The 216,044-nt window shown below is 42.2% G+C and overlaps 1 protein-coding gene across 1 annotated transcript; it reads left to right on the plus strand.

Moving 5' to 3' along the window:
- The first annotated feature begins 16,973 nt into the window (after positions 1-16,973).
- Positions 16,974-181,784, plus strand: LOC124619686 (photoreceptor-specific nuclear receptor-like). Its single transcript, XM_047146236.1, is given in 9 exon segments — positions 16,974-17,158; positions 24,499-24,614; positions 100,681-100,758; positions 112,270-112,479; positions 134,619-134,758; positions 161,744-161,837; positions 163,965-163,979; positions 171,243-171,383; positions 181,298-181,784. Coding segments are annotated over 9 exon segments (1,236 nt in total). The 3' UTR covers positions 181,555-181,784.
- The last annotated feature ends 34,260 nt before the right edge of the window (positions 181,785-216,044 follow it).

Raw genomic sequence — 216,044 nt, forward strand, 5'->3', positions numbered from 1 at the left:
CCAACACGATACTGAACACGTGATCGTAATTTTTTGGCTCACCGGTGTAGTTCTTTACAGCAGCAGGAAATATAAATCATTTAGTAAGTGCGAAGGCGTCACGGAGATGCTCAGTCTACGCCAGCAGCAGAAGCTGCAAGAGAGGCGTTCTGTATCTCGGGATGGTCTACTGTTAAAGTCCCCACAGCGTACGTTCCTAGACGAGTCGGAAAATATGTTGATTCCTCTTACGTATCTCTCGCGAAAAGACAGCGAAGATAAAGAGAGATTCTATCATACATGGAGACTTACCGGCAGCCTTTCTTCCAGCGAACCATTCGCGACTGGAACAGGAAAAGGGGAAAATGACAGTGATACACAAATATCCTCCATCACACAGCCAAGGTGGCTTTCGGAGTATGAATATAGACGAGAGAGACTGTAGAAGCAGCATGCATGTATTACCCTAGCATTAAACATCTGACGATGGAAAATTTGCCGGACGGAGAATCGAACGCAAATTTCCTGCCTGTCGTAATTAGTCGCCATAACCAGGGTCCCGGTCTGTCACAAATTTTCAGTCTCCCCGATATATTTATTTGATTGAGGTTTCAGCACATCTGAACGGTTTGCACTCTAGTCATTTGATGTAATGGAATCTTCACTGGTTTCATTCTCAATGACACATTTATTTAATTTCGGTTCAGTTTTTTGCAACTTACGGTTGTTGTTTTACCTATATATTTGTTTAAATTTTTGTTATCTGATGTTGAACACATATCGTAGACGTCAGGATGTAACGAGGAATTGTTTTATTTTTTATGTCACAATTTTTGGATCACGACTATAGAGGCATTATGTATTCAATTCATCATCAGATTACTTGGGCACGAACCATTGTAAATCACGAAACTTTTATATCTAAACATTGCGCAACACCGTCGAATACATTGTCTCATGGCGATACGATGTTGTAAAATATTCTCCGGTTTTACTCTCGCTTAGGGGCCGAGCTTTCTTTTGTCTACTTATCCGTTGTCTAGTGATTAACTACTGCATACAGAATTTAGGCATGGTCTGTAATTTCGGCAGGAAGCTCGTGCTGTGTGAGCCATTCCTGACCTATCACCATCGGTGTGTCACATCAGGGATATATTCTTATGGTTTCTATTGTCTTATTTATAATTTTCAGTTCAGCTTAATTAAATTAGTACTCGTACGATCTTAACCCTGGAGGTGTGTAAAAAAAAAAATATTTTCGCATCCATTTGCTGTATTAAACGTATATGAAGTGTTACAATTCAGAAAAATTCCATTGCGGCGCTGTTGTACTCTCAAAGGTCAGAACGGGCATGTTGATTTCATATCGCTTTGAGTGCGAAGTTCATGCTATAACACAATAACGAGAGAATTCTAGGCTATTGAAATTCAGCTAGCGTTCGACGTTCGCGGAATGCCATCACCATTCACCATCAAACAAATAACACATATATCCTACATCATGCTGAAGAATCGGAGCAAAAACACGGGGAGAATGACTGCTTAAATGCTTCTTCGAGAGCTGTAATTAGTCTGATCTTGTCTTAGTGTTTTCGGTGGTAGCGTCGTCCAGGAGGCTGAAATATACTCTCATTTCTAGATCACTTAATACTGCTGCTTAAAGCTTTCAAAGTAGGCCTTCGCTATCTAATTGTGTGTATTCAAGAGTCTGCCAATCCATTTTTTCCCATCATTTCCGTGACCCTCTGTCGTGAGACAAACAACCCCTGCGACTATTCGTGGTGACTTCCTTTGAACATGTTCAACATTCTCTGTTCGTTCCACATAGTACCAGAGCCTCACACTTGAGTAATTTTCTAGGATCAGACACACAAGTGTTTTGTAAGCAATCTTCTTAGTAGACTGACTGCATTTTCCAAATGTTATGCCAGTTGTTTTACCCACGACTTCCTCTGCGTGATTATTTCATGTAATACCCACACAAATTTTTACACTCAAGTATTTCTATGAGTTGACAGATTACAGTTGTGAGTTACTGACACTGCAGTCGTGAGACACTACGTTTCTCCGACTTTTGAAGTGCACAGTTTTACATGTCTGTGCATCTAAAGGAAGTTGGCAATATTTGCTCCACTTTGAGATCTTATCGACTTCTGGTTCGATATACGTGCAGCTATTCTCAGATGTTACATTATTATAGATAAATGTATAATCTGCAGAAAGTGTTAGGTTAGCATAATTGTTTGCCAAGTCATTGGTATACAGCAAAGACCTCAACAAACTCTCTTGGAGCAACAGTGAGTTTGCTGTGAACAGTAGCGCCACATATCATGACTCTGCCGACACTATGGCCTATTTTGCAGCGTATTGTTAGTTCTGTTCGACGGTGTCCATTCTAATTGTGTTTTATATCTCTTGGCAATGCCACTTTGGCTTTATTACAAAAGAACACGCTTTGAACAGATCTGAAGATGGTCGCTACAGACGGAAATCTATTACCTGAAGGCAATTTTTATGATCGTACACCAGAAACAAAAATTCTATGAGTGTTTTGTCTTAACTATGCAGTCGACGGTTTTTGTTCAGGCATTTACCGCAATATTTTGGCATCCATTCTTTGTTTAACGTATAGGGTCGATGGCACAATCTAATACCATACCATGTATACTTAGTATCAATTTTTGAAAGTTTGTGTTAATCACTAGAGCCTCTCATCTACGGTATTATTATGCTTTATACAAAGTTGTATTATTATTAGAGTTTTGTACTCCGTATGGCAAAGTTTTCAAGCAGTAGATTGTTCTGTCTACCTTAGACATTAGTAATCTGTTCAATGTTTAAGTTACTGAAAATTTTGGGTTATGTTGAGTATGAGCTCCCTGATCGAATTCTTCAAATTTGGGTGAAGACAGCGTTGTAAAGAGTACTTAGATACCTACAGAAAATAAACAATAAATGATTGAGATGAAGTATTGGACCAAGAAGAACCTAAAGCTTATTTCTTGGCTCATAAACGAGTATATTTTCTCAAACATACCATCGTAGACTACATATTATTTATGCCTCACATTGATAAAAACTGTGTTCTGTTATCTTTGATATTTCATCTTCCTTGGAAGAAATTCGATCGAATTGTGTCTATAATTTCCGTCTATTACAATACAGGTTTATAACGAAAATAATACTCAATCTTGAGCAGCTATTTGTAGCTATTTGTTACAATAACAAGAATCGTGTAACTGAAATGTGATCAGTGAAGACGTTCGTTTGCGCCATAAAAATGAAGTAGCAAAACTTCTAGAAAATAAAAAAAAAACAATAACAGGCAGCAAAGTAAGACTTCATTTCAGTGTAATGACTTTGGAAGCCGACCGGTGTGGCCGAGCGGCTCTAGACGCTACAGTCTGGAACAGCGCGACCGCTACGGTCGCAGGTTCGAATCCTGCCTCGGGCATGGATGTGTGTGATGTCCTTAGGTTAGTTAACTTTAAGTAGTTCTAAGTTCTAGGGGACTGATGACCTCAGACGTTAAGTCCCATAGGCTCAGAGCCATTTTGACTTTGGAAACCTAATGGACAGTTACTTTACCAACGTTAAGAGGACTTAAAGTACAAGTCACGCTTAAATTCCAACGTATCTCGATCAAATATTTAATACCCAATACTAAGATTGCACTAACCATGGAACAGTTGTCAGCTTGCGAGCAGAGTGAGTTCACTAACAAAGTTTCGAAACTAATATCCATACATACCAAGCTCGAAAAAAAAATCGTCAGTTACTATCAGGTAAGCGCGGTACAGTACGAGAGATTAACAACAAACTCAAAGAGAATGATGTCATCACTATTAAAGCAGACACTGGTCGTCACTCACAGGTGAATACGAAATGAAATGATATGCATTTTTCGCAAAGAAGAATATCACTAAGCTTGATAGGTACCCACTATTAAATTACACATTACTAAAAAGCTCATAAAATGCGGTACTGTTTCCACAGAAAAAAATTGAAGATTGTGTAGCAATCAATCCTGTACAGTATAAGTTACAGCCCAGCCCAAGATTCCTGAAGAGTGTAGGCCAGTTCATCCAGTTATTAACTGCATAAGCAACCCTGCATATTTTCTAACCAAACTGCATGTATTTGAAACTGAATTCACAGTCACAAACCCCAAAGACTTAGCAAATCAGATTAAAATCATTAAAATTCCTGCTAAAGGGAATTTCGTTTCATTCAGCATTATTAATCTCAACACAGCTGTTCCAGTAACGATGAACATTATTCAGAATATTTTTTTTAAAATACGGTACAGACAGTTTGTTTGTAACATAAGAACTGACTGAAATACTACATCTGGTGCTTTTTCATGGAAAAATACAAAAAGGCGGCCTAGTTATGGGGAATTGTCTTGCGAGACCGCTTGCAAAAATTTTCATTAACCATGTAGACAGGGAGGTTTTTGCTAAACAAAAGCAGGTCGCTGATGAAATCATATATTATAGGCAACATGTAGATAATGCATTGGTTCTTTTTAGCGGTGGCATTGAAGAGATAGGCTGATTGTATGAACAGCTATTTCTCGATTTAAAAACAGCAAATAGCAATTCGAAACATAAATGTAGAATTCATAGGAAACTTAGGATAATGGATGCGATAGTCAACAGTTGATCTGATCACACTACTGCTCATAAAAGAGCGTTCTTCCAATCCATGTTGAATCACATCACGTCTTCCGTTGTAAAAAGGCGAAATTGATAAACAACAAAGAATATTAGAAACCACAGCAACAAATAATGGTTACGATTTAAACACGATTAATCAAATGTACCAGAAGAAGCTGAAAATGAAAAAAAATCAGTAGTAAATGATGAACTCACGCTAGCTAGAGAAGTAAAATAAGAAAATTCAAAATACGTCATGCCATACAGCGGAAAAATTTCGCATAAAGTAGCACGCATGTTTCGTTAGACCAACATTCGTGTTAGTTTACATACCGACAACATCATCCGCCATAAAATATAGAAAGGCCTGCCGTTCAGTCAATCTGGCATGTATAAAATAAATTGCCGAAACCGCGAGAAGTTTTACATTGGCCAAACCGGGAGAGATTTTAACAAACTTTCTTAGGAGCACGTCAGACAGAGTGAGAATAATCCATTCAATTCAATACTCATCTGAGAGGGAACAGCCACTCCGCATTAGATATAAAGAAAACAAAAATTTTGCTTAGAGTTGATAAGGGAGAACCATGGACAACCTCGAGGAAGTAGAAATATAAGAATATCTGAAAAAGCACCCAACACAATAGTTAAATGGGCAGACAGATTTGTGAAGCAGAAGGGTTTAGACAATTTTAGCCATACCGGTACTTTAAATTCCATATGAACCAATGAACAAGAGGGACTATTTTTATCATGACGAAACCTGACAGTGTTGCCGAGCCGCAATGTATTTATGTATGGTAGTCTCTTATGTATTATATTATTAGTACTTTAAATGTTAGTTTTAATATATTTTTTAGTGAAATGAACACGAAAGATCATTTTTAGAAGGCTCTTAACAAAATGACTATAGTTTTTTGCAGCAATAGCGAATGTAAACAACTTTTACAGTTTAGAGATTTGTGTGACGTACGAGTTTTTGTCAGCTGTAGGGACACTTTTCTTACCTTAATGACGATTGACACTGCTGTACGGCCATTTTATGTTTTGTGTGGTGACAACCAGTTTAGAGACACTCTTACTACTAGCATAAAAAACATATTCTTTAAATTTTGTAATAAAGCCTCGAAACATTATATTAGTTGATTTTAGTAGTAATGTTACTGTAAGTAATTTTAATTTCTGTTCTATAATATATTAAGAATAATGACAGGCACGCAATGTTAAGCGACATGACCATATATGTAGACATTCGATGAGTGAGCGCGTTCGGGCGTACGTGTGTGTGTGTGTGTGTGTGTGTGTGTGTGTGTGTGTGAGCGAGGTTTTATTAAGAGTTTCATCATTTGAGACTTACGCCGAGGCTGTGGACCCACACATGAAGAATGTTTAAGTGTAATTTTTTTATCCTTTTCTTTACAGTGGAGAACGATCTTCTGTTTTCAGTTATCTAAATACAAGTGGAACGTATGGCGACCTTTGTCCTGTTATGTGATTTCGTGCAGTATATAAAAAACAGAGGTGCTTACATAGGAAAGTGTTAAGGAACAGGCTGTATTTAAACACATAGTGCGTTGGTTTACAGGCTGGTTGTGAAACTACCGCTTGGAACGTTGTTTCACCAGCTTTGTGCGACTCACTTGTAAACTAAAGTAACACACGTGTCTTGATAAAAGCAAGGAAACCGTTTGATAATGAATGCGTAAATTAGAAAGTAGTAGCGATGGTTTTTTTTCAATAAAGTAAACCAAAGGAACACTGTGGTTGGTTATTTTTTGTGCTACAAACATTCTGCATCACGTATCTGCCTCGTTTCCTCAGTAATGTCATTATTTGACAAAGTAGCAGATTAAGGAACACCTGCAGGTGATCAGAGAAGAAACGCAACAGCAAATGAGTTACCAGCAGGCCGGCCTAATGTTGTCATAGATGGTTGTCCAACAGGGGAAGAGAGGAAGGGGCCGAAGGAAGCCGCTGTCACGCGCAGCTGTCCACCAGCTTCGGCGACGTGGCATGGAGGGGCGCTGCAATGTATTTTGCATGCTTATGCGTTTTTCACAACGCTCCCTTCACCACCGCCTGGCTAGGACTGCAAACTTTGCCACGTCTTGCGCACAAAGAACACGAGTGACAATTTTGAGCCGGGTGGAATGCAAAGTCATCGATTGTCGATCAGTCAAACGTGGCTGTCGAACAGCCAGGTTACGAAGGAATAAAGAAGCAGATGGAGGCGAGACGAAGGACAATGCATGCGGTACCACACGGCAGCATCTGTGCGGTCCAATTATTTACGGCGCCCCTGAACAACAAATGATGCGGAAATAACAGACTCATCCAAGCCCTCTAGACGACTTGCAAATTTTAGTCCGGCATTTGAATACGGGCGCCCGAGCGGTGATAAACCACATTTAAAACTGTGGCGGACTCGTGCCGTATGTTTTACGTTAGACTATTTTTAAATAAAGGGATCACTCGACGTGGAAATTCGAATGTTTCATTAGAAATATAATTTTATCATTAAACTCATGATCATCGTCATCGCCGATCTCATGCAAGCCACATATATATAAACAGAGTGGTTCATTGATCGTGACCGGGCCAAATATCTCACGAAATAAGCGTCAAACGGAAAAACTACAAAGAACGAAACTTGTCTAGCTTGAAGAGGGAAACCAGATGGCGCTATGGTTGGCCCGCTAGATGGCGCTGCCATAGGTCAAACGGATATCAACTGCGCTTTTTAAATTAGGAACCCTCATTTTTTATTCCATATTCGTGTAGTACGTAAAGATATACGAATGTTTTAGTTGGACCAATTTTTTCGCTTTGTGATACATGGTGCTGTAATAGTCACAAACATACGGCTCACAATTTTAGACGAACAATTGGTAACAGGTTGGTTTTTTAAATTAAAATACAGAACGTAGGTACGTTTGAACATTTTATTTCGGTTGTTCCAATGTGATACATGTACCTTTGTGAACTTATCATTTCTGAGAACGCATGCTGTTACAGGGTGATTACCTGTAAATACCACATCAATGTAATAAATGCTCAAAATGATGTCCGTCAACCTCAATGCATTTGGCAATACGTTTAACGAGATTTCTCTCAACAGCGAGTAGTTCGCCTTCCGTTATGTTCGCACATGCAATAACGCATGTTGTCAGGCGTTGTCGGTGGTTCACGATAGCAAATATCCTTCAACTTTCCCCACAGAAAGAAATCCGGGTACGTCAGATGCGGTGAACAATCCACCTGTCATGAAATATGCTATTCAATACCGCTTCAATCGCACTCGAGCTATGTGTCGGACATCCATCATGTTGGAAGTACATCGCCATTCTGTCATGCAGTGAAACATCTTGTGGTAACATCGGTAGAACATTACGTAGGAAATCAGCATACATTACACCATTTAGATTGCTATCGATAAAATGGGGGCCAATTATCCTTCCTCCCATAATGCCGCACCATACATTAACCCGCCAAGGTCGCTGATGTTCCACTTGTCGCAGCCTTCGTGGATTTTCCGTTGCCCAATAGTGCATATTATGCCGGTTTACGTTACCGCTGTTGGTGAATGACGCTTCGTCGCTAAATAGAACGCGTGCAAAAAATGTGTCATCGTCCCGTAATTTCTCTTGTGCCCAGTGGAAGAACTGTACACGACGTTCGAGGTCGTCACCATGCAATTCCTGGTGCATAGAAATATGGTACGGGTGCAGTCGATGTTGATGTAGCATTCTCAACACCGACGTTTTTGAGATTCCCGATTCTCGCGCAATTTGTCTGCTACTGATGTGCGGATTAGCCGTGACAGCAGCTAAAACACCTACTTGGGCATCATCATTTGTTGCAGGTCGTGGTTGACGTTTCACATGTGGCTGAACACTTCCTGTTTCCTTAAATAACGTAAGTATCCGGCGAACAGTCCGGACACTTGGATGATGTCGTCCAGGACACCGAGCAGCATACATAGCACACGCCCGTTGGGCTTTTTGATCACAATAACCATACATCAACACGATATCTACCTTTTCCTCAATTGGTAAACGGTCCATTTTAACACGGGTAATGTATCACGAAGAAAATACCGTCCGCGCTGGCAGAATGTTACGTGATACCACGTACTTATACGTTTGTCACTATTACAGCGCCATCTATCACAAAGCGAAAAAAGTGGTCAACTAAAACATTCATATTTCTTTACGTACTATGTAATAAAAAATGGAGGTTCCTATTTTAAAAAACGTTGTTGTTATCCGTTTGAACTATGGCAGCGCCATCTAGCGGGCCAACCATAGCGCTATCTGGTCTCCCCCTTCTAAAACTAGACGAGTTTCGTTCTTTGTAGTTTTTTCGTTTGATGCTTATTTCGTGAGATATTTGGCCCGGTCACTATCAATGGACCACCCTGCATATATATAACTACTTGTAGAAGCTGCAGATTTTGCTTTTAGACTACTGTCCAGTCAACACTACAGTCACCATCACCATCACCGTCGTCGTCGCCGTCGTCATCCGTTCAGCGTCCACTATTTACCGTGGAACAGCGAAGAGAGGAAATGTAACATTGCTACTAAACCATCGTAAAGTTTACGCCTCCACATGTTATTCAAAGGAAATGATAATTTATAGGTAATGCACTACTTAAGTATAATTATTAGAGCGTCAGTGCTATAATACATAGAACCCGACTTAATTCGACTACATTCCATTATCCTCGTTTTGCTTTTGTTGATGTTCATCTTATATCTTCCTTTCAAGACACTATCCATTCCGTTTAGCTGCTCTTCCAAGTCCTTTGCTGTCTCTGGCAGAATTACAATGTCATCGGCGAACCTCAAAGTTTTTATTTCTTCTCCATGGATTTTAATACCTACTCCAAATTTTTCTTTTGTTTCCTTCACTACTTGCTCAATATACAGATTGAATAACATCGGGGATAGGCTACAACCCTGTCTCACTCCCTTCCCAACCACTGCTTCCCTTTCATGCCCCTCATCTCCCATAACTGCCATTTGGTTTCTTTACAAATTCTAAATAGCCTTTCGCTCCCTGTATTTTACCCCTGCCACCTTCAGAATTTGAAAGAGAGTACTCCAGTCAACATTGTCAAAAGCTTTCTCTAAGTCTACAAATGCTAGAAACGTAGGTTTGCCTTTTCTTAATCTAGCTTCTAAGATAAGTCGTAGGGTCAGTATTGCCTCACGTGTTCCAATATTTCTACAGAATCCAAACTGATCTTCGCCGAGGTCGGCTTCTACCAGTTTTTCCATTCGTCTGTATAGAATTTGCGTTAGTATTTTGCAGCCGTGACTTATTAAACTGATAGTTCGGTAATTTTCACATCTGTCAACACCTGCTTTCTTTGGGATTGGGATTATTATATTCTTCTTGAAGTCCGAGGGTATTTCGCCTGTCTCATACATCTTGCTCACCAGATGGTACAGTTTTGTCAGGACTGGCTCACCCAAGGCCGTCAGTAGTTCTAATGGAATGTTGTCTACTCCCGGGGCCTTGTTTCGACTTAGGTCTTTCAGTGCTCTGTCAAACTCTTCACGCAGTATCATATCTCCCATTTCATCTTCATCTACATCCTCTTCAATTTCCATAATATTGTCCTCAAGTACATCGCCCTTGTATAGACCCTCTATATACTCCTTCCACCTTTCTGCTTTCCCTTCTTTGCTTAGAACTGGGTTTCCATCTGAGCTCTTAATATTCATACAAGTGGTTCTCTTTTCTCCAAAGGTCTCTTTAATTTTCCTGTAGGCAGTATCTATCTTACCCCTAGTGAGATAAGCCTCTAAATCCTTACATTTATCCTCTAGCCATCCCTGCTTAGCCATTTTGCACCTCCTGTCGATCTCATTTTTGAGACGTTTGTATTCCTTTTTGCCTGCTTCATTTACTGCATTTTTATATTTTCTCCTTTCATCAATTAAATTCAATATTTCTTCTGTTACCCAAGGATTTCTACTAGCCCTCGTCTTTTTACCTACTTGATCCTCTGCTGCCTTCACTACTTCATCCCTCAAAGCTACCATTTCTAGTTGGTATGTTGAATGTCAGCTAGCTCTAAATGTGGAAAAATATAAGTTAATGCCGATGACTAGGAAGTACAAACCTGTAATGTTCGGATACAATATTACTAATGTTCTGCGTGACACAGTCAAGTCGTTTAAATATCTGAGCTCGTTTAAATATCTAAGAGTAACGTTACAAAGCGATATGAAATGGAACTAGCGTGTGAGGTCTGTGGTAATAAAACCGAATCGTCGACTTCGGTTTATTAGGAGACCTGTAAAGGAGACTGCTTATAGAACACTGGTGCGACCTATTCTTGAGTACTGTTCGAGTTTTTGGAATCTATACCAGGTCATATCTAAGGAGGACATCGAAGCAATTCAGAGGCGGGCTGCTAGATTTGTTAACCGGTAGGTTCGAACAACACGTAAATGTTACGGAGATGCTTCGGGAACTCAAATGGGAATCCCCGTAGCGATGACGACGTTCTTTGTCGAGAAAAACTAATGAGAAAATCTAGAGAACCGGCATTCGAAGCCAGATACCAGAAATTAGGTTCAAATGGTTCAAATGGCTCTGAGCACTATGGGACTTAACATCTGAGGTCATCAGTCCCCTCGAACTTAGAACTACTTAAACCCAGCTAACCTAAGGACATCACACACATCCATGCCGGAGGCAGGATTCGAATCTGCGACCGTAGCACCAGCGCGGTTCCAGACTGAAGCGCCTAGAACCGCTCGGCCACCGTGGCCGGCTCAGAAATTAGGGCTCATATGGGTGCAGACAGACTGTCGTTTTTCCCCTCGATCTATTTGCGAGTGGAACAGGAAAGGGTATGACTAGTAGCGGTACGGGGTACCCTCCGCCACGCATCGTGCTGTGGCTTGCGGAGTATCTATGTAGATGTAGATTTAAAATTAAGTACAAAATGTCCTGTTTTATATCCTAGAGCAGTTGTAAATTTCACGAGAGTTTAGTAATCTAGGGTTAAAACGGCCTCTAGAGTTTTCTACGTATTGTTTTCTGAACGCATCCACAATGCTCCTGTACATTTTATAATGTCGCCTACCAACTTTCCATCAGGTCGTCGGATCGATCTTAATTCATCTTTCGGACGGCAGCGAAGACTTCCCTCGTCCGTCTACACTATCTGATTAAAAGTGTCCGGACACCCCTATGTAATGCAGAATTATTCACTAAATTTCAAGAGAGGCGGGTAAAAAGATGCCTGAAGCACAGTCTTGTCAGTAGAAGAGCATTAAAGGCAGAATGATTCAGCCAGGGGAGCCCAGAGTCTTCAAACGTGGGCTAGTCACTGGATTTCACCAGAGTAACAAATGCACCAGGGACATTTCAATCCCTCTAAAGCTGCCCAAATCGACTATTAGTGAAGTGTAAACGCGAAGGAACAACTAGAATCAAATCAAGACCATCACGTACTTTCACATAGGCACAGTCGATCTCAGGGGAGGATGATTGTAAAAAAATCGCATGAAATCAGCGGAAGTAATCACTCTTGAGTTCCAAAGTGCTACCAGCAGTCTAGCTAGCCAATAATATCGCTGTGAATATTGCAGCGCCGTGTGCTGTCAAAGCAGTCGGCGGTAGCCGGAAATTAGTAGTTCCTGTATCCTATGCATCATTTTATAAGCCTTATCTATTGTACGTGATCACCAGTCCTAGGTTTCTAATCAGTTTGTACATCAAAGTATCCGCAGGGCGTCTTTCTAATTGTAGGTGGTGGAAGGAAAGTATCTCCATATTTTTCATATTTCTCCCCTCCAAAAATATTGTAGGTATAAACTGAAATTTTTGCAGATATGTAGTATATTATAAACCATTATCTTCCCAAAAACTACAACTTAATGTGTGCTCCAGTATTTTCTAGACACTCTTTTAAACGGACAGGTACGTTTACTGAGAGCTTTCTCAAGCACTCAGAGCAGGAAAAGCACCTATGGCCTCACGGATCTTATTTACGAGTTAACCAAGAGACTATAGTCTAAGCGAAACACTATTTATGAGCCCGCCCCCATAAGAATAAATCGCATGGAGTGAACTCTGGACTTCGCTCTTGCCGTTCTTTGGAACCTCGTCTACCTGAGAAGCGTTCATCAAGCCATTGTCTTACAGGCAAAGCATAATCCATTTTGTATAGATACCATTTCATGTGACTCATCCAGTTCAGAAACTGTAGGTCACTCAAAATTTTCTAGAATTTCCATGAAAGTTACATAGTGTCTCTCAACAGATAGGGGGCAATGATGCGGAAAAAAGTTAATTCACACCACACCACACTACACTGTCACTTGTGGCTTATGCTGAAGTTTTTCAGTGGCCTGTTTGATGATGATGATGTTTGGTTCGTGGGGCGCTCAACTGATCGGTCATCAGCGCCCATACACGGTCCCAATTTTTACACAGTCTATTTTCTTTTCACAGTCCAATATAGTCACCCTAACAAATGATGATGATGAAATGCTGAGGACATTACAAACATCCAGTCCCCGGGCAGAGAAAATCCCCAACCCGGCCCGGAATGGAACCCGGGTCCCTGTGATCCAGAGGCTAGCCCCTAGGCCATGAACTGCGGACTTGACTGTTTGGGATCACGTTTGCCCAATAACGGCGATTGTGACGACTAATGAACTCCGCTACAGGAGATACACTTTCATCATAGATTTCTTTTTCAAACAAGTGTGGATGATTTTTGTGCCCAGTGAGCATCGTTTCGAAAAAACAACACGGCTGTCGCAATCATCTGTATACAATATTAGGACATAATGAGGCTTTCACTGTCTATAATGTAGCTCTCTGTGGAGAAATCCACACACAGAATAGAGTTAATGTCATTCTCTTACAGTCTGCCTTGTTGATTTTGATGGGTTCCGCTCGAATATCTCGCTCACTGTGGCCACTCTTTCCTCCGATACTGAAGTCGACAACATTCCATTGGGATTTCTAAAATAATTGGGGGAAATGATAACGAAACGATTATTCACATTAGTATGTACAAAGTGCGAGAGCTGCGATATACAATGTGACTTTCGGAAAAACATCATCCACACAATTACAAAGATTGCAAGAGCTTACTAGTGCGAGCATTATCGTACAGTCAGCTTAACAGTTCATGCGTCCGAGTTACTGGCAAGAATATTGTGTGGAAGTACGGAAAAGAAAATTGAAGATGTATAAGACGACGATCAGTTTGGCTTTAGGAAAGGTAGAGGCAGCTGAAGGGTACTTCTGACTTTGTGGCTGATAATGGAAGCAAGGCTAAAGAAAAATCAAGACACGTTCAGAGGATTTGTCGACCTGCAAAAAGTGTTTGACAATGTCAAATGGTGCAAGGCTTTCTAAATTCTGAGGAAAACAGGATTAAGCTATATAGAGAGACGTGTAGTGTACAACATGTACAAGTACGTAGAGGGAGTACAAGAGTGGAAGACCAAGAACGAAATGCTCGGATTAAAAAGGGTGTAAGAAAGGGATGTAGTCTTTCACTGCTGCGATTCAATCTATACATCGAAGAAGCAATGACGGAAATAAGAGAAAGATCCAAATGGTTCAAATGGCTCTGAGCACTATGGGACTTAACTTCTGACGTCATCAGTCCCCTAGAACTTAGAACTAGTCAAACCTAACTAGCCTAAGGATATCACACACATCCATGCCCGAGGCAGGATTCGAACCTAACCGCTCGGCCACCCCGGCCGGCAGAAGGATCCAAGGGAGTAATCAAAATTGAAAGTGAAAGAATATTAATGATATTATTCGATAATGACATTGCTGTCTTCAGTGAAAGCGAAGAAGAATTACTGGATCTGCTGAATGGAACATTCTATTGAGTACATAATATGGATTGAGAGTAAATCGAACTAAGACGAAAGTAATAAGAAGTAGCAGAGATGAGAACAGCGAGAAACTTAACATCATGATTGGTGATCACGAAGTAGAAGAAGTTCAGGAATTCTGCTACCTAGGCAGCAAAATAACCTGTGACCGACGAAGCAAGGAGGAGATCAAAAGCAGACTATCACTGGCAAAAATGCCGTTCCTGTCCGAGAGAAGTGTACTAACCCAAACATAGGCGCCGGCCGGAGTGGCCGAGCGGTTCTAGGCGCTACAGTCTGGAACCGCGCGACCACTACGGTCGCAGGTTCGAATCCTGCCTCGGGCATGGATGTATGTGATGTCCTTAGGTTAGTTAGATTTAAGTAGTTCTAAGTTCTAGGGGACTGATGACCTCAGAAGTTAAGTCCCATAGTGCTCAGAGCCATTTTTTGAACCAAACATAGACTTTAATTTGAGGAAGAAATTTCCGAGAATGTGCGTTTGAGCACAGCATTATACAGTAGTGAAGTGTGGACTGTGGAAAAAGCGGAACAGAAAAGAATCGAAGCATTTGAGACGTGATGCTACAGAAGAATGTTGAAAATTAGGTGGACTGATAATGCATGCAGTGAGGGATTTCTACGCAATATCGGCGAGGAAAGGAACATATGAAAAACACTGACAAGAACAAGGGACAGGATGATAGGACATCTGTTGAGACATCAGTGAATAACTACCGTGATATTAGAGGGAGCTGTGGAGGGTAAAAACTAAAAACTGTCGAGGAAGACAGAGATTGGAATACATCCAGCAAACAACTGAGGAGGTAGATTGCTGTTGCTACTGTAAGATGGAAAGGTTGGTACAGGAGACGAATGGCGGTCCGCATCTAATCAGTCAAAAAACTGATAAAAAAAAAGTCGAGGGTCTACCCGACTTCCTAATGTCCATGACCAGTAGTCATTAATTTTCTGTGGCAATTTTGATTTATTATTATTTTTTGTATCCAGAACATTGACACCTCTGCCTCCACTGGACCTGAGCATATGGACTATCAGACTAATTGTGTGATTGAATTGAAGAGTTCCTAGATAACAGAACGCACCATGTCATTCTCAATGGAGAGAAGTCTTCCGAAGTAAGAGTGGTTTCAAGTGTGCCGCAGGGGAGTGTCGTAGGACCGTTGCTATTCACAATATACATAAGTGACCTTGCGGATAACATCGGAAGTTCACTGAGGTTTTTTGCGGATGATGCCGTATTATATCGAGAGGTTGTAACAATGGAAAATTGCACTGAAATGCAGGAGGATCTGCAACGAATTGACGCATGGTGCAGGGAATGGCAATTGAATCTCAATGTAGACAAGTGTAATGTGGTAATGTGCTGCGAATACATAGAAAGATAGATCCCTTATCATTTAGCTACAATATAGCAGGTCAGCAACTGGAAGCAGTTAATTCCATAAATTATCTGGGAGTAGGCATTAGGAGTGATTTAAAATGGAATGATCATATAAAGTTGATCGTCCGTAAAGCAGATGCCAGACTGAGATTCATTGGAAGAATCCTAATGAAATGCAATCTGAAAACAAAGAAAGTAGGTTACAGTACGCTTGTTCACCCACTGCTTGAATATTGCTCACCAGTGTGGGATCCGTACCAGATAGGGTTGATAGAAGAGATAGAGAAGCTCCAACGGAGAGCAGCGCGCTTCGTTACAGGATCATTTATTAATCGCGAAAGCGTTACGGAGATTATAAACTCCAGTGGAAGACTGCAAAAGAGACGCTCAGTAGCTCGGTACGGGCTTTTGTTGAAGTTTCGAGAACATACCTTCACCGAGGAGTCAAGCAGTATATTGCTCCCTCCTACGTATATCTCGCGAAGATAGCATGAGGATAAAATCAGAGAGATTAGAGTCCACACAGAGGCATTACCGACAATCTTTCTTTCCACGTACAATACGAGACTGGAATAGAAGGGAGAACCGATAGAGGTACTCAAAGTACCCTCCGCCACACACCGTCAGGTGGCTTGCAGAGTATGGATGTAGATGTAGAATTACAGATTGTCGTACCTCAAATCTTGCTGCAATTTTGGTTCTCTCCTCAGTGTTTAATTGTTCTGGCATCTCTGTGGATTCACAGGTTCTGGAAAGAAAGTGAAAAAAATGACATACAGTCAATGTTATCTGCACCTGCCATGAATAGATATCCAAAATTCAAAGCAGACGTTTACTTCGCCCACCCTGTAGATATAGCGGTGTCCCTTGATTTAAATGTTGGATTTGTACAGTAGTTTTAAGCATGATGTGGGTAGTCCTATGCGCTGCGGTCGCCAGTTTGTTTCCTTTGAGCAGTAAGAAATTAGATGTGGCCTTCGTAACAGGAACAAAGGAACGTCGGCTGTTGGGAGCGGGCGAGCAGACTGCGAGGAGCGGACGCGAGGCCGGCGTCTGGAGGTGATGGAGCTGCGCGCCGCGGGGGGCGGCGGGGGCGCGTCGACGTCGCCGTCTTCGGCGTCGCCTTCGCCATCCGGGCGGCCGGGGGAGGCGCTGTGCCGCGTGTGCGGCGACAAGGCGTCGGGGAAGCACTACGGCGTCCCCAGCTGCGACGGCTGCCGCGGGTTCTTCAAGAGGAGCATCCGCAGGTAACGCTCCGTATCCAGACGCCCGCAGTCTCTCTGAAGGAGTCACAGGCCAACGAAGAAGTACTTATTACTCTTTGTTGCCTACTAACTTAATTAGATTATGTTGGGCACTGCATCCTTATGGTGCTTAGACTCTATATCACATACCACTTACAGGATTAACCGACAAACTGCAAGGATTTCTGGCTCGAAATGGAGGAAAAAAGTTCCTAGGAACATGTGTCTGTCAATAGACGGAGTGCGTCCAACGACAACAAATCGTCCCGGAACCCAATACAAAGCTGCATCGCATCCAAGTCACATCAGATGTTCAAAGTGGGCTGCAAGGAATGCAATGCACGCTTTCACAAGTCGCATCATAGATTGCCGAAATATTTTGCACGTTCTGGCCGCTCTCCAAATAGCGTCACAGGCGGCGTTAACGTGCTGTTGAAGGGTCTGCACATCAGGAACTGGTTCAGCATACACAAAGCTTTTCAGATGCCCCAGAGGTAAAATACAGGGGGTTTAAGTCCGGTGATCTAGCAGGCCATACTGCAGGGGCTTTGCGTCCTATCGAACATCCGGAGACGATATTGTTGAGCTGTTAGCGAACTGTAACGCGGAAGGGGGTGGTGCTAAGTCATGTAGAAACCACATAATCTGTCGTGTCGCCAAAGGAACATTCTCAAGCAGCACAGGCAGAGAATTCCGCAGCAAGTCCAAGTACATTCCTCCATGCAGTCGTCGTGGAATAATAACCGGTCCAAGCATGTGGTCGCCAAGAACACCTGCTCATGCGTCGATGCCGACTCGAGGCTGATGATATACCTCAAACGTTCCCCCCGGAATTGTCTGTAGCCCGCAGAAGACGATTCTGGAGATAGATGGTGTAAGTTCTGGTAAAGGTTGCATCATCGGTAAAGACAACTGGTGACTCCGTAGAGGGAAATCCACTGCTGATAATCCTTGTAATCGTTGTAGGTGATAGGAATAGTAGCTGTTGTCATGCAGTATACGAGCATACGTATTTGTACCTAGGCTGACACCGTGTTGACGGGCCACTTGCCTTGAGCTTGTACTAGGGTTCGTCTCAATATGTTGTAGAACCTGGACCTCCGAATCTGGTGTATGCACAGCCCGTCGCCTCCCTGCACTTACGTCTGTCTGAAAGGAACGATAATGACACAAACATCCAAAAAGGGCTTGAAATGTTGTGTGATTTGATTGGTGCCTGTGAGGGAACCTGTTTTGGTATAGCTGTGCTGCCTCTCGACCGTTTCCATCTGCCTGGCCGTACACAAACACCATCTCGGCTTGTTTCCGCAATGAACACCGGACCATTCTGCTACTTACAGTACGTTGCGTCAGTCTCACAGCCTGCAACACACAAGGAAAACACGATACGTGGTCAGAGGACCTGTCATCCGTGAGCGACATGTGCCGTGGCAACGATACATTTCCGGACATATATTCTTCGGACCTTTTTTCCTCCATTTCCAGTTAGGAATCCGTCCGTGCGGTTTGTTTTATTAAATTTCATTCTGTATAAGTGTCTGTATAAGTGTCGGAAGTTCCATGCGGCTTTTCGCGGATGATGCTGTTGTATACAGAGAAGTTGCAGCATTAGAAAATTGTAGCGAAATGCAGGAAGATCTGCAGCGGATAGGCACTTGGTGCAGGGAGTTGCAACTGTCTCTTAACATAGACAAATGTAACGTATTGCGAATACACAGAAAGAAGGATCCTTTATTGTACGATTATATGATAGCGGAACAAACACTGGTAGCAGTTACTTCTGTAAAATATCTGGGAGTATGCGTGCGGAACGATTTGAAGTCGAATGATTATATAAAATTAGTTGTTGGTAAGGGCCGGCCGGTGTGGCCGTGCGGTTCTAGGCGCTTCAGTCTGGAACCGCGTGGCCACTACGGTCGCAGGTTCGAATCCTGCCTCGGGCATGGATGTGTGTGATGTCCTTAGGTTAGTTAGGTTTAAGTAGTTCTACGTTCTAGGGGACTGATGACCACAGATGTTAAGTCCCATAGTGCTCAGAGCCATTTGAACCCATTTGTTGGTAAGGCGGGTACCAGGTTGAGATTCATTGGGAGAGTGCTTAGAAAATGTAGTCCATCAACAAAGGAGGTGGCTTACAAAACACTCGTTCGACCTATACTTGAGTATTGCTCATCAGTGTGGGATCCGTACCAGATCGGTTTGACGGAGGAGATAGAGAAGATCCAAAGAAGAGCGGCGCGTTTCGTCACAGGGTTATTTGGTAACCGTGATAGTGTTACGGAGATGTTTAATAAACTCAAGTGGCAGACTCTGCAAGAGAGGCGCTCTGCATCGCGGTGTAGATTGCTCGCCAGGTTTCGAGAGGGTGCGTTTCTGGATGAGATATCGAATTTATTGCTTCCCCCTACTTATACCTCCCGAGGAGATCACGAATGTAAAATTAGAGAGATTCGAGCGCGCACGGAGGCTTTCAGACAGTCGTTCTTCCCGCGAACCATACGCGACTGGGACAGGAAAGGGAGGTAATGACAGTGGCACGTAAAGTGCCCTCCGCCACACACCGTTGGGTGGCTTGCGGAGTATAAATGTAGATGTAGATGTAGATGAAAAATAGTTCAGTGTTTCCGATATGAACAAAGGTGTTGTTGAATTAGAAACATGTAAAGCTTCTACTCACCTTCTGTGTTAGCACTGCCTAACAATCCCAGCACTATATGGTTATTCATTTTGAAAATTTTCTGTTACAAACAAAAACAAAAAATGAGGTCTCTTTTGAGTGTAATATCGAAAAAATTTCATTTCCATGTATTCGTGAAAACACCTTTGAAATTATGAAGCAGTCATACGAAGAAATATACATACTGAACAAATGTGCAAGTAGAGTTTCTGTACGCTGGGCACAGCTGTTCGCTGTCTGCAATGCGATTCTGTAAACGTCTCTACGCAACGCCTCTTCGTAGCTCTATGGACGGCTATTGTTTCCGCCAACAGCCGCTCGCGTTTCGCAGCTGAAAGCTGTCGAAACCGCTGCCAGGTGTCGTGGGTTTCCTTAAGATGATTCGACTGTAAGGGAGTGTCTTAGCAGTAAAGATTAAACGTATTAAAACTTCATGCACGATGTGGAATTTTTTCACATATATCACTGTTTATGACGTCATATCTCTTGAATTATGTGTCGGATGTGATATACTTGTGTAGGTACATTCAGCGGCATATGTAGGTACTGTCTGTGAAATATGTTGTCAATGGAGTTGGTAGCAAAAGAGTAATAAATTTTAATGTACAAGTGGCAACTTTTCACGCATCTCAGTGTTTATGACATATCTCCTAAACACTGTATTGTACAATGATTCAATTTTGTAGGTGCAATTAGCAGTATTCGTCGGTACTGGCTGCGAAATTTATTGGAAATAGATTTAGTATCACAGAGGTGATAAATATAAAGGACTAGATAATTTCAATTCACGTGATGTCATCGCTTATCGGACATTTCAGATTTGTGAAGTTTACAACACAGATAAGGGTTCATCGTATTACATGTCGACTATGCCTTTGGTTGTCAGGACCAGGAATCGTCGTAAAATAAATGAATCGGACTGTGTCTCAGTGTGGGTGAAAGGTATTGACGACTATAAAAAGATCACACTCGTTGGTGATCTGACTCATTACTATAGAAATTAAATAAAGTTCTCTTCCTTATCCTTAATCCTTATCTATTAAAAAAAAACTACACATTGATCTTGTCAAAAGCCGAGAAGCTATTCTTCTTGGTGTTGTTGCTCTGTGGGGCACCCTGGGATGCTCTCTGTGGCACCCTGTGTTGCTAAATGCTCATTAATATTTGTTCATATGGGCGAAAATCTCGTCTCGAAAGTGTTGTAGCTGGTTGCCTATCTACCTACTTCACACTTAAGGAAGACGTGTACTTAGATTATATTCGTGCAAAGTTCATTAGAACTTATCAGAATACTTGTGGATTTGATTTGCAGAACATTAAAAATAGAGTTCGTTGGTTAAATCATATAACTAAAGAAGATTCAAATCCATCGACAAATATTAAAGAGAGTGAACTTAGTTTTTACTATCAGTTGTGCAAATTTGTTGAGAGGTTGGAAACATCTTTGATTGTTGTAGAAGGTACAATAGTGCAAGCAATCTTCGTATTACGAGGGTAATCCCAAAAGTAAGGTCTCCTATAAGTACAGAAGTCTGTTTGTGTGGCAGTTGGTCACACTGTTATGAAGAGTGCTTCACGCGCTGTGTGTAAACATGCGCACGCCGCGCTGAGTCGCTCAGTCTTGGCATGGCAACCGTTGAGAATGCAGCTCACGGTGGATGTTACCGCCAAGTACAAATTTCGCGCAGTTATTCGGTTTATGAATGCAAAGGGCACTGCGCCGATTGAAATCCATCGCCAATTGACGGAAGTGTATAGTGAGTCGTGTATGGAGATTAAAAATGTTCGTAAGTGGTGTAGAGAGTTTGCAGCTGGTCAGACCGAAATTCGCGACGAACAAAGGAGCGGGAGACCGTCAACTTCTGAGGAGACAGTGTTGAAGGTTGAGCAAAGCTTGCGTGAAGATCGGCGGATCACCCTGGATGATCTGTGCACGTTGGTTCCTGAGGTTTCCCGAAGCACTGCTCATAGAATTTTAACGGAAACATTGAACTACCGGAATGTGTGCGCAAGATGGGTGCCACACATGCTGACTGAGGACCACATGCGGCAACGAGTTGATGCTTCCCGCGCGTTTCTTCGCCACCTTGCAGCCGAACAGGACAACTTTCTGGACTCAGTTGTCACGGGTGACGAAACCTGGGCGTACCACTTTACAACTGAGACCGAGCAACAATCACGCCAGTGGCGGCATCCTTCCGCCAGAGCCGCGGAAATTCAAATAAACACAGCCTGTCGATAAAGTCATGCCATCGTTTTTTGGGATCGGAAAGGGGTATTGTTGGTCGACTTTATGCCCCTTGGGACCACAATTAACGCTGACAGGTACTGTGAGACTCTGAAAAAACTCAAACGGGCAATTCAGATCAGGAGAAGAGGAATGTTGATCAAGGGCGCACACATTCTCCATGACAATGTTCGCGCACACATCTCTCGGCAAACCGTTGCTCTCCTGGAACAGTTTCAGTGGAACATAGTCGGCCGGCCGGTGTGGCCGAGCGGCTCTAGGCGCTTCAGTCTGGAACGGCGCGACCGCTAAAGTCGCAGGTTCGAATCCTGCCTCGAACATAGACAATGTGGTGTCCTTAGGTTAGTTAGGTTTAAGTAGTTCTAAGTTCTAGGGGACGGATGACCACAGATGTTAAGTCCCATAGTGCTCAGAGCCATTTGAACCATTTGGAACATAATCACCCACCCTATAGTCCTGACTTGGCGCCCAGTGACTATCACCTGTTCCCTAGGTTAAAAGAACATTTGGCCGGAAAGCGATTCAGCTCCGACCATGAGGTGAAAGAAGAGGTTCATAACTTTCTCAACAGCATGGCGGCGAGCTGGTATGACATGGGCATATAGAAACTGCCACAGCGTCTACAAAAATACATCAACAGAAATGGTGATTACGTCGGATAATAGCTAGATGTTCCAGCTGTAAGCTGATGTAAACCATTTTAGAAATAAACGGGTCTATGTTCTTATACAAAAATAGGTTACCTTAATTTTGGGATTACTCTCGTATTATTAACTGAAATGGTGTGCTGGACCGATTTCAACCAAACATGGTACATACATCATTTACTGTCAGGAAAGAACCGTTGTGGGGGTAAGAACCACTCTCCTATCAAAGGGGTGGGGTGAGGGTGGAAAAACAGTGCAGCACATGACGCGAGAGTACCTGTCCCATGCCGTACCACAGTCATCCAGTATTTGAGAATGAGAGCATTTAGGGACTTGCAACAAATGTAACACATAATTTCTAACCTTTACGAAACTTTTTCTCACTGATGATATCCACAAAATGATGAAAGGAAAAAAGTTGATCGTTTACTATATTTTCGATTTTACTATATTTTCGATGTTCGTGCTGTAAAATTGCCACATAAAGCTGACGTTTTAGTTTATTCCTTCTTTACTACTAACTCTACTCGCAACACATTACGCAGACAGTAGGCACGTGTACCACTGGATGTTCCTGCAAAATTATATCATTATACAGCACATTGTTCAGAAGATACGACGTCATAAACATTGAGGTGCGTTAAATGAACCTACTGGGCAAAATTCGTTAAACATGAGGTGAAATATGGGTATAAATACGCGTGAAATTTATTAAATATGTGTGAAATATATATGACTTGTGCGTTTGCAGTCAAAGTCAAGGGTAGAAAGTTCATCCTAAATCCCTGGAACGATTTTAGTCAAATTTGGTACACATATTAGTTACAGTCTGAAAAGAAATACTGTAGGAATAAGAAACGCCAGCCTCCTATTGGAGTGAATATGAGAACGTGGAGCGAGAAAGGGACAGTGGTAGCAGAGGTGGAAATAGAGAGAGGGAAGAGGAGGAGATGGACAGAGAAGGAAAGAAGAGGAGAAGGATAGAGGTGGAGGAAGATAGGTAGAGAAATGGGGAGGAAGCGATTAATGAAGGGAAGGAGGGATGGGCAGAGACAGGGAAGAGGAGGAGATGGACAGCGAGAAGGGAGAGCACAGAAAGGAAAGGGGAGAAGATGAAATTAGAGGGAGGAGGAGGAAGCGGACAGAGGTGGAAGGGGCAGATTGACAGAGACCGGAGCGGGGAGCGGATTGACACAGAGAGGAGAGAGGAGGAGACGAAGGGCAGGAGGAAATGAACGGAGACTGGGAGCTGCCAGAGGTGGACTGAGGGTGGGGAGAAGATAAAGTTTTGATAAGGAACCCATGTCCGGAAACGATCCGTTAGCATACAAAACAAGTTTGAAAACATGATCACCAAAATCGCCAGTTTGAGCTCATTAAGAATGCTAGAGACGGTGGTACGTGATATTTGAGTGTCTCTTGGTTGTAACAGATTTTTTGTTCGGTAAATAAAACAAACATTAGGAACCTTTGAGATGTGGTACTCTACATACGTCGTGAGTTTTAGAAGCTTTAGTTTCAGCTCATAGCAGATTCAGCAGCAAGACTCTCTGGCAGTTGTTTAATCCTTCTAATCTGATACTTGAATCGTTTGCTTCCAGCAGTACTGCACGTTTGTTGTTTAACTATTTTTCTACGAGGATTACTTCTTAACTACACAAATTCAAGTAATGTTCCAAAGCATCGCTTGGTCTTTATGGAAGTCATACGATATATTCTTAAAAATAAACATATCTTGCTCCAGCATAATGGTACGTTTACCATGTTTCAGGAACCTGGACTACGTCTGTAAAGAGGCGGGCAGATGTGTCGTCGATGTAAGCCGGCGCAACCAATGTCAGGCATGCCGCTTCAACAAGTGCCTTCAGGTTAACATGAAGAAAGACGGTAAGCTACTCAAAGTAACTTCTCAACAGTTGCTGTATACCTCTAAAAACTTTAAGTCTGCCCTACCGAAACATTTGACATACGGTTATTTGACACTGGAAGGCTGCTGCCTGTCATTACGACTGAAGTTACGGAGCTTTAGCGAGGACCTATGACGTCTTTATGAATTGGTACCACACGGGACGTAAAAGAAGTACCTTCCTGGGGCAGTAATGACAGGTTATTGTGCCAGGTCGCTCTTCTAAAGGCTGTGTTGAACAAATTGGTAGGGCGTCACTCGTGCGGAGGAATCAATTAGTTTGCGTGAGTGCTCGTCCTCTAAACAACTGTTTCATGTTTTCGGCGTGTTTTAACTTGCAAGAACAAAGTGATAATCTCAGGTTTTTTTTGTAAAAAATCAGCACAGGGGACCCGAAACTGTGCTATGGATACGGCCTAGAATCCAAGTAAGACGAGCCAGTACAAGATTGCTACACCACGAAAACTAAAGAATTTGTTTCTTTAATTACTATACAGTTAATCCGAATTAATGACTTCAAGTGCTAAAGCAGCTGTATGAGGTACCGCAGAAAAAAAAAGCAGCCTGCACTGTGTAGATCGAAGGGTTGTCTCTTTCGACACGAAAACTCTCCCTATCACACAGCCTTGGATGTCGAGCTGCTTTTGGTCATAAACAAAATAACATCGAATGAAATATTCACTCTACAGCGGAGTGTGCGCTGATACGAAACTTCCTGGCAGTTTAAAAATGTGTGCCGGGCCGAGACTCGAACTCGGGACCTTTGCCTTTCGCGGGCAAGTGCTCTACCACCTGAGCTACCCAAGCACGACTCGCGCCCTGTCTTCACAGCAGAAGTAAAGCTGTAAGGAGGGGCGTGAGTCGTGCTTGGGTAGCTCAGGTGGTTCAAATGGTTCAAATGGCTCTGAGCACTATGGGACTTAACATCTTAGGTCATCAGTCCCCTAGAACTTAGAACTACTTAAACCTAACTAACCTAAGGACATCACACACACCCATGCCCGAGGAGGGATTCGAACCTGCGACCGTAGCAGTCGCGCGGTTCCGGGCTGCGCGCCTAGAACCGCGGCTCAGGTTTTAGAGCACTTGTCCGCGAAAGGCAAAGTTCGAGTCTCGGTCCGGCACATAGTCTTAATCTGCCAGGAAGTTTCAGGTTGTTCTACTTTACACGTACAAAACCAAACGTCATATTCCATAATTGCATTAGGAATGAATTCACATCAAAAACGTTACAGCGTCACATGTCACCTATTGGTGAATGTACTTAAAGTAGTGCAGCTTGACCATTTACAACTGCTATTATGACGTCAAAGATAAAATTGCATTTAAACACTGTATAACTATTGATAGCAACGTAAAAAGAACATTACATATACTGTTGACGTGCCTGACTTAGTTGGTGAGTTGTACATCGGTAATCAACGAGCGAAAACCACTTAAGGGCATACAAACAAAAGTAAATATTTTATGCAGTGCATTACAAGTAGTATATGAAATACGTACAAATTTCATAAACTATTTAAAGACGAACAACCTATTAAATTCTGACTTGCCAGACTTAACGAATGATTCATATCGTAGGTCACATCCTCCATGATGTGATTGCAGTGTATTTTTGCTTCTGATGAATGTATATTTAGATATACCAAAACCGCGATCAAGGATTTCAATAAATCTTTATGCTGCAACTTTTTGGCTGTCATGATGTACGGTGAAGATTTTCAACAGTTTTTGCTTAAGTCATGTTTAAAATTTTGAAACTTTTGTCATTAGGTTACAAAAAATTGCATTTTATTTGTATTAGTGCAGTGCATACATTACAGGCGTTTTCTCGTTAGCTTAACGAACACAACAGATAAACGTAAAGCGTAAATTAATCACCAGCAATATTCAGGGATTCGACAAAACATGGAAATACCACGAGAAACGCATTTTTGAACATGAAAGCAGAGCGCGAAGCTTGCACGTTGCGCTGTTGTATTTGATCAAGAACGGTAATTGTGCAGTGTCCTATAGTATAATAAAATAATGGAATAGATGATAATACAATGCGTGGCTTTTTAAAATGTATTGAATTAATGAGATTAATTTTTCGGCGTGAATGACAAGCACAATAAGCTGAGCTATGCCTGGAAATAAGTCCGTATTAGTTCATATTATTTTGCAGGGAGGAGTAGATTCTTTCTCCGCTGTAGATTTGTGCTTACCATTCTTTATAATACTACGTTTGGTCGCCGCGTTCACCTTTGAAGTCTTGACCGTGTTCCTATTAAGCTTATCGGATCTTCGTAATTTTCCAAAGTACACAGGTGGGCTTCAGTTATTGTAATTATTGTACTATTTGAAATAACTCACACGACCTTTCTGTTAATAAAACAATACTGTATTTTTCTAAACGGTGCACATATGAAATCCACACTCCTCACTTATTCATAGCGACCTCAAAATGGCGGTCTACAATTACTCGCTAAAAAATTGACGTGCTTCTCACTCTTTCACTAGCTGAGCGCGAATCCCTCCTTCCTCCTACCGGTACCAGAAAAAATCCTCTGTTTATTAACAACTGAAAGTCAAAAAATACATGACGGTAGGCATAGGCTCTATGATGGGCTGCCGCTTCATCTTGTCTCTTTGCCTTTAAGGAAGACGAAAACAAAGGAAATGCAAAAGGTTTATCACAGTCCTCATTACGTTGTAAGTGTCAATCGTGTGTAGTTGTGAGTGCATTATGTCGGAGCTAAGTGAATTCGATCGTGGACAAATTGCTGGTGCCTTATGGCGGGTGCTTCCGGAACTAAGTTAGCTGAAATGTATGATGTTTCAGTTAGGCTCCATATCGAGCATTTATACCGCATAAAGGAAAAGCAGAAAAACATCATCTGCTGTCACCACCCGGACGAAAGTGCGTGACGAAAGGTTGTGACCAAAAATACGAGGACAACATCTGACATATCGCACTCGCAAATTCTGGCAGTACCAAAACAATACGAATCGAACTCCAGCGACAGGGGACTGAAGGGCGAGTTGGAATTCCAAAACTTCACACCAGTGACGCAAATGCCCCTAACGGGAATGAATTGGCGCATTACCACCAATAAATTTCTAGATGGCTGATGGTTCAGATGACTTTGACCACTATGGGACTTAACATCTGTGGTCATCAGTCCCCTAGAACTTAGAACTACTTAAACCTAACTAACCTAAGGACATCACACATATCCATGCCCGAGGCAGGATTCGAACCTGCGACCGTAGCGGTCAAGCGGTTCCAGACTGAAGCGCCTAGAACCGCACGGCCACACCGGCCGGCAATAAATTTCTAGGAAAATATTGACATGAAAGGACTTGGGTTCAAGTTGTTCAGTAGCATTCAGCGCTAAATTTCAAACAGAAAAATATATTTCTCATAACCTTTCAGAAAACAACAATTTAACTAAACAATCAGTCAATTAAAAGAAGTATACTTGAAAGGAGAGACAGCATTGGTCGTATATTTTTGTTTATTATCGCAAAATCGATTTTCGGTCACTTAGTGACCATCTTCAGTGCTAGAAGTTAAAAAATTTTTTACATTACGATCAGAGAGTATAAAACAGAAAATCACAATTACATCTGCATATGAACATAACAGTTGTTAGGAACATACCTGTAATATATAACTTAAATTAGTAAGCACTGGTGTCAATAAGCTTACGGCGATCACATAGACTGAGGTCGCTGTTTACATGCACTTGTTCAGCAGACATCGGTGTGACGGGGCTTGACACGCCCTCTATGTGACATGTGTCACGTGAGGACATAGTATTACTGGTTTTGCGAGATATTAACACTAAATAACTCTTGTGCATTTGTGAATCGTGCAGTAATTCAAATTTAAAATGTACGCACAACACATAGCAGACGAAGGGGGAAGGAAATATCTAAAATACATTGGCGTATTGTTTTTTACAAACTTATAAAACATAAAACAGATCGATCATAAGTTGTCAGAGTGCAGGACATGTAAAAGAGCAAAAGATAATGAAAAAGAATAATAAATGAATAACATGAAATGAGGTGTAACACAGGTTTTAAAAAAACATAATACCCACTATCTGGCGTGGGAAGTTAGAAGTACAACGTTCGTGATTTACGTAAAATGTTACGTTAAGACTAAGGGGTCAAATATATAAAAAATATAATAACAGTACGAAACTGCCATTACTTAATAATTAAAATGCCGTGAAACACAATGTTCATAACAAAAATTTTTGTAGGTGTGGATAAACAATTTTGTTATCATATTTAACGGCGTGATAATGTACATATCATTCGTCCCATCACTCTCCTTTCAAGTATACCCATTATCTGGTTGTAGTGCACAGGACACTATGGAGTCGCCAATCAATTAAAAGAAGGTTACTTTAAGCCATCAATTAATTCAGAATTTTCTTTACCAATCTCAAGACTATGTAATATGACGCTAATTAATAACATCAAAATCAAGTTTCACAGGCTGGCTAATGCTCAGAGCAAAACCGCACATTAAACTTTTTCTTCTACAAAAATTAAAAATGGTTCAAATGGCTCTGAGCACTATGCGACTTAACTTCTGAGGTCATCAGTCGCCTAGAACTTAAAACTAATTAAACCTAACTAACCTAAGGACATCACACACATCCATGCCCGAGGCAGGATTCGAACCTGCGACCGTAGCGGTCGCTCGGCTCCAGACTGTAGCGCCTAGAACCGCACGGCCACTCCGGCCGGCCAAAAATTAAAAAATTGAATAAAATACCACGGGGAACCAACCCCTTAAGTACAATTAGACAAAAAAAAAATTTCACTCTAAAATTATCTGGATCAAAATTACAAGGATAAGTAACATTTTATGAATAATGTTGCCTTAAAGAAATGAAGTCAAAACAACATATAATTAAGGGAATAGTAGGCCCGTGAAACTATTAATCAGCACAGTAACAGACTACTTGGAACATGAGAAACGAGAATGTTACAGTTATTACATGAAATACTAAGGGATGAAGGCCAGTTTCCCACTACAATGAAAATCAATTTAATTTTGTCGATAGTTACATGGACTAGTCATAACAGGCACAATATACAGACAGAGTCCGTCTGGAATGGTTATACACAACAAGGAGGTTCGCCCGATGCCTAGGTGTCCCTTCTGGAATGCAGATGTGCGGATCCCCTCAGCGACCCAAACGTGGACAATTCATGCAAGCAAGGTAGGCTCACGCAAGTAGACCTAGGACACAAAAACTTATTAGTCGAATTTGCTAAAAACAGTTTTTATAGTATACATATTTTATTTAAAACCGGTAAGCAATCGATTACATCTCTAGAGTAGTCTGCTCAGCCAGCCCGGGTCCTCACACCATCATAGAGGACAAGGTCTGTAGATGATCTAAGTACAACAGATCTAAACCGGTCACCAGTTTAAATAAAATATTTATGCGATCAAGACTCTTTTAGCAAATTTTGTTGATACATCTGAGATCGATGTTGTCCTAGAAGAATGTTTCAAAAATATTTATTAGTTGAGATACAAGAGGTAAAACTCGTCTTAGCTGCGTAGAGGGCTACGCCAAATTGGAACTACAGTATGTGTTGTGGACTGGCAAGACAGCCAATCCACTGTGACGGGTAGCCGAAAGGCACGCGTTTAAGCTCACGCAGGCTGGCGTGAGGTCTGGAACAGTTAAAGGAATTGAGTCTAGCAAAAAAGGTACATAGCTGCTGGAATACTTAACTTTAATCCATAATTGGTGAACATCGGTCAGACGGTACATGCATCACAAGATAAATAGCAAATGATAATGGCGCCTTGCTAGGTCGTAGCAAATGACGTAGCTGAAGGTTATGCTAACTATCGTCTCGGCAAATGAGAGCGTAATTTGTCAGTGAACCATCGCTAGCAAAGTCGGCTGTACCACTGGGGCGAGTGCTAGGAAGTCTCTCTAGACCTGCCGTGTGGCGGCGCTCGGTCTGCAATCACTGATAGTGGCGACACGCGGGTCCGACGTATACTAACGGACCGCGGCCGATTTAAAGGCTACCACCTAGCAAGTGTGGTGTCTGGCGGTGACGCCACAGTATGAATATTAAATTTTCCGTAGCAAAACCATGCACCATGCCACTACCATTGGGGCTGTCACAAATTTAAGAAATCGCCCGAAATACCTGGGCCTTGCTACCTAGAAACTTCAATGACATGAGCAAGCTTACAAGCACTATAAAATGCAATTAATTTGCTGACTAGACAGCACAAGAAATTTACAGAAATCTTAAATGTATTATTTGCAATAAAATATTAGTTATGCCACAAATTTCCATCACTAAGACATGAAATGGTGCGCAGCATGCTACACGTAAAATTCCAGAACTTAAAACAAGGCAAAGTAAGCTTCAATAGCTTACAGTTCACCACCGTTCCAGCAGTGAGCCCATGAGTAAATAACAGGTCATATGTACCCAGCACAACATCCGTCCAGTGACGTAACCATAGTTTAAACTTAGCAAAATTGGTGCAAATGGTTCTGAGCACTATGGGACTTAACATCTGTGGTCATCGGTCCCCTAGAACTTAGAACTACTTAAACCTAACTAGCCTAAGGACATCACACACATCCATGCCCGAGGCAGGATTCGAAACTGCGACCGTAGCAGTCGCGCGGTTCCGGACTGCGCGCCTAGAACCGCTAGACCACCGCGGTCGGCTTAAACTTAGCAGTCCACATGGTCAATACTGAAACACTCCAAGATTTCCACCACTTTTCAACATAAATAAATGATGATGAGGTCCCATACTCCGAGGAGACCCGCACCGCCTTACTAGGCAAGTTCCTAGTGGAGGTGGTTTGCCATTGACTTCCGCCGACCGTAATGGGAATGAATGATGACGATGAAGACGACACACCATCACCCAGTCATCTCGAGGCAGGAAAAATCCCTGACCCCACAGGGAATCGAACACGTGACCCCGTGCGCGGGAAGCGAGAAGACCACGAGCCGCGGACCACAAATAAACGCATGAATTTGAAAAAAAAATCTCTCACATGCAAACATTAATAATGTCACATTACGCATAGCCGGAGCCAAAGCAGGTGGAGGCAGTCATTTAAAATACAAGCTCAAGCCATCTATCAGCCACGCTGGCAATATAAACGCAGAAGAAAGTAGTTACAACGATTTGATCCGGAGTTGGGAACAGAATACCTTCTCTTCCAGAAGATCGGCTTCGTTCTCCGCAAATACGGCTCTAAAGAACTATCGGGAGGCGCCAAAAATCAGTTCCGCGCCAAAAATTTGTTTTATCCGTCGGCCAACGTGCAACCAAAATACGGCACGACCACCACGGTAGTGACCAGTGCAAAAATGCTGCCAGCCCCCACAGCCTTCTGAGCTACCACCAGCGTGCAACACGCCCAGTAGCGCACACTTTCTCGTAAATTCTCGCCAAGATCGGCGCAATCGCCCCAGTGCCACCACGCCAGTTACCCCTCGCTTGGCTTACCTCCCAACCCGGGAGCGCCACCTAGACACAAGGCGCGGCAGCGAACCAAAGATATGCAAGCAGCGACGGATCGATTCGAAACGAGCCACCACGGCTCAGGGAAAACTTGGTACCGAAGCCATAAAACCTGGACTTTCGGGCAATGGATGAATGTCATTTGGTCCGATGAGTACTGATCCACATTGTTTCCAACTTGTAGCCGAGCTTACGTCACATGAGTGAGACATGGCGGGGATTTGGTAACGATTTGGGCAGCCGTATCGTCGTATCCCGTGTGCCCCATGATTATTCTGCAAAGTCCTACTACTGCCAAGCATTACGTGACCATTTTGGCTGATTAGATTCAGCCCACAGTATAATGTTAGCTCCCCAAGGGTGATGCTGTGTTCCAAGACGACAGCACCACTGTTCACACAGTTTGTACCGTCCAAGCCTGGTTTTGTGAGAACGATGATGAACTGTGGGATGTCCCCACGCCACGGCAGTCACCACAACTCAATATTATCGAGTCTTTGTGATTTGCTTTAGAGAGAATGGTGTGTGATCGACATCCAAGTCCATCACCATTACCTGAACTGGCCACTATTTTGCAGGAACAATAGTGCAAGATTCCCTCGAAAGCAGGGTAGGACCTGAATTTATCCATTCCAAGACAAACTGGAAGGTGTTTTGAATACCAACGTTTTCAAACATCGTATCAGGGCGTGGTAATCTATTATATTTCTCGTATATCCATATTTTCGTCGATCCTCTGTAGTCTGCAACCTCGTCTAACATTGTCGAACTAGCTTTGTACTTCGTCTCTTGCTTCTTTTTCTTCACGACTTTTTGAGTCATACGCTTTGATCACTGCGTACGATTTTCTTACACATTTTGCTGCTTTGGTTTGATACTGTATGTTAATTTCAGCTTATTTGAGATGCCTTGAAAAGTGATGTTCAGAAGCGATCTCCACCCCCTCATACTCCCACGGATTTATGGACAGCTCTGACGTATTCACGGTGTCAGTTGCCTCCAGCACTACTTCAAACATTAGCTTATGTTATTTGTGGATGTTCGCATTCTGTAATCAGTATTATGTTCCATTTTCACTTGTCTTATTATATGACAGAGGTGGTTCCACTGAAAGAATTCTTAAGAAAAACTGTTTTAAGTGTACAACGTCAGAAAGAATGTTATATACTCAAAATGCACTTGCTGAAAGAAAGAATCCCTTTCGGTGAATGCGCTTTTTATTTTGCAGTATGCATAAGACGGGAAAGGAAGAATAGCTACTACAGCTACTTACTGGAAATGTGGATCGCCCAAATAATTCAATCTGCTCTTTATTCACGATGCTCTAGTTGAATATGGTTATTCTTAACTACGTTATAATCCAAATCATACACTGAAGAGCCAAAGAAACTGGTACACGTACTTATATCGTGTAGGGCCCCCGCGAGCACGCAGAAGTGCCGCAGCGCGACGTGGCATGGACTCGACTAATGTCTGATGTAGTGCTGGAGGGAACTGACACCGTGAATCGTGCAGGGCTGTCCATAAATCCGTAAGAGTACGAGGGCGTTGAGATCTCTTCTGAATAGCACGTTGCAAGGCATCCCAGATATGCTCAACATTGTCCATGTCTGGGGAGCTTGGTGGCCAGCGGAAGAGTTCACTCAGAAGAGTGTTCCTGCAGCCACTCTGCAGCAATTCTCAACGCGTGGGGTGGGATGAGGTGTCGCATTGTCCTGCTGGAAATGCCCAAGCCCGTCGGAATGCGCAATGGACATGAATGGATGCAGGTGATCAGACAGGATGCTTACATACGTGTCACCTGTCAGAGTCGTATCTAGACCTATCAGGGTATCCCATATTACTTCAACTGACTACGCCCCACGCCATTACAGAGCCTCCACCAGCTTGAACAGACACCTGCTGACATGCAGATTCAATGGATTCATGAGGTTTTCTCCATACCCGACCACGTCAATCCGCTCGATACAATTTGAAACGAGACTCGTTCGACCAGCCAACATGTTTCCAATCATCAAGAGTCCAATTTCGGTGTTGATGGGCCAAGGCGAGACGTAAGGCTTTGTGTCGTGCAGTCATCAAGGGTACACGAAAGCCCTTATCGATGATGTTTCGTTGAATGCTTCGCACGCTGACACTTGTTGATGGTCCAACATTGAAATTTGCAGCAGTTTGCGAAAGGGTTGCACTTCTGTAACGTTGAACGATTCGCTTTACTCGTCGTTAGTCCCGTTCTCGCAGGATCTTTTTCAGACCGCAGCGATGTCAGAGATTTGATGTTTTACTGGATTCCTGATATTCACGGTACACTCGTGACATAGTCGTACGGGAAAATCCCCACTTCATCGCTACCTGGGAAATGCTGTGTCCCACCGCTCGTGCACCGACTATAACACCACGTTTATAGTCAATTAAATCTTGATAACCTGCCATTATAGCAGCAGTAACCGATCTAACAAATGCGCCGGACACTTGTCCTATATAGGCGTTGCCGACCGCAGCGCCGTATTCTGGCTATTTACATATTTCTGTATTTGAATACGCATGCATCTACCAGTTTCTTTGGCGTTTTAGTGTACTTGCAGAAATGCAAATAAAACAGATTGCACTGTACTTTAGGTAATTCGGCTCCCAGTCAATACGGTGGCACCCGGAGCCGGTACACCTTTCAAATGCGAACTTTCCAAGTGGTAGCCAGCTCAGCACACTGGGTGAGCAAACATGTTCTTCTTGCCGCTAGTCTTCTGGAGAACCGGCAACTGTCTCACCGTCGCTTTACTTCCTAGAGTAGTTCAGAATTGTTGAGCTAAGTTCACTTGATATTTTCTTGTCACATCCAATAAATAATATTATTAAATTTATTATTTGATTCCAGTAAGGTTATAGCACACACAAATTATAAACAATGTTTTACATTGCCGATTATCTATGTTATCAATCACTGCAGGAATGAGAGCATTCTGTAGGCGTTATCGGCTCATTAGCTAAGTGATAACGGAGCTGATTTATAAAGGGAAAGATACATTAGCTCTTGCTGGCAATATCGCTGGAGACCTAGACAACTTGTCTGCTTAGCACTTCTTATCTAACCGAGCTGCAAGCTTCTAGATCGAAAATCAGTAGGGGTTCTCGTTAGTTTATTGAATGTAACACAAAAATATAATAGCGAAATTAATCGTGAACAACATATTCTCTCACATTAACGAAAACAGTCTGATGATTCTCATGCAGATTTTTTTAAATTCTATGCCTGTAGAAAACTACTGCATCAGAGATAAAGCTGTCGTCAATTCAAGTTTAAAGAGAATTTTCGTCCACAAAGCAGGAGTAGGAAAGGTAAATGTTTGACTGCGCTAGATCAGAAGAATAAGTGTTGTAGGGGATGCTTTCCAGCCAGGCTCTTGCATAGAATCGTTTGTGAACTCAGTATACTGAAGGCATTCGTTCTTGTACAGGAGAACATATGATGCTGGTTTCTTAGTCTTTTTTCTTCTGCGACTGGAAGCCGTCTCAGTTGTTGGCGACAGATGGCAACTGAGATGAAGACACCCGTGGGGTGCAGTTCTTATTACAAAGCGCCCAATTTGTACCACCAGGTGCATAACGTTGTAATTTAAGAATTCACGCTCTCCTTTTCTTAAGATACTTTTTGTCAGGGCCAAACATTATCTTCTGTTTTGAAGTTATCACACGGTCGTTCAAGTCCAGGCCTGACCATCCTGATTGGGTTTTCCGTTATTTCCTTAAATGCATTAGAGCAAATGCTGAGGTCTTTCCTTGGTAACGACACAGTCGATTTCCTTCCCCATCCCTCACAAGAGTAGCTTCTATTGCATCGCTAATGATCTCGTAGTCGATGCGATATTTAACCGTGAGCTTTCTTTCTTTCTTTACTCCCCAACATTGGCCACTGAATGAAAGTGTCTCATGAAGGTTAAATGATCGCAGTTCATCACATTTGCCAGTAATTCGCTGAACCATACTGATAAAACGCAATAAGTCATTCATCAAAGCCCACTGATCTTCAGTGAGACAAATAATTATTCACGTCAAACGATCATACTTCAAACGAGAAAATTATTTTTTGACGTGATTTCTTCGAAGCACAAAGCACAATTTTTTTCAGCTATCTCAACTGCCAGCAACTCTCTATAAAATTCAAAGACAGCAAAATGTGACATATCTTAGACTTTTTCCCCGTTTCACGCTCCATTTTCGTTCGCTTAAATAACAGTACCTACAACCTTCAAACGTGCAACATTCAATGAGTCACCGAAAGAACAATTTAGAACCTCGAACAAAAAATGACAATTGTAAATACGCTAATAGCAACCTACGTGACAAAACACCTACCAAAACTTCCACGAACTTATGCGCAAACCTACTCTTTTCGGACGAATTACTCCGTGCTAGATTATAAACGTTTATATTCTTCACTTAATATGCTGTATGAGTAAAGGTCACTATGCCCCTGCCTATGCAATTATATGAGATGAAATATAGCTTTTAAAATTGAGGAGAAGACTGCACAATATCGACATCTACATCTACACTGTAAATAAAATTTAAGTGCCTAGCAGAGGGTTCATCGAACCACCTTCACAATTCTCTATTATTCCAATCTTGTATAGCGCGTGGAAAGAACGAACACCTACATCTTTCCGTACGAGCTCTGATTTCCCTTATTTTATCATGGTGATCGTTTCACCCTATGTAGGTCGGTGTCAACAAAATATTTTTGCATTCGAAGGAGAAAGTTGGTGATTGGAATTTCGTGAGAAGATTCCGCCGCAACGAAAAACGCCTTAGTTTTAAAATCCTATATCATTTCAGTGACACCGTCTCCCCTATTTCGCGATAATACAAAACGCACTGCCCTTTGATCTTTTTCGATGTACTCCATCAGTCCTGTCTGGTAAGGACCCCACACCGCGCAGCAGTATTCTAAAAGAGAACGGACAAGCGTACTGTAGGCAGTCTCCTTAGCAGCCTGGCCTTTGCATTTCCACTGTGCCAGATTTACCATTGAATCATAAATATGTACAACAGCACAGAAGTTCAAGCGCAACCAAGACTTCCAGCAGAATCCATATCGTACCTTGCTACCAGTTTCTGCGGCTTGCTCTTATCAGATTTTATTTCAGTGATTACAAAATCAAGACGAAATTATGCATTGGGTAGCCGTGATGGCTGTTGAACATCAACGTGAACGAACAAGGAAATTATTGTTTTGAACAGGCTGTAATCGACCCCCAGGGAATCAGGATTTTCATCCAACATTACCTGTTACTGCAAAATCAGGAACGAACCAAATGTGTGGTTCGGTGGTCTGTTGGAGTGATTCCAGCTTTGAGCGCTTAAGAACTGGGTTCCCTTCAGGCAACCATTTTCAATAAGCACGAACAGACCCTCTTCATCTCTGGTAACGCCAGCTGAAAAACTTTATGGTTACACCATGATTCCAAACCCATAGTAAACATAATGTCTCCTCGCTATCTACTTCAGGGGAGTCGGCTGGACCACGACAGAAGCAGACCTCGCCGCAAGTAGAAACTCTGTCACCGGCAAGCTTTCTTACATCAGAAATTTTATTTTATTACTTAATTTGTTGTCATGTAAGGTGGCAGAGCACGTGTTTCTAATTGTATTTCAACTTCAGATCTGAAAATACTGACGCTGACTGAATTTTAAACAGATCTCCCTTTTCGCCGGACTTGACCCCTTTCGGACGATACAGTTCCATCGTCACGTTGTTTCCCCAAGATTCAAGCTCCTCAAAGTCTCTTCAAAAGGCGCATGTCTGGGTTCTAATCTTGGCATCATGTCTCGTATTTTAGGTTGTAGCATGCCCACACCAAACAACAGGTGAAAATAACTGAGATTTTTATCGCCTTTCCATGCGTTGTCAACAACAGGGATTGGTGCCGGTTTTAGCTCCTAGTTCAAACATGCCACTCCTAGTTGTTGATGAAGAAGAATCCGATACCTAACCTCTCTTCGTGTGTAGCCAACAACTATGATACGTGCAGAGGTCAGAACTTTTTGTCACGTTATTTACAGTTCAGATATGCGCACATCCCGCTACTGGTGAAATGAACCAATATTTAACATCTATATATGGCTAGAAAATAACAACCATAGGGGCCGGGATCGAATCCCAGTAATGCAAAACTTTTTCGTCTGGTCATTTCAGTTTCAGTCCTCTCGCTACTGGAGAAGAAATTCGATACCTAACATTTGACTGTACTGAGATAACAGTCCAATTAGCTGCTGGGTTTCAATTCTCGTCCAACACAAAACTTTAGGTCACATTATTACAAGTTTAAAATTGCACACGGTATCTTATTTGTGACTAAAACCATATTTAAGAAAATGTTCAAATGTGTGTGAGTTCTTAAGGGACCAAACTGCAGAAGTCATCAGTCCCTAGGCTTACACACTACTTAAACTAACTTAGACTAAACTATGCTAAGAGCAACACACCCACCCGTGCCCGAGGGAGGACTCGAACCTCCGGCGGGAGGGGCCGCGCAGTCAGTGATATGACGCCTCTAACCGCGCGGCCATATTTAAGATCTGTTGTGGTTAGTTAACAGGGAATTGAAATCCTGGATCCCGTTCCAGGAAAAAAAAATCTCCTTGTAATTTCAAGCTGACACTTGCTTTTTTAAAAGTCATTTATCGTAATAAATTTGATGTTACAAGCGTTGAAGACTGTACCTTCTCTTATAACGTATTTCCTGATGTTTGCATTTCCGTGGTACTACTAGTTCTACAACTTTGCTTCCACCGTTTTGCAATAGACGGCAGTAGAGGCAAGTGGGGTTCGGGTGGTTGGTCGTAGGTGTAATGGCTCAAATGGCTCTGAGCACTTAACTTGTGACGTCATCAGTCCCCTAGAACTTAGAACTACTTAAATCTAACTAACCTAAGGACATCACACACATCCATGCCCGAGGCAGGATTCGAACCTGCGACCGTAGCGGTCGCGTGGTTCCAGACTGAAGCGCCTAGAACCGCTCGGCCATATCGGCCGACCATAGGTGTAATACAGTAAGCTTAGGCATCTGTAAACATAATGCCATAAAAATATTACTCGATTTGTGATTGCATCATAAGGTTATTCTCGATTAAGTACGTCAGATTACGTACCCATTTCTCGCCATTTGCGGTAAGTTTTAATTTTGTGCTTTAACATGAAGAAATCTGCGGCTGTGGATTTTAAAATGCTAGGTAAGACCAATGGTGAGGGAACTATTAGTGGAAGAACATGCGGAGAATGTTTTCAACGCCTTAAGAACGGTGATTTTGATGTCGAAGACCGGCATGGCGATGGAAGACAGAACGTTTTCGTAGCTACTGAAAGAGACTAAGACAGTCACAGGACATCATTATCGAAAACAACTGATGCGTTCGAGCCCAGCACTGAAACACAATACAGCGATAGAAACGTAAAAGTATTTTTGCAGCAGGTCAGTGCTCGACTCTATGTCGCAAAACCCGTCAAAATATACATGGAAACGTTGAAATGAAAAGTCCTATCCCTCCCGCCGTATTCTCCATACGTTGCTCTCACTGACTACCACCTTTTTCGATCAGTGACACACATTCTGACTGACCAGCGCTTCCGATCATATGAACAAGTGCAAAATTGAATCGATTCATAGATCCCCACTAAAGACGCCTAATTCTTCCGCCACAGGATTCGTATGCTATCCGAAAGATGGGAGAATGTAGTGGCCAGCGATGGGCAATACTATGAATCATATTTTTTTTGTAAGTTTTCCACAATAAAGCCCGGAACTTCGAGTAAAAACAGCAGAAGCAATGTTGTAGATCTAGTAATTTTCATCTGGATTGTTAGTCACACGGAGCAGTCTTTCACTAGTGGTTCCTCGTAGTAACCATCTCGTACAGTATGCGACTGTACCGAAAAAGAGAGAATATTGTGCTATTCAAACTGCGCGACGTATTGTGGCACAGAATCCTAGTTAGCTGACAAGTAAGTTAGGGCAGAGGAATGTGGCGGTGTGAGGAGATGCATGTGCGCCTGTTGCTTTGCGGCGCAGTCCCGGATTCCCACGGAACACTTTGCGGCTGCGTGTATCTGCTGATGGGGATCGAGCAAGAGGGGGGCAGCATCTGGCAGCGGAGAGATTTCCCGTGTCTGCCGGGAAATACACCCTGGCGCACTCCTCTTCTCTCGTCGCATTTTTTCTATTGCGTTCCTGCCCTGAGGAATACTGTAAATGCTATCTGATGTGAGCGTCATTTAACACAAATGTCAGTCAAAAAGTGAAGCACAACCGGCTAGGTCTCGGCTTATAGTTAATTGTTTATTTATTCTAGTGTCCGCGGCTCGTGGTCTTGCAGTAGCGTCCTCGCTTCCCGCGCACGGGGTCCCGGGTTCGATTCCCGGCGGCGTCAGGGATTTTCTCTACCTCGAGATGACTGGGTGTTGTGTGTCTTTCATCATCATTTCATCTTCATTCACTCGCAAGTCACCGTAGTGGCGTTAAAGAACTTGTGGAGCGGCGGCAGAAACGGCCCGAGACGGGTCTCCCGGCCACCAATGCCATACGCTCATTAATATTATTTATTCTAGTCATGTTATAGCCTTCGTCCCTCTCTTACGTACGGACTGGGGTTTTACACTTACAAAAATTTATGAATTAATGGCACTCATAAAATATTAACAATTCAACAATTCATAACATGATATCTTCTTTATACTTTTAGAAAATTAGCTACAAATAATTTGCTTCTTCCTGTTTTTACGTAGGTATACGAAAAGCCTGTTTCGGCTTTTGTGCCATTTTCAAATGTTCCTGCCGACATTACATTTATAAAGCATTTTATTCTACAACTATGTAACAGTATTCTGAGATTTTTATCTTATATTATACTTACATCTAGGTGGAGTGACGTCCATAAAACATCTTGGGAAGTAATTACTTTTATTTATTGCGTTGTTAATATTGGTCACGTGTTTACCTTGTATGGGAATTTTGTGCAATTTTTTGTTAGTTGCCAAATGACAGCCGTTCCAACGATGCATTACGTTTACAAGTAAATTGTGTCTTAAGTTGTCAGCAATATTATTTGCCAAAGACAATTTGCATTGTGTGGATGTGCTAATTTTTAAGATTTTCTATTGTGTTTGTCTATCGTGTTGCATTCATCCCTTTTTTGTGTTAATAAAGTTTTCCAGATAATTTTTGCGCTTGAGATCCATTTGCTTGTTTAGGATGCCATTCGGATATCTCTTTGTGTGTGTTTAAATTTCTAGCTCTTCCAAAATGCTCACGGTTTGACCTTTTGATATCCTATGTTGAATCTTCAAAGCATTTTCAATTGTGTTCAATCTGTGGTTTTTATTTCTTACTGCTTTCGTAGTCTCCCATGTGTTCTTTAAATCTTACGCCAAAACTTCGTCATGTTTGACCAACGTGAAAAACTGTTGTAGTCGTCACAGGACATTTTGTGTACACATGGATTAGAAAAGATCGGGACGTCGTTTTTTTCTGATCTCAGCTATGTTTGTAACGAGTTAGTAGTTCGAAATGCTGTTGTATTTTCGTATTCTTTAACAATTTGTATATTTTGTGTGATATGTTGCCTATATATATATATATATATATATATATATATATATATATATATATATATATATATTGTTGGTACTTATATCGGTTTCGCTTTGGTTTTGTCACCTCTTTTATGTATTATGTCTGCTTTAGGTTTAGTAGCTAGTGTTACAGGCATTTTTACATTTAACTTAAACAGAATCGGATAAATATAATTATTAATGTTAACACGAATCCTGTTTTGCAGTAATTTCCTCTTTTTTAATGTACAAAATTAATTTCACACTGTAGAACAATGTAACTTCCTTCAAAATTATCTGTGGTGTATTATGGTCTTTGGTCTGAACTTGATGCCTTGAGAGGCAGTCTGTGTTGAAAGGTTGCTCGGTTAAGTCTTATTTAGAATCTGTTCTGTGAACTTCTGGCGTAGGTAAGTTGCCTGTTGTGACTGATAAAGATCTATTTTGGAAGCTATGTAGATTAGATTAGATTAGATTAATACTAGTTCCATGGATCATGAATACGATATTTCGTAATGATGTGGAACGAGTCAAATTTTCCAATACATGACATAATTAGGTTAATTTAACAACATGCTTAAGTTAATATAACAACTTTATTTTTGTGTTTTTTTGTTTTTCTTTATTTTTTATTTTTTTGATATTTTTGTTTTTTTCTTAATTTATATCTAAAAATTCCTCTATGGAGTAGAAGGAGTTGTCATTCAGAAATTCTTTTAATTTCTTCTTAAATACTTGTTGGTTATCTGTCAGACTTTTGATACTATTTGGTAAGTGACCAAAGACTTTAGTGCCAGTATAATTCACCCCTTTCTGTGCCAAAGTTAGATTTAATCTTGAATAGTGAAGATCATCCTTTCTCCTAGTATTGTAGTTATGCACACTGCTATTACTTTTGAATTGGGTTTGGTTGTTAATAACAAATTTCATAAGAGAGTATATATACTGAGAAGCTATTGTGAATATCCCTAGATCCTTAAATAAATGTCTGCAGGATGATCTTGGGTGGACTCCAGCTATTATTCTGATTACACGCTTTTGTGCAATAAATACTTTATTCCTCAGTGATGAATTACCCCAAAATATGATGCCATATGAAAGCAATGAGTGAAAATAAGCGTAGTAAGCTAATTTACTGAGATGTTTATCACCAAAATTTGCAATGACCCTTATTGCATAAGTAGCTGAACTCAAACGTTTCAGCAGAATCAAAGAATTATTATTTGACGAAAAGTGTTATTTGGAATGTGATTGCATCCGAGAAAAATAGCGAAATAAATAAGAACACCAACAATTTGTGTTCATTCATCTAGAAGGCAAATCCGAACCTCCATATTGCAAAGTTTTGATAAATGAGTTTTAGCCACGGACCACTGGAGCCATCAAAAAATAGGGAAAGTCCGATGTTTTATGAGTTCATTCAAGATACTTGAATGAACTGACAGGAGCCCCAACAACGGGGGTTGACGTACTAGGGCATGTATTAAAACTCTGAAATACTAGCTACTAGCCGAAATCGGGATTTGCTTTAATAGAGCCAGAAAGGACGCTAGTGATTGCTGCTGTCCATCATTTTGAAATTTTTTTTATTTTCTAGATATTTCACCTAAGAAGACATGAAGAATGTCGCGACACATCTGACATGTATTCGCAACACACTAATGTGTTGCAACACGGCGATTGAGAAACACTGGACTAGAATACACTCTTTGAAACTCTGAAGGTAGCAGGGATTCAGGGATAAAATACAGAGAGCGAAAGGTTATTTATAATTTGTACAGAGACCAGACTGATATTATAAGTGTCGAAGGACACGAAAAGGAAGCAGAATTCAGAAGAAGTTACTGATTTTACCTCCCTCAGGAAAGAGTCTAGAAATAATAATACACGAAAATCTAAATTGGACTGAGCTCGTAGCTGCAGGTGCAAGAAGACATCAGCATCTCTCTGTGCCGTACAAAAATTTAAAAAAGCTCTTTCCTTTTGACTTGAAAAAAAAATTTGTACGAACACTTCCAATTATGACTACAGCGATGTTATCTAGCAAGGTTTTTCTCAGGAAATCTCGCCGCTCCTGAAATTGGTTATGAATCTGCATCTACATCTACACACACTTTCTGTAAGCCACTATGTGGTGAGTGGTGGAGGGTACCTTGTACGGCTACTAGTCATTTCCTTCAATGCCTGTGTCCGTTATAGATGTGATGTTAGACTCTCTCATCATATCTCACCGTCATACCATCCGTACCCTCTGTCTTCTCTACTGTCTTATCGACGTACACTGTCTGCCATATCTCTACTCGACCATAGTGTTCTTGTGTAAATAACATGACAGAAACACCCGTTCTCACCAGACCAAAATCCTTTCTGTCCTACACTATCGTTCAGCAGATTTCTCGAAATCCAGTTCAGTAGCAGAAGTCCGACTCTGGAGTAGTTTCCCGCATTAAATTAGATAACTCAATAACATCTCCAGCTTCAGAAAACAATTAATGACATATCAACTAAAGCAACAATAATGACCAACATCGTCCCTATTCGCACTTATTACCCTCGTACATTTTTCTTTCCAAGAAAATCTTCCTCATTTGCCAGTATTCTTAGATGGTGCAATCTCCTTAAATTTTCTTTCCCGAGAACTCGCTAAATCAGAAAACATCTATTTCGTATACTCATAAATTCTTCTTACATCTGCCACTGTCAATATTGTTACTTTTGTCATTATTATTATTATTATTATTATTATTATTATTACTTCTATTACCAATGTTAGTGGTAGCAGCCAACGGTGGAAGTACTGTTGGTACTAACTTTCTTATTTCATAATCAGTATTATTCACTCACATTGCCACTATAGACTCTCAAATCATTTTAATATTATTTCTCACATTAAAATTGTTATTTCTTAGGTAACTAAGACGTACGAAAAGGTGCTGTATGTGTGAAACCCTTGTACGATGTAAGAGATGGCCCGATAGCCCAGGTCAGATCAGTTTAAATAAATAAACTCGAAAAGCAATAGAGTAAAGTAAAGACATTAAGAAAGCAAATAGAAGTTCAGAAAGAAGAAATTAAAACTTTGAGGTTTTCCGATGACATTGTAATTCTGTCAGACGGCTAATGTCTTGGAAGAACAGTTGAAAAGAAAGGATGTTGTCTTGAAAAGAGGGTATAAGATGAACACCAACGAAACTAAAAGAAGAGCAATGGAATGTACTCGAAAGAATCAGGCAGTGCCGAGGTGCCAAAATAGAGAGGGTGTAACATATAGATTGGAAAGCTAGAAGGGTTAATCTGAAAAAGAGAAATTTGTTATATAATGTAAATTTGAGTGTCATGTTTTTCCGAAGTTAATTATCGGGTGTGTGGCTTTGTACGGAAATGAAACGTGAAAGATAAAAAAAAATGGTTCAGATGGTTCTGAGCACTATGGGACTTAACTTCTGAGGTCATCAGTCCCCTAGAACTTAGAACTACTGAAACCTAACTAACCTAAGGACATCACACATATCCATGCCCGAGGCAGGATTCGAACCTGCGACCGTAGCAGTCGCGCGGTTGCGTACTGAAGCGCCTAGAACCGCTCGGTCAGCGCTGCCGGCTACGATACGAAGACTGTATCAGCATAACAATGCATCCTCTCATAAAGCAGCATCTGTGGGGCAACGGCTCGTGAATAATTCCTGGAATTGAATGTACAGTAATGTCTACAGTCCCAAACTGAACCCTATGGGAAATCTTTGGAATGACTCAACGTCGAGGCTTGCCAACATCGCTAGTTTTCTCTGGTTTCGGCTCTTGAATAAGAATGGACTGCCATTCCACCACAGATATCCAAAGACTGCACTGAAAGGGTCGCCAGCAGAGTTCAAGCCACTAGAAAGACAAAGGATGGACACACTCCCCATTAACGCCCTCAACTATGTGACCGTATACTTTTGATAAGCTAGTGTATCTCTCCAAGATAAAATTGGAGAGATCTGAATTCACACTGTTGCGGTCCAGTTACATTTGGTTTTTTTTTTTTTCGCATGAAGTGTTAAATTTATTTACGTACTGTGTGGTTTTAAGCACAAAAGTAAATAAAATACAAAGAATCACGCTTGTAGTTTAAGATCAGACACGTAAACTTTTCATATAATCAGTAGTGTCGTTCGATGCTATCAAGAAATCGACGGAAGTTCGACGACATGCCTTGCTGGGACATTCTGTAACAATGTGGCGAATGGTTTGCCAGGCTGCCCCACATTCGCATTTTAGAGACGGAGCCTTATCCCATCTATGAAGAGAGTCCGCGATTCTGACATGGTTGGCGTGTATTCCGCTAATCGTTGTCCATGTTTCGCGCGGCTGGTCAAAGGCAGGCGGTTTCTTTCTGTGAAAGTTCTTGAAATGCGGAGAAAAAAAATGGTTCAAATGGCTCTGAGCACTATGGGACTTAACATCTGAGGTCATCAGTCCCCTAGAACTTAGAACTACTTAAACCTAACTAACCTAAGGACATCACACACATCCATGCCCGAGGCAGGACTCGAACCTGCGACCGTAGCAGTCGCGCGGTTCCGGACTGAGCCCCTAGAACCGCTAGACCACCGCGGCCGGCGTAATGCGGAGAGCAAGCCTCCATGCAGCTTCGTTCCCGTGAATAGGTTAAGTTGCACTGAGACGTATGCAGTTCCATGGATGTTTTTGTGGACGGTTTTCTTGGTAGAAGCTTGTTACTTTCTAGGATAACCGCGTCTTGATTGGATACGGAATTTCGGATTATATCGTACACATGTAAATTCGCGGAGAACATATGCTTTTCTTCGAAGACTTACCACGCACACCATTGGGTGGCTTGCCGATTACAGATGTATTGACCATGCCAAGAGTAGTTGAATATACCATACCAGTAACCGCCACTCTCGACTCTTTAAAGAATCTAACTCCCATGTATAAAACAGCTACAAACTTACGTTACAGATGAGTTTATATGTTAAATATTAAACGCTAAGCATGTAAAACATTTATGACTGAGACGCAAAAGCTAAATCATTTAGGTTTTATAGGTTTCGGATGTATTTATTTATTTAATTTATTTATTTTGAGTCACCAGTCTTCCGACTGGTTTCATGCGGTCCGCCACGGATTCCTCTACTGTGTCAATCTCTTCATCTCAGAATAGAACGTCCTCAATTATTTGGTGGATGTATTCCAGTCGCTGTCTTCCTCTACAATTTTTAGTTTTTTCCCTTTACAGCTCTCTCTAGTACCATGGTACTTATTCCCTGATGTCTTAACAGATGTCCTATCATCCTGTCCCTTCTTCTTGTCAGTCTTTTCCATATATTTCTGACCTCGCCCATTCTGCGGAGAATTGCATACCTTACTAGTTTACCTAATTTTCAACTATCTTCTGTAGCGCCACATCTCAAATGCTTCGATTCTCTTCTCTTCTGCTTTTCCCACAGTCGTACATTCTCAGAAATTTCTTCCTCAAATTAAGGCCTTTATTTGATATTAGTACACTTCTCTTGTCCAGGAATATTCTTTTTGCCAGTGCTACGCTGCTTCTTATGTCCTTCAGTCACGGGTTACTTTGCTGCCTAGGTAGCAGAATTCCTTAACTTCGTCTACTTCGTGATCACCAACCCTGATGTCAAGTTTCTCTCTGTTCTCATCTCTGCTACTTCTCATTGCTTTCGTCTTTCTCCGATTGACATATTTTGTACTTATTAGACTGTCCATTGCACACAGCAGATCAAGTAATTCTTCTTCGCTTTCACTGAGAATATCAATATCATTAGCGAATCATTTCATTAAACTCCTTTCACCTTGAATTTTAATTACATTCTTGAATCTTTCTCTTATTTCGTCATTGCTTCTTCGATGTACAGTTTGAACAGTAGGAGCAAAAGACTGTAGTGCTCCTGTCTTACCGCCTTTTTAATCCGAGCACTTTGTATTTGGTCTTCCAGTCTTATTATTCCCTCTTGGTTCTTATATATATTTTGTTTATTAGCCGTCTTTCCCTATAGCTTACCCCTATTTTTATCAGAATTACAAACATCTTACGCCATATGACATTGTTGAACACTTATTTCAGGTCTGTAAATCCTATGAACGGGTCTCGATTTTTCTTTAGTCTTGCTTCCATCATCAACCGCAACGTCAGAACTGACTTTACTTTTCTTAAAGCCGAATTGATCGTCATCTAACACATCCTCAATTCTCTTTTCTATTCTTCTGTATATTATTCTTGTCGGCAACTTGGATGCATGAGCTGTTAAGCTGATTGTGCCATAATTCCCGCAATTGTCGATTTTTGCAATCTTCGAAATTGTATGGATGATGTTTTACAAAAGTCAGATGGTATATCGCCAGACTCGTACATTCTACACATCAACTTGAATAGTCGTTTTGCTACTACTTCCCCCAATGATTTTAGAAATTCTGATGGAATTTTATCTAAAACTTCTGACTTATTCGATTTTAACTCTTCCAGAGCTCTTTTAAATTCTGATTCTAATACTGGATCCCCTATCTCTTCTATAATGACTCCTGTTTCTTCTCCTATCAAATGATCCGACAAGTCCTCTTCCTCGTAGAGGCCTTCAGTATATTCTCGCCAACTATCCGCTCACTTCTTTGCGTTTAAGAGTAGTATTCCCATTGCACTCTTAATATTACCGCCATTTCTTTCGTTTCAGCGAAGGTTGTTTTGACTTTCCTATACGCTGAGTCAGTCCTTCCGACAATCATCATGTTTTCGATTTCTTCACATTTTTCATGCAGCCATTTCTCCTTAGCTTCCCTGCCCTTCCTATTTATTTCATTCCTATGTGACATGTATTATTGTATTCCCGAATTTCCTTGAACATTTTTGAACTTCCTTCTTTTATCAATCAACTGAAGTATTTATTCAGTTACCCGTGGTTTCTTCGCATTTACGTTCTTTGTACCGAAGGTTTTCTTTCCAACTTCTGTGATCGCCCTTTTTAGAGATGTCCAGTCAACTGAACTGCCTACTTAGCTATTCCTTATCGCAGTATTTATAGCCTCAGAGAACTTCAAGCGTTCCCCTTCATTCCTTAGTACTTCCGTATCTCACTTCTGATTATTCCTGACTAGTCTCTTTAAACTTCAGCCTATTCTTCATCACTACTACATTGTGATCTGAGTCTATATATGCTCCTGGATACGTCTTACAATCCAATCTTCGGAATCGCTGCCTGACCATGATGAAACTTAACTGAAATCTTCCGATATATCCCAGCCTCCTCCTCTTGTGACTCTCGAACAGAGTATTCGCTAATACTAGCTGAAATACATTGCAGAACTCCATTAATCTTTCTCCTCTCCCATTCCTTGTCCATAGCACACATTCTTCTGTAACCTTTTCTTTTACTCCTTTCCCTACAACCGCGTTCCAATCTCCCATGACTATTAGATTTTCATCTCCCTTTACGTTATGAAATACCCGTTCAATATCCTCATACACTTTCTCTAGCTCTTCATCTTCAGCTTGCGACGTCAGCATGTATACCTGAACTATCGTTGTCGGTGTTAGTTTGCTGTCGAGTCTGATGAGAAGCACCTAATCACTGAACTGTTCACAGTAGCTCACTCTGTGCCCAAGCTTCCTAATCATTCATAACGAATTCTACTCCCGTTATACATTTTATGTTACTATTGATATTAGCCTGTATTCAACTGACCGGAAAACCTTGTCTTCTTCCCATTTCACTTCACTGACCCCCACTATATCTAGATTGAATCTTAACTTTTCATTTTCAAGATTTTCTAGATTACCTGCCACGTTCAAACTTCTGACATTCCACTCGCCGATTCGTAGAATGTTATACTTTCGTTAGTTATTCAGTTTTTCTCTCATGGTCACCTCCCCATTGGCAGCCCCTCCCGTAGATCAGAGTGGCGAACTAGTCCCGAATCTTTTACCAATGGAGAGATAATCATGATACTTTTCAATGACAGACCACGTGTCCTTTGGATACACAGTATGTGTCTTCAGTGCAGTGGGTATCATTTCCTTCTGTATCCCCATACCGTTGATCATTGCTAATTCATCCACACACTAATTAAATAGTGAAAATCAAAATTAATGTTGGCAAATCTCCTGGACTATGTGCCTAACGATAAAATAATTTTTCATGTACGCTCAATGATGTGGGAGGATGATGTCTATAAAATGTATTACGAACAAAGTTAGTCGTAAAGAAATGATAAATTAATACAACAAGCATGATGCTGCAGTTTTACTACATGAACAGCGAAAATGTAGTAAGAGATAGCTTTTCTCCGTTCATCATTTTGTGTGTGTGTTTGTGGGTTCTCTCTCTCTCTCTCTCTCTCTCTCTCTGTCTCTCTCTCTCTCTCTCTCTCTCTGTGTGTGTGTGTGTGTGTGTGTGTGTGTGTGCGAGAAAATGTTTCGAAAACATTTGAAACTATCTGTAAAGTGAGCTGAAATCTCTCTATTCTTAAATACTGCATCAGTATATGCAGCTTGAGTTATGTTTGCCCAAAGCATACAACCCTACAAATTTTCTAACTTGAATACTTCTCTTATTGTGCTAACCTTTAAAATAAGAGTATTGACTACGTCTTAATGAGTAAATCAGGACAGAAATTTATACACTTCCATTCGTTCAAAAATTGTACGAAACACAGAAAATCAAATTTTTTGATTTCGTTCATTATGTTACTAAGGAAAGTCTGAAACTGTGTAACTCATGACTTAAATAATGAAAACTGCATTAGTTACATGTGTTTCGATCCTTAGCACGACGTGTTTCGAGAATTTATTTTCATTTTCATATGCACTTTTTTACATGAATATGTTTGGTGATGTTTGCACGTGTGATTTTCTGCCCCTCTTGCGCCTTTTTGCCATTAGACTGCAATAGGAAAATCTGACAAAATGAAGCTTTGAGTGTCTCTAAATTATAATGTTAGAAATGGTATTTTTGTTTGTCTACTTACAGGTATTGTTCCTCCTCCATTTTTAGCACTACTAACTAGTAAATTATCGATTACATATTTTTTTCCTGAGGAAATGTACATACTTATGAAAATTATTACAGTTATCATATGCAGCAGACCGTTTGAAGAAATTAATTGATTCACTATTAGTTTGTCACTGAGAACGTTTTTGTCCTTGCTTTTTGTGGGGTACCGGTACAAACATTTCAAGCTCCTCCATAAATCCATTATATGAGATTTTTGGAAGTGGTGTAATATCTTAAGATCTTCTTTTATGTTTTCGAATGAATGTCCAGTGTTTTTATGTGTGTTGCTATTGCTGATTTTGCAAAATGGTTATCTGTGTAACAGTTAATGTGAAACGTCCCCTTTGAACAATTTTACATGACTGTGCTTAACCTGACACACAATATTTTTAGCGCAACGCAATCTGACTATCAAAGATCCCTGCAAAAGAATGGCCCTGACTAACATTAAACTATACCTTTCAGAAATCACTTACCTCACAAAAATCTTCGCTGCTCAAGCTACTGCAATACAGCGAGCGCCACTACTGCCAGCTAAATAAAAGATTCAAACTATGGAAGGCACTAACTACTGATAGGGATAGTTAGCAAATGAAAGATATTAATAGAGAACAAACAATGTATTTACCTTAATATCATCACAAGTCATAATATATATATCAGTTCATGACAAATTACAAATCTCCGCCATCTCTCTCCCCACATCCACCACTGCTGGCGGCTCACCTCCAACTGCGCAACGCTACGTGCTGTTCACATCCAGCTGCCTAACACTACAATGGCGAGTATTACAACAATGCAAAGCAGCCACAGACTGCACACAGCACAGCCAGTGATTTTCATATTGAGCGCTACATAACATTGCCAATAAGAAAACATAAACAGCCTACTTACATAGAGAAAACATAAACAGCCTACTTACATAGAGAAAACATAAACAGCCTACTTACATAGAGAAAACATAAACAGCCTACTTACATAGCCCCCATGCTCCCCACAAAAAATTTTACAAATTTTTTTTTTTGGGCAGTGGCCAATAATGATTTGATAAAATTTTTCATAATTACAATAACAAAGAAATCAAATGCACACACTTATTGATATTATGTTGGTCAAAAGCTCAAATTTTCTCACAGTCCATAAAGACAGTCCTAATCGTACATAACAGGAGAATAGCAGTGTTTTTCTCAAAGTCTGAGCAGTAAAAGAAAATGCACACAGAAGTAGTGGATTTCCATGCAGTCTTGAAGAAGTAGTGTTGTCCTTCCAACGGAAAGACAGTGCTGACTCTCGACATGCAGACAAGTATTGGTCCACAACAGAGCAAACCCACAGCAGAGTCAGTCGAAGTTTTGATGAATATTGGTAGGTAGGTCATCACAGAGCAGACCCACTGTAGTCCTGGTAGAGATTACGGTATTGGTGGGCCATCAAAGATGTAGACCCACTGTAGTCCTTGTAGAGACGGCCAGCAGCCATCTGTTGCAAATGTGCAGGTGCACAATCACCATCGAAGAGTCTTGCAGAGAATATAGCAAGTCCATAAACCACCACTTGTGCACTCACAACGTTTTTGGAATTGTCCTTAGAACCAGCAATGCTGTTATCCAGTCCCTTGCTGAATTATTAACACACGTGCAAACACTATCAGTCCCTACTTCTCACATATTGTCCATGTACTATGACCAACAGAAACGTGTGCAGTGAAATGTTACTTAATTTGAAGAACTGGTAACAATTACAATTTTATAACATGAGAATACAATAACAAAGGTACACAATACCTCATTAAAAACATAACAATATAGATAACATTTGTAGTAATAGGGGCTTTACAATAGACAATAGACATATACGTCAGTGTTACAAAAATAGTGACATAAGTACATACATAAAATAATGAGAATAGTTTTCGAAACATTAATTTCACACATGAACATTGAAACAGAACAGAATTGTAAACAACTTTACAAAGAAAATAACATATTATTAATGCAACTTATATTTGAGGATAACAGTATTCCTCCTCATAGTGAATATAGCTTAGTATTAGAAGAGAAAAAAAATTCTATGAAACAGTACACAGAGACAGGAAGAAAACAAATACTCAAGGGTACACAAACACATAGTGGGATAACACCAATAGGAAAGGACAGGGTTCGTTTTCAGTGTAACATTTGGTACTGCAGTCCAACCCAAAACTTCATATATCTTTCCTCTTATTTCATCCTTTGTTTCCACCAAAAAAATCCTATCCAAGCATGCTTTCTGTATTCTGTTCATATTTCTTTCAAAATAATTATTTCTGATTGTACAATACTCATTTGGGCCCAAATCCTTTTTATATAACTTCGCAATGCATTCTTTACCTATTCTCCATAGTCAGTTTCTCATATAGTCTACCCCCTCTTAAGCAAACTTAAATCTACTGAGCTCAGATGCTAAACTAAGGAACGAGGCAATGCAGCAGCACAAAACAATTAATATAAACAGCAATGAAAAAAATGGAAAATTGCAAAGCAAGCTACAGTATAAATTAGCAAAAGTCAAATTCAATAACACTATGCCTGGCAAACAGCAGCAACTTATACCTAAACATGACATAGCGCAAGCAGAAAAAATATTACAGTAAAAACAACAATGCAGATAAGGGAAATGTGTATTCACATCTTAATATCTATGTAATTAAAGTGGTGCACCACAAGAAGTTATTCTACCAAAAAGTTACCAATTACTTGAAAAGAAAATTATGACTGCAGTTACTAGTTCCTTCTTATTGTTCTTTCCTTTCCAAGTGCTCCTTTTTTAAAGAATGTGGATCATAAAATAATTATTTAATAGATCTGTTGACAGAAAGTGTTCACATTAGCAAATGCATTTAATTTTATTTTATGAAACCAATGCTGCAACACAGCTGGAAAACAGATGTCAAATGAAATAAGCAATTACGCAAACCAAAGCATAAAAACATCATTCAATAGCTATGTGGCATTTCGTAAGTCAGTAGCTCTCAATTCTCGTAGAAAGACACTTGTCATTATCAGGTTTGCAGATGTAAGAATATTTCCAAGGATAATGGCCTCCCCTTTTTTTTGTGCTACCTGTGCCGCTGAAAAGGGCTCGCAATAATGGCTTTTTCTCCAGGCGTCTGACACAGCTGGGTGCCCGCGACGCATTACGTGCAGGTGGTCACTTAACTTTCGTACGGAAATATTTACGACAGGAGATTCTGCTACCGTGGTAGTCTCATATAAAAATATTTCACAGGTCAAGAATTAGCGTTGCAAATCTGTAGAAACAAAACCCTATAAATATAACAGTGTCCAAAAAAATTTTCAGTGGCATTGTGATACATTCATGCATATACACACACATTTCATAACTCTTAAAGTACGATTCTTGGTTTCCAACAACCTTTTCATAAATCAGAGTCCCTAACCCCTACTCCTTATTCCTTACCTTATTACACATATACATATTCATATTCATCAACACGTCTTCAATATTTCATCATAATAGCTACATAGCATAATCAGATTCCTCATATAGCATCAGCTTATTTATCATAAACATACCTCAACAGCATAGTACACATCGTCGTCGTAATAATAACATCATAACACTTCAGTCAAATCTTAAAAACGTCGTAACTTCCTCCAATAATTTCAAAACGTAAAAAAAATTCTCTGCTCATTTCAATAGTGTCATCTACCTCAAACGTACTTTAAAATCATGATCTCATACCAAATACATCATTCAAAGCTCTCATAGTATCACAATGATTCCGAAAAAATATGAACAGTTTACAAAGTACAGACAAAATACAGTTTCATAAGTGTGAAGTTATCCAACGGTGTAATTGCGTAAACATCTGTCACTGATGTAGTAAAAAACATGTTTATCTCTCAGTTAAATGATCAGATAGCTGTGTAATTTGTGTGTTAGAGAAATATGGTACCGATGTGTAAAGTTGTATAAGCAAATACCATATTAGCTAGGGCTCCTTGTGCTTGCCAAACACATGGTACACAAAGTAAGCATGTACCCCCCCTGAGGATAAATGTAATTATGCCCTCAGGTGTTACAAATTACAGCAATGGAATGAAATGTATCACGGAAAACTTTCTTTGTAATTAAAAAATCTTTAAAAATAAATGTTTCAAGTACAAAATTAATCACTCAAATACGTGTACTGTAGCGCTAAATGTGCGTCTTGTTGCAACATAATCTGTGTGGAAGTGTCGTAGTTATCGTCCTCTGAAAGCTAAGTTCTGCAGAAGCCAATGTACTTACCTCATGATAAACAAAAGTGAAATGCTTTGCGTAGAGATATCTTAGTTATTACGCTTATTGTTGTGATGATGAAAGTACTGTGCTGTAACGTATTGTTGTGCTATGGAAAAGGCTGTCTCCTTGTAGCTATACCACAAAAGTTACTAATAAAACATGTTTTGATTTCCAGAAGAATTCAGAAAACTGTGCAGATATAAAACAGATACACCGCAAAAGCAACATTGTAAATTGTCACTCATTAGTAGCGTCGTGATAAAAATCGTGTAGCTGTCACATAAACTAACCTCTGTGTCATCTGGTATCTCTCAGAAAGCACTTTAAATTCAGAATGTATTTTCAAATAAACCAAAATGTTGCATTAAAATCTCATTAGCAGTACTGGTAAATGTTCTAAGTATGTGAGCCTTGTAGTCGTTACGTAATCGTGCAACAAACAAGCAAGAATGTACACACACAATAACACTGTGACGTCTGTTTACTATAACAATGCATTCGTCATTTCTGTTTAAATAAGTTCTCTTGGTTCTTGATTGGATATTTAACTTCAAACATTGTTGCATGGTAACAGTTTCTAAAGCATACTAGTAACGTGAAGTGAAACGTTTTATGGCAAAGACAAAGTTAAAAGGCAGATTATCTGTCAATAAATGGTTTTACATGAGAAATGTGGTGTAAACCTTTACTCTTCCTAGTACGCAGAGTTTCAACTTCAACGCAATTATCATGTGGTATACGTCGGTAAAGAATACTGGAATTTTTCTCAAGGTTAGCGTCTATGTTATTTTTCTCTGAGCCACCTGGCGCACGCGGCTGCCTGCTGTGCGAGTCATTGTCTGTCTCTTTGTTGGCGCGCGCCGTTATTGGGATTAGGAGACCTAACTTCAACAAATTCGCCTTGCCGAGAGGGCCCAGCTCTGTTAGAATCCCGCCAGTTCTGATGAAATTCACGTCTGTCGTTTTGTCGGTAGTTTACATAGTTTCTTGTTTGTCGGTCATGTGGTGGAGAATTTCTCCCTGAATCGTAACTCTGCGCCGAACTGTTGCGTCTGAAGTTATTCTGCCTCCCTTGATAATACTTGTTTTGGTTCCCATATTGTCTGTTTCTCTGATTGTCTCTGTGATAGTCATTACTACGGAAATGCGATCTTTCTCTGTAATTATTTTTACTCTGCCAACGGTTATCATACGGGTGGTGTCTGTTTTGGTCGCGATTTACGTTGTAAGAATAGCCTTGTCGTGTCCAGTTATTGTTTCTGTCGTCACGGAATTGTGACGGATGTGACCTGTAGTGATTGTGTTCCTGTTTTCGCATCCCGCGACTGTCTGTGTCAATTTCTAATTCTTGTAACAGTCCCTGAAAAGCTTCAATGTCGTCTTTGCAACGTCCTGCCAAAATAATATGTCGTAAATGTTCAGGCAGTTTGATTAAGCAAATGCGGATAAGTTCTGACGGGCTGTATGGGTTTGACAGGTATTGATTCTTGTGCTACATGTCTTCAAAATATTTCACAAGACTGGAAAATTCAGATTGTTCGAAATGTTTCATCATTATGATGCTATGTTTTACGCGGTCTTGTGTGGCTTGAGACCAATATGCTGAGAGGAAGGCATGGTAAAATTCTCCTTCACTGTGGCAATCGTGAATGACCGATCGCATTCTTACAGCTGGTTCATTCTCTAAGTAGCCACACATAAATTCTAACCTGTGCTCCAATGACCAGTTGGGAGGGAAACAATGAGAGAAATGATGGAGCCATGCTTGTGGATGAATGTCGTTGCCAGAATTCTTAAACGTTTTGAATTTACGTGTAGTAATGAACAGCTTATAGTCAAAATCATCGTGTCGGCGAGTAGCATATCGGTCATTGTTACGTCGTGTCGGCGGTTCCATCTCAAAATTCGGTGTACCTTGCCAATTTCTTTCATAATTACCGAAATGCCCTGTGTTATTATTTTGTGGCTTTTGCGTATTTCTAAGTTCCTCTTCCCGTGTTGGAGCGCGAGTGTCCTCTGAAATACGTAATTCTTGTATTACCTGTGTCAGCTGTTCTTGTACTTCCCAGATTTCTCTTTGGTGTTGCGTATTAATTTGATTCAGATTTTGTTTCAGTTTCCTAATTTGTTCGCTCTCTTCTGTGTTATTAAAGACTACCGGTTTTGTGTCATTCAGATTATCATCTACCTTCGTAGATAAATTATTTAGCTGATCCGAAAGTTCAACTACTTTCTCTGATAATGAACACATTTCCTCAGTGTGTTTTTCTGAATCAAGCTTCAGAGTGTCCATTTGTGTTGAAATCGAATCTACTGTGTCCTTTAAGTTTTCCTGAGTTTTTGCAAGTTGTGTAACCGAATCCGTAGATGCAACTGAGTCAAATTTAGCCCACAAGGTCTCATGATTTTCATGAACAATGGTTTGCAGCTCTTTTATGGCTGCTTCGTGATTCTGTAATGCATTTTCATGCCGCGAAAAAATAGGTTGAAAATGCTCACAAATTTGTGTTTTTACGGCATTACAGACTTTTTGACATTTCGATTCAATTTTATGTAACTCAGCAGTTAAATCTTCACGCGTTTGTTCAAGAGTTTGTTCCAATGAGTCTAACTTTTGAAGCTGTTGCTGTGTTTGTCTCTGATTTTGTTCCAGTGTGTCTAACTTTTGAAGCTTTTGCTGTGTTTGTCTCTGATTTTGTTCCATTTGTTGCATTAATTGCAATAATAATGTATTAGTGTCTGGAATCTGTTTCTCTACGCTTTTCGGCAGTGCATTTGCACCGGCAACATTCACATTTTGACAAGCAGAAAATGTGTCTTGACTTATTTGAGAAAACGGTGATGACCCAAAACCTGAATCTACAGTATTTGCGAAATTGTGTCCTGTCATTTCGGATTCCTGAGGCGAGCTGTTGCCGACCGATCGATCGATAATGCGTCCCTCTTCACTAATTGTTTCACTGTCCACGCCATTGTTTGCCGCCTGCTCCATTTCCCTATGAACAGTTACCAAATTACTACTTTGAACATCAGTTAATTCATTACTCGGTGGCGCTAACACACTGCTTTCATTTTCACTGTCATTTCTCAGTTTACTTTGGAGCCTAGTATTACGTTTTTCACACGCCATTATTGTCACAATATTTCACACGACAACACAGAAAAACACAATTTGAAGATCAAAAATAAGAGAACACATTAACATAGCACTGAAAATAATATCTAGTTAATTGCAAGCGCAGCTGCGAAATACTTGCTGCAAATCTACATGCATGCCACAACTGTTTTACTATACAACAATGAAAGACTGCAACTACAAAGGAAATTCTCTCTACAATTACGCGCTAGCAATAAACAAAATCTACACTAAATACACAAACTACAAGAAAAAATCAGAAGATTCCAGTGAGGTATCCTAGGCTAAGGGTCGACATATGAAACGTCCCCTTTGAACAATTTTACATGACTGTCCTTAAACTGACATACAATATTTTTAGCGCAACGCAATCTGACTATCAAAGATCCCTGCAAAAGAATGGCCCTGACTAACATTAAACTATACCTTTCAGAAATCACTTACCTCACAAAAATCTTCGCTGCTCAAGCTACTGCAATACAGCGAGCGCCACTACTGCCAGCTAAATAAAAGATTCAAACTATGGAAGGCACTAACTACTGATAGGGATAGTTAGCAAATGAAAGATATTAATAGAGAACAAACAATGTATTTACCTTAATATCATCACAAGTCATAATATATATATCAGTTCATGACAAATTACAAATCTCCGCCATCTCTCTCCCCACATCCACCACTGCTGGCGGCTCACCTCCAACTGCGCAACGCTACGTGCTGTTCACATCCAGCTGCCTAACACTACAATGGCGAGTATTACAACAATGCAAAGCAGCCACAGACTGCACACAGCACAGCCAGTGATTTTCATATTGAGCGCTACATAACATTGCCAATAAGAAAACATAAACAGCCTACTTACATAGAGAAAACATAAACAGCCTACTTACATAGAGAAAACATAAACAGCCTACTTACATAGAGAAAACATATACAGCCTACTTACAAATGTGTTCAGTGTATGTAATTTGAAAATTCCTGCCTGTTTGTCCTATGCAGTTGCTTGTTTTGTTGTTTAAGTTGTGGACTACTTTCTGGTGTAGTTTGTTGTTTGTGGAGAAAGCTACATTCACTGTACATGACAAAAGCAAGTTTGCTATTTTTTGAGAGATGTTACCTACACAAGGTGTGCTAGCCGTACATTTGACTGTAATACTGGGTCCTTCTGCACAACCAGGAATTTCTTACTTTTTTGTTACTTCTGTCTGCAAACTGTTTATCATTGAGCTGGGGAAATCGCTGACCACTGCAACTTGCTTAATGATATCTAATTCCTCTTTGTTCATAGGGTTCTTGTTTGAAATGTGTATCATCGTTTTGTTTGCAGCTTTCTTGTGTACATCTGCGTGACATGGTGCGGCAGGGATGGTGTTTGCGGGAAGTTGTCGTTTGTTCTGTACATCCTAAAATCGTGTCTATTATTTTTGTGTTCTATGCTCAAATCTATGCACAAATCTATTGTTTAAATCAATAAAAATTTTGTTACCCATGGAAGACTTTGAGCATCCTGAAACTGGAACGGGATGATGTTTTAGCCGATTAATAATACAGACCAATAACCTCCTCCCCCTCCCCCCCCCCCCCCTACACTCTTTAAAGAATCGAAAACCATGTTTTAAAACAGCTTCAAACGACAGAGAACTTTACAAATGAGTTAATGTGTAAAATATTTGACATTAAGCATGCAAACAAGAAACTGCTTAGAAAAGATTAAAATTACGTTTAAAGTATGTTGAAAGCAGCCAGGTGCTCTCATTATCAAACAATGGATGAATAAAGTCTGGGTAAGTTGCGCTCCATTTCAAGAAAAGCTAGTTTATCACGCATCTCGATGTTTACGTGTCATATCTCCTGAACTACCTGTCCTACAGTGATAAGATTATGCAGGTACATTCTGGATACTGGAGACTGTCTGCAGTATGTGTTGCGAATACAGTTAGTAGTAAAGAAGCAATAAATTAAAACGTTGTGCCTGATGAAGTTTTACTACTCGAACAGCGAAAATGTAATAAAACTACCCGTATATTTATTTCCTCATTCTGTGAGCGTGAAAGTTTCCTGTAAGTTTGAAATTATATGTGATGTTTGTTAGAAGTCACTAAGTGTCCTTTATTCTCACGAAGTAATGAGTGGTATCGATACGGGAGATCAAATTGATTCCATATTTTACGTTTCCAGAAGGCTTTCGACACTGTTTCTTACAAGGGACTTCTAATCAAATTGCGCGCCCATGGAATATGGCCTCAATTGCGCGCCTGGATTCATGAGTTACTGTCAGAAATATCACAGTTCGTAGTAATTGACGGAAAGTGATCGGCTAAGACAGAAATAATACCTGGCGTTCTCCAATGAAGTGTTGCAGGCCCTCTGCTGTTCCTCATTTACATAAACGACATGGGAGACAATCTGAGCAGTCCTCTTAGATTGTTTGCAGATGATGCTGTCATTTACGATCTTGTAACATAATCAGATGATCGAAACCAATTGCAAAATGATTTATACAAGATATATGTATGTTGCGAAAAGTGGCGATTGACTCTAAATAACGAGAAATGTGAAGACATACCCATGAGTACTAAAAGAAAGCCACTAAATTTTGGCTGTGTGAAACACATATCTAAAGACTGTAAATTCAACTGCCGGCCGCGGTGGTCGTGCGGTTCTAGGCGCTCCAGTCCGGAGCCGCGCTGCTGCTACGGTCGCAGGTTCAAATCCTGCCTCGGGCATGGATGTGTGTGATGTCCTTAGGTTAGTTAGGTTTAATTAGTTCTAAGTTCTAGGGGACTGATGACCACAGCAGTTGAGCCCCATAGTGCTCAGAGCCATTTTTTTGTAAATTCAACTAAATATTTAGGAATTACAATTAAGAATAACTCAAACTCAAATGACCACATAGAAAACGTTGTGGGGGAGACAAATCAAAGACTGCAATTTACTGGTAGAGCACTTTGAAAGTGCAACAGGTCTACTAAAGAGACTGCTTACACTACGCTTGTCCACCCTCTTCTGGAGTACTGCTGTGCGCTGTGAGATCCGCATCACATGGGACTGACGGGGAACATCGAAAATGTTCAAAGAAGGGCAGCTCGCAGAATGAGATTTTCACTCTGCAGCGGAGTGTGCGCTGATATGAAACTCCCTGGCAGATTAAAACTGTGTGCCGGACCGAGACTCGAAATCGGAACCTTTGCCTTTCGCGGGCAAGTGCTCTACGATCTGAGCTACCCAAGCACGACTCACGCCCCATCCTCACAGCTTTACTTCTGCCAGTACCTCGCCTCCTACCTTCCAAACTTTACAGAAGGTTCGCAGGAGAGCTTCTGTAAAGTTTGGAAGGTAGGAGGCGAGGTACTGGCAGAAGTAAAGCTGTGAGGACGGGGCGTGAGTCGTGCTTGGGTAGCTCAGATCGTAGAGCACATGCCCGCGAAAGGCAAAGGTCCCGAGTTCGAGTCTCGGTCCGGCGCACAGTTTTAATCTGCCAGGAAGTTTCAAGGGCAGCTCGCTCTGTATTATTGCGAAATAGGAGAGAGTGATACGGACATAATACGTGATTTGGTGTGGCAATCATTAAAACAAAGGCGTTTTTCACTGCGGCAGGATCTTCACGTGAAATTTCTATCACCAACTTTCTCCTCCGACTGCGAAAGGATTCTGTTGGCACCCACCTACATATAGAGAAATGATCATCATGCTAAAATAAGAGATATCAGTACTCTCACAGAAAGATATAAGCGCGCGCTTTTCCAACGCGCGTTTCGAGAGTGGAACGATAGAGAATTAGCTTGAAGGCTGTTCGATGAACTCTCTGTCAGGCACTTAACTTGCAGGGTAGCGATGTAGATACAGATTTACATGTCGAATACTGCATGAATATATTCAGGATAATCTGGGCGGCGAGAGGCGCTGCTTCAAGACTTATTCACATTCTCCAACTTTAATATTTACTGTGTTAAACATTTAACGCAAGATTCTATCTCTTAATGAGTAGACTGTGACAGCATTTTAAATATTTCAATTTGGTCAATGAAATGAAATGAAATGTCGTGTGGCTAGGACCTTTCGTCGGGTAGACCGTTTGCCTGGTGCAAGTCTTTTGAGTTGACGCCACTTTGGCGATGATGAGGACAACACCCAGTCCCTGAGCGGAGAAAATATCCGACCCAGCCGGGAATCGAACCCGAGCCCCTTGGTATCACATTCCTGCGTGCCGACCACTCAGCTACCGAGGCGGGCATTTGATCAATGATTACATGAAACAATGAAAATCAAATTTTTGTTGCCCCTGGAAGCCATTAGATAGGGAACTCGGAACCGTTTCACCAATGTAGATCTGTCATCAGAATAGAACAGAAGAATAATGAAAGCTGGCTGGGTTAAAATCTTGCTGGAGCCTCTGGCAGGAGGACGACTGGATTTGGATGGCAGGAAGTGGGCGGGGGCGCGCTTCGGCGAGTGCTCGACGCCACTCGCAGGCGTTTTGTGGGCGCACTTGCAGCTGAATGTTGACACAGAGCGTAATAGGGGCGGCAGGAGGCGCGCGAGTGGCTTGTACTACCGCCCCCTCCTAATGAGGCGCGCCGCCGGCTGAGCAAACAGCCGCTGAGTGACAGACTTCACAGCCGCGCGGCTAGGGGAGGAGCGGGCGATGCGATACGAGGTGAGAGGACGCACACCGCTGGATTTGACGGCTCCGATGATTCCCAACCCGATAGGGGATAAAACCCCGCCGGCGGCCGCCCCCGCAGCACCGCCCTCGCTCCGCGGCGCTCCTTCACCCCCACTCCGCCCCCGCGGGCTCGTCTGCGGTTACTGAATAAATGAAGACTTCCCGCCCGCCGCCGCTGCGTCACGATTCATTGCGTCACGCCGGCTGCTCTTCTCGCTGCCCTGCTGCGGCCTGCCGGTAAGCGCGACTGGCGGTAACCCGAACTGGAGAGTACACACAGCCTCTAGTGCTTCCAGTTCTCGATTATAATGGCGTTATTTTCCAAGGAGTTTTGCACGAGAGCGTGTCACACCGCAGCCTCCTGACCCCAGTCCATTTTTGATTTCCTTCATAGTTGATGGAAACCAACAAAAAATTGCATGTTAGAAGGTATTCAACTCCAAATTTCAACCATAGAAAAAAATAAGAAAATCAGTGTCTGCTTATAAGGTCGGATTGTTGGCCACTTGGGAGCTATTTATGAGATGTAAGGCGAAAGCGCAATATACACTACTGGCCATTAAAATTCTACACCAAGAAGAAATGCAGATGATAAACTTGTATTCATTGGACGAATATATTATACTAGAACTGACATGTGATTACATTTTCACGCAATTTTGGTGCGTAGATCCTGAGAAATTACTACCCAGAACAACCACCTCAGGCCGTAATAACGGCCTTGATACGTCTGGGCATTGAGTCAAACAGCGCTTGGATGGCGTATACAGGTACAGCTGCCCATGCAGCTTCAACACGACACCACAGTTGATCAAGAGTAGTGACTGGCGTATTGTGACGAGCCAGTTGCTCGGCCACTATTGAACACACGTTTTCAATTGGTGAGAGATCTGGAGAATGTGCTGGCCAGGACAGCAGTCGAACATTTTCTGTATCCGGAAAGGCCCGTAGACGACCTGCAACATGCTGTCGTGCATTATCCTGCTGAAATGTAGGGTTTCGCAGGGATCGAATGAAGGGTAGAGCCACGGGTCGTAACACATCTGAAATGAAACGTCCACTGTTCAAAGTGCCGTCAATGCGGACAAGAGGTGACCGAGACGTGTAACCAATGGCACCCCATACCATCACGCCAGTTGATACGCCAGTATGGCGATGACGAATACACGCTTCCAATGTGCGTTCTCCGCGATGTCGCCAAACACGGATGCGACCATCACGAAGCTGTAAACAGAACCTGTATTCATCCAAAAAAATGACGTTTTGCCATTCGTGCACCCAGGTTCGTCATGGAGTACACCATCGCAGGCGCTCCTGTCTGTGATGCACCGTCAAGGGTAACAGCAGCCATGGTCTCCGAGCTGATAGTCCATGCTGCTGCGAACGTCGTCGAACTGTTCGTGCAGATGGTTGTTGTCTTGCAAACGTCCCCAACTGTTGACTCAGGGATCGAGACGTGGCTGCCCGATCCGTTACGGCCATGCGGATAAGATGCCTGTCATCTCGACTGCTAGTGATACGATGCCGTTGGGATCCAGCACGGCGTTCCGTATTACCCTCCTGAACCCACCGATTCCATATTCTGCTAACAGTCATTGGATCTCGACCAACGCGAGCAGCAATGTCGCGATACGATAAACCGCAATTGCGATAGGCTACAATCCGACCTTTATCAAAGTGGGAAACGTGATGGTACGCATTTCTCCTCCTTGCACGCGGCATCACAACAACGTTTCACAAGGCAAAGTCGGTCAACTGCTGTTTGTGTATGAGAAATCGGTTGGAAATTTTGTAGGTGTCGCTACCGGCGCCAACCTTGTGTGAATGCTCTGAAAAGCTGATCATTTGCCTATCACAGCATCTTCTTCTTGTCGGTTAAATTTCGCGTCTGTAGCACGTCATCTTCATGGTGTAGCAATCTTAATGGCCAGTAGTGTAGTTCTTGACGTGAGTGTAATCTTTCGAACTTAATCGTAAGTATAACTTGCGCCTGGGTTGTAGGCACTTTGCCGCTCTTCTAAGAAGTCTGTGCCCCATACCTTCTCCAGGATACAGCTGAGCATTAAATACAGTGGTGTGCAAAACGTAAGGACGAAAGTAACTTTCGGATGATGTGTCACTGCCAAGTAATATAGCTGGACGAAACTTGGACTATACATAGAAAGAACTGTTACGCTATAGTACAGAAGGTAGCTGAAAGAAATGCGCAAAGAAACGAACAGAAACGACACTTTAGTTCAAAGACAATAATTGCACTGAAGTCACCGCGACTTATGATGCTCCCCCGGACATGACAAAAGGCGGGACATGGTTCCTAATAGGGTGTGTGATCACCACGGACAGCAATGTACGCTCTGGAGTAAGAAACTCGATTGATCCACCATGGTACAGAAAACACGTCAGAACACTGTTGCAGAAGCAATGAAAAATGCATGACAAATTCAGAAGAACGCAAAGTCCCCAAGACTGACTAAGCTTCACGGAAGCTCGAAATTTAGTGCGGACGTCAATGCGAGATGCTTTTAATACTTTCCACAATGAAGCATTGTCTCAAAATATGGTAGAAAGCCGAAAGAGATTCTGGTCGTATGTTAAGTACGCCACTGGCAAAAAACAGTCAATATCGTCACTGCGCGATAGCGATGGAAATGTTGCTGATGATAGTGCCACTAAAACGGAGTTACTAAATAGAGTTTTCCGTAATTCCTTCACGAAAGAAGACGACGCAAATATTCCAGAATTCTAAACCAGAACATCTGTTACCATGAGTCACTTAAAAGTAGATGTCTTAGGTGTTGTGAAACAACTAAAATCACTTAAGAAAGGCAAGTCTTCCGGTCCAGATGGTATACCAATCAGGTTCCTTTAAGAGTTTGCATACACAATAGCGCCTTTCTTAGCAATCATATACAACCGCTCTTTTGACGAAAGGTCTGTTCCTAAAGACTGCAAAGTAGCACAGGTCACACCAATATTCAAGAAAGGAAATAGGAGTAATCCATTGAATTACAATTTGCAGTAGGAGTTTGGAGCATATACTGTACTCGAACATTATGAATCACGTTGAAGAAAATGACTTATTGATACATAACCAACACGGATCCAGAAAATATCGTTCTTTTGCAACACAGCTTTTTCTTTATTCCCATGAAGTAATGAGTGCTGTCGGCAAGGGTTCTCAGATCGATTCCATATTCCTAGATTTCCAGAAGGCTTTTGATACCGTTCCTCACAAGCGACTATTAATCAAATTGCGTGCATATTGAGTATCGTCTCAGTTGTGTGACTGGATTCGTGGTTTCCTCTCAGAGAGGTCACAGTTCGTAGTGATTGGCGGTAAATCATCGAGTAGAACAGAAGTGATATCTGGCGTTCCGCAAGGTAGTGTCATAGGCCCTCTGCTGTTCCTGATTTACATAAATGATCTAGGTGATAATCTGAGCAGCCCCCTTAGATTGTTTGCAGATGACGCTGTAATTTACCGTCTAGTAAAATCATCAGACGATCAATTTCAATTACAAAATGATCTAGAGAGAATTTCTGTATGGCGCGAAAAGTGACAGTTGGCACTAAACAAAGAAAAGTGCGAGCCCATCCACATGGGTTCTAAAAGAAATCCGATAAATTTTGGGTATACGATAAATCGCACAAATCTAAGGGCTGTCAATTCTATTAAATACCTAGGAATTACAATTACGGGCAACTTAAATTGGAAAGACCACATAGATAATACTGTGGGGAAGGCGAAACAAAGACTGCGCTTTGTTGGTAGAGCACTTAGAAGACGCGACAAACCGACTAAAGAGACAGCCTACATTACACTTGTCCGTCCTCTGCTGGAATATTGCTGCGCGGTGTGGGATCCTTACCAGGTAGGATTGACGGAGGACATCGAAAAAGTGCAAAGAAGTGCAACTCGTTTCGTTTTATCGCGCAGTAGGGGTGAGAGTGTCACTGATATGATACGCGAGTTGGGGTGGCAGTCACTGAAACAAAGGCGATTTTCTTTGCGTGATTTTCTTTGGGATTTAAGTGGGGGGAATGGGCAGGCCAGCCCATTGGCCAGATATCTTTTCCTTTCAAGAGCCCCAAGACCAGCACAATAATCGTGTTATGCAATGCTGGACGCACCATCGTATGACGAGAGTTGGGAACACGTAATGCACCCAGAAACATTGTCGGATGTGATCGTTTCGGTGGTCCAGGTGTTATGATGTGGGGAGGTATAGTGTTGCAAGGTCGCACTGACCTACAAATGTGGACGCGGTACATTCACCAGTCAACGTTATTTTGACACCGTACTCCTACACCGTGTACGTCTTGTCAGAGGTACATTCTCCCTCACTTTGTTTTTATGCATCAGAATACGCCCTACCACAAGAACTCGTTACCAACATTGTGGCAACCATGGGATCATGGCTCACAGTGCCGTCCTTGTTGATCACACACCCTATTAAGAGGCTTGCACCATCTTTCGTAATGTCTACGGAACCGTCATAAGTAACAGTGACTTCAGAGCAATTGCTGTCACTGAATAAAAGTGTTGTTTCTGTTCTTCTCACTGAATATTTCTTTCAGTTACCTTCTGTACTATAGCGTAGCAGTTCTTTCTTCGTATAGAACAATTTTCGTCGAGTTATGTTACTTAGCGTTGTATACATGGAAGAACCCTGGAGATACTAAAAGGTATCAGATAGATTATATAATGGTAAGACAGAGATTTAGGAACCAGGTTTTAAATTGTAAGACATTTCCGGCGGCAGATGTGGACTCTGACCACAATATATTGGTTATGAACTGCAGATTGAAACTGAAGAAACTGCAAAAAGGTGGGAATTTAAGGAGATGGGACCTGGATAAACTGAAAGAACAAGAGGTTGTACAGAGTTTCAGGGAGAGCATAAGGGAGCAATTGACAGGAATGGGGGAATTAAATACAGTAGAAGAAGAATGGGTAGCTTTGAGGGATGAAGTAGTGACAGCAGCAGAGGATCAAATAGGTAAAAAGACGAGGGCTAGTAGAAATCCTTGGGTAACAGAAGAAATATTGAATTTAATTGATGAAAGGAGAAAATATAAAAATGCAGTAAGTGAAGCAGGCAAAATGGAATACAAACGTCTCAAAAATGAGATCGACAGGAAGTGCAGGGATGGCTAGAGGACAAAAGTAAGGATGTAGAGGCTTGTCTCACTAGGGGTAAGATACATACTGCCTACAGGAAAATTAAAGAGACCTTTGGAGAGAAGAGAACCACTTGTATGAATATCAAGAGCTCAGATGGCAACCCAGTTCTAAGCAAAGAAGGGAAGGCAGAAAGGTGGAAGGAGTATATAGACGGTCTATACAAGGGCGACGTACTTGGGGGGAATATTATGGAAATGGAGGAGGATGTAGATGAAGATGAAATGGGAGATATGGTATTACGTGAATAGTTTGACAGAGCACTGAAAGACCTGAGTCGAAACAAGGCCCCCGGAGTAGACAACATTCCATTAGAACTACTGACAACCTTGGGAGAGCCAGTTCTGACAAAACTCTACCATCTGGTGAGCAAGATGTATGAGACAGGCGAAATACCCTCAGACTTCAAGAAGAATATAATAATCCCAATTCCAAAGAAAGCAGGTGTTGACAGATGTGAAAATTACCGAACTATCAGTTTAATAAGTCACACCTGCAAAATACTAATGCGAATTCTTTGCAGACGAATGGAAAAACTGATAGAAGCCGACCTCGGGGAAGATCAGTTTGGGTTCCGTAGAAATGTTGGGACACGTGAGGCAATACTGACCCTAAGACTTATCTTAGAAGAAAGATTAAGGAAAGGCAAATCTACGTTTCTAGTATTTGTAGACTTAGAGAAAGCTTTTGACAATGTTGATTGGAATACTCTCTTTCAAATTCTTTAGGTGGCAGGGGTAAAATACAGAGAGCGAAAGGCTATTTACAATTTGTACAGAAAGCAGATTGCAGTTATAAGAGTCGAGGGACATGAAAGGAAAGCAGTGGTTGGGAAGGGAGTGAGACAGGGTTGTAGCCTATCCCCGATGGTATTCAATCTGTATATTGAGCAAGCAATAAAGGAAACGAAAGAAAAGTTCGGAGTGGGTATTAAAATCCATGGAGAAGAAGGAATTAGATTAGGAAATGAGACACTTAAAGTAGTAAAGGAGTTTTGCTATTGGGGGAGAAAATAACTGGTGATGGTCGAAGTAGAGAGAATATAAATGTAGACTGGCAATGGCAAGGAAAGCGTTTCTTAAGAAGAGAAATTTGTTAACATCGAGTATTGATTTAAGCGTCAGGAAGTCGTTTCTCAAAGTATTTGTATGGAGTGTAGCCATGTATGGAAGTGAAACGTGGACGATAAATAGCTTAGACAAGAAGAGAATAGAAGCTTTCGAAATGTGGTGCTACAGAAGAATGCTGAAGATTAGATGAGTTGATCACATAAGTAATGAGGAGGTATTGAATAGAATTGGGGAGAAGAGGAGCTTGTGGCACAACTTGACTAGAAGAAGGGATCGGTTGGTAGGACATGTTCTGAGACATCGAGAGATCACCAATTTAGTATTGGAGGGCAGCGTGGAGGGTAAAAATAGTAGAGGGAGACCAAGAGATGAATACATTAAACAGATTCAGAAGGATGTAGGTTGCAGTAGGTACTGGGAGATGAAGAAGCTTGCACGGGATAGAGTAGCATGGAGAGCTGCATCATACCAGTCTCAGGACTGAAGACCACAACAACAGCAACATGTTACTGAGCAGTGACACATCATGCGACATTTACTTACCCCTTTACATTTTGAGCACAAGTATATGAAGTTTTTAATATGTACAAACAAAGTCAACTCCTGACATTTTTCCCTCTACTGCTCCTTCCAGCGTCAAGAACTAGCAGATGTCCTACTAACCTGTCACTAATTATTGCGTCGTATCATTTTTTGGCAGGAGCTATGAAGAGAGGCGAAACGTATTAGGTATAATAACATCGCCTAAAATGCAGTGAAAGTCTCTTCTGAAATGCGAACTGTGTTGGGTTACTTTATATTTTTATGAAAAAATATTTACTTATTCATCAATATTCATGTCGTCCCGTTCACAGTAATCCCCCTCAGGTACAATACACTAGTGACAACGCTTCTTCCAATCCTCGAAGCACTTCTCACAAGCACTTTTTGGTACAGCCTCGAGTACATCCAGTGATGCAGTTTTTATTTTCTCAATCGTTGAAAATCTTCGTTCTTTCATAGGTGTCTTCAGTTTTGGGAACAGGAAAAAGTCGCAGGGGGCCAAATCCGGTGAATAAGGTGGCTGAGGCATGACTCGTGTTGTTTTTGGTCAAAAAATCTCTCACAACCAACGATGAATGAGCAGGTGTATTGTCGTGATGCAAAAGCCATGAATTGTTTTTCCACAATTCCGGACGTTTTTTTTTTTGTGTATTGCTTCTCGAAAACGGCGCATAACGTCAAGGTAATACTCCTTATTGACCGTACGATCTTGAGGCAAAAACTCATGATACACTACACCACGGTAATTGAGCAAAACTTTGACATTTGAACGAACTTCGGGTGCTTTTTTCGGTCTTGTCTCTCCGGGATACTTCCACTGGGGCGATTGGGCTTTGGTTTCGACTTCATAACCGTAAATCCATGCTTCGTCACCAGTTATGACCCTTTTGAGCAAATCAGGATCATCACTGACGTCATTAAAGAGCTGCTGAGAGATGCTCATGCGACGGTTCTTCTGATCAAAATTGAGAAGTTTTGGAACAGACACGTCTCATGCCCAAAACATCCGAACAAATTGCATGACAAGAGCCGATCGATATGTCAACATCCTCAGCAACTTCTCTTGCGGTAATTCGACGATTTTCCAAAACAATTTTCTTCACAGCTTCGACGTTACCACCTGTTGTTGATGCGCTGGGGCGTCTAGAGCGAGGTTCGTCATTGGCATTTTCGAAGAGCTTGTACCACTTGTAAACATAATTTTACTTAGAGCAGACTCACAGTATGCCATTGTCAACGTTTCAAGTGTTTTAGAGCACTTGATTCCATTTTTGACACGAAATTCGATGCTAATTCTTTGCTCCATTTTTTATAATAATCGAAAATCGCCGAGCACACCAAGACACGCCTAACTTTTCTACCTGTCGAAAACAAACAAAGTACACGCTGTGCACTTGAAACTGTGAAAATATGTTCGGGACATGTGTATCAGCATAACAATAAAAAAGATCGATGATCGAATGTACGTTGCCCTCACAATTTGAAAAGCCACCTTACTTTTTGAACAGTCAACGTATGTGCTGCCCTTCCATTGTCATATTTGCGCACTCTTCAAAGACATTATGTACTGATGTTTGCACGTGAAGGTACCGCAAACTGGCTGGTCATTTCGGCAGAGAAGAGAATCAGGAGGCAAAAGGCGGCACCCAATCCGACGACGACTGACAGGACTTCATTCCGTCTCAATGGATGGGAAGAGGCATGCCACAGCCGAGTAGTTGACTTTACTGACAGCAGTTTGTTTGTCTCACATCCAATGTTCCCTAGTGACGCATGATGCCGCGTATCGATGGTGCCACTGCCTGCAAGGAGACTATATGATCTATTACTGTAAGTACTGTACAAACCTCTTCGGCTGTTAAGTCCACAACCACTTTGCCCAATTTCCCACAGGCCTTTATACCAAATGGAATGTCACCTCTTTCGTTGGATATTGCACTGGATGCGGGGTGTGCTGGATGGACAGAGGATTCTCTGGTTCGTACACGGAGTGGATATTTTGCAGTGCACTAAGGGAATCCAGCCAGACGGGCAGTTTGCTAGCTTAGATACACCTCTTTTCCGCAAGTGCCCTCAAGAGTATATGTGCCTCTGTATCATAATATGTGAAAATGTTCTAAAATATTTAGACTCGTCGTCCTGCCATCGCAAATTTAAATCAACTCTTGGCCTAATGCATAAAAGGAAACACTGGTACATTGAGGAAGAGATAGTCTTCGTTGTTTAAAGTACTTGTAGATGGTTTAATATATCATATTTGCAATAATAAACGCTCAGCTATGGACGTGTGCATTACAAATTGCTCTTTGGCGATTCCCATTTCTAACACACTGATATATCACATAAAAATACCATTGTGTTGCTGTGCCGAGCGTAAGACAGAGAACTTCAGCGTTTATGTACTCTAGCTGCAGTTTCTCCCTTTTTCCAGATTTACACCAATACGCGCCATCTGCTTGACGCTGGTTTGTAGTGAATCATCAGCGACTATATTGCTACTGTAGCTACACCTACATGTACACACCGTAAGCGGAGAATACTTTGTGAACAATTGTCACTTCCCCCATTTGCCCTTTCAGTTGAGAATGATTTGCCGCAAGAACGATTGCTGGTAGGCCCCCAATAGAGCGCAAATCTCTCTAGTCCTACCTTCATGGTCTTTTCGAGATATATACATAGGAGAAATCAGTATTCATTGACTCTTTTTTAGAAACGTACGTGCTCAGAAACTTAGCAGCGAATCACCCCGCGGTGCAGAACGCCTCTCCCACAGTGTCTGCCGCTGGAGTTGGCTGAACATATTCTTGGCGCTTTCGCGCTTATGAAGGGGAGTAACGAAATGCGCTGCTCTTCTTTGGCTCTTCTTTATTTCCTCTAGCATTCATATCTAATATGGACTCCAAACTGACGGGCAACGTTCAAGTATTGGCCGAACGAGGGCTTTGTAAATTACCTCCTTTGTGGATGGACTACAGTTCCAGGGGATTCTTCCACTGTATCTCAGTTTGGCAGCTGCCTTACCAGAGATTAGTTTTAAGTGGTCGTTCTACCTGAAGTTATTCCGTACTCGTCATTTTAGATATTTTGTGGATGTAACTGCCTCGAGTGATTGCTCTGGAATCGTGTAATCACGCAATAAAGTGTCTTTTTATTTATGCTCAATACGTTGATGTTGAATGTCAGTTGCCAATCATCACACCATGCGTCGTTCCTCTACAGGTGTTCTTTCATTTCGCTACAATTTTATAGTGTTGTGACTTCTCTGTATACAACAGCATCACCCACAAAAAGCTTCGTCGAACTTCCGACGTTACCCACTACGTCAAAGTAATGGGCAACTCCCTTGGGATACGCCCGAAGTTATGTATACGTCTCAAAATTTCGTTTCGCTGAGAATGACATTCTGTGTTTGCTAGAAACTCTTAAATCCAATATACAGCTTGACTGATATTCCGTACTCTCGTATTTTGTTCATTAGGTGGCAGTGCGGAATTTTATCGAATGCCTTACGGAAGCCGAAGAACACGGCATCAACCTACGTGCCAGAATCTGCTGCTTTCTGGGCCTCGTGGACGAAATGAGCAAGCTGGTTTTCACACGACGGTTGCTTTTGGAATCCATGATTCCTGCAGACAACATTTTCTGCCTCCATAAATATCACAATATGTGAGCATAAAAGATGTTGCGAAATTCTACAATAGGCGGTATCTGCACCAGTTGAAACATCCCCTTAGAAAAATTAGGAATGACAGTGCTGGTAAACCTCTTACGTTGTTTGATTTTCAAACAACTGAGCAAAACTGAACGTACTCAGACATTTCTCTCTTTACTTATTGTGATCAACGCTGAACTGACACACAATATTTCTTTTAGCGCAACGCAATCTGACTTTCAATAATTCCTACAAAAGAATGACCCTGACTAACAATAACCTATACCTTCCATGAATCACTTACCTCACAAAAATCTTCGTTACTCAAACTACTGCAATACAGCGTGCGCCAATACTTCCAGCTGAATAAAAGGTTCTAACTACTGAAGGCACTAACTACTGGTAGGCATAGTTAGCAACTGAAAGATTTTGATAGAGAACAAACTATGTATTTACCTTAATAGTGTTCAAAAGTCATAATATATATATCAGTTCATGACATCCAGTCTTACAAATTTCCTTTTTTTCACGGACACAAATCCAGATCGTCCGCTCTCAAAACTCTGCCATCTCTCCCCCCACATCCACCACTGCTGGCGGCTCACCTCCAACTGCGCAACGCTATGCGCTGTTCACATCCAACCGCCCAACATTACAATAGCGAATATTCCAACAATGCCAACCAGACACAGATTGCATACAGCACATTCAGTGACTTTCATACAGAGCGTTACCAACATAAAAACCTAAACAGCCTACCTACACAGCCCCCATGCTCCCCATAAAAAATTTTACAAATTGTTTTGGGCATTGGCCAATACATATTTGCTAAATTTTTCTATATTAACGCTAACAAATATATCAAATGCACACACTTATCGATACAATGTTGGTCAAAAGTAAAATTTTCTCACAGTCCATAAAGACAGTCCTGATCATTATCACAGCAGTAATTGCAGGTTTTTTTTCTCATAGTCTGAGCAATAAAAGAAAATGTACATGGAAGCAGTGGATTTCCATGCAGTCTTGAAGAAGTAGTGTTGTCCTTCCAGCGGAAAGACAATGCTAACTGTTGACGTGCAGACAAGTAATGGGCCACAACAGAGCAAACCCACAGCAGAGTCAGTCGAAGTTTTGAAGAATATTGGTAGATAGGTCATCACAGAGCAGACCCACTGTAGTCCTGGTAGAGAGTATGGTATTGGTGGGCCACCAGAGGTGCAGACCCACTGCAGTCCTTGTAGAGATAATGGTATTGGTGGGCCATCAAAGGTGTAGACCCACTGTAGTCCTTGTAGAGATGATGGTATTGGTGGGCCATCAAAGGTGTAAACCCACTATAGTCCTTGTCGAGATGGCCAGCAGCCATCTGTTGTGACTGTGCGGGTGCACAATCACCATCAAAGAGTCTTGCGAATAACGTAACAAGTCCATGAGCCACCACTTGTGCAATCACAAAACCTTTTGGAACGTCCTTAGCACCAGCAATGCTGTTAACCAGTCCCTTCCTGAATTATCAACACTCGTGTGAGCACTAACAGTCCTTTTTTTCACATATTGCGCATATAAGATGACCAACAGAAATGTGTGCAGTGAAATGAAAATACTTAATTTGAAGAACCGGTGTCTATACAACTACAAATTTACGACATGAGAATACAATTACAAAGGTACAAAATACATCATTAAAGAACATAATTATACAGATTACATTTTTAGTAATACAGGCTTTAGAAAAGAATAGAAATAAACATATACATCAGTGTTACAGGAATTATGACATAAGTAAGTAAATAAAAAAATGAGAAGAGCTTCGAAAGATTAACTTCACACATGAGCATTAAAACAGAACAGAATAAATAATGTCTAAACATCTATACAAAGTAAGTAACATAGTATTAGAAAAATTCTACAACATAACTCTTATCAGATAAACATATAAAGACAGGAAGAACACAAATACACAAGGGTACACAAACACATAGTGCGATAAGACAAAAGGAAAGGACAGGGTTTGTTTTACTGCAGTATTTATCGTATTTGATTTGCAAACAAAACTTTACTTCTTAGACATCTCCCTTAGTTCATCATGATTCCCAAAACGTCCTATCTATACCTGTTTTCTGTATTCTATTCATATCCTCTTTCAAAGTAATTATTCTTCATTGTGCACTAATTTTTCTTTGCCAAACCTTGTTTATATAACTTCTCAATGCGTTTCTTCCAATTCATCGAAACCCATTCTCTTATATAGCTTACCTCCTCTTAAGATAACTTAAATCTACTGAGCTCATATATATATATATATATATATATATATATATATATATATATATATACTAAGGGATGCGGCAATGCAGCGGCACAAAACAATTAACACAAACAGCAATGACAAAAAAATGCAAATTGGCAAAGCAAGCAGCAGTATATCTAAATTAGCAAAGCAAATGCAACATTACAACTAATATGAGCCAATGTGCAGCAACAAGAAAAATAAATCTGTAGTAAAACTGGCTTAGTAGAGTAATATAAAGTGACAAATGCAATAACTTGTACCTAAACATGATAAAGCTCAAGCAGAAAGAATATTACAGTAAAGATAAGAAATGTCTAATACTTATGTCAGATCTGAACACTAGAGTGATGCATCACCTTAACTTACTCTGCCAGAAAAGTTACCAAATCGTTGAACAAATTATGTATGCAATTCTTGTGAAGGGAAATGTCTATTTGTGCTCCCTTTTTTAAGAAAGTAGATCATAAAATTATTATTTACTGGGTCTGTAGACAGAAAACGTTTCTATTAGTACATCTATTAAATTTTAATTTAATCAATGCTGCAGTGCAACTAGAAACTAGATACTAAACCAAATGAGCAAAGATATATATAAACCAAAGCATGAAACATCATTCACTAGCCACATGGCATTTCAGTAAATATCAGCAATTACGAGCTCCAAAGTGTAATCATATGTTTTCAAGTATGAGCATGTCTTATTTGCAATGCTTTCTACGAAAGAATGTCAATATCGAGGTTAATGGCCTCTTTTTTTCTCCACCTAATGACTTTTTTCCCGAACGACTGTCACACAGCTGAGCGGCTACAGCGCATTAAGTCAAGGTCACTTACCTTCCTTACCGAAATATTTACGCCAGTAGTCTCCGCTACAGTGACAGCCTCATATATATATATATATTTCACAAATCCGAGTCCCTAACCACTGCTCATCATTCATATACATATAAACATGTAATCACATTCCTCATATAGCATCATCTTATTGATTATAAACATATCTCAACAGCATAATACACATCGTTGTCGCAATAATAACATCATAACACCTCATTCAAATCCCAAAAACGTCGTAGCTTTCTTCAATAATCTCACAACCTTTAAAAAAATGCTCTCTGTTCGTTTCAATAAAGTCATCTACCTCGAACATACTTCAAAAATCGTGATCCCATACCAAATACATCATTCAAAGCTCTCATAGTACCACAATGGTTCCGAAAAAATATGAACAGTTGACAAAGTACAGACAAAATACAATTTCATAAGTGTGAAGTTATCCAACTGTGTAATTGCGTAAACATGTCACTGACATAGTAAAAAACCTGTTTGTCTCTCTCAGGTAAATGATCAGATAGCTGTGTAATTCTGTGTTAGAGAAATATGGTATACCGATGTGTAAACTTGTATAAGCAAATACCATATTAGCTAGGGCTCCTAGCGCTTGCCACACGCATAGTACACAAAGTAGGCGTGTACCCCCCTGAGGATTAATGTAATTATACCCTCAGGTGTTACAGATTAGAGCAATGGAATGAAATGTATCACGGAAAACGTTTGTATCACTGTAATTCAAAAATATTTAAAAATAAATGCTTTAAGTACAAAATTAATCACTCAAATATGTGTATTGTAGCGCTAAACTGTGCGTCTTGTTATAAGATAATTTTTGTCATTACTTAACGGTAAAAATGTGCCAAGTGTCGTAATTATCGTCGTCCTTAAGCAAAGTTTTGTAGAAGTCAATGTACTTACCTCGTAATAAACAAAAGTGAAATGCTATGCGCATAGATATCATAGTTATTACGTACATTACCGTGATCAAGAAAGTACTATACTGTAACGTATTGTTGTGATACAGAAAAGGCTGTCTCATTGTAACTATATCATAAAAGCTACTACTAACACATGTTTTACTTTCCAGAAGAATTCAGAAAAACTGTGTAGATATAAAACAGATATAGCGCAAAAGCAGTAATATAAATTCTTTCACTCATTAGTAGCGTCGCGATATAATCGTGTAGCTGTCAAACAAACCAAATAATAAGTCATCTGTAATCTCTCAGAAAGTACTTTAGATCCAGAATGTATTTTCAAGTAAACCAAAATGTTACATCAAAATCTCATTAGCAGTACCGGTATATGTTCTAAGTATGTAGGCCTTATAGTCGTTACGTAATCGTGCAACTAACAAGCAAGAATGTACACACACAATAACACTGTGTCGTCTGTTCACTATAACAATGCATTCGTAATTACTGTCTAAATATGTTCCCTAGGTTCTAGACTGGATAGTTAACTTCAGAACATTGTTGCATGTTAACAGTTTCCAAATGTGACAAAGCGTACTAGTAACGTGAAGTGAAAAATTTTATGGCAAAGAGTAAGTTAAAAAGCAGATTATCTCTCAATAAACGGTTTTACATGTGAAACGTGGTGCAATCCTTTACTCTTCCTAGTGCGCAGACTTTCAACTTCAACGCAATTATCATGTGGTATACGTCGGATTCTGTAAGGTCCATTGTAAATCAGAAAGAATTTGTGACTCAAGGGTTTCTTCTTATGTGACAATGGATGAGCTTTAATGAGAACTTTCTGACCAATATATGGTTTCTTTGCATTTGCTTTACCGTGCAGTTTTCTCCTTTTGTCTGCAGCAGAATTTATATTTTTAATAGCCAAATCAATTATGTCTCTTTGTCGAAGTTTACGTGTATTCGGAAAAGGTACAGGATCTCTAATACTGTTTGGTGGTTCTTCATTCTTCAGTACAAGAGTAGGTGGTAAAGTAGTGGAGTCGTGAGGCATTTCATTCAGCACGTTTTGAAATAAGTGTAAATATCTGTCCCAATGCTGATGCTTTCTGTGACAATAAAGTCTGCAAAGCTTATTGATTTCTTTCATAATCCGTCAGACGGGTTACAATGTGGTGAGTATAATTAAATAAAAACAGGTTTGATTTTATGACTCCGAACCATGCGTGACCAAACAGCAGGTCTGAATTGCGGTCCGTTATCTGAAATGACTTTACTAACGTGTCCAACTTCACGTAAGAAATTTTTAACAAAGGCATTGGATACAGACCGTCCAGTAGCTTTACGTAATGGTGTGAAAGAAACAAATTTTGAAGTAAGTTCAACAGCGACTAGAACGTACGAAAATCCATTAGATGTTCTGACAAGGGGTCCCAAGGGGTCAACAGCAGCAAATTCTTTTTTAATTTAGAAAGAATGATAGGAAACAACGGAGCACGATGTGAGATAGTAGATGGTTTAGCCTTTTGACAAAGTTTACAAATAGACAAGACTCTTCGAATTCTTTTTCCAGATTGTTAAAATAACAAGTAGTCCGTGGACCAAAATGTGTGGAGCTGAAATAAATGTACCAAATGAGCTTATTAACAAAATCGGCAGGAATGCAAAATACCCATAGCTTGTCATCAACAGTGCAGCGTTTGAAGAGTATGTTGTTTCTAACCAGATAATAATGCTGAATCTGTGTGTGTGTCTTTTCATGCCATTTACTTCTAATGTCTTTCCAAATCGGATCTTTATCTTGTTCATGAGCAATGTCCTTTAAAGATGTGATGATGAAGTTTTCAAAGGCGACTTTCTGAATGTAAAGAACACTGAAATTTTTCTCGAGGTTGCCTTCTGTGTTACTTTTCTCAAGCCCAGCCGGTGCGCGTGACAGTTTGTTCGCAACAATGTTCTCTTTGCCGGGAATGTAGACTACTGTGAAGAGGAATTCTTGCAGAAACAATGCCCAACGTTTTAACCTGTCATGATTTAATTTGGAAGGCATAAGAAATTGTAATGCACGATGATCACTGTATACTTTTACGTGCTTACCAGAAAGAAAGAAACGGAATTTGTTAAATGCCCAAACGATAGCTAAAGCTTCTAATTCAGTAACGGGATAATTTTTTTCAGATTTTGTTAGCACACGGCTAGCAAAAGCAATGGTTTTCTGAACAGTAGTGTCATTTTCTATCGCTTCTTGAAATAAATGGGCCCAAGACCGACTTTAGAAGAATCCGTGCTAAGGCAGAAATCTTGTGACAGATCTGCATGAGCTAGTATTGGCGCGTTAAGTAGCGCTCCTTTCAAAGAATTAAATCCCAACTGTGCCCGTCCGTCCCAGTTAAATGTAGCATTTTTTCCAGTGAGAGAATAAAGTTTTGATGTAACTAGAATCTGCATATTCAGAAAACGACGGTAAAAATGCACAAGACCTAGAAAACTGCGGACTTGTTCCTTTTTTTTATGGCTCTGATTGCTTCTAACTTTTCAGGATCCGGATGAATGCCTTCAGAAGAAATATAATGTCCCAAAAACTTAACCTTTGACCTACCGAATTCAGACTTTTCCAAGTTAACTGTAATTCCAGATTCTGCAAAAATGCATAACACACTGTTGAGGATGCGATTATGTTGTTCCCATGAGGCTTCTGCTATTAGAATATTGTCCACATTTAAGGTGATGTGACGTTTTAAGAACTCAGGTAATGTGGAATTTAGCCCACGAATGAATGCTGCGGAAGAAATGTTCAAACCGAAAGGAAGTTTCCGAAATTGATAACAAACACCGAAACAAAGAAAAGCTGTGTATTTTTAACATTCTGGATGAAGTTCGATCTGATAAAAGCTGGATCTGAGATCCATAGAAGACAACACTTTTTTACCATTAAAATTGTGAAGAAGTTCTTCCAACGTTTGCGGTCTGTCTGTTTCAGGAATGATGATAGTATTTGATCTGTCTCGAATCAAAGACAATCCTGATCGAACCATTTTTCTTCTCAACAACTTGTAATGGATTGTTGTATGAGCTTACTGCAGGCTCAATAACGCCCTCGACAAGCATAGATTGTATTTCTGTTCTAACACGGTCCCTACAATGTGCCGGAATTACACAAAATTTAGTATGCTCACGAACACGAAATTGGTATTGAAATCCCTTGCTTGTTCCTGCTTTGTGAGTAAATACTGTGGAATGAGCTTGTAAAATCTCAAAAAGGTCCTGCCTATCAGTGTCATTACAATTCTCAATTGTTTGAATTTTATTCTGAATTAACGCCGTCCATATCATCCCTGTCAATACTTGCAGAGTGATTGTGAGTGTCAAATTCCGTCGAAAATTCCGAACTGTTGTCTAACAGGAGGTAAAGCCGATTAATTTCCTAGTCATGGTTTGAGAGCCAATCTCCAAATTTCAAAGCTATTGACTTACCTTCTTTCTCTAAACTTATTTCAGCATCGTGAACGTTTAAGATTGTATTCATTCAAAAAGTCTACTGCCAAAATAATTTCCATCGAAAATAGTGGAACAATAAGAAAGTTCATAGAGAAACTGTGGGTTCGACAAAAGAGTTCTAAGTTTGTTTGTTGGCGTACATCTACACTTTTTCCAACGATTGCACCTTGTAATTTAATATTACGTAACGGAAGTGTGGGGCAATCGTTCGATTTGTTGCATTTGCTAAAGGCTGTTTCACTAATTACGGAAATGGGACTGCCAGAGTCAAGTACTGCCGTAAATTTTACGTCATTTACTGTAATGTGAATTACAGGATATGCAATGTTGTTATGTTTTACGTCGTGTTCCTGGAGTAAGATGTCCCTAATGTCTTCCATTTTTACATAATTACTATCCACGGCAGCTACGTTGTCAGCTTCATAAGTACGTTTTGTGGCTGCGGTGTGAGTCACTGCCTACAGTCTCTTTGTTGGCGCGTGTCGTTATTGGGATTAAGAGACCTAACTTCTATAAATTCACCTTGCCGAGAGGGCCCTGCCCTGTTTGAATCCCGCCAGTTCTGATGAAATCCAGGTCTGTCGTTGTGTCGGTAGTTTCCATAGTTTCTTGTTTGTCGGTCATGTGGTGGAGAATTTCTCCTGGAATCGTAACTGCGCAGTGGACCGTTGCATCTTAAGTTATTGTATCCCTTAATAATAATTATTTTGGTTCCCATATTACAAAATTGTTGAGGCTTTCGTGGCCACTTGTTGACAAACTGCCTATTGGCTTCTGTCTCGGGTTCTTCGGCCGACGTTCATCTAATGATTTTTCTGACGTTTCGCCAGCACGAGTGGCTGGCATTGTCAAAGCTTCACCCTCCATTGGCGGTGGTGAACTGGAGCCGAGCTCGTGGGCGCATATTGCCTGTTTCTCTGATTGTCTCTGTCATAGTCATTACTGCTGAGAGGTGATCTTTCCTTGTAATTATTATTACTGTCCCAATGGTTGTCACATGGGTGGTGTCTGTTTTGGTCACGATTTGCGTTGTAAGAGTAGCCTTATCGTGTCCTGTTATTGTTTCTGTCGTCACAGAATTGTGACAGATGTTACCTGTAATGATTGTTTTCCTGTTTTCGCATCCCGCGACTATCTGTGTCAATTTCTGATTCTTATAAGAGTCCCTGAAAAGCTTCAATGTCGTCTTTGCAACGTCCTGCCAAAATAATGTGTCTTAAATGTTCAGGCAATTTGATTAAGCAAATGCGGATGGGTTCTGAGGGGCTGTATGGGTTTGACAGGTACTGATTCTTGTGCAACATGTGTTCAAAATATTTGACAAGAATGGAAGATTCAGGTTGTTCGAAGTGTTTCATCGTTATGATGCTATGTTTTACTCGGTCTTGTGTAGCTTGAGACCAATATCCTGAGAGGAAGGCATGATAAAATTCTCCTTCACTGTGGCAGTCGTGAATGACCGATCGCATTCTTACAGCTGGTTCATTCTCTAAATAGCCACACATAAATTCTAATCTGTGCTCTAATGACCAGTTGGGAGGAAAACAATGAGAGAATTGATGGAGCCATGCTTGTGGATGAATGTCGTTGCCAGAATTCTTAAACGTTCTGAATTTACGTGTAGTAATGAACAGCCTATAGTCAAAGTCATCATGTCGGCGGGTCGCATATTGGTCATTGTTACGTCGTGTCGGCGGTTCCATCTCAAAATTCGGTGCACCTTGCCAATGTCTTTCATAATTTCCGAAATGCCCTGTGTTATTACTTTGGGGCTTTTCCGTATTTCTAAGTCCCTCTTCCCGTGTTGGAGCGCGAGTCTCCTCTTAAATATGTAATTCTTCTATTATTTGTGCCAACTGATCTTGTACTTCCCGGATTTCACTTTTGTGTTGCGTATTAATTTGATTCTGATTTTATTTGAATTTCCTAATTTGTTCGTACTCTTCTGTGTCATTAAAGACTACCGGTCTTGTGTCATTCAGATTACCATCTACCTTCGTAGACAAATTATTTAGATGATCCGGAAGTTCGACTACTTTCTCTGATAATGAACTAATTTCCTCCATTTCTGAACCAATTTTCAGAGTATCTAATGTGTCCTTTAAGTTTTCCTGAGTTTTTGCAAGTTGCGTAACTGAAACGGTAGATGCAAATGAGTCAATTTTAACCCGCAAGGTCTCGTGATTTTCATGAACAATAGTTTGCAGTTCTTTTATGGCTGCTTCGTGATTCCGTACTGCATTTTCATGTCGCAAAAAATAGGTTGAAAATGTTCACAAATTTGTGTTTTCACGTCATTACAGACTTTTTTCGATTCTATGCTATGTAACCCAGTAGTTAAATCTTCACGTGTTTGTTGAAGTGTTTCTTTAATTTGTTTCTGATTTTGTTCCATTTGTTGCTGTGACTCTTTTTGATTTTGCTCCATTGCGTCTAACTTTTGAAGCTGTTGCTATGTTTGTCTCTGATTTTGTTTGATTTGTCGCATTAATTGCAATAATTATGTATTAGTGTCTGGAATCTGTTCCTCTATTATTTTCGGCAGTTCATTTGCACCGGCAACATTCGCATTTTGAAAAGCAGATGATTTGTCTTGACTAAATTGAGAAAACGGTGAGGACGCAAAACCTGAATCTACAGTATTTGCAAAATTTTGTCCTGTCATTTCGGAATCCTGAGGCGAGCTGTTGCTGACCGATCGATCGACAATGCTTCCCTGCTCACTAATTGTTTCACTGTCTACACCAGTATTTGCCACCTGTTCCTTTTCCCTATCCACAGTTACCAAATTACTATGTTGAACATTAATTAATTCACTACACGGTGGCGCTAACATACTACTCTCGTCTTCACTGTCCTTTCTCAGTTTACTTTGGAGCCTAGTATTACGTTTTTCATACGCCATAACTGTCACAGTATTTCACACGATAACACAGAAAAGCACAATTTGAAGAGTAAAATAAGAAAACACATTAAAATAGCACTGAAAATCATATCTAATTAATTGCAAGCACAGCTGTGAAATATCTGGTGCAAGTCTACATGAATGCCACAACTTTTTTACTGTACAACAATGAAAAACTACAATTACAAAGAAGATTCTCTCTACAATTAGGCGCTAGCAATAAATAATAACTACACTAATTACACAAACTACAAGAAAAAAAAATCAGAAGATTCCAGTGTGGTATCATCGGCTAAAGGTCGACGTATGAAACATTCCCTTAGAAAAATTATGAATGACAGTGCTGGTAAACCTCTTACGTTATTTGATTTTCAAACAACTGAGCAAAACTTAACGTACTCAGACATTTCTCGCTTTACTTACTTTGATCAACACAAAACTGACACACAATATTTCTTTTAGCGCAACGCAATCTGACTTTCAATAATCCCTACAGAAGAATGGCCCTGACCAACAATAACCTATACCTTTCATGAATCACTTACCTCACAAAAATCTTCGTTACTCGAACTACTGCAATACAGCGAGCGCCAATACTGCCAGCTAAATAAAAGATTCTAACTACTGAAGGCACTAACTACTGATAGGCATAGTTAGCAAATGAAAACTAAATGATGCTCTAAATGCCCCAACACTGATGGTATCCAGACCAGTGTATGTGTCCAAGTTGCTAATGCCACCAAACTCTTTACGCTGTGGTCTTGTTTAGTAAGCTTTTGGTACCCCCGCGTGGACGGTGTACCTACTGTTGTATTATGCATGCTGGATCTTGAACTCGGTCGCAGTTATACAATTAAGTATTACTGAGAGAGATCATTACTAGACAGAAATACTTTTAAGAATCAAAGACTGACTGCGAGCCATTGTGCCAGTTTTCAGAATCACCAGCAGCATGTCATCTTCATAAGAATAAGTATGAAGGATAAGAATATTTAACTTGTTCGCGCCGCTTTATAAGCTAGATGTATTCATCGTACAATAAATAAATATACGCCAATGTATATGCAATCGAAAAGCGACAAGGTGATTTAGTGATATCGATTTACATTTCTTACAGAACGTTTTGTCTGTTTCTGGTCCTTGTGCATTTCTGGGAGAAAGCACAAAGTTTACTAATGTAAACAGCACACACACATGACACAATCAACTGTGGTGCATGAATATTTCACACCATTACTGATGGCAGTTACCGCTTCAGAGATGTGCCTTACACGTAATACTTCTGTTTACAGTCAAAGATTATCTACAAAATATAGCTGTTACAGAATTCTTAACAAGCAAAGGTCTCAAGTACGTTTCGTTAAGCACAGAATATGTGTGGGAGAAACAGAAAGAATACGTTACTTATATAAATGTACTAGCTTACCTTCCGCTGTTTCGCTCACGTAGGCTGTATGGCCTGCAGAGATTTTGTTTTGTTTTGTTTAATAGAATTTCTATGTTGTTCACAAATTGCAACACCTTCCAAGCTTTTAACGCTAATTAAGGCCATATAAGCCTGGTCTTTTCCGAATGTACTTCTGACCAAACAACGAGTCCGGTAGCTGTAGTCCAAAGTTTTTGTTAATCACACCTTTTGCGTTCTTATGGAGATATTTCCATAGTAACTTTCATCTCCTAAAAAGTATTTATTTATATCCAACCCAGAAGTGAAATACCAATTTTCACAAATTTTGCTTTAAAATTTTTTTAACGTTACGAAATATTTTCTGTAAAATTTTCATCCCCTACTGCACCCGCTTAGAGGTTGAATTTCCAGAAACACTTAAACACGTATTTTTTAATTTCTTATTGAGAAGTCAGATACCAGTTGTCATAAACGTAGCCTTAAAAATCATTTAGTAGATCTTCATTAATTATTTATTTTCAAAATCTTTCACCATTTGTTCAGTAATTATTTATTTTCAAAAACTTTCACCCACTATTTTACCCCCTTCATGGTTGAATTTCGAGAAATGCTGAAACATGAACTTTTTATTTTCCGACTGACAAAACAAATACCAGTTTTCGTAGTTCTAGCTTCAAAATTCCCTTAATAGCGACGTACTTTCAAATAGTTTTTCATCCCATATTCACCCTCTTAGGAGTGTAATTTTGGTCAGTCTCTTCTTAAACTATGCCCACAGTATAACATTCAAAATTTCTATCCCTATCGGTTTAGGCTGGGCGACGATGAGTCAGTAAATCAGCCTGGCCCTATTTCACCCCCTTAGGGGTAAAATTTACAAAACAATGAAACACGAATTTTTTCATCTCAACTGAGAATCTAACACCAATTTTCAAAGATTTAGCTCAAAAATACTTTCGCAATGATAAACTTTTATAAAACGCTTGAATATTCAAAAACAGTGACATGGTTATGTTTTATTTCTAACAGACAAGCCAAATACAAATTTTCATAGATTTAACTTCTAAAATGTTTGTTTGCACAATGAAATATTTCCATAACAACTTTAATCCATTGTTTCCACATAGGGGTTGAATTTTCAAAAACACTGAAACATGATTTTTTTTTTTGCAACTGAGACGTCAAATATTCTTTAATAATGACATATTTTCGAAAAAAACTTTCACCCATTATTTCACCCCCATAGGGTTAAATTTCCCAAAAAGCTGAAACAGATATTTCTTTGTTTCTGACTGTGAAACCAAATACCAGTTTTCATATGTCTAGCTTCAAAATTGCCTTCATAGCGACATTTTTCAAAAAACCTTCATCCCTATTTCACCCCCTTAGTGTTGGAAGTTCAAAAAGTCCCTTTTTAAATGAGGCATACAGTATAAGATCCACACCTTCTCCAAATTTCAAGTTTCTATCATTAGCGGTTTGGACTGGTCGATGATGAGTCAGTCAGTCTGGACATTGCCGTTTATACACTCCTGGAAATTGAAATAAGAACACCGTGAATTCATTGTCCCAGGAAGGGGAAACTTCATTGACACATTCCTGGGGTCAGATACATCACATGATCACACTGACAGAACCACAGGCACATAGACACAGGCAACAGAGCATGCACAATGTCGGCACTAGTACAGTGTATATCCACCTTTCGCAGCAATGCAGGCTGCTATTCTCCTATGGAGACGATCGTAGAGATGCTGGATGTAGTCCTGTGGAACGGCTTGCCATGCCATTTCCACCTGGCACCTCAGTTGGACCAGCGTTCGTGCTGGACGTGCAGACCGCGTGAGACGACGCTTCATCCAGTCCCAAACATGCTCAATGGGACACAGATCCGGAGATCTTGCTGGCCAGGGTAGTTGACTTACACCTTCTAGAGCACGTTGGGTGGCACGGGATACATGCGGCCGTGCATTGTCCTGTTGGAACAGCAAGTTCCCTTGCCGGTCTAGGAATGGTAGAACGATGGGTTCGATGACGGTTTGGATGTACCGTGCACTATTCAGTGTCCCCTCGACGATCACCAGTGGTGTACGGCCAGTGTAGGAGATCGCTCCCCTCACCATGATGCCGGGTGTTGGCCGTGTGTGCCTCGGTCGTATGCAGTCCTGATTGTGGCGCTCACCTGCACGGTGCCAAACACGCATACGACCATCATTGGCACCAAGGCAGAAGCGACTCTCATCGCTGAAGACGACACGTCTCCATTCGTCCCTCCATTCACGCCTGTCGCGACACCACTAGAGGCGGGCTGCACGATGTTGGGGCGTGAGCGGAAGACGGCCTAACGGTGTGCGGGACCGTAGCCCAGCTTCATGGACATACGGTTCACGTCCACGCTGTCGCGGCATGCTACCAGTGTTAAAGACTGCGATGGAGCTCCGAATGCCACGGCAAACTGGCTGACACTGACGGCGGCGGTGCACAAATGCTGCGCAGCTAGCGCCATTCGACGGCCAACACCGCGGTTCCTGGTGTGTCCGCTGTGCCGTGCGTGTGATCATTGCTTGTACAGCCCTCTCGCAGTGTCCGGAGCAAGTATGGTGGGTGTGACACACCGCTGTCAATGTGTTCTTTTTTCCATTTCCAGGAGTGTATATAGAGATATATTATTGAAGTAGGCTAAAAGACAAGTTGCGTGACGAAGGACTTTCCTGCGGAAAAATGTTTACAGGAAATAACTGTGGGTATCTGACATATCATCATACGGCTTTAAAGTGCATTGTATAAATTAGACACATACAGTGGTGAGACGGAAAGTGTTCCATCTTGAAGCACGAATTCGATTTTTATCACACTTTTTGGTGATGGTCATCACATAACGTATGTTAAAGATGAAGTTGAAAGTTTAAACTCGCTCGAAACTGATGTCCATCACCAACATCAGTATCTGATGTGAGTCGACAGACACGAACACTCTGTATTTGCTATGGCGTCGAAGCAAAGATCCTCCAAATATCTTACCGAGGAATTTTTTGTCATGCCTGGAGCACATGATGAGTTAGTTCACGAAGATTGCTCCGTGGAAGTTGCTATGAAAGTGTACAACTTCCCACTGCATCCCAGATATGCATTATGGGTGATAAGTCAGGGGACTAACGGATGAGTCATGGATCTGTACATTACTCAAGCCGTTAGTTGCGTGTATTGTTATGTGGGGACTTACATTACCCTACTGGAATATTCCATTTGGTACCCTGGTCATGTAGCAGAGTATCATACTCTGCAGCATGACCAGGGTACCAAATAGCATATTCCAGCAGGGTAATGTAATATGGCACTAGGCAATTCACACTACAGGTTTTATCATCTTACCACATATTAGCTAATATTCAGCCTCTCTTCAAAAATTACCTTATCAGTTCGGTTCTCATGTCCATGAGTCCAGGGTCTGAAGAGGTATGCGACTCGGAAATCACTACTTCCTGTGACTTTTCAACTGATCATCTACGTGTACGTTAACGTTGATGTGAACGCCATAACTAACAACCTATTAGACGAATACCAATCAGGTTTCCGTAAACATCGAAGCACAACATCCGCTCTGATAAAAGGTGACAGATGACCTGAAACTTGCCATGGACAGACAAGAAGCGACTATCATTTGCTTCTTAGATTTCAGCAAAGCATTTGATACTGTCGACTTCGACATCTTACTAGCCAAACTTTGCGGTCTAAATTTATCACCAAGCGCAGTGCAATGGTTTCGCTTATACATGACGTCTCGTCAGCAACGCGTCGTGTCTGGGAATATAAAATCACAATGACGGCAGGTAGTGTCAGGCGTTCCCCAAGGCTCAGTATTAGGTCCTATACTCTTCTCTCTTTATGTCAATGATGTGTCATCGGTCCTGACCTATTGCAAATATCATATGTATATTTATGACCTTCAGTTGTATCTAAGTGCGAAAGCAAGCAATATCAAGAAAGCGACTGAAAATTTCAATACTGACCTCGATGCACTATCAAAATGGGCATAGGACATAGGACTAAAACTAAACCCATCTAAAACCCAAGCGGTACTTGCTGGTCACTCTAAGCTCATTAGCCCAAAACATCGGGAATCCGTACCATGTCTTATCCTAAATGGAACAAATATTAACTTCTCTCCCTCAGCAAACGTTTGGGAGTAATAATAGATTAAAATCTAAATTGGACAGAGCACGTAACTGCAGTGTGCTAAAAAGCATCAGCATCCCTTCATGTCCTACAAAAATATAAAAAACTCTGCCCTTTTGATCTAAAAAAGAAATTAGTACTAACGCTTATACTCCCAATCATTGACTACAGCGATATTATCCTACAAGGCCTCTCTCGGGAAAATTCGCGACGTGTAGAATTGGCCATGAATGCCTGCGTCCGATATATCTGTGACGTTCGACTTTTTGATCACATTTCACCAGCATATGCAAAATTGTCCTGGCTGCGTGCAGACAAACGCAGAGATTTCCATACGCTTTGTCTCATCTACTGCCTTATAAATGTACACTGTCCCTCATATCTCTCCTCGTCCCTAACACTCATGTCGGAACAACATGACAGAAACACACGTTCCCATCATAATAAAATCCTCTCCGTTCAACTGCATCGCTCAGTCACCTTCTCCAAGTCCTTTACAGTAGCGGGAACCCGACTCTGGAATAATCTCCCTCGTTATGTTAGAGAACTTAAAAACATCACCGGCTTCAAAAAACAGTTAATGACGTATCTACTTAAGCAACAGTAATGCCTTCCTCTGTACATGAGTGCACTTCACCTCATTACTTCCCTCTCTCCCCCTCCTTAAACCTCCCTTACCCAAAACTCGCTATACTAGTAAACATCTACTTTACACACCAAAATATTAATGTACATCTGCACAAACCTTCATTACTATTGCCAATCTTTCTCATGTTTGTCATTATTATTTGATTTTTTTTACTGTTATTATTATTGCTTTCACCATAATCTGTATGTATAGCACCTGATGTAAAAATACTGCCAGCATTTACTTTATTAGGTCTTAGTCATGTTTATCATTATTATTTGATTTTTTGTTTTACTGTTATTATTATTGCTTTTATCATAATATGTATGTATACCAACTGTTGTAAAAATACTTCCGCATTTGCTTTATTAGGTCTTAGTCACTAGTCTTTATTCATATTGTCACTAGAGTAAGCTAATTTTCTCATTTAAACTATGTTCATGATGTTACTCTGATGTGTGAAATGCTGCATGTGTGGAACACTGGTCCGATGTAAGAGAGGGCCTGATGGCCCTAATCTGATCAGGTTAAATAAATAAATAAAGTGAGATTCATCGCTGAACACCACAGAACGACACTCATTATTCCAGTTGACTCTGCCCCTACTCTACCCAAGCCTTTGTTGTCAGTGGTCGGCGTCAGCGGTGAACGACGCAAGGCAACTCGAAATCTCAACCCAGCTTACAGTAACCTGCTCCTGACCGTTGGTAGTGACACTCCTGAGAGCTCTGCCCAGAGTTCAGGTGTTTTCATCCGGCTATTCGTCAGAGCCAGTCGAACAATCCATCTGTCTCCTCATGGTGTAGACCTTCTGGAACGACCCGTGCCTAGTCTTCTAGCACATACTGTTATTCTGATTCGATCGCATTGCCACTCGTTGCAGTCACTTCACCACAGCCAACAGTCTGAGTGAACTGTCTTTATTATTGTCCAGTCTCACTTATGCCAATGGTTCGTCCTGGAAGTACAGAGTGTGAAGGAAACGGTTCTCTGTAGTGTAACGAAATTAAGCCATATCAGCCACAACATGCTGTGTTACTCAGTCCTGTCACGAACTGACCAATATGTGAAGTAAATTCTCAGATATCTACTTTGTATAATACTGACGTGAATTATGATTGTTTAGACTCTAAAGAAACCCGTTTTACTCCCAAACTTAACGGAAGTAACCCCGTCAGAGTTTGGTAACAAACAGTAAAAGAACATGAAACACGAAAACACCCGTGAATGAATTCGTAAATAATTCAGAAAATGACTATAATTTCGTTCATTTATAACTGTAAGAGCCAAATAAATTCTCACTTGGTCATGAATATGTCTAGTTGAATGAAAACGCGGTTCACAGACAGCTGTCAGATTCAAAATTTCCACACATAACGTACCTTGCACGAATAGCGAGCGAGCAGCTTGGCTATGATTAGTCAGTGCTTGGAATATAAAGGCGGACGCTAAAATTTACGCTGGCAGGCATATAATATCACAATAAAATACGTAAATTCACTATCCACTTATCTAAAAGCAAACCCTCGAAAAGAATACATAGAAACACATGTAATAATAGCTACAATAAAATAAAAAATATATTCAAATGTGTGTGAATTCCTAAAAGACCAAACTGCTGAGGTCATCGGTCCCTAGACTTACACACTACATAAACTGACTTAAACTAACTTATGCTAAGGACAACACACACACACACCCATGCCCGAGGTAGGACTCGAACCTCCGGCGGGAGGGCAATAAAATAAAGGAGAAACAGAGGTAGGACATAGCAATGACTACTATTTATGGTAGGTGAACACAGACTATAGCACAATTCACTAAAATTACATTTGTTTTTAAAGAAAGCAAGTATCGAGAAAGCTTGTCACAAAAGAAAAATAAATTACATTTAAAACTATGCGAAATTCTTTGAGTGTTTACAGGGAGAGAGCACTTGACGTTGCAGCTTATCTTTTTGTAGACGATGCGTCGTAACGTTACCGGGAGTTCGTTAGTACTGGCGACGTAATTATTATGGCTCCATTAGTCCTGAAATTGACACGGATACATCCTCCGGCGTAATCCTTTAACCACAGTGCGGTCGGGCGTAGTTATTGCTTTTAAAATCCAAGTTCGTATGTGTGCTATTACGCCGTTCCTCGCACACAAACACCACTCCGTTATCAAAGTCCGATACACAGTTTAAAAAAATTATAAAATCAGCTGTGACTCGCCGATCGCGACTTTACAGTGCGTCCACTTTTAGCGATAACAATAGTGAATTTACAGTTCTAGCAAAAACAGTACCACATGTCATAAGCAATTTAAAAGCCTCAACGGCGACAGTTAATGTTTCAATGCGTGCGGAAGTTCACTAAATCGAAAACGAGATAGTGACTCGAGAGTATGTTAGTTTGTGAAGTTCGGTTAGCTGCAAACAGTTCGGTTCTCACGACAATCACAGTCCATTCGCACAAGCATTGTTACTGCTGCTTATGGTACACCACGGAACTCACAGCACGCACACAGTCTAACATTTTGTTCCATAACGTGCAACTTTAAGCTTAGTTTCAGCCATTACCGAAAAATAAGAAAGTGGCCATAAATCATCGTGTGAATCTGTCTAGCATGATTACGCAACATACACCCGGCGTACGCCACGACACCACACGCCTTCCGATTGCCCGACTGCCATTATCGATTCGCTGTCGCATCTCAGTTCATAAAACAGTGCTGCATATTCCGTTTAGTTTTGCCACAGTCTACTGTGGTTTTACGCAGTGCATTGTGCATAATCTTTACAAAGATAATGAAACGTTCATTGAACATTTGCATGCTCATTTAAAAGGGGATTCATGTAGAAATACAAACAAAGCAAAACATAGTAACGTTTCATATTACAGAGCACAACAAAAACGTATTCTAGGCGTCAAAGATACACATACAGAATAAAGAGGAAGCACAAAAAACAAACAAGAGAAAGTTTCGTCCATCGTAATCAGCAATATCTTCACAACAGACAACTCGAAATGTCAACAAAGCTTCCAGTAACTTGTTACCGAAGGTTCGTGATGACAACCTTTCGTCTCATCATTGTCTACACATACATCACCAAAAGGTTTGCAATATGTTATGCAATTACTATCCAACAACGATATTACTGTATTTGGCTTCCCGCGGCTGTTATCGGAAACAGGCGGTGACGTTAGTGGTGACTAAGCAAAATTCATCGCACCTTCAACACTTTTAGATTAATTGTGAAACGTTTTAGCGTGTCTCGTGTAATGTAGTTCGTAGAGCAGTGCGATTTTATCCATTATCATGAATACCCCTGAGAATGTAAAACGGAGGAAGAAGATGTCGTGAAAGTGGGCACATGTAAGTGAAAAAGAGCTCATATTCAAATTTGTAAAAGTGTGCCAGGAAGAAAAAGAGCAGACTGAGGCAATGACACATGTATAAAAGGCAGTCTTACGGGCGACAAAAATGGTAGGAAAGTCACAAAGAACAATAAATTAAATTTGAAAGATTTTAATAAAGTGGCAGAATCCGCGAAACAATTAAAAATCCTAGAAAACAAGGGCCTTCTAGAAATGTAGTTCCTCTAGATGACTTCGATAAAACGTAGTGGTCAAGTATTACGAAGAGATCATTGAGAAAGCTATTTATATTTTCAAAAACTGAGATAAATTTTCAGGGGGTAAAGGACAAATTTCGGAAAATTTTGAAAGAGATTGTGGTACGATTCAAAAAATGTGAAAATAAGAGAACCATCCTAACTCAGCGTCCCGACATTGTTGCAAAACGTGTGCAATACTTGGGAGCAATAAAAAATAATGAAAACACCAGAGATGCTCAAGGACAAAACGTGGCTGCCTACGCTTTATACCATGAAAATGTTGTTAGCATGAAGATCCGGCTGTACTGACTAATAGCAGTGCAGGCCAAAGAGCTATTATGGTCCACTCTCGAGAGCAATGGATTTCATAGAGATAGTCAGTGTATGATTCTGAACCTAAATCCCAGGATTATCACGGTGATTTGTAAAGGGCTAATTATCACGAACAGAATTTCCTAACATCCCAGCTAGAGGTACTGTTGTTCTCGGTAACGTGCTGTATCACACTGTTCAGAGAAATAGACTGCCCTACCACTGCTGCAACTCGAAAAAAAGGACATAAGTGAATGGTTTATTCAGAAAAAATTCAGTTTTGAACCGAACTTTTACAGCCCGCATCTCGTGGTCGTGCGGTAGCGTTCTCGCTTCCCACGCCCGGGTTCCCGGGTTCGATTCCCGGCGGGGTCAGGGATTTTCTCTGCCTCGTGATGGCTGGGTGTTGTGTGCTGTCCTTAGGTTAGTTAGGTTTAAGTAGTTCTAAGTTCTAGGGGACTGATGACCGTAGCAGTTAAGTCCCATAGTGCTCAGAGCCATTTTGAACTTTTACAAATTGTGCGTTTTAATAAACCAACGCCTGTTTTTTTAAAGCAGATACTGTTTTGAAGCGTAGGCGATATACTGTTCTGAGGTTCCCACCATACCACTTGATTTGGAGCATATAGAACTATTTTGGAACACAATGAAACAAAAAAATAACAAAAATCGTTTCTTCCATTAGTTCAACTAGTGGATAATGCCCGTTTCACAGTTCCCCCAAATGTGACGTCAGTTTGACATCGCGCGCAGCATCGAGAACCGCATAATCGGCTGTCGACTTTGTGACAATGAAAAACAAAGCTGTCCTCTTAGATTCCTGCCTAACCACACACTCGGAAATCGCTAAATACACTCCTGGAAATTGAAATAAGAACATCGTGAATTCATTGTCCCAGGAAGGGGAAACTTTATTGACACATTCCTGGGGTCAGATACATCACATGATCACACTGACACAACCACAGGCACATAGACACAGGCAACAGAGCATGCACAATGTCGGCACTAGTACAGTGTATATCCACCTTTCGCAGCAATGCAGGCTGCTATTCTCCCATGGAGACGATCGTAGAGATGCTGGATGTAGTCCTGTGGAACGGCATGCCATGCCATTTCTACCTGGCGCCTCAGTTGGACCAGCGTTCGTGCTGGACGTGCAGACCGCGTGAGACGACGCTTCATCCAGTCCCAAACGTGCTCAATGGGGGACAGATCCGGAGATCTTGCTGGCCAGGGTAGTTGACTTACACCTTCTAGAGCACGTTGGGTGGCACGGGATACATGCGGACGTGCATTGTCCTGTTGGAACAGCAAGTTCCCTTGCCGGTCTAGGAATGGTAGATCGATGGGTTCGATGACGGTTTGGATGTACCGCGCACTATTCAGTGTCCCCTCGACGATCACCAGTGGTGTACGGCCAGTGTAGGAGATCGCTCCCCACACCATGATGCAGGGTGTTGGCCCTGTGTGCCTCGGTCGTATGCAGACCTGATTGTGGCGCTCACCTGCACGGCGCCAAACACGCATACGACCATCATTGGCACCAAGGCAGAAGCGACTCTCATCGCTGAAGACGACACGTCTCCATTCGTCCCTCCATTCACGCCTGTCGCGACACCACTGGAGGCGGGCTGCACGATTTTGGGGCGTAAGCGGAAGACGGCCTAACGGTGTGCGGGACCGTAGCCCAGCTTCATGGAGACGGTTGCGAATGGTCCTCGCCGATACCCCAGGAGCAACAGTGTCCCTAATTTGCTGGGAAGTGGCGGTGCGGTCCCCTACGGCACTGCGTAGGATCCTACGGTCTTGGCGTGCATCCGTGCGTCGCTGCGGTCCGGTCCCAGGTCGACGGGCACGTGCACCTTCCGCCGACCACTGGCGACAACATCGATGTACTGTGGAGACCTCACGCCCCACGTGTTGAGCAATTCGGCGGTACGTCCACCCGGCCTCCCGCATGCCCACTATACGCCCTCGCTCAAAGTCCGTCAACTGCACATACGGTTCACGTCCACGCTGTCGCGGCATGCTACCAGTGTTAAAGACTGCGATGGAGCTCCGTATGCCACGGCAAACTGGCTGACACTGACGGCGGCGGTGCACAAATGCTGCGCAGCTAGCGCCATTCGACGGCCAACACCGCGGTTCCTGGTATGTCCGCTGTGCCGTGCGTGTGATCATTGCTTGTACAGCCCTCTCGCAGTGTCCGGAGCAAGTATGGTTGGTCTGACACACCGGTGTCAATGTGTTCTTTTTTCCATTTCCAGGAGTGTATTAATTTCATCCTTCGTTCTCAGATCAGACTGAATAAATATAACATTGAATATTGCAGAACACACTTGTATTCCATTTATAAGAAAACCCCAGAATGTGTTAACAACGTTAACATGGAAAAAAAATATTGTATGTGATAGGATGCGAACCTACGCTAGCACTTAATCATGTGATGTTTGTCTCCTGTCTTGATTATCGTATTCTCTCTTGAGGCTTATATCGTTGATGCGTTATTAAGTGTCATTTAATGATAAGGTGACGTTTTGGTGATGGATTTTCAGTGCTCCATTACCTTGAAACGCCGTACTGCAGATTATAAAACAAGTGTGTTTCGTGCTTAATTTTGTAAATTATTGACGATAATGACTCACTCCTGAGAGGGCACTCTTATATGAAGGTATTAACCGTCGATAAATCATTGCGTGCCACTATATTATACCAATAATTATGACAAATCATTCGAAGAATAAAGTTTTTCCTGCAAATCTCCGGTACCCACGCATTAGGCCTTGTGAGAGGTCCGTATCGAACGCTAACTAAAGTCGATAGCCGACCATGTGATGGTCGATACTGCGCGTGACATCAAAATGACGTCACGTTTGCGGGAACTGTTGTGAAACGAAATAACCAACGAGTATTTATCTAACATCACCCAGCATGGCTGCTTAAAAGTTTTCAAACGTGCGAAAGGAATTTAAAAAAAAATGCGCAAAGATGGATTAATGGAGAAAGCGACAGAGAATATAATAATCAATGTTGGTCTGGACAGTGAAGATGAATATGCAGGACATAACGACGTTAGTAATATGGAAACTGACAGGATGGATGAAATTCGAACGGACTCCAGTGAAACAGATGCCGGAGATGAAGAACTTGGCCTCTAACCTTTTCATGATGAGCCATCCATTTCATAACTCTAATCACCAAGGTAAGTGCAGCTCTCATTCCAGAACTGTAGTTGTACCGTCCTTCCTCCTCTCCACAAGCCCTGTTACGAGCTGACCCGTGATAAGCCGACCGAAGCGCCCTAAATCGCAGATGCATTAACACTGTGATCGAGTGATATGTTGCTATTGTGGCAGTTCCTGTGCCAATCGTGTCACCCCTGTCGTTGTTTGTAAACATACACACAGGAGAGAGCCTGTGTAGGTATATAGGCTCTCTAAAGCACAGGTACCATGTCCGCAGCTCGTGGTCGTGCGGTAGCGTTCTCGCTTCCCACGCGCGGGTTTCCGGGTTCGATTCCCGGCGGGGTCAGGGATTTTCTCTACCTCGTGATGACTGGGTGTTGTATGCTGTCCTTAGGTTAGTTAGGTTTAAATAGTTCTAAGTGCTAGGGGACTGATGACCATAGATGTTAAGTCTCATAGTGCTCAGAGCCATTTGAACCATTTTTGAACAATTACCATGAGCGCTACCTACTGGTGGAATGCCGCACTCCAGTGGATCGCAACATTTGACATGAAAATAAAGCACCAGTAGGCACACACTACAGACATGTGTAGAACAGTAGAACGAACATCCATCGTGCGTCAAAGAATAATCGTGACCACCTATCGGGTTGCATCATCGCTTTACGCGAAGAAAGCTTGTCAACAGCGAAGTTGCTGGAAGTGTTCACCAAAGTGAAAACCATGTGGTGCAGATATGAAATCGCTTTCGATTGACAAGTAGGGTTGAGGACTTACACCGCACAGGCCATCCACGTCCGACAGGTGTATAGGGTGACAAAATCTACGACTTTTGAGTCAAAGCATGCGCAGAGTGAGAGCCCGAGAAGAGCGTTCGGAGAGGCTACGGACATCATGTATCGCATAAAACAGTTAGGAGACGATTGCGTGATGCGAATCTCCATTCGCGACGATTCTGGCGAGCACCACGTAGTACACGACAACACTATGGACTCCGTTACAGATGGGCTGTCCTTAGGTTGGTTAGGTTTAAGTAGTTCTAAGTTCTAGGGGACTGATGACCATTGATGTTAAGTCCCATAGTGCTCAGAGCCATTTGAACCATTTTTGAACAGATGGGCAAGAAATCATGCAGAATGGGCGCCCCAGAATTAGCGTCAGGTGTTGTTTACGGAACAAATGCATATCTGTTTGTACCCTGTTAATAGCAGATGACGTGTTCGGAGGCTATTCGATAATATCTAACGCCTCCGAACTGTATAGCGTAGTGGCAACAAGATGGTGGTGGACTGATGTTCTCGGGTGCACCACATGGGGACACAAAGCTCTCCTGGTTATTCATCTACATCTACATCAATACTCAGCAAATCACATTCAAGTGCCTGGCAGAGGGTTCATCGAACCACCTTCACAATTCTCTGTTTTCCAATCTCGTACACAGCACGGAATGAATGAGCACTTCTATATTTCCGTATGAGCTCTGATTTCCTTATTTTATAGTGTTGATCGTTCCTCCCTATGTAGGTCGGTGTCAAGAAAATATTTTCGCATTCGGAGGAGGGAGTTGATTGGAATTTCGTGAGAAGATTTCTTCGCAACGAAAACCGCCTTCCTTTTAATGGTTTCCAGCCCAAATCCTGTATCATTTATGTGACACTCTCTCCCATATTTCACTATCTCCCATATTTCACTCTCTCCCATATTTCACTCTCTCCCATATTTCATGATAATACGTGCTGCCTTTCTTTCACCTTTTTCGATGTGCTCGGTCAGTCCTATCCGGTAAGGATCCCACACCGCGCAGCAATGTTCTAAAAGAGGACGGACAAGCGTAGAGTAGGCAGTCTCCTTAGTAGGTCGGTTACATTTAACTTTTCTGCCAATAAAACGCAGTCTTTGGTTAGCCTTCCCCACAACATTTGCTATGTGTTACTTCCAATTTAAGTTGTTCCTAATTGTAATACCTAGGTAATTAGTTGGATTTACGGCTTGTAGATTAGACTGATTTATCGTGTAACCCAAGTTTAATGAGTTCCTTTTACCACTTTTGTGGATGACCTCACACTTTTCGTTATTTAGGGTCAACTGCCACTCTTCGTACCATTCAGATATCTTTTATAAATCGTTTTGCAGTTTGTTTTGATCTTCTGATGACTTTCTTAGTCGATAAGCGGCGGCGTCATCTGCAAACAACTGAAGACAGCTGCTCACATTGTGTCCTAAATCGTTTATATAGATAAGGAACAGCAAAGGGCCTATAACACTACCTTGGGGAACGCCAGAAATCACTTGTGTTTTACTCGATGACTTTCCGTCAATTACTACAAACTGTGACCTCTCTGACAGGAAATCATAAATCCAGTCACATAACTGAGACGATATTCCATAAGCACACAGTTTCACTACGAGCCGCTTTTGTGGTATAGCGTCAAAAGCTTTCCGGAAATCCAAAAATACGGAATCGATCTGAAATCCCTTGTCTATAGCACTCAACACTTCATGTGAATAAGGAGCTAGTTGTGTTTCACAGGAACGATGTTTTCTAAACCCATGTTGACTGTGTGTCAATAGACCGTTTCCTTTGAGGCAATTCATAGTGTTCGAACACATTATATGTTCCAAAATCCTGCTGCATGTTGACGTTAACGATATGGGCATGTGATTTAGTGGATTACTCATACTACCTTTCTTGAATATTGGTGTGACCTGTGCAACTTTCCAGTCTTTGGGTACGGATCTTTCGTCGAACAAACGGTTGTATATAATTGTTAAGTATGGAGTTAATGCATCAGAATACTCCGAAAGGAACCTAATTGGTATACAGACTGCACCAGAAGGCTTGCTTTTATTAAGTGATTTAAGTTGCTTCATTACTCCGAAGATATATACTTCTATGTTACTATTGTTGGAAGCTGTTCTCGATTCGAATTGAGGATAGTTTCATTGCTTCTCGGTACAGGAACCAGATTATGCAACCAATAGAGGGACAGCATCGTGAACATTTTAGTGACAAGTTCATCTTGATGGATAATAACTCGCGTGGCCATCGAGTTATTCTCGTGAACAGGTTCCTTCAGAACGCTAGGATCACCAGAACGAAGTGGCCTGCCTGTTCCGCGAACCTGAATCCAATCCAAAATATGTAAGGTCGATTGAAAAGAGCTTTCTTTAGACCTCGGCATAGACCACGTACTCTGCGCAACATGAGCAGAATCTCCATTGAAGAGAAGCACAGTTTGGGCCACCGCTGGCGTGATAACTTCATTGGTATGACACAATGGATTTAAGAATGTGTTGGAGCAAGGGACGCACCACCACGTACTGATGTTGCTCGGAGATGCTGTCGAAAACCACCCATGTGAAACAGACGATTTTGTCTCTACACAGTTATTTTATTTATGTATTTGTTTTTGTGATTTGGACGCATTCCAAATGAATGCCTCAGAGTCCATTCTTTTTTCTTTGCCATGAGTTTCGAAATCAAGGTTCGATGCAAAACTTTTGTTGATACGTGTATGTAGTACCTTCAGACGTACGTCTGTTGACAGCAGTACAGCACGGTGGTGCTGCAGTCACGCTGCACGTTTGCCGCCTGTCCACAGCGGTGCAGCACGAGCGAGCCCCCCGGCTCGTGTCGCGCCCGCCCCCGCAGCCGCCGCCGCGCCTGGGGCTGGGACTGGGCCTGGGCCTCGGACTCGGCCTGCCGCCCCCGCAGCCGCCTCCGCAGCCGCCCCCGCAGCTCACGCTCGATCCTGGGCTACTCTACCCTGCGCTCGCCTTGCCGACGCATCACGTCTTCACCCAACAACATGCTGGTATGTGTGTCTCCCAGAAGGAAAAACAAAACCTAGCAGCGTTTGTCTGTCGTATACTGGTTCATCTCAGGAAGAAAATCAGCTTTCCTTGTACATCATTTCCAACCGCGAAGATAACAGATTACTTTTTAATGCTAAAAACGATTTTAGCCTAAAATATCCTGGGTTTGCACTGCATTCCGTGACATGTATGTTTTTACATTACATTATACATTGGTAGTCTACATCTACATCTACATACATACTCCGCAATCCACCATACGGTGCGTGGCGGAGGCTACCTCGTACCACAACTAGCATCTTCTCTCCCTGTTCCACTCCCAAACAGAACGAGGGAAAAATGACTGCCTATATGCCTCTGTACGAGCCCTAATCTCTCTTATCTTATCTTTGTGGTCTTTCCGCGAAATGTAAGTTGGCGGCAGTAAAATTATACTGCAGTCAGCCTCAAATGCTGGTTCTCTAAATTTCCTCAGTAGCGATTCACGAAAAGAACGCCTCCTTTCCTCTAGAGACTCCCACCCGAGTTCCTGAAGCATTTCCGTAACACTCACGTGATGATCAAACCTACCAGTAACAAATCTAGCAGCCCGCCTCTGAATTGCTTCTATGTCCTCCCTCAATCCGACCTGAAAGAGATCCCAAACGCTCGAGCAGTACTCAAGAATAGGTCGTTTCAGTGTTTTATAAGCGGTCTCCTTTACAGATGAACCACATCTTCCCAAAATTCTACCAATGAACCGAAGACGACTATCCGCCTTCCCCACAACTGCCATTACAAGCTTGTCCCACTTCATATCGCTCTGCAATGTTACGCCCAAATATTTAATCGACGTGACTGTGTCAAGCGCTACACTACTAATGGAGTATTCAAACATTACAGGATTCTTTTTCCTATTCATCTGCATTAATTTACATTTATCTATATTGAGAGTTAGCTGCCATTCTTTACACCAATTACAAATCCTGCCCAAGTCATCTTGTATCCTCCTACAGTCACTCAACGACGACACCTTCCCGCAGACCACAGCACCATCAGCAAACAGCCGCACATTCCTATCCACCCTATCCAAAAGACCATTTATGTAGATAGAAAACAACAGCGGACCTACCACACTTCCCTGGGGCACTCCAGATGATACCCTCACCTCCGATGAACACTCACCATCGAGGACAACGTACTGAGTTCTATTACTTAAGAAGTCTTAGAGCCACTCACATATTTGGGGATCAATCCCATATGCTCGTACCTTAGTTAGGAGTCTGCAGTGGGGCACCGAGTCAAACGCCTTCCGGCAGTCAAGGAATATGGCATCCTTCTGACACCCTTCATCCATGGTTCGCAAGATATCATGTGAAAAAAGGAGCGATGCTTTCTAAAGCCGTGCTGATGCATGGACAGTAACTTCTCTGTCTCAAGTAAATTCATTATATTCGAACTGAGAATATGTTCGAGAATCCTGCAACAAACCGATTTTAAGGATATTGGTCTGTAATTTTGAGGATCCGTCCTTCTACCCTTCTTATATACAGGCGTCACCTGCGCTTTTTTCCGGTCGCTCGGGACTTTACGTTGGCAAGAGATTCGCGATAAATGCAAGCTAAGTAAGGAGCCAATGCAGTAGAGTACTCTCTGTAAAACCGAATTAGAATCCCATCAGGACCTGGCGATTTATTTATTTCAACCCAGTCAGCTGCTTCACAACCACATACATGGTGTTTAGAAACAAGATGTCAGAATCCATAAACTTTTGTTGAAACTTTCTGGCCACACCTGATCTGGAGACTGAGATATTTTGACAAGTGCCCCACTGTCTTATCCAAGCACGACTGACGGCCTGCCTCGCAGCTTTACTTTCGTCAGTACCTTATCTCCTGTCAAGTAGTGTCGTCAGTTGTCCTTGGATGACTCAGTCGGTGGAGCACTCGCCTGCTAAAGTGAGAGGCTTGGGACCCTGTTTCGCACATAGTTTTAGCCTGCTATGAAAGCTCCAATCATTACACACTCCGCTACAGCGTGACAAATTAACTCTGGATACATTTCCGTTGCTTCTTAGAACTCTTAATACTCAGACGGAAAAAATCACAAGAACAAAAAATATTAATGTAGAGAAATGAAATTTCGATCTTACATTTGTCTAGGTAACATATTTAATAGATTATCATTGCAAGATCACAGGGTTACTGTAAGCGCTAGATAAGCTATTGCAGATGAGAAATGCTGGTATATTAATAACCTGTGTAACCGCTAGAATGTTAAATGCAAGAAAGCAAACGTGCATGCATCGTGCCGTACATGTAGCGGATGTCAGTTTGTGGGATGGAGTCCCATGTCTGTTGCACTTGGGTTAATGCTGGCTGTAGGCGACTTTCTGGCCGCACCTGATACGATGACGATTGGAGACAGATCTGGTGATCGAGCAGGCCGAGGCAGTATGCCGACACTCTGTAGAGCATGTTGGCTTTCAACAGCGGTATGTGGGCGAGCGTTATCCTGTTGGAAAACGCCCCCTGGAACGCTGTTCATGAATGGCAGCACAATATGTTGAACCACCAGACTGACGTACAAATTTGCAGTCTGGGACCGTGGAATAACTGCGACAGTGCTCCTGCTGTCACGCACGAAATCGCACCCCAGACCATAACTCCAGTGTGTTTAGTATGCAATCAGATTGGTTGCAGGCCCTAATGCGGCCTCCTCCTAACCAACACAAGGCCATCACTGGCGTCGAGGTAGAACGAGCTACCATCAGAAACCATTACAGAGCTTCACCCTGCCCAATGAGCTCTAGCTTGACGCCACTGAAGTCGCATAATGCATTGGTTTGGGGCCAGTGGAGTGCTCGCTACAGGACATCTGGCTCGGAGCTGTCCTTGCAGTAACAGATTTGTAACAGTTCGTTGTCTCTGCGCTGCTGCTGCAGATGCAGTACGATGCGCCAGAACTATACGGCGAACACGATGGTCTTCCCTTATGGTAGTGCCACGTGGGCTTCCGGAGTCCGGTCTTGTTGCGACCGTACATTCCCGTGACAACAGCTGCCAGCAATCACGTACAGTGGGTACATTCCTGCCAAGTCTTTTTGCAGTAAAGCAGAAGGAGCATCTATCCTCTTGTAGTCCTATTAGACGACCTCGTTCAGACTCAGTGAGGTGTTGACAATGGCGTCTTTCTCGCTTTAAAGGTATTCTTGACTAACAGCAACTCACCACGTCCAATGGTCCGCCCTCGGTAGCTGAGTGATGCCGGCACGGTAGCTCAGCGTGGTCGGTCAGAGGGTTACGTGCTCTCTGTAATAAAAAAACTGAGTTACTCGATTAACAACGAACTTCAATGGATGTTTTACGACGTCCGCCCTGAGCAGATGCAACGATCAAAAGCGAACAAAACGAGATTAAAAAAAAAAAAAAGAAAAGAAAGTGGTCAGCGTGACAGACTGTCAATCCTAAGGGCCCGGGTTCGATTCCCGGCTGCGTCGGAGATTTTCTCTGCTCAGGGACTGGGTGTTGTGTTGTCCTAATAATCATCATTTCATCCCCATCGACGCGCAGGTCGCCGAAGTGGCGTCAAATCGAAAGACCTGCACCAGGCGAACGGTCTACCCGACGGGAGGCCCTAGCCACACGACATTTCATTTCATACCACGTCCAATCTCAAAGGGACCTAACGCTCACGACCGTTACAGTGTGTGTTTAAAGCAAACATGATTTGGATCCTCATAGTGCAGCTACTAGCGCTACTCTTATGCGACTGGCGTAAAAATAAATAGACACCATCTTGCAGTTGTAGAGACACGCCTGCCAAATTCGTTCATGTCGCATAACTCCTTGTTGTTGGGATTTTTTTCTGTCAGTAATATGCCACAAACGTCTCTACCTGACTTGTCAGTCAAGTAGCTCCTCAGTTTGCCTCATAAGGGCTTAGTGCAAAGTGCTAGCCCAGTCCGACAGCGCTTAACTTCAGTGATCTGACGGAAACCGGTGTTACCACTGCGGCCAAGCCCTTGGTTCTCTAACCGATTAGGGAAATTTCCGGAAAAGATGGTCACAACGATCTGACGCGGATGCGTGTCCGAGGGATTTGTTTTTAACCATTTGACTCTCTTATTCTACACTTACAAGGGGAGGCCGCCAATTGTGAAATTCAGATTTGATTCATACTGCGCATAATAAAAGCTCATGGCCAGAGGTGTAATGTGTCAAAGCATCAAGATGCACTTCTCAGCCGTTGTCGAGAAAATCGACAGTTAAAAGAAACCGTTGCGGTGAAATACTCTCTACGATTAACAATTTTCTACAGCGTCGTGGCGCAGCGGTAAGCGCTCGGGTTTGTAATCCAAAGGTCGCCGGATCGAATCTCGCGCCATGCAATTTTTTTATTATTAGTTTTTTGTAATTTATATATATATATATATATATATATATATATATATATATATATATATATATATATATATATATATATATATAAACTATTAATGAATTGTTTGTGCATGTTGGTGAAGGCGGATCGCTCTCCAATTGTACCGCCTCCATTTTTCCGTTTTTTTAACAGGGTGTACCAAAGCTCTCCCGTCCGCACTGATTTTCGACGATGTTATAAGTTGCGCTAGGGACCGCATCTACCTTCTTTCGAAGTTAGCAGGCAACTACGCTGTTATGCGGCGGCTCGTTTCGGCCCATTCAACATCTGTCCTTCAAGTGTAACGAGCGAGTAACAGAGTTTATATTTCATACCTGCCGCAGCAAATTTGTGTTCGTGGGGTCTCTATTCTAATTCGAACGTTTGACTTACGTTATACGTATTCGTTTCGGAATACCGTTTCTACGTCTTCCGTTAACTATACGTGGTTAACATTATGAAGACAATTAATAACATTTGTGAAATACAGCTTTGTTTGCGGAAAACATAATGATGTTCGAAGTCGCCAGTTTTTCCACGACAAACGACTTTCAGCAACTTATTATATGGATAATTGTTGCAACTGATTGCCGGGAATTATATATATATAACGGCGCGTGATTCGATCCGGCGACCTTCGGATTACGAACCCGAGCGCTCACCGCTGCGCCACGACGCTGTAGAAAATTATTAATCGTAGAGAGTATTTCACTGCAACGGTTTCTTTTAACTGTCGATTTTCTCGACAACGGCTGAGAAGTGCATCTTGGTGCTTTGCCACATTACACCTCTGGCCATGAGCTTTTATTATGCGCAGTATGAATCGAATCTGAATTTTACAATTGGCGACCTCCCCTTGTTAGATATTTCAAATCTCCCTTAATTTCCATCGCATATTCGGGAAACCTTTGGGGTAAGTCCTACGGAAATGTAATTCAATGATGACAGGAGTAGCCCTCGTTCAAGTGTTTGTCGAATACTGATTTTACTCTGAATTGTTACTTGATATAGGAAATTGAAAAGACCCAAAGAAGAGCGTCGTACTTAATCATGGATTCTTTTACTGGGAGAGAGATCGGGGAGATACTTATCAAACACGTTACGATAGAGGCCTTGTTGATCACGAACGGTGCTGCTAAAATTCCGAGTGCATACCTTCCAATATGAGTCAAGCAACAAATTAAATCCTCCGACGTAATCTAACTAAAGAACCAAGTTGAGAAAATCAGAGAAAATTGGAGCAGATATGGCTTACCACCACTTCAGCTAAATCTTCCGTGCCTTCATCGATATACAGGGTGAAATTAACAAATCCGACAAACTGCAAGGATGGATTCCTACCTGGAAGTCGAGGAAAAAAGGTTCTATGAATAAGTGTCCGGAAATTGACGATGTGCGTGTAACGACAACGAATAGTACCGGAGCATAGTACAAAGCTGCATCGCATCCATGTCACAACATACGTTCAAAGTAGGATGATGAGGCCCCTCCACGCCCGCACCAACGTGGTGACCAAACCAAAAGTTCTACTGTCACCTCCGTAAACATGTTAGTTATCTAGTAAGTGGATCACAGGATGCTGGGCTGTGATGTTGTCCGTGCGTCTGGGTAAGGCTACGCATTAACACGGTCCATCAGGTGATAGATAGTGGACGAAACGCGAGTGAGGGTAGCGATTTGAAGAGCAGAGGGAAAAAAGTGCCATGGCTCGTGCCGTGGGAAAAAAACCTCTGCGACAGTGGGATGGGTAGTAAGAGCAGTAGTGGCTAACTAGCTGCGATAGTTCATGCAAGGTTGGATTTGTTAGTATAGGTATCATGCATCATTACCGTGACAAGCGATGGCGATGTGTCCCAGTTGTTGCTGCTGCTGCATTCCTGGAACAATCAAGATCGTTATACAGTAGTGGGAGATCGGCCATAGATCATCTCACTGTGTGGGGGATGTGTAGAGTTTGTCTGCATGCAGTGTACGGTACGGCTTCCCTGTGTGGTGCCAGTTATTCGGCAGTGTATTCCAGCTGGATATCCAGTAATGGGTCTGATTAACAGGGGCTCGCCTGTGCCGTTATGTTTGCGTATGCTTGGCCATAGATGTTATGTCCTTACAAGTATGTCTTTTGGTCTTTTATGTTTCCATCTATGGTTGTGGTCGTAGTTCCCCAGATTCAGAATAAACGGGTTCTGCGAATGTCTGGAGTTTCTGTATAGTCTTGTGGTGAGTTTGTGGATTACCTCCGTGAGAGTCTCAAGTCGGTATTCCCGGTGAAGGTCCGCGATGCGTGTGTATCGTGGAGCATTGCTTATGATTTTGAGTACTTTGTTCTGTATGAGCTGCAGACGGCGCAGACGTGTAGGCGCAGCGTATCCCCAGACAGGAGCTGCGTACGTCATCAGGGGTGGGATAAGTGTCATGTACATGGACCTCGACACCCTTCTGTTCGGTGTGCTACGCCTGTTGAGCATAGGATAGAGCTGTTTGAGCCTCGCGCTAGCTCGGTTGGTCATCTGTTGTATGTGGTCCCCCCAGAGTAATTTCCGGTCCAACCAGACACCGAGGTGTTTGACTTTCTCGCGGAAACGTATTGGACGTGCATGTAGAGTTATTGGTCTGCAGTGTCGGTGTTTGCGCAGTTGCTTCGGTCTTCTAGTGAACAGAACGGCTTCGCACTTGTCGACGTTTACTCTAACACGCCATTTCTCCAACCAAGGCTCGGCCACTCTGAGTGCAGTCTGTAGGCGTGACGTAATGTTTGATGGTTTCCAATCTTGCGCAAGGATGGCTGTGTCATCCGCGTAGATTGCCATCATTGTGTTGTGTGTGGTTGGGAGATCGTTTATGTAGAGGTTAAACAGCAGGGGCCCTAGGATGCTTCCCTGGGGTACTCCTGCGTGTATACCGTGTTGTGTTGATTGTTTTCCCTGCACGTCAGTGTTGAAACTCCTGTCTGTGAGGTATGAGTGTATTAGACGCAGCAGCCCGTCAGGGAATCCCGCGTCGCTGAGTTTGCGGATGAGGCCGTTGTGCCATAGACGGTCGAAAGCCTTTTCGATGTCCAGGAACACTGCCCCTGTAGCTTTGTTTATGTTGAAGCCATGTGTTATATGTTCAACGACCCGTAGGAGTTGTTGTGTTGTGGAGTGGTGATTCCTGAAGCCGAATTGCTCCGGTCTTAGGATGTCATTTGTTATGCAGTGCCTAGTGATGCGTTTGAGAATCACCTTCTCAACAATCTTACTGAGCGAACTCAGAAGGCTGATGGGTCGGTAATTTTGTGGGAGGCTGTGGTCTTTCCCCGGCTTCCTGAACATCAGGACCTTGGCCGTCTTCCAAAAGGCGGGGAAGTGTTTGTGTTTTAGTATGGCATTCGTTATGTGTGTTAGGTACTCAGTTGCCTTATCTGTGAACTCCTGGAGGACACGGTTTTGAATGCCATCATGACCAGGGGCTTTCCTAGCAGCGGAATGCATTGTAGCCCAGGAGACTTCGGCTGTGCTAGCATGTCGAATGTCGTCGCGCGATGGTTGGGCTAGAATGCGTGTAACCTCTTGGTCAGTAGCAAGTGTGAACACTGGATCTGATGGTACCAGGTTCGGTGTGAACGACGCTGCGAGTGTTCGAGCCATTAGTTCTGCTTTCTCTTCCGCTGAGTATGCAGGTCCGTCAGGCCCTTGAAGCGTTGGGGTGTATATTTTCTCCCTGGTGAAGTGTCGGGCTAGCTGCCACACGCCAGGTCGTGCGGTGCCCAGCCCTTCGAGTTTTTGATTCCACTGTTGTGTTCTATGTGTTTGTATTTTATCGTGTATGATGCCCTGTAGTCTGTTAATGTGCCGTTTCAAGTACGGACGCCTGGTGCGCTGCCATTGTCTCCTGAGGCGATTCCTCATTGAGATTAGGCCCAGGATTTCCTGGGGCAGGGCCGCACTGCGTTGTTGTGAGGTGCGATCAGGTATGGTGCCTGCCATATGCGTCCCGGACGGCGTTAGTGAGGGTTTCCACTGCCTCGTCAATTTGTCCTGTTTCGTTAATTTCGTGTATAGGTGGGATGTGGCTATCAAGCGTTTGCTTGAACAATGTCCAATTCGCACGCCCGTAGTCCAACATCTTGCGTTGTTCCGTGTGCTGCAGTGTTTCCTCAATGTATAGTATTACAGGTTGGTGGTTTGAGGGCAGATCGTTTTCAACGGCAACGTTGAGTGTCGCTGTAATGCCCTTGATGAGGGCCATGTCTATCACGTCTGGCCTGTGTCCCCTCTGATAGGGAATGTGCGTCGGTTCAGTCGGCGCTAGTATAATGTAGTTTCTACCTAGCGAATGTTCGTACAGTTTTTTGCCGTTGGGATTTCGTATGCGTGAATTCCATTCTGGGTGTTTTGCGTTCAGATCCCCAGCGACTATTACTCGCGGTGAAATGTTGAGTAATGTGCTGAAATCACGTGTTGAGATGCCTACAGGGCTGTTGTATACCGATATCAGCGTGGTGTAGGCTCCGTTGAACTTGACTCTGACGGCCGTAGCCTCGATTTTTTCCAGTTCAGGGAGCTCTATGTTTTGTGTGCTCAATGTCTTTGTGTATGACGATTGCAGTTCCACCTGCCACGGCGTCTCCCGGTCGGTCGGTACGATAGACACAATAGCCAGGAAAGTTTAATTGTTTGCGCGGTTTAAGTTTAGTCTCGCTCAGTAGCGCGACAAGGATTCCCTTGCGCTCCATGAACGCGGCAAATTCTGCCCTTTTGTTGTGGATCGAGTCTGCATTCCAGAACAGGATCCGTGATAGTGTATGCTGGTCTGCGTTATGGGCCGGGTGTGGTGTATTATTCATGTAAGAGTGTGAAAGAGTGTTGTGATGGCAGTGTGTATGACAGCGCAGTATTGCCCGGGTTCGGCGCTCATGAGCTAGGTGATGAGTGTAGTGACGGCCGTCAGCACCTTGGTAAGGATTTGAACGGTCGTGTGTCGGGGGAATAGTGTTTCCAGTATTCCCCCAGGTGGTGTGCTGGTGTTGGGTGTGGCAGCCTGAGGTGCTGTTGTGGAGTTAGCGGCCGCTTGTGCGGGTATTGGTGTGTTGTTAGGAGCGGCATTTGTGCTTTGTGGCAGAGGTTGTGGCGCCTGTGTTACTTCTGTGGTGAGGGGGATGGTAGTGTGAGTTACAGTCTCGGTGTCTTGTTGACTGTTTTCCTGTGTGTTGCTGTTCCGTTGTTGCTGTGTGGCCTGTTGTGGTGATTTCGTGTTCCCCGCCCTGTGTTTGCGTGTACGTTTATTCCTCCTCTGGGCTTGGGGTTCGGGGGGTTCTTGTGTGGGTGTGTTTTCCTGTATATGGTGCGTTTCTTCGCAGCGCGTGATTTCCGGGAGTGGGGTCGTGTTGTTTGGGGGCACAGGTGTTCAAAGTCGCGTCCACGGGATTGCAGGGGATATGGATGGTAGCGGTTGCTAAGCAGGTTACACATAATCGTACTTTGGCTTACACTATGTTGGCAGGCCACTTGTCTGGAGCTTGTACAAGCGTTCGTCTCAGTATCCTGTTGAACCGGACCTCCAAATCTGGTGTAGGCACAGTCCGCCGCCTCACTGCACGTTCGTTTGTCTGAAAGGACCCAAGGTAACACAAACGCCCAAAAACGGCTTGAAAGGTTGTGTAATGTGATTGTTGTCTGTGAGGATACTTGTTTTGATACAGGTATGCTGCCTCTCGACTGTTTACATCTACTTGGCCGCAGACAATACCACCTCGGTTTGTTCCCGACATGAGTTCCGGACCATTCTGCTGTTATAGTACGCATCGTCAGTCTCACAGCCTGCTACTCGCAAAGAACATACGGGAAGTGGTCAGAGGAACCGCCATTCGTCAGCGTCATCTGCCGTGACAACGATGCATTTTCCGGACATATGTTCATAGGACACTTTTTCCTTCATTTTCAGTGAGGAAACTCTCTGCAGTTTGTCGGTTTTATTAATGTTGTTCCTGTATAAAGCTTTCCCTCGGCGTCTTGTCTCCGACTGTGGAAGAGGTCTTCGGAGATGAAGCGGCAATAGAAGCAACGGTTCTAGGGGTTCCAAATTTATAGAGCCACCGTTTGACACGTGATGCTGGTTGCATTATTATATCTGTCTGGCGCTTTCGGTAATCGATCGTGATTCTGTTGTCGCGATCGAAATTCTGTTGTTTATCCAACCTGATACCTTCTATACAGTTAAAAGTATTATGGTGTTTGTGAATCTCTATGGCCTCTCTCTACACATGTTCGCGTGGATATAGCATTGCCTTTCGCGAAATGTTTGTCTCACTAAATTTTATTGCGTGGGTTCTGTCTCGGAAGACATGTTCTGCTACGGCCCATTTTTGCATTATGTTCCAGGCGGCAGTTTCCTCTGGTCCAGCTAAGCGGGTTTAATATCTCCTTTTATGATGGCAGTGTACGCTTGGCCATTACTATAGAGAATTTTGTACAGTGAATGCCGTATATCTTATCGGGCTGTACACGTTCTTTTATTTTCCCTGTTGGTCTCAAGATCGTCTCAACCTCATACTTCGCCAAGACTTTCCCGATCCGATATGTAATCTTGTTAGTAAACAGGAGGAAAATTTTACCAGTTGGCGGCCGTAGTTCCTCGTTAGTCCTGGCGTTCTCTCTTCTTGGACGGAGTGCTCGTTCCCTCCCCTTATCTCCTTAATGTAGCAACAATTTTCCTTGAAAGGCGACAGTCGCTCTTTCGTTGAACCGTTCTTGAATTGAATGGGAAAAGAAGTACCAGCAGTACCCTCTGCCACACACCATGAGGAGTGTTGCGGGATATTGATTCTTGGGCGCTACAGTTCCTGAGGCGGGTGGTCTATAGAAGCGTCCGATCACCATATTGTACTCAGTTTTGACGCTTACCTCCATCCACAATAATTCGCCTTCGGTCTGTGTAGCATCCTCTCTATACTTTCCTGAGCTCCTTACGGCAGCCAGATGAAATCTCGTGCGCAGGCCTGCCCGTGCACCTGCTGCCGCTGCTGCAGCCGCCCACGCCGCTGGTGGGCGTGTCCCCCGGCTCCATCTCCGCCGCCCACGGCGTCCACCACGTGCCGCCCCCGGCCCCAGTCTGCCCCTCCACCACCGGCAGCACCTGCGGGGGCGGCGCCAGCAGCAACGAGGACGAGGTCACCAGCTCCGAGGAGGCTGGCCGCCACGACAAAGGTGAGCACAGTACGTTCCTGCCAACCATAAAACCGGTATAAATTAAAAGTGATGCTGTTTCATTACTCTCTGATAATTAATGTTTCTATGTAAGGTTTACTTTAACCTCAGTAAAACAGTTAGGTACAAGTATTCTCCAGTCTTCCACCGAATAAAAGTACTTCCTCCCACTTGCAAATAAACTACAGAAAATTCCAGTCGGCTCTCTACCTTTCTCTGTGACCAATGCGTCTCTCCCTCTTTCCGCTCCTCCAGTCAGAACAGCCAATCTCTTCCTTTTCGAAATCGCTTCAGGCAAATGCCGGGATGGTTCCTTTGAAAGGGCACGGCCGATTTCCTTCCCCATCCTTCCCTAACACGAGCTTGCGCTCCGTCTCTAATGACCTCGTTGTCGACGGGACGTTAAACACTAATATCCTCCTCCTCCTCTTCCTTTTCGCTGATTCTGTCCTCTCTCACTGTAGTCTGCGCTCCGTAATCACACTTGTAGCCACAGACCCCAGCGTAACCGCGACATTCAACATCCCCCCTGTTGTGTCGGTAGCTGGGCCGACACCGTGAAGTTGAGATGGCTGAAAATGCACGCTAGACTAACGCAGACGGGCGTGAAGTACTGGAACAGGCTACGTAATTAATGTTATTAAGAAAAGTACGTAGCTGTATTAATACTTATCTTTAATATCATTGTGGTACATCGATCTTGACGATACACAGGAGACTTTAAGTACAATCACTGTATGGCTAATGGCGCCTTGCTAGTTCGTAGCCATTAACTTAGCTGATGGCTATTCTGTCTCTCGGCTAATGAGAGAGAAAGGCTTCGTACATCTGGTCGGTAGCTAGGTTCTCGTACAACTGGGGCGAGTGCTCTCTCGTATCACGAGACCTGCCTTGGTGGTGGCGCTAGGTCTGCGATTACACAGTGGCGACACGCGGGTCCGACATGTACTAAATGGACCGCGGCCGATTTAAGCTACCACCTAGCAAGTGTGGTGTCTGGCGGTGACACCACATTCCTCCCCCGCAAATCGGCGAACGGTCGTGTGATAAGGCTTCCGCCCGCCGTGGGGAGGACCACATGTTGACGTATGCGATGAGGTGGGGAGCCTAACAACAGGCGAGGCTGTGCCACCCGCACCCGGCCATTCGGTCCGAGGGGAGCTAGGAAACGCCTGAAAAACTAGTCCAGGGTGCACGTCAACATGCGGTGTATGCGCCCGTAAAGAGACAGGAGGGACCGAAGGATCAACCTCCATTGCGTCGGGGTAGCCGACGCGCGATGACGTCATGTGGTCCGGAGCGGGCGGGAGTTCCATGGCGGAGGACAGCTGGTCACGGGAAGCGATCGGCGGCGCGTGACCCTGGGAGGCGCTTGGCGGCTGCAACGAAGCGTCGAATGCGGGCGGCGCCGGCGGGAGAACAAGCGGCGGCAGCGGCGGCTGCTGCTGCTGCGGCGGCGGCGGCGCGTCGCCATGGGGCAAAATGGAAGGCATCGTCGGTAACACCTGGGGATGAGGCGAGCCAGTAGATGGGTCCCCAGGGCGCTGACCGGACGGCACCGTCGCTGAAAACAGACGGGGAGCGGCAGAACCCGAGCGACGACAGAGGCGCAGCTGATTGAGATGCCGACGCACCTCACCAGAGGCCCCCAAAACCAAATACATCGCGCGGCCGAGGCAGCGAAGAATGCGCCCTGCGAGCCAACGCCGGGAACCTCGATAGTTGCGATAAAATACAACGTCGCCTGGAGCAAAAGCAGGAGTCTGCCGCTGCACAGGAACCTGATGCGGCGGATGCAGCAAAGACATCAAGGTGCGATGAGGACGACCGTGGAGCAACTCAGCCGGCGAGCGACCATCTCGGGGCTGAGAGCGATACGAAGACAAAAAGAGCAACAATGCGTCCTCCCGAGAATGCGACTCTTTCAATTTCAACATCTGTGACTTGAAAGTCCGGACCAATCGTTCAGCGGCACCGTTGGACTGAGGCGAAAACGGCGCGGATGTCAGATGTTGAATACCATTGGCCTGGCAGAATGACTGAAATTCGGCGGACATGAATTGTGGGCCATTGTCGGAAACAATAGTCTGCGGAAGACCTTCAATGCAAAAGATAGCAGACAACGCTTGGATGGTGGCGGAGGACGTCGTGGAAGACATCCGGACAACAAAAGGAAAATTACTGAAGGCGTCGACCAGAACCAACCATCGAGCATTCCAGAATGGACCAGCAAAATCAATGTGCAAGCGTTGCCAAGGGGAAGTGGCTTTTGGCCACGCAAAGACTTTCCGCGGCGGTGCGGATTGTTGTTCGGCACACGCCGGGCACGAAGAACACATATTCGTAATCGCAGCATCGATTCCGAACCAAGTACAGTGCTGACGAGCAAGTTGTTTCGTTCGCACTATACCCCAATGTCCTTGGTGAAGAAGCCGTAAAACAAAGGACTGTAACGAACGTGGGACCACTGCTCTGAACTGATCATTATCAGAACGCAACAACAAAACACCACGTCGAACAAAAAGTCTCTCCTTGTGAGCAAAAAATCGGCGAACCAACGGATCCTCGATCCGAGACTTTGACAAAGGCCATTGCGTAGCAACAAAACGTAAAACAATAGCAAGGACAGGGTCAGCAGCTGTGGCTGTAGCGACACGACGAAAATCAATCGGAAACGATTCGACCACTTCATCGGTTTCCGAATCAATGAACATGCAAGCAAGTTCGGAAGAATCGAATGCTTTATCCTCAGCAACAGGCAAACGGGACAACGCATCGGCGTTTCCGTGCTTAGCAGTGGATCGATACAAGATATCGTAGCGGTACTGCGAGAGGAAAATAGACCAGCGAATGAATTTCTGCGCTGTACGTGGAGGTACAGGCTGGGTCGGATGAAAAAGCGATGTCAAAGGTTTGTGGTCTGTGATGATGGTAAAGTGACGACCATACAAGAAATCATGGAACTTAGTAACACCAAACACGAGAGCCAAAGCTTCTTTCTCTATCTGTGAATAATTTCTTTGCGCAGACGAGAGCAATTTGGACGCAAAGGCAATAGGGCGATCATGGGAGCCAACTTTGTGCGCAAGCACAGCACCGATCCCGAAATCCGATGCATCTACCATCAACAAAAGGGGTTTCTGGGGATCGAATGGCGTAAGGCAAGTATTAGAAAGCAACGCCGATTTCAACTGGCGAAAGGCGCGTTCGCATTCCGTCGTCCAGACGAACGGAACACCTGTACGGCGTACGCGATGAAGCGGAGCTGAAAGAGAAGAGGCATTGCGCACATTCACTCACACCTTGTGATTCTACAGTGTGCAATGTTCTTGCGACCTCCTGACGCAATGCGTGGGGAACATTGCGCGCTCTGAAAAATTTCGGTTGCGCGTTTCCCTTCAGTTCTAAATGTGCTGCATAGTTTTTAGCGCAACCTAAGCCCGGTGCAAAAATGTCTGCAAATTCTGCACATACACTAGAAACACTGTCTGAAGGCACAGTTTGATTCACTGATAGCACCTGATTTTCAATAGACATGTTAAACAACTGCAATAAATCTAGACCAAACAAATTCACTGCAGAAGAAGAACGAAGAACGTAAAATGACACAAGTTTTGTTTGTCCCTTGTATGTTGCAAGAAGGCTGCACTGTCCTAACACAGGAATTGTCTGTCCTGAATATGTGGTTAGCTTAACATTTGCGGAACGCAACGGAGGTTTGCCCAGTTGTTTGTACGTGTCATGATTGAGCAATGAAACTGCAGCTCCGGTATCGAGCTGGAATGGTATCACTTTGCCTTCAAAGTCTAAGTCCACAAAAAGTTTATTGTTCTGCTGACGACAAGAGCGACTGTTTTGTGCAATGGGAACAGACACTGGTACAGAATCACTTGCTAATTGACGTGATTTCCGGCGACGTCGACGCACAGTTTTTGTGGGACGAACACAGTTACTGTTAGAGAAAGTGTCACTGGACGAAGTGGAATTAACGACATGAATGTCCATAGGCGAAGGTCCACGAGCCTGAGTGTCCTTGGTTCGATTCCGGCGCGAAGCAAAGGGCCTGGAACGAATGTGATTGTCTGATCTGAGCTTTTTCTGGCAAACACTTTGAACATGTCCTTTCTTATTGCAGAAAAAGCAAATAGCTCGGCGTGACGGGCAATGTTCACGCGAATGTCTAGTAGCACACCGCGGGCATGATTTCACTACAGTTGTGGGCTGGCGCGGCACACGTGGCTTAGCGCGCGGCGGCAGCTGTGCGGACGTGCGCGAGGCCCGGTTACCAGGCCGCGCAGCGCGTCCAGCGGGCCGGTTAATGTTACACACGGCTGGCGAAGTTTCAAAAGATTCCTGAGCACAGTCAAGTGTGTCCTGTCTATCCAATATGTCTATCACTTGTTGAAGGGAGGGATTAACTAGTTTCAAAATTTGCTCCCGTATGCGAACATCAGAAACGTTCTGTGCAATTGCATCACGCACCATTGTATCTGAATAAGAAAGACCACAGTCACATTCAAAAGCACAGTCCCTAGCAAGTCCTTGCAATGTTGCTACCCACTCCTTATTAGTTTGACCGGCCGTACGTTTTGTACGAAAGAACGTATACCGTTTTGCAACCACATTAACTGTTTCTTTGAAATAGGCATCTAATGCAGACAAAATTTCCTCGTAGGACAGAGTTGCTACGTCGCGTCGGGGAAACAATTTCACTATCACACGGTATGTGGACACACCGACACAAGAAAGCAAAAACGGCTGCCGCTCTTTACCTTGAATTCTGTAGGCCGCTAGATGAAAGTTGAACTGGCGAGACCACTCGTGCCAGGTCTCATCGGCTGCCACGTATGGTCGAAAGGGAGGTGCAACAGCGTTTAGTGGCAGCGGTAGCGAAGAAGCGGCTGCGGCCGCATCGGTGTGCAGCGCACGTTGACCCTGGACGAGCTGTCCAAGGGCATCCAATAACGCCTGCGTCTGCTGATTCTGCAAGCGATAAAATTCGGACAGTACATCTGGGGAATGTGGCGAAGCCATGACACAATTAAATGTAAGCAATCAGAAAGAACACTTTAAATCGTCGCCAATGTTGTGTCGGTAGCTGGGCCGACACCGTGAAGTTGAGATGGCTGAAAATGCACGCTAGACTAACGCAGACGGGCGTGAAATACTGGAACAGGCTACGTAATTAATGTTATTAAGAAAAGTACGTAGCTGTATTAATACTTATCTTTAATATCATTGTGGTACATCGATCTTGACGATACACAGGAGACTTTAAGTACAATCACTGTATGGCTAATGGCGCCTTGCTAGTTCGTAGCCATTAACTTAGCTGATGGCTATTCTGTCTCTCGGCTAATGAGAGAGAAAGGCTTCGTACATCTGGTCGGTAGCTAGGTTCTCGTACAACTGGGGCGAGTGCTCTCTCGTATCACGAGACCTGCCTTGGTGGTGGCGCTAGGTCTGCGATTACACAGTGGCGACACGCGAGTCCGACATGTACTAAATGGACCGCGGCCGATTTAAGCTACCACCTAGCAAGTGTGGTGTCTGGCGGTGACACCACACCCCCCACACGGACACACTTCTCTCTCGCGTCCTCTTTTAACTGGTTATATCGCCAGAATCCATAAAACCGAGCGCCCACTGCTCACTTATCTCCTGTACCGTCTCCCACTGCCGTGCTAGGTCCTCCCAGGTGAATTTGCAATACAGCCGTTGTCCGCAAAATACAGCTATCGTCTTACAAAAGCAAAGCAACCCTTTTACTACTATAAAAATTCACATCCGTCTAGCATCCGCAAACAGCCTCAGAGTTCCCGGAGCTGCGACTGTTCTGTAATTACTCCAGGTATCGGCTAAACTCCGTTGCAGACATTACCATGGACACGTTTACTTTGTTCTATCCAGCAATACCAAGGCTTTTGTACTTGAGCACGTAGGTAAGTCCTCCTTCCACATTCATCAAGTCGTTGCACAATACAGACGTCTTTCACCTGGCCATACTAGCAGGGAAGGTGTTATCTTCCCAGCGGCCGAAGTGCAGCCACAATCCATAGCAGACTTCCCCCAATGCTGTTTCACTCAAGAATGATAGACACAGTGTGAAACATTCCGATAAGCTCGCGTAAACCAGTGGTAGTCAACCTGGTCCCCTCTGCCTACTAGTGAACGCACTAACTTCCATGGTGGCCAGTTGGCGCTAGGGGTTGTAAAAACATTTGCATTAGGTTTCCAAAGAAATTTTCGTACAAAGTATTTCGCAAGTGTAATCTCTATACGCAAAAGGCAGTGTCCTGATTAACTGGCTGATTGACGCATCATCGGCTAGCCCAAACCGCTAAGCATAGAAACTTGAAATTAGGAGAGGGTGTGGATCTTATACTGCAGGCGTCGCTTAACAAGGGATTTTTCAAAATTCTGACCCCAACGCGTTGAAAAAGGGAATGAAAGTATTTTTAAAAAATGTCGCAATTAAGGCAATTTTGAAACTATACCTACAAAAATAACGTGTTTTCCTCTTTTTGAAAATTCACTTGTAATGTCTCTTGCAGCGGTCTCTCCGCGATATTTACAGAAATTTTATAAATCATATAACTCAGAACATATCTCGAAATATCTCTTCTTATCTTACCGATTATCAAGGCAAAGTAGTTTCAAGCCCAATTATTCCTTGGAGCGTCCATTTACTCCATGGAATAGCTTCTCTGCTATCTATGTTTTCTCTTAGGAAAAAGAATAGAGGACTTCTTGCCGATGAGTCGTGAAAGAGGGATGTATATGTATGTATTGTTGAGCTAGTCGCCATCTTGATGAGATTCTGTATGAGAAGGAATTTAATACATGAACTAAACTAAAGTAAGTGTGTTCGCGTATTATTTAACTGACTGTTATTGACAGTGTCTGCTTACTACGCTGTGTTGCACGGGATCAGTGGGGAACGTCTGATTTACACTGGACGAACCTGCCGTTTTGTATGCTCAAGATATCCAGTTACTTCAAATAAATAGGCTAACACGGTCTTACCAGCAGATCTCCGGTCTTCCCCATGTGATCACCGAAAGTTAATAATTATTACAAATGTTTCCAGGAGATCGACTGACAATTTTCGTCGCACCGAAACTTCGAAATTGCTTCACTGCCTTGTGGAATTTAAGTTAAGCTTAATTTAATCAGGATAGAACAGTATTGAACTGTGTGAATGTGATAAGCCTGCTTTGTCAATGAAAATTCCCTTAATATACGCATGTTTTTACTATCCTGATCAGTGAAGCTAAATCAGGCCGGTGTGAGAGAGGTTTTTAAATTTTAGATCCCATACAAAATATATTAAATCGCGGTATTGGGATAAGCCTATGCCTCTACAAGACGTGATTGGCATATTAAAATCTCGACTTCCGGCCAGCATCAGAAATAGAATGCTGTATATTAATGAGCATGACCTTGACTCTTTCATGACTACGCTTGACACTATAGATATGATCGAGGAAGATGAACATCGGCCAAGACAACCGGTTATGCAGAGGAGAGCGATTGAGGCGCCAAATGCAAATCGGAATGGAAACGGATTTAATAATTATTATACTAGCAATAGTCAGAGATTCAACGGAAACAATTGCAACGGAAATGGAAATTTCAATAACAGTGCTGCGAGGAGCAGATTCAGAGACAATCGAACAGGTCGCAGATACAACCCAATGTTTGGAAATGCAAGAGATTATCAGAACCAGCAGTTTTCAAATAATAATAATGCGTACAGAAATTCTGACACTCGATTTGAAGCAAATAACACAACCAGACATCAACAACAACCAGTCGTAACAGAAGTAGTAGATGATTCAAGAGGAAATAATAATCGACATTTAAACTGAAGAGGGCCGCTTTATGCTCCGTAAAGTCGGCCGGGGAATACAAAAGGGGCAAACCTGTTTTAAACGAAATTAATTCCGTGGCAATGTTGAGATATAATGAAGGCGAATTAATGACAGATGAATTGACAAGAGACTTAGAGGCCTGTGTAGTCGAAGATAAAAGGGTTCCTGTGTCTGAGATCATCACAGAAGTGGGAGGAATTTTAACCAATGTTGTATTGGACACAGCTTCATCTACAGACGTAGTATCCGGAACTTTGTTTCGCAGAATTAGTAAAATTAAGAAAATCCCTGTTCTACCAGTACAAAATTGCCGAGTTGTAGGTGCAGTGGGAGCAAAATCCAGGAACGTCAAAATACAAACGCTTATAGAGATAAAATTGGGAAATGTAGCTGAACAATGCACATTCCTTGTAGTGGAAAAGTTGTTAGTAGATTGTATTCTTGGCATTGGAACTTTGCAAGCCTGCAATTGCAAGTTGGACTTGGTAGAAGGAAAGGTGCATTTTAAAATCGAAGATCAATTTGTTACACTGATCTTACTGAGAAAGGAGGCAGTGTATGAGCGATATTTCCGTGGTGCTGCTGTGCAGTTGATTTGTGCTGAAAATAATAATATATGCCGACTACCGATCAAGTCAATTCAAGAAGAGGATTTCAGACAAACAGTCGAACAGAAGATTGCTGAGTCAGATTGCCTAACGGATAGTCAAAGGGAATAATTATTCAATATATTAACAGAATATGAGTCAGTTTTCGATGAAAAGCCCGGAATTATTAGAGGATATGTTTGTACATTACAGATTAAGCCCCATAAGACATTTTGCCTTACACACTATCCCATTCCCTGGCGATTAAAACAACCAGTTCAGGAAGAGATACAAAAAATATTAAACTGGAATCTTATTGAACCGTCGAACAGCCCATATTGTTCTCCGTTGCTTGTTGTACCAAAGCCAGGAAGATAAGTTCGATTGGTATTAGATGCAAGGGAAATTAACAAAATTATAGTACCTGTGCGCACACATCCAAAGAACATCGATGAGTTAATACAGAAATTTCAAGATGTATCCTATTTAACCAGTATTGATTTGAGAAGTTCGTTCTGGCAAGTCCAGTTAGACAAGGACTCAAGAAAATATACTGCTTTTATATATGGAGGGAGAAGCTATCAGTTCAAGGTCGTTCCGTTTGGTCTCAATATCAGCTCTGGAGTTTTTATTTCTGCGTTGGACTATGCCCTAGGACCAGAACTACGTAGTCGAATATCAATTTTTGTGGACGATCTATTAATTGCCTCTAAAACTTGGGAGGAACATGTACAACTTATTAGGAGGATTTTTTCTGTGTTCAAACAAACTGGTATAACTGCAAATCTAAAAAAATCCCAATTTTCTCTACAGAGAATTAAATTCTTAGGACATATGATTAATGCAAAAGGCATTCTTCCAACAGAAGCGAAGATTAGTGCGATAAAAAATTTTCCAACTCCAAGAAACAGAAGACAACTGAAAGGCTTTATAGGCTTGGCTTCATTTTTTCGTCGATTTATTAAAACTCAAGCAATGAACTCTGAAGCACTAAACCGGCTCCTGAGGAAAGATGTACCATGGCAATGGTCTAATGATTGTGAAAAGGCTTTTTGTGAAATTAAGGATCAACTGATAAATGCTCCCTTATTATACCACCCTGATATGAATGTTGGATTCTGTTTAGCCACTGATTCATCAGATGTCGGATTAGGATCTTGTTTATTTCAAATTAGGTACATCGATGGTGTAAAAACCTTTTGTCCAATTGCATTTGCTAGCAGAGTTTTATCCACCTGTGAAAGAGCATATACCACTACGGAATTAGAAGCTTTAGCAGTTATTTGGTCTTTGAAAAAGTTTAATTATTATGTATATGGCTCAAGGATAGCCGTTTATTGTGACCACCAATCACTAGCCTTTTTACAAACTTGTAAGTTGCTGCATCCTCGCTTGTCAAGGTGGACGCTGGCGCTGCAAGAATATCAGTTTCAAATTATTCATGTAGCCGGAAAAGAAAATATTATAGCTGACGCGTTGTCAAGATCTCCAGATGGAATAACACCTGAACTGGATGTAAATAATAAGGCAGAATTTCCAGTGCTTCTTCTTCAAGAAAATAATTACAAGTTATATTATATTCATTTATGTAAGACAATGGCTCAGCTTCAGAAGAAGGATCGACGATGGAATGCTATAATACGACAATTCAATCAACAAAATCCTATGGTCAATTTGGAATACTACCGGCTTGTGAATAATATTTTATTTTTTAAATCTGGGAAGGCTGAGAATCCAAAGTGGTGTGTCTGCATACCCGAAGAATATGAAGAACGATTAATTTGGTTCACACATTTGACCTGGGGTCATGTTGGTGTTGTAAAGTGTGCTAATAAGATTAGATATTATTTTTACTTCCCAAATATAAGGCGAAAAGTGCACAAAGTCATCCAGAAATGTATTCTCTGTCAAGAGGCTAAGCCGGACAACAAGGGAAATAAAATTGCGCTTCACTCAATAATACCTGAAGCACCAAGATCACTTATATCATGTGATATTTGTGGACCACTTCCTAGAGCCAGAGGTGGTGTTAAGTACATTATTGGATTCTGTGATGTGTTTACAAAATATGTTAAACTATATCCTATAAAATCAGCAACTGCAAGAGCTGCCGCAGTAAAGTTTGTAAATGACTACATTCCTCATGCAGGGATTCCAAAATCTATAATCTCCGACAATGCGAAGATATTTACTGGATATTTATGGAGAAAATTAGTATCACAACTAGGAATAAAACAGATATTTACATCTTGCTATCATCCACAAGGGAATTTAATTGAACGGGTTTTTCGAGAACTAAACAGATTCATGAGAACGTACTGTCATGATAAACAAACTACCTGGATAAACTATTTGGCCGAGTTTGAGCAGATTTATAATAATTTACCTCATAGTTCTACAAACTTTACCCCGAATGAACTGATGTTCAGAGATAACGAAAGAAACTTTTGGGTAGATAACTTGCCTAAACTCGAGGACACCAAAATGTCATGGGAAGAAAAAATTCGCAATGCTCTCATTAATATTACGGAGAAAGCAAGACAGCGAAAGGAAATCCATGACAGAAACATCAAACGGATTCAGACTTTCAATATCGGACAAAAAAATTCTTTTAAGAAGACACATCAAGCCATCAAGGTTGAAGAAGACCATCAGAAAATGGAATCTAATTTATACAGGTCCATATATAATAGTTGATATACCGAATCCTGGTGCGTATTTATTAGCATATCCGGATTCTGGAAGAACGAAAGGATTATTTCCCCATGTAGACCTAAAGAGGTACTTTTAAGAAAAGTGTTTCAAATTAAATGAAAACTCTGTATGAAGTATTTGGGTGTTAAAAATGAAGTGCGAAGGACAGTATGCCTCAGCTACTGTGATAGGTTAAATGATAGCATGCCAAGCATCTGTGATAGTTCAATGAACAGTCACACGACATTTATTTTTTTATTTATTCTCAAAATAATATATATTTTCCTATGTCCGTCTACAAAATCCTGAGCTACGATTTGCATGAAAAAACTATGATATGAAACGGCCATTGGATGTACCTGACTACTCTCAAGCTCTTGACCACGTTGATTATTATTTCCAAAATTGCCTTACGCGCGTCGACATTCCGTCATTTTAAAAGGCTGTCTAAAATACGACAGGAAACTGGTATCAAGAAACAGAAAATTGGTATCAAGAAAACTGGTATCAAGGAATTCAAACAACCTGAGAAGGCGTAACCCTGAAAACGCCATACATCCGTATCCTCAGTACTATAGGACAGCCATCCAGATTGCCTTACCTAATTAAGACTCCTCAACCACCAAACATTAGTTTAACCAAAACACCATTCAGGATTATAATCCTGTTAAGGTCGTGAAAATGACTGAAAAATCTTCAGCAGTTAGACTGGGATGAGGTGTACAAGGAACCCGATGCTAATTTAAAATTACTTTAGGTACATGTATCTTCAGTATGATTTGAGATGTGTTCACCAAATTCCTCCCAAGTAAAGAATGGTATCTTATTGTATTATGACTAATAGATTGCAGAAAATTTCTGTTTGTCATTCTGCATACAATTTTAGCGGTAATTTCTGAGCAAATGAATTATCTGGTATAATAAAGATTTTTCTGCTTCCTCAGGTGCACCACAAACTACAAAACGAGAGGCATAATGTGTTCCTATGAGTGTTAACGGCAGCCTGCCTCAGTATGAATGCTGTTACTCTGACGATTCACCAGAAAATAGTACCAGAAATGAAACGAGTGTTATAAAACCATCTGTTAGACAAAATGTCGTAATTCTTAAACTATAACTGACAATTTAATAAATTTTCTTGTACATCTTCAGCTAATGCCACTCATTGAGGGTACAAACCCGCAACTTCCTCCGCATTGCAGGTCACCGGTAACGCACACCGAAAGCGAAGCATAAAAACACAGGCCGTTCACGTCCACGTCCCACGTCCCCTTAAACCAGTGCAACATTGTCTGCCTCCACAGCTGAGTGGTCAGCGTGGCTGACTATCGCCGATTCGAGGCCACACCGGGGGATGGGTTTTATATTTTCCTCGTCGTCATCGACGAACAAGACGCCGAGGTGGCGTCAAATAAAAAACCTAGCACCAGGCGGCCGAACAACCCTAGGTGCTGTCTCTCTGCCAATAATTCCATACAACCATTTCATTTCAGTGTGATACTGAAGACAATACTGGTACACCGATAATTGCGCAACCTCTTCCCATTTTCATATATTACATTTTTTTCGTAGGAATCCAGTAATCAAATAATACATAATATAAGTAGATAAGGCAGTCTGAATGGTTCCCATATATTATACTGATGATACTGATGTATGGCGTTTTCAAGGTTGCGGCATCTCAGTTTGTTTGAATTTCCTTCCTGTGTGACGCTTATACGTTTGTCCCCTGTTTCACTGGGGTTTGCTCTTACTGGTTGAGAGGGCAATGCGTGGGTGCCGCCTGCTCCGTCAAACGCAACCGCTACAATTCTCGTCTGATATTTCAATATTTTGTAAAATATTGTATACTGGTATTTATGACCTTCCATTGATGACATAAATTAAAAACCATACTTGTTAACAGATAATCTGCCTTTTTGTAGCCTAGTACCGCCCTGTGTCTTCTGCCATTGTATCGTTTTCGACCTTTCAAAGCTGTTACGCACTGTTTTGTAAAAACATACTTCTTGGTGAATTTTCATGAATTCTTTGTTGATGGGATCTGCTTTATACTATGTAATGGTGAAAAACTTAGTCGTAAACGAACAAATTCATCTTGTGCCACGTATCTAACGCCGTCTAGCGGTATAATCTACCTATCTGCAACCTTGTTCCTTGATAGCAGTTTGCTCTTTGCCTCTTACTTAAGAATGGTGACGAGAAACAAAGTATCTATTTGATAATTTTCTTTGTGTCGCATTAAGACATAACATTCGGTAAAGTAAAAAACCATATTCTGCTCACTATATTACATCTCTAAGCAAAGGTGAAAATGTAGTATATTTCGTATTTTTTGATACCAGTTTTGTAATGTGCTTCATAGTCTTTGAAAGTGATGGAATGTCGAAATGCCTTAGACGATTTTGGAAATAATAAAAAGTGTGGCCAAGATATCTGAAAGTTATCAAAAAGAAAATACTGCGAGCGACCTGCGTCATTAGCAAGTCATCAAACCATCGGTTCGGTTCCGAATTGTGTCTGAATATTTCAAGGAATACTTTTCGAGCGTACGTATTTATCTCCATCTCTCGTTCCTTTCCCCTTCGTCCCGTCGTGAATACATCCGACGCGCTTATTTCTGAAGGAAGAAGTTTATAATTTTGTAAACTCTTTCTGCGTTATACGTTCACCTGTCGGTTTCCTCCACCTTTTAATTTCCCCGTCTACTTTCCACCCTCCGCTCACAGAAAGTACATTATCGATTTACTCGATATGGAAGGCCCTTTCGCTTTTTTTGTTTTCAAAGTCAGCAATCAGCTGATGAATGTAGTGTACCGAAACGTGAGTCATTAAGCCGGTGTCTCTTTCTTAATTATGACAGAAATAACGAGTCTTCCACTTCGAAGCTCGGTAACGAGAAATTAATTTGCTCTTGCAACGTAAGTAAATGAAATATCGAACGCTAACACAATTCAAAGACGATGAACAAAAGGATGGACCGACGTCGTACATGATTCGAGAGGAATGTTGCTAAAGTACACAATGAGAATTATTGAACTGTGTGAAATAAAATCGTCATAACTTCTAAACGATTAGCTTAGGACGTCAAACTGCATGGTTGGCCGCGGGGCTGATGGAAATTAATATGTGCATGCGCAAACGTCTTGTTGTTGTCGGCCACTTGCACGTGAAATTGTCACAGTACAGCGTGCCTGAGCGTATAGCGCTAGTGAAGGCCTACTATGCGACCAATAACAGCCCAACTGCAGCTCAAAGGAAGGTTACGACCGAGATCTATCTGAAGACAGCGGCCCCAATTGTGGTAACAATCAAGAATTTGATTCCCAAATTTGAGACAACGGGTTCTGTTCGTGATGACAGTGTTGGGAATGTCGGCCGTCCAAAAGGGGTGAAAACGCCTGAAAACTTAGCGAAGACATGCTCTATGTTTCAGCCAGCCCCAGGAAATCGATTAGACGAGCTGCACAATAGGTGGGAATCAACCGTGGCACACTGCGACAAATTGTTGAAGACCTGCACATCTCTTCTGATACAAAATTCAAACCCATCAGTCATTAAGCCCCAGGGTCATGGAACAGCGGTTGTGTTTCGCCGGCACTATTGCCCACAGAACTGATGGACTTGGATGTGAATATGGTTTGGTTTAGCGACGAAGCCCACTTTAATTTGGATGGCTTCGTCAATAAGCAAAGTTGGCACATTTGGGGGACTGAGAATCCGCATTTCGCTATCGAGAAGACTCTTCGCCCTTAACGGGTGACTGTGTGGTGTGCAGTGTCCAATCACGGAGTAATCGGTGCGATATTCCTTGATGGTACGGTGACTACCGAACGGCACCTGAAGGTTTTGGATGATAATTTCATCCACATTATCCAAAGTGACCCTGATTTCGACACGATGTGGTTCATGCAAGACGGAGCTCGATCCCATCGAAGCTGGAGAGTGTTTGATGTCCTGGAGGAGCATTTTGGGGACCGCATTCTGGCTCTGGGGTACCCAGAGGTCACTGGCATGGGCCTCGATTAACCGCCACATTCTCCGGATCTGAACACATGCGACTCCTTGCTGCGGGGCTTTATTAAGCACAAGGTGTACAGCAATAACACGAAAACCGATGCTGAGCTGAAAATAGCAATTCATAAGGTCATCGACACCCTCAATGTTCCGACACTTGAGCGGGTCATGCAGAATTTCGCTATTCGTCAATGATGGCAGGCATACTGAACATGTCATAACCTAAATCCCAACGTCTGTAGTGACGTTTATATGTTGAATAAAGTGTGTGCTCGCCTTAATTTGTAACTAATTTTCGTTTTTCTTATGTACAAAATACTTCAATAATTGTCACCCTGTATTTATTGCGAGATTTTGCTTACATACGTTCAGGTGACTCTAGGGTTGTGTGTTTATAAGGAGAAATACATTTTTCCGTTTCTTCAATGTTCATCATTCAATTTTCAAATTGTCGTAAGATAGTTTAGCAACGTTAATAAATGCGGAACGGTTTTTCAAACGAATCTCACTGAACACGTATGTTGAACAGTTCTTTCTGAGAGTGTAAGTAAAAGGATGCAAAAGATATCAATATTTACGGTAATTTTTAGGTGATAGGGAAATGCAACGTAAAATTGTCATGCTGATAGAAAGAATAATCGTCTCTAAACTGTTTGAATACTATACGGCCGGCCGGAGTGGCCGAGCGGTTATAGGCGCTACAGTCTAGAACCGCGCGACCGCTATGGTCGCAGGTTCGAATCCTGCCTCGGGTATGGATGTGTGTTGTCCTTCGGTTGGTTAGGTTTAAGTAGTTCTAAGTTCTAGGGGAATGATGACCTCAGATGTTAAGTCCCATACTGCTCAGAGCCATTTGAACCAACACTATACGCAGTACACAACGTTGTAAAATGTGTTCCTATCGTTGGGTATTTAACGTTTTCTTAAGCGCAGTGACGGGACCACAGCCTAATCATGAAAAATACCTCTCCACTGTAACATCACCTACTGCATATTTCATTGTTGGCACAGCACATGACGACAAGTAACGTTTTCCAGACGTTTACCAAATCCAAACCCTTCCGTAGGACTGCTGGAGCGTGATTCATCACTCCATATCTCTCGCTTCCAGTAATCCACTGTCTTCATCTACATCTGTACTCTGCAAACCACTGTGAGGTGCATGAGGTGCATGCCAAAAGGTACGTCCCATTGTACCGGTTATTAAGGTTTCCTCCAGTTCCATTCACGTATGGAGCGCGGAGAGAATGATTGTTTGAACGCCTCTGTGTGTGTAGTAATTATTCTAATCTTACCTTCACAATACCCATGTGAGCCATACACAGGGGGTTGTAGCATATTCCTGGAGTAATCATTTAAAACTGCTCCTTGAAACTTTGTTAATAGGCTTTCTCGGGATAGTTTACGCCTATTTTCAAGAATCTTCCATTCAGTTCCTTCAGTATCTTTGAGACACTCTCCCACGGATTAAACAAACCTGGAGTAATAATTTAAAGCCGATTCTTGAAACTTTATTAACAGGCTTTCTCGGGATAGTTTACGCCTATCTTCAAGAATCTGCCATTCAGTTCCTTCAGTATCTCTGTGACACTCTACCACGGATTAAACAAACCTGTGACAATTCGTGCTGCTCTTCTCTGTATACGTTCAATATCCCTTGTTAGTCCTATCCGGTATGGGTCCCACACACTTGTGCAGTATTCTAGAACTGGTCGCACGAGTGATTTGCAAGCAATCTCCTTTGTAGATTGATTGCACTTCCCTAGTATTCTGCCAATAAACCGTATCTACCACCTGCTACCAAGTGAAGTCGCCTCTTATAGCACTTGAAGCGTCGCGTAGCATTGCCTACAGAAATATGTGGCGTACTATTGTACCCCATTCCTTTTAAATCGCCACGCACTGTTATTGTGCTAGATGAGCTGCTAGTAGCCCTTCGGAACTCACAAGTGATTCGTTTCGCTGATTTCTCGCGATTTTTACAAGCAACCTCTACAGTGCTCGACGGTCCCCTTCCGACAGTACATGAGGTTTGCTTGATCTTGGTTTTGCTTATTCCTTCGCGTTTACACTTCACAATCGCATCAACAACAGTTGGGCATCTTTTGGAAGGGCTGAAATGTCCTGGTTGGATTTGTTACTCAGGTGACATCCAGTTCACTGAACTGTGCTGACCGAGTGATTCTTCTGTTACTGCTTCTCAACTCAGAACTCGACACTTACCGCCTATAACATTTTTTTTTCCTTTCTGCCATAAACTTTCTGTTAATTTTGAATTCCTGTCGACTGTTTCATTGTTTAGCGGCGGTCGGAAAAATATTTAGGCCGACGTGCAGAGTGTTGCGTCCCTTGTTCGGTCCTAGACTACCAAAACGGCCTTGCTGTGCTGGCACTGCGAACGGCTGAAAGCAAGGGGAAACTACGGCCGTAATTTTTCCCGAGGGCATCCAGCTTTATTCGCTCTTGCGTGAAGAGTTTGACAGAGCACTGAAAGACCTGAGTCGAAACAAGTCCCCAGGAGTACACAACATTCCATTACAACTACTGACGGCCTTGGGAGAGCCAGTCCTGACAAAACTCTACCATCTGGTGAGCAAGATGTATGAGACAGGCGAAATACCCTCAGACTTCAAAAAGAATATAATAATTCCAATCCCAAAGAAAGCAGGTGTTGACAGATGTGAAAATTACCGAACTATCGCCGGCCGCGGTGGCCGTGCGGTTCTAGGCGCTGCAGTCCGGAACCGCGGGACTGCTACGGTCGCAGGTTCGAATCCTGCCTCGGGCATGGATGTGTGTGATGTCCTTAGGTTAGTTAGTTTTAAGTAGTTCTAAGTTCTAGGGGACTGATGACCTAAGATGTTAAGTCCCATAGTGCTCAGAGCCATTTGAACCATTTTTTTTACCGGACTATCAGTTTAATAAGTCACAGCTGCAAAATACTAACACGAATTCTTTACAGACGAATGGAAAAACTGGTAGAAGCCGACCTCGGGGAAGATCAGTTTCGATTCCGTAGAAATGTTGGAACACGTGAGGCAGTACTGACCTTACGCCTTATCTTAGAAGAAAGATTAAGGAAAGGCAAACCTACGTTTCTAGCATTTGTAGACTTAGAGAAAGCTTTTGACAATGTTGACTGGAATACTCTCTTTCAAATTCTGAAGGTGGCAGGGGTAAAATACAGGGAGCGAAAGGCTATTTACTATTTGTACAGAAACCAGATGGCCGGCCGAAGTGGCCGTGCGGTTAAAGGCGCTGCAGTCTGGAACCGCAAGACCGCTACGGTCGCAGGTTCGAATCCTGCCTCGGGCATGGATGTTTGTGATGTCCTTAGGTTAGTTAGGTTTAACTAGTTCTAAGTTCTAGGGGACTAATGACCTCAGCAGTTGAGTCCCATAGTGCTCGGAGCCATTTGAACCATTTAGAAACCAGATGACAGTTATAAGAGTCGAGGGGAATGAAAGGGAAGCAGTGGTTGGGAAGGGAGTGAGACAGAATTGTAGCCTCTCCCCGATGTTATTCAATCTGTATATTGAGCAAGCAACAAAGGAAACGAAAGAAAAATTCGGAGTAGGTATTAAAATCCGTGGAGAAGAAATAAAAACTTTGAGGTTCGCCGATGACATTGTAATTCTGTCAGACACAGCAAACGACTTGGAAGAGCAGGTGAACGGAATGGACAGAGTCTTGAAAGGAGGATATAAGATGATCATCAACAAAAGCACAACGAGGATAATGGAATGTAGTCGAATTAAGTTGGGTGATGCTGAGGGAATTAGATTAGGCAATGAGACACTTAAAGTAACAAAGGAGTTTTGCTATTTGGGGAGCAAAATAACTGATGATGGTCGAAGTAGAGAGGATATAAAATGTAGACTGGCAATGGCAAGGAAAGCGTTTCTGAAGAAGAGAAATTTGTTAACATCGAGTATAGATTTAAGTGTCAGGAAGTCGTTTCTGAAAGTATTTGTATGGAGTGTAGCCATGTATGGAACTGAAACGTGGACGATAAATAGTTTGGACAAGAAGAGAATAGAAGCTTTCGAAATGTGGTGCTACAGAAGAATGCTGAAGATTAGATGGGTAGATCACATAACTAATGATGAAGTATTGAATAGAACTGGGGAGAAGAGGAGCTTGTGGCACAACTTGACAAGAAGAAGGGACCGGTTAGTTGGACATGTTCTGAGGCATCAAGGGATCACAAATTTAGCATTGGAGGGCAGCGTGGAGGGTTAAAATCGTAGAGGGAGACCAAGAGATGACTACACTAAGCAGATTCAGAAGGATGTGGATTGCAGTAAGTACTGGGAGATGAAGAAGTTTGCACAGGATAGGGTAGCATGGAGAGCTGCTTCAAACCAGTCTCAGGACTGAAGACCACAACAACAACAACAGACTACCAAACAGTGATCAACGAAATATGCACTCCACACCTGACAATGAGAGTTATCCGAACTGTTGAAATATCGAATAAAGACAAAATGACAACTCGACCGCAAACAGAGAAATATGGAAACCACCATTTTCCACGATAAAGCTCGAACGCTGAAGCTGTGACGTCTACACTTATGCTGTCACTTAATGTAGCAGAGAGACTCCTTGGAGAAACAGTATTTTTGATGATTAAGACTTCACTTGCAAGTTCTTAAGTTGGCGTGCCTTGCCTGACTGAGTTGCCGTATGCATCGTTGATCAAATCGTTTTACAGAATCTATAATTAAGACTACTTTGAATCCAAACACTGATTTGGCGTAGCTCTCCGAGCTAGTCTATCCTGTGCAAACCTCTTCATATCTGCGTAGCTACTGCAGCCAACATCCACTTGAACGTGCCTACCCGTAGCCACGCCTTGATTTCCTGCTACAGTATTTATCCCAGTCATACCTCCATCACCAAACTGACTACTTCTCGATGTTTCTGGATGTGTCACATCAATCACTCCATTCTTTTAGTCAAGTCTCGAAACACATTTCTTTTCTCCCATATTCGATTGAGTACCTCTTCATTAGTTGTACGTTATACCCACCTGATCTTCAACATTTTACTGTAGCGGCAGATTTCGAAATCTTCTATTCTCTTCTTGTCTGAACTCTTTCTCGTCTACGTTTCATTTCGCTACAAGGCCACGCTCAAGACAAATACTTTATAAAAGTCTTCCCAATATCTGAGTTTACATTAACATTACATGTTAATATTAGATGGTTAAATATTTATCTCTTTCATAAACACTTTTCTTATTGCCAATCTGCATTTTATATCCTCTAAACGTAGGCTATTTTCAGTTACTTTGCTCCCCATATAACAAAACTCGTCTACAACTTCTGCTGTCTCTTTTCATAACCTAATTTCCTCGGCATTTCTTTTGTTGATGTTATCTTATAACCTCTTTCCAAGACACTTTCCATTCCATACAACTGTTGTTCCGTATATACGTGTGTGTATGTGATTTTTCTCTGTTTTTGGGGAATTTTTACATTTTATTTTTATTGAACTTTTTACCATTCTACCATTTTATCCACACACAAAAAACATTTAGTATGGGCGCTAAAAGGACGCTGGAGTTGTTTTGTTCATACAAACATCATCGTCATCGTATCATGTCCACAGCTCGTGGTCTAGTGGTTGCCGGCCGCTGTGACCGAGTGGTTCTAGGCGCTTTAGTCTGGAACCGCGCTGCTACTACGGTCGCAGGTTCGAATCCTGCCTCGGGCATGGATGTGTGTGCTGTCCTTAGGTTTGTTAGGTTTAAGTAGTTTTAAGTCTAGGGGACTAATGACCTCAGATGTTAAGTCCGATAGTACTTAGAGCCATTTTATCCATTTGTTCCTCAATGTGTAAGTTTCCTACCAATACACAAATGTAAAATAATTTTACGACATTGTGCGATCGTCAAGAACCCTAAATACAGAGAATATTTTTCTAATTTTCTTTGGAGCGCAATCCATAACCCGCCTCACAGCTTTATTATCCACGACATGAGAAGATAACTTTCGAACCTCTTTTCAGTTTCTTTTATTCGTGAGATTGAACAAACAAGGGAAACAACACAGTGACGAGATGACAGTCATCGGAAAATACCTATCGGGCTAAAGCATGGAGCCTCCTTTTGTCGTAACGGGACGACCTTTATTATTCTGGTTATGTCGCCGAAGAGGAACGGCATTCCTTTATCTATTTGTGTAAAATAAATAAATAAATAAAATAAGCTTGGGAACTGCTGGCCCCGGCTCTATTGCCACTCCTGCCAACACTCTTTGTTATTTTAATTTATTCTTCGTGTTATTAAACAGTTAACTACAAAATTAAAATCTATATAAACAGTTCAATTAGTTACTCAATTTAGTTACGTTACTACTCTTTTAGCCAAAAGTTGTAGATGGTCATAAAAAAAACGAGCATACGCACAAATTTAACACGAATTTAAAAAAAGGGCGGGGGGGAGGGGGAAGGGTGAGTGGAAGAGGTAACTGCCAGCGCAACCAATCGTGGAGTCGTGGAGTACTGTTCCATCGTAAAAAAAAAAAAAAAAAAAAAAAAAAAAAAAAAAAAAAAAAAAAAAAAAAAAAAAAAAAAAAAAAACCGTATTCGATTCCCGGCCGGGTTGGGGATTTTCTCTGCCCGGGGATTTGGTGTTTGTGTTGTCTTCATCATCATTATCATCATCATTGGTGACAGTGGACTGTGAAAAAAATTGAACTGCGTAAAATTGTGGACTCTGTATGGGCGCTGATGACCGCGCAGTTGAGCGCCCCACAAACCAAACATCATCATCATCGTATCATGTCATCATCATATCATCGTCACAACATCATCATATCACATCAACATCATAATCCACGTTTCAAATTTCTCTTTTGTCTCCATTACTTCGCTCTTTTGTTTACGTAATCTTACACTTTATTGTAATATCACCTTGCGTGCTCTTTGCGATGTGTGTATGGCATTAGTCATCGTGTTCCAGAGGCCGTGGCATCGCCTAGCAGGCAACCGCTGGAGTTGTCCAGCCTGACGCTGCTGCCAGCAGAGAGCGTGTACGAGTCGGCCGCCAAGCTGCTCTTCCTGGGAGTCAAGTGGGCACGCGGTGTGCCCTCCTTCCTACAGGTACTTCAGCATCCTCACATGACACCGTACTCAGTGACTTCACTGAAGCTCACAACGTCATTTTATATACTCGACATGATCCACATACATTCATTGGGTTTAACGGGTATAAGTGCAGACATTTCCGTTGGTGACAGGGGACTGTGTAGTGAACAACATTACATCAGTGTTCACTTCGTTTACTCACTAATAATTATAGCTATTAGGAGTAAAATGTTTTTAGGTTGGTTGGTACCTCCAATTACTTGTACATGTGGCAATGCGTATTTTACTCTGGGCAGCAGGTCAGGTGTTCAAGTGTGGACACGTGGTCACAAAGTGCTTAGTCTGTACTGACAGGAGTAGTCTACTTAGTGGTGCAGTTACAGCCATGCAGAAAACATCAGGTCTTAAGGTTTGTGACGTGTTATTCGGAAGACCATTAGAGAAAAAACAACGAACACACTGCTTTGTGTACATATTATAGTACCAGAGATTACATTAGATTAGTACTTGTTCCATAGATCATGAATACAACACTTCGTAATGATGTGGAACGTATCAGGTTAATAAAAGGTGTCGATACAAGATATTACATTACACAAAATATTACATGACACTTAATATTATTTTTTGTGTGTGGGGGGGGGGGGGGGGGGAGGGGGAAATTACCCACTTACTATATCCAAAAATTCATCTAATGAGTAGAAAGAGTTGCCATTCAGAAATTCTTTTAATTTCCTTTTAAATGCTATCTGTCAGACTTTTGATGCTATTAGGTAAGTGACTAAAGACTTTTGTGGCAGCGTAATTCACCCCCTTCTGAGCCAAAGTTAGATTTAACCTTGAGTAGTGAAGATCATCCTTTCTCCTATTGTTGTAGCAATGTACACTTCTATTACTTTTGAATTCGTTCGGATTGTTAATAACAAATTTCATAAGTGAATATATATATATATATATATATATATATATATATATATATATATATATATCGATCAGAAATCGGTAGCTAAGACAGAATATTCAAAATTTCTAGGTGTATGCATTGATGAGGCGTTGAATTGGAAAAAACACACTGAAGATCTGCTGAAACGTATGAGTTCAGCTACTTGTGCTATTAGGGTCATTGCAAATTTTGGCGATATACATCTCAGTAAATAGCTTACACACCTATTTTCATTCTCTGCTTTCGTATGTCATCATATTCTGGGGTAACTCATCATTGAGTAAAAGAGTGTTCATTCCACAAAAGCGTGTAATCAGAATAATTGCTGGAGCTCATCCAAGATCATCCTGCAGACACTTATTTTAAGACCTAGGGATCTTCACTCTAGCCTCACAAAATAAATAAATAAATAAATATATATATATATATATATATATATATATATATATATAATTTTGTGAGGCTAGAGTGAAGATCCCTAGGTCTTAAAATAAGTGTCTGCAGGATGATCTTGGATGAGCTCCAGCAATTATTCTGATTACACGCTCTTGTGGAATGAACACTCTTTTACTCAATGATGAGTTACCCCAGAATATGATGACATACGAAAGCAGAGAATGAAAATAGGTGTGTAAGCTATTTACTGAGATGTATATCGCCAAAATTTGCAATGACCCTAATAGCATAAGTAGCTGAACTCATACGTTTCAGCAGATCTTCAGTGTGTTTTTTCCAATTCAACGCCTCATCAATGCATACACCTAGAAATTTTGAATATTCTGCCTTAGCTACCGATTTCTGATCGAAGTCTATATTTATTAATGGTGTCATTCCATTTACTGTGTGGAACTGTATATACTGTGTTTTGTCAAGGTTTAATGAGAGCACATCTGCAGAGAACCACTTAATGATTTTCTGAAAAACATCGTTTACAATTTGATCAGTTAATTCTTGTCTGTAGGGTGTGATAGCTATACTTGTATCATCGGCAAAAAGTACCAGCTTTGTATCTTTGTGAATATAGAATGGCAAGTCATTAATATATATTAATAACAGCAAAGGACCCAAGACCGAACCTTGCAGCACCCCATTCTTGATTGTTCCCCAGTTTGAGAAATCACCAGTTTTTTGCATATTATGTGAACTGCTTATTAAACTTTCTGCACTCTTCCAGTTAGGTATGATTTAAAACATTTGAGTGCTGTCCCATTCATACCATAGTACTTGAGCATATCTAGAAGTATTCCATGATTTACACAATCAAAAGCCTTTGAGAGATCACAAAAACCCCAATGGGTGACTTCCGGTTACTCAGAGCATTTAATATTTCATTAGTGAAAGTATATATAGCATTTTCCATTGAAAAACCTTTCTGGAAAACAAACTGACATTTTGTTAAAACTTTATTCTTACAAATGTGTGAAGCTACTGTACAATACGTTACTTTTTCAAGGATTTTGGATAAGACAGTCAGACGTATCCCCTTTTTTATGCAGTGCTTTAACAATGGCATACTTCAGTCTAACTGGGAAAATACTCCGCTTCAGAGAGCTATTACATATGTGGCTAAGAATCCCACTTATCTCTTGGGAACAAGCTTTTATTATCCTGCTGGAAATGCCATCAGTTCCATGTCAGCTTATATTCTTGAGAGAGTTTATTATCTTCCTAATTTCAGAAGGAGAGATGGATGGAATTTCAATTGTATCAAATGGTGTGGGTAAGGCCTCTTCCATTAACTGCCTTGCTTCTACTAATGAACATTGAGATCCTTTTTCCTCTACAACATTTAAAAAATAATTATTCAAAATGTTTTCGACTTCTGGCTTGTTGTTTGTCAATTTTGCGTTCGCTTTGACGGTAATGCCATCATCCTGTACTCTTGGTTGCCCTGTCTCTCTTGTAATAATATTCCAAATTGTTTTGATTTTGTTATCAGATGTATTAATCTCAGACATGATGCACATGCTTCTGGACTTTTTAATAACCTTTCTTAATGAAGCACGGTAGTTTTTATAATATTTGGCTGTTTCTGGGTCATTACTCTTTCTTGTTGCTAGATACAGTTCCATTTTGTGGTTACAATATATTTTTATTCGTTTGGTAAGCCAAGGTTTTTTGAATGGTTTCTTATAATTAGATTTAACTACTTTGTTGGGGAAACAGTTGTCAAATTCTCTTACAACTATATCATGAAATAAGTTAATTTTAAATTAGCATTGGGTTCCTTGTACTCCTCATCCCAGTCAAACTGCTGAAGATTTTCTCTGAAGTTTCTAATTGTTGAGTAATTAACTGAACACACAACTTTGGAGGATAGTTTTGAATTACTGAGTGGAGCTATGTCATATACTGTAACTAGCTGAGCATCATGATCAGAAAGCTCATTCTCAACAGGACAAGAATTTATGTTTTTAAACCTATCTTGGTCTATAAAAGTGTTATCTATCAATGTGCTGCTGTCCTTTACTACCCGAATAGGTAAATTAATAACAGATGTCAAATTGAAAGAACCGAGCAAGACTTCCAGGCCATTCTTCCTATTACACTCTTTCAGTGAATCAACAATGAAGTCCCCACAAATAATAATTTTCTTTCCCCTATCTGACAGATAGCACAACAAGCCATCCCAAGTTTTCCAGGAATAAATGAATGATTCCTGAAGGGGACGTGTATACTGTTAGAATTATACAAGAGCCCTCCTTCAGTTTAAGTTGACAGGCACATACCTCTATATGTTGCTCTAGACAAAACTTTTTTGTATCTTAGCTTTACACAGTGATAACTTTTGACATATATGACAACTCCTCCTCTCACCTTATTCTCTCTACTCATATGTGCAGCTAGTTTATAACCACTGATATTTACCTTTTCCATATCACACACAATGTATTGCTCAGACAGGCATAGTATATCTATTACATCATCAGATTCAATGTCATCTAAACAAACCATGAGCTCATTTACTTTATTCTTCAATCCCAGAATAATTTGGTGAAAAATGGTAACATTATTTTTTGCTTTACTTTTGTGAGAATCTACTTTTTTCTGTAACCCACCAATATTTTGGTTAAAAATGATAACATTATTATTTACTTTACTGTTGTGAGAATCTTGTGAGTTTTGGACCTCTTTAGCACTTGCCTGCCTGAACTGCCTGTCTGAACCAGGTAAAGATGCATCTGATGTATGTGTATATATGCAAGTATCTTATTGAAACTAAAGAGCAACAATTTTTATAATTTTTAGTCTTCACTGCTTAGGCCAACCATGTACGTTATCTTAATCTACATATGTTATGCCACTTTTCAACATAGTCTGTATTTTTTTTTTCACGTATGTTTGCGAACGCTTTCGAAATTTGTAAATGCCCTTAATCTAGATCCCCGTTCCAGTTTCCCGAAGACACCAACGCACTGCTTTCCAAACATACTCCATCATCTTGTATCATCAGCGTTGCATTTGTTTCTTAACTAAAGCGAAAGGTGGTAGGTAGAGGGTGCTAAGTGGAGTCTGCAGGGAGGATGTGGAAGAGTTTCCCACCCTATTGTCCTGATCTTTTCCGCGGTGACACAAGCAGTCAGAGGATGCGTGTTTTCTTCTATCCAAGGCGTTTATCGCGCTATGCACGACAGAACTTCAAAGTGTCTAGTTATAAAACACAGCAATTATGGTTTGTCCAGGTTCAAGAACATCAATCAGAATCTCTCCTTGTTGTAACTGCGGAGACAGTTTGAGAGTGACCACTCTGAGGCTGATCAAGAATATTCGTGTTTTTATCTTTGAAATGTTTCACCCATCTCGTAACACTGCTAGAGCCCATGAAGATATCTCCAGAGCCAAGTTGAATTCTGAGGTGAATTTTAGCAGCACATTTTCCCTCTTTGACAAGGATTTCCACGACAATTCATTGTCTAACCGAAACACTGAAGTCGGCCAGTTTTGGAAGTACTGCCTGTGATCACGTAATAGTCGCTAATGACGTTACAATATGGCAGCATGTGGTGTAAAGTCTGTATGTTACAATCCTGCAGTCGTTTTTGTTACGTTGTGGGAATTGGAATTTTAACAGGGGGTTGCTCACGACTTCCAATATAGCCCTCGTATATATATATATATATATATATATATATACCACCGACGGTGTATTAAAATATCTATCCGACAAGTTAGAAGGAATAATAACATTTATGTTTACTGACGACGTAGTAATGGTGTCAGAGATGGCAAAGGACCTGGAAGGTCAGCTGAACGTAATGTTGGTGTCTTGAAAAGAGATTATAGGATGAAAATCGGCAGAAGCAAAACAAAGTTAGTGCAATGTCATCATATTAAATCAGACGATGCTGGGAGAGTTAGATTAAGAAACGAGACATTAAAAGCAGTAGACTTTGCTATACGGGCAGCAAAATGATTAATGATGACCTAAAGTGAAATATTAACTGCAGCTTGGCTGTAGCAAGAAAAGGGTTTCTGAGAAATAGAAATTTGTTAACGACGAATGTAAATTTAAATGACAGGAAGTTTTTTCTGATGGTATTTGCCTGGAGTCTTATAGGCAATTGAAACGTGGATGATAAGCAGTGCAGACAAGAAGAGAAATGACATTTCGAAATATTTTGCTACAGAACAGATGGGTTAAGCCGAATATCTAATGGGAAAGGACTGAATCGAACTAGAGAGAAAATAAATATATGGTAGAACTTGACTAAAAGACACATCACGAGGCATCAAGATTCTGTCAAATTGGCAAGGAAGGAAGCGTGGGGGTATAAATTGTACAAGAAGACCTAGACATGAACACAGTATGCAGATTCAAAGGGATGTAAGTTGCGGTTTGTTATGCAAACGTTGGCTATCTTATGTGACAGAAGACTAGAAGGACATATGTCAAGTTACAACACTGTTTGCGCTTGCTGGCAATACAATATTCACGCAAATAGAAAGTTTGGTTTCAATGGCTCAAATTAATGTCTCTAGGAGATGATCTAACGTTCGATGCCAGCTGAGGAAAGAGAAAATCATTGAAAACAAATACTTCGCATTATTTCCATCATAAGTACACTCCAGGACTTCTCCCAACGAAGAGACCACGAATGCTTGGTCTGTTCCTAACCCGCGTTGCTTGTGCCATAGCGTAACATGTCATAGACTTTCCGCCTTCAATCGCGAGTAGAAATAAGGTTCGTAACTTTTTAAAATAAAATGTCAAAATAAGAATTAAATTTGTAACCTTGGTAGCCGGCCGCTGTGGCCGAGCGGTTCTAGGCGCTTCGGTCTGGAACCGCGCAACCACTACGGTCGCAGGTTCGAATCCTGCCTCGGGCATGGATGTGTGTGATGTCCTTAGGTTAGTTAGGTTTAAGTAGTTCTAAGTTCTAAGGGACTGATGACCACAGAAGTTAGGTCCCACAGTGCTCAGAGCCATTTGAACCATTTTTTTGTAACATCGGTCTGAGTTAACATTAAGGCATGGACAGGACAGAATGTACAGTCTTGTCTACTTTCTGATGATTTTCCATTACATAGCGGAAGACTACGAATATTATTAATTTTTATTGTTAATTTATTTTAATTTATTTTTATCATTAATTTATTATTAGTTTATAGCATACATACTTTTTAGCCATCAAAAGTTAAAAGGATTGACAAATGTATCAAGATAACATTTGACCTCCATCATACACTCCTGGAAATTGAAGTAAGAACACCGTGAATTCATTGTCCCAGGAAGGGGAAACTTTATTGACACATTCCTGGGGTCAGATACATCACATGATCATACTGACAGAACCACAGGCACATAGACACAGGCAACAGAGCATGCACAATGTCGGCACTAGTACAGTGTATATCCACCTTTCGCAGCAATGCAGGCTGCTATTCTCCCATGGAGACGATCGTAGAGATGCTGGATGTAGTCCTGTGGAACGGCTTGCCATGCCATTTCCACCTGGCGCCTCAGTTGGACAGGCGTTCGTGCTGGACGTGCAGACCGCGTGAGACGACGCTTCATCCAGTCCCAAACATGCTCAATGGGGGACAGATCCGGAGATCTTGCTGGCCAGGGTAGTTGACTTACACCTTCTAGAGCACGTTGGGTGGCACGGGATACATGCGGACGTGCATTGTCCTGTTGGAACAGCAAGTTCCCTTGCCGGTCTAGGAATGGTAGAACGATGGGTTCGATGACGGTTTGGATGTACCGTGCACTATTCAGTGTCCCCTCGACGATCACCAGTGGTGTACGGCCAGGGTAGGAGATCGCTCCCCACACCATGATGCCGGGTGTTGGCCCTGTGTGCCTCGGTCGTATGCAGTCCTGATTGTGGCGCTCACCTGCACGGCGCCAAACACGCATACGACCATCATTGGCACCAAGGCAGAAGCGACTCTCATCGCTGAAGACGACACGTCTCCATTCGTCCCTCCATTCACGCCTGTCGCGACACCACTGGAGGCGGGCTGCACGATGTTGGGGCGTGAGCGGAAGACGGCCTAACGGTGTGCGGGACCGTAGCCCAGCTTCATGGAGACGGTTGCGAATGGTCCTCGCCGATACCCCAGGAGCAACAGTGTCCCTAATTTGCTGGGAAGTGGCGGTGCGGTCCCCTACGGCACTGCGTAGGATCCTACGGTCTTGGCGTGCATCCGTGCGTCGCTGCGGTCCGGTCCCAGGTCGACGGGCACGTGCACCTTCCGCCGACCACTGGCGACAACATCGATGTACTGTGGAGACCTCACGCTCCACGTGTTGAGCAATTCGGCGGTACGTCCACCCGGCCTCCCGCATGCCCATTATACGCCCTCGCTCAAAGTCCGTCAACTGCACATACGGTTCACGTCCAGGCTGTCGCGGCATGCTACCAGTATTAAAGACTGCGATGGAGCTCCGTATGCCACGGCAAACTGGCTGACACTGACGGCGACGGTGCACAAATGCTGCGCAGCTAGCGCCATTCGACGGCAAACACCGCGGTTCCTGGTGTGTCCGCTGTGCCGTGCGTGTGATCATTGCTTGTACAGCCCTCTCGCAGTGTCCGGAGCAAGTATGGTGGGTCTGACACACCGGTGTCAATGTGTTCTTTTTTCCATTTCCAGGAGTGTATTTCAGCTGCAATATGGAATCATCACATGGTAGTTGAAACTTCCTTTCTTCCCCGGTTTGTGGATAGAAGAAAGCGCATCCTGTACAATTTTCTGTATCCACTTTTGAGGCGACTGTATAGATTTGGGTAGGCCTATATCCTATCCACTTTTCTTCCAATTACGACGTAGGTGAAAACTGCTCGTATTCTTATCCTTTTTTGGAACAATCGTTATATGTTACAGGAATCTTGTGATAAGAGATGTGATAGTCATATAGGAACATTGGAAGAAATTCAGCTCGGTGTATTTATTTTGCAGATATTTCCAGAGCTCGTGCCGGTATAGATGCGAAACTGCTGTTTCCTCGCATTTCTGTAATTCCCGATTTGTGAGTGCGTTTCGAACTTTATCAGTGAAATGTTTGTATACGCCATTCTTTGTAGACAATAACGATCACACAGCATAAATTTGCAGTCTGTAGAGAGAGCGTGTAACAAGAGCTCTGTTCCATTATTAGAGGAAAGCACACGGTTGATGGTCTTTAGTAGCAATCACAATAATGTAATAGATATTAATCAACAATGATTATGTTAATGTCATTAAAATATTACGAATATTTTATTATTATTTTACAAATCATTTTAATGTTATATTCTCAGATTCTGTGTCAACTCGACAGTCCAAATTAAGACTGCTGGAAAAAACAGCACACGGTTTTAAAAGTTTCCAGTTCACTCAAGATTTATTGTTGCAACAATGCATGTGGATTTCATGAAGTGATTACATTTACAGTTCAATAGCACAAGAGGTTCCGAGGTACCAGATATCGAACCATGTTGAAACTCCCATACTAGTACGTGGTGTGGCCTCCACGGGCGGCAGCACAGTCGCTGACTCTGGCATACAGTCGATCGCACAAGTGGCGAATACTGTCCTGGGATACGTTATGCCACGTCTGCTCGGCCTGTTAACGTAGTTCTGTGAAAGCCGTTGGCCGACGAGTCGCACAAGTCACTTCTCGTCCCATCATATCCCACACGTGCTCGACTGGAGATAAGTCTCGTGATTGTGCTGCACGACTTGCAGAGCACGATGAGTTTCAAGGGTAGTGTGTGGGCGAGCATTATCCTGTTGGAACAACACATCACCCGCCTGTCGCAAGAATGGCTAAAGAACGGGTCTAATAACATCCTGCATGCGCCGAGCGCTGGTTAGTGCCCCCTCCAGAAACACCAAAGGCGAAAGAGAATTGTAGCTTATTGCACTCCACTGAGGTGGGACCAGCGTGTATTGGACGAATGCACTTGACGAGACACTGCTCGCCAGGTGTACGTCGTACGCGAAAACGATCATCACTTGCATGCACGCAGAATCTTCCGTCATCACTGAAGACCATGGCGCGCCATTCCATCTTCCAAGCGATCCTCTGACTGCACCAGTCGACGTGTGCGCTTCGTTAAGCCGTCGGCACACGGACCGTGCATCCGAACGTTGAGCGTTGAGCGTGCCGAGTTTCTGACGTCGTGGCGTGGAATAGCACGTTCGGGAATCTTTCCGAACGTGTCATGTCAGATATTCTGAGCGTGCGTCTGAGCGTTGACCAATGAGATGGCACAACGCCACCTACGTCACACGCACGCCGTCTCCCGTCAGTACAGAGTTGTGGTGCGCCATATTGGCATTCATTTCAAGCCTATACGTGTATATGCCGTTTCTGAGCACCAGCAAATTCAGAATCACTGGAAAACCCGTTGTTAACTGTGTGATTCGTTCCAATAAAATAATGAGAAACATAATATTTGTGGCAAAAGAATTGTTGTAACTTGCGTATTATGAGAGTAGGCTATTTGAGGGCAGCGACACACTGAAGATCCACCCAAAACGCATTGTTCTTGGTACAATTTGTTATAATTAAATTGCAATTAGTAACATATCTAAGCTTTTCAGCATGGCATATGAGAACATAATTATATGTTTAAGTTGTGATGTTGGTTTAGCGGAATGAGTAGAGTCACTGAGCAGTGTTTTATGATGAGGCAGTGGTTCGCGTCTTGACGCTTCCAAATTTTTTTCCTAACATTCGCGTTTTTATTAGGTTCTGATACTTTATTATTTGTTTAATATAAGCATATACTATAATATTTGATGTTATGTAAATACAAGTTCACCCTTTTTTTGAGGGGTGACTTTGTTGGACTGGCTTAATCTACAGGACAGCTTGCGCTACTTGTACGAAGATACACTCCTGGAAATGGAAAAAAGAACACATTGACACCGGTGTGTCAGACCCACCATACTTGCTCCGGACACTGCGAGAGGGCTGTACAAGCAATGATCACACGCACGGCACAGCGGACACACCAGGAACCGCGGTGTTGGCCGTCGAATGGCGCTAGCTGCGCAGCATTTGTGCACCGCCGCCGTCAGTGTCAGCCAGTTTGCCGTGGCATACGGAGCTCCATCGCAGTCTTTAACACTGGTAGCATGCCGCGACAGCGTGGACGTGAACCGTATGTGCAGTTGACGGACTTTGAGCGAGGGCGTATAGTGGGCATGTGGGAAGCCGGGTGGACGTACCGCCGAATTGCTCAACACGTGGGGCGTGAGGTCTCCACAGTACATCGATGTTGTCGCCAGTAGTCGGCGGAAGGTGCACGTGCCCGTCGACCTGGGACCGGACCGCAGCGACTCACGGATGCACGCCAAGACCGTAGGATCCTACGCAGTGCCGTAGGGGACCGCACCGCCACTTCCCAGCAAATTAGGGACACTGTTGCTCCTGGGGTATCGGCGAGGACCATTCGCAACCGTCTCCATGAAGCTGGGCTACGGTCCCGCACACCGTTAGGCCGTCTTCCGCTCACGCCCCAACATCGTGCAGCCCGCCTCCAGTGGTGTCGCGACAAGCGTGAATGGAGGGACGAATGGAGACGTGTCGTCTTCAGCGATGAGAGTCGCTTCTGCCTTGGTGCCAATGATGGTCGTACGCGTGTTTGGCGCCGTGCAGGTGAGCGCCACAATCAGGACTGCATACGACCGAGGCACACAGGGCCAACACCCGGCATCATGGTGTGGGGAGCGATCTCCTACACTGGCCGTACACCACTGGTGATCATCGAGGGGACACTGAATAGTGCACGGTACATCCAAACCGTCATCGAACCCATCGTTCTACCATTCCTAGTCCGGCAAGGGAACTTGCTGTTCCAACAGGACAATGCACGTCCGCATGTATCCCGTGCCACCCAACGTGCTCTAGAAGGTGTAAGTCAACTAACCGGGCCAGCAAGATCTCCGGATCTGTCCCCCATTGAGCATGTTTGGGACTGGATGAAGCGTCGTCTCACGCGGTCTGCACGTCCAGCACGAACGCTGGTCCAACTGAGGCGCCAGGTGGAAATGGCATGGCAAGCCGTTCCACAGGACTACATCCAGCATCTCTACGATCGTCTCCATGGGAGAATAGCAGCCTGCATTGCTGCGAAAGGTGGATATACACTGTACTAGTGCCGACATTGTGCGTGCTCTGTTGCCTGTATCTATGTGCCTGTGGTTCTGTCAGTGTGATCATGTGATGTATCTGACCCCAGGAATGTGTCAATAAAGTTTCCCCTTCCTGGGACAATGAATTCACGGTGTTCTTATTTCAATTTCCAGGAGTGTATTTTGCTCCTTTTTCTTTTACGCCTAGTAATTCACATATGTTGCAAAGATTCTGCTACTGCATACGAACAGTGATCAAGTAAGACTGACCTTGGGGTTTTACTAAAATGTGGGAGAAGTATTCCAGATTTGTAATGCACTGTTTGTAATGGAACTTTTATAAGCCTGTGTCCTTATTGATTGGACGTGCTACTTTCCTTTTCGTGGACGATGGACGAAATGTGCGTTTTAAAAGACCTAACGCGCGCCCGTTGAGTAAACAGTGTGATTTACGAACTAGAAACATCCCTCAACTGCCGCAGGAGTGCGTTGCGATGGCGTATACCACGTTGGGGCCCACGTACCGTGTGCACAAGTCGCATCGTTCCTGAGCGTTCAGCAGCAGGTTGAGCTCGGCACGCTCAGCGTTAACGTTCGACAGCACGGCCCGTGTGCGGACGGCTTTACTGTGGCGAGAGCAGAAGACAGACTAGAGGTGTGAGTGCCGGTAGTCCCACTGTTAATAACCGGTCCGCAACAGTTCGTGTTGACATGTCTGGTCTCACGAGCCCTCTTACTGCTGCCATTACAATACTATGATCTTGACGCGCGTCTGTGTTGCGTGGACGTCCAGAACCTCATCTGCGGGTGTGAGAATGTTCAAGTGAATGCTGGTACCAGCATCGTTGCACAACTGTTGCAGCACGTCCAGCTTGTGTCGCAATTCCCCGAAAGGACCATTTCGCCTCTCGGTAGGCCACAATTTGACCCCTTTCAAACTCACACAGTTGGTTGTAGGAATCACCAGTGCGTCTCCGTGGCTTGGTTGTCTGATTGCTTCACATGTTTGCACCACACTTAGCCTTCTGGTTGTGAGTACTCCCTGTTAAAGGGTAGACACAGATGGCGCTCTGTTTATGCTATTCAGCTATCTGTTGGCGGGCGATGTTGAAACCGTTATGAGTACACGTACTATCACACAGGTGGCATATGCCGTCATCGGATCAAAATCGACGTCGTATTTCCAGTTGCACCAATTTTTTCGGCAGTGTATTTTTTATAACATCTGCTCTTATCTGGTGATCTGTCCTAGGGCACGCGATTCGTAACTGAAAAATTCAGGGGTTTGTCTTATAACATCTACAATAAAGAAATTAATTAGCGGCCAAATAAATTACAAAAATAATTTTCTGCCACACTCGCTTCGCTTCTTTTGAAGCATCACCAGTGGCTTGCAATACATCTATTTCTTCTTACGACATGTACAGATACCTACGAGAAAAGAGAGAAATATTTTCAAACAAGGTTTCTGTATTCCAGTTTTTTTGCGTTAGGCTCGTATTTTTTGGTTCATCTCCGAAAGTCACTGTGAAGTGTATGACAAAGGGTAATGAACTTGATACTAGGTGGAAGGGTTTCTTTTCGTTTCACTTGCGTACGGAGCACGAGAGGAATGACTGTGTACATGCCTCGGAGCGCGCTGTGATTTGCCTAATCTTTTCTCTGCGGTCTCTAACAGAGCTATACGTAGTGGGTGGAGGTATGCACCTAGATTCTTCACTTAACGCTGGTTGTCGAAACATCGTAAGCAGGCTTTCGTGGGATAACTGGCACCTATCTTCAAGCGTGTGACAATTCAGCTTGATCAGCTTCTCCGTTATGGTGTCCCGAGAGTCCAACATACCCGTGACCAGATTTAGCAGGTGTTCTTTGTATACGTTCACTATACCCCGTTAGTACTAGTTTCTGCAGGTTTCACACTTATGAGAAATATTCTAGGATGGGGCACCCAAGAGTTTTTTAACCAATTTTCTTTGTAGATTGGCATGGTTTTCCCAGTATGCTGCCAATGAATCCAAGTCGCTTTACTTACGGTTGAGTCTATGTGATCATTTCATTTCATATCTATAGCAAGGATGATCCTTACCGGAATAAGGGACTGGTTATCGGGACATATACTACATCGTCAGGAAGTAGTTAACTCGGCTCTGGAGGAGGCAGGAAAGGGGAAAATAACAGGAATCGATAAAGATTATAATATTCAAAGGAGATTATGAAGGATTTTACGAGTATTAGATACGTAGAGGAGAAAACATTAGCACAATAGAGGAAAAGATGGACGACAGCATCAGACCAGTTGATAGGCATGCCTTGCAGAAAAAGCAGATCTTGAACTTACAACTATACTGGTGCGCAAAACTTAAGGGCGAAGGTAACTTTCTCACGGTGTGTCACTGTCAACTAACGTAGGTTGTTGTAACTTGGACAGTACATAGAAAGAACTGCAACAGTATAGTGAAGTATAGTACAGTACAGTAAAGTAGAGAAGGTAACGGAAAGGGATACGCAATGAAAGTAATTGAAACGTCACTTTTGTTCAAAGAAAATAATGACACTGAAGTCACCGCAACATACGATGGTCCCCTGGACAACACAAAAGGCGGAACACGGTTCTTAATTGGGTGTGCAGTCACCAGGGATGGCCATGCCTCCTCTACAACGTGAACCCATGCGGGCCCCAAGGTTGGTAGGAAGATCTTGTGGTGGGGTGTTCCATCGCTCCAGCAGCGCGTTTAACAACTGCTGGATAGTCATTGGCCACGAGGACGTGCTGCAATACTTCTCTCCAAAGCACCCTATACATAAATCACAATGACTTCAGAGTAATTACTGTCGCTGAATAAAACCGTCATTTCCGTTCGTCTCATTGCTTTTTTGTTTCAGTTATCCCCTGTGCTATATTGGTATAGTTTCACTGAGCTATGTCATCTGGCATTATGAGACAGTTACATTCGTCCTTATGTTTTGCACACCGGCGTATTACATTCAGGTATTTGTAGGAGCTGATTGATACCAACTGCAAGTCATTGTATTCATAGGATATTGTGTTCCTCCGTCTTGTGAAGTGCGCGATTGTACATTTCTGTGAATTTAAAGCAAGACACTAATGTTTGCACCACTTTGGAATCTTATCAGGATCTGGTTGGATGTTCGTGCAGCCTTTCTCAGATAGAATTTCATTATAGATAACTATATCGTCTGCGAAAAGTCTGAGGTAAGTATTAATAAAATGGTTCAAATGGCTCTGAGCACTATGGGACTCAACTGCTGAGGTCATTAGTCCCCTAGAACTTAGAACTAGTTAAACCTAACTAACCTAAGGACATCACAAACATCCATGCCCGAGGCAGGATTCGAACCTGCGACCGTAGCGGTCTTGCGGTTCCAGACTGCAGCGCCTTTAACCGCACGGCCACTTCGGCCGGCAAGTATTAATACTGCCTGCCATGTCGTTAATATAGAAGAAGAACACCTAGGGCTCTCAGGCACGCCTAAAGTTACTTCTAAACCTATGGATGACTCTCCATCCAAGATAAGAAGCACCGTCCCTCCTACTAATTTTATTTGATAACTTATACGATGGCTGGTGTGGCACGGTTACATGTTTTCTGGAAGTCAAGGACTACAACAACCATTGCTGGTTACTTTGATATTGAACTTTCAGGATGTCATGGGAATGAGAATGACCGATGTTTTCTGAATACAAGGTGGTTGACCTGGCGGAGGTAAAAATATATTTAAAAACAACTTTTTGCCTCACGAATTACTCGTAGGTTTATAAATTTCTTTGCGTTCCGTACGCGACCTGTACCGCCTTGCAGCTAATTACTTATCCTTTAAAATCCGAGATGTCATGGTACGGACATTCGCGAGAAAATTTCACTGGTTCTACTTCACATTTTCACTCGTTTTTGTTAACGCGTTTTTGTGCCGTGATGACTACATGCAGTTCAATGTTTGTTTGTTTGTCGTTTAGGTGCTTGTGTGTCTGTGGTACGGCAGGTAGATAAAAGGAATGACAGAAAATATATTAATAAAAAGTTGACTTGTACGAATATTCGCCAACTACTGAGGAACGCACAAATGGTACCACTGCGATTTTGCTCAGCTCAGCTCAGCTCAGCGACGGTGCATATTGCGACACGGACGGCGTTAATTAGTGCAAGGTCGCCTGTTTACATCGCTTATCTCGCGGATGCTGTTAGTCGCACGGAGCACTGTTCCGAGATAACGGCTAAGGGCTCTAAAACCGTGCCGGAAGTTCCGGTCTGCAAAAGCGATAGGAGATCCGCGTTCCAGCGATGGAACAGATTTAAACAGTGCACCACAGGGCAGTGCTCCACTGGATCGACGGAAGGGAAACTACTACAGTAAAGATTATCGAATGTGGGTACCAAAACATAATGCATCTGAGCAAGTACAGATCATGTGTCATTCAAGAGCCCATCCAAAAATAAACGTCTCGTAGCGTGTAATTGAAAAGACTTCTACATCGAAACACTGTCTCGGAATATGGCAAAAACCCAAAGAGATTCTGGTCATACATAAAGCACACTAGTGGCAAGACGTAATCAATACATTCACTGCGCGATAGCAACGGTGAAGTCACTGATGACATTGCCACTAAAGCAAAGTTATTAAACACTGTTTTCCGAAACACCTTCACAATAGAAGACGAAGTAAATATTCCTGAATTTCAATCAAGAATAACTGGCAAGATGAGAAACATAAAAGTAGATATCCTCGGTGTAGCAAAGCAGCTTAAATCACTTAACAGAGGCAAGGCCTCCGGTCCAGATTGTATACCAGTCAGGTTCCTTTCCGAAAACGCTGGTACAATAGCTCCATATTTAGCAGTTGTATACAACCGCTCGCTCACAGAAAGATCCGTACCTAAAGACTGGAAAACTGCTCAAGTCACAGCACTATCCAAAATGGGGAGTAAGAGTAATCCGATGAAGGGTTTTGGAACATATACAGTATTCGAACATTATGAAGTACCTCCAACAAAACGATTTATTGACACATAGTCAGCATGAGTTCAGAAAATGTCGTTCTTTCGATACACAGCTAGCTCTTTATGCTCATGAAGTAATGAGTCCTATCGACAGGAGATGTCAAATTGATTCCATATTTTTAGGCTTTTGACACCGTTACTCACAAGCGTCTTCTAACCAAACTGCATGCCTATGGAATATCGCCTCAGTTGTGCAACTGGATTCGTGATTTCCTGTCAGAAGGGTCAGAGTTCGTAGTAACAGACGGAAAATCATCGAGTAAAACGAAGTAATATCCGGTGTTCCCCAAGGAAGCGCTATTGGCACTCTACGTAGCCGTCTTATATTGTAGATGATGCTGTCATTTGCCGTCTTGTAAAGCATTCGATGACCAAAACGACTTGCAAAATGATTTACATAAGATATTTGTATGGTGCGAAAAGTGCCAATTGATCCTGAATAAAGAAAAGTGTGAAGTTATTCACATGAGTACTAAAAGAAATCAGCTAAATTTCGATTACGCGATTAGTCACACAAATCTGAAGGCTGTAAATTCAACTAAATACTTAGTTATTACAATTATAAATAACGTAAACTGGAACGATCACATAGATAATGTTATGGGTAGTACAGACCAAAGACTGCGATTCACTGGCAGGACACTTAGAGGATGCAACAGATCTACTAAAGAGACTGCTAACACCACGCTTGTCCGCCCAATTCTGGAGTATTTCTTATAAAAAATTCTTTATTCAAAATTAACTACAAAGATACGTATCAAACCACTACCTTGCTACATTAGTGGATCCTAATATTACTATCATATTACAATTACTGCAGCTTAATTGCTAACGCTACAGGTGTGTTAATTCTACTCGTACTATTATTTCGCCACTACAGGCATTTCTATTCGACTATTACTGTGTTGTACGTGTATTTTGGTTGCTAGTTGATTGTGAGTGATTCTTTACAGTTGTTATTGTTGAAGTATATGCAACTATCTGTACCTAACTAATCTATACTACCTGCAGCGTTACAGGTGTGCCAACGTTTGACAAACCTATGTCGTTGTTGGCCACGCCCACCGAGCTAATCCCAGTGGGCGTGGCCTTGGCACTGGGCTGGCCGGAGACTTCAATCGCTGCAGTGCTGTCCTAAGGGGTTCTCCTATGTTATCCTATCCTACAACTAACCTATTTCTTATCTATATTGTCATTGTCAGTGCGTGTCATGATCGGTGGGAACAGGATAAGTGCACGGAGTACCGCTGTGCGGTGTGGGATCCGCATCAGGTGGGACTGACGGATGACATCGAAAATGTTCAAGGAAGGGCAGCTCGTTTTGTATTATTGCGAAATAGGGGGAGATAGTGCCACACACATAATGGAGTGGCAATCATTAAAATAAAGGCGTTTTTTTGTTGCGACGGGATCTTCTCATGGAATTTCAATCACTAGTTTTCTCCTCCGATTGCGAAAACATTCTGTTGGCACCCACCTACATGGGAAGAGATGATCAACACGATAAATTAAGAGAAATCAGGCCACGCACGGAAAAATTTATGTGCTCGTTTTCCCAGCGCGCGATTCGAGAGTGGAACGGTAGAGAGACAGCTTGAAGGTGCTTCATTGAAGCCTCTGCGAGGCGCTTTATTGTGAACAGCAGAGTAATCACGAAGATTCTCAGAATTTATCTTGGCGATTTACTACACTGTCTAAAGCATCCGGACACCTTCTGTAATGCGAAATTGACCACTAGATGTCAGGAGCGGCGGATCCGTCAGTATTAAAGGAGTTGGGGAGTATTGTGTCGTCACTACAGAAGCACTAATAGCAGAATGGTTCGGCCAGGAAAGCTCAGTGACTTCGAACATGGACAAGACTCTGGATGTCACCTGAGTAACAAATCTATTACCGACATTTTAATCCTTTTAAAGTGATTGTGAAGTGGAAACGCGAAGAAACAACCACAGTTTAACGAAGACAATGCAGACCTCATTTACTGAAGGACAGCCACCACCCGGGATTTCTGCACCTCCTGGAAATCTAGAATCTCGATGATTTTTGTCTGTTATCGATATCGATAATGGCAAGGTATTGGTCCTAGGAATTCCAAGACGTATCAAAATCTCTACAGTAGTTCCGAAGACTAGTCCGCACATACAAAAACAAGTGAGCAGTGGACTTCAGTTTATATATGTAGAGAGAGAAGATTTATTAAAACATTTTATTTATTTACTAAAACACGACTACAGCTGACACTTTATGTTTGCATGCAGTAGTGTTCGACTATTATGCTTTTGACGAAAGATGATGATGTTTGGTTTTTGGACGCTCAACTGCGGAGTCATCAGCGCCCGTAAAAAGTCCCAATCTTTACACAGTGCAATCTAACCACTTTCACAGACGATGATGGAATGATGAGGACAACACAAACACGCAGTCCCCGGGCAGAGAAACTCCCCAACCCCGCCGGGAATCAAAAATGGTTCAAATGGCTCTAAGCACTATGGGACTTAACATCTGAGGTCATCAGTCCCCTAGACATTGAACTATTTAAACCTAGCTAACCTAAGGATATCACACACATAGCTGCCCGAGGCAGGATTCGAACCTGCGACCGTAGCAGCTGCGCGGTTTCGGACGGAAGCGCCTAGAACCGCTCGGTCAAAAGGGCCGCGGCCGGGAATCGAACCCGATTGACGGATGACGAATGCAATGTATGTTCAAATGTCAAAAAATATGTTTTATGTGATACAATTACAGTTTAACAAGTTTCAGACTTTTAACTTCACTCGTACTATGAAACCTCGCTTCTTGCCGAATTTCGTGATTCTAGGTCAACGGGAAATATCCTATAGGTTTTGACGAGTGAGTTTGCGAGTATCAAAATGTGAAACATAAATGACCGAATCTTTTGATTTCATTAAGTTAGAAGCTTAAATTTTTTTACACCGCCAAGAAACCATAGGGTTTAGCATGTGACAAATTTGAATTTGATACGCCAACCTGCGCCAGAGAAAAAGAGTCTTAACAAACGGACAGACGGATAAAAACGACAAAAATATAGTTTCGTGTTATATGAGTATGATTACACATTATTAAATTTTGGATCATGTCCTTTACTTGTGCTATGAAGCCTTGCCTCTCGCCAAATTTCATGATTCTAGGTCAACGGGAAGCACTTTATAGGTTTTGATGGGTGAGTTTTCGAGTATCACAGTATGTGACATAAATAACCGTATCTTTTGATTGAATTGACTTAGTTTAAAATATTTACGCCGCCAGGGGATCACAGATCTTAATATGTGACATAAATTTGAACTTGATATGTCTAGCCGTTCCTGTGAAAAACTGTTCTTCACCGCTGAACAGAAAGACAGATGGACGGACGTCAACAAAGCGATCCTATAAGGGTTCGTTTTTACAGATTGAGGCGCGAAACCCTCAATATCGCATGAAATCAGCGGAAAGAATCGCTCGGGAATTTCAAAGCGCTACCACCACTCCAGCTAGCGCAGTGACTGTGCATAGGTAGGTAAAAAGAATGAGGTACAAACGGTCGCGCAGCGTTTCATAAGCCATACATGCTAAGTGATGCTTGAGGTGGAGTAAAGAGCGATGCCACTGGGCTGTGGATGATTAGAAACGAATGCTTCGGAGTATGGATCACGCTAAATAGTGTGGCATACTCATGAAAGGGTCTAACATATGCCTGAAGAACGACACCTGCAATAATGCGTAGCGCCAACGGTTATGTAAGGAGCAGATGGTGTTACGATATGTGAGTGTTTATCGTGGTTAAGAAGTGGTCCTCTTACTGCGCTTAATAAAACGCTAAATGCGGAAGGATATGAACACTTTTTACAGCGTTGTGTGCCGCAAACAGTAGAGGAACAGTACGGAGACGAAGACCATTTGTGTCACTATGACTGTGCACCCTGTCATAAAGCAGCGTCTGGTTTGCGGATAATAACATTCCTGATCAGACTCTCGACTTGAGTGCAATACAACACCTCTGGGATGAATTACAACGTTGGCTTCGCACCAGACCTAAGCGTCCAACATCTCTGCCTTCTTTGGTTATGCTTCTTAAGGAAGAATGGGCTGCCATTCCTCCACAGACATTCAGGTACCTTGTTGGAAGTGTCGCCAGCAGAGTTCAAGCCGTCATATAGAAAGAAGAGTGGGCACTTACCCTTGTGAATGTCCACCAACAGGTACCTTTGATCAGGTAGTTTATTCGCTCGGGAAAACATTATCATAAAAAAGCCACGACCAAATGTGGCCATGCGTGATGGCTAACTTACTACAAAAAGTGAATATCCGTTACTTGTCTACTTTTCGTTGCTTCAACATAATGGCTAGGAAGATCAGAAACCAAAGGAAACAGATTCTCATTAGGTTTTATTAGCTGTAGTACCAGATGCACCCAGTGACTGTATTTATTTCAGTAGTAAAGAGTACAGCAATCAGTTGCCAATAATTATATGTGACCGAATGCTGTACTATTTAGCATTTTCACATTTTCATTGTTTCTTAAAATTCACTGACACATTTGCATAAGTGGCTGCTTCTTTAAAGTTGCTGTTGGGCAGAAATACTCAACCGTCGGCCTACATTAAACGTTGATTTCGACCTCTATAGTCCAACGTCTTTCACCGTGACGACAAGCGAAACTGTTTTCTATACCATTAAATATCTTTTTCAGTTTTATGGTTATTGGGATTAAACATCAAAATATTTATATTAATTTACAACTTATTAACTACATAAAATTGTGAGAATTTTAGATTCACTCCTGAACCTTGGGATATATGACTAAGAGTTTAGTATCCTTTCAGAAGACTTTATTGTCTAGATCGCATGTTTTGTTACATAGATAATCAGTTTCAGCCAGTTCAATGACCATCTTCAGATCTTTAAAGGTCGATACGTCTTATCCAAACCAAAAATGTTTTAATACAATTAAGTAGAGTACACGATATATACGGTAATATCAATGCTGTTAAATAACTAGTTGCATTTTTGTGTACAACACATAAAAAAGTATAATAATTTACGGAACTTGTATGAAGTCATCATTAACGTTACACAGCTGTGTTATATGCACATTACCTACCTATAATCCCAGAATTTACGACGCGCTACATTTTCTGAGATAATAACCATAAACAACATAACACGCCATCCTGCATGACTTGGGAACAAATTAAATTGTCCCGCTGACGGAAACAGTCAAACTAACTGCTGCAGATCATTTAGACCTTAAGTCGTAGCTGTTGTCACCAAGCGACAGTACAGTACGTTACTGTATGTTAAACATAACAGTATATTATAGAACATAGTGATACTGTTTACATACATTTAAATACTGAAAACATAAGTTGCACAGATATTTAAGGTACGAGATTCAAGATCGCTTATCAAAATTTGTTTTATGAAAACTCCACGGGACAGAGTAGTACCTCTGTGAAAAGTATATGTAAAGAACGTGAATCCAATAACATGTTAAAATACTTAAAATATATAAGCTGCAAATATCTTTAAGGCACGAGATTCAAGCTCGTTTTATCAAATTTGTTACATGAAAACGCCATGACACAGGGCAGTACCAGTCTAGTAAGTTCGTATAAATAACCTGATATCCAGTAATTAGATGGATAGAAACCTCTGACAACAACTACGTTACGTTTCATGACCAGAAAAGGTATATGAAACGTATTACGAACCTATAAATATATTCCTAGATATCTGTCTCTACAGACCATATGCCTCAAATCACTAAGTCAATAACGCAATAGATATTATAATACACAACTAGAACAGAAACATGGTAAAGTCTTGTGAACCTTATATTATACCTCAGGGTAGCACCTGACCGGCCATACACCGTAGAACATTACGTCAATACAGCTAGAGACTTTCTACTTTTATTCTGTACTATCAGGCAGAGCATATAAGTTCCAGACAGATTACCCAACCAGTAGCGAGAACTATAATACGTAGTTAGATGTCTACGTTACATACCTATTACACTAAATTTATTGTGTGGTAACATTATGAAACACAAATCCCGTAAAATTATAATCTCTGCTCAGCTTAAAGCAAAGCGTATAGGGTCCCTGATGGACAGCAAGCACTTGTGATTATAGTAATACGTAGCTCGATATTTACATTACGCAAATGTTACATTATACTTATTTCATGGTAACATTGTAAAATCACTACATTCAAACAACCTGACATCCAGTAACTAATTGAATAATATCTTTTAAGAAATACTACATTACAATACAATAAAATAAATATTGTGTAAGACGTATGTAATGTAGACATCGAGCTACGTATTACGGTTCTCGCAAATGTTTGTAATCTACCTGGATCCCAAACACTCTGTTTGATAGTACAGAATAAAAGTGAAATATCTACTGACGAAGTGTCCTTTGGCATATGGCTAGCGCAGATACATACTGTTTTTCCGGCATAAAGGCGGTAGAGACATGAATTTTAAAAATATATTTCTTGTTTCATAACACGTCGTCATGTACATGTCCTGTTCATGAATCATAATGTAGTAGTTGGTAAAAGATCTTATCCAATTAGTTACTGGATGTCAAGTTGTATATAGTTGTAACATAGTAGATCGCCTCCTGTTCCCGCTGATGATGTCACGTAATCAGTGGAATGAATGACATTGTTCTTAACTAACCGTCATACTGTACGCTAACATTACTGGAAACTGTAGCGTTCTAAATCTGGATGGTAAGTTAACTGAAATGTGTGGAATCCGTGACTTCCCTTTACCTTTTCCGATTAAAATTTCCATTCCTCTTTGGTTCGTTAGAAGCTTCACTGAGTGGCTTTAGGAATTCTTTTTGCAAGTTTACGCTTTCGTCTGCTGCGTAATCCAGCCTTTTACACGGTGTTTCAAAAATAGGGGGCGTAGTTTCAGGTATGTATTCCCCGCATGTAGGCCTAGACAATAGAAAATGTTCATTACAACATGCATCCAGAAATTCTTGGTTTCCGAGTTAGTCTTAAAAAACTGTGATATTCACCAGAACATTCTTCTTCCCGCTAGTACCAAGAGGGCAGTTGATACCAAGGCGAAGGGAACATTTGGTGTTGTGTTGCACGTTCGATGTTACTGCAATATGGCAAAAGTCAACTTCATGTACAATAAGATGGACGGCAATGCCGAGCTACATCGTGGTTTGAACGAAGAGAGATACCTACAGCGAAGATGTCTAGATAGGAAGACATTTGAAGGTCTCCATCGCCGTCTGTGAGCTCGTGGAAAGTTTACACCTCCTAGTTTGGAGAGGGAACGACCAGAATCTCCAACTCCGGATGTAGAGGAGGAGACTCTGAATTCTGTGCGCGTGGCTCCTTCTGTCAGCATGCAAAGGTTAGCGTTGCAAGTGAATATTTCTCGCACGATTGGCTGGAGACTGTTGCCAGAACAAACTGTTTAGGCCCCGTCACCAGGGAATTACCCTGCACGTATTATTTGTTCCCCCGATAGTTCTTGTGGCAGTGCTCTACAAATCGGATCTTTACTGCTTTAGTATTGTTCAAAGTTGAAGCATAGTTCACATTGATGACGTTACGAAATTCCACAGGCAGAATGAATGGACGTCTGAAAACCCACATGGAATTGTTCCATCTCATCACTAAGTGCTGTTGTCCCTTAGCATGTGGCCAGTATCGTTGGTGACCTATTAGTTGGACCCCACGCACTTGTAAACAAGCTTATGGGTAACAGTACACAGACGTCCTCTGATATACCTTTCCTCGTTGTTTCAAAAACAGATCCTTTGATATTTCGTCAATGAGTTTTCTTGCATGGCAGCGTGCCTGCACACTTCAGTCGTACTGTTTGCTGGTATTTTGATTACATGTTTCCTGATCGATTGACAGGTAGAGGTGAACCCATTGCTTAGCCTTCAAGCTCACCTGATTTAATCCCTGTCGATTTTTGATTGCTAGTGCATTTAAAATCATTTGTCTGTTTGTCTCCGGTGCCTGACATAGAATTCCATCGGAACCAAATCCTGTCGGACTGTGAATAAATACTCATTACTCCTTTGGAATAGTATTCGCAGTGGCATGAGACACCGATGTGAGGCCGTGTTCAACCAGGAGTTGGACATTTCGAACATCCTCTGTAAAGAAAACTATCTGTACGAGGAAAAACGTTCTGGTGAATATCATTGTTTTAAAAAGAACTCCGAAACCGTGCAGTCCAGAACACAGGTCGTAATGAATTTCTTGCGGGTATTACATAGCTGAAATTACGCACACTATTTTTGGAAAACCCTATATTCAGAATGTACCGTATGTTTATAATCAAAGTGCACCTACTCAATGAGGTCTAGAGTTGCCTGTAATTATCGAATTGGAGCGAAACTTGGCAGATATGCTAATGAGTTAATGTGGAACAAATTTACGCTGGAGAAAAATTACTTCCAATTTTGGCCACCAGGTGCAAACCTGGCACTGTACAGCGTCTCGCCGACGTTTCCGGTGCTCATAGTCAACAAATTCTGTAAGCGACAGGTAATAATAACACCAACATTGTGGCGTTCTAACCTGTTGACGTTTTATGCCCACGTCCCGTACCTAATCCACTACATACGTGAACATTTTTAAATTTCTTTCTTGCATTTACAGCGCCAGATATGCACCTGGTGGCTAAAATTGGAATTAACTTTTTTTCCAGCTTAAATCGCTTACGCATTAACACATTAGAAAATCTACCAAGTTTAGATGCTATATTGTGTACACTACTGGCCATTAAAATTGCTACACCACGAAGATGACGTGCTACAGACGCGAAATTTATACGACAGGAAGAAGATGCTGTGATATGCAAATGATTAGCTTTTCAGAGCTTTCACACAAGGTTGGCACAGGTGGCGACACCTACAACGTGCTGACACGAGGAAAGTTTCCAACCAATTTCTCATACACAAACAGCAGTTGACCGGCGTTGCCTGGTAAAACGTTGTTGTGATGCCTCGTGTAAGGAGCAGAAATGCGTACCATCACGTTTCCGACTTTGATAAAGGTCGGATTGTAGTCTATCGCGATTGTGGTTTATCGCATCGCGACAGTGCTGCTCGTGTTGGTCTAGATCGAATGACTGTTCACAGAATGTGGAATCGGTGGGTTCAGGAGGGTAATACGGATCGCCGTGCTGGATCCCAACGGCCTCGTATCACAAGCAGTCGAGATGATAGGCATCTTATCCGCATGGCTGTAACGGATCGTGCACCCACGTCTCGATTCCTGTGTCAAACAGATGGGGACGTTTGCAAGACAAGAACCGTCAGCACGAACAGTTCGACGACGTTTGCAGCAGCATGGACTATCAGCTCGGAGACCATGGCTGGTGTTACCCTTGACGCTGCATCACAGACAGGAGCGCCTGTGATGGTGTACTCAATGACGAACCTGGGTGCACGAATGGCAAAACGTCATTTTTTCGGATGAACGCAGGTTCTGTTTACAGCATCATGATGGTCGCATCCGTATTTGGCTACATCGCTGTGAACGCACGTTGGAAGCGTATATTCCTCATCGCCATACTGGCGTATCACCCGGCGTGATGGTATGGGGTGCCATTGGTTACACGTCTCGGTCACCTCTTGTTCGCATTGACGGCACTTTGAAGAGTGGATGTTACATTTCAGATGTGTTACGACCCGTGGCTCTACCCTTCATTCGATCCCTGCGAAACCCTACATTTCAGCAGGACCGCATTTTGCAGGTCCTGTACGGGCCTTTCTGAATACAGAAGATGTTCGACTGCTGCCCTGGACAGCACGTTCTCCAGATCTCTCACCAACTGAAAACGTCTGGTCAATGGTGGCCGAGCAACTGGCTCGTCACAATACGCCAGTCACTACTCTCGATGAACTGTGGTATCGTGTTGAAGCTGCATGAGCAGCTGTACCTGTACACGCCATCCGAGCTCTGTTTGATTCAATGCCCAGGCGTATCGAGGCCGTTATTACGGCCAGGGGTGGTTGTTCTGGGTACTGATTTCTCAGCATCTATCCACCCAAATTGTGTGAAAATGTAATCACATATCAGTTCCAGTATAGTATATTTTTCCAATGAATACCCGTTTATCATCTGCATTTCTTCTTGGTGTAGCAATTGTAATGGCCAGTAGTGTAAAATTACGGGCCCCACTGGTCCTACGTGAGTAGCTACACTTTCAGTATAACCACCCGGTAGATGCCATTCCTCCTGACTATTTTTTGCTGTTCCTGGAAAGATAGCCCACTGCATATCCAAGCATGTAGCACACTTTCTTGCATGCCGCCTGGGTAGTGCTGCAGTTTTAGTAGCTAGCTGCGTGGATTCCAAGCGACGAGCTAGAGCCACAAGACCTATTGCCTCAGGGAAATAAAAGACAAATAAACTTTAGAAAGATATGTCGCACTAGGTGTGAAGTTTTATGCTGGTGTTTGTGCAGCTGCCGGCCATGGACCAGGCGCTGCTTCTGGAGGAGGCCTGGGGCGAGCTGTTCGTGCTGAGCGCCGCGCAGTGGGAGCTGCCTCTGCACGAAGGTCAGTCAGACACCATGTTCTTCCTTATCATCATCATCATCATCATTGTCATCATCATCATCATGCAGTATGTCACTGGCTTATAAGCGTCCTGTCAGATACGAAAAGCTGATTACCTGATGCCTGATTTAAGAAAAAGGCCCCCTCACGTACAGTGTTTCGACCCATGACTCAAATTTAGTAACGCGATCTGACTGCAAAGAATTATTGGAGAATTATCTTGACAGTGGCGCGTACTTTTTGTAGTGCAATGATCCATAATGGGCACAGCAAAACGAAAACTGTGTATCGCCACCACTATTTTTTTAGCAAGAGGCCATGGAAGTGGATCAATCTGGAGCCGACCACAGTTACGTCACGGACTACCCGCTAATGTGATAAAAACTGTCACCATGACCTCAAGCGATTACAACATTAGTAGGCCAGCAGAAGGAGTAGTCATAATAACAGCAACACGGCAGAAAGACAGAACCACTGTGGTGTGATGGCTTGGTTACTTCACGCCCAAGCCAAGTGTTCTGTTGGGGCTACGTAACGGGCATTGACGCCTAGGCAAAATAAGCATGCACGAAGCATGTGTAAATACTCTTAATTTTTAGACAGATTCATGCAGTCTGGCAGCTGTAATCTTCTAGCAGAAGTCCACACCAGTCTATGAGTCGACAAGCTGCCACTGTGAGGTTTGGCGTCCAATAACTGAAGGCCTGCTTCTAGCTGTGAGTCCCACGGTGTGGATTAAGCGGCTCCTATCTGGTGGGCCACCTCTGGCCCTGTTTCCAGCCGCTGTCAGCCTCCTATCCTGGTGGGCTACCCAAGACGGGGGTCGGACAGTTGCTCACACCCCCAGCTTCGCCTGTGTGGCCATACTGTTGCTCACTGCCTCCGTAAGCAAGGGCAGGCGCTACTGCCGAGGGCTGTCTTGCCCTGCGGGCCTACAGCGGGATCCTGCATTTTCTGGCGCGAAAGCTGCGAAGCTGCGTCCAGTCGGCACACACGCAGCCACGTTCACCAGTCACCATTGCTACTGAGTGGCTGGCGTCGCCGTAAGCCATTTGCTTATTTCGGCGCCTCCACACCTGCCATCTTCTTCAAACACACTGGCGGCTGCTGCCACCGCATAGCTTCGCTAAAACTACTGTTGGATGTTCACTAATAAAATGTATATTTAATCAATGATGTTTTTCTTGACAACACATGAGCCTGCAACCCGATAACCATTGGCTATTCACATTGATACCCAGGGCGGTGAATTACTGCTTCCTGAAGTTACCAAATCAGTTCCACCACCCACTGTAGTGGCCACCAACCTCCGGTCATTACAACTTAAAGTCGGTGAACATTGGTCAGACGCCCTGCTAAGCCCGCAGGACAGGACAGGTAGTTTAAATTGTGGATAGGGGCCAAAATAAGCGGCTGTCAGTTACACTCGAACATACAACTTTATTTATTTGACCAAACATTACAAGAGCCAAGAAAATTTTTAAAAAAATGCACCATCAATTTTTGGAACTGAATACGCCATACAATCTCATGCCTTAGGGGCAAGACCACTTTAATTTAAAATCGGCTGAAAGCCAATAGCTTAAAACTCAAACCAAAATCGGAAATTAAAAAGGCAGAAGGCCTTATCCTAAATCAGTTTTTTCAATTAGGCTAAAGGCACAAACAATCTCACACCTTAAGAGCAAAACAACTTTAATTTTTTAAAAATCGGCTGAAGGCTCATCTCTTAAGACTCAAACCAAAATTAAATTTTTATAAGGCCGAAGTCCTTACCTTAAAACAGTTCTTTAATTAGGCTGAAGGCCCAACCAATGTGGCCGGCCGAAGTGGCCGTGCGGTTCTAGCCGCTGCAGTCTGGAACCGCGAGATTGCTACGGTCGCAGGTTCGAATCCTGCATCGGGCATGGATGTGTATGGTGTCCTTAGGTTAGTTAGGTGTAACTAGTTCTAAGTTCTAGGGGACTAATGACCTCAGAAGTTGAGTCCCATAGTGCTCAGAGCCATTTGAACCATTTGAACCAACCAATGTGGCACCTTAAGAGCAAAACAACTTTAATTCAAAATCAGCTGAAGGCTCATCACTTAAGACTCAACAAATGAAATTTTTAAAAAGAAAGGCCAAAGACCTTCTTTAAAACAGTTCTTTAAATTAGGCTGAAGGCCCAAACAATCTTATGCCTTAAGGGCAAGATAACCTTAATTTAAAAATCGGCTAGAAGCCATACAAATACAAACAACAAAAACAAATACGAAAAGGCAGTACACCCAACTGCACTCAGAAGTTTCCGAGGATCGGCCTGCAATTCAAACACTAACGCTCACTTAGGTGAGACAGGCAGTCGGCCCAACCATTCTCGATCCGACGACAACCCAACCGACAGACAGTCAAAGGACCCACCGACAAGATAACTTCCGCTCCACCCGACCAACACACAACAAGGAGTTCAATGGAACAACGTAGAAGGAACTGGCGCCCACAACCAATTATACATTCAGCTGTCAAACTACACACCGTGCTGAACAGCGACAACACGATGAGGAAAATACACTGCCTGAATTTACGGCAACGGCCAGGGCAGGTAACCGGAACATTAACGGTCACAAGGCTGAAGATTCCGCTGGTACATTCAATTCAAAATAACCAAGTACAGTTAAGCTTGGCTGCAATTTGCTAACTTGAAAACACACTTTGTTGCTCGCGGGCATGTCCCAACACCCGAAAACGAACTCCAAACGATACAATGTGAACAGTCGTGACTTCCTGGTAGATTAAGTCAAAACTCAATTTCAGTGTCCAGGATCGGAGAGCCACGGACATCGTAGCAATGGGAACAGCACCACACACTCCGACCGCGCGTAGACGCCTCCAGTGGCCCCTGCCAAACTACCGCCGCGGAAATTTTCTCTCTGGTCCACGCCAACCGACCAACTGCTCGCACACGGCACAGCCGGAAACTATAAGCGCCAGGCCAAAGATAGTACAAGGTGCGAATATCGATACACGCCGCTGCTGCCACTCGCAGAGAGAGAGGATAACAGCATAATCGCGATGACCGCGGGAGACTAATCACAGAATAGCAACCAAGGTTTAATCCAACGCATAGCATGAGCCAGCCACGGCTCAATGGGCAGTCGCACCACATACCTCACCAAGTATAACCTGGGTCACAGCCAATCGCTGTGCACATGGGCATGTAATACCCAAAGTGTTAGAAGATTACAGTATTATAAGGCACTGAATGAACATATTTTCTGTACAACAAAGCATGTCTCTATCACCTGCGTAACGTCTCTATCACCTCTGTCAGCTCCAAAACTTAAACTTTTGGTTGGAAAAGCTTGCAAAGAATGTGACTCGTATTCGCAGTGAGAAACCTATAAAATGTTACCAATTGCTGAAGGCGCATGATACGTTTCTTATCATGCGATCGTATACTCACACGGAGGAGAAGCCAGCATAATTCGTTTAAAGGGTGGTAAGAAAAATTGAATTTTGAAAACAAACTCATACAACTGACTTCAGAAAAGTATGTAAATCTTAGTAACACATGTTCTACTGGTGTCCTGGAAACACATGGCACTCAAAGTACCAGTACGTAACAAAATCAAACAAGGAGTCGCAAAAAACTTACTACAAAGAGTCATTGATGGAGAACGTGACTGCCGGCCGGGGTGGCCGAGCGGTTCTAGGCGCTACAGTCTGGAACCGCGCGATCGCTATGGTCGCAGGTTCGAATCCTGCCTCGGGCATGGATGTTTGTGATGTCCTTAGGTTAGTTAGGTCTAAGTAGTTCTAAGTCCTAGGGGACTGATGACCTCAGAAGTTAAGTCCCATAGTGCTCAGAGTCATTTGAACCATTTTGGAAACATGACTCAGTTCATTGTACTACTGTTCGGCTTAACTGTTAGCAAGCAGATTCTTTACCGAACCTTGGAACAAACCTACCTCATGATTACTCAGAGACACGAAATTGGCCTGTGGGCTGTGTCAAAGAAGAGCAGTACGTTTTGTATTATCCAGAAATAGGGGTACAGTGTCACGGACATGATTCAGGATTTGGGGTGGACATAATTAAAACAAAGGCGTTTTTCGTTGCGATGGGATCTTGTCACGAAATTTCAATCTCCAATTTTCTCCTTCAAATGCGAAAATATTTTGTGGACGCCGACCTACACAGGGAGAAACGATCATCATAATAAAATAAGGGAAATCAGAGCTTGCACGGAAAGATATAGGTGTTAGTTTATCTCTGCGCTGTTCGAGACTGGAACAACAGAGAATTGTCGTGAATGTGGTTCGATGAACACTCTGCCAGGCATTTAAGTATGATTTGCGGAGTATCCATGTAGATGCAGATGTAGATGCAGACTCCTTTAGTCACCTAATCGACATGGACGAATGCTGACTTTATGGTGAATGTTTTCTTAGAGGCAAATGACCACATACTAATGAAAGCTGTTAAGCCGCAGCATTCGCGGGAAGTTGACCGAAGGAGTAGCATTGCTCGACGACTAAGCTTCCACTCATTCAGCTCAGGACGCTGTCACAAATGTTGCTCTTTTGTCTTTCACATTTTTTATCACCACTTGTATTCTCATGACAGGACACTCAGTGATCTCTTCCTGTTTCCTCAGATGAAGAAAGAATTGGGTGATAGATATTTTCATAATGATGACGAGGTTATTTTCGAGGTTGAAGGTTTTCCTCAACAACCAAAATGGACATCTATAACCACGGTTTCCACCACGGCAGCCATGATTGGCAAAAATGTGACGCATTGAAGGGTGAATACATAGGGTGTCTCCCAGGAGGAATGTTCAATATTCAGCGACATGATGGGAACGCTCATTTGAAGGAAAAAAACTTTATACGAACATATATCCAATTGCGAATGGTTTCTGATATAAAATACATTTAACGTACGTATGTGTTTGGGCTAGTGGCGCGCACGCGTATGTTTTACCCATCCGACTTCCATGGCCTGTCCAGCCCTACCTCGTTGCTTTCAACCTTTTTGCTCGGTATGTCTTTGTACCATTAAACTAGGCCGTTGTCCACGGTGTGTTGTGAGTGAATAAGTGCGACGGATTGAGAATGTGCAAGAGAGAAGCATCGGTTAACTAAAATGCCACACATCTACACTAATGAAGAATATGCGGAAATTGTGTTATGTTTGCGGCTCCTGCGATGGTTGAGCCCCTGCCGCTGTCCAAGAACACCTTAGGCGCTTTCCGACATGTCGCATTCCTGATCGTAGAGTGTTTACCGTGGTTTTCAGTACACTGTGTGAAACAGGTATCCTTCCAAGTTCCCATTTTTCTTCTCACTGCGTAGTTCAACAGCTTGTGCAGCGAACAACACATTATTGAAATGGTGCGGTGTAGTCCAACTTGCAGCGCATGGTGACTTTCTGTACTTATCAATGTCCCACGAACACATGTATGGCTAACATTAGATACCGAAAACTCGTGCCCATTTCACATACAGCGTGTCCTCAATCTTCGCATTGGCGACAGTGCCACACCATTTGAATTTTGTTATTGATCAAGTTACGATCGTCATTTGCTTGCATTGATACTATTCACTGATATAGCCACATTTCCATGTAGTGGAATCAACAATACAGTACCAATCATTGATGGTCGCAGGACGGTCCACACGCTACAGTGGAAACCAATTTTCAAGTTCGTTTTTCGATCAATGTTTGGTGTGGCATGACCAGTACCATGCTGATAGGTCGAATCATTTCAGAAGAGCGAATGACAGGACAGAAATACTTGCACTTTTTTAAAAATTTAATAATTTTTTCATAACGCGGGGCCACAGTCAAAATATATTTCTTTAAAGTCAGTACCACCATTAGACTGTTTATTTACAGTGTTACATTTACACTTACACAATTATGATTTCGGCTTCAAAGTGCCATTATCAAGTGTTTTAAGTGCTATAAATTTCCTGGGATGGCATACTGTCATATTAAAATACACTATTAGACACATTTTTTAAAAAATTCGTTTGTTGAACACCCTGGGGACATTTCTTCGGCCACAAGGATTTCAGTGTACCTCCAGTATGACGGAGCTCCTCCACATTTTACCAGACATGTGAGTGAACATCTCAACCGCAGTTACCCCAATCGCTGTATTGGTCGTCGTAGTACAATTAATTGGCCACCAAGATCGTCTGACCTTGCGCCATTAGATCTTTGTTTATGGGGTTGGATGAAGTCTGAGATGTACCAACGACAGGTGAAGACACGTGATGAACTGCTTGGTCGAATGAAGGACACTGCTGCCCTCATTAGGGAACGTGCAAAGGCCCTCAGACATGCAACACCGTCTCCTCCCATGAGCGCACAAACTCACTGAAGATTGTATGTTCGAAGACTTATTGTGAACAGCTGTACGATAATGCTTGGACGTGAATATGTTAAAAATTCAATTGATACTTTTTGAAAAGCCTTTTGTAATGATTACTAACTGTTGTTCCTTTGTACCTGTGTGAACCTTATAATGTATTGAATAATGTAGAAAACGTAGTAAATGTACATTAAATGTAATCTACATAGGAAACCATTCGGAATAGGGCATTTATCCATATGAAGATTTTTCCTTCAAATGATCGTTTCTGTCGTAACTCCAAGTAATGACCGTTCCATCCGGGACTCCCTGTATAGAGAAGGATTAAATCATCACAAAGTTTCATGAACGCGGCATGATTTTTTCGAGATGATAATTTAAATTGTATGGCTACCGCTTGTACTTTGTTGGTAATGGGGTAATTACGTCGTATAGAAATCAAGGGCATGTAAAATTGTCTGAATCACGAGGATAACTCTCGATGACAGTCTTCTGACTTCAGGATAGGTGAAGCGAACATTTAGTCTACATCAAAAATCTACGTACGTGATTGAGAAGACCTGTCCCAAAGCGTGAGAGAAGAGGAGCAAGAGATTGCTGTGGAAGAAATTAACTCAGTCTTTGACAGAGCTGAAGGAATAGAGTTCATCCAAATCAACAAGATCTCGCGAGACACGATCGAAGTTGTTTAAAATCTAGAACTAGTGCAGTAAATGGAAGGTTATTTGATCTCGTGCGCAGAATCCATGAAACACAAGACACACCGTAAGATTTGCAGAAAATCGTTATCGTCACCTTACTGAAGCAGTTCCGAGTGGACAAATACGAGAACTATCACGAGGTGTGCTCAACATCTCATACTTCGAAAACTTCTACTAAACAGAAAGAATGAAAAGAAACATTGATGAAGTACTGTAAAACGATATGATTGACTGCAGAAAAGCTAAAGGTACCAGGAGCAGCAGTTGTTACTTTGTCCTTAACAATGTAATGAAGGACGCAGAAAAGTCAGAAATATGGAAATAACTCACTTTCTTGCCACTTGTTCCCTAATTATTTATTCTTGTGACTTGGTTTTTGAATTATTAGTCCGTTGTCTACAACGGTCAAAGATGTTGTGCATAATGGTAGAAGCATAGTGTCAGACGTTATTGGTTCAGCCATATATGCTGACATGCTATCCACTGTTTATAAATTGTACAGCGAGAGCAGGCTGGCAGGCATTCTTGATAATTTCTGTTGATTTCACTGTGGGTTCGTTCTTAGTGAAACAAGGTTATATCGAGAAGATACATTTGCCAACAATCAACAGAAAACAAATGAAGATGTTAGTGAAACATTTTGTGGATGGAATGATAAATAGATTTCGATCTCTGTGGGCGACGAACGGTTGTTCATGCGCCGTAGTTCACACACACCTGCTCTAGATCCATCTACACTACTGGTCATTAAAATTGCTGCACCAAGAAGAATTGCAGATGATAAACGGGTATTCATTGGAAAAATATATTACGCTAGAACTGACATGTGATTACATTTTCACGCAATTTGGGTGCATAGATCCTGAGAAATCAGTAACCAGAGCAACCACCTCTGGCCGTAATAACGGCCTTGATACGCCTGGGTATTGAGTCAAACAGAGCTTGGATGGCGTGTACAGGTACAGCTGCCCATGCAGCTTCAACACGATTCCACAGTTCATCAAGAGTAGTGACTGGCGTATTGTGACGAGCCAGTTGCTCGGCCACCATTGACCAGACGTTTTCAATTGGTGAGAGATCTGGAGAATATGCTGGCCAGGGCAGCAGTCGAACATGTTCTGTATCCAGAAAGGCCCGTACAGGACCTGCAACATGCGGTCGTGCATTATCCTGCTGAAATGTAGGGTTTCGCAGGGATCGAATGAAGGGTAGAGCCACGGGTCGTAACACATCTGAAATGTGGCGTCCACTGTTCAAAGTGCCGTCAGTGCGAACAAGAGGTGACCGAGACGTGTAACCAATGGCACACCATACCATCACGCCGGATGATACGCCAGTATGGCGATGACGAATACACGTTTCCAATGTGTGTTCACCGCGATGTCGCCAAATAGGATGGGACCGTCATGATGCTGTATACAGAACCTGGATTCATCCGAAAAAATTACGCTTTGCCATTCGTGTACCCAGGTTCGTCGTTGAGTACACCATCACAGGCGCTACTGTCTGTGATGCAGCGTCAAGGGTAGCCGCAGCCAAGGTCTCCGAAGTGATAGCCCATGCTGCTGCAGACGTCGTCGAACTGTTCGTGCTGACGGTTGTTGTCTTGCAAACGTCCCCATCTGTTGACTCAGGGATCGAGACGTGGCTGCCCGATCCGTTACAGCCATGCGGATAAGATGCCTGTCATCTCGACTGCTAGTGATACGAGGCCGTTGAGATCCAGCACGGCGTTCCGTATTACCCTCCTGAACCCACCGATTCCATATTCTGCTAACAGTCATTGGATCTCGACCAACGCGAGCAGCAATGTCGCGATACGACAAATCGCAATCGCAATAGGCTACAATCCGACCTTTATCAAAGCCGGAAACGCGATGGTACGCATTTCTCATCCTTACACGAGGCATCAGAACAACGTTTCACCAGGCAACGCCGGTTAACTGCTGTTTGTGTATGAGAAGTCGGTTGGAAACTTTCATCATGTCAGCACGTTGTAGGTGTTGCCTCCGGCGCCAACCTCGTGTGAATGCTTTGAAAAGCTAATCATTTGCATATCACAGCATCTTCTTACTGTCGATTAAATTTCGCGTCTGCAGCACGTCACATTCGTGGTGTAGTAATTTTAATGGCCACTAGTGTATGTAGACAACTTATAGGCTGGAGTGTCTATTAATTAATGAAAGAAGCAACAGTCAGTACGCTATAGTGTTTGAGTTTTCGCTAAATCCTTAGAACAGGTCGAAACTTATTACTGGAGGAACTACCGGCCAAGGACAACGTCTGTGAGTGTGAGCTGAGGGGAGTTGTAGCTCTGCTGACGATCTCGGTGTTTCCGCAGTGACGCTGTCGCCAGCGCCGCGGCGGCAGTCGCTGGAAGCAGAAGCGTGCCGCCTGCGAGAGACGCTCTCCCGCTGCGCACAGCTGCGGGTCGACCACACCGAATACGCCTGCCTCAAGGCGCTCGTGCTCTTCAAGCCAGGTCAGTTGGCACGCGTGCACCCAGCATCCGGTCTCCATCTTGGTCCCTGCACTCTTGTCCCGTCACTTCTCACTTGGCTTGACCTCATAAACTTCGACTAACTGGTTGTAATAGGTACGTTTATAAAATTACTAGTTGAGTACTCAGCGCCCGCATCTCGTGGTCGTGCGGTAGCGTTCTCGCTTCCCACGCCCGGGTTCCAGGGTTCGATTCCCGGCGGGGTCAGGGATTTTCTCTGCCTCGTGATGGCTGGGCGTTGTGTGCTGTCCTTAGGTTAGTTAGGTTTAAGTAGTTCTAAGTTCTAGGGGACTGATGACCATAGATGTTAAGTCCCGTAGTGCTCAGAGCCATTTGAACCATTTTGAGTACTCAGCGTTTCCCGGATATGTATTTATTCCTATCTTCTATTAGTCCGTCTCGTCCTTCCTCTTCGTTCTGTCCATGTTTTTCATCCTTCACTCTCTGTCCGTTTCCTCATGCCCCTACCTCTGTCAATCTGCTCCTCTCCCCTCTCTCTGCCCCACTGTCCATCTCCTCCCTGTCCGCCCCCGGTAACTGAGTGGTCAGCGCGACGGACTGTCAAACCTAAGGGTCCCAGTTTCGATTTTCTCCGCTCAGGGACTGGGTGTTCTGTTGTCCTAATCATCATCATTTCATCCCCATCGACGCGCAAGTCGCTGAAGTGGCGTCAAATCGAAAGACTTGCACAAGGCGAGCGGTCTACCCGACCCGGAGGCCCTCGTCACACGCCATTATTATATCCCCTCCCTCCCTCCCAGGTTTCCTGGCTACATATGTATTTCAATCTTTTACTAGCCCACCTCCTCCTTACCACCTCTTTCTGTCAATCTCCTTCTCACTCAACCTGAGTCCATCTCCATCCCCCCCCCCCAACTGTTTCTCTGTTTCCTCCCTCCCCCCCTCTTACCTGTCCTACTACCCCGTCTCTCTGTCCATCGCTTCCTCCTCCTCTTTCGCTAGTCTGCAGCTCGTGGTCTCGTGGTCGCGTTCTCGTGTCCTGAGCACGAGGTCCCAGGTTTGATTCCCATTGGGGTCAGGCATTTTCACCTGCCTTGAGATGTCTGGGTGTTTGTGTTGTCCTATGCATTTCATCATCATTCATTAAAGTGGCGAGACTGGACTGAGTAAAGGTTGGGAATCTGTACGGGCGCTGATAACCGTGCAGTTGAGCGCTCCACAAACCAAACATCATCACATCATCCTCTCTCACTGTCAATCTCTTCCTCCTCTCTCGCTGTCAATCTCCTCCTCCTCTGTCTCTGTCCACCCCCTCCTCTTTTCTTTCTTTGTCCGTCTCCCCTACTCCCCCTCTCGTTGTCCATCTCCTCCAGTTCCATTTCTCTGTACATTTCCTCCTCTGCTCTCTCTGTACAGGTCCTTCTCTCCCCCCCCCCCCCCTCCTCTGACCATCTCCTCCTCTTTCTTTTCTCTGTCCATTTCCCACTCCCCCTCTCTTTCCGTCTTATTTGCTTTATCTGTCCATATATTTCTTTCCCCCTCTTTTCTTCATCTGTCCTCTTCCCTTTCTGTGCATTCCCCTTCCCCTCTATCTGTCTATCTACCCATACCCCCCCCCCCCCTCTCTCTCTCAACGCTATCACTACCACAACAGGATGTTGCTGGTTCTTAACCTCCCCCCCCCCCCCCCTTATTCCTTTCCAGATAGTAAGCAAGATGTGTACCAAGTTTGTTTGAAATCAATCCAGGGGCTTAGGGACATTTTTTTACCCTTGGCCTTGCCCGCATATGCTCATATCACATCTATTTAATCTCCGTTTCTAGCGAATTTCATCCTGCAGTTTCGTTTTCACGCAGCTCAATATTGCTGATGCCATATCTCCCAAACTATGTGTTGTACAATGATATATTTTGCAGTACATCCAGTTGAATATGTGGATACTGCGTGTGAAATTTGTTGCGAATAGGGTTAGTGGCAAAGAAGTGATAAATTAAAACGTCATGCTTGATGAGACAGATTTTCACGCATCTCAGTGTTTATGACATCATATTCTCTGAGCAATGTATCAACAATGACGTATTTTTGCAAGTACATTAAGTGGTATATATGAATACTGCTTATAAATGTGTTGCAAATGGAGTTAATTGTGAAGAAATAATAAACTAAAAGGATACGTGTGTTGCAACAGCACTACAACATGAACAGCGAAAATGTAGTAAGTGGTAAACTTTTCCCCTTCGTCATTTTAAAGGAATTGTCAGTGACAGAAAATTTCATAAGTTTTTGAATTATGTCTGAAGTTGATTGCAAGTCACTAAGTCTCTTATCCTGAAATTCTGGATAAATATAGTTCGGTAGTTCGGCTAATTGCATGTCGTGCGCTACCCTTCTTTTTCACACCCACTTCCACCGTCTTTGAGAGGTTCTTATCCCATATTGGAGCAGTAGGTGTTCTTATCCCATACTGATTCTTTCCAGACAGTAAGAGTTGTTTGTACCAAGTGTGGGTGAAATCGACTTAGTGGTTTAGGAAGAGATTTGGACCATACACTACGTGATCAAAAGTATCCGGACAACCCCAAAAACATATGTTTATCATATTAGGTGCAATGTGCTGCCACATACTGCCAGGTACTCCATATCAGCGATCTCAGTAGTAATTAGACATCTGGAGAGAGCAGAGTGGGGCTTTCCCTGGAACTCACGTACTTCGAACGTGGTCAGGTGATTGGCTGTCACTTGTGCCATACGCCTGTACGCGAGATTTCCACACTGCTAAACATCTCTAGGTCCACTGTTTCCGATGTGATAATGAAGTGCAAACGTGAAGGGACACGTACAGCACAAAAGCGTACAGGCCGACCTCGTCTGTTGAATGGCAGAGACCGCCGACAGTTGAAGAGGGTCGCAATGTAGGCAGACATCTATCCAGACCATCACGCAGGAATACCAGACTGCATCAGGATCCACTGCAAGTACTATGACAGTTAGGCGGGAGGCGAGAAAACTTGGATTTCACGGCCGAACGGCTCATAAGTCACACATCACGCCGGTAAATGCCAAATGACGCCTCGCTTTGTGTAAGGAGCATAAACATTGGACGATTGAATAGTGGAAAAATGTTGTGTGGAGTGACGAATCACGGCACACAATGTGGCGATCCGATGGCAGGGTGTGGGTATGGCGAATGCCCGGTGAACGTCGTCTGCCAACGTGTGTAGTGCCAACAGTAAAATTCGGAGGCGGTGGTGTTATGGTGTGATCGTGTCTTTCATGGGGGGGGGGGGGGGGGGGCTTGCACCTCTTTTTGTTTTGCATGTCACATCACAGCACAGGCCTACATTGGTGTATTAAGCACCTCCTTGCTTCCCACTGTTGAAGAGCAATTCGGGGATGGCGATTGCGTCTTTCAACACGATCGAGCATCTGTTCATACCGCACGGTCTATGGCGGAGTGGTTACACGAAAATAACGTCACTGTAATGGACTGACCTGCACAGAGTCCTGACCTGAATCCTACAGAACACCTTTGGGATGTTTTGGATCGCCGACTTCATTCCCAGGCCTCACCGACCGACATCGATACCTTTCCTCAGTACAGCACTCCGTGAGGAATGGGGTGCCATTCCCCGAGAAACCTTCCAGCACCTGATTGAACGTATGCCTGTGAGAGTGAAAGCTGTCATCAAGGCTAAGGGTGGGCCAACACCACACTGAATTCCATCATTACCGATGGAGGACGCCACGAACTTAAGTCATTTTCAGCCAGGTGTCCGGATACTTTTGATCACATAGAGTATGTACACACGTCCGCTCTTTTAATATTCATTTTATAAATTAAAATGCCCTTTACCTACTGTAGTATATTATGTATGCACGTGCCAGAACTGTTTCGTCTTCTGCAGTAAAGGCGTCTTCAGTGGCATTTGTCTGTAGTACTATAGGTGTATTTCTGCTTATACTTATAGATTCGAAACACTTCGCACATAATTTTTGCACAAATGAAATATTACTTAACAGTTATCCATCTGTCCTAGCAAAATCTACTTTTCCTCTCATCTGGTCACAGGTTAGAGTGCGCATATTCACGCCGAGATTTTTCAACAAAATACGTCTGGAACGTAACTAAATCTTATACTGCTGCAAGGAAAACGGCGTTTGAAAAAAATAAAAAAAATTTGTACACTGAATCTGGAAAATTGTCGGAGAAAAAAACTTATTTTAGAAAAATTTGGTCGGTGTGGCGTTTGCGTGAAGCATAACGAAGTTCTCTTCGTCGCCAGCCATTCTTGAGATACGAAGTTCACTGCGACGCTTCCTATTCTTGAGATACGCGCTGAAGTACCGCTGTTCACTGCTTATTTTGGCCCAGATCTTCGTTTACTTAAAAGGTTTCGAGTGAGTACTAGGGTGGTTTCATAAACAAAATAACGACTACTTCCTTCCCCGTCTTTGCTCTATTGACAATGGAAGTCCGGCAACTGTGGGACAAATATTTGGATGAAATATCACACAGACGTTCGTCGTTAAAAATAAATCTACACCTATTTCGCGTTTCCAGTCGACACTCTACACCTTTTGAGAAAATAACAGTAACTTTAACAGTTGGGGCCGGTAAGCGAATGGCGAACGCATTATGCTCTGCAAGTCCGCCTCCAGAAATTTGACGAAAATTGTTGCCCCTACGTAAAATTTACGTTTCCTCAAAATAAACGACATTTCAGCGGTTTTGGGCAGTGATTCCAAATCTGACCTCTGTTGTTTTCTCTTATGTGCTGTTTTGTCACTGTGTGACCACGTTATGAAGTAAGGAAATTAGCAGTACAGATGGAATTAGAAAGAAAAGTAATTTAATTTTTCTACACAGCGTCTTTCATGAGGAATTGTCAATATTCAGGGATATGACAGGAACGATCATTCGAAATATAAAACTCTAGTAAAAAGTCTAGTGACAATGGACTCTAAAATGTGTACCTTAAGACCTATGAGTACCTATTTAGTAGAAGAAACGTGTTTCACTGTAGTGAAGATGAGCAAGTGCTCATAGCTCTTAAGGTATGCGCATTGGAGCCGACGTTAAATGGACTTTTCTTTTTCTTGTTTTGGCCCTCACAATCACCTCTCAAAATATGGCAAGCAAAGAGCTTGCAGTAGATGAGATTTGTTTCACAGTACATGAAAAAGTGCTCATAGCTCTTAAAGGATGCATTTTAGATGGAATGTTTACAAGACATTTTTGCTTCGAATGATCGTTCCTGTCACATCCCTAAATACCAACCATTCCTCCTAGGACTCCATGCGACCAAAGATTTTATTGAAGTATATACAAGAAATCACATTTCCCGTGACTGCCTGCTAAAAACAAAAATAAAACCTTTTTTTTTAAATTTACGACTCGTTTTAGATGCTTTACTCCGTCAGGTGGCAGTTCCAGTGTTTAACTCAGGTGCGTTGCTCCGTGTCGAAATATCTGCAGTCCTGAGCTTCTTCGGCACATAGTAAACAGTGCATGTGTTAAATTCAAATGCGGAAATTACATTACGAAAATGCATAGGACTGCAGTTATTCCGACATCTTTGTTTCGCAAGAGCAGTACACCTGTGTTAAACACACCAACTATCGTTGGATGTGAGGTCCGGCAGTTATGCAAAGCATCATTATTTTCAGTACCCAAAAATGTTTCGGCACCACTGTGCCATCATCAGTGGGTTTTCGTTTTTATTTATTCTGCAATGTGAACATTTTTGTTAAATTATTATAAAATTATGTGCATTTTTAGTTCAAACAACAGATCTTTCTTTTTGTAAATACCTTTACATACTGTGCATGAAATTTCTGGATCACTTTTGTGTTAATTACTACAGGTAGCTTGTCATCTGCAACCAAACGATGTTCATGAGAAAGTTTTTTTGCTGGGAGTTAACCTATCTTCTAGAATGTAATTTAGTTTTTCGCGATGTTTTCGCGCCTATTTTCGTATTTACTTACGTTTTAGAGTGGCAGGCACTTCCATTCTCCGCATCATGCCGAGATGTTGTGATGCACACGTAACTATAACAAGTATTTTCCACAAATAACGTACTAAAACACTTTTCACACTGTGTTCTGGTGTAGTGAAAAGTAGCTTCTGCTTAAAATGGCGTCGAGTGAAACTTCAACGTCAGGCATGACGTTTTTAACATTACTTCTCTGGAACTAATTCTATTCGGCACATACTTTGAACCCAGTATCTAAATATCTGACTGAATGTATATGCAAAATTGGATCATTGTACGACACACAGTTCAGGAGATATTATGTCATAAACATCGAGACGCGTTGAAACCTTGCGTTTGCTTAGAATGGAGCGCAAATTACCCAGCCTGCGCTGAGGAGATAAAAGTCATGGTATACTTCTTAATAGCGTATCGGACTTCCTTTCACCCGGCGTAGTGCAGCATGGACTGAACAAGTCGTTAGAAGTTCCCCTGGCGTACTGCCTCGATAGCCGCGCATAACTGCAAAAAGTTGCCGATGCAGTAGTTTGTGCACGAACTGACCTCTCCATTATGTTCCATAAATTTTCGATGGGATTCATGTCGGGCGATTTGGGTGGCCAAATCATTCGCTAAAATTGTCCAGAATGTTCTTCAAACAAATGGTGAACAATTTTGGCCCTGTGAAATGGCTCATTGTCATCCATAAAAATTCCATCGTTATTTGTGAACATGAAGTCCATGAATGGAAGGAAACGTTCTCCAAGTAGCGGAACATAACTATTTCCAGTCAATGATTCCTTTAATTGGACTAGTGGACCCAGTCCATTCCATGTAAACACAGCCCACACCATTATGGAGCCATCAGTGTCTTGTTCACAACTTGGGTCCATGGCTGTGGTCCGCGCCATCCTCTAAATCTACCGCCAGCTCTTACCAACTAAAATAGGGACTCATACGACCAGCTCAAGATTTTCCAGTTGTCTAGGGTCCAACTGATATAGTCACAAGCCCAGGAGAAGCGTTGCAGGCGATGTCGTGCTATTAGCAAAGGCACTCGCGTCCGTCGTCTGCTGCCATAGCCCATTAACGCCAGATTTCGCCGCGCAGTCCTAGCGAATACGTTCGTTGTACGTCCCACGCTGATTTCTGCGGTTATTTCACGCAGTGTTGCTTGTCTGTTGGCACTTACAACTCTACGCCAATGCCACTGCTCTAGGTCAACTGAAGGCCGTCGGCCACTGCGTTGTCCGTGAGAGGTAATGCCTGGGATATGATCCAGAATGAGATTTTCACTCTGCAGCGGAGTGTGCGCTGATATGAAACTTCCTGGCAGATTAAAACTGTGTGCCCGACTGAGACTCCAACTCGGGACCTTTGCCTTTCGCGGGCAAGTGCTCTACTGGCAGAAGTAAGGCTGTGAGTACCGGGCGTGAGTCGTGCTTCGGTAGCTCAGATGGTAGAGCACTTCCCCGCGAAAGGCAAAGGTCCCGAGTTCGAGTCTCGGTCGGGCACACAGTTTTAATCTGCCAGGAAGTTTCGCTCCTGGAATATGATATTCTCGGCACAATATTGACACTGTTGATCTTGGAATATTGAATTCCCTAACGATTTCCTAAATGGTATTTGTCATGTGTCCAGCTCCAATTACCATTCCACATTCAAAGTCTGTTAATTCCTGTCCTGCAACCATAATCACGTTGGTAACCATCCCACATGAATTGGCTGATTGAAAATGAGAGTTCCGCCAATGTGTTACCATTTTATACCTTGCGTACGCGATACTACTGCCATCTGTAATGTGCATATCGCTATCCAATGGATTTTGTCAATTCAGTGCCATATATTCAACCCGAGTTTCATAACCAGATCACTTAACAACTTCTAACAAACTTTAAGGATAATTTCAAACTCAATCTCAAATATTTAACACGTTAATTCATTTGTAAAGTTATTAGACATTTGAAACTGTTTTACACATGAGAGTTTGATTCTTTAACGAATCAGGGGTCTATTGGTACCATATAAATGAAAATTACAGAATCTTGCCCCTCCTTTAAGTAAGTTTCTATGCATGTACATGGGAGTTGGTATCCACCAGTCTGTTTCATGGGCACTATCTCAATAATTATCGGCCAGTATCTTTGCTTACAGCATTCTCAAAACCGGCCTCTGGTGGCCGAGCGGTTCTGGCGCTACAGTCTGGAACCGCGCGACCGCTACGGTCCCAGGTTCGAATCCTGCCTCGGGCATGGATATGTGTGTTGTCCTTAGGTTAGTTAGATTTAAGTAGTTCTAAGTTCTAGGGGGCTTATGACCTCAGCAGTTGAGTCCCATAGTGCTCAGAGCCATTTGAACCAGCATTCTCAAAAATCTCCGAAAAACTAATGTACTCAAGAGTGGTTAGCCATCTCAACATTAATGGGATACTTAGTAAATCACAGTTCGGATTTCAAAAATGCTTTTCCACTCAGACAGCAATATACAATTTCACTGTCAACATAACAGAGTCTTTAAATAGTAAAATGTCACCAGTAGGAATATTCTCTGACTTGTCCAAAGCATTTGATTGTGTGAACCATGATATTATGTTACAGAAATTACATTCTATGGTATAAATGGAATAGCATATGATTGGTTTAAGTCATACCTACAGAACAGGAAGCAAAAAGTTTCCTTATATGGATCAAGTGATTTAAATAAGTTTGCTACTTCATCTAACTGGGGTGAAATTACATGAGGTGTTCCACAGGGTTCAATCATGGGTACCCTTCTGTTCTAGATATATGTGAACGACCTCCCTTCCTATCTGAAACGGGAAGCTGAACTGACACTGTTTGCTGATGATACAAGCATCGTTATTAATCCAGTAAAAGAAAGTCCAATTGAAAATGATACAGATAAAGACTTTGGAAAAGTCATTAATTAGTTTTCTGCAAATGGGCTTGCTCTAGACTTTCAAAAAACACAGTACATCCAATTTTCTGCTGCAAAAAGTACAATTCCTTCAATAAATATAAAACGTCAACAGAAGTCAGTGTAGAGCATACTAAGTTTTTGGGTGTACATATAGATGAGAATCTTAATTGGAAAATTCATATTTTGTATCTCCTAAAGCGACTTGGTTCAGCAACTTTTGCGATCAGAATAATTGCGAATTTTGAGGATATAGAAATTAGTAAGCTAACATACTTTGCATATTTTCACTCTCTGATGTCATACGGAATAATATTTTGGTGTAACTCAACACTTAGACGAAAAGTATTCACTGCTCAAAAGAAAGTGATTAGAATAACGTGTGGGGTTCATAGTCGCACATCTTGTAGGCATCTTTTTAAAAGATTGGGAATTCTTACAACAGCCTCACAATACATCTACTCACTAATGAAATTTGTTCTCAACAACATGGACCAGTTTAAAACCAACAGTGACTTTCATGATTATAATACCAGAAAAAAGAAAGACTTACACTATCCTTTACGCAACTTATCTTTGGCACAGAAATGGCTAAAATATGCTGCTATAAAAATTTTCGACAAATTACCAGATGAAATAAGGTGTCTGACAGACAGCAGTAATATCTTCCAAAATGAATAATTCATATCTCCTTGACAACTCCTTCTATACCATAGATGATTTCTTGAATAGGGATAAATAAATCTATAAATATAGTACATGCGTTTTGTGCCATTTAAGGGAATGGGGTAAATAATGGAAATATTAATATTTAACTCTGTATTTTAATATATATATTAAAAAATTTTGTTTCATATGTGCATTTCTTGTGCACTTGACACGTTCCACATCATAACGGCTACCGTACCGTGCGACTGGTCAATGGAGCACGCAACTAACTAACACACTCCACAGCCGAGTGAATACAACGTATCTCAAGTGCTCTAATTCAAATCCGTATTGTCGTCCCTCCTTTGCCTCTTATCAGTATGAATCTGTTGCAGAGTGCCCCGGGCTGTCGGCGCGCGCGCACGTGCAGCTGCTGCAGGACCAGACGCTGGCCATGCTGCTCGACTACTGCGGGGGCGGCGCGGGTGGCGGCGGCCGCCGCTTCGGACGCCTGCTGCTGCTGCTGCCCGCCGCGCAGGCTCCCACGCGGCACGCCCTCGAGGACCTCTTCTTCCGCAGGACCGTCGGTGACGTCAGTATCCGTGCCCTGCTCAGAGACATGCTGGACGAGACGCGCGCCGACCGCCACTAGCCTCGTGCTCTGCCTGCCACCTCGCAGAGGCTGCAGTTCAGGCGGATAAACTCACCCAGTTGCACCGAGCAGTCCACAGGTGTACTTCTCCTAGACGAACATCTGGGATGAGTGATTCTTATTTGACTGTACACCAGTGTTCTAAGCCTATTTTTCTCATCCAGATGTTTTCGAAATGGCGTCTTGTTCGCCTTGCAATAGCTGCTGTGCAGTGGGATAAATTCTCCAAGCTAGACCGATCACTGACTATAGGTTCATTCTACTATAAGAAAATCTGGACTGAGTGACCCGGCCACCATCTTGTTTGTGCACCAGTCTTCTTAGTTTATTTCCATTATGATGGCTATAATGGTGGTAGTGGTCGTGATGGTGACGATGATGAAGTCATGATCATGATATGGTGGTGTGGGCGCACAGAGGCTGTACTAAAATTTTATGAGACAAGTCTGTAAAAAGTTTTCAAAATAATTAAAATACATATTAACAACCATCAGTTGTGTAGTGGAATGATCTACTTCTTCTTTATCGTTGCCTTATCCCACGTCACGTAGGGTCGGCGTTGCTTTTCTGGATCCTTCTACTCCATAGTACTCTATCCACTGCCTCTTCCTTCTTCCATGCTTTCTCCCTTAGGTCCCCAGATATCTTATCCTTCCACCCCATCTTCGGTCTTCCTCTCCTCCTCGCTCCTTCAATCTTTACATCTTCAACTCTGTTTCCGATATACTCTTCCCCTTTTCTCTGCAAGTGTCCATACCACCTTAGTCTGCTCTCTTGTATCCTTTACCCCATGGGCCCCACTTTCACAGCTTCTCTAACAGATTCATTTCTAATCCTGTCCTTCCTTGTTACCCCACACATCCACCTCAGCATCCTCATTTCCGCCACTTCCATCTTCCTTTCCCGGGCTACTGTGATTGGCCATGTCTCTGCCCCGTATATCATAGCAGGCCTTACCACCGACTTGTACACTTTCCCTTTCGACCCAGTGCTCACCTTCCTGTCACACAACACTCATTTTCCTCCAGTTGTTGCAACCGCAATTTATTCGGTGTTGTATCTCGCTTTCCAGTCCTCCGTCCCTCTGTATGTATGACCCCAAATATTTAAATTTGCAGACCGATTTCAGCTCATCATCCTGGATGTTGCAAGACCTCATCTGCACATCCTTCAGTGCTAAATATTCTGACTTTGTCCTGCTAATTTTCATCCCTCTTTCTTCCAGTGCCTTCCTCCAATCCTCCAGCTTTTCCTCAAGTCTGTCGATGCTCTGCTCACAAAGAACCACATCATCTGCAAATGGAATGATGACAGTGAAAAGTCATGCTGGACTGGGACCCAAACCTGGGCTTCCTGCTTTACACGAGAGGTCGCCTTAATCGCTTTAGCTGTCCTGCAGACCCAAACTTCCATATGTCATCGTCCCTGCAACAAAACCTGTACTCACACACACACATTGTGTACGAGGTGTGGACCCAAAAACAACTGGAATTACTTTCTAGAAAGCATATACTTTATTGTTTTCAAATACAACCTTAATCTCCTTCGAAGTACTCTCCATTAGCATTAATACACTTGTCCAAACGTTCATTCCAGTATTCGAAACACCTTTCAAATTCGTCCTCTTTGATACCTGCTACCAGTTTCATGACATTGCGTTTTACATCTTCCACATCCGCAAAACGCTCCCCTCTCAAGTATCTTTTCATCCTCGGGAATAGGAAGTCCAAAGGTGCTAAATCCGGCGAACAGAGCGCGTGGGTCAAGGAAGTCGTCTTCGTTGGGGCCAAAAGCTGGCGGACGCTGAGAGCCGTGTGCGCGGGAGCGTTGTCATGATGCAGGAACCACACGCCAGAATCCCACAAATCTGGACGTTTTCGCGACAAACTTCTGTGAAGCCGTTTCATAACCTCCAAATACACTCCTGGAAATGGAAAAAAGAACACATTGACACCGGTGTGTCAGACCCACCATACTTGCTCCGGACACTGCGAGAGGGCTGTACAAGCAATGATCACACGCACGGCACAGCGGACACACCAGAATCCGCGGTGTTGGCCGTCGAATGGCGCTAGCTGCGCAGCATTTGTGCACCGCCGCCGTCAGTGTCAGCCAGTTTGCCGTGGCATACGGAGCTCCATCGCAGTCTTTAACACTGGTAGCATGCCGCGACAGCGTGGACGTGAACCGTATGTGCAGTTGACGGACTTTGAGCGAGGGCGTATAGTGGGCATGCGGGAGGCCGGGTGGATGTACCGCCGAATTGCTCAACACGTGGGGCGTGAGGTCTCCACAGTACATCGATGTTGTCGCCAGTGGTCGGCGGAAGGTGCACGTGCCCGTCGACCTGGGACCGGACCGCAGCGACGCACGGATGCACGTCAAGACCGTAGGATCCTACGCAGTGCCGTAGGGGACCGCACCGCCACTTCCCAGCAAATTAGGGACACTGTTGCTCCTGGGGTATTGGCGAGGACCATTCGCAACCGTCTCCATGAAGCTGGGCTACGGTCCCGCACACCGTTAGGCCGTCTTCCGCTCACGCCCCAACATCGTGCAGCCCGCCTCCAGTGGTGTCGCGACAGGCGTGAATGGAGGGACGAATGGAGACGTGTCGTCTTCAGCGATGAGATTCGCTTCTGCCTTGGTGCCAATGATGGTCGTATGCGTGTTTGGCGCCGTGCAGGTGAGCGCCACAATCAGGACTGCATGCGACCGAGGCACACAGGGCCAACACCCGGCATCATGGTGTGGGGAGCGATCTCCTACACTGGCCGTACACCACTGGTGATCGTCGAGGGGACACTGAATAGTGCACGGTACATCCAAACCGTCATCGAACCCATCGTTCTACCATTCCTAGACCGGCAAGGGAACTTGCTGTTCCAACAGGACAATGCACGTCCGCATGTATCCCGTGCCACCCAACGTGCTCTAGAAGGTGTAAGTCAACTACCCTGGCCAGCAAGATCTCCGGATCTGTCCCCCATTGAGCATGTTTGGGACTGGATGAAGCGTCGTCTCACGCGGTCTGCGCGTCCAGCACGAACGCTGGTCCAACTGAGGCGCCAGGTGGAAATGGCATGGCAAGCCGTTCCACAGGACTACATCCAGCATCTCTACGATCGTCTCCATGGGAGAATAGCAGCCTGCATTGCTGCGAAAGGTGGATATACACTGTACTAGTGCCGACATTGTGCATGCTCTGTTGCCTGTGTCTATGTGCCTGTGGTTCTGTCAGTGTGATCATGCGATGTATCTGACCCCAGGAATGTGTCAATAAAGTTTCCCCTTCCTGGGACAATGAATTCATGGTGTTCTTATTTCAATTTCCAGGAGTGTAGAATTGTTGGTTTACTGTCTGGTTTTCAGGGACAAATTCAAAGTGTACGATCCCTTTGATGTAAAAAAAAAAAAAACGGTTCAACACCGTTTTCACATTCGATTTCACTTGTCGACCTTTTTTGGTTGAGGTGAGCCAGGTGACTTCTATTGTGATGACTGTTGTTCACTTTATGGTTGAAAAAACGTGGATCATCTTTGAACGCGTCTTCATTTCAGGACAGGCTTGAACGTGATGATCCCTTTGATCTCCGGTAAGAAGCTTCGGAACGAATTTTGCTGCCACTCTTCGCATCCCCAAATCCATGGTCAAGATGCGCTGAATTGAGCTCCAGGACAACCTGGACAAGTTCTCGAGTTGGTCGAGTGTCCGGCGTCGATATTCACTGAGGAGATCACGGATTTTGTTTTCGCTTCGAGCAATTGAAGGTCGACCGCAACGGGGCTGATCTTCAACCACCATTTCTCCCTTTTTAAACCGAGAAAACCATCCTGTACCCTTGCGTTTTACTAAGAGCATGGTCTTTGTAGGCTGTCTGAATCATCGCAACAGTTTCTGGTGCGTTCTTGCTGAGCAAGAAACAAAGCTTCACTACCGCCCATTGTTCGTAAGAACTAGCCATTTACTCATGTCACGTCTGCACTGTACGTACACACAAAGAACTGCCGAAGAAACCACACTTCTCACTGTTGGGTGACGCCGTGTGGCAGAATGACTCAGCAGAGCTCCTACTACAACCCTCTGGCAGCGCAACCTGCTACTACAAGTACACAATGTGCAGCATTACGATTACGGTTACTTTTGGGTCCCCCCTTGTATATACCCAAACAGGGGAGGACATTTTAATTGAAAGTCACTGCCTGCATATTGCAGTGCCTGTGTTGTTCAGAACTATGAAGCATGCATGCAAACCCAAAGGAACATTGCATCATACTTCTTAACAACACGGGCACTGCAATACTGTATTTATACACCGATACCAGACAGCGATTTTCGATTACAATGTCATCCCCTGTACAGAATTACATAATGTGCATACGAGTACAGGTTGTGATGCAGGGATGATGACATATGGAAGATTGAGCCTGGTCATGAGTTGTGTATGGATAGCCAAAGCAGTTAAGATGACTACTCACGTAAAGTGGGAAATTCAGGTTCTGGTCCCAATCTGGCACAAATTTTCATTGAAATCATTCCCTTATACAACTGATGATTGTTCATATTCACAACTGCAAATACATTTCATGTATTTCATAACGGCTGCAGCTGCCACACTACTTGTTCCTTCAGACATGCATACATGTCTAAAGTAACACTTCATCATTCCTCTTAACAGCACAGGCACTGTCATATCTTAAATAATTAAAATGTGATCTGAAAAAAAAAAAGAAAAAAAAAGAACACCAATAAAGGACACACTAAATGTGCATGCACACCCATCTCATCATCAGCTAAAATGTGGGTAGATCCCTATCTAAGCTTCCCTCCTGCCTGCTTATCACAATAAAAAGTGCACTCAGTGAAAATACAGCATAAGTGATTTGTACACCACAGGCATCATAGACTGAAGGATCCTCCTGCTGGAATAGGAAGCCATGTATTAGGGGCCAGTGCCCAATTTGGAGGCAGGCCAGGGCCACTTCATTCTGCCGGAGTGACCAGCACCAGAAACACCATGACCGGATAGTTGTCTTAAACAACAACTGCATAGTAAGCTTATTGTCCCTCACTGCCAGCCACGCTTTCTCCTGCAACTGCACGGACCTCCAACTCACTAGCAAAATGACAGCCTGCAGGGGAACGGCACATTGTGTCATGTCATGTTTTCTGCAGCCCTCCTTGGATGATTGATCTGCTTGCTCATTTTCCAAAACTCCCACTTGCCCCAGTATGCAGCACAATGATACCTGCTTCCCCCACTGTTGAAAAAAGTACAGTTGATCATATATTAGCTTAACTATTTTCTCTGCCAGCTGCAAGTCCTGCAAGGCACAAAGGGAATCAGAGCAGATGAGAAATTTATTGCCCTGAAGATGCCCCATCTGCTTGAGCTTTACTGTAAATACAGTATATTCCTGAGGAACACGAGTCCTGAACACATGGCTGGGAAACACCACTAAACAATCAAGGGAGTCCCCTTGTTTGGAACCATCAGTGTACACAGCTTTAAATCTGTACTGAGTATCTGGAACGTTAAAAAAACAAAGCGTGAAATGTAAAATCAGGACAGTAATATTTCTTAAAAGTTGTGTTTATATCCAACCGTGCTCTGGTAGCAGTATTACAAAACTAAAGCTCCAATCTTTTTTCATGTGTAATGTACAAAATTAAAAAATAGTGATGAATGTAATAAGAACAAGGAGTGATACTCAAATAGAAGTGTTCCCTACTGTAATAAGTAACGGCTCTGTAACATGAACGGTCACACTTGGTTGCAGCTTGAGGCAATCCTTTTCAGGGAAGCTCACTATTTGTATCCATGTCTGCTTTAACATTAAATACAGTGTGTTACAAAAAAAAATCATTTAGTTTCACAAGTCTATATCTTCTACATGAATGAAGAGCAAACCTTGGGGTTAATTTTAAATTGTGCTGCAAAACTTAAAGTTTGCTTTGGCAATAGCTGCTACTTGCCAGTTCATGTGGTTGTCATTAGGGGTCCATCTGGAGCAGCTAGCTCAATCACTCACTTGCTGCCAAACTCTGTTAACTCAAGATAACGCAGCAACCAAATACAATTTCCATTCTCTATTTCAGCAGGAGCAATTCAGTTACAGTTATGCAGCATGATTTTCAGGTGCAGCACTAAACCTCCTACAGCATTAGGGGCACACGGATATTGCATTGCACCAGTGGGCGTGCAAGGTCACCTGATCTCACAGCTAGATCTTGATCTTGACGTGTGCGTGCGTGTGTATGTGCGTGTGTCTGTGTGTGTGTGGGGAGGGGGTGGGGGGGGGGGGGCGGGGGGGGGGGGGGGGAGGGCTGCAGCTATGTGCCACTCCTTCCAGTTCCTTGGAAGGACTGTGATGCAACACAGCAACAACAGTGAAAGCAGTTGGAAAGACTGTGACATCACAGGGCAACAACAGTGAAAGCAGTAACTCCAGACTTGTTCACCAAAATATGGAGTATGTTTGATTATTGTCTGAATGTTTCTCATATGACAGCGCTTGTTTTGGGTAAATGAAAACTTTGATCCCAAACATAGTTGTAAAAAGTACTCCACAGTCATATGCACATGTATATGAAAGGTATATCCCACCCTTGTAAGATTGGATTGTTCCTCTGAAAGAATGTAGAGTCCAGACCTTAGTCACAAGCATGACTGGTAGGAAAGAAAAATCATATCAACATACCGGATGATGGTTAGAGAGCTTAAAACACATGTACTGACTAGCAGTAGCTGTCAGCACTGATTATATTTCATGCGAAACCAAACATCACATGCAGTCATGACATACAACTGAATCCAAGGAGGAAATGATGACTTGAATATTCATGGGCTCCACAGAACTCTTCTTGAGACCCTCAGATAGAACTATTGTTGTGCTGTCTTCTGGAATGCTAAACTTAACATAATGTTTTCTTTTTCCTCCTTTTTCAACAAAACTTTTGCTGAATTGACATGACCTTCTATTGATTGTATATAGCAGCTGCATGATGTTGTTGTTGTTGTGGTCTTCAGTCCTGAGACTGGTTTGATGCAGCTCTCCATGCTACTCTATCCTGTGCAAGCTTCTTCATCTCCCAGTACTTACTGCAACCTACGTCCTTCTGAATCTGCTTAGTGTATTCATCTCCTGGTCTCCCTCTATGATTTTTACCCTCTGCGCTGCCCTCCAATGCTAAATTTGTGATTCCTTGATGCCTCAAAACATGTCCTACCAACCAATCCCTTCTTCTAGTCAAGTTGTGCCACAAACTTCTCTTCTCCCCAATCCTATTCAATACCTCCTCATTAGTTACATGATCTACCCACCTTATCTTCAGTATTCTTCTGTAGCACCACATTTCAAAAGCTTCTATTCTCTTCTTGTCCAAACTAGTTATTGTCCATGTTTCACTTCCATATATGGCTACACTCCATACAAATACTTTCAGAAACGACTTCCTGACACTTAAATCTATACTCGATGTTAACAAATTTCTCTTCTTAAAAAACGATTTCCTTGCCATTGCCAGTCTACATTTTATATCCTCTCTACTTCGACCATCATCAGTTATTTTACTCCCTAAGTAGCAAAACTCCTTTACTACTTAAGTGTCTCATATCCTAATCTAATTCCCTCAGCATCACCCGATTTAATTTGACTACATTCCATTATCCTCGTTTTGCTTTAGTTGATGTTCATCTTATATCCTCCTTTCAAGACACTGTCCATTCCGTTCAACAGCTCTTCCAAGTCCTTTGCTGTCTCTGACAGAATTACAATGTCATCGGCGAATCTCAAAGTTTTTACTTCTTCTCCATGAATTTTAATACCTACTCCGAATTTTTCTTTTGTTTCCTTTACTGCTTGCTCAATATACAGATTGAATAACATCGGGGAGAGGCTACAACCCTGTCTCACTCCCTTCCCAACCACTGCTTCCTTTTCATGCCTCTCGACTCCTGCATGATGTAGTGTAAAGCATATTGATGTGTGAGAGCTGTGCGTGTGTAAAAACATGGACAAAATGACAGCAATGTGGATGCTGCTACTTGGACCAGTGAAGCAGCACTGATGCTGTCTTTTTAAACTGTTTGGCAATGAACCTGCTCCTTTAAAGAGAACCCCTTCCAAGGTGTTTAACAACGTATTTGTGCAAATAGAGGAGACTTGGCTTCTTCAATTACATGTAGTTTATGTCTCCCTTAAAGTCCTTCAAATACAAAGTACACACAGCCAATTTTCCAGAGACTGCAGTTTAAAATGTGCTGTAATTTCTAGAAGGCATAGCAGTATTTGATTTTGTTTACAAGATGTCCTGGCAATATTGTATAGGTGTATTGGAAAACTTGTCATGAACATGTTTGTATTGTCCACCTGCCGATGACATACAGAACATCAGTATGAGGTGTGGTGATCTCGCTTAAAAATTAAGATGCACAACAATACCCCATACTTCAAGTCAGTCCATCGAGCAGTAATGTTTATCTCAGATGTACATGTGCATTCAGTAGGTGACCAGTGGACCATGGTGGTAGTATTACAGCTGCAAGTCTTCCATCTGGAAGGACCTATGTGCACTCAGCAAGATTTTTCAGTCTGGGAATAAGGTGGCTACTCTACATGCATAATGTCACAAATTGTAAGTACTCATCCACTAGAGAATTTTCATGAGGGGTTGAGCCCATCAAAACTTTTAGTCACTGAGTACTTCTTGAAAAAATAATTCTGAACTTTTTTATGACTAGAAGGTCATCCATCACAGCACCAAATGTTTTTGCTACTTTGCAGTGAGGTAGTTCGAATCCCATCTTATATCGTGTACCATATACAGTACCATATTAAAGTAGTGACATCGTAAATACATTACACCTACAAAGAGATGCAACAGTCTTTGTACAAAAGTTAAAAAAGTTGCTTTTGATATTAATTTAACAGTATTTTTTACAAAAATTAGAGAGAATAATATACTAATATTTATGATTTAAAGAGCTTGTGTGGTTTTACTTCTAACTACATCCTGCACTCACTGACGTCTAAAAACATACGCTTTATGGTGGTACAGGTGCCATTTCCCGTTCATAATTCAGGATCTGTATACAGATGACTAGCCTATATCGTCTCTTACTGAATCTGCCAATGAAAAAATCACTGTCACGTAAAATGTTAGGATGACTAACGTCAACAGTTCATGCTATGAATAACCCTTCAGTGACTGAAATACGAATTGCAGTAACGATACTGAAAACTACTTGCATGTTTAATTTATGGAAAAGTGACTCAAGTAATGTGATGCGTCATGTATAAAGGATTATACTTTGTTACGCGTGACTCATATTTTAAAACAATGCAGTATAATTGTGCTACTAATAACGCAGTAATTGTGATGATTGTTTCAAAGTAATTTGCAATTAAGTTTTCTAAAAGTGCAATTAATGAGTGCTACAAGATGTTTTGTAGTGGGCTGTTTTAATTCCTTTAATTTCCTAAACATTTTGTGCCATAACAAAAAAATGATGAAAAATCGCGTCATAAAAACAGTCTCCTTAAACTTCTGCTTTCATGAATGGAAAAGTAAAAGGAAAATAAATAAAAATAAGAGAGAACTTATTACATTTTACTGGATACATTACCAATTTTGTTGAGTATTTCTCAGTTAGCTAATTGTTCCAAAACTTCTAATGCAGAAAACAATCCAACCCTTTTTTATGAAATTCTATGCTTTATACATTTGGATCATGATGATAGAAAAAATGGTTTTTAGTTATTGATTACTGGTGAGTAGCTAAAATAATTCATCAGTACATTAAATTTTCTCAGATTCTGCTTGTTAAGGCGTGATTATGCACCTATATTTCTTGACATTGTTTGAAATGTTATTTCTTTATTATTGCAGGAATAATTCTAAAAGAAATTGCACTACTCTGAAGCTGTCTTGTCAATATTTATGAGTCCGTGTATAGTTCAACATATTAATACATTTTTTTTCATCTTTTAGTAGTAACTCTTGCACTCAAGGTACAACTGCTTTCTCATAATTTTGTGATGAGATGAGTGTAATATTTAACATTATGTACAGGTACAGAATGGCTGTCCATAAAAGTGGAATAAAAATGAATATAAAACTAAACTACATACATGCAATGTACATCATTAACCAAAAAAATCCTTTATTTCTCATCACAATTCTACAGAAACCATTTATGCACCTGCAATCTATTCATATGACTCAGTTCGGATTATAGTGAACACAATTGGCAAGAAAAATGATTATTGAATGGTTGCTTAAACTAAGTGCTCTTCAAACATAGCAAGGTAAAAGAGCTTCTTGTACTAATACTGTTCCTAACATAAAGACTATTTTTTTCTGTCTCTTATTCACATCTACATTGTTTGTAATTTGTGTGTATTTCAAATATCAAAACTGTTTTGCAAGCTGTATTCTTACAATCTTTTATTGTTCAAAATAAGACTGAGACTTGGCTGAAGACAACTGTAAACATATTTTACATCAGGAAACATTTAAAATTTAAGATGCATTAAAATAATATGCATTTAAGAAATGAACCACCTCACCCTCCCTCCTCCTGACTGTAATAAGTGTTTTGGATTCACATGTCGTTTGAAAGCCGATTTTCTTACAAATATGGAACTTCTCATCTTCTTTCTGAATTTTATAATTCAGGAAATATTACTACTCAATTAGTTAGTTTCATGTTCCATGGACCATTTTGCATAATAAATCATAATGATGTCGAATGAGTCATTTTACATTCAAATTGCAAACTAATTTGTAAATATGGCTGCATACTGAACATTTATAAGACTTTTTTTAAATACAAATGTGAGTTAGTAATCCTTACCTACTACCTTTTCCACATCACAATAATAAAATTCTTCTACAAAATAAAGAGAGTTGTCAAGTAGAAACTTTTTCAGTTTGTTTTGAAATTTTATTTTCCCGTCTGTCACAGATTTGATATCCTATATACAACACATATTTATACAACTTTCACAGTGCCTCATTTTTTGAAATACCTGTAATCAAAAATGGTAGTCTACTTTTTAGCACTGTTGGATTTTAGGTTCAAAATGTCTGTCTCCAATTGATTTACTCTGTCTATAACAGAGTTGTCCACTTTACATGCTGTGACAAATCTCCCGACAATGTCTATGCTGGCAATAGCTTCACTGAATGATGGTATTTGCATTTCTTCATCCCAAACTTCATCATCTTCTTGAATATCTTCATCATTCTGCTTTACTTTATCATCAGAGATTTCCTCAACATCTCGGATGAATGTAGTAATGGCACCATCATCGTAAGCCACAAATTCATCAAAAGTGGTGGTAAAATTGTTAGATACCTGCACCCAATCATTTATGTCCACTACTGCTTTGTTACCATCTTTGTCGTGAGTGCTCATTTAATTAAATCCAGCCTTATGAAAGCAATTTGAAATGGTTTCCTTAGTTACCATTTTCCAACCTCCTGTGAGCATATGCATTGTTTGCAGGATGTTCAATTTAAGCACTTCATTCCTATCAATAAAGGCAAGTGCCTTAAGGACAAGAACTTTCCGATACTTACTTTTCAGGCTATGAATAATCCCTAGATCCATGGGCTGGAGTCTGCTAGTGCAATTTGAGGAAAGAAATGCGCTTTCAGCATCCACAGAAATCCTAAGAGAACAACCTTCCTGTTTCTAGCACCCATTCGTGCATCAAAAGGTTGCATGAACTTTTTGAACAAGTCCACAGTCATCCAAGCACTTTTGTTGCTATAATACTTACATGGCAGCGTAGCACTGTTCTTAAAGCAACGTGGTTTGTGGAACTTTCCAATTTCTATGGGATCCAGCTTGTTGCCGCTATCTGTGTTGCTGCATAACAGAACAGTAATTCTCTATTTGCTCATGCTTCCTCCATGGCACGCTCCTTCTTTAACACTTAAGGTTTTAGAGGGCATGAGTTGGTAAAACAGGCCTGTTTCATCCACATTGTACACATCCCAAGATTCGAAACCTTCTAAGAGGGGTAGCAGCACCTCTTCTTTCCAGTGTTCAACACTTTCATCACTAACTGCAGCACTCTCTCCACATACTTCCCTGCAAGTTATCCCATAGCGTTTTTTGAACCTATCCAGCCAACCATTCGAAGCTTTGAATTCTGTTAGCCCAAGTTTCCCTGATATCGTGGATACTTCCATTTTTATCAGTGCCCTGTCGATTGGTAAATTTTCAGCACGTGCTCCATTGATCCACTCCATTAGCTTCTATTCCATTTCTTCGTACAGCGACTTTTTAGAATTTTTTCTCTGCTTTGCTTTTGAAATGCACTGTGTTACTTGATCCAGAATCTTCTCCTTATTTTCCAATATTTCTGATAATGAAGACTGTGCAAGTCCCAGGTGTCGAGCCATTTCACTTATGGGCACATTTGCGTTTCTCTCCACTTCCCGAATCAAGTTCACTTTCTCCGTGACAGATAGAGTTTTTCTTTTTGCTGCCATACTCAACTTCACTACAACAATGAATTTGAGTGAGCTGGATTCTCCACGAAGTACGCAATAATACACAAACTGATGCAAACTTGTGTAAACTGGCGCTATACTGTAATGCTGCTACGAACGTACAGACTCGGACAGAGCTCGGCCGCGTGCAAGCATGCAAAGTGGCGCGAGTGTTAGCACGCTGTACTTTGTTAGTCTTCAGCCACGGTCAGTGATGTTCGAGCTTGCTCGTGCGTGTAGCGAGGAATTGATATGGAAGATCACCGATCGTATCCAATAATAAATGCTGGAGTTCATACACGGCCGCCTGTATTACCTTAAGGTAAGTAATTCACTTGACCGGAGTGCTGTATAGCATGCTGGAGATTGGTTGTAGATGATAAATGCATGCATCATCATATCAACCAAATATGTCCGCTTATTCATTGCCAATAAATCTATATGTTCCAACAGAAACAAGAGTGTGGCACAGCAATTTGGATTAGCTTCTGAATGCAGAGTAAGTTTCTTTACAATATTCTTTAATTAATTTAAAAGAGAACTAAAGGCGGGTGTGTAGCTATCACAGTTGATAACTCTACTCGAAATATTTTCTATTTGTGACCATCTGGTTGCTCTAAGTGAGGAAGGGAAAATCCAACTGAGCTGCTCATGTGACACAATGAAACCATTCACATACACACTTGAAATGAGTTTGTCATTAATTTCCATACTCGCTTTGACCTGAGGAATGTCTTCAGAAAAATCTGTAGTATAAAAGAATATCTTATTCTCTTTAACACTAACAGCCCACTTTCCTACACTGTTTATTCTATCCTGGTACTCAGCAAACAAACACTGAAAATTTGCAATAATGTCCTCATTTAGCATGGCTTCATTCTTCTCATCCTCTTCATGGTGTGCACGCTTCCTTCTTATTTCTGGGTCACACCTTCTTGGAGGCTGCACCTTACTTAAATACGATGGTAACCCAGGGAATATTTTTGGCACAGCTTCTGGTAAAAGCAATGACCTTTGACGAGGAAACTCGTGACAGTTCCCATCAGAGTCCTTGTAAATCTCCACTCTTGATACATCACATTCTTCAAAATGTTTAATGCAAACAACATTTCTATTTGATGGAGTCCAGTCCTTTCTGGGGATATTTCTTGTCCATCATTTTCTGTTTTCCTCTTCAGTAGGGAATCTCAATACTGAGATGTAACCCTCTTCCTTGCTGGATTTGTAGTTGCTGTTGCAACCAGGAACACAACATTTTTCTGGCATCTGCAAATAGAATGATGCATTAATTGCTAACATCTTAAATCAAAATACTATTATGTAAAAATAGCAAATGAGAATTTGAGTGGGCTGGTTTTTTTCTACTGCTTGGATATCACGAAACACAAGTCTACAAATAGAATCAAATGTGTAGAAATATTCATAATATTAACACAAAATCACTTAGGAGAAGATTCTGATACTGAACTTATGAATTCAAAACTTTATTTTCAAATTGTATCTAGAATATAGTAGAACTTTTCTTCCAATTGTGTAGACGAAAGTCGTTCACATAGCACACTTGCACATATACGTGTAAAAACACTACAAACTTCACAGAATTGTATACTTACATTGTGTTATGTCTTCAACTGCAGTCACAACTACTTGCTATAATTTTTGCAGAGTCCAGTACAGCGTAATTACACTGTAATGTCGGATAAAACAGACACCGTGAAAGTATGTAAACTGCTTCCGTTCGCTACCTGATACCCACAGCCATGCGGTAGGCCTTAACGTAACGTTGTCACATTTCAGTCCTCCGGCCTCTAATACAGGCAGCCGTGGTTCATAGCTTCTTAAAGCCCGTATTACACGATGCTTGCATTTGGAGGCAAAGCCTACGGAAGTTCTGAAAAATCCTGCTAGAAGCCACTGCAAGTACTGTAGTTACCATATTTACCCGATAGCAAGCCGACCTCGAGTGCAAGCCGCACCCCAGAAATGAGACTCGGAAGAAAAAAATAAAAATAAAATTAAAATAAAATAAAATAAATAAATAAATTTTACCCCGATTTCAAGCCGCACTTAAAAGTGAAAGATATGGCTCATTATATGATGGATAGTGTGTTAAGTGGCCCTACCTCTCAGGGATCTGGGAAACTTAAAATTACAATTACATCGCAAAACAATGACAACAGTGAAAATTCACAATATCTATCGAAATACATTATTCCTGAGCTGTGAGCAGTGACATTGCAGGCAAGCTGGCTGCACTTGCCGCTGCTTTCATACAAAGCATCATCCTCTGTGCTATCAAGCGCATTAGAAATACAGTATTTTTTAAATGCGTGACAAACGGTTTCACTTGCGAGACATTTCCAAGATTGACTAATGCACACGCACACTTGAGACAAGGTTGCACACTTAACATGTCCTGCAGGCGTTAATTGCCTACCTTCTTTCATTAGGAACTGTGTATACATATTTTCTGCTTGTCCATAAAAGGTTTGTTTAAACAAACATCTAATGGATACAGAATGGACATAATCCATTCTGGAATTACAACTAAGTCTGTTTTACCCTATGCTAATTTTTTTTTCACAGGTGGTGTACAGTGACTTGCGTACGAATCTGACACAAGCATATGTGGCAAACCTAACAAGGTACCAGGACGACGTTGCCAGACAGGTCTGATCCACTCTAAAACCATGTCCTCTGTGAACCAGCCAATATGTACGATAAAATCTTTAGGAAACACTTGGGACTTCAGTAAAGTCTTCCATGTAAAATGAATGGTGGCAGTTTATGGCCATCGGCTGTACAAGCCAGCATGAATTTCCGGTGCGCAGTTTGATGATGTAGCGCTGAAATGCGACGAGTTTTTCCCCATATTTGTCAGGCCCAATTGCGGCTCCCTTTAAAATCCTGGATTTTCTGACATGCTTTTACTTGAATTATTTCTGCAGTTACAGGTAAGCACTGTCGCTGCTTCCTCACAAAATCGTTCACTACATGTGCTGCTACTCACCGCGACATTGACTTGCTGATGTTTTCATAGTGATGCCCAACAGCTGGTAGTGCTTTTGCATGATGAAAGAGTTGACAATTCACAAATGTGTACCACGGAGTACCATTGGGGAAAAATATTTCTGCTGTAGCTAATACACAGTAAAATTTAACATACACGATTATAACCATAGGGTCTGAAAGGGTTAAAAATGTGTTACCCCATAATATTATTCCATGTAACTTTACTGAATGAAAATATGTCGACTTACTTATTTGCCTATCCCCAAGATTTGGAATTGTTCTAAGTGCAAATATGGCTGAACTAAGAAGTTCCAAAATGTGCTGCTTCTAATTTAAATTCTCATCAGTCTAAGAATTTTCAAGTTTACACCCTATTTATTATTTCCTCACCATGTGTTATACTTATCACTGGTGGAGTACTCCTGTATGTGCAGAACTGAATATTTTGTGTCTTTTTAAAACTGAGGGTGAGATTGTTCAGAGAAAAATAGTCAATGATACTTTTAACTACATTGTTTACCTAAGTCCATTAAATTTCGGGCATGCAGTTGTGCAAGCGGCGGCACTGCACATGTGGGTCACAGACGCTTTTCGGCAGCAAAGAGATACACTTACACATGTGCCGCCTGTGGCAAAGGCCCACAGACATTCGATTCACTTACTGATGTATGTTCGGCAGTGGTGACACGATGACGACTTCTCTGCAGTTTAATTACCCCAAGAGCTAGATTCCATGCTTTGTCTACATTAAAACCAATATCTCAATTTGTTAATTTATTAGCTAATCTAATATCTGTAGCTTCCTTGAAGACAGAATCCCAAATGGAGATGTGGATGTTAAAATAGCCACATCACTGTAGTTCATGGAATGCCCAGTATCAATACAATGTTCAGTCACAGCTGACTTGTCTGGCTGTGATAAGCATGTGTATATTTGATGTTTCACACATCTCTCATGAACGGGGCGTGTTGTTTGACCTGTGTATGACTTCTCACAATTTCTGCAAATAATCTGATACACACCCACCTAACAAAAAAATAAATAAATCATCCTTTACAGAGATGAGCAAAGCAAAAATCCACTCACTTTAAAAATGCTTTTGAGGTATGTAAGCTCTTCTTGCAAATTATCTTTATTGGATATACAGTGTCTTAAGGACACCTAGGGTCTGTGAATGGTGATAGCAGCTGTTGGCATGTAGATAGAGGTTTTTATGTATTGGTTTATGATATACGGCATGTCCTAATGTGCCATCAACTTTACAGCAGATGACAACATCCAAAAATGGGAAGTAGCTGTCTTTTTCTATTTCCATAGCAAATTTGAGACTAGTGTGGATAGAATTCAAATGCTCAAGAAATCAATGTAATTCATTCATCCCTGTGGCCTTACTACAAATGTGTCATCCACGTACCTCCAGAAGACCATTGGTTTAAAACTTGCTGAGTCCAGAGCCTTTTCCTTGAAGTCTTCCATGAGTAAATTGGCTATTAGAGGGGAGAGGGGGCTTTCCATAGATACCCCATCAACCTGCTCATAAAATTCACCATTAAACTGAAAATACGATGACAAAAGAACATGTTCAAATAAGGCTGTAATGTTCTTATCAAAATATTGGGTGATAAGAGACAAAGAGTCCTTTACAGGTACCTTGGTATACAATGATACCACATCAAAACTAACGAGCACATCCGTACTTTTTAACCTGACATTGCTAAGTCTCTGAATAAAATCCATAGAATTATGAATGTGGTGACTACATTTTCTTACCAACAGTTTTAATAAGGAAGCTAAATATTTGGCAGAAAAATATGTAGGTGAACCAATAGTGCTCATTATAGGCCTCATAGACAAATCCTCTACAAGCTCATCCTTATCCATCTTGTGAACTTTAGGAAGCCTATAAAATCTCGGTGGTACTGCACCTCACATTTTTAAACTTCTTATGATTTTCTTTGGTAGTGATGAAGCAATCAAGCAAGGCAGCAGTCCTTACTGTCATCTTGTTAGTAGGAGCTTTGTTAATCTTATGTGTCAGAACTGAGTAGACCTCCTATTCAAGAAAACACACGTGAAAACTGCCAAGAAATTACTAAACATTGCCCACAAAGAAGTAATATTTCCAAGGAAGAGAGATTTATGATACGAAAGTTGTGTGAGGATACTGACACAGTCGTCCTGCATGCTAATAAAGGTAATGCTACTGTCCTTTTGCCTCAAGAAGTCTACACACACGCACACACACACACACACACACACACACACACACACACACACACTGCACAGCTAGCAGAACTGCTCAACAGTGGCAGATTTCCAAAACAGCCAGAAATTGATAGGACTTTACACTAAAATTAATTAAGGAAAAAATACGCCTTCAGAGGTAATGAAGCCTAAGTGCAGGGACCTCAAAGATTTTTATTTACAATAAACAAAAATTCAGATGTGAATTCTGGCTCAAAGTGCAAAATAAACTAAAAATGCTACTTAGGCCTTTTGTACCACTGATATGAAAACATTTCTTTTCGGATTTTGCAGTTGTTGAACTGGGTTGAAAAAGACAGATAATATCAAGAAAGACATAAATTAGAGAAGCATTAGTTGTTCACATAACACATCCGCAAAGACTGCTGTGCACAGCCACTTCATCAACATTGAGATCATTAGGGCTGGAGTACACACTCTGAATGTTTTAAGAATGGGAAAAGGACTGATCGCACCCTTTCAATGGAACAATGCTAGCACATGCCTGGAGCAATTTAGGGAAAACAGAAAACCTAAATCTGGATGGCCTGACATGAATTTGCACCGTTGTCTTCCCAAATGCGAATCTACATTGTACCACCTCACTCCATCCTTTTGAAGGAAACATCTGTCACAACCTCTTCACTAAACACCCTTATAGTACTTCAACTCCCCAATATGTCTCATGAAAGAATAACACTCTTCCCTAACCAAATTGTAAACATACAATAAAAAATGAAAAGAACATATTACTAAATTTAATTGCATTTTTGTCTACATATTACAGTTTCACTCAATTTTAGATCCACTGTATCACTGATTTTTACTTTGCTAATTATACAATAAGACCATTCCTTGTAAAACATTGTGGTGTTCAAACCAAACTTTGGTTTAATGACAGCCTTTCCTGTCTTTAGTTAGATATTAACATCACAATTATGCACCACTGCACTTTCAGCCTATCTCAGTAAATAATAAAACCAGCAATGATTCTCCACCAAACCAGTGACCCATCTCATATAGTGCAAATAACAAACAAATGGTGCAATCACTTTAGGGGAATACCAAGTGGGCTGAAGTGTGAATGGGAGTTTGGAAGGTGTCCTAGGGTAGTCGGGCAACTGCACAAAGCCATGGTGTATTGGTTAGTGCATCAGCCTAGTGCTTAGGAGACCTGGGTTTGAATCACAGCCCTTGTACAAATTTTTATTTGTCACATCAGTCTGCATATTTACATCATAAATGTTCGAGACTTGAAAGAGTCTCTGGAACTGTAGAGTTTCATTTGAATCCCATATAAGGTAGGCAGTAATATGTACTTTAAACTACAAAGATGAAATCTTCTTATGGTTCTACTCATACAGCCTATCACCAAATGAAAGTGTTAACTAAAATTCATATATTGCAGCTATATATTCATTGAAAATCACTGCAAACTGCCTCTGCAGGTATATTCATAAGTCTTCTGCAGAAATGCAACATTTTCGAGAAATAAAAAACACACACACACACACACACACACACACACACACACACACACACACATAATTTATCGATGACGTAAAAAAAGTGTGTAATGAAACAAAGGAAAATCCAGGATGGAATAATGACAGTATTATGAATAGGATAGATTGCTACTCATAGTACAGTGGAGATGCTGAGCCACTGATAGGCACACCTCCAAAAACACTGTCAAACAAATAAACTTTTGGCTGAAAAGGCCTTCATCGGAATTAGACAACATACACATGCACACTCATGCAAACGCAGCTCACACACGCATGACCAGAGCTTCTGGTTGCGAGGCCAGACTGCGAACAACAGTGCATGATGGGAGAAGCAATCTGGGTGAGAAGGGTAAGGAGGAGGCTGGTGTAGGGAGGTGGAGAGGTAGCAGTGTAGGGGTGGGATGTGGTAAAGTGCTGCTAGTGGGATCACACAGAGACAAGGTGGAGAGGGGGTAGGGCAGCAGTTCGGGAAGAAAGATGGACGGTGGTGGGAGGGGGCAGTGGCAGCAGAAAAGGAGAGAAGTAAAATGATTGTGGGTGCATTGGTGGACTAGAGGGATGTGTAATGCTGGAATGGGATCAGGGAAGGGGACAGGTGGGTAAAGGACAATGGCTAACGAAGGTTGAGGACAGGTAACCCTCTTGGCCTCCACCCTTCCTGTTTCCATTCCAGTTCTACACAGCCCTCTATTCCACCAATACACCCCCAACTGTTTTACTTCTCTCCTCTTCCACTGCCTCTCCTTCTTTTTAACCTCCTGACTGCACCTAGCTGTCCTGCCTACCGTCTCTCCACCTTGTCCCTGCATGCCAGCGGCACTTTACCATCCCGCACTCCTATTCTGCAATCCCTCCCTCTCCCTGCATCATCATCTTTAGCCCCACCACTCAGACTACTTCTGACATGCGCTGCTGCCTGCAATCTGGCCTCAGCAGCCAGAGACTGCGGCCATGTGCATACGAGTTGCGTTTGCGTGTGTGTGTGTTCTTTAATTCTGATTATTGCCTTTTGGCCAAAATCTTATTGTTTGATAATCTTTCCTTTGTGCCTATCTGTGGCTCAGCATCTCTGCTATCTGGTGAGTAGTAATCTATTCTTTTCTTTAATGAAACAAATATATTTTAACTGTCATCTCTCTTTTCTTAGCTCTAAAAATACTTCAAGTCTTGATAAGGATATAACCTTTAGTGCATCCTGATGTTTGATTACACAATAGATAGGTTCCTCCATGCAATATGCAAGTGATCCTATACATTCTGTACATATCGTTTCTTTAGACATCTTGCTATGGATGATGACTTTGCATGATTTTATAAAAGAACAAGCTCTTCAACTTTGTAGTCACATCTGTCTGACATATTCCTATAAAAATATTTCTTTCTTTCTTTTGCCCATTTCATTAGTGAATAATGTGAAATATGATTTATTTGATGCAACATGTAATAGTTAATTACATAACAACTGTAAACCACAAAGAACATCTACATAATATTCATCTGTATGGAGCTCAGAGACAACACAAATAATCAAAGAGTCCACACTGCAAATAAAACATAACAGATGAATTCCTGTCTGCATCAGCCCCCCATCGCCCCCACCAAGTGTCAACAATATTTGGGTTTGAAGCATGCACAGTGCCCAAAATGTGCTGTGACTAAAAGTTTACTCAGAGAGACAAGTGTAAAGCCAGACTTGCAGTTTCTCTTCCAAAGGGACTTCTTCTCAGTTACATTTTGGCAAAGATCTCATCCACTCATTCCACTCCTCATGTGTTTAATTCACATTATATGAAACTGGTGAATAAGTGTGGTAGATTGGTCATGATTTCCTCAGAGTGGTATGGACAATGAAACCACTTCCCTTGCAAATAGTATTATCTCTTGAATATTTTCAGTTGTATAACAACTTACTCTGCTGGGTTCACTTCAGGAATGAACTTAGAACTAAGTATGTGTCAAATCCCTGAAACAGGTCAAAAATTGCATCATTGGTTACAACCAAATTGACATTCCTTATCTGGTAACATTACTTCAGTTTCCCACTGTTTATAAAGTGTGTTCCACAAACCCATTTTACAAGCATGGCACTGATTACATTCTTCAGATTGTGTAACTTCAGATTCATGTGAAAGGCATCGTAAGTGCAACAATGTAGTTGTGCCTCACTTCACCTGGTCATTTTGATCCAGCAACACAAATGTTGCGAACTACTATTTGAAGTAATTAAGGGAGTACAATATGAGTGTAGTTCTCCCTTTCTGCATTTATTGTTAACTCTGTCTTTTGGCATAGCAAACAACATACTAAAACGTTTTGCACCATGTTCCATATGTTTTGGAAGTAGTAATACTCACCCCCCCCCCTTTTTTATTTTTTTTTTTATTTTAATGACACCAAAGAGTCCACATTAAAAATGTATATGCCAAAGCAATTTATTATTAGCCTCCTGTGGTGTGCATATGGACCCCTTACTTAGGACTAGTCATGTAAAATTATACAGCCTGGTTGATAATGTATCATGCTGTGACCTTGTTGTCTGGCTAATTTTTCAGTTATTTCTTCACCCGAAACCACACATTATTCTTGTCTTGCATCTGAATTACTTTTCTTCACCTATCTAGAAAGTGTTTATGGTATATATTATACTTCATCAGCATGACCTTTACCTGTGCATTTGATTTGATTTGCTGTAAGATAGTACTGTTGAAAACTTTCTGCTAAACATTGTGATGCAATGGATTTAAATTTGCTAACATCAATGAACGGTAAAAGATAATGGATGTTCACTCTGCTCTTCTTGCTGTTTCCTGTAGGATAAATAACTGACTAAGGGTGAAGCTAAACACTGTTGGTTCTACTGACTCATGAGGCCCCATGTGCATCAGCATTAATAAAAATTTAATACATCAAGAAAAGCACAGTTCATTGGCTTCCGTATGTGTGGTTGGATTTCAAAATGTTGGCTATGCCACTGTCCTGGGTTTGTCGCCTTAACCCCAAATGAAATCAGTCAATTTGTGGGGATATCATGTTCACTTCTCACAGCATTTTTATCTTTTCACACACTTGGCTTACTGCAGAAAAATAAAGTATTACTTTTCACTAGATACAATAATTTATTATTGAAATAAAGTCTGCGAGGAATTATTTAGGCCGACCAGTATCATGCATTCGTTTGTACTTTGATAATCCGCAAAAAGTATTTAAAATTGCTTCAGCATAATTGTAGTTGAAATTCCTTATTTGCAAACTAATGATATTTTACGTGCAGATCACAATCAAAGTTAAGACTAAGTTAAGACTAAGTTGCCTATTCCAAAATAATTCAGAGTCCTCACATTGTTTTCATGTAGACTTCATGATTTTGTTATAAATAGTGCTTTTGATCACATGGACACTATTTTGCATCATTATATCATCAATAATAACTAAACAATTATCTAATTACAGTCATAAATCTGTAATTAAATCTACTTACTAATGGTGCAGTTACTTTCACTATTTCATGTTTTATTCATGAGTAAATTCACTTTTTCATGTGCAGAATATACATTTAATATATATATGACTGACAAAAAAATCTACCGTAACAAATCAATAGTAATAATTGAGACCTATCCATTGACACTATGTTTGTATGAATCACTTAGGGTGTTGTTATATTATGTAATGTTTACCGGGAACCAAGAAACGATGGAGAGGCTCCGTCCCCGCCTCAGCCGCAGTGGTCCGCAACCCCACGATGACTACTGCAGTCCACTTCACCCCTCTGCCGCCCCACACCAAACCCAAGGTTATTGTGTGGTTCGGCCCCGGTGGACCCCCCAGGGAACGTCTCACACCAGACGAGTGTAGCCCCTATGTTTGCGTGGTAGAGTAATGGTGGTGTATGCGTACGTGGAGAACTTGTTTGCGCAGCAACCGCTGACATGGTGTAGCTGAGGTGGAATAAGAGGAACCAACTGCATTCGCCGAGGCAGATGGAAAACCACCCAAAAACCATCCACAGACTGGCCGGCTCATCAAACCTCTACACTAATCTGCCGGGCAGATTCCTGCCAAGGGCCAGCGCTCCTTCCTGCCTGGAACTTAAGGTGTTAGTCAGCTATTAATTTGTAACGATCATTTTAAATCTAAAACATTTACCATTAAATAACTTGAAAACTAGATCTCATAGTGAAGGTGCATCTTTACAAACACACACACTTGTCTAATTTTTGTCTTTGAACCACGTGACTCTCACTATTTTGGTTTAGTATTTATTTAATATTTTCTTTATTCAGTAAATTCAGCCAACATGGCTTCCCTCCCAAGTCTACTGAAATGGTCAAGTTTTTCCCGTCATGTGACCAGAGCTTCACGCTGGCTGATACATGCTCAGGACTTCTCATACTCTGAGGTCTGCCAATCATCGCACATCAAAAGTGTCATCACCTACTGAAGTCACCGCAAAGCTCATCTGGCCTTGCATAGCCTCCCCCACAGCTTTCAAAAATATGCTCACTCGGCTGTCACAACACTCACCGACTTGGTGGCTAGCATCACAACAGAATGCGAGCACACAGCCGCACCTGTTGTTAAAGTTTTTTTAGCCTTTTCTTAGATATAAAGTCTCAATGCCACCAATTGCTACTACATATGTGAACATGGTGTCACAAATATCATCCACTAAATATTGTATTCATCTCTTTAAACAAAAATCAAGAAAAACTTATTTAACTTATGCGGCAGCATCTCCTACCCTAAACAATTCATTTATTCGTATCCCTAAGCATACCCAAATTTATAAGACAAACAACAAAATATAAGCCACTAAATTAATGAGTCTAATCTCCAATTTTTTGAGTGTATGCGTACATGCCCCCCTCACCCCCCCCCCCCCCCTCTCTCTCTCTCTCTCTCTCTCTCTCTCTCTCTCTCTCTCACACACACACACACACACACACACACACACACACACACAAAGTGGCATGGTGTATTTTGTTTGAACCACAAATAAAATTATTCAGAGAACAATGGTAAGTAATTGAATATCATCACTTTCATATAACTTAAGTGATCTAAGCAGTACATGGCAGGGAAGTTCTCTGTAGGAATGAATGTTCCGCGTTCGTATCACTTCACAGCATGGGAGTACATAGTGATGTAAGTAATATTTTTAAAACTAATGTAAATATTCTATGCGAATCATGAGTGTAGGTGGGTGTGAGTGATGCAGTGTGTATTGGAGGCAGGCTGAGGTGGCACAAATAAAAGAAAAAATTAAAAAAAAAGCATGATTTATATGTTTAGGTGGGGTTATAGCAAGCTTCTTGTTAAGTTTAGTACCCAGATATCCATTGTTGAGGCTAATTTTGCTGTGTTTCTTTGTTGTGGAATCTTTATGACAGACTTCTTTGCCGTCCAATGCCAATAATTGCATCCACATCTAGGTTCAATTCAAGGAAAGCTGAAAGTTGAAACCTGTTGCTGAAAGAATGTACTACATGTAAATGAAGCAAAGTTTCTGAAGTGATTTTTTGGAAAACATTTTACTTGAAGTACAATAAATAAAACACCACATATTTTGGATTCATGTGATTTTTTGCTATGCAGTTGTTCTCAAATGATTGCAGGGAATCTATTGGTAAAAATATTTGATTATTTCAAATTGTAAGTCTCAGCTCACATGATGAACTGGTTATCTTTTCATTATTGGTCTTATTATTACAACAGTTGAAAGTTGAGTAACTCATGGCCTGTTGTTCAAAGGATTTGTGGTGAGTTAAGAGCATGACTGCTAAAGTGAGAAGAGGAAGAACTTGTCTATTTGAAACTGTCATCATATTTTGAAATGCACTGCCAGAGGAGAGTTGTTTACCAATCTTCTGCATAATTTGCAATTGTCCAAAGAAATAATATCTTTCGCCCCATGATGCAGAGAACTGTATTTGGATTTACGTTTGACTCATGGAAAGCAAAAAGTTGAATGACGAGTCATACACTGTGCTGCTGTAAAACCTTCTTTGTACAAAAGAAGCAAAGCTGCATTTTACTTTACGCATAAAGAATTGAAAAACATAGGTTTTGGAATCACATATTACTTTCGCTATGCAGTTATCACGAAATGATTGCAATCGACTGGATGTCACTTAAGTGACTTGCATGTTTCTAACTAGTTATCTAACTAAGAAAAGGTGTGCTATAGAGTAACATGGACTCCAAGTCATGTTTCATTTCTGATGAATCTCCACATGACTGGAAGGTGAATTCTACATTACAAGGCAGATTGAAAAAAAGTGACCCAGGTGGGATTCAATCTTAGCACTTTTCAATTTCTAGCCAGATCCTTTACCGCTACACTAGTTGCAAATTATGTCATGCTTTCTGCTCTCTCAAGAACTGTTCGTCTCTCGAATTACGGTGGCTGCTCGCTATGTTACAATGATGTACTTTTATAACTAAACATGAATCAACATAATTCCCACAATCTGTCTGAAACACTCATAAATTATATACACAAACCTTCCTCATTGATTGTGTATCCATTAGCCAAATCTGTACAGCAGTTCCTCGGATTAGCCAGCACATACAAATAAGACATGATGAGGCAAAATCAGACATGGCATTAAAAAATAAATCAAATAAAAAAAAAATATACATAATCACTCATAAATGACAGCCCAGGACTGATATATCACACTCTGAAGTGCCTTCACTGATAAGTTATGTCCTAGGTATGCTGTTATAATAATATGCAAGACTGTATTTGAGAATTTTAATATTTGTGTGTGTGTGTGTGTGTGTGTGTGTGTGTGTGTGTGGCTTTCAGATTTTACTGCTATATGGAAAAATTGACCACTTTTGTCACTTCTTATAGACTGTATTTTGGCATATTTTCTTCTTGTGCAGAATGTTACTGATCATGTTAGAGCTACAGCTACAGACAAAGGTGGCGTGTGTGATCATCCATAATTAGTGGGTTGTCTCATAAGTTGGTTCACTTTTTGTTACAGTGCAGTCACAAAGAAAGTTTGGGCACACACCTCCCTGCAGCACAGCTGCAACAGAACAGTTGCTGGCCTGTCTGTTTATACACTTTACACACAAGGTCGTGCACAATATAAGTAGATAAGGCAGATCAGTTTTGTAAAGAAACTATTTATTTCCTACAGTATACACCATTATTGTTGACAATATATTACCCTTTCTACGGATGCTTATAAATGCCTTTATTCCAAAATATGGGTGCTTTCAAGTAGAGGTTCAGTTTGCAGTCCTCCAAGGAGGTGAGGCGTTTGCCATTTGGGAAATTCTGCAGGGGATGGAATAGATGAAAGTTGGAAGGGGTAATGTCTGGCAAATTTGGTGGTTGAGGTAATACATTCAGCTTCTGACGGATTACCATTGAGGTATGTGATCTGGTGGTGTTGTGGTGAAAGACAACATCGTGTCACAAATCCAGTCATTTCTCGTCACTGGCTGCCTTGAGATGATCCAACTGTGAACAGTATTTCCTGGTAATGATAGATTCATTCAGAAGAAGTTCGTAATACAGGATGCTTTTGAAATCCTACCAGATGCATAGCAGAACCTTTCTCAGATGCAGTCCCTGTTTAGGAACTGATAGTGGTGGCGGCCTTGTGTCGTGCCATGATTTATTCTTTCCAGACATTGTAGTGCATGATTCACTTCTCATATCCAGTTACCAACTGTTCCAGAAAAGTAGCATCCTGATTGTGTCTCAATAAGGAGTCACAGATGGACATGCACTGAATCAAATTTGATTCACTCATTTCACGAGGAACCCATACATCGCGAATATTTACATAACCCAGCTGCTTCACATTCCTGGCTACAGCGCCACGAACAACAAGGAGCTCCAACATGAACACCCGTGTTGTCATTCACTGCTTATTGACTATCACAGGATTAAACCGTTCCACGTGTGTAATCTTTGGTCATCCAGATCAAGGTTCATCTATTAGGACAAAAATCCCTGCTCTAAATCAACTAAACCCTTTCTGATAAGCTTGAGCTATTACTGCATTGTCCCCATATACTGCACAAATCTTCTGTCAGCATTGTGAGGTGGTATACCTCTTATGACAGTAAAACAGCATAACATGTCAGATATGTTCATTTTTGCTTTCATAGCTTGTAAACAAACATTAACCCTCTTCTATCCAACACCAGGCACAAACACACATTGACATATTGTGGTGTGTGTACTGTAAGACCTTCGGTACACACATCATCAGATTATTTGACTTGTCGCTCTAATGAAGTAGGGGAGTGTCAGCAATATGTCTCGTGGTCTTATTGTGGCGTATTTATCTTCTGCCGTTAGGTCAGATGATAGAAATGCCACTTGCACGCTTAGAGTAGCAGATTTAAACAGAACTTGATTAATTTTCACACACATTTATTAAAATAATAAAAAGCATAAAATTACTTAACTTGATTCTGGATGCTATTTACAATTGACAGTCTGAAGTTCCTTTGGTCTTGGTGCGTTAATCTTATTCTCACATATCTCTGATACTTGACAAAGTGTCTATACATTTCTCTTCATGGCTATGTACAGGAATATGATAATCTTATTAGGTGCAGACTGAAACTTGACTATAGACTGGTACAGACTAATGCAGACTGGTGCAGACTGACTAATCAGAGGGCTGTACACTCGTTATAATACCTCACGCGTTCAGGTATCACTGCGCGAGTGTGATCCGCGAGGAGAAAAGGTTCTACGTTAGCAGCAATCTCATTGGCTGCGTTACATATTAATACGCGGATCGGCGGAAGCAGAATTTGGTCCGTCTCTAAGGCAACGCCATCTCATAGTGCGGAGACGGACGACCGCTGCACCTGCGCTGTTGCGCTTGGCGGGGCGCGCTCTAGTGGGAAAGTTGTGTACATGCTGACTATGCGGAACTATGTACACAACACATATCCAATGGTGAGACATATAATGAATCAAATACAAGGTGAAGCACCATCCAAAGCTGACTCATATTCCTGTAATGATGAACCACATAGCTCTTAGAACCTATGGTTTCATGTTAGCACATGAATATCCTCAAGAAAAAAAATCTTAGTTCCTTACAAATAAATGGAAGTATTCTATTCCCATTTTCACATGCCTCTGAGTCAGCCTCAAATTAATTGTCATTGTGTTTGGATCAAATCATTTAACATATTTAATCCTTCCAAGACCGCAGCCAATCCTGGCAATTTTAATTCCTTAACTCATGTGGAGGCATCAAAACATCACAAGGAAAGCTTAACATTGCCTTGATGACGATGTCATTAGAGAAAGAGCATGAGTTCAGAACAGCGGAGGAAATCAGTTGTATCCTTTCAAAGGAACCACCTCAACACTATCCTTATAAGATTTATGGAAATCACAGTAAATCTAGATAGTCAGATGGAGATTTCAACTATTCTCCTCCCAAAGAAGAGTCCAATGTCTAGCCAATGCATCAACACCTGCTCGAAATCAAATATATTAGTCCTGACTCACAAATGTTGTATTTTAACGTAATGTGGCCTGGTTTATATTTTCAATTGGTTATACAAACACACTACTACTGTCAAGAATCAGCATTACAATCATAGACATACCCCCTGTGTGTACATATATGACCTTCAGCCCTAAACCCAATTTTAACTTTGTTGGACGTGGACCTACTCTCCTTCTCCCAGTCCCTACAATGAAAATACTTATTTGCCACCAATCCCCCCAACCAAAACCAATCTAATACCAATGTTGAATCTTATCTCTCCCAGTTCACACCACCATCCAACTGTGACCCTCCCCCTCCCACCCCATAACCAGTTTGCATGAATTCCTTATCTCCAACTTGGCATTGCCATCCTTCCCCAGGCCCCTTCCTAAAAACACTTAACCTTTCAGCGCACAAAAATACAGCTACACACAACCTGAAAAGATATCCACACCTAATCATCCTCCCTGTTCCAACTGTCGCTCCTTCATCTACAAGTTCTGACCGAGTGACCCCATCCCAAAAAGTGCAACATAATTTCCAATCCCTACTGAAATCCATGGGTCCTTCCCAGAAACTCTCACCTGAGGTCATCTCCCTCCTCACCCCAACGCTAACCTGCACACCCATCTTCCATATGCTCCCCAAAATCCACAAACCTAACAATCCTGGATGCCCACAGTAGCTGGCTATTGTGCTCCCACTGAATGAATTTCTGCTCCTCCTGACCAATACCTCCAATCAACTACCAAAACCTAGTCTCACATCAAAGATACTAACCACTGCCATCACTGACTTTCACCATCCTCACCCTTTACCTCCTGGATCCCTAATCATCACTGTTGATGCCACCTCTCTATACACCATGCCAATGGCCTTGCAGCTATCAAACATTACCCCTCCAAATGTCCTGAAGACTCCAAACCCACCACCTCATGCCTTATAAACATACTAACTATATCCTGACGCAACACTTTTTCTCCTGTCCACTTCACCTGGTCCTCCTCTGCCCAAAGTGCCACCTTTCTGGTTGGTGACCCCAACGTCTCTGATGTGTCCATCCACACCTCTGTCCATAATCACGAACAGTACAACAGTACCTGCATTTTGACAGCTGTCATTACTTCCACACACAAAAAAAAAATCTCTCACCTACAACCTAGAAACCTTGCCCAGTATGCTGGATGCTTCACAATGGCCTTCACAGATAGACGATATTCATCAAACCTAGTCTACAAATAATTTCCCATCTATATCCTCACACACTCGCAACCCTCCCACCACCCTCAAGAATCAGCTACAAAGGAGTGACCCACTTTTCACCCAATATCACCCTGGTCTGGAACAACTGAAGCATGTTCTTCAATAGGGTTTTGATTCTCTCTCATTATGCCCTGTAATGAGGGACATCCTACTCAACACCCTTCCCACAGCTCCTAAACCTGGTATTCCATTGACCACTCAAGACACATAACATACAGTCCAACCTCATGCCACTCCCACATCCAACCCCTTGCCACCGGAATCATATCCCTGTGGCAGGTAAAGATGGAAGACCTATGCAATTCAATTCAGCCACCCAGCACCTCCTAATCGAGTCCTATCCTACCCCATCAGAGGTTGAACGACTTGTGAAAGCAGTTACGTCACATACCAACCCTAACACTGCATAGCTTTTTACATTGGTACAACTACCAACCAGCTGTCCACCAGGATGAATGACCACCACCAAACTGTTATCAAGCATAAAGTTGACCACCCGGTGGCGCAACATACACCTGAGCACAAAATGCTCAATTTCAATGCCTACTTGACAACGCGAGCCATCTAGATCCTCCTCTCCACTGCCAGCTTCTCTGAACTTCAAAGGTGGGAGTTATCTCTACAACACAGCCATTGCTCCTGTAGCTGTCTTGGTCTCATCTCAGGTAACCCACTGTCTCGACACCTCCACCCAACAGTTTCTCATCCTCCATCCTGTCATCCCTTCCCAATTCATGTCCCCATGTCACTAGAAGCATGTGCCACTTGCCACTGGCCATGACAATTGTGACAGCCCATATACCTGCCACCTCTCCCTCCCACATTTCTAGCCGGCAAACTGGCTGCCCCCTTTGAGCTGCTAGCCACCCAACCTCAGTCCCTCCTCCCTGTTTCCCTCTCCCTCTACTCACGCCACCTGACACAATCCCCACGACAACCAGTCCACCTGCCGAAAAAAAGCATTGGTACTGCTAGTCCAGCTGGTACCACGTAGGTGTGTGTGTGTGTGTGTGTGTGTGTGTGTGTGTGTGTGTTTTTTTTTTTTTTTTTTTTTTTTTTTTTTTTTTTTTTTTTTACTCAAGTTCATCAAAAGATAACTCTGAAAGCTAGCAAGTTTTCTTTCTTTTGTGTGTGTCTATCGACAACTCAAAATGCTTCTGCTTTTTGGTGAGAGGTCTTCTTTAATCCAACTGTGTACACATGTATATATATACATGTGGGCTAGCAGTCTACTAGTTTGCAAACAAAACCAATTTAAATTTAGCGAATACGGAGACTTATATATATGCTAAACATATACTGATGTGTTTTTAATCCCCAGGTATCAAACATTGTACTTAAATCCTCTTACCTTTTCCCTACTTGGAATCAAATGTTAATATTCTAGATTATTACAATCTGTATTAGCAAAATTGCACAGAGATACCAAGACAATAGCTCTCCAGGAATAGAGAGATTTGCACATGATAGACTAGCATGGAGAGCTGGATGAAACCAATCACTGGGCTGAAAACAACAACATTTGGAACATTAAGAGAGAAGATTAATACTCTTAACTCAGAATACACTTTGTTGAAAACACACATGAAGATTTTACATGGGTGTGTTCTCATCTGTCACTACAATACCTTTTTTAGCTACAAGTAACAGTACAAACAGATAATAGGTGGCACTCTGATTTCTCCTCATTCTCCAACAGTCTATCTCAGCTACATATGTGGATCAAGAATAGCCACATTACTTTCCCAATAATGTGGAAGGAACTTAAAAATTGTCACATACTTCCCATTGGAACCTTGGACGGTCTACTCCCACTAAAACGTTTTTCATGTACATATATGATTCTTTTTTTTGGGTAATATACTCCACAGTAGCAGAAGACAACATGTTTGCATTGTGTAAAAGCACTGCCTTCTGACTTGTCCTTGAAGCATCAATCAACAGTCGCCATTATTTAAGACAGAGAATCACATTAACTACATTCATCAGACCATATACGCCTTTGCAATACAAGAGATCGCCCTTTGTTTTAAACAATGGCTTCTTTAACTTTACTAGGAAATATGGATACTTTCACAGTGTGTTTTAGACACTCCTGTTGTTTTACTGTGATGCCAAAAGTTTTTCCTTATTTTTAGTAAGTTCTAGGTCACTGGTGAGATAACCGAGCTTCCCTTGAACCAACTTTGGAATAAAGGAGTATGTGCTTGGAATGAAATCTGCAACTCTCAAAGTGCACTGTTGTCCATCTGCAGATAAGCATTTATTAGACCTCACAGAAACCATTTCTGGAGGTTCAAGCAAAGGAAATTCTTTGTCATGGAGTACATGTTAACTTCTGTAGCATATATATGGGGCGTTCAAAAAGAAACAAGCCGGAGGTATAATTACAGAAACCAGTACCTGTATGTTATAAGTATTGAGCCTGGCTGTTGAGACACCTGTCCCACTGTGACACAAGGCAGTGAATGGCTGCCTCGTAAAATTTCTGGGGCTGCGATGTTAACCAGTTCTGCATGTACATCTGGACATCACCATCCACAAGAGTGCAGGAAAGGTTATGTTGACATTCTTCTTTGACCAAGATGGCACCCTTCTGATTCACTTCTTGCAGCAGGGGACAACAGTGAATGCCCGGCGTTACTACCAAACCTTGATCACCCTTCGCCAAGCGATCAAATCAAAACAACCTGGCAATCTCACCCGTGTGGTCATTCTGCTCCACAACAATGCAAAGCCTCATACAGCCAACACAGTCACGGAACTCCTGTAGAAATTCAAATGGGAGGTTCTCGGCCACCCTCCACACAGTCTGGACCTTTCTCCCTGAGATTACGCCATTTTTGGACCCCTTAAAAACGCTCTCAGGGGCAAATGATTCACTTCGGACAATGACGTTCAGCTGTACGTCCAGAACTGGTTAACATCGAAGCCCTGGGAATTTTACGAGACAGCCATTCAGCGCCTTGTGTCACAATGGGACAAATGTCTCAACAGCCAGGGTGAATACTTCTAACACGCAGGAACTGGTTTCTGTAATTATGCATCGGCTCATTTCTTTTTGAATACCCCTTATATTGTAGTTTAGAACTGTTAAGTTTTTTTATGCATGGAGAACTATTAGTTACCAGTATAGTCTTTGGATTCCCAACAAATAATTGGCAATCAAAATGGTATTCAACAGTCTTTTCCACACGTCCATGAAATTAGTGTTATTTCTTGAAATATATGCAGGTTCTTATTCTTGCAGCCAAAATACAGTAAATATGGTTTGCTATAGCATAGACAGCATTGAAAGGCACTAACTTGCAGAAAATGTCACTTCACCACAAGTGTAACAGAAGTTATTGCATTATTTCCACATTTACGAACCACTGTTGTATGTCTATCACTAGTAAATTGCCAGTGCTCATGAGAACACTTTGAAGAGCAATCACTTTCTAATGTGAGAACTGAAAACCCTTACTGGTCTATAATCTTTCTGATCATGTCTTGAACACCTGAGCAGATAATGAGCCTGACCACATTGTTGTGACAGTGCCACGAGATTTAAAAGTGCCGCTACGTCAGTACGCGAACACGGCGATAGAGGCGCTCCGCAGCTCAGCCGAGCGCGGGAGCGCCACATGGCTATGAACGGCACCGGCCCCATGTCACGGCACGGCAGTCGAATGACAGATACGGAGTTAGTAGCATGTAACCCGCTATTGTTTCTACTTTTGTAAATCCACGCAATTTATTAGTGATTAAAGGTTATAACACTTTTTGGCGACGAGGTCGGATATTTTTTTTTCCCTGCGTTGTGGACTTGTGTGTTCTTGTCGGGGACAACATGGAACAGCTTCTGCAAGCGCTCATTGAACAGCAAACTCAGCTGATGGCTGCTATTCAGGCGTTGTCGACGTCGCTTACTCATCGTCTGTCTTCCTCTTCTCCGCCTCCGTTCCCCCCTTACGACGAGGCCGCTGAAGAATGGGAGGATTGTGAGAAGCGTTTGCGGCAACACTTCTTGGCTCTTAGCGTTGTCGACACTCCTCTGTGTAAGTCGTTATTTCTATCTTGGATTTCCCCCCCAGATCTATCAGCTGCTATCTCCATTAGCCCCTATGCGGGAACCTGCCTCTCTGTCCTTCCAGGAAATGTGTGACTTATTGTCTAACTATTACCGAAAAAACACCCACATCGTGGCCGCCCGCGTGGCATTCTACCGGTGTCATAAACAGCCCCATCAATCTTACCGGGCTTGGGCGGCGGAACTACACGGTCTGAGTAGGAAATGTCAGTTTGTCACGGACACTCATCATGAGTCTTATGCTGATTCAATGGTTCGGGACGCTATTCTACGGCTTGCTCCTGATAAAGAAGTTCAGCAACGTGCCTTACAACTGCCAAACTCATCGTTGTCAGAAGTTCTCAGCATCGCTCAATTTTTTGAAGTGTCTCACGCAGCTGGTGCGCAAATAGAC

This window comes from Schistocerca americana, chromosome 6 (assembly GCF_021461395.2).
Source record: "Schistocerca americana isolate TAMUIC-IGC-003095 chromosome 6, iqSchAmer2.1, whole genome shotgun sequence".
NCBI classification, from domain to species: Eukaryota; Metazoa; Arthropoda; class Insecta; order Orthoptera; family Acrididae; genus Schistocerca; species Schistocerca americana.